The sequence below is a fragment of the Mytilus californianus genome, unplaced genomic scaffold (assembly GCF_021869535.1).
Source record: "Mytilus californianus isolate M0D057914Y unplaced genomic scaffold, xbMytCali1.0.p SCAF_9, whole genome shotgun sequence".
Classification (NCBI taxonomy): Eukaryota; Metazoa; Mollusca; class Bivalvia; order Mytilida; family Mytilidae; genus Mytilus; species Mytilus californianus.
Window position 1 is genome coordinate 53155352 of NW_026262745.1, and position 288358 is coordinate 53443709.

At 32.0% G+C, this 288358-nt stretch overlaps 6 protein-coding genes and 1 long non-coding RNA gene across 10 annotated transcripts; 4 read left to right on the forward strand and 3 right to left on the reverse strand.

The window, feature by feature from the left end:
- Positions 1-13313: 13313 nt before the first annotated feature.
- LOC127715949 (uncharacterized) lies at positions 13314-18612 on the reverse strand. The gene is made up of 5 exons (XM_052222055.1): positions 18453-18612; positions 17893-17978; positions 15723-15831; positions 14298-14410; positions 13314-13432 (listed from the first exon to the last, which is right to left on the reverse strand). The coding sequence occupies exons 1-5, from the start codon at positions 18542-18544 to the stop codon at positions 13314-13316; spliced, it is 519 nt and encodes a 172-aa protein (XP_052078015.1). The 5' UTR covers positions 18545-18612.
- Positions 18613-24595: 5983 nt separating this feature from the next.
- Positions 24596-44257, forward strand: LOC127715951 (uncharacterized). The gene is made up of 8 exons (XM_052222056.1): positions 24596-24652; positions 26549-26666; positions 27735-27930; positions 29024-29326; positions 35279-35345; positions 38548-38606; positions 41463-41540; positions 44190-44257. Exons 2-8 carry the CDS (start codon positions 26637-26639, stop codon positions 44255-44257), a joined length of 801 nt encoding a protein of 266 aa, XP_052078016.1. The 5' UTR covers positions 24596-24652; positions 26549-26636.
- Positions 44258-47190: 2933 nt separating this feature from the next.
- Positions 47191-52029, forward strand: LOC127715147 (ankyrin-1-like). Its single transcript, XM_052221170.1, has 3 exons — positions 47191-47349; positions 48236-48292; positions 48908-52029. Exons 2-3 carry the CDS (start codon positions 48241-48243, stop codon positions 51631-51633), a joined length of 2778 nt encoding a protein of 925 aa, XP_052077130.1. The 5' UTR covers positions 47191-47349; positions 48236-48240; the 3' UTR covers positions 51634-52029.
- Positions 52030-88199: 36170 nt separating this feature from the next.
- LOC127714136 (interaptin-like) lies at positions 88200-126818 on the forward strand. Of its 2 annotated transcripts, XM_052220134.1 has the most exons (14): positions 88200-88289; positions 92450-92572; positions 95215-95490; positions 96080-96184; positions 96951-97073; positions 97512-97997; positions 99113-99262; positions 100486-100572; positions 114720-114824; positions 118484-118585; positions 119612-119735; positions 120404-120490; positions 121901-121966; positions 122862-126818. In XM_052220134.1, the coding sequence occupies exons 1-14, from the start codon at positions 88279-88281 to the stop codon at positions 123132-123134; spliced, it is 2118 nt and encodes a 705-aa protein (XP_052076094.1). In that variant the 5' UTR covers positions 88200-88278; the 3' UTR covers positions 123135-126818. The 2 variants fall into 2 exon arrangements, with proteins under 2 accessions (XP_052076094.1, XP_052076096.1); XM_052220136.1 differs by lacking the exon at positions 114720-114824.
- On the reverse strand, positions 107172-192633 carry LOC127714137 (galactose-3-O-sulfotransferase 2-like). 2 transcript variants are annotated; one of them, XR_007987570.1, is made up of 3 exons: positions 192578-192633; positions 177715-179658; positions 107172-107224 (listed from the first exon to the last, which is right to left on the reverse strand). XR_007987570.1 is itself a non-coding variant. In XM_052220137.1 (2 exons), the coding sequence occupies exons 1-2, from the start codon at positions 192616-192618 to the stop codon at positions 178248-178250; spliced, it is 1452 nt and encodes a 483-aa protein (XP_052076097.1). In that variant the 5' UTR covers positions 192619-192633; the 3' UTR covers positions 177521-178247. The 2 variants fall into 2 exon arrangements, 1 of the variants encoding a protein (XP_052076097.1); XM_052220137.1 differs by lacking the exon at positions 107172-107224 and having other exon boundaries at positions 177521-179658.
- On the forward strand, positions 158073-164717 carry LOC127714138 (muscarinic acetylcholine receptor M5-like). 2 transcript variants are annotated; one of them, XM_052220139.1, is made up of 2 exons: positions 158073-158171; positions 163232-164717. In XM_052220139.1, the coding sequence occupies exon 2, from the start codon at positions 163241-163243 to the stop codon at positions 164438-164440; it is 1200 nt and encodes a 399-aa protein (XP_052076099.1). In that variant the 5' UTR covers positions 158073-158171; positions 163232-163240; the 3' UTR covers positions 164441-164717. The 2 variants fall into 2 exon arrangements, with proteins under 2 accessions (XP_052076099.1, XP_052076098.1); XM_052220138.1 differs by lacking the exon at positions 158073-158171 and adding an exon at positions 162036-162134.
- A 45277-nt stretch (positions 192634-237910) lies between the features above and the next one.
- LOC127714356 (uncharacterized) lies at positions 237911-240258 on the reverse strand. The gene is made up of 2 exons (XR_007987698.1): positions 239940-240258; positions 237911-238285 (listed from the first exon to the last, which is right to left on the reverse strand). It is a non-coding gene; the product is annotated as an uncharacterized LOC127714356 (long non-coding RNA).
- Positions 240259-288358: the final 48100 nt, after the last annotated feature.

A 288358-nucleotide genomic window follows, 5' to 3' on the forward strand; every position in this document is an offset into this window, starting at 1 on the left:
TGCAGCAGGAACTGCTTACCCTTCTGGGGCACCTGAGATCATCCGCAGTTTTTGGCGAGGTTCGTGTTGCTTAGTCTTTAGTTTTCCATGTTGTGTTTGTGTACTATCATTGTTTGTTTGTCTTTTTCTTTTTTAGTCATGGCGCTGTCAGCTGTTTTCGACTTATGAGTTTGAATGTCCCTCTGGTATCTTCCGCCTCTCTTTTATGAAACTCACAGCTAGAAAACTTGCTAAACTTGTTGAAAATGGCTTTTCAAGTGAGATTTTGGATATCTTACATAAGTATACCTATTCCCGGAGTCATAAAATAGTATAATGAGAAATTCAACAACATATGAAAACTCACAGGATCATTTGACCAAAAGCTATCTTTTTACTATAAACCATAAATGATAAACATCTTACGTTGATTGCCGTCTAAACAATACAACAATTGAAAATTCAGGCATGGTCTTAACTGTATGCTCTATATTGGATATCAATATGGTGCATCTATGTCCTCAAAGACCAAAATATGAAACGAAGTCGTGGTAAATAAAATAATATTCTTTTACGTAAATACAAATTTAAGAATGTTCAATAGTTCACAAATGTCACACATGTTCGTGATCGTATAGTTTCGGTGTTGACATGTACGAATTCTGATGGAAATGCATTGTCCTTTCTCCTACCCACGAAAAGGAGGACTGGATAAATCCGCTGCTATGAGTCTTTGTTAATCTCTTTATACTGTTTAATTTTCAAGGTTATTAATTTGCCGCAGGTTGCATGTATAAGAAAAAGTAAAGTAATACAGGTACAAGTTTCATAAATGATTGTATACCAAAATATGAAATCTATTAATGAAATAAAACTCTGTATGTAATAAAATACGGTTTCTGTCCAAATTGTGTTACAAATGTACAAATATTGTCAAATATTACATTATGTCTGTTCGTTTTCGACTTATAAGTTTGACTATACCTTTGGTATTTTTACGCCTCTTTTACACTTGTTTTAGTCGAACTTTATTTTTAGGACTAATAAAAGTAAGTCAAACTTATAATTATTCTGTTTTAAGCTGGTGTGTGCTATTTCCATCATGTGTTGACTGTCATTTGTCAGCGTCCGTTGACATCCGTTACCTTTTACAAAGATCTATGTAAATATACGTCTGGATTTATGCGCAACCAATAAGTTACCGAAATATTATGTTTACCCAAAAAAGATATTTTACACACACAAACATCTTTGTAAAACACCTTTAATTTTGTAGCAAAATATCTGTTTGGGTGAAGCTATTGTTCATATCTACATATTGATGACAATGTATCAAACTGAGACTATTTCGGCAGTTTTTCACTGAATCTAAAAAGTCTGAAACCCAAATGCTAATATGTAAGACAAAATTCAAAATGTAAATACTGATGACCGCCAATGACTAATGAACATCTGAAGGATGTTGCTTGATAGATTTATTAAACTTTTAGATTTTCGAATAGACTATTTTCATATTACGGAATTTGGAGTCAAGATGATATATTTTTTCGACAGGTAACCTACCCTGTTGTAGGACATCCTAGTACTCGGTCAAGTAAGAGTAAGCAAAAGAAGTAGAATCAAACATACAATTGGTGCAATTCGGGGAGAAAATGTTTACTGTTTTACGGTGATTTATTCATATGAAGAAAACATAAAACAGTGATTTTTCCTCTCAAAATTAACCGATTTTTAGCTTGATTTGACTTCCTTAAGTTGATGTTACTTGACCGAGTAGCAGGATGTCCTACCACAGAGATGGTAACCTCTCGAAAAATACAAACTCCAGATTCAAAAGTCGGTAATATGAAAATAGTCTATTGAAGGGGCCAAAAAAAAAGCATTGCTATGAGTTACAATTTATGAATAAAATCAGCAAAGACCCATCGAAACAACATCTGATACAAAAATTTAACAATACTTTTAGATATTTGGATGATATATTGGCTCTCAATAATGACGACTTCAGTATGTATACTAAAGAAATGTATCCTGTTGAACTTACTTTAAATAAAGCTAATACTAACAATGACCACTGTCCTTTCCCCGATCTTGATATCTATATCAGTAACGGGTAGCTTAATACAAAAATTTATGATAAAAGAGATGATTTTTCATTTCCTATCGTTAATTATCCATTTTTAGATGGTGACGTTCCCTTGTCACCATCTTATGGTGTTTATATATCTCAACTTGTACGATTGGCTCGTGTATGTAACTACGTATTAGATTTTAGCGAGAGAAATTTATGTATTACTGAAAAATTATTACACAGGGTTTTCGATATCATAAACTAGTCAAAACATTTACTAAATTTTATCATGGGTATAAGGACATCATTCGTAAATATAACTCAACATGTAGAAAACTTATACGTTCGGGTATTTCACATCCAATCTTTTATGGCAATATTCTTTACAAAGCACAAAAATGTCAGTATTCACCTCAAAAGCTAACAAAACCTTTAAACAGACTTATTAAGAAGGGATATAGTTACGATACTGTTGTCAGGTCATTAAAGATTGCATATTTTGGCTTTAATATTGATTCACTTATAGGGTCTTTGCATCGGAATTAAACACATTTATTCTAAAACCAGTTGTTGGCATGACACGGGTTATGTTCTTCTCATATATTTTATGACGGTATAATACTAAACCCCTAACAGGAGGGATTGTGCCTGATATTCTTTGATGAAGACATAATCTTTCAATCAGTTTAATTGAGGTCTGGAGCTGGCATGTCAGTAACTGCTAGTAGTCTGTTGTTATTTATGTATTATTGTCATTTTGTTTATTTTCTTTTGTTTCCTATTCTGACATCGGACTCGGACTTCTCTTATACTGAGTTTTACTGTGCGTACTGTTGTGCGTTTGTTTTTTCTACATTGGCTAGAGGTATAGGGGGAGGGTTGAGATCTCAAAAAACATGTTTAACCCCGCCGCATTTTTGCGCCTGTCCCAAGTCAGGAGCCTCTGGCCTTTGTTAGTCTTGTATCATTTTTAATTTTAGTTTCCTGTGTATATTTTGGAGTTTAGTATGACGTCCATTATCACTGAACTAGTATACATATTTGTTTAGGGGCCAGCTGAAGGACGCCTCCGGGTGCGGGAGTTTCTCGCTGCAATGAAGACCCATTGGTGGCTTTCGGCTGTTGTCTGCTCTATGTTCGGTTTCTTGTCTCTTTGACACATTCCCCATATCCATTCTCATTTTTATTCACATATAAAAGTGGTTTAACCAATTGTTCTTACAATGTAAAGGAAATGAATTCATATGTGTTTGACCACTTGGTCTTATTTTTAAATAGATATTCATGTGTGTTTAACCAATTGGTCTTACTTTTGAATAGATATTCATGTGTGTTTACTCAATTGGTTATTCTTTTGAATAGATATCCATGTTGGTTATACACCATAGGTATTTAACCAAATTTTATAAATCTTAAAAAGGTTAAATTCAAGATTGATTCCATCATTTTTATTTACCCAAAACAAAATTATTTCCTAGGCATCTCCATCAATGGTTCTTATTTCTAGATATTTTAAATACGTTTATTTGAAGAGTGGATTTACCGAATGTTTATTTTAACTTTTGGATGGTTTTCAATTCCTTTGTGGTTAGACCAGTTGTTCCTACATTTTAACAGATTCAGTTCCATATGTTCTACTTTTCCGTTTTTGTTCTTACTTGTACGTGGGCTCCAGAAGGAAAACAGTGTAAGTGCTCCTACTTTTAGAATTCCAGAACGATTTCCCTGTAAATTTCTTAATTATGTAACGGTTGAATCCATTAAAGTTTAATAAGTTTAACGTTATAGAAAAATTAAGGCTTTCCTTCGCACTTCATTCCCGATTCTCAAACTGTATTACACGTGAAAATCTCTCTCAGTGGCCGTATGGATATGATGCAAAAAACGGAGTCCAATATGTACGTAATGAGCTGCAATACCACAAAAACATCCCTCACACTGTTTATTAATGATGGATCATTTCTAATGGATAGTAGTATAAAAATCCTTAACACAGATGTCACTGTATGAGTAAAAATCAGGAAAAAAATAACATTTAGAGCACGACGTTTATTTTTCATTTTATATTGCATAGTAGGTGTTGGGAACATACTGGTACTGATTTGAGCTTCTCTAGTCTGGTTTGGCTTTACAGAAATTACATGTATCCCGACTGATTGAGATTGCTTTCTTACATTACGAAAAGTTAATATGCAAAACAGTATATCATTAAAGAGTGTGACTACAAATATGGATGAACCAAAAACATTAATTTCTGGTCGAGAATGAAATGATTGCAGGGCATAACAGTCTCCATCGCCTATTGATGTGCCAGTTATAATTACCATACACGAAACAATATTAGCCACACTGTAGCAGCAATAGAACCGAGTGTCTTTCTCCGCTTCATGATAACGGATGTAGGGAATGGTAACGATGATTGATAACGATCAAAAGACAGAACGGCTGTCTGCACAAATGATAGTACCGTACTAAACATCACAACGGTAAACACTATAAAACAAACATATCTGATTTTTTCGGAATATGTTAAGATTACCATAGTATATCCAAATACACTTGTCGATCCTATTAGATTAACTACAATTAACGGTATAAGTAGTCTATAAAATGGATTTTCTCTTAGCTTTTTTGCTGCTAAAAATCCTAAAAGCACTACACAATTCAGTACCATCGTCATTAACCCAATTCCACAATTAATCCTAGCAAATGTAAAGTTTTGAGAAGGGCTTACCCAAGGCGCGTCACTTGTCACATTCATGATACAGCCTGAACAGTCGATGGAATTGTTCACACTGCTATTCTATATTTGTTTAAGTCTTAAAGAAATTTCTTATTATGATATCATATTCTATGGTTCATGCATCAACATACAATGTATACTTTAACTTACAACATAATCCTTTTGATGATATCTTTAACTGGTATAACATATGAAATTTTACCAAGACCTCACTTCGTTATACAAGATAATTTTCAACCTTCTGCTTGAAGTTTCGTTAGTTACTGTTTGTCTTCATTACTGTTTAATTTGTCTTATAGATTATCACCGACCTGAGATTAAAATTAATCACAGGTATTATGGTAACATTAGCTAAATTTGATCTGAATTCGCTTCAAAGCCTGATCATTGGCGGTACTGCTGATTATGATTATGAGACATAATCACCTACAGATACGATACCTAATTACTTATATTTAAAATAATTAGGAATTGTGAAAGAGGATTGTATAGGAAACAATCAAGTTATATACTACAAGAGAAATATAAGAAGATGTCTCTATCCTTTATTACGGTATATATAAGATGAAGATATTTTGTCAGTCCGAAGACTCATTAAAAATAATTACACTACAATATGATACCATGTTTTTTTTATCGGACGAAATGTTCTTTTTGCTCGATCAATTTTGTCAATAAAAACAGCTGTCATATACTTGGGAATTAAAATTAGCTAGCCACTAAACCTCGTTTAACCCACCCTTTCGTTCAGAAAATAATGCCTGTACTAAATCGGGAATATGACAGTTAATTTTCATTCGTTCCGTTGGTTCATATAGTCGACTGTTTAATTTTGACAAGTTCCACTAGCTTCTCCCTATTTGAATTTACCTTTGATGTTTTTTTGTTTTGTTTTTTTTTTGTTTTTGTTCATACGATTTTTACTATTCAAATGTTTTATAATTGAATTAATTTCAAATTGTAAGTCAAAACCAAATTTTAATAATTTTTCAATAAGATGTTCGGGAACGATTCATTATTAATATAAATTTTAGCAGCTATCCTTTCCGGAACACTTGCGATCACCTCGTTTTTTTTGTGTTGTTCATGTTGCCCAGTCTTTAGTTTATTTGTAGTGGTTTGTAGAGAGCTTTTTGTCTTTTGGAGATATTTAGTTTCTGTCATGATTTTGACACTCTCTTTGCGACGTATTCTCTTTGACATATTCCGCCTCTTTTTTGACTTATCATTTAGACCAGACTGTAACGTTTTATTCTTTCGATATGTCATAAAATAATTAAAATATATAGAATGAAGAAATATTCTAGACCGAAAAAATTCAGAGGTAAAAAAATGGACAAAAAGCGAAAGAAAATCTATAACAAAACATTCTGTACTGTGCAAAGGTTTGGTTGTTCCAATTATAGGTTGTATGTTTCATTAAGATGATTAGACACAAAAAAAAAAAAAAAAAAAGAATGACCAAGTATTTTGTTTTAGGGAGGAATAGATCATACCTTGTAAAATAATCATTCTGATTTAAGCAAACAATTCTATGGAACTGATTTTTTCTAGATTGTTGATTTCTTGGTAGTCAACATATTATTTACGTTTGGAGGACGTATTTTTCAAATAACAATCGATATTCCCATGGGAATCAACTATTCTCATCTTCTTGCAAACTTGTTCATTTATTCATATGAGATTAACTTCATACAGGAGTTTCTTATGAAGGATAAACAGAAGCTAGCATTATCCTTTAACTTCACTTTCTGCAATATAGATGATGTCCTCTCACTGAATAATTCAGAGTTTATATAATATGTTGAACGCATGTAGCCCATCGAATTTGAAATAAAGGATACATCAGATACAATAAAGTCTGCCTCCTCATTTGACTACATTTATTATTTATAATGAGGGTCAGTTGAGAACAAAAATTTACGACAAAAAAGATAATTTCAGCTTGCCAATTGTGAGATTTCCATTTCTATGTAATGTTCAACATTCCAGCAGCACCTGCATACGGAGTATATATCTCCCAGTTGATAAGGTAATCCAGGGCTTATATTTCCTATCATGATTTCCTTGATAGAGGGTTGCTGCTCACAGGGAAGCTATGAAACCAAGAGTTACACATTATGAAGTTGAAAGCATCCCTTTATACATTTTACGGACACAATCATGATTATGGAATATCTGTTTCACAGATGACGACGGATCTGTTCCAATTGTCGTAACTACAATTACGTCCCCTTTTCCCCGAATGCGACCTAACAAAGTAGACTTGTCACCGGGTTTGTACTTTCATAAGCAACACGACGGGTGCCACAAGTGAAGCAGGATCTGCTTACTCTTTCGGAGAACCTGAGATCACTACCAGTGTTTGCTACAGTTTGTGTTGTTTATTCTTTAGTTTTCTATGTTATGATTTGTCTACTGTTGTTTGTGTTTGTCTTTTTCTTTTTAATTCATGGCGTTGTCAGTTATTTTCGACTTATGGCTTTGAATGTCGCTTTGGTCTCTTTCGCCTCTCTTTTAAAAGACGTAAAGTACAGCAGTTCTTTGAACAATGGCAGTTAGCTGTATGAATGAATGAGTAAATAAATAGTTTATTAGAGTGCAACCTGGATTTATACAATGTAATGTACATTTAGTATTAACATACTAATTCACTCAGGCAAATTTAAATTTTATAAATATCAGATATAAGAAAATGAGTTCAAAAGATAACATGTAGAACTATATAGTATGGAACGCCACAGCAGCCTTATGATAACGATAATCATATCATTAAGGGTAGAGATATATCATGAAGCAAATGTTCTATACTATAACGACATTTGACTATACTACTTTGTCAATTTGTTATATCACTTAGATAAATTTATATACTACAAGACGTTTTGATATAACATTGAGTTACCTTTTCATACTACTCTGTCATTTTACTTTGTCATGAAGATATTCTTTCATACTACAAAGACATCTTGATATAACATGGAGCTACCTTTTCATACTGATTTGTCATTTTACTATACTATTATGTGATATTGCTATATCATAAAGATACATTTTATACTATAAAGACATCTTAATATAACATTAAGCAACTTTTTCATACTATTTTGTCACCTCGGTATATAATTATGTCACGTTACTATCTTATTACGATAAATTTGTATACTATACTATCATCTCGATATAACATCGAGCAAATTTGTCATACTATTCTGTCATATTACTATCTTATAAAGATATATTTCAATATCAACCTACCAATTTCTTATACCACGAGTTGTCAATCAAATACCAGTAGACTATTTGATTTCGCTATAAGACCATTTCATCGTACTATAAGACAATTCAATAAATAGCGGCGAAAATTCCGCGCAAAAGTCATCAGCAACATCGATTGTGATGGCAGACGACGTGATAAAAAAATGCCTTGGAGGAAATCGAGTTGCAGACCTTACGGTATTGATTTTAAGATGAAAGAATCTATCGACTGTAGTGTTGCATTTACCCTCAGCGATGTGGAGTTGAAAAGACTGTGTCGACACGATAGGCGACAAATACAGGTTTGTACCCCCCCCTTTCAGTTTGCTTTGTTTTTTCTGTCAAATTTTATATTACCTGACCTGAAAGGTTCATCACTTGGCGTCCGTCATCAGTCCGTCCGTCCGTCTGTTAACAATTTACTTAAAGATCTTCTCCTCTGAAACCACTTGACCAATTTAAACCAAACTTGGTCGCAGCAATGGTCCTCAGGCGGTCCGAGGAGTCTTCTGGTTTGGTATTGTGGCCCTGCCAGTTTTCTGAAATCTGAAATGAGGGACCATTTTTTGAGGAGGGGGACTTGTGAAAATTGATGTCTCCATTTCTTGTCCGAGCCTTTTTAAATTTAAATTGAGGTTCACTCTCATGGAAATCTTAGTTGAGCTCGATTTTCAGAAAAAAAAACTTAAGTGAGAGACCTTATTTTGGGAGGGGGACTTGTAAAACTGCACGTAAAAACTGATATCGCCTGGATAGCGTCTCCATTTCTTGTCAGAATCTCTTCAAATTTAAACTGAGGTTTACTCTCATAAAAACCTTGGATGAGTTCGATTTTCAGAAAAATCTGAAATGGGGGACATTGTCTTTGGGAGGGAGGGGACTTGTAAAAATTGCACATAATAATTTGTTAACACAGAGATATGTCTCTCCTTTTTATTTTTTTGATAGTAAAAGGCAAATGTCGAAATCAAAATAGCAATACTTTTTACATGTGAATTAAGCGAGGGTACATGGCAAATTAATCTCCATGGAAATGAGATGTGCCAAAGTTAATACAGCTGAATACCAAATATCATTGGCCTACCACTAGTCGTTTCCCATTAACTGACCTATTCACAAACTAATACATGTAAACTAAGCAAAAGTTTCAAAGTCAATAGACCATGACTGATTACACTAAGCAAAAGTTTCAAAGTCAATAGACCATGACTGATTACACTAAGCAAAAGTTTCAAAGTCAATAGACCATGACTGAGAAGGTGGAGCCAAATAAAATTCGTGGAAATGAGATGTACCAATGGTTTTCCATTTGCATACCAAATATCATTGGCCTACCACAAGTGGTTCCCCAGAAACTTTTTTTTTTTTTTTCTAAAATCACATTTATTGCACTATTGCTGTTATGATGATACCATGTCTACAGCATTTGACAGGGCATCCCTGTAGGGTTAGTTTTACTGAACAAACAGGAATATGTCCCCAGAAACTTACCTAATCACAAACTAATCCATTGTTGGCGACACCGCCGCCGAAGCCGGAAAACTGCATACCTTTGTCCAAATACCGTTTCGATTCCTAACATCACTGAAGAGACATTAATTGTCGAAATCCGGATATGGTGTACAAAAACCTTTGCACCTTTTGTTTGCGGTATATCATCTTTTCCGCAAGTTTATTGTTTTCTGTTTTGTATTAAATTTATAATTAAGATCCATTTATTACATCGGTGATCCGTTTCTTTGGCAATCGCCAATGGCAGTCAGTAGGGTTTAAGAACATTTGTTGTTCGACCTGTTAGTCAAATGCGTTTTGTTAAAATATACTTTTTCACAATTTTGGTCTTTTGGAAAATGTTGTTTGTGCTGTATTTAGACCCCTCTAACAAAGAAATTTATTTTGCATGCACACGTATAAAAATTGCGGTTTTTATCCAACGCAATCATAGGTTTGAACGTTGTTTTCAATTTAGACTTTTTTATATTTTTTCGTTTGCGGTATTTGGAAAGCCATACAATTTACCTCAATTTAGGATAGACTCTTGAATTTGAGGAGTCAACATAGGATGAACGGATCATATAAACCCGAAGGCAAATATAATACAAGCCCAAACGAAAAAAATAAAAAAAAGTCTAAATTGAAAACAAGGTTCAAACCTATAATTGTGTTGGATAAAAACCGCAATTTTTATACGTGTGCATGCAAAACAAATTTCTTGTTAGAGGGGTCTAAATACAGCACAAACAACATTTTCCAAAACACCAAAAAAGTGAAAAAGTATATTTTAAGAAAACGCTATATATATATATATATATATATATATATATATATATATATATATATAAACAAGTCTAAATTGAAAACAACGTTCAAACCTATGATTGCGTTGGATAAAAACCGCAATTTTTATACGTGTGCATGCAAAACAAATTTCTAGGTAGAGGGGTCTAAATACAGCACAAACAACATTTTCCAAAAGACCAAATGAGTGAAAAAGTATATTTTAACAAAACGCATTTGACTAGCAGGTGGAACAACTGATGTTCTTAAACCCTGCTGACTGCCATTGGCGATTGCCAAATAAACGGATCACCGATGTAATAAATGGATCTTAATTATTAATTTTATACTAAAAAGAAAACAATAAACTTGCGGAAAAGTATCCGGATTTCGACAATTTGGTACAAAATCCAGTACAAAAGGGTTGTCGCTGAAATACACATTAACATAGGAAAAATTCAAGAGTCTATCCTAAATTGAGGTAAATTATATGGCCTTCCAAATACCGTTTCGATTCCTAACATCACTGAAGAGACATAAATTGTCGAAATCCGGATACTTTTTCTCAAATTTATTGTTTTCTGTTTAGTATAAAATTTATAATTAAGATCCATTTATTACATCGGTGATCCGTTTATTTGGCAATCGCCAATGGCAGTCAGCAGGGTTTAAGAACATCAGTTGTTCGACCTGCTAGTCAAATGCGTTTTGTTAAAATATACTTTTTCACTCATTTGGTCTTTTGGAAAATGTTGTTTGTGCTGTATATATATATATATATATCAATTGTTTTATTAATGATTATGTATTTCAATTTTCCGAGGGATAATGCAAACTGCTTACTATCAATACCGATTGTTTGATGGATCTAAACACTATCTTAGCACTATATCGTGACGTGCTTGATGTCAATAATACACAAAAAGCTATTAAACCTTGTTTTACATAATAAAATATTATATTTCTAAAACAATACTTTGTAATACGTTGAAGTTTTTATAAATCAGACGACGTTCAAACATTGTGTGTTTCAGCATCATTACAAATTGTTGTTTCGTTGGCATTTTTTGATACATCATTGAGTTCAAGACATAATTCTTCATTGAAAGTCGTTATTTGAACATTTAGCGATTCTTTGCTATGTTTATTAACCTCAGTATTTAAATCAGAATACGGTTGTTTTTCTGGTAAGGACTTTTCGTTGTCTATCTCGTTTTGTAGTGTTACTTCCATCATAACTAACGAATGGTATGGATGTAAATACCCCTCACTGTCAGTACCACCAGTCGTTAACTGGTTACCGGAACTTCTCTTACTGTCGTAGGTACTATTTGATAACGATTCTAGACGCATGTTTTCTTCTTCAATGTCAATATAATCGTGTTCCTCGTCTTGTATTTGATTATTTTCTTCTTGACCACCAATTTGTTGTGTCAACGGTATCCCCGATTCTGACGTATTTAATGATTGCTTTCGTTTTTTTCGACCCTTCCAGCAGACGAACATAAAAGTTATTGCTAAAAGTATAATCACCAGAACACTGCCGACACCAATGGAGAAAGTTATTAGTTGTCTTTTTATTAAATCTGTAAGAGAATAAAAAAACAAATGTAATCTTTTATGTTTCAACTGGTCATCAGAAGACGAAACAACGGCATACATACATGTAATCTGGTCAAGAACCCTGAAAAGATTTCTGCGTCTCGTCGGTAGGATGTTGTCGAGCCTTAATTACCGATTATCAGGTTGTCTGCATATTGATATTGTAAACTATAAGCTGCGAGTCACAATATGAAGTTTTTTGTCGAATGGGAACGAGTTCACAAAGGCTTCATATGGTAACGAGCAGCTGATATTTTACAATATAAATATGCAGACAACTTAGTCTAGATAATCGATTTATCGGGTTGCATTTGCGTATTTTGCATGATAGAAACAAGTATTTTCTTTGTTTCACCAACAAACCGGAATATTCGGTTTCATTCATTATGATGTCGGTGATATGTCCGGGTCAAAATTATTAAGGATGTTCGCTCCTCTTGTTTTTTTAATTTTTGCCAGATATTCGGAATCCTCTGGTTTTATCCATGTAGTGCCATTAAAAATTTGCACACTCGCCCCTACTATTCTTAGACTTTCCATAATTTGACTACATATAGTTTAACATGTCATCTTTGAAAATCTTATAAAATCCTTGTAATGTTTTCATCGTTTTTGAAAGAAAAAAGATGCCAATGTTAAATGTATGAAAAATCTAGAGAGAATTATTTCTCGCCAAATTTTCAATGGCTTATATCTGGAAAACAAGCACACGGACCCTTCATTTTTTTCTGCATTTCTAATTTCTTTATTTATATACTATCATTTTATAACAGTCTTTTAAAAAGCTTGTTATTTTGAAACAGAGGAGCGAACATCATTAAGCCTTCCATCCTCAATGCATTGTTGAGGTTTTATTGATGCGTTCATTATTATTGAAATAGCATGCTGTATTCAAAGATATTCCTGCAAGTTAAATATTCTTTCAAATAAAGCTTGTTCATATAAATTTTAAGAAACACATATTTAGCATATGGCCATTTGAGGTCAAATATGTGCATCATGAAATTTTTCTGACATCACCATGGCATTGTCGTTTGTTTTGCCATATATCTGTGTAGTAAAAGGATAACTATTATATACATGTATCTTTCATCAATGCATCACTAAAAGCCAGATATGAATTATGAAATACACAAAAATTCAATTGCCATTTGGAGAAATATGAGATAATTTTAGAATAGTCTAGTGCCAGAATGACGTCAGGTTTAATCGATGCTCTCTTTCAATTAGTCAATTAAAATAACGTTAGACGTTATAAAAAAAAATTCGTTTAGCGCCAAAAAAACGTCAGGTTTTGTCTATGCTCTCTTTCATTTAATAATATTAGACGTTATAGACTTGTATATCCGTTGATTAATACTCAATCTACTTAATATTATATATTTAGATAAATGTACCTTGAATCTTATGATCTTCATTGATACCGTGCTGTGTTTGAGTTTCAACTGTAATCTGTTTGGTCTTCATTGTTGTATAGTCTTTGACAACTCCTAGATGTTTTCCTAATTGCAAAATGTCAAAACTTATATCAGTACACGAAGATAAGGAGCTAAATGTTTACCAGTACATTTACCTATATAAATAGTATCCATTAGAGACAGAAAGGATTACCAAAAGAATATGCACAATACGTACAGGTCTTCAGCAATAAAGTATATACATATAAAGTATCAACATGACAACCAGCGAGAGAGCGCATTGAGAGTATGAGATTGTCCAATTACCAAAAAGACTCAATGAGAACATTCAAAATCAGTATACGCATAAAAGCAAGGAACAGAGTTGTATTTCTGTTCAACATCTCAAATTCACATCGAGGCCTTCAGCATGGGGTGAAGACTCTCAACTTACTTCAAATTCAATTTGGTCCATACCTTTAGCATTGGTAGAATGCCATGCATGATGATTTTGTCTGACAGAGTTTCGCTCTTTTGGTAACATAGTCTTGAGCATTGGTAAAATGTTCAGACATACGTCATTGTATTGTATGAACTTCATATATTCAGAGAAAGCAGCCCATCTGTGCATTTTCGGAGATATTGAGAGACTTTTTATAAATGGTTCAGGTGAGACACTCAATCTATAAAGGTCTTCGAAATAATGTTCCTTGGAAAGAAATTGTAGGAACTTGGTGAAAACATAAACATATTCAATTCAAGATATTAGCAATTGTTCCTTTATTTTATTATTTTCATTTGACCTTTTAATAATTTATGGTAAAACAAATATTACAAATACATTGCAAATTTAAATGATGACGAAATTTGACTTTTGATATCATTGGAACCGTTATTATTTACTGTAACAGGATCATGCTGATTGTACGGAATAATCAAATTAAACAATTACTAAAATTTCAATACATACCTCTTATTTTACTAAAACCCATCTCAGTAACATAATACATGTAAACATGTTTAGTACCATATGTGCTACCAGTGCTATTCGATGATGAAACACATCCACGGAATCGATCACACCTAAAAAATCACAATTGTACAAATGTTTTTGAAAATTATGACATGATGAACATTAATTCTTATAGTTAAGTCGCGTTTCATCATGTGATACATCATACGATGTTAACATGTATGTATAATTATACTACTCCATTAATTGACATGATCGGACAAGGCACGAATGATTGCGTAGTATGTAGTATTACTTATTTCACATTGTCTAACTCATAATCTGAGGGTTTTGGTGAACTAATAACCTACATTGTATGTGAATCCCATTTTAGAGCATGACTTTGTTGGTAAGTCATCTAAACTACGCTTGGTCATGCTAGAGTTAACACACGATTATCTTTTAAAAAATTAATTTCAACCAGTTTGTATACCTTGAGATTGCAAGTATACAATGAAACATATTTTAATTGAATATATAGACTTTTCTGATATCCGGAAAAACTATTTTAATGTAAACATTATGCATGATTTATTTGATAATTTTCCAGTCGAAATAATTGTTTCATTTTTAAAAGAAATTGGAATATATTCCAAAATTTGAATTTGTTGTATTAGTTTAATATGATTTTAAGTTGTTATTATGTTATCTTATTGATGAAATTTTATTTGTAAATAAGTAATTTCGCTTTAAACTAAAGTTTTAGTAAATTGAAAGACTTTTTGTCTGATTTAAAAAAGAAAACCGTCTTGTTATAATATTTAAAATAGCTCTCGCCGCGATATAGCCTTTTTGTGCTGATGCGGCGTAAAGCAATCACCAATCAATCACTCAATCTAAACTATGCACATACGTTAAAGTTAACTGAGCTTTATCGGTAATATTACGTAATTTCTATATATATATATATATATATATATATATACAAGTCTAAATTGAAAACAACGTTCAAACCTATGATTGCGTTGGATAAAAACCGCAAATTTTATACGTGTGCATGCAAAACAAATTTCTTGTAAGAGGGGTCTAAATACAGCACAAACAACATTTTCCAAAAGACCAAAAAAGTGAAAAAGTATATATATAGTGTTCCTAGTTTTGCCAACTGTTATTGAAATGGCGAAAGGTCCTTTTGGTTTAAACCTTAAACTTGAACAGTTATTTCATAAACAAATCATATAACGTCATCTTCGTTCTAACGATTATCTGAAAACTTCTTATGTCTCTTTGGTACACATTTTCCTTCGTATTGCCGCTATGTGATATATTTAAAAAAAATTATATGAACACGTATCCGTGCTTAAGACATGGGATACCTCCAGTGCAGTCTGTAAACAAGTGAATACTTGTGTCGTTGAGTTTGTGAATATTTCTCACCATTACCTTTCATCCTGATTGCATTCACATTTTTCAGCACATTTCAATCCGTATGCTTCCCCTATACATGGCGTGCACCACAACCCTGCTTTTGATGTGAATCCAATTTTACACGCTGAAATAAGTTAACTACATGGTATTGAAAGTATAAAAAAAGGTGCGTTTAGACAGTTCTTCCATAATTAAATTTTCAATAACATTTATTTTTGCACTTTGAAATTTCTTTGATAAGTTAATAGTCCAGTACTATTTCATAGTAAATGTATGCGTTGACTGGTTTTGTAACGGCATTTTAAGTATGTTTAGTGCATTTTCTGACATGATCTTTATTCCACTGTCTCACTAATACCCTTTTTTTGTTTCAGTGATGAAGACTAAAACGGGGAACTTTGATTAAAAAAATGAAGATTTTAGTTAACTTTATTAATCAATACGAGTTTTACTAAATTTTTAAGGCAGTTCAGTACCCTGTAGCTGTTCAAAATTGCATTGGTCAATGAACTGTTTGAAATCCTCATTGAGTAGATATGTCTCAATTAAGGAAAATGGTACATGGTATACCAATTCCTACAAAGACAGGAAGTTTCAAAAAAGGGAATAGCGACACTTTTATATGAAGAACCCGAAAATAACGAGAAAAGTATTAAAAGGATAATTTCATACAATAAACAATTCTCTACAAGTGAAACTTTTACAGTTGATTTAAGAAACGGGATGACAAACTATATTCAAAATCATGTGTCATTCTATGTTGTGATGTTACACTATTGTTTCAGATAAGGGTGAAGGTTTGGTACCATTAAAACGTTTAAATCCGCTGCAATTGTTTGCACCTGTCCTAAGTCAGGAATCTGATGTTCAGTAGTTGTCGTTTGTTGGTGTTGTTCATGAGTGTTTCTCGTTTCTCGTTTTTTATATAGATTAGACCGTTGGTTTTCCTGTTTGAATGGTTTTACACTAGTAATTTTGGGGGCCCTTTATAGCTTGCTGTTCGGTATGAGCCAAGGCTCCGTGTTGAAGACCGTACTTTGACCTATAATCATGAAAATGGTTTACGTTTATAAATTTTGACTTGAATGGAGAGTTGTCTCATTGGCACTCATACCACATCTTCTTATATCTATTCAAAGGTCGAAAACAAACTGACAAAAAAAAACGAAAAAAAGACAAACAACAGTAGACAATGCAATGGCAAAAAATAAAGAAAAACGAAAAAAAGACAAACAACAGTAGTACTGTACACAAAACACAACATATATAATAGCTAAATTTGATACTACATATATCTGAAGTGTTAGGTTTTTAAAGAAAAATATTCAAATGATCAAGCTATTCCACCTTCTTACATATATCCGGTTCAGATTGAATTTTTGAGCTAGCATATTCACAATGCGATGTAGTACAAGGCGGGGTCACATTCTGAATCGTATCACATTTAGTTAAATTTGTATGTTCGTCCTCACTAAATTTTGGAGATCAATGACCAGTAGATACCCTTTTCAGTCATACCAATTCAGATATTCAAGTTTATATATTTGAAGTGTGTATGAAAAAAACAACATAAAGTTACAGATAATGTCAAGTGTTTCCATTGTGATTTTATTTCAAATGCGGAAACTTTCATCATGTTTTTTTTTTTAATTTCAAGTTCTGATACAATTATTATGTTTGCTTAAAAATAGATGACCTTGCTAACATAAAAACATGTTTAGAGCTAACAGAAAGAGAGAGATTAGAATGGGATCGAAAATAATAAGAGAAAAAATACTCACATTTAAAAAAAAAATAAAACATAAAAAAAAAAAAATGCAAACAAGTAGAGGGATCTGTAGAAAAAAAAATGCTCTTCTTATTGTCTACCGATCAATTATAAGAATGTCAATAAACATTTCAAATTTTTTTTTATAGTTTTGCAATACGAGCATATCTCTTAATCTAAAAAACACACTGTTTTGCAGCGTTTGCATCAAACAGAAGTATATAGTTTTAATCAGTAGTACAGACAAGCACACACAAGTGTTCATCAATAATGTACTGCTAGGTACTGGGCTTATATATTTTACACAAAATACGCGTCTGCTGTTTTTTCAAAATTCATATTTAAATGGGGTAAACTATGTCTGTTTAAGTCTACATGTTTTTTTTAAGATTCTTTAATTTTTCGTTAGGCACTCACCTTGACATATTTCAGTTCCTTTCATTTCATAGTTATCACAACAAAAGGTCTTTTTGAAATAAAATGAACGACCGTTAGTAGAGGCACTGCAAAGTAAAAGTTCATTTATCAAATGCTTATAAAACTTAATACTATGATTGATTTAAAGTACATGTAACAGTTGTTTGCTTAACGTCCAATGGCAAATAGTTCATGCATTTGCAGGACCAGAATAAATCTTTTGGTTTAATATTAAGATATAAAATATATTATACTGTGATTATCGTTAATTTGATGTAGGTTCTGATTAAACCATGCAACATACATTTTATTTCCAACTATTTTATTAATTCATATAACCAAATAACGGCTAGTTTGGAGAGACATACATTTTGTACAACTAATGTTAATAAATAAGTCCCCAAACTATACAGGTAATACTATGCAAAAAAATAATCCCCCTAAGCTAGGCAGTTTGGTTCAGATATTAGTCTGTTGAATGTGTTTTCAATTTCATTTTTATTGCACTTAGTAGCTGTTGGTACTTAGTACAGTTTGGTATACATTTTGATAGATTTTACCTTTCAAGTCGACTGCAGACCCCTTCTGTTCCGCCATGATTTACAGGAAGGTAAAGAAGGTAGATGAACAATATACTATACACATCCATCATTTTTAAATGATTGCAGAAATGAATAAATTTTTAATTTTATTTGCGGATCTACACAATGTCATTGAATCAAAAACACCAGGAAGTTAAAATTAGGACGTTAATAATTTTACGGAAACTAATATACAGTTGAAGTGCCTATTGATTAACTATCTATAGCTGATAAATGGTGATTAATCTACGGAAGCCCATTTAGGACCTCACAAAAATATATTTGAATTCGAAATCACGAATTGAAGAATTCGTCATACATATAACAGATTAAATTCGTGATAAAGAATTTCCGGAATTAGTGATAACAGTTTTTGTAATTCGTAATTACGAATTAAATTCGCTGTGACAATTTTTTGTAAATCGAGATAACGGATTACAATCGTAATAACGAATTTTATAAATCATGATAACGAATTGTAATAATCGTTATAACGGATTGAATTCGTTAGCAAGAATTCGTAGAAATAGTTATTACATTTTTTGGTAATTCGTGGTAACGGATTAAAATCGTAATAATGAATTTTATAAATAGTTATAACGGATTAAATTTGTTATCACAAATTATACAATTTGTTATAACGATTTTAAAGCCGTTATCACGAATTACAATAACCTGTGATAACGAATCTAATCAGTAATCACTAATTTAATCCGTAATTACGAATTATAAAATTCGTTATCACGTTATTAATCCGTTATCACGAATAATAATTACAAAAAATTGTGATAACAAATTTAATCCGTTATTACGAATTTACAAACTGTTATTACTAATTCCATAAATTCGTGATAACGAATCTAATCTATGATAACGAATTATACAATTCGTGATAACGATTTTAATTAGTAATATCGAATTCAAATCATATTTTTGGGAAGTCCAAAATAGGCTTCCGTTTTAATCACCGACAATTTACCGTTTCAGAATCGAATGCATTCTCTGTAATGTTTTCGAAAACGTACAACACGTTGTGATTAGTAAACAATAAGTATTCAACCATTCAACAAATTGCAAGAGGTTATTTTCGTTTTAGTGTACAAGCAATGAAACTACACACAATCTGTTTATCTCTGAAACGACATTTTCTCGTGTAGGCTATGTTTTAAGGCTTCTGCTTAAAAGCGACGTGCACAATAGATAAGTGTATGTGCTAGCTTACACCGTAACTATCCGAAAGACTTGACTTCGCCTTCCGGACACGTTACATAATCCGACAAAATTTTGATATTTCATTTTTTAAAGAAAAACAGTGAACAAACTTTTTATTGTGTCTATATAAAAAAAAGAAGATGTGGTATGATTGCCAATGAGACAACTCTTCATCAGACCAAATGACATAGAAGTTAACAACTATAAGTCACAGTACGACAACCTCCAACAATCTTCAGTCACGGTCTTCAACAAAGATCAAAACTAATACCGCATAGTACGCTGAAGAAGGTCCCGAAATAACAAATGGAAAACAATGCAAAGGAGAAAACTAACGGACTGATTTATGTAAAATGTAGTAAACGAAAAACAAATATGATATACAACAACAAACGACAACCACTGAATTACAGGCTTCTGTCTTGGACATGCATATTCAGAATGTGGCGGGTTAAACACCTTTGCTAGTGCCAACCCCCCCCCCCCCCCCCCCCCCCCACCCTGGACAGTGGTGTAACAGTACGACATAAGAATAAACTATAAAAATCAGTTGAAAAGGACTGAACTCATCAGATCGATACAAAGAACATAAAGACACTACCAAAAAACACAAAAGATTCAAAGTACAGATCTGAGAGTAATCGCAGTTATTGAAAGCTTGTTCAAAGCCAATAACAACTAACAAAAACATCATGTGTCTAAGACTAAAATATCAATCAGTACACATCCGAAATCTAAGTGAGTTTATTTGATTTAGAGTAGAGACGTCATTAACAGTCAGAGAAAACATGATATTGTGCTTTTCCAAAATAAATATAGGTATCGACAGATTGAAGAACCGTGAATTACATATGTGTATGACAATTATTTTTAGTTTGGTTTTAATATACTGATGACAAAATCAATATTTACACCAAAAAAGCTATAATCAAAGATCTAATGGTTATGCATTGACCCTGCTTCTACAAAATTATTTAAAATGTTGCGTTTGTGTAAATGCAGCCAAGGTGTTGGCTTTTAATGTATTATGTACAAGCTTATTTGACGTTCACTTTACAAAAAAAATATTTACAACGATTAAGAATATGTCACCCTACCTGAGCACGCTATATATATATATATTCTGACTTAAACAACCAGTCTTTGTTTTATTCATGAACACTATGTACTTGGCAACAAAGCTGCAAATACCAGTTATACTAATCACTTAAACGTAATTAGAATTTGAGCCTATGCACGATATCCTGCCAGGGGCGTAGCTAGGCCAAAATGATGTGTACTCAATGCCGGGGAAGGGAAGGGGTCTGGGGGCGCTAAAGACCTCCAGAAGTTTTGGGGTAAATGGTGCAAAATCCTGCATTCTCGCGATTTCCTGGGACTTAAAATGACTTGACTGAAATCTTATTTTCATGAGTAACAAGTCAACTTTTGAAAATAACTTAAATTTGAAAAGAATATTAATTAGAGAAAAACAAACTTCTAATGTGTAGTCGGTTGAGCTTGATTAGATATTAAGTACAATAAAAATATATAGTGCAAACATAATATATTTTAATGGTTACCTAATCAGTCTCAACCCACTGTACGTTAAAAAATCAAAATTTGTAAGCCAACAGCGTGCAACTTAAAAGGTAATTTTTTATTGAGAAAATACATAAAAAATAGAATCACCGGCATACATGCAAATACGTTTAGTATATTAAAACTTCCGGGGTATACATCCTTGTTTATAACATCATAGGTTGGAAACCTTTAACAGGCCAATATACATATATATAATTCGTCTAAACAACAGACCAACAATGTTAGATCTGTAAATTTGCGGAAGCAAATATTTTGTTCTTCCCTGGCCGGAATTCGAACTCATGCTACTCGGAGATATCGTGGCACCAAATCGCCTTGCACTATGCTAGACCACTCGACCACCTAGGCTCTATAGATAATAAAGCTTTCGGTGGCCGGTTGTTACCTTTCTTCGTCAGTTTTTATCTAGCGTTGTAACACAGTACATATATAAGGCATGAAGATGGAATTGTTACAGATCAGCTGAATTATCTATTGTAAAGGATCCTACAAATAAATGTAAGATGCATATATATATATAAATACGTTTGAAGTCCCGAAATCTACAAGGAAAAGCATCAAATTATTTCCGATTTCTTTTTATTAACTTCCAAAACGAGTTTTTTTATTTTTACCAAGCAAGGAATTTAAAACAAGCATATTAAATCTTGAAGGATGGAAAATATGCACTTTTTATCTCGAGGCACCGTGACGTATTAAATTTGGGGAACACGTTGAATGATGCACCCGTCTTCCTAGACCGAACGTAAAATAAAATAGTAAAAACACGTTGATCGTCAAATTAAAAAAAACGGCGAAGACGTTGCACGAAAATTACGATGCTGATTCCGTAAATGAAAAGAGTAGGCTAGTTTCCGGAACGGAATATAGCTACAAAGTGACTATTAACATATTTGTATAATACATTTTAGTTTATTTTATTACTTTAGTTTGATTTTTACTAGATTTGCCATATTTTTATTTTTGTAAAATTTTCGATGTGTACGCAACTGCGTTTTTGCGTACGGGTTGCTACGCGCCTGCCTGCACTGAACAGAAAAAGGCTATTAGGGTAACAACAATGCGGTCGATGTCTTGAGATCGTATGCTATTTTTGATTTAAGGTGGTACCTAACACTACAGGGAGATAACTCTGTAAAAATCAGCTAAACGTTTTAGTTACGTTGTATTGTTAAGGAAATATTAAGCTTCTCAATGATCAAAATTAGTGTTTGTCAAACTGCTATATAACCAAAGAAATTTTTCTGATAAAGTGGTTGGTTCAAATTTTTTGAAATTTTGATATTTTTGTCAAAGGGTCAAAGTAAACATTTTATCAAAATTTTATAAAAATTAAACGAGCCAAATTAATATTAGTCAAGGTGTTGGGTACCACCTTAAATATATGCAAGTAGTGTTTTCGATTGTTCGGGATGTACTACACACGTAACTAGAGACGTTTGGGAGACTAACTAATATGCTCCTACCACGGAAGAGACCCCAGCAGAATCAATCGCCAGGTTTCATACAATAATGCAGTGTCCATTTTTTTCTTTCTATTCAACCACAATGCTCCATATATTTCACATGGCAATAAAAATTCGTCTCCCCTATTGTGTTCCATACACCTCCCGATTCATCTAATTTTATTTCACACTAGAACATACCCGCGACATCGCGGGTCCGTTACTGAAGTAAAGTACCTTCGCCTTATTTTCTGCCTGAATTTTTAGTATTCGTATTGTCATTTGATAAAGTCATGTTGCATGATTATAAGGTCACAGTTTTCTCTGCTTTCAAAATCTTTCTGTTTGAATCCATCCTGGTTTTCTTACTACAACCGGAAACTACTTGTAGATATATTTCTTAGGTGAATGATTGAATTTAGTAGTGTCAATCCCTTTATAATGACGAAGTTCAGGTGTGATTATGACCCATGTATATAGCAAATCCCAAATACACCGTTTGGTGGTGCGCCCGCCAAAGGCGGAACGTACAGATTAGGTAACAGGTAACAGGTACTATTGGTATCGATATCGGATTCGACCCGGAACTTGTTAATTATTGGTAATATTAATTATGTGGAAAACAAAAGGGCCTGGAATGGTGTAATTTTTAATCAACACCATTGTCTTATATTAGTTGAAATCTTTGTTTCGTCGATTTTACGTCATGCCGGCTAACACATTGGACCTCGTTATTTTAGTAGTATAGATAGTTAATTTTGTTTTAATCACCTCGACAAAGCCGTATCGTGTTAATGAGATGTAAAACATTAAGAATATAAAAACTACTACAATGCATCTCCAAATACGCAGAAATTATTTAACTCATGTTTTAGGCACGGTAAACCACACATACACTGACATGAAATAAAAATCGCAGGTGCACAAATTCATATCTTGTTAAATTAAAGGAGAATAGTCTTTGGGGTAAACGTCAATTAACAACACAAAACAGAAAAAAAAACAAAAACAAAAGCAAAAACAGACAAAAAGACAAAACAAAATAATACAAAAAAAAAGATAAAATAAAAAAAGTGGGAGAATCTGTGTAAATTCTAGACAAACTTCTATACTCAATGCAATGTGAACAATTGAAGATGTGAAATAAAGATCGCTGAAACATTACCCAACAGCATAAATAAAGAAAATGAATATTTAGACATCACAACATGGCTCATTTTAAGTACAAATCTACGTTTTCAAAATAGCTTTCATCAGAAGTCTATATTTTGATAGACCATGACTTCTGATTGTATAAGGGTGGGGGTCGATTGCAGATTTGTTCACAATTTTATTTTAACCGCGAAAATCGATTTATTCTAACGACGAAATATCATTTCTACCCAACTGCCTGCTAATAAAGAATTTAAACGACAGTGATAGAATATCACTCAAAGTACATCTTGTCATTTCTAGAGATGCATGTTGTTAAAATCGTTGCAAATTTGCAAAGAAAGGGTATCGGTCAAGAAAGTAATAATTTCGATCACTACAAGGACAAAAGAATGACAAAAGGAGCCATTCAAATTGATGAATATGACTATACATAACTTTTTAAGGGGATTTATTATATTCTTGAGTTGTGATAAAGATATATTCTGAAACATTTGCTATCGATAGATAGACAAAGGAATTGTCAGTGTATTGCTACTAGTCTTGTATTCAAATCGAAGTTAACTTTTTTGTTTTGCATACATTTAAAAACATCTTTATTACAATTTGAGAAGGCAACTGTCGGTGACCGCATTTCAATGCACTACTGAATGTTTAAAGTTTGGTTTGTTTATTGTGATTAAGTTGTGTAATTTTATAGGAGAACGCGTCACGTATGAGCAAATTCATTGAAAATGTTAGGTTTTTGTTGTTATTAATACACATCGAAGGACATATATCTTAAAGGTATGTTTTTTTTCCGACACATGTTTGTTTTTCATGAAAGCTTGCATATTTTACAGCATTAATTATGCACAGTCAAAATTTAATGCTCATGCAATCTTTCCTTACAAAAATGATCTAACCGTTATTTTGTTATTAAAGATATATCAAACTCAAAATTACTCCGCGTCTAGACAATTTAAAACTAAATTTAAGTAAATAACAATTGACGAAATTCCTCGTAGAATTTGTATTGGCGCAAGTACAAAATTATTAATCTGGCGTTAATAGATATAGGAAGATGTGGTATGAGTGCCAATGAGACAACTCTCCATCCAAGTTTCAATTTATAAAAGTAAACCATTATAGGTCAAGGTACGGCCTTCAACACGGAGCATTAATACCTAGATGTATGATGAACATGCTTATCACTATAATTCATTTGCGAAATGTTTAAGCTTTTGCACAGATCTAACATAAACCTTACAAAAATACCGCAACAGCCATTTTTACTCTCAACATTTTCAAAATAAAAAACACACTTTTTTAACCTGTATATGCCTAACCGTAGTTTTAAAATAATTTTCCAAATAAGCAAAGGAGAATGCCAGAAACCTCCTCAATGAAATGTTAATGTAAAAGGTACATCTATTTAGCGTGACACCTGCTTCTGATGTAATCCTCTACAGGTATCAAACTGAAGTTAAAGAAGCTGAAAACCTAAAAAGTCTCACATCATAAAAACAACAGACACACTCTTGTAAACCGCAGTCGTAAAGTGAAAATATGAAATAAATATTACTTATAATTTATTATTTGTTTACGTTCATTGAGGCGGGTGGTACCCTCGGATAAGACATTATGCAGAGCGATCTTCTTCCCCCTTTTGTGTAAAATGTATTACAATATTCTAAAATTGATATCGGCTCATTGACTTATTTCACATTTTTTGTTCATTTTACTTTTTAACATAGAAATGAAAACATAGAGCTTTCTGTACACATCTATAATGTTGGTTATTTTAAATTTCATAAATTTAATGGCTATATATAATAAGTTGTTTGGGTTCCAGTAGGAAAGATTATTATTTTGATTAAAACAATCGGTTTATTTATTTCTTTTGTTTTAAATTTATGGTGTTTTGCTTTCTGTTTTGTTTTAAATTATGCATGACAAACTTAAAAGGACCTAGACACTTGACTCGATTGAACGATTTTGAATAACGGCTAGATATTTCACTGTCAGCTGAAATTAACTTTTCAATATACGTAAATGATGTTTTGAATTTAAAAAAGTAGTAAAACGTGCAGATTTTTTTTAGAATTAGTCATTCCATTGAGACAGTTAAAGGAGGTGGTCAATTAAAAAAATCAAATTGATATTGAAATGAAAGATAAACGTGAAATATTACAAAAAAAGCGGGGGAGGGGGGTGTTGAGCTCTCACAAACATGGTAAATCCGCCAAATTCTGTATGTGCTTGTCGTTTGTTCATGTTTGTGATATTTGTTTTTTTAACTTGTTTTGTTAGAAATTAGACCTTTAGTTTTCTCATTTGAATTGTTTCATATTTTCCATTTCGGGGCTTTTTTTGGCTGACTATACGGTATTGGTTTTCCTCATTGTTGAAGACCGTACGCTTGCCTAACTATAATTGCTTACATCCACTTTATTTGAACTTTGGAAAAAAGGGGGAGGGTTGTTTTCTCATTGGCAAGAATACCACATCTCCTTATTTTTATATAGAAATGATTCTTTAGATGAATTCTTCTAAAACTATGCTTACAAATGTATATGTTAACTTCTTTATGTTAGCAAGTAATTACATTATAACTAACCTAAGGGTAATTTGAAGACTATTATTTTAATTAACAGATCATCACCGAAAGCTTATATTCTTAGCTCTGCTTCGATTTTTTAGAGACCTGAAAGTATATCTGAATAGATAATATACCATGACAACGTGACGGCTTCATGCTTACATGTGCATGTATTAGACCTCAGAGAAAATGAAGAGTTCAAAAGACATTTTCTTCAAAGTAAGTGTGTTTTGTTTTATTTTTCGGTTGATGGCAGTCCTTTATGAACCATCTGGAAACTAACATCCTGGAACGTAACATCAGAAAAAAACTTTCCATATACAGTATAGAATTTTTTTTTTCACGCGTGAAAAATTTCCTGAAAGAGAAAGAAATGCATCAAAATTAAATCTGATGAACTGATGTTTCAAAACCTTAGCGATCTTGCTTTCTATACGAAAATTCTTTTCCTATTCCATGATCTTAAGAACAAAAATCTTAATAATCAGGGTTGATATGCATAAAACCACTTAGGTTAAGATTTGTTCCGAACTGACGGATTTTTCTACATGTCCTACGATAAATTAGTACTTCGATTGGATATCTTAACTTAAGTGGTTTTATGCATATCAGCCCAGTCTATTAAAATGTTGCAGGAATATAATGTATTAAAGGTCAATTATAAACAGTATCTCCTAGTTCGTTCAAGACAAATTGTTTCAAGCTTTAAAGGAAACATGACTTCAAAGGATTTCTCACTTCATGCTGATCGCATGAGTATGTCGCGATATAATAATTATGAATTGAAGTGGGTATACTTCAATATGACAGCAATTCACCTACAAAGTCCCCTTTTATCTCTCCTATAATATAAATTTTGACATATTTGGTAATGTGGATTTTTATCCTGCAGAAATTAACAAACTTGGAGGAGACAAGACTTACGTAGTATAATAGAAAAACAAAGGATATGGGGTATCCATCCATGACACAAAATCAGTACATGCACAGCAAAAACACACAAAAAGCAAACGAACAGCGCTTGTGTTGCTGTTCTTCATCTAAAAGTCACAATGAGGCCTTCGACACGGAGCAAAAAAAAAGTATAAGACGGTCCCTAGCACCGGCTTAAGCGGAGTTCTTTGCAAAATAACCAATTTATTGATAAACAATTGAGAGCACTTAAAGTAAAAAAGGCGATCTCGTGTTCTTAATTCATGTGTAAATTTCATAACTTCCTACCAAGAAAATGCTTTTTTTATCAAATACTACCGTAACTTTAATAAGCCTTATTTTGTTATGTTTAAGGTGTACTTGCTGACAGCAACTATATATTGCATGTCTTCCTTTGAACTGACTTGCCCGGACACATCGCAATGGAATTTTTTGTCACAGAGTCGATGTTCCAATAAACATGACAACCCACACTACTATTGTTTGTATGATGCCAACAACCTGGAATTTATAGAGAAATGCAGAAAGAAAACTGATTTTCAAAGACCAGGTAAATTAACTAACTAAGATTGGTATTTTAATATCAGAAACCTTTGACATATATATTTATAAAAGTAAGAATATATGGTATGATTGCCATAAGACAACTCTCGATCCACAACGTACTAAATGACGTAAAAGTTAGCAACTATAGGTCGCGGCACGACCTTCAATAATGAGAAAAACCCATACCGCATAGCAAGTTATATTACATAATGCATTAGTAGTTAGTGCGGCTTTTTTTTATCGATCCATTTTGTTATTCTGAGTCGTCTGTCTATGTGCATGTGGTATATCAACAAAATACTCACAAAGATAATCATCTATAATGTATAAGAAGATACATAATATACTTTCACTTTTACAAACGAGTTCGTTACTTGATTCAGTTAATATGTTACTTAATATAAGACTGATAAAAGAAAGTTTTTTTCCTCCTTTTTTGCATCGTCTGGTGTTATAAAAATAAAATACGATTATAAAAAATATAAAAAAAATTGTAAATGTATTATAGACACAATTGCCAAATATGCAAGTACTCTATTTTGCACATTTATATAGTTGGTTTGCCCAAACTTGTGAAAATGCACTGGTCATTTATTGCTTTGGGGAAACTTATTATCAACAAATTATGTAATACAATGGCGAAACAATGTTTTTGTGTACTTTTGAATTTAAATTTTAATTAGCATTAAGCCATTGTGTTGTCTGTTTGCCTACGATTTCCTATTTTCATATCGTTATATGTGCTCCAAAAAAATTTTCGACATATTTTCCATTGACGGTTTGATTTTTAAAGTTTCTAAAGAAAACACATGTCTTATTTGACTCTGAATATAATCCTGATTGTTGTGGCAATTTGTAATGAAGAAAATGATATGAAAAAAGGCCAAGAAGATAAACGATTAAATAGAGACATCTGGGAGAGCTCTAAGACTAGTATAGTAGAAATAACAATGCACTTAATGTATGGTTAAGGTATTCCGAACGAATCGTTGATACTTGAGATTTAACTTATAGTGTAGAAACAAACAAAAAATGACGTGTATAATAACTTCAACTACTGTCAAATAATAATGGTAGCTTTCGTTATTTTATTGTAGGGTACAAATTTGTGTTTAGAGGATCGCTGGATGCAATTGAATGCGCTACTGAATATTATCAGCCATTTAAATTTTGGACAAATGTTAGTAGTGAATGTCTTTTGCGGAAGTCAGAATGTGCAGAGGAGGGACAGATAACCATCGACAATGGTAATTCTACGTTTGATAGGATATGTCGTTGCGACTATACCCGAGGCTATACTTTTAACAAAACTCCAGTGCATAAATGTTTTTGTATGTCATCTGAAGAAGATTGTTCATGTCATAAAAGGCTGTGTCCAATCGACCATATTTTAACTCCAGGTATGACCAATTTTGAATTATATATTTTATGTGTTGAAAACATTTATGGTACCACCATTGTTCTTACTTCACCTTTCAAAGCGCAGGCGATGTACGCAGGAAGAAGCAATGTTAATATCTCAATCAAGAAATATCAATTGTATTAAACCCAATCAGTAGGTTTTGGTTACAACATAACCATGGTCAATTAATTTTTGATTTTTCAATTAAATTCATTTCAAACCTGTTCGTGCATTTTTCATTGTTATTCAAAGCAAAATAATTATCTAAGATACCTGGGACGATATCACTACACAAAAGATCTCTTTTGTTTACTTATTGTACCTCGAACTTATTAACCCGGTGTAGGTCTTTTAGTTTTTTTTACTAAAAGTCAATCGGGCAACACTAATAAGACACGCCCTCTTAACATCGGGGGTCCAACATAGGATCGGGTAAAAAAATGAAATACCATTATGTACAATTTCAGAGAATCAAAGTGCTTTTGGTTGATTTAATATCTCCGGTCAATAATCAAACGGTATTTGAGTTGAATTACAAACATGTCCGAGAAACCGGGAAATGCAGGCTGCAAAAGGAATTTATTTATAAAATAAGTCCATATCTCATTTACTTACAGTGGCCATTATTGATTGTGAATTCATATCGTTTCGTTTTTGGCATTTGTCTACCGGAGAAAAAAAATGGGGAGGGCTCAAAACTTCACTTACGATTTTGATCGTGGTTCAACTTTATCCTATTACGGCATACGTTTTACCTCTAGTCAACGCTCCATCTTATTAAAGTGATGCTCTAAAATTGTTATAATTTGCTTGAGTTTGATCCACTTTACATCTCGTCGTAAATATGAATGACATATTTGCCACTGGACATCAAGGGAGCAATTTATTAATCAGCACCATTAAGTGATGTACAATCATTAGTCTTCAGTTGATAGTTATCTCAGGTAGTTTACCAATATTTATAAATTTAATTTTCAAGCGTTAATTTCAGCATTTCTTTCCTTATTTTTCTCTTTGCATTTAATCTTTTTGAACATAAAATAACGTAGTCCACATAAGGGGTTACATTTTATCCTATCCAACCATACTAGGAGGAGGGGAAAAACAGAAGAAAAACATCTGCATTGAGTGGTAATAAATCATAAACGTACAAAGACGGCAGTCACTAAAGTGAACCGATCTAGTTCTAATCGATCTCAATGTCCTAGTGTGAACGGGGTCTAAGGGACAAAAGGAGTAGGTCCGGTAAGGGCCGATTTTGGCCTCAAATTTCAGGTTCATATGACGAAGGATTTTGGACACTTTTTAAACACTAAAGTGTCTATTTCAGTTGATTCTATTAGTTTATGTGAAAGATTTTTACTGATTTACTCATTAAAAACGCTCCGATTCAAGCTTAAATATGAAAAATATATCAGATATGCCATAAATGTCACTTTTCAGATGGTTTTTGTCTAAAATGAAAGTGGCCGCATCCGTGTTCATCCTCAAACTTTATATATGTTATATTATGTATTATCATCAAATACAACTTACATTTCAATATTAAGAATGAACACAAATGCGGCCTCTTTCATTTTAGACGGAAACCGTTTAAAATTTAACTGAAATGCTAAAATTGTGAAGATTTCAGTAATTTAGCCTGACTAAAGGATGCTAGTATCCGATATATGTACATTGTATTGTCAAAAACAGCCCATATTTATGCAGTAGAAGCATTCTTCTTACCAATAAATAACTTAAAGTTTAGATTTTTACAATTTTGTAAAACTGCTATATTTTGGGGCCAAAAAGGGGTCTTACTGGACCTACTCCTTTGCTGTTTCAATTTTTTTTCTATATCTGGTATAATAGTTGTTATAAAAGCAGCCGAACAGCCAAACTGACACACCCCTTTAGCAAGGGTATACTGTCGGACTGGAGAGATCCAGAGATGTCAATATTTCTATACCCAAGTCAAGCCTTTGGATTTGAATAAAATGAGATAAAGGTATACATTAATGTGGCAGCTACCCAACGACACAGACAAATCAAAATACTAAGAGTCAACTTGGTCTTTTGTTATAGAAAGATGCGTATACAGAATAAGCTCAAAACTGACCCATGACTAAAAATTACGGAGTTGATTTAACAATATCTATTACAACAGGGACATTTGATTTAATATTATTTAACGTTAAAGATATCCTGACAAGCACAAGTGTTTGGTTGAAAAACATCACCTGCCATTTTTTTTTTTAATTTCGACCGGTGGAAGTTAAAGCCAGGTGTAATATAAACCAGTAGAAGAAAAACACTTCATTGTATAGAATAACGGTAAAATAAATGATGATAATGAATGACGTCAAGTGGAATATTATACAATTACTGTCTTTTGATGAGGTAAATATGTATAGATTATTACATGGCATTTTTCATATCAGACCCTTTATCGGCCCTAGGTCATGATATCAGCCCAAGAGCCGCAGGCCGATAAAGGGTCTGATATGATAAATAACATGTAATTATCTTTTTATCATATACTTCAACAGAAGAAATACAGACAAAAACTATTAATTAAAATTATGTCTTTCCATGAATTTTTAGATAATAATTTACAGACAACCAAATACAAATTTCTTAACTTTAATTGTTTTTATTGATATTACAAGCATTTTATTTATCTTGTCACAACAATTATCATGTTCTTAGTTTGAAATTTGCTCCTCAACCATTTTGTGAAAAGTCTTAAATCACTTGCGGTTTTCCGCACTGTGTTGTCGTTTTCGAACAAATTTCCGGAAATGCACGAAGTTGCATGTGATAAACGTCACGGAAATTAACGGAAAGGTATGTGATAACATTCCGGAAGCAGTCAATAACGGTTCCTTTGTCAGCCCGCTGAGGAAATTCTTAGGAATCTGATCAATAAACCTAGTAATCCTTTCATAGCCTTTTAATATTTCTAAATGTTATTGAACTGTACAATTTTAGTAATATTTTATACAAGTATATGATAAGTGGTTTTATTGACTTTTGAAAAACTGATATTCACTGAGGCCAACGGCCAAAGTGAATGTCACTAGGTTTTTCAAAAGTCAATTAAACCACATATTTACCGAAACAAAAGACAGTAATTGTTTTATTCCATGTTCCGAAAGAGAAAAATATGTATTTAATAACAGTTATTTATTAAAACCAATTGTACGTCAAACATTTTACCGTTATTATACACGTAAAAGCACGCGGCGTTTTCCGCGGTGAATATACTTTTTCAGCAGGGGAATATGCTTTTTTATTCAAAATCCAATTCATATAGAAAACCCTACTAAAATTCAATCAATATGGAATAATAAATGAATATTCAGGACAACTACATGTAAATATAATATGAGTATTAACCCTGCTTTGTACTAAATCGACACGCTGAGCCATTTTTGTATGCGTAAGTTCACACGAAGATATCATTTCGCAGGAAGAATAGTCACCCTACCCGGAAACATTTCTGGCTCCGAACTGACAAATTTGTGCTCTTACTTTCAAATACCGCTAGTTTAGCGTTGAAAGAGCAAATACATGTACCATTTTTAAGTCTTTGTTAGACCCGGTCGAGATTCGAACCATGACCTCCCGATCTCGTGGAGAACACACACACGAAACAAACAAGGAGAGCGATAGTACAGAATATCATACCAAAAACTAATGTACAGAGATAAATAAAATATAGTTTCACAAAAATTTCATATTTACTAAAGTGGTGCTAAAAGTATCAAACTGAAACTAGAAATGTTAAATTATTTTAGAAACTACACGTACATGTAAGTATGGACGACCGACTTCTGAATAGATTTCATGGATCAATGCTCTCTGCAAATTCACTATTTTTGCACCAATTATTTAAGGGGTTCGGATGTGGCCAGCTCTTGCAAGGCTAATTTCTGTCTTTATTCAATATATATAATTCTCAGTTTCCAGTGATATTCCAATTTTCACGTCCTACCTCAATGTCTACATCCTATTGCAAGATCTACCTATTGTATTTAACATCCAGTTGTTCTCGTCATGAACATGCATGAAATATTTGCCACTGGAGGTAAAGCAAACAACAATCAACCAACACCATAAATTATTCAATGTACATAGTACACGAAGACAAGATCTTGTAAAATGTTATTATGTAAAATTTCCATTTAAATTACTCAATGATAGTGCAAACTTTTTTTATGGTTTTGCAATTTACTACATAACTAAACACCTATACTTTTTTAATGTTTTTACTATGGTTCTTATCTACGATTTAATTGCGATTTATGATAAAGGTTTTGTCAGGCGATTATAAAACTTAGAAAGGTAAAAGGCTGTTTTCAAGTTGTTTGTTTATGCCACATTTAGATGTGAAAAGGGATTGACGGACGACTAAAATAAAAGTGTTTGTTTTCATATAATATATTGTATTTCAATTTAAGAATGATTACCAACCTTGCGAAAATATTCCATCTATACACGTTTTGATCGAGCCAGATATGATTGCTACTGAGACAACACTCCACAAAAGACCAAATGTTCCAGAAATTAACAACTTCTGTATAGGTCACCGTACGTCCTTCAACAATGAACAAAGCCCATACCGCAAAATCAAACCTAAATATACGATTTATTAGTTAATTGGACAACAGACAACACTAATTATTTTGCATTTGCATGAAACGTAGTGTAGGAAAATTATAGAATCAAAACCAAAATGAAGATTTACCTGAATATTGTGAAGGACCTTATGCATCTAGGTCTGTTCGATTAGAAGTTGTGAAACATGCTGATTAAATAGCTTATTGTTGGAAGGGTTTACTTACTGTTTTCATTTGGTGTCTTTACGAATCTATTTCATGATTACTGACAGATTAAAAACATCGAATATATATAACAAGAAGTGTTGGTGCAAAATATTCATTGGTCAGTTGTAAATGAGGTCTGCTTAGGTCTGTATAGGGTTTTTGATTTCCTCATTTATAAAATAGAAAATCGTTATATTGAAAATTTGGATTTCAAAAATATAAATTTACCCCTTAATTTCATAAAAGTATCTTATGGTCCTATGTAAATGCTAAAAAATTATAATAAACAAATAATTAAATGATGTAATGCCATTTAATCGGTCCGTTTTGAATGCAATTAGGTAACTGTTATTTGTCTATATCAGTCTGAGTACTGTTTCACTATCATTTGTCTTGAATATATTTAAACTCGACCAATTCAGGGGAATTATGTTTCTGCAAGTGTTTTTAGTGTACTTTTCTAATGTTTTTGGCGGTTTGTAAGTTAGTAAAAGATCAATGATTAAGTTAGTATTGACATTAAAAGACCTCTCACAAAAAGGAATGTTCAAATCACCTCGCCCTTCGGGCTCGGGGATCTCAACATCCCAATTTGTTCAGAGGTCTTTTAATAATATTAACTTATCATTGAGCTTTTACTATTACTTAATTAATGCATCCTTTATTTCATTTTATAAGATGTATCGATGATATAGTTACTCCGGCAAACTATGATTATCCGAATGAATACCAAGTCACCCTCTGCATCCATGAAGATTCAGCTGAACATAAGTTTTATTTAAACAATCATAAGGGCATCGCAAAGAAACTGCTACAACAATTACTAGCAACTCACGATACATTGATAGTTATTTATAGGATATAAAGTTGATAATTAAATAAACTGGTATAATTATGAAAACCATTCAAAGGGCAATAACCATACTGTCTGTCAGGTGTCCTTATAATTAAACAGCTGTAGGACAAAACCCCCAGAAATATATTCTCCGCTGAATGTTTTTGCTGCTGCTGTTGCTGATGATGATGATTATAACGAGTACATTTTGGTATCCTAGCCCAAAACAAAAGGGAGAGAGAGAAAGAACCGTGGTTTCTCATATTTCATACGATCATTACATTCATTACATTGATCGTTGTAGATTATGGATGCGTCAAACAAGAGGAATGGACTGGTCATTATGTCTGTCCTACAATTAAGATACCAATGTAAGTTTTGACATAATTCGTAATAATACATGTAAGATGATTGATGGTGTTATAAATCTTATTATTACAGTGTATTTTGAATTTTATTTTTTCACGGAAAAGGACATGTTTTGGTTACTTGAAACACTGGTGACATCTTTTTGAAGCTTTATGGTCAAAATGTATTTTTATAAAGTTATATGATTATGTTACTGGTGCATCCCTCCAGATATTAAAATAAAATCATTCCAACTAATTAACAAGACGGCTTTACTTGTTAAAATAACAGCAAAAGTATTGGTTATAGATTATAATTGTTAAAAAGTGATCGTTTTGGTACATGTAGACGCATGTGTCATAATTCCATTAATCGAAGCTTGCAGCCTTTCAAATAATTGTAGAAGACTTCAGAAACCTTTAGGATGAAAACAGCATTAAACGTAATATTTTTATAGTATATTAGCTATTTCTTATTGCCTTTTGAGATTTTACCTATTCCATATATTTTCCATTTTGATTTTAATACTGAGCATAATGTACAAAGCCACGTATTTCTCTGACTATTTATGACGTCTTTACACTAATAAAATTGAGAATGGAAATGGGGAATGTGTCAAAGAGACAACAACCCGACCATAGAACAGACAACAGCAGAAGGTCACCAACAGGTCTTCAATGCAGCGAGAAATTCCCGCACCCGGAGGCGTCCTTCAGCTGGCCCCTAAACAAATATATATACTAGTTCAGTGATAATGAACGCCATACTAAACTCCAAATTGTACACAAGAAACTAAAATTAAAAATAATACAAGACTGACAAAGGCTAGAGGCTCCTGACTTGGGACAGGCGCAAAAATGCGGCGGGGTTAAACATGGTTATGAGATCTCAACCCTCCCCCTATACCTCTAGCCAATGTAGAAAAGTAAACGCATAACAATACGCACATTAAAATTCAGTTCAAGAGAAGTCCGAGTCTGATGTCAGAAGATGTAACCAAAGAAAATAAACAAAATGACAATAATACATAAATAACAACAGTCTACTAGCAGTTAACTGACATGCCAGCTCCAGACTTCAATTAAACTGATTGAAAGATTATGTCTTCATCATATGAATATCAGGCACAATCCTTCCCGTTAGGGGTTTAGTATCATACCATCATAACATATATGAGAAGAACATAACCCGTGTCATGCCAACAACTGGTTTTTAAATAAATGTGTTTAGTGCCGATGCAAAGACCCTTGATGTTGGATGTATACTGATTTATTTTTTAGTCTTAGATGCATGATTTTTTATTAGTTGTTATTGACTTTGAACTACATTGTAGCTGTCAGTAACTTAGTTTAAACATATTTTATGTGCATAAACACAAATTGGATGAGACACAAGTCAAACAGACTTATGAAGTCTTCTATATTTAACATATTTAACAATACAATATATAAGAACATGCATACATTACATATTATTTCAACATTGGTATAAATTGGACAAAAAAATTAAGTGGCACAAAAGCTGAAGAGAGAGAGAGAGAGAAAAAAATAATAGAACACAAAAAACAAGGAAATAAATTAATAAAAAAAACAAAAAACAAATAAGCAAAAACAAAAAAAACAGCTGAACTTAAATGATGATGTGTGTGTGGTCATGTTTTACTATCTAAACAATAAGGAATCTTTTCGACCCTCTACTAAACTCAAACACGTGTTTAAAGATATTTTCATTTTGCTCCTGAGTAAGTAGACTACTACCCGAGGTTAATAGTTCTATATTTAATGGACATTTATTTGGGAGCCAGCTAAAATTTTCTAAAAGCTTACTTCGTATTTCTGAATATAATATACATTTAAAAAAGAAATGATGCGAATCTTCGCGATACACACCGCAGCGGCAAGAAGGATCAGAAATAATATTAACTCTAGACAGATCATAATTTAGGAAGGAAGCAGAACATCGAAGTTGAGTAAGTACAATGTTGAGTTTACGACTTCCAAACTCATATTGTTTCGGCACGTATATATTACTATTCGGATTTAAGTTTTTTAGTTTCGTTTTAAATTTTCCTATTGTATCTGCTTCACGGGTTGAAGTAGCAAGGTTATTCCATAGACGTATAGTTGATGGTATAAATGATTCATTAGTTAATGCAAGTCTGCAGAACGGAAGTATTATAATTATCGTTACCATTGCGTAGTGCATAAACAGTCATACTTTGGATTGTTGGTGGAATTAAATTTCTCAAATATTGTGGTACATTATTTTGTGTAATATTATAAAACATTTGAATTTTTCTTTTTTCTCTTCTTTTACTTGTCAGTAACTGCTAGTACTGTCAGATCTGTACTTAGTGTCTTTTTTGAGGACCCTGCCACTTCTGGTCTGTGTTTTTGTCAGATGTATTTCTTCTTTACATTTGTATCGATCTGATGAGTTAAGCCCTTTTCAACTGATTTTTTATAGTTTGTTCTTATGTTGTACTGTTAAACCACTGTCCCGTGTAAGAGGGAGGATTATCGCCTTCAAACTAGTTTAACCCCGTCACATTATCTATGTGCCTGTCCCAAGCCAGGAACCTGTAATTCAGTGGTTGTCGTTTGTTGCTGTATATCATACTTGTGTTTCGTTCATTATTTTGTACATAAATCAGGCGGTTACTTTTCTCGTTTGAATTGTTTTGCATTTGTTATTTCGGGGCCTCTTATAGCTGACTATGCGGTATGGGTTTTGCTCATTGTTGAAGGCCGTACGGTGACCTATAGTTGTTAGTTTTTAATTAGTCTCTTGTGGAGAGTTGTCTTATTGGCAATCATACCACATTTTCTTATTTTTATATTGCATGAAAATCATATTCATGTATACGAAATAAAAGCGTAATTGTCAACTACAGGTTCGCATTTATTCGACCTAATGTGTTTCGCGGAATTCCCACTTCTTCTGTAACCACTTGCCCGCCCTACTTACTAAACGCAGGGCAAGCCTAGGATAGAAAAGAAATAAAACAGTCGATACATTGACATATATTTTTTTTTTAGTTTTATGGAATTTTGTATAAATTTCTTTCTTAACCAAAAGTGCGTCCTTAACATCATGAAATATTTGCAACAAGACGCCAAACAAGCAACGATAAAAATTTTAAATAAAATTAACATGGTTTCAATTGCACGATTTTATTAAATATGTAACTATTGAGTTATGATACTTTCAATTGTATCTATAAAGGTTAAAAGAAGCTGAGTGCTCTACTAGACCAACACCAGTTCCAACGTTTGATACACCAGGTAAGGTCTTTCTCCTACCTTTCAAGAAACATCTGTTTATAATGAAAGTTTAATTCATTGATAGTTTGCTGTAACGGTTTTCACATGTCTAAACCGTAAGTGATTTAAATATGAATTTTAAAAAAATGGAATAATTATAAATGTTTGTTTTTCCAAGAAAACTTGATTAATGGAAGCGTTAGTTCAATTTCGATGGTATTGGTTTTAATAAATAAATGTAGTTAGAATCGGAGAATTTAAAATTTTGATGAAATTTTATTGTCTAGACAATATTCCATTTAAATGTTTCCAGTTTTATAAACACAAGATGATGTGGTATGATTGCCAATGAGACATCTTTCCACCACAGACCAAATAACGTAGAAGATTAGCAAGTATTAGTCACTGTACGATATTCAACAATGAGCAAAATCCATATCACATTGCAAGCTACGAAAGGCCCCGAAATTTCAAATGTAAATCATTTCAAACAGGAAAACTTACAACCAGATTTATGTACAAAAGACCAGATTTATGTACAAAACTTTAACCGAAAACAAATATAATATACAGCAACAAACGACAACCACTGAATTACAGGCTCCTGACTTGGGACAGGCACATATAGAATGTGACGGGGTTAAAGAAGTTTGAGGGCGCGCCAACCCTCCCCTATCTTGTATGGTTGTCACAAATGTTTCGTCGGAGTAGATTTACAAAAACAATAATGAACAAATAGGCACCTGCAATACATAGCGTATTTGCATGTAAGATATAATACAGATCTGTATCAAAATATCACTTTTATTATAAATAATTTGCTCTCAAAGCGCTTTTCTGGAATTATCTTTATCAGGGACGGTCGAATCTGAAATTTTGAAAGCTAAGGATGTATAAAAGCTTGAAATCTAAAGGAGCTGTGTGCCTAATGATGTCTTAAAAATAGTCAGTAGTATATAATTATATTCTTTGTAGCCAAGCTCAAACGAACAACATATAAATAGGATAAGTGTGCCTTCAGGTGTAGCAACCTTTACTATATTCATTACAATAAATGTTCTTCAAACTTAAATGTCACTTCACTATACAAAAACAAGCACTTTCAATCCAGGCACATAAAGTACATACTCAATCAAAATCTATCTACAATAGAGGAAAAATACATTTATTATACTTCACGTTAAAATGCCAGATTTTGATTGGCTGATACGAGAGAGACAATTTACTCAATCCCATGGCTGAGCGGGAGACAATTTTTTTGAATCTCACCCTCTAGTGAACCAATCAAAAATCGATAATTTAAAGGACAACGAATTAAATTTACATCAAATAATTAAAAACAATGCCAAAGGTTCTACGTTTTGGCACAGAACTTTTTCATTGACTGTCAAAATAAAAAATAAAAAAAATATCTTGCTTCACTTCTGTAGATGTTTCGAATACCTGTAACGTTGTTATGTACGTGACGTCATAGTTAAATACTTTGAATTTAAAATTCAACTGTAAAAAACAATAATGAAAGGACATTCAGTATAATAAATTAGATAACACATAGCTGAGAGGGTGATAGAGCAGATTGGTACCCCTCGAAAAAGCATTGTCAACGAAGCCTCGGTTGACAATGTTTTCTGGGGGTAACAATCTGCTCTATCACCCTCTCAGCTATGTGTTATTTATATAATATACCCACATAACCAATTATCAACAAACAAATGTTCGTGGGTCGTAAGAATAATTACGAAATGCTGCCAAATAAACGGATTTGCAAACTTCGAATAACTTCAATCTTTTCAACGAACTCTTAAAGAAATACTTAGTCATGCTTATCACCACTAATACCCGGAAAGGCCACATTACAGGTATATGTCATTCAATCATAACTTACTTAAACAGAAAACATGTGCTTAGTATAAACACAAAGTTTTAACACGTTTTTATAGCCGACTGGATGGTATGGGTTTTTTCTCATAATGATTGTTGAATGCCGTACGGTTGTATATATTGCATAAATTCACTTCATTTGAACTTTACTGGATAGTTGTTTCATTGGCAATCATACCACATATCCTTATTTTTATTATCATTTTGACCGTTACTACATCATGTGACCAATAACTTTAATAAAAAATATATCCCTTAAAATAGTTATATTACACCTTGTTTTATTTTTATATTAATTGACTAGTCAGATCTAAAGAAGTAAGTTCGGTAAGGGCCATATTTGGCCCCTATAATAAAGTTCAATGTGACAAGATAAAAAAAAATTTAAGTTGACTTAAAGACATGTGAGAAAGTTAAATAGAACTATTTGTGTCAAAGTTTTCTTCTTAAGCGTTGATTTTTACATCCCAAATAGGTCAAGATAAGAGATTTTGGCGATATTTGATAAAATCGGCCGGATTTCAACCAAATTTAGGACCAGGAAACATAGAAACAAACTAAATATTCAAGTTAGACATGTCAAATGTCTTTACAAACATTATTTCAAAAGATCTTTTTTGTCGACGTATGCGCTCTATATTTCCTGTCCAATAATCAATGGAAATTTACCCATTTTCATTGATTTTTTCGTGGAAAATCAAAATGAATACTATTTGTGACGTCATGAATAAAACGCAGGAACGTAAATTTTCAACAAAAAGGCTTATTTCCTATCTAGTCACTGTATTAGCTATGATTCATTGTGATATTGGTCAATAAATCCTAATTTGAAATTTCAGCTAAAAAAGGGGGCCTTTTTTGGGCCTTATCGAACCTACTCCTTTCTAAGTTTGAATTTACTAATGTCGAATAATTAAAGCTGTTAGTACACGTATACACGTTTTCTGTCATATTTCCCCCAAAAAGTAACCAGACTTTACTTTTGTATCTTTTAAGGACCTGATATATCCAATATATTTCGAGCTGAAGACCCAATACATATTGATGTGTGGTATACAGTTATTGTTGTAGCAGGTAAGAAAACGTCTATACAAAGATACCTACGTAAGAAATGTCTAATAAAATATATATATTTAAAGCTTAGAATTCTTTTTTTTTTTAAATTTTCAACCAAAGTGCTTTCAATTGGATTTTTAAGGATATATGCTTTTTATTCAAATAAGCACAAGGCTAAATGTACATGTACCTATATTCCTTGCAACACATGTTTTTACTGCCTGCTAACAATATCAAAACATTTAAAGAAAATCAAACACATAAAAAATAAGGGATCAATGTAAAAGAGGGGCGAAAGTTACTAAAGGGACATTCAAACTCATAAGTCGAATATAACTGACAAAGCCATGGCTTTTAAAAAATAGAAAAAGACAAACAGAAAAACAACAGTACACAAAACACAATATAGAAAACTAAAGACTGAGCAACACGAACCCCACCAACAACTGGGGGTGATCTCAGGTGTTCCGGAAGGGTAAGCAGATCCTGGCTCTACATGTGGCACCCTTCGTGTTGCTCATGTTAGTACAAACTCGGTTATAATCTTAATTCGGTAGGTCACATCGGGGAAAAGGGGTCGGGATATGTAGTTACGACATTTGGAACATATCCGCTATCATCTGTGAAACGGATATTCCATAACAGTCAACCAACTCGTGATGGCGTCCGTTAAATTTACGAAGAAATTGATTTCAACTTCACCACTTGGAACTGTTGGTTTAATAGCTTCCTTGTGAGCAGCAACTCTCTATCAATGAAATCATCATAGGAAATACAAGCCCTGGAATATTGTATCAACTGGGAGATATATACTCCGTATGCATGCGCTGCTAGAATGTTGCTACATAGAAATGGGAAGTTCACAATTGGGAAACCATCTCTTTTGTCGTTAAGTTTTGTTTTCAACCGACACTCATTGTCAATTTCTAGATGTAAGTCAAAATATGAATAAATATTTCAATCACATTGAATTTCCAAAATAGGTGAATGTCTTATCAATTATATTATTAAAGTATTAGCGATATTGCGAAACAATTCAAAAGAAAAAATAACTCGTTTGATATAATATACTTTAATCCACATACCCATCGTATTTTCTCTTGATTGTAACATTACAGAATACGACTAATTACTTATTTTTACATGCAAACATTAGTAACATGCCAAGTGTAACAGCAACTTCGTGTTGCACAATCTTTAGCTTTCTGAGTAATGTTATGTTTTTATTGTCTTTTCGTCGTTTTTTTTTTAATGCGTCGCAAACGACGAAAACAGGTATAGTAACCACAAAACTCCATCCATCCGTCCGAAAGACCTTGGATAGAAACTTCCGTCAAAATTTTCCTGGCTTCTATGAAAGTAAATAATTTTATATTTGGTATACAGCTTGATAATTATGAATTGTAGCGTCAAAGCAATTTATAATTCTGCAGTGTAGCCACTTCCTATTTGCTGACAGTTCGAAATTAAACAACACTCATTGTACAAGAAAATTGTTTGTCAAAGTTAAGAAATAAGTTAAAACAAGATTATAGAAGTCCTTTCCCAATACAAATATATCCACAAACATATTCAATAATAATGGGTGAAATAACAAGATAGGACAGCAAAATCAAAAGACAAGGAAAAAAGTATAATTAAGAAATGAATTTCCGCGCTTCATTCTAAAAATGTGCGCACGATCAACATTTGTACACCCGAATAAAATTACAAAAAGAAGCATTTATTTCTCATAATTATATTTTTATGCTAATAAGATCATAAGTTTTATCAAGTTTTTCTTTCATTTACCTGTGCACTCTTTTGGGGAAGCACGTGTCATCACGAACGCAACATTTCATTTTGAAATGAAGGTTAATCTTTGAATGACGAGCGATTGTTATTAGCCAATCAAACTAACGAATTATCGTGAAACCTACATGTAATGTCATTATTATAATATTAACCACAAGTGTATAAGACATGTAAGATAGAAATGGACTCATGTTGAGTGACTTACTGATAACTCAAGTTTTAGTTATATGCTCTGAATCTTTGTGTTTCCCTGATATATTAATGTATAAAACAAATAAATCTATATTGTGCTCAAATGTAAGGTCTCCGTCAACACCCAATAGAAGCTCAGTTGATATCACATATCTTATTTTAATACAATATATGATATCTTGCTCCAATGTGGAAAGAACACTCGAAAAAGTAGTGAATTCAATATTCAACTAGATGGCCAAAACTGCATGCGGGATTAAGGTTTGATATTAAAACGGTGCAGATCTGAATTAAGAGAACAGCACATATCTTCCAATCATGCATAAGTTATATCTTATTTTCTTTCACAATAACTGAAATATGAGGATGACTTGATTTGTTTTGGTCTCCACTTTGATTTGTTTGAAATATATGGAGAAGTTCGTATTTCGGGGTTTAGGCTCATCCATTCGACAATGATAGGAGGAAAACAGCGATTGTTTGGTAATGTCTACATGTACAGTGTATATTGGATTGATTTATTTGATTTCCCACCTGATACCGTCTCTCCTTTAAATGACTTCGACCTTGAATCATAATCTTTCTTTAAACAAGATTTATTAACACGAAAAAGCATTTTCTGCTCACATGGCTCATGAACAATATTTTCAATGAATTTTAAACTTATTAGATATGTTTCAGGTGTTATAACTATATTGATCGGTTTGAGATGTTTGCCGAAATGCTATAGTAAGTACATTAAGCCGTAATTTTGTTTGTCTTGAATTTACAAAAAAATATATATATATATAAAATTGAGAATGGAAATGGGGAATGTGTCAAAGAGACAACAACCCGACCATAGATATATTTATATATAAGTGCCTATAATTAAACCTTTTCAATAACTCTCGACACCGACTAATGACACCTACAGTTTACAGGTATTTTCTACATTGGCTAGAGGTATAGGGGGAGGGTTGAGATCTCATAAACATGTTTAACCCCGCCGCATTTTTGCGCCTGTCCCAAGTCAGGAGCCTCTAGCCTTTGTCAGTCTTGTATTATTTTTAATTTTAGTTTCTTGTGTACAATTTGGAGTTTAGTATGGCGTTCATTATCACTGAACTAGTATATATATTTGTTTAGGGGCCAGCTGAAGGACGCCTCCGGGTGCGGGAATTTCTCGTTGCATTGAAGACCTGTTGGTGACCTTCTGCTGTTGTCTTTTCTATGGTCGGGTTGTTGTCTCTTTGACACATTCCCCATTTCCATTCTCAATTTTAAACTAAAAATCATTCATGAATAGTATTACTTTTATATACACCTTCGATTTATCGTTTTACACTATTTTGACGAAAGAACATATTTCTAACAAATATGAACTATATCTCTCTCTTTTGTATAGCATTCTTATATCATGTAGTTATACGACATTTTACGTTGAATTTATTAAACCTTCAAGTAAAAATAATTACTGCAATCAATTCACATAATCTGCCTTTTTTTCTTCTTAAATTTCATGATTATGTGAGTATTTAGATAAGCGAGTCTGTCAACGCAGATTGTTCCACATGCCAATTGCGATTAATTCGCTTTTGTAATGCTATTTATGAAATTTGCAGAAGGAACATTGGAACAGGACTACCGTCCGTCCGCTAGAGTTTGTGTTTCTCAACCGATCTTCACGTCACTTGTTGTACACATTCAATTTTGGGAGGGGTAAAAGCCTATTTGTTTAAAGGTCAAAGGAAAATGCACATCGATAATTTAGTAACGAGAGACTACTCCGCTTTAAGATACCATGTTAAGATTGAGATGTTTCCTTAATGAACTGGAAACATCAACGGCACCATTTTTTTCTGCGCCACATGCGCATTTTTACAATTAATGTCTCTTCAGTGATGCGTATGGTATTTATATCCCAACAGAGCTTTTTGTCATTGCAGTGTCTTTTTGACAGCGCCGAACTGATTGACCGTTATAGGTTGTCCGTGTCCCGAAAGACGTGAACATACCTTTTCCCCTGTCGTAGCTTCCTTTCCTTTCCCTGTTCATGAAAAATGACCTTCGTGTGTCTTGCAAGAAAAGAGAACTGCTTACCCTTCCCCTTTTCAGGACATAGCTTTGGTTTTCTACTCTTTTCTATTTTTTCCATGCATAAAGGTTTTTAAATTTCATCTCTGACCATACATAGGGGAGATTTAAGATCCCAATTATACTAGTGAAACCCCGCCGCATGTTTTATGCGCCTGAAACAATTCATAAACAAGTTGGTCATTGCAATTGGTAAGTTTTTGTCACAATAGAATATTTAGTTTACAATTTGATATTTTGACATCATGCTTCGCTCTCATATTTATTTCCTTTTTATTCGATCAAAGATAGTAACTTTGTATCCTTTTTTTTTTGGGGGGGGGGGGGGGGTGGAGATTGGGGTCTTTAACCAAAATGCAGACTATGCGGTAACTGAATGTCTGTTTTATATGTTGCATTGTGTGTTTTTTTTTCCTACTGCAGAAGTCATAAAAATAGCAAGAGAACGGAAAAAAAAAAATTACGATTTGAATCTGAATCTGAATCAGAAGAGACACCAAGGGCCTTTTAGACAAACTAGCTTCATCGAGCGTGCATCTATTTGCAGATAAGAAACTTTTGCAGCTCATTGTACATGAATTTTGCTGCCTTGTAAATAATTGAAAATTTTGATGAAGTTCAAGATTAATTATTTAATTACGAAATTTGTGGTTGAAGTTTGCAACGTTCATTGGCCAATATTACAGAGATATAGAACACCATGCTGTATAATTAATTATTCTTTATCTTTTCTGTATCTTTTCTCGTCTTTTTCATTAAGCCCATCAGGTTCTAAAGTATGGAACTGGTGGATACAAAAGTTTTCTCTTCTCCTTCTCGCCGTGGTTTCCCACTCAGTGTTCACTTCTTTGATTTGGAAAGTAACATTATCAAAAGGAAATTTCTTTGAGCGAAGATGTCTAGTGAGGGGACAGTTTTTGTTGGTTTTGTACCATGATCGATGGTTATTTAGCCGAATATTAAATTTGTCCGTTGTTTCTCCCACGTACTGAATGCCACAGGTGTTACATGTTAATACATAAATTGAGTTCTCCGTTTTACAGTTGGAATTTGTGTAGATGGTCTAACTTTGTTTTGTAAAGGAGCTGATGAAAGAACTGCTAGTATTGGCAGCTTTACAACATAAGCAATTCCGTCTCCCACATCGTGTGTAGCAACCGGGAGGTGGAGTAGGTTGCTTTGTTAACACAACTGTCACTAATTTGTCACGGATGATTTTAGGTCTTCTGAAGGCCATACCTGGTGGTGAGGAAAATACTTTTTTTCAAATTGGAGTCATTCTCTACAATTTTTGAATGCTTTCGAACAACGGATGACACATTTTTGAAAATCAGTTTGGTAAGTGAGTACAAGAGGTGTTCTGTTGACTCCTTTATTTTTATCCTTGTACTCCATAAGTTCTTGGCGGCTATTTCTGTTTGATTTTTCGATCGTTCTTTTAATTGTTCTTATCAAGTAAGTATTTCGAAAGACTTAAAATCAGTTGCGTTCACAATTCATACAGTCTAAAATTACCGTTGGTAATTATATTTAACAAATTCCAGGAAACGCACTATTAAAATAACAATTTCATCTTATTTAAGTAATCATAATTATATATGTTTGTCATAAAGGCTATAATGATTTATGGCAAAATGATTGACAGGATTTAAATCAGAAATCATCAGGAAAGATGAAGTAAATCAAAAACTAAAAGAACAGGAAGAAGGTGTGAAAGATTATGTTGATGAAAAACTGAAACAAAATTTAGAAGAATGTGTACAGGGTAGGTATGATAAATCTTAATCTGAAAAAAAAATCATAGATTAATAAGAACATTTGATGATGATGATGATGATGGTGATGATGATGACGACGACGACGACGACGACGACGACGACGACGACGACGACGACATCTATCCCGAATCATGTTGGTTGACGGTTGAAATCGTATGTGATATTAAGGAAAAACATATCATATAGACTTGATTATATACAATTTAAATCAGTTCAAATAATTGATTGTTTTTTGTCTGACGTCCAGTGGCAAATATTTCATGCATATTCAAGACGAGAACATTTTTAAGTTAACAATTAAAATAATAGGTTGGTCCTCGAATAGGGCTTCGACCTGGATAATGTGCGTGGTAAGTTTGGACTTCCATTGGGAAACGAGGGTAAATTGGATAGAGACAGAAAATAAGCCTGACAACAGACCACCTACAGATCCCTAAAAGAGTTGTTGCAAGGGTTCTTAGCGTGCAGAGAGCGTGGAACTCTCTCTACACGACGCATCGTATTTCACACCCCCATTCTGATCGGACATGGCTGTGAATTTATGCATCCCTCAGTGTCAAACAGACGTCCCACTTTAGCAAGGGTTTTACTGCTGGTCGGAAGAAGACGAGGAGACTATCATATTTCTACTTCTACAACCAGTCAACCTTTGGGTCAGAACAATTTAAGTTAAATGATGTTATATAAACTTTTGGATTTTATAACGCTTTTGCAACCAGTGAGACAATGTATCAATATCATCACAGATTGCTGTTATAGAAAGATTGCAATTGCATTGTTTTCGTGTAAACTTCATTGGACTAGGTATTTTCTACTTAATATGAAATATGTATATATATTTATAAATAAATAAATTATTTTTGATAATTTCAGTTTACATGAAAAGTAAAGAAATGGATTTCAACGAGAAGATTCCCCCTAAAATTCAAGGTATATTCTATAAAAAAAATGAAGGCAGTATTTCCCAATCTTCAAAACAATTAAAAATTATTGCCTCGTTATTAGATTCAACTAATATTACATAGATTTATATATGTTATATATTATTATTACGCATTATTCTGCATATTGTAAACCCGTCCTCTTTTCTTCTGATATCACATGGACAGTGGAATCGACCTCATATCTTGCCTTACATTAAAATTTTACAATTCACAATGAAGGTCGGTTGAGAACAAAATGGCTGATTTTATCTTCCCAATTGGGAACTCTCGGTTCAATTTCCTATAAGGCAACAATCCAGCAGCTGCTGCATAATATGGAATATATATATTTCAGTTAATACGACATTCTAGTGCTTGCGTTTCCTATTATAGTTTTTCTTGATAGAGGATTGTTGCTTACAAGAAATCTCTTGTTTCGCTTCCACCAGTTGATTGAGCGTAATGTAAATCTGTGTCAGTTAGTTTTTGATATTTGAGTTCTGCTATCTCTTTGGTATCATCAGCTTCTCATTTGTAGACTATTGGCTATATATAAAACTTAGAATAAAGAAATATTACCTATCTGTCATTTAAAGTCCATGTAAATATTCAAATATTGCAGAAAAATATGATCAGCATATAGAAGAATGGAAAAATGACAACGAAAAGTTTATTGTAACTGAGGCAACTAAGCATATAGATGACAAACTATGGGCAGATAATTGCGTTCTTGTAATTGGTCGCCCGGGAAGTGGAAAGTCCTCAATTATTCGACACATTGCGCTCAGGTTAAGCATGGAAGACAAGTATGAAATAATTCCAATCGTATTGAGCCCGAGTAATATATTAGATTATCACAACGAAAACCGAAAACAGGTCTTTATTATTGATGACTTTTGTGGTAAGCTAGTTATAAATGCTCAGAATGTAGACGTGTGGTCTACTCAAATCGATGATGTTTTGAAACTCATCAAATTGGATATAGACCAGCAAAATGCGAGGCCAGGATTTGTAAAATTTCTGTTTTCAACAAATGAAGACATTTTCAACGACAAAGTCTTCGGAAATCGCCTTGAAGAATTGACACCGTTTTGTTGCAAACTCTCAGAGAAGCCTTTAAAAGACGACGAAAAATTACAAATGATTAAGAAATATATATCAACCGAGGAAGCAAATATAAAAGAGACCATGATATCAGATGAAGTATATTTTCCTCTTCTCTGCAAAATATCAGAAGGCAAAACGGCTGATCAGATTGTTAAGTTGTTCAGCAATTTAGATGATTTCATCAAACAAGATCTATTATCACTTAAAGATACCAGTGTTATACAGTTCTGCATTATTACATTATGCGCTTTGTTTGAAAACCGTTTCAATGACGAAATGTTAAATGAAAATTTTAAATTTGCGACAAATAAGGAGGAAAACGCTTTCAAAGAAATTTGTGCTGAATTCAATTTAGGTCTTCATAAAGAATCAAATAAAATGCGTTTAAAAGAACAACTACAATCAGTTGAAGATACTTATGTTTCTAAAACTGAGGATTATTATAGTCTTATACATAGCAAAGTATATCAAGTCGCAGAGATTGTATGTGCACAATCATTCATAAATTGCTTTATTAAATTTGCACCTAGTTCGTTTATTGCTGCACGGTACCGCTTTAAATCGACCACCGTAGAGAAAAACGACAATGTAGTTTGGATAAATGAAGCCGACACCGAAAAAAGATATTTCAATAGATTGTTTATGGATTTAGAAGAGGGGATAACCTACAGCACATTTCACAATGCTCAGCTCTGTAATGTAGTGTACAGGGAAAAGTTCTGTTCCTACTGCAAGAAGAGAAAAGAGAAGCTTACAGAACTTCTTCTCCAAATAAAAGAAAGTAACAAATCCTTACCCCTGAATGAACAAAGTTCTCCTGATGAAAATGCTGACTATGAAGACTATTTAGATTTTAAAAAGCAGTATCACTTCATTTCTCACAAAATGCGAAAGCCACTTATCGAGTCAGCATGGGAGGGATATAGTGAAATTGTCAATATGCTGTTAGAAATGGAATGTGACATTAACGAGACGGATAAATTTGGAAGAACAGTCTTATTTGTTTCTAGTTATCTCAATAAAACCGACGTTGCCAAAACATTAATAGAAAGCGGCGCTATGCATGACATGTGTAATGAAAAAGGACAATGTGCGTTATTTATTGCTTCTAGACAAGGTCATTACGATATAGTAAAAGCTCTTCTTCAAAAGAAAGCTAGTACAGAACATTGTGATTTAGATGGGCACTCATCGCTGATAGAAGCATCCAGATGTGGCCATAAAGATATTGTAGAAGCGTTATTAAAATCAGGGGCAGATATTTCAAAATGCGATAATATTGGTAGGTCTCCCCTCTTTTTTGCGTGTTTAAATGGACGAAAGGATGTTGCAAATGTCTTAATAAGAAACAATGCCAACGTCAACCAATGCAACAAAAAAGGATTATCACCCCTCTCAGTAGCTTGCACGAAAGGAAATGCACATTTGTTAGATATCCTTATTAAAGCAAATGCGGACATTTCAAAAGTAGATAGTGATGACAGATCACCCTTGTTTATTGCGTGCGAAGAGGGGTTTGACAATGTAGTTGATATCATGATAAATAAAGGTGCAAACAAAACGCAATGTGACTGGCAAAACAGATCACCCTTATTCATTTCATGTGAAAAAGGTTATTATAACATCGTTCAATCTCTGATTAAAGGTACATCTGATTTGATAAACCTATGCGACGAAGAAAGTAGGTCGCCATTATTTGTTGCATGTGAAAAGGGAAAAGTTGAAATTGCTAAAATCTTACTAGAAAATGGTGCAAAACTTAATATTTTCGACAATAAAAATCGTTCCCCATTTTATGCTGCTTGTCGATCTGGTTACCTTGAGGTTGTCAAGCTTTTATACACCAAAGGTGGTGCAACAGATGATTGTAACATATGGGGCGGTTCACCTCTGTTCGTTGCTAGCAGAGAAGGTCATTTTGATATTGTTGAATTTTTAATAAATTTAAAATCGGATGCTTCGAAAGCAGATTCAAATGGGAAGACACCGCTAATAGTAGCATGCGAAGAAGGCAATGTGAAAATAGTCACGTTTTTGATAGCATCTGGTACCGATGTTAATCATTGTGATAATGAAAGAAGATCTCCGTTGCATGTTGCATGCTTTGGTGGATTTGCAGATATAGTTACATCGCTTATAGAAAACGGGGCGGATAAAACTCTTTGTGATATTGACGAACACATTCCTTTAGAAATAGCTCGTAAAAAGGAATTCAATGATATTGTTGAACTTTTAACTTAAAATTTACTGTAACTAAAACAATCGTAGAAAAACAATTTTTTTTTTACGTTCAACATGTGAGAAGTATTTCGATAAAAATTCAGAATAAAAAAAACCTTAGTAGACAGATATACATGATATAAGTAAACTGGGGTTGCGGATAACAAGTGGATGAGATACAAAAACGTCAACTTCGGATGACAAATGGATAAGATACAGAAACGCCAACTTCGTAGTTTCCGCAGCCATTATCGTTGTATACTTGCTAGGAGTTAAAACCTTATGAATATAAAATCTAATTATTGTACGAATTTCCAGTTCGTGTACATCTGGGTTGCTAAAATTCTGCTTATATGTTTTTTTGTTTGTTTTATTTTTGTGTGGAAATAATTGAAGTAAAATTGAAGTAAAATTGAAGTACATTTTTACTATTTACCAACATTATGCGAAACTTTAACTCCAAGTTTTGTTCCTTTGCTTTCTGTCGCCTCTCATGAACTCTTTATTGATTTTCTCATTCAGCCGACTGTTAAAACAATTATTTATTAATATTTATTGCTACATGTATAATGAGTGTAACTGATAAATAATTTTATTTCAATTTTATATTTCATAATTTGTACATAGAAAAAAGCAATGATATTTTGACAATCCTTATACTATATGAGCTGATTGAAAAAAAAACTAAAGCAAAAACTGTTGGTTTAGTTGTGTTTAATGAAATAAAACAATCCTATTGTTGATATTGAAGCACTTTTTAAACAATTCTGTGATAATGAGTCTGCCACTACTTTTCTATTTCTTATATCATTATTCATAAATTATAACAGTACCAAGGACACATTCATTTGGTATTAAATTGTGTATATAGCCAAACTAGCCTTTAAAAGAACAAGTAAACTGTGTGTCTCTTTAAAAAGATTTTATTTGTATTGTGTCGAACAAAATGACAAGATCGATTGACACGGGATTAGATTGAACAAAAAGATATCAGTTATTAAAAGCGGATAATATTTAAAAAATGTATATACAAATCAGGAGATGTGGTATGATGTCAATAAGACAACTATCCAGTAGAGTCCAAATGATATAAGTTTATACTATCGAAGATGTAGCAATTCTATTTTTATCGCAATATGACAAGGATGTATGTCTATTACATTCTATATATTGACGAAATATGAAGAAAAAAATATCAATTCTAAATATGAAGTAAAAAAAAAAAAAAAAAACAGAAGGAGTTTAATTGAAAACACTGTATTGCTTTTATATTTCTTGATACGAAATTGTAGTAATATGTAGACATCAACTTCCACAAAAACTGTCACCATGCATATCAGTGTCGTAGTTGTAGATTGTGAAAAGGGGGAACTTCTGAAAGTGACAAGCAAAAACCTTTTCTGAAGTCTACAAATGATCTAAAAGTGTAGAATTTAGTCATTGTCCTTATTTTTTAAAAATTTTTAATATATTTATGGTAAGAAAAACTGAGGAGGGGAGCAAAACTACAACAGATAGTTTTGCCCCAACCATTTTGAAAGTATAAAACATTCCCCCTTGCCCACCGCTCTTACGCCTTCATGTGATATCGTACGTTGAAGAGCAGACTTGTGTGTGTCATTCTAGTACGAAAGTGGGGCGTTGTCTTCCTGTGGACAGCGTTCCAGTATACTAGCACTGTAAAGTCCTGCAACTACGGTAGGCTAGCACAAAGAAGTCAAAATTATACACACACCCTTTAGTTTTTTATTTATTTTATTTCCTTTTATTTACTTATCTTTTTTTGTACATATAAAACCTTTTACTTATTATTTTTGCAAAACTCACATACGCATATTTAGGCCTATTTCTAGGCTAGATTTTTTATACATTTTCAGTTTTGCCATCTTTTTGTTTACTAAAGGAAAGGATAATGCTATAAACAAAAAAAGTTCGTACATCATGTTAAATTTAATAATATGTTTAGTCAGTGAACAGTACACCACGAGCGATCAGATGTACAATGTATACGAAAAGAGGTGTTGAATATACGCAAACGACAAAACAAGCTACCTATCATCACATAAAAATCAGATAAATGACAATTAGAGGACAACATATAGAAATAAAAAGATGTGGTATGAGTGCCAATGATACAACTCTCCATCCAAGTCACAATGTGTTAAAAGTAAACAATTATAGGTCAAAGTACGGCCTTCAACACGGAGCCTAGGCTCATACCGAACAGCAAGCTATAAAGGACCCCAAAATGACTAGTGTAAAACAATTCAAACAGGAAATACACATTTGTAAAACGTGTTAGGATCTACTAGTAAATTGATTGAATTTTAAAACAAAACAACGAGTGAATAAGTTTTATAGAAACTACTTAAGATGTGTCATCAACATCAATGTTCGGAGAAGACGAACAAACCTTCTTACTTTCTAATATCAGTGGCTGTACTGAAATGTATATGTCATCAACCAAGTAAGGAGAAGTGCTGAACAATGATTTAGCTAGATTTCCATTGTAAATTTATTCTCAAAGAAATTGAATGAATGACGTGATAGAAGCTTATAATAATTGACAATGCTCATTGTGTGTGTAAACAAATTTGTATAAATATTCCCCTTAATTGTGAGTGAAAGGGTTCAGAACTAAAAAAATTACAAATTTACTTAAATCTACAGCAGTATAAAAAATCTGACAACAATATAGGACAGTATGACTGAATAGCGAAACTGACTTATGTCATATATGAATAAAGTGGGATGAGTGCTGGACATCAATGTAACAGCTATCTAACCTTTTAGTCTCCCTTGTCTTAAAATGCTGTAAAAACGAAGGTTTTTTTTCACACATGTTGCTTCAGTTATAACTGTTAACTTTCAAAATTAATTATTCAAATCCTGCATTTCGGAAGAACTTTACAATGTTAATGTAAGTATGAAGCTACTGACCGGCTGTTATCCTCATAAACTTACAATCAAACAGCAGCGGTATTTGCCGCCCAGTGTGTGTAATATAAACTTAGGAGATGTGATTATAATAGACAATGAGACAGTGATTTCATTTAGTGTTTCACGAAACAGCTACATAAACGTTTGTTTTAAAGCGAAAATGGTCCACAAAGAATCACCAAACGATTCATAGCCTTACTTAGTTATAAATATAACTAAACATTTAGTGTCATAATGTATCACTTAATGTAATCAATTATACCAAACCACTGGCTAGTATACATGTGCGCATGATTTCCTGGTGGAAAATTGGACATAAGAGTGATACAAATCCAGAGATAGATGTAAATGGAATATACAGATTTCTTTGCGGATGATATTTGTTTGTAGGTAAACTCGCCCTTAGTCAAGCTGAAGACAAAAAGTTGAATGTTTTTGACAATCAAAACTTCCTACAAGCTGCATCTTTTCACATCAACTTTGTACTGTAAAAAATTGTCATTCTTCCACTAATTACCCCTTGCAAATAGTTATTGCTTTGTCTTTTTACGTGAAGAGAGTTTGAGATTTTTCCTTTGAGTTTTTGGTACTCTGATACTCTTCTCATGCACTGTGTATTTCTACAATGTGCACTGTCAAACGATAGTCCACTTCCAACCTCCATAATACATGTTTTATGGAAGTGAAGAAGCCTTGTCATTCCGTAGACATAACATCGATTTCTTCAATCACATGAAACCGAGCGTAGATGCATATTTATATTTTCTTCTCAACCGAACAATCATCTATCTCGTTCAAGACTAATTGTTAAATACATTATCATTTCACAAATTTGGTCCTTCCGAAGCACTTTAATTTTCTGGATTTACTTCAGCAGGAACTTTACCGAAAAAAAATGGAATGTATAAATACTTGATGATCTAAACATGAGTATGACCAAAAGGGAACAAAAATGTATAACCTAAAACTTAATTAAAGGTCAACATTGCCTGAGAGAGTTAGAACCTTAGTTTCAAAATTTTTCAACAGAAATTTTGGGATTTTATGTTATCAATCATGACAGTACCAAAGCACCGACTCCTTGCCTGATGATACCCTCACGGACTAATACATGTTGTTCACCAGCACGGCAGCAACCTAGTTCTTAAACATAAATTAATGCTTTATCAATGTGTTCCAAAGAAGCGATGTTTTTTTTTTTTATCTCTGTGGTCTCAACGATGTTAAAATTTTAGAGAACTAGTACAAACAACCAGACTTAGCGTCTGTAGACTTAACATCCGAAAGAACAAAAAAAAAAAACCAAAAAACAAAAACACTGTAGTAAGCATACACAGACAAGATAAGCATACAACAACAAAACATGTTGCCACAGTGATAGGTGATGCTTGATCTAATGTAGAGTCAAACGTAGTTTTGCAATGTTATATTCTCGGTAGAGCTAGTATACGGAATATAAAGGGAAACACCTTCATAGAATTGCATAATCGAGGAACCTCTAAACGGGATGACAACGGGAGCGTTGTCTGATAAAGTGTCTAATAGAGAAAAAAGTGCATTCATCGCCATGCATGCTAAACAGTGAAAAAGGCCAAGATATGGAAAAAGACAATTTTATAAATTTTGAGATAAATAAAAACATGTCATTACGATATGGAATTAACAGTGTGAAAAAGTGTAAAGTGTCACATCTAATATTTATAAATTTATATCAATAGAAAAACAAAGAATACATTTGTATGAGGTATCTATCCATGACATAAAATCAGTACATACACAGCAAAAACACACAAAAAGCACAGGAACAGCGCTGTGATTGTTGTTCTTCATCTCAAAGTCACAACGTTGTTATACAAATTAGATAGTCATATGACTACTAGTATACAATTTCTGTTTTTTTTTCATTTGCTACAAGTATTGGGAATCTTCTTTTAGAGAATATTAATTATAAACTCCGTCGAAATACAAGTAATTATACATGTCTATCAACCAACCAGCAGATGACATTTAAACGTTTCCGACAATTAAACATGGTACTATATCAACCCTACGAAATGTAAAATTCTCCTAGGTCGTTCACGTCGGTCAATAACCAATCTCTGGTATTGATAAATCATTCTACCAACCTCATCAAAAGTCAATTACTGTATATTGATGACCTGTGATTTTTACATCGCGATGACCGTGAGGGCATTCCGATGTATTGTTGCCGACGAGATTTCTACTTACGTAACTTTCTTGTTTGACTGGTAACCGATCTATAAATACGCGGTCATTATCGAGTGCAAAATAACATTCCTTATCGTTTGTTATAAATTCATTTCTTAAATGAATACTCATAAAATATTTTGTTTCGAACATAAATTTGTAATATGAAAATGTTTTGTCGTTAGAAATATATATATAAGTAAAAAATCATTGATAATATCTATGCACACGTACAGAAAAAATTGTGTTATCGCATGAGAAAGAATATCTCAAGAACGTTTTGCGGGAAAATATGAATGCCTGCTCAAATCCAATCTATTAGAAAAATCATATTATTACAGAAGAGTGTCCACCATGCACTTGCACTGCACTATTATTAGAATAGTAAAATAGAATGATATACAAATGGAAGAAAATTGTATTTTATACATGTAACTGTTATATACAAACATTAATATAATATATAACAACAAACCAGAGTATACTGATTTGTATCACTACCATATAATAGTTATTACGTTGAATTCCCTGTCATTTATTCATTATCCACGCACGAACTTGTCTCAGAAAAAAAAAATATCTCTGTACATTAACCTCACTTTCAGGTATACAGATGTGATTTTTTTACTGAGACAAGTGCTTGTGACCATCCACAAGAACTTGCGGATGATCGATGTTCAGTACTTCAGTACTTTGATTTAATGTAGGTTTGCTTGCTGTCTCATTATTTATATTTAAAATGAATAAACAAGTGGTTTTAGAATGTTTCTTAGTACCTGTGTTATATGTATAGGAAATACCTCAAATCATTTAAACTTGTACTTTGTAAATATTTGTAATATTTATATATATATATATATATTGCTATATTAAGAAATGTTATCATTACATTGTTCTATTTTTAAAGTACAACTTGTACAGGCAGAAACAAAAATGAGGGAAATGCGATAATAACAAATTTAAAGTATTCCACAGAACTCGATACATTAAATCATCTTTCGGTCAAGTTGAATTTTGATTTAAAAAAAAGTGTGGATAACAACTGAGAAAATCACAAGAAACCTTAAAGGTAAGATACATTTAATGTGTATTAAATGTTAAATAATTTAGTTTCGGTTTTCCTCCAATATATGCTCGAGTGTGGTTTTTTTCTTAATTGTATGTATATGTAGACGACCAATTAGCACAGGCGGTTTAAAATGGTTGTTTAAATTCTAAATATAATTTTTGGTGAAACTCACTTTTCCATTCGTGAGATTTTATCTGATACTAAACACTAAAATTCCTCTACCATTGTTAAATTCATTTGCCATGTCTTGAATTGAACTTGTAAACTGCTATGACTTCTAAGGTTGAAACACCGCCTAGGTTTGTTCGTGGCAGAGTGCTCGCCTCGAGCACGGGAGGTCGTATGTTCAATACCCGCTAGCGGAAACCTACAGTTATTTGCAATTAGGGTAAGGTCTATTCGCAATTAGGAGTAACAGCTGAGATTAAGGTGTAATACCACCATTGATTTTCCCCTATTAGTCTTTGTTAAATTTGCACTTTTCAAAAATTTGTGCAGAATTTATCTTTGTTTCAAATAAAGAAATACTTGGCATGAGTACAGTTTTATCCTGTCCATAAAGAAGACTTTTTTGTTAAATAAACTGGATGTGACTTTTATCCTTTGTAATACTGGTTAGTTCAAGCATTCCTGTCAAGTTTTGTCATAATCAGTTCAATAGTTTGAGAAAAATCTAGTATAATGTAAAACGACATCTACAGCGATTCGAGCAAAATTTCTTCGAAAAATCCAAACCAAGCCGCATCATGATAGAATATAGTGTGGACCAATAAATGATCAAATATTCATCTCATCTGCCTACAAACAGTTGAATATGATACAAAAGATGACTTTAGGATGATAAATACTACTAATGGACCTCTTTGTCTTCCGTTAAAATTCTTTTTTGTTCCATTCATACCCCTCATTTCCTAAAAATTTCTACTTTTTAGGTCAATAAATAAAAATTTTGGGGTAACTTTCACTTATTTATGATAGAAATGTTATTATAAATGATTAATTGAAGTAATCAAGCTGAATGAACTATCCGTATAAAAGTTAACTGTCTCCAGGGAGGTTTCAATAAGTCCTTACGTAAAACTTAAATTTATGCCGTGTTCCAGAGAGGGACATAAAGAACTTCTTTTTTGGTGAATAATTTGTTGTTACTGCTTTAAAAATAATTTCATTTACTTAAAACTATATATTGATTAAAGTATTTCTTAGGAAAATTTTTCTAGTATAGCAGAATATAAGAAATAAGGAGAAAAAGCTCCCAAAAACTCTAAGTATGGCTTGTTCTGTCAACTAATATTCATGGTAAAGTCTAGCTATTTCAAGAAAATTTTCTCATAAAATGTGTTTTGGAGACTCAATCCACTCAGAATATTTCATTATTTGTAATATTTCACTTAAATAGCAAGAAATTTTAACACATGAGAGTACTCACAAGGTCAAAGGTGCATGTACAGCTTCCCATAAAGAAGACCTTTTTGTTAAATAAACCGAATGTGACTTTTATCCTTTGTAATACTGGTTATTTCAAGCATTCCTGTAAAGTTTTGTCATAATCAGTTGAATAGTTTGAGAAAAATCTAGTATAATGTAAACGACATCTACAGCGATTCGAGCAGAATTTCTTCGAAAAATCCAAACCAAGGCGCATCATGATAGAATATAGTTTGGACCAATAAATGATCAAATATTTATCTCATCTGCCTACAAACAGTTGAATATGATACAAAAGTTGACTTTAGGATGACAAATACTACTAATGGACCTCTTTGTCTTCCTAATAAGGTCTCTTTTGTTCCATTTATACCCCTCGTTTCCTCAAAATGTCTACTTGTTAGGCCAATAAATAAAAATTTTGGGGTAACTTTCACTCATTTATGATAGAAATGTTATTATAAATGATTAATTGAAGTATTCAAGCTGAACGAACTATCCGTATAAAAGTTTACTGTCTCCAAGGATGTTTCAATAAGTCCTTACGTAAAACTTAAATTTACGCCGTGTTCCAGAGAGGGACATAAAAAGCTTCTCTTTTGGTGAATAATTTGTTGTTACTGCTTTAAAAATTATTTCATTTACTTAAAACTATATTTTTATGAAAGTATTTCTTAGGAAATATTTTCTAGTATAGCAGAATATAAGAAATAAGGAGAAAAGCCCCCAAAACTTTAAGTATGGCTTGTTCTGTCAACTAATATTCATGGTAAAGTCCTATTTCAAGGAAATTTTCTCATAAAATGTGTTTTGGAGACTCAATTCACTCAGAATATTTCATTATTTGTAATATTTCACTTAAATAGCAAGAAATGTTAACACATGAGAGTACTCACAAGGTCGAAGGTGCATGTACAGCTTCCCATAAAGAAGAATTTTTGTTAAATAAACCGAATGTGACTTTTATCCTTTGTAATACTGGTTATTTCAAGCATTCCTGTCAAGTTTTGTCATAATTAGTTCAATAGTTTAAGAAAAAATCTAGTATAATGTAAGACGACATCTACAGCAATTCGAGCAAAATTTCTTCGAAAAATCCAAACCAAGCCGCATCATGATAGAATATAGTTTGGACCAATAAATGATCAAATATTTTTCTCATCTGCCTACAAACAGTTGAATATGATACAAAAGATGACTTTAGGATGATAAATACTACTAATGGACCTCTTTGTGTGCCTTATAAGGTCTCTTTTGTTCCATTTATACCCCTCATTTCCTCAAAATTTCTACTTTTTATACCAATAAATAAAAATTTTGGGGTAACTTTCACTCATTTATGATAGAAATGTTATTATAAATGATTAATTGAAGTATTCAAGCTAAATGAACTATCCGTATAAAAGTTTACTGTCTCCAAGGAGGTTTCAATAAGTCCTTACGTAAAACTTAAATTTACTCCGTGTTCCAGAGAGGGACATAACGAACTTCTTTTTTGGGGAATAATTTGTTGTTACTGCTTTTAAAATAATTTCATTTACTTCAAACTATATATTGATTAAAGTATTTCTGAGGCAAATTTTTCAAGTATAGCAGAATATAAGAAATAAGGAGAAAAAGCTCCCATAAACTCTAAGTATGGCTTGTTGTGTCAACTAATATTCATGGTAAAGTCTAGCTATTTCAAGAAAATTTTCTCATAAAATGTGTTTTGGAGACTCAATCGACTCAGAATATTTCATTATTTGTAATATTTCACTTAAATAGCAAGAAATTTTAACACATGAGAGTACTCACAAGGTCAAAGGTGCATGTACAGCTTCCCATAAAGAAGACTTTTTTGTTAAATAAACAGAATGTGACTTTTATCCTTTGTAATACTGGTTATTTCAAGCATTCCTGAAAAAGTTTTGTCATAATCAGTTCAATAGTTTGAGAAAAATCTAGTATAATGTAAGACGACATCTACAGCGATTCGAGCAAAATTTCTTCGAAAAATCCAACCAAGCCGCATCATGATAGAATATAGTTTGGACCAATAAATGATCAAATATTTATCTCATCTGCCTACAAACAGTTGCATATGATACAAAAGATGACTTTAGGATGAAAAAGACTACTTATGGACCTCTTTGTCTTCCTTATAAGGTCTCTTTTGTTCCATTTATACCCCTCAATTCCTCAAAATTTCTACTTTTTAGACCAATAAATAAAAATTTTAGGGTAACTTTCACTCATTTATGATAGAAATGTTATTATAAATGATTAATTGAAGTATTCAAGCTGAATGAACTATCCGTATAAAAGTTTACTGTCTCCAAGGAGGTTTCAATAAGTCCTTACGTAAAACTTAAATTTATGCCGTGTTCCAGAGAGGGTCATAACGAACTTCTTTTTTGGTGAATAATTTGTTGTTACTGCTTTTAAAATAATTTCATTTACTTTAAACTATATATTGATTAAAGTATTTCTTAGGAAAATTTTTCTAGTATAGCAGAATATAAGAAATAAGGAGAAAAAGCTCCCAAAAACTCTAATTATGGCTTGTTCTGTCAACTAATATTCATGGTAAAGTCTAGCTATTTCAAGAAAATTTTCTCACAAAATGTGTTTTGGAGACTCAATCGACTCAAAATATTTCATTATTTGTAATATTTCACTTAAATAGCAAGAAATTTTAACACATGAGAGTACTCACAAGGTCAAAGGTGCATGTACAGCTTCCCATAAAGAAGAATTTTTGTTCAATAAACCGAATGTGACTTTTTTCCTTTGTAATACTGGTTATTTCAAGCATTCCTGTCAAGTTTTGTCATAATCAGTTCAATAGTGTGAGAAAAATCTAGTTTAATGCAAACGACACCTACAGCGATTCGAGCAGAATTTCTTCGAAAAATCCAAACCAAGCCGCATCATGATAGAATATAGTTTGGACCAATAAATGATCAAATATTTATCTCATCTGCCTACAAACAGTTGCATATGATACAAAAGATGACTTTAGGATGAAAAAGACTACTTATGGACCTCTTTGTCTTCCTTATAAGGTCTCTTTTGTTCCATTTATACCCCTCAATTCCTCAAAATTTCTACTTTTTAGGCCAATAAATAAAAATTTTAGGGTAACTTTCAATCATTTATGATAGAAATGTCATTATAAATGATTAATTGAAGTATTCAAGCTGAATGAACTATCCGTATAAAAGTTTACTGTCTCCAAGGAGGTTTCAATAAGTCCTTACGTAAAACTTAAATTTACTCCGTGTTCCAGAGAGGGACATAAAGAGCTTCTTTTTTGGTGAATAATTTGTTTTACTGCTTTAAAAATTATTTCATTTACTTAAAACTATATATTGATTATAGTATTTCTTAGGCAAATTTTTCAAGTACAGCAGAATATGAGAAATAAGGAGAAAAAGCTCCCATAAACTTTAAGTATGGCTTGTTGTGTCAACTAATATTCATGGTAAAGTCTAGCTATTTCAAGAAAATTTTCTCATAAAATGTGTTTTGGAGACTCAATCCACTCAGAATATTTCATTATTTGTAATATTTCACTTAAATAGCAAGAAATTTTAACACATGAGAGTACTCAAAAGGTCAAAGGTGCATGTACAGATTCCCTTAAAGAAGACTTTTTTGTTATTTAAACTGAATGTGACTTTTATCCTTTGTAATAGTGGTTATTTCAAGCGTTCCTGTCAAGTTTTGTCATAATCAGTTCAATAGTTTGAGAAAAACCTAGTATAATGTAAGACGACATCTACAGCATTTCGAGCAAAATTTCTTCGAAAAATCCAAACCAAGCCGCATCATGATAGAATATAGTGTGGACCAATAAATGATCAAATATTTATCTCATCTGCCTACAAACAGTTGATAATGATACAAAAATGACTAAAGGATGATAAATACTACTAAAGGACCTCTTTGTCTTCCTTATTACGTCTCTTTTGTTCCGTTCATACCCCTCATTTCCTCAAAATTTCTACTTTTTAGGCCAATAAATAAAAATTTTAGGGTAAATTTCTTTCATTTATGATAGAAATGTTATTATAAATGATTAATTGAAGTATTCAAGCTGAATGAACTCACCATATAAAAGTTTACTGTCTCCAAGGAGGTTTAAATAAGTCCTTACGTAAAATTTAAATTTACGCCGTGTTCCAGAGAGGGACATAAAAAGCTTCTCTTTTGGTGAATAATTTGTTGTTGATGCTTTAAAAATAATTTCATTTACTTAAAACTGTATATTGATTAAAGTATTTCTTAGGAAAATTTTTCTAGTATAGCAGAATATAAGAAATAAGGAGAAAAAGCTTCCAAAAACTCTAAGTATGGCTTGTTCTGTCAACTAATATTCATGGTTAAGTCCTATTTCAAGAACATTTTCTCATAAAATGTGTTTTGGAGACTCAATCCACTCAGAATATTTCATTATTTGTAATATTTCACTTAAATAGCAAGAAATTTTAACACATGAGAGTACTCAAAAGGTCAAAGGTGCATGTACAGATTCCCTTAAAGAAGACTTTTTTGTTAAATAAACAGAATGTGACTTTTATCCTTTGTAATAGTGGTTATTTCAAGTATTCCTGTCAAGTTTTGTCATAATCAGTTCAATAGTTTGAGAAAAACCTAGTATAATGTAAGACGACATCTACAGCATTTCGAGCAAAATTTCTTCGAAAAATCCAAACCAAGCCGCATCATGATAGAATATAGTGTGGACCAATAAATGATCAAATATTTATCTCATCTGCCTACAAACAGTTGAATATGATACAAAAATGACTTAAGGATGATAAATACTACTAAAGGACCTCTTTGTCTTCCTTATTAAGTCTCTTTTGTTCCGTTCATACCCCTCATTTCCTCAAAATTTCTACTTTTTAGGCCTATAAATAAAAATTTTAGGGTAACTTTCTTTCATTTATGATAGAAATGTTATTATAAATGATTAATTGAAGTATTCAAGCTGAATGAACTATCCATATAAAAGTTTACTGTCTCCAAGGAGGTTTCAATAAGTCCTTTCGTAAAATTTAAATTTACCCCGTGTTCCATAGAGGGACATAAAAAGCTTCTCTTTTGCTGAATAAATTGTTGTTACTGCTTTAAAAATAATTTCATTTATTTAAAACTATATATTGATTAAAGTATTTCTTAGGAAACATTTTCTAGTATAGCAGAATATAAGAAATAAGTAGAAAAAGTCCCCAAAACTCTAAGTATGGCTTGTTCTGTCAACTAATATTCATGGTAAAGTCCTATTTCAAGGATATTTTCTCGTAAAATGTGTTTTGGAGACTCAATCCACTCAGAATATTTCATTATTTGTAATATTTCACTTGAATAGCAAGAAATTTTAACACATGAGAGTACTCACAAGGTCAAAGGTGCATGTAAAGCTTCCCATATTAGGTGTAATACCACCATTGATTTTCCCCTATTAGTCTTTGTTAGATTTGCACTTTTCAAAAAATTGTGCAGAACTTATCTTTGTTTCAAATAAAGCAATACTTGGCATGAGTGAAGTTTTATCCTGTCTAGTACTATAGAAAACATTTCACATAACATTTCATTGCATATAAGAAAATTACCATACTGAAAGTTAACCAATCAAATTTTCCCCCTTTTTTAACCTGTGTACAAGCTTTAGTAACCATGTAACCTCAAGTTTCCAAAATATTCTATAGAAACCCCAAATAAAAAAAATAATGGTGCTTTGAAATACCCACGATATATGTTTGTGACCCAGAAATGTTTTACTGCAATGAAATGTAGGATCAATTACCTAAAACTGTCAAATTCAAGGGAATATTTTGTTCGACCTATTTTCGTATGCAACCGGATGTGACGTACTAAGATTTGGTGGTATAACACCTTTATAAAAAAGACTTTTTTGTTAAATAAACTGAACTAAATGTGACTTTTATCCTTTGTAATACTTGTTATTTCAAGCATTCCTGTCAAGTTTTGTCATAATCAGTTCAATAGTTTGAGAAAAATCTAGTATAATGTAAGACGACATCTACAGCGATTCGAGCAAAATTTCTTCGAAAAATCCAAACCAAGCCGCATCATGATAGAATATAGTGTGGATCAATAAATGATCAAATACTTATCTCATCTGCCTACAAACAGTTGAATATGATACAAAAGATGACTTTAGGTTGATAAAGACTACTAATGGACCTCTTTGTCTTCCTTATAAGGTCTCTTTTGGTCCATTTATACCCATCATTTCCTCAACATTTTCTACTTTTTAGGTCAATAAATAAAAAAATTGGGGTAACTTTTACTCATTTATGATAGAAATGTTATTATATATGATTAATTGAAGTATTCAAGCTGAATGAACTATCCGTATAAAAGATTACTGTCTCCAAGGAGGTTTCAATAAGTCCTTACGTAAAACTTAAATTTACACCGTGTTCCAGAGAGGGACATTAAAAGCTTCTCTTTTGGTGAATAATTTGTTGTTACTGCTTTAAAAATAATTGCATTTACTTAAAACTATATATTTATTAAAGTATTTCTCAGGAAACATTTCTAGTATAGCAGAATATAAGAAATAAGGAGAAAAAGCTCCCCAAAACTCTAAGTATGGCTTGTTCTGTCAACTAATATTCATGGTAAAGTCCCATTTCAAGGAAATTTTCTCATAAAATTTGTTTTGGAGACTCAATCCACTCAGAATATTTCATTATTTGTAATATTTCACTTAAATAGCAAGAAATTTCAACACACGAGAGTACTCACAAGGTCAAAGGTGCATGTACAGCTTCCCATATTAGGTGTTATACCACCATTGATTTTCCTCTATTAGTCTTTGTTAAATTTGCACTTTTCAAAAATTTGTGCAGAATTTGTCTGTGTTTCAAATAAAGAAATACTTGGCATGAGTAAAGTTTTATCCTGTCCAGTACTATAGAAAAAATTTCACATAACATTTCATTGCATATAAGAAAATAACCATCACTGGAAGTTAACCAATCAAATTTTCCCCCTTTTTTAACCTGTGTACAAGCTTTAGTAACCAAGTTATCTCAAGTTTCCAAAATATTCTATAGAAACCCCAAATAAAAAGATATTGGTGCTTTGAAAGACCCAAGATATATGTTTGTGACCCAGAAATGTCTTACTGCAATGAAATGTAGGATCAATTACCTACAACTGTCAAATTCAAGGGAATATTTTTTTTCGACCTATTTTCGTATGCAACCGGATGTGACGTACTATGATTTGGTGGTGTTACACCTTAATTGGATCCGTAGGAGAATAACATCTGCGGCTAGGATTGATTTTTTTTCCTTGACTTTCACCTGGTGAACCACCAATTTAGATTGTAGTTCAAGTCCAAATCAATTTCCTAAATATGCATGTAATATTTGTCGCAGGACGTTGAACAACCACCAATCAATTATTCTACAGCTGTTAACTTCCCCCTACTATGTGTTATCGACTTTTTTAGATTTAAAAAAGTATTTAGTATATAGTGCATTTATTCCACGCAGTACGTTAGTCTTAATATCAGTCCCTATTAAATGGCGTATTTTTCTTTGTTGTGCGTAAGTCTGGATTATGTCGAAAGTTTGAATTAAACCTAAGTTAGGCTATTTGTTAATAAGTCATAAACCAAACGACAACAAAAGTGACACACAATCTTAAACAAAATACAAATGTCTAGATTGTTATTTTAGTTCAGTCTCTTAATTGCAAATGTCAGGAACAATTGTAAATGAAACTAAATAAAAACTTTATATGATGAAACATGCAAAACCATTTTTCCTTAATTTATTTCATATTAGAGCTCTACAAAAATAATGGCTTCCAATCTTTTTTTTTTAAATTCACAACATGACATCTTTTTGTGTGTTTTCTTTGAGGATATAGCAGCATTTAATTCATGGTGTATTCTGAAAATTGTAATTTCTTAAGGGGGTTCCAATCTGCGTTGTTTGTATGTGTTGGCAAATCTTATACAATTAGTAATTTATCGCAAATATGAATAAAAAGGACATATTGTCATTCCTAACCAAAGGTAAAAAAAAATATCAAATTAGCAGATCTACATATTTCAAAGTATTTGTATAACCGCTAAATTCTATGTCACAAAAAATGCACTGTATTTCAAAGTGACTCTTTATTTATTGATAAAAAGGTAATAACAATCATGTCAGACAATAAACAATACAAATGATATACACTATGTCAACACACAATTGATATTGACTTTATAAATACCTTAAATACAAAAGGTATTATGTTTTAATTCAAAACTAGATAAATCTATCCGTGACACAGGCACATTTTACTACGTAAATATTGGATAGTTATAAATATTAAAATCTATTAAGTGAAATTACTATTATTGTTCTAAATGTCTATCAATCAGCTTTATATTTGAGTTGCAGATTTCAGTTTTCAATACATTGTACATGTTGTAATATTACATTTGTCTTAGTAATACCATTATATTTTATATAGTGTAAATATTGTTTGAATTATATCGATGATGACTTATACTGCTCAAATACATAACAAACTGTAGCCAAACGAGAGTCTTTATCCCACTTTGACACAATTTCTCATCGTAAGGTCGGTTTTTTTTTAAAAAAGCTTGCATTATTTGTAGATGTATATTTTTTGTGCATTGATCTTTAAAATGATTCCTTTTTTTTCGCAATGATTTAACACCAAACGATGTTTTGTGCCAAAATTAGGTTACATTTGTACAAAGAATCCTGTAATTCAAACACTACATGAAATAACTAATAATTGTAAATTTTGGTTGGAGTTGTGAAAATATAATTAGAAGTTGTCTAAAAATCTCTTAAAACACACAGTTACGTAAAAAAAAGGAAAACACAAAAACGAAAAACGAAAAAAAAAATAAAATAAAAAGTAAGTTAAAAAAATACGCTAAAAATATGAGAACAATGTCTCATATTTGATAAAGTCATGCATTTAAAGGAAGAAGAACTGATGAAAGAAAACATGATTTATTCATAAGTTGTAATTCTCTTTTTGCCCATGGTTACTAAAACCCACTTCATTTGAAGGTTATTGGATAGGTATCTCATACCACATCTCCATATTTTATATACCTTTAATTATTTGGACATTTCAACACGATTTCTAGTTTTTTAAATAATCGACTGACGAGCTGCATTTGGTTAACACTTTTGAATTAAATATCCTTTTTACACATTGCTATCACCTATCCATATGCATTTATCTTTGTCATTTGAACTCTGGTTGATATTTGTCTCATTGGAAATCATACCAAATCTCTCTATTCTTATATTATAAAAGAAAGAGGAGGAAAAGGATAGTAGGTATAACGACAAGATCAAAGGCGACTGGAGGCGGGGAAAACATACGAATTATTTCGTGTATATTTTGCAATCTAGTATAAAAGACGAAATTATGACGTTGAAAATGATTTCCAAGCTCATCCATAAAAAAAATGTGGAGGCAAATTTAAATCAGCATGCAAGTTAAGACGAACAAAAATAATTCGATGGAAAATTGTTCTCCTCTGCATTTGGAACATAACAAATTAAAAAAAAAAATGATAATGATAATAAGCCTTTTATTCACAAACTCTTTAACATGTTTAACGTACAACAAAAAGGAAAGAAAGTAAATTGCATGTAATTCAACGCATGCATGCATTGTAAAATAAGAAAAATTGAAAAATTGGAATGGCAGGATTGATTTACAACTGAACCCTATAAATATTTCTGAATATACCTTTTCAAATTTATTATAAAATCTATAAATCATATGTTCAAAGTTGGAGCTTTTATTGATAGTCAGAAACAGGGATTAATAGCCCGTTTCCTAAAAAAATGGCAAGTCTACAGTCCAATTGAAAAACTGGAGACTAATCATTATAATAACTTTTACCAAATGTTAATACAACTTATATAATCAGCTTTAGCAAAAACATTGTATATAAGGTTTCTTTTGGGCAATAATCAGTGAAACACATAACCGTTTATTAACTGGTAGGCATATTGGAGAATGTACTATAATAATGTGGTAGAAGTAGATGATCTTCAAGGTTTTAAACTTTTGTTTAGCATTTGAGAAAGCTTTGATACTTTTGAATGGTTGTTTATCGATTCAGTTGGTATTGTTAGTGGTTAATGACCAATGTTTTGTAAAAATATCAAATTTTTACAGAAAACTTATTCGGGATTATGTACAGCTTGTTCTCGATTGATTCCTGTCGATGAAAAACACAACAAGAAACTGTCAAATATGTTTGACCATTTTCAGAAATGTTTTTCTTTCAAACTACCAAATGCGATGATTAAAACTTTAGTAAGTTGATGATTTGAACTCTCTTTTGAAACTGTTCCGCATTTAAGATTAATTGGGAAACAACATGGCGGCACTAACGGCACATAGTATCAATTGTATTTCTAGCGAAAAGAACGTTTTCATTATTCCTGAAACTACTTGCCCAACTTTAACTTAACATGGATGGGAGGATGTACAAACGTTGCCCAGTACAGATTACATTAAGTCCTAGTCTAGTATTTTATATTTAAGTCTGCTTATATTAATACAGAATATTATATTTGTGCTTCAATTTTTTCTACTTCGCCATATAAGTTGAGATAACTCAGTTAATGTTACTTTTAAAAGAATGTGTAGTGAATTTACTTATTTTGTTTTGTAACAAGAAAACAAGTCTTAGTCACGTGACCCCCAATTTTTATCTGTCTCATAGCGCATTATCAGAGCTATCTTCTCATATTTTGCTAAACATTCTATTGTTTATTTTTCTTTCTATTACAACAAAAATGGGTTTTTCATTTATAATCTATACAAGACCTAAATTTTGGCAAATTATTTAAAGTTCTATCGATTTGAACCCTCCCCCCCCCCCCCCCCCCCCCCCTTTATGCAAAGAAGTTGGATGAGCCTCTCTGATTACTTGGAGTTTTTAATTCAATTATTTTGAAAAATAACAAATGTTAGACTTAGGCTTTTCATCTCTTCATCAGGGTTGATGCAGATATAAAGCCAGCTTCATGTACATGTGCACATAGTGAAACCTCCTATAAATGTCGTATTTCTCTGTTAGAAAACCAGAATATTAAATTAGAGAAAGAATTACAAAGGTAAGTACTGTTTAAAATGTGAATGCTACTTCTGATTTCTTGGAATTATATTTGATAAATAAATTAAATTTGGTCGAAAAAAGGTGACCATTGTATGGTAGAGCAGTCGACATATTTGAATTTGAAAGTTCTTATTTTGATTAACAAGATCAAATGAAATTTATCATCTTATCTTATGAAATCAAACATTAATAGTGATTGATGTCCGTTTTAACACCTTGAAAAAGTTTTAAAGGGGGGACAACTTTTCCTGTTTTTGTTGTTAATTTTTCTTTCCTAAGAGATGATTTTCAACGGCCAGATTTATGTGCAAAACAACAAAGGAAACATTTATGATATACAATGGTTTTAAAAATAAGTCTTTTCTTGCAGACCCTATAAAATATGCAGGGGATCCAGCAACCGAGATATAGATTCCACATTTCCTTACTATAACTTCATTCAAGGCTCTTTTTTCCTAGAGTGGTTATAAAGAAGAAAATCAAACATTTAGTTATTAGACATAATAGTTTAAAAGAATATTAAGTACTTAATGGAAAAGTGCACCTCTCTTTTATCATAATATGGCTATATCTTTGCAACAGAACAAGATAGGCTAGTTGTATCAGCATCTCATAACCGCAAACTGGTGAAATTTGGAAAATGTTTTGTACATAATGCCTTTGTACACCTATTTTATTTTTTTTTTGTTTCAAATTATTGTTTCACAGAGCAAAATACGGATCTTTTCAATTTCTAAACAATGGAGAGGATGAATGAGTGTAGCAGTGTATGAATAAGTACATGTAAATAACATTGTTATGCCAATGCACGATGACAGAAAAGTCAGAGCGGATATTAATTTACCCCTTTCCACCCTTTAGTTATTTTGTTCATCTGAATATTGGGTGGTTTAAAAATTGCCTGTTGAAGAGAGGCGAAATATACCAGAGGGACATTCAAACTCATAAGGCGAAAATAAACTGACAACGCCATGGCTAAAAACTAAAAAGACCAACAGACAAAAAATAGTACAAAAAACACAACATAGAAAACTCAAGACTAAGCAAAACGAACCCCACAGAAAATTGTAGAACTACCCTTACAGATTTAGATTTTTTCTAATTTTTTTACAAGAATACAAGCTGTTGAATTAAGACATTTTTATGAAATTTCCTATCTAGGGTAAATGGTTTGTCTGCAATTTTTATTTTTTAAGTTAACGAGCTGTGTCCTTGGTTTATGGGAAAAAAATGTACAATTTCAGGATATTTATATGTAAATTTTTTGGTAATTCCCATTTCTAGGACAACATAGTTTGTAAGAATAAAAAAAACTATATCACTATATAATGTGATTTATTAGTATTTGTGGGATTCCAATTTTCATGGATTTCATGGGTATATATAGGTGATTAACGAAATTAAATGTTCAATGAAGTACAAATTTTCACCATGCTTGTATGCAGACTTTGATAAAACCACGAAATTAAATATCCATTAAAATACAATTTTTCCTCAAGCCACACAAATTGGTACCCACGGAACTAAAGGAACCCACAAAGTGATTTATATGACATGCAACAGCATCTATTAGTCTGGCAATCAAAAGGTAATAATGTACAACAAACAATAAAATCTCTTGTATCTCTTTCAATTCCTAGTTTTAATTCAACAATATATTTTTGTAGGTTTGCAAAGAATGAAGATTTTGAATCATTAGCAAATGAGTATATAAACAAATTTCGGGATTTAAAGAATACAATGGACAGGTATGTTATGAAAATGTATGTTCTTAAATATGTAATGCATTCCCTATGTTTTCCGTCCCGCTGTCCATACCCAGCCTAGAAGGCCTAGAGTTCATATACTGTGTCATTAGCCTTTCAACACTGAGGTACCCTGCATGTGGCAAAAGTATCCGTCAGCTTCAATTTAAAAAATATTTGTTGGATACCATTTTCATTATGTCATAGTTTTAAGATTAATACATTAGAACTCATGTTTTAAATTATCATTTCATAAGGCTCTTATTTTCATGTTTCATTTTTTAACACTAGACCCATAAAAATAGGAGTAATTGTATTGCTTTGTTTGCATCAGTACATGAACAAGTAATACACATTCGTTTTTCTTCCGCACAGAAAAAAGTTTAAACGGGGCCATTGCTGATATGTCAGTTTAATGGTTTTTTGTTTTGCCTCAACAAATGTGCGGAGGGGAGACTGAGGCATAATGTTTCAGGCATAAGCAGAGGCTGCCTCAGCATCAACAATTAGTTAAAATTTGTAATAAGGTCATTTTATAGGGAACCCCTTATGGGAAGTCAATGGTATTTAGTACTTAGTATGCAGTTGTATAAGCATTGGTTCTTCTTATTCCAGGGAGATTATATAGCACGGCTGGTAATCTACACACGCAGAACAATTGGTTCTGCAATGAAAACCGTGAGAGGATTTTCCGGTTGTGCTTGAGTGGAGTAATTGTCATCGCTTCAAAAGGTGTGTACATTTCTAATCGCAATTTTCTAATTCAACTGATCAACATATTGAAAATCGGAGAATGCTATGCTGTGGTAAATACTTTAACGAAGAGATACATGTATCATTTACTGTTGTACATGGAGTTAAACTCCTACAAAATCAGTTGCCCCACGAGAAATTGCTTAAAAAAGTGACATTTAAATTTTGAAATGGTTCTATTAACTGACCTACAAGTTCAAATTTACTTTTTTTTTCGGTCAATGGGTATAAATGTCGTTTTGGGCGGCATGTACGCTGTCAGGTGTTGATAGACGTCTTAATAAATCTAAAAACTACAAATTGTCATTATTTCATGCGTGAGGGGATCGATTCCGATTGAGGACATCGTGAATGCGTGAGTGGACGTGAAATCATATCTTTATATCCAAGCTATGAGTCGTTGAAAGTTGCCTAAATTTGGTTAGATTGTTGATGACAAAACACATTTGTGTGCATAAAAAAAACCCTATGAGATAGAATTTTGAAATAAATTGTGGGAAGATAGGTTTTATAAGTTTTAAGACAAATAAAAAGAAAAAATGGTGTCAACGATTTTGTTTTCTTGCTACAAGTAAAAATTCAAATTTTCCCTATCAGCCCAGTATAATTTTTTTACTAAAAGAGTTATCTCCCCTTAAATTGGCTTATTTGAAAAAATTTTATTCTAAAAACACAAAATTTGATATTTTAAAGGTAGATTCATGGTATACCGACATCTTGGATTGTACTATCGCAGTACACAATCAGTCTAGTTATTTGCCAAACCTGCAAATTTGTGAACAGATGTGTAATTTTATTGGTTAGACTGTTTATTTATATGAAGAAAACTTGCTGATTTATTGCAAAATATATAAACACATACCACACATTTTGTGTTTTAGAATCATTTTTTCTAACTAAGCCATTTAAGGGGCGACAACTCTTTTAGTAAACAAATTATACTGCACATTTATTCTAAAACCAGTTGTTGGCATGACACGGGTTATGTTCTTCTCATATATTTTATGACGGTATAATACTAAACCCCTAACAGGAGGGATTTTGCCTGATATTCATATGATGAAGACATAATCTTTCAATCAGTTTAATTGAGTTCTGGAGCTGGCCTGTCAGTAATTGCTAGTAGTCTGTTGTTATTTATGTATTATTGTCATTTTGTTTATTGTCATTTTGTTTATTGTCATTTTGTTTATTTTCCTTTGTTTCCTATTCTGACATAGGACTCGGACTTCTCTTATACTGAGTTTTACTGTGCGTACTGTTGTGCGTTTGTTTTTTCTACATTGGCTAGAGGTATAGGGGGAGGGTTGAGATCTCAAAAAACATGTTTTACCCCGCCGCATTTTTGCGCCTGTCCCAAGTCAGGAGCCTCTGGCCTTTGTTAGTCTTGTATCATTTTTAATTTTAATTTCCTGTGTATAATTTGGAGTTTAGTATGACGTCCATTATCACTGAACTAGTATACTTATTTGTTAAGGGGCCAGCTGAAGGACGCCTCCGTGTGACACATTCCCCATTTCCATTCTCAATTTTATGATAGGGATTTTTTTATCTTCACTTGTAACAAAAAAAAAAGTTCGGTGACACCATTTCTTATTTTTATTTTCTTAAAACATACAACAAAACCTATCTTCTCTCAATTTATTTCAAAATTCTATCTCATAGATTTCTTTTTATGCACAAAAATGTGCTTTTCATGATCTAAGCAAATTTAGGCAATTTTCAACGACTCGTAGCATGAAAAAAAGCACTGTGACCCATCTTTTTATAATTTTTTTTGAAAAGAGCATAGTCAAATCTTCGTTTTGGCAAAGTATAAGAAAATTCTATTTAGGGGAACATATACCGATGATCTACTTTATACAATAAATCACCAAGTTTTATTTATATGAATATACAGTCTAACCAAAAAATTGCAAATCTGTCTCCAAATTTGCAGATTTGGGCAAATAACTAGACCGATTATTATTATTATTTAAACAAATATCAAATTCCGTGTTTTAGAATAATTTTTTTCAAATAAGCCAATTTAATGGGAGATAACTCTTTTAGTAAAAAGTATATACTGGGCTGATAGGGAAAATTTGAATTTTTACTTGTAGCAAGAAAACAAAATCGTTGACACCATTTTTTCTTTTTATTTTTCTTAAAACATATTATAAAACCTATCTTCCCACAATTTATTTCAAAATTCTATCTCATAGTGTTTTTTTTTTTGCACACAAATGTTTTTTTCATGAACAATCTAACCAAATTTAGGCAACTTTCAACGACTCATAGCTTGGATATAAAGATATGATTTCACGTCCACTCACGCATTCACGATGTCCTCAATCAGAACCGATCCCCTCACGCATGAAATAATGAAAATGTGTATTTTTTAGATTTATTAAGACGTCTATCAACACCTGACAGCGTACATGCCGTTAAAAAAAACGACATTCATACCCATTGACCGAAAAAAACTAAATTTAAACTTTTAGGTCTGTTAATAGAACCACTTCAAAATTTAAATGTCACTTTTTTAGGCAATTTCTCGTGGGGCAACTTATTGTGTAGGAGTTGTACTCCATGTACAACAATAAATGATACATGTATCTCTTCGTTAGAGTATTTTCCACAGCATAGCATTCTCCGATTTTCAATATGTTGACCAGTTGAATTAGAAAATTGCGATTTAGAAATGTACATACCTTTTGAAGCTGTGACAATTACTCCACTCAAGCACAACCGGAAAATCCTCTCACGGTTTTCATTGCAGAACCAATTGTTCTGCGTGTGTAGATTAACAGCCGTGTATAGTCCCAACCCTTCAGTAATGGTCAATTGACTTTCAAACTTTTGCTTAGCAGTCAAGGTTCTACTTCGTCAAAATTGTCTCCCCATAACGCCAGCTATGTTTTACAAACGTAAAAAAATGGAAGCCATTGTAGGGATGACGCGCTGCCAATTTAGCTCTTGAAAACCGATAAATTTATTTACATAGCACTATTGCGATCCTTATATGCCAGTTGTATTTTAAAAGACAAATGTTTCTATTAGCTTTTGAGCATCATTTGATGTACTTTTATGCATTCAGTCAACTTAAAACTATTGTCTGATCGGTTGTCAGGTTGCATTTTCGAAAGTTCAAACACATTTAAAAAAAAATCTAATTAAATATTGAGTGAAAGGGTAGACTAAAAAAATTTCAATACTAGAATCTGATGCGAGATGATGTATCAAATATTTTTGCTTTATACGTTTTCAAGACATAATAGTAACTCAAACACGACCGAACATAAAAAGGTGCACTCGACTTTCACTTTTCCGGTGAAATTTTTGACAATTTTTAAGATTTTTTCCCAAAAACTGTCGCTGGGGGCAGAAATGCAAATTAATGCTTTAAAAAGATCAATCTATCATCTTTCTGTTGATTATTTTTGTCGGCGGAATTTATGCTTATGCGCAAAAAAGATCCACTTGGATTTGCACCTACCACTATCGACTGTTTTGCGAAAATTTGTCTATAATTTAAAAGTTTGCAAATATCTCAAATCTCTATGCTATAATTTAAGTAAAAACACATTTTTAAGATGCATACAATCCTAAATTATGTTCCTTTATTAAACTTTTAGAGCCCACAGAAACAGATGTAAACAATTCAAATATACCAATTTGGATTTTTTACCCTCTTTAACAAAGAGTTCCATTTCTTTTGTTTAATTTCAACTGAGTATCCGCCTGTAGTGTAAATGTTGAAGTTTTGTGATTAGGTTAGTTTAACTGGAACAGAATATGATTAAGTTCAAGATATTTGGTATGCAGTTGTATGAGCATTGGCACATCTCCGGTTATAAAATTGAGAATTAAAATGGGGAATGTGTCAAAGAAACAACCCGACCAAAGAGCAGAAAACAGCCAAAGGCAACCGATGGGTCTTCAACACAGCGAGAAAATCCCGCACCCACAGGCGGGCTTCAGCTGGCCCCTAAACAAAAATGTGTACTAGTTCAGTGAAAATGGACGCCATACTAAACTCCAAAACTTATAATTGAACTAAAATTTAAAAATCATACAAGACTTACAAAGGACAGAGGCTCCTGCTTTGGGACAGGCGCAAAAATGCGGCTGGGTTAAACATGTTTTGTCAGATCTCAACTCTTTCTCCTATACAATGTAGAAAAAACAAACACACAGCAATACGCACAGTAAAACTCAATTCAAAAGAAGTCAGTGTCCGATGACAGAATAGACAACAGAAAAAACTAAGCAAAATGACAATGATACATAAATTAACAAAGGACTACTAGCAGTTACTGACATGCCAGCTCCGGACCTCAATTAAACTGATTGAAAGATTATGTCTTCATCATATCAAGCACAATCCCTCCCGTTAGGGGTTTAGTATCATACCATCATAAAATATATGAGAAGAACATAACCCGTATCATGCCAACAACTGGTTTTAGAATAAATGTGTTTATTTCCGATGCAAAGACCCTATGAGTGAATCAATACTAATACCAAAATATGCCATCTTTCATGACCTGACAACAGTAAAGTAACTATATACCTTCTGAATAAGTCTGTTTAAAGGTTTGGTTAGCTTTTGAGGTGAATGCTGACATGTTTGTGCTTTGTAAAGAATATTACTTTAAAAGATTGGATGTGAAATACCTAAACGTTGAGATATATAAACACCATAAGATGGTGACAAGGGACCGTCACCATGTAAAAAAGGATAATTAACATTAGGAAATGAAAAATCATCTCTTTTATCATAAATTAAGGTATTAAGCTTCCCGTTTAAGTAGATATAAGAAGATGTGGTATGAGTGCCAATGAGACAACTCTCCATCCAAGTCAAAATTTATAAAAGTAAACCATTATAGGTCAAAGTACGGTCTTCAACACGGAGCCTTGGCTCACACCGAACAGTAATCTATAAAGGGCCCCAAAAATTACTACTGTAAAACCATTCAAACGGGAAAAACCAACGGTCTAATCTATATAAAAAACGAGAAACGAGAAACACTTATGAACCACATCAACAAACGACAACTAATGAACATCAGATTCGTAACGTAGGACAGGTGCAAACAAATGCAGTAGGTTTGAACGTTTTGATGGTACCAAACCTTCACCCTTTTTCTTAAACAATAGTGTAACATCACAACATAGACAGACACACTATAAAATATCAACTGAAATAGCTGAACTCAATCAAAGGACATATTAATACCAAGGAACATACACTGAACAAATAAATTTGACCTATGATACAATGTAAGTACAAAATAAATAAACTAAGGGAAGAATGATAAAAGTAACATGTTATATCGTTATGAAATGTTAAACAATTTAATAAAAACAATATGCTCGAACAAAAATATCAGCCATTTGCAATAACTTTAAACACAGGTAAATGAAAATAATTGTGTTGTTAGGTATACGTGTACAGTTCCAATAGAGAAAGGAAATATTTTTACAAAATAAATAATTAGAATATAGATATTTAAGATCCATAATCTATATCACTGAACAGAACAGAATATTTGTGTCTCCTCACCCCTCAATCTCCCCTTTGAATGAAAAAAATATCTAAGCTTCATCAAATTGATTTTTATTATAGTAAAAACATAGATGTATGTCCTGATTGTAAAATGAAGGAACAGCATATGCAGCGATATAAAGCAGAGAGAAATGAACTGTAAGTAAACAGGCAGAGATTAGAAAAAATGTTGACGAAGTAAGATTAAGAAGTGGTATCAATTGTTTCGATTACAAAAAAAAAGTATGACTGTATCAGACAAAAACTGTTTTCTGTTCACTATATTTTCCTTTTCCAACAGACTGGTTACCGAAACAAGTGTTGAAGGGTGCATGACAAATTTTCAAATCTTTCTTTGTGCACTTACTTTTTACCATCCCAAAAGACTCCATTTGACTGAAAAGTTTTAATTGCTGTTTTCACCTGAAAATAACTGAAAAATTAAGTACATTGTTTTCACCATAGATTTATTCCTAAAGGGATCAGTTTCTTATAAATATACATTTGAAATACATTTGCATATTTTGTCTGGCAAGAAAAATGTTATGTGACTCTCTAGAAATAATTACATTCTGTGAAAATTCAATAAAAGCAGTCAATAGATGGAGACTTAATTTCAAAGGAAATAGTGTGAATAAATTTAAAAAAAATCTGTATCCTTTCTGAAAACTGAGATTATTATGGTCTATTGCTATAAAAGGCAACATTAATATAAACTATTATTTGTCTGTTTGTCTTTTTATTTTTGGCCATGACGTTGTCAGTTTGTTTTCGATCTATGAGTCTGACTGTCCCTCTGGTGTCTTTCATCCCTCTTTGATAACGAGATTAAATAGTCAACAGTGTTTTGTTGGTTAAGTAATGACCAGGATATGTGTATTACATTCCTTATTGCATGAAATAACAGGAGACAGTAACTGGTCCCCAACTAGCCCTGTTATTCACTTTTTATATATTTGATTATATTTAGGATATTTACTATGAATCTCTCAATTTATTTTTTGAAACAAGCTAGAATTTAGTGCAACTACATATGTCACATTAGGAATGCAACGAATGAAAAAATCCTGAAGATGTAATTTGCCATGTGAATTAATGATTTTGTATATTACATTAGTCAAGCAGGAGAGAAGAATGATCTTGCACAAAAACTACAAAAAATAGAACTTGAAAATGCTAAAGTTGTAGAAAGAAATAAACATTTGGAATCACAGTAAGTGATATGTATATGTTTCTTGTTTATTATTTTGTAACTTATACTGGATTATCCCAATTCCAGTGGTCATAATCTTATTCTTCATTTTCAACAACCAAGTGGATTAAATGGAACAAATATAATTCAAATATTTAGATATTTAGCTCTTCAATTATGCATAAATGATACATGTTTGTCTACATCTACCAATTTAATCAAGAATTTTAAGTCTAAGGTCACCACCAGCAACTGTGTTTGTTGTTAACCTATATTGTTGCAATTGTAAGTACTGAATGGAGGACAGCTATGGATACAAATACTTCTTTCTTACTTCAAATAAAACGTTAGGATATTACTTTTGCTAAATAAACAAAGATGAACTTCCTCAGGTTAGTTTTTTATATTTATTTTTTCCCTGACGTATTCATGTATAAACATTCCGTCTTTTGTAAAGTGCAGGAAGACATGTGGCTACTTTATATTTCATAATAAAAAAAGCGATCTTTGGTTTAATATTGTTGATTATTGATTACTTATTGATTTTATGAAGCGTTTATTCTGATTATGTATAATTTCAATTGTCTCCTTAATTTGAGACAGAGAAAAAGGTTTTCAATTCCGAAAACATAATAATAAGAAAGAAATTTCTCAAACAATTGTCAAAATGTTTATTTTCTGTTGATTGGACTTTCAGTAGATTGTCCAAAGTCATGTAGAGGTTTTAGTACCGTCAGACTGTTATTGCATATTCCTAGATATTTACCGATGATGAATCAATATCAATTAATTGATTTGAGATGGATATTCTATATTTTTACCTTTATTGATTTTTAATCGCATTTCGAAGGTTTGGGAAAGGCCGAATAATCACTACCGCATTACCAAGCTTAATATTTTCCCCCAAGAATCCAACCAATAGTGAATGTTAACATCTGTATCTGTTAAAATACAGCAATGGATCTGATGTCTTTCGCCTCTGACCCTGTCCAAAACATGTGCAACAAGTACGACATAAAACCCAGTATGAATATTACACTAAAATCATGAATACATCTGTAATAATAGAAGGTATTATATACCAGTATTAGATGGACAAATTAGAAAGACAAAAATGTTAACATAAAAAATAATCAATAGTAAAATATTTACAAAATTGGCAAAATGAGTAATACCATCATTTTACTCCATCAGGAGTTATTACCCTTAAATAAAGATAAATGACATATGATAGATATGCAGAAACTGTAAAAGTCAAACAGTTATCAGCAATGATAATCAAAATAAACTAACTTCCTATAGGAGAATTGCCCTAAAATTTCCTTTTTGTTATATTGGAAAGAAAAGAAACAGACAGAAACTGTAGTTGGCAGAAGTGATCACCAGGATCTACACCAAAAAAAAAATCGTTTGGTGATTGTTGATCAAAACATTTAGCTGCTAATTTACTTTCAGGTTTGTTGCTGATGTTTTTATAAACAATCAACAAAGAATAATGGAGCAAATTATCCATGCGTTTCCTTATATATATGCGTTTTTTTTTAAATATACTTTTTTCACTTTTTTGGTCTTTTGGAAAATGTTGTATGTGCTGTATTTAGACCTCTCTACCAAGAAATTTATCTGCATGTACACGCATAAAAATTGCGGTTTTTATCCAACACAATAATAGGTTTGAACGTTTTTTTTCAATTTAGACTTGTTTACATTTTTTCGTTTGGGCTTGTATTATATTTGCCTTCAGGCTTATATGATCTGTTCATCCTATTTCGACTCTTCAAAATTGAAGAGTCTATCCTTAATTGAGGTGAATTATATGGCCTTCCAAATACCGTTTCGATTCCTAACATCACTGAAGAGACATTAATTGTCGAAATCCGGGGTGTGGTGTACTAATTTTTGCACCTTTTGTTTGCAGCATACCATCTTTTCCGCAAGTTTATTGTTTTCCGAATGGTATTAAATTATTAGTTAAGATCCATTTTGTAACATCTAATGATCCGTTTATTTGGCAATAGCCAATGGCAGTCAGCAGGTTTAAGAACATCCGTTGTTCGACCTGCTAGCCAAATACGTTTTGTTAAAATATACTTTTTCACTTTTTGGTCTTTAAGAAAATGTTGTTTGTGCTGTATTTAGACCCCTCTACCAAGAAATTTATTTGCATGCACACGCATATAAATTGCGGTTTTTATCCAACGCAATCATAGGTTTGAACGTTGTTTTCAATTTAGACTTGTTTATATTTTTTCGTTTGGGCTTGTATTATATTTGCTTTCGGGCTTATATGATCCGTTCATCCTACTTCGACTCTTCAAACTCAAGAGTCTATTCTAAATTGTGGTAAATTATATGGCCTTCCAAATACCGTTTCGATTCCTAACATCATTGAAAAGACATTAATTGTCGAAATCCGGATATGGTGTACTAAATTTTGCACCTTTTGTTTGCGGTATACCATCTTTTTCGCAATTTTATTGTTTTCTGTTTAGTATTAAATTAATAGTTAAGATCCGTTGATTTGGCTATCGCTAATAGCAGTCAGCAGGGTTTAAGGTGTCAAATGCGTTTTGTTAAAATATACCTTTTCATTTTTTTGGTCTTTAAGAAAATGTTGTTTGTGCTGTATTTAGACCCCTCTACCAAGAAATTTATTTGCATGCACACGCATATAAATTGCTGTTTTTATCCAACGCAATCATAGGTTTGAACGTTGTTTTCAATTTAGACTTGTTTATATTTTTTCGTTTGGGCTTGTATTATATTTGCTTTCGGGCTTATATGATCCGTTCATCCTATTTCGACTCTTCAAAATTCAAGAGTCGATTCTATATTGAGGAGAATTATATGGCCTTCCAAATACCTTTCGATTCCTAACATCATTGAAGAGACATTAATTGTCAACATCCGGATATGGTGTACTACTTTTTGCACCTTTTGTTTGCGGTATACCATCTTTTTCGCAAGTTTATTGTTTCTGTTTGGTATTAAATTAATAGTTAAGATCCATTTTGTTACATCTGGTTGGTATTATATTACTAATTTTTAAAGATCTATTTTGTTACATCTTGTGATCCGTTTATTTGGCAATCGCCAATGGCAGTCAGCAGGGTTTAAGAACATCAGTTGTTCGACCTGTTAGTCAAATGTTTGTGCTGTATTTAGACCCCTATACCAATAAATTTGTTTTGCATGCACATGTATAAAAATTGCGGTTTTTATCCAACGCAATCATAGGTTTGAACGTCGTTTTCAACTTAGACTTGTATATATACATGTGTAAAAGGATGCATCAAAGATATATTAACAGACCCCCAACAATGGGTCATGCTGACCTACATTTCAGGCTTCTTTGACTTATGTTTCCAACTAAGTTTAAGATTAATAGTTATAGTGGGAGTGATATACACAAACTTGTGTACGGACGGTAAGGACACATTTTGGAGGGTATTACAAAAAGTCTATTACTCTGCTATTTATACTTTCTGATTTTGAATTCAAGGACTGTTTTTAGATGATATGTGACCTACATTTATTTTACATATATTAGGGTCTGAATGTGGTTTACAGTATAGAGAATAAAGGCAAAAAAAATAATGAATAGAGAAAAATGAGCAAAAAATATAAAGAATAGATAATAACGGGGTACAAAAATTTAAAGAATAACAGTGGAAAATGAAAGAATTCGGCAATACAATACTGATTACAAATATAAACGATGTACATACTAAAGAAATCACCAAATTACATGAAAATTTAATAGTACAATCATTTTAATGAGACTTTTGCAGAAAAAGTGTTATTTTTAAGATAAAGAAAGCCCTTAAAGTAAAGGATACAGATATTAGGGACTACACATCCAGATGGAGTACACATGTCATCAATGAGACAGCAGCCATAGAAATAAACAAGAAAAATAAAAAGTCATCTTGAGGTCAATATAAGATCTTCAACAATAGAAAAGTGTCCATATCATACGCCAACCTTAATTGTTTTTAGTCAAAACAACAAGATTTGAATCATTTGGTTGGAGATGACAACAAATGAATTTCTTATCAATGGTGCTCAAAACCAAATATTAGGATTTGGAAAATTTCCAATGCTGTCGGAGATTTCCAAAGATATACCATGAACACGGTGACCATGCTACATGTATTTAATGTACAGAAACACTTGAAACAAAAACAAGTGTAACATCTGATGAGGTTTCTGACTCTAACATTTACAGCTTGTTGATCTTTGATTAATATCTTGAACCAAGTTATAATTATATTTTAAAAAATGGCTTAATTACAGAAAAACACCAGATCAAGATGAAACCAGAAATTACGAGAACATAATTCAGAATCAGAAAAAACTCATCTTAGAAATCCAGAAAAGGTTAGTATAGTGCTTACCCTTTCACAGATGACCTAAATTTCTTAATTTCTGTTTCATTTGGTCTCTTGTGGAGATTTGTCTCATTATCAATCATACCGCATCTTATTTTTATATTTTAAAAAACTGTATACTTGTCAAAACAAATTTAACCATGTCACATTTTAATGTGCCTGTTCCATGGCATTTCTAGACATTTAATGATTTAGAGCTTCAAATATTGTGTGTAAAACATCACCGTCTATTGTTCAGGACTGTATGTTGAACTCTGGATATATTTGCTTTTTATGTGTTGTAAGGTTGCTATATGAGGCACATCTTTTTTTCATCCAGATAAAACCATTATCATGGTATCCGTGAAAATGTTCAAATTATTTTGCCTTTGCCTTTATTAGTTGTCCAACTTTATTGTTCATTACCTAATGTATTATATGGAATTACATTACAAGTGCCACGTTAGGATTTTCATACTCCTTTTAACAATAAGATTAGTTTAATTTTATAGGTCGGTGAATGCAATTCAAGCATTGTGTACATTGTCATGAAATAAAACTTCCTTCGTCATGTTCATGATATAAGTTCCAAACAGAAGAATATCCTCTGATATTATTTCCACTGGAATAAATATTACAGAATTTGTTCATTACGGAATAAAGGGTTTAGACTATTTGTTACAGAATAGGAAAAATCTTAAATAAATATAGTTTGCCAAATCCAAAAGATATACTAGAAAATCCGCCTTCAAAATACAAATGGAAAAATATGCTGAAAAGAACCATAAATAGATACTAGTGAAATATTTTGAAAGGAGAATGCTTGACAAAAGCAACAATTAAATACTTGTCAATCTAAGAAAACCCTACTGAAAACCCAATCAATATCTGAAAATCTACCGGAAACAATTAGACTGACATTCGAAAAGAAGAGGTCAAAAGTAGGCTTATAACCTGAACCTACATGCCTCAATCATCCAAAGCAACATTAAATATGAACAAATGTTTGTTAACATTGCTGGATCAGAACAAGACACGGCCATCTATTTTTTTTTCATTAAGTCGAAAGAAATAAACGAACCGACGGTTTAAAATAGATCTGCCCTGGTTAGGGGAAACCAACAATCATTTTGTCCCTGGTCCTATGCTTTCTGGCAGGAAGTTACTAAGTCAAACTTCAATAAAAAAAAATAGACAACACCTTCCTTTGAAGATATCTTATTCCAATCATGCCAAAATTATTTAATTGTTAATTTGAAAAAAATAGATCATATTAAAAATAAGCCCCCTACTAAAATTTGCAATATCAAAAGAATTTGTATCATGATTGAGAAATGTTCCATCGTTTGGCAATTGAATAAGATTATTTTAGTAAGATTATGGAAATGAAATCAAACCATTATTTTTTCAGTGTAATAAATTTTTTTTATCAAAAATCAATAAATGATCTTGAGATGAGTTAGAAAAAATGTATGCTGTAACATGTGTAACCTATGATTTAGAAAAGAAATACTCCCCAAAGCAATCATTTAAAAGTAAAGTAAGAAATACAAGCTAGTTTTATCAACTGATAAAAAATCTAAATATATTTTTGAATTTAATGCAAGACTGGTATATAAAGTTGTTTTTTTTTTGTTCATCGCGATACCTGAGAATATAATCTTAAAGTATGCACATAACTTTTCCAGTCTTTTCATCAGTGAACAGATTTGATTTAAAATAAGATCAAAAAACATGTAAGCCTGCCCCTAGCTACGAAAATGGCTGGATCACAGCACTGACAATGCTTTGATTTTTTTTTTCCTGGATCAAGAACTTGTTTACCAGTTATAAATATTACTATGACATATCATATCAATATCAGAAGGCCAAATATTTATAGCTTGACTTGCTTTTGGTAAAAAAAAAATTTTCTATATGCCGCATTTTGATGAAAAATCATTGTCTCCTTCACTTCTTAGAATATCTGAAATTATATTTTGTAGCACCTTGGAGGGGTGGAAGGACCTTTTGTTGGACATCGGGATTAGGCCTTTAGTTTTGTGGAAATTCGAGATTGGGCCTTTGTATTTGTGGGACTTCTAGATTAGGCCTTTATTTTTGTGGGAATTCGAGATTGGTCCTTTTTTTGCGTGGGAATTCGAGATTGGGCCTTTAATTTTGTGGGAATTAGAGATTGGGCCTTCATTTTTGTGGGAAATCGAGATTGGGCCTTTTTTTGTTGGAATTCGAGATTGGGCCTTTATTTTTTGGGGAATTCGAGATTGGGCCTTTATTTTCGTGGGAATTTGGGCTTTTCCTTATTGGAACTCTGGAATTAATGATTATTTTTTCGGGATCTGGGATAGAATGTTTTTTTTTTTTGTTAGAATTCTGGATGACGCCCTTTCTTAACGACCCTCACCTAGCTGTTTAATACATAGTCTGAGAACATTTATTTTATGTGATTTTTTTATTAATATAAGTTATTTATACCAAACTTTCAAATGCACCAAAGATAAAACTTTTAGCTTTTCCTTAAAACTTGTTTGAGTGTTCAACTTTCTCTTTGCATGTTAATAATATATGGCTTAAGTCAGTTTTCTCATAATACACCTTCAGTTTTGATTAATATATATGCTTAGCTGCTTAACAATCTTATATTGAATGTCATTCTACAGAGATGAAGAGCAGAAGATTGCACTCAAAGATGCTAATGATGCTTTAGAGTATCACATACGTATGTTAGACAGATGTAGGAAAGAAAAAAATGATGCAGAATCCATTGTATTAGGTATTAAGAATGATAGTGAGAAACATCAATTTGAGATAGCTCAGTTACAGAAGTGTTTGAAAAAACAAAAGCAGAAAGCTGATGAGAAAATACATAATTTAAAAAAGCGTTTAAAGGAAAGAGAAAATGACCACCAGCAGGGTACCAAGCGTTTCAATGAAATTAATGAAAAATTGAAAGAGATGGAACAACAAAGAACAGATATTTCTTCCAGGTAGATAATTTAACAAAAAGAAAATAAATAAATGTATATTTACTTACACCAAAATGTCGTGAAATGAAATTGGATACTCTGCATTTATCATGCTTTTTGATAACATACTGTCATATCCGTGAAAAAAACCCTCCTTAATTATTGAAAATTATCCTTAGGCATTGATAATAATATCTTGGTGTTAATTAGATACATCCATTCGGGCTATATCTAATACATAAATTAGAAATAGAATGGCCACTTTAGTAAGGATTTGAGTATAGTATGGATTTTTCTTGTGAACTGCAGTACACATATGGATATTTTCTTATTCACTTCCAAATTAAATCATTTTGTTTACTGTCGAATGAAACAAAGAACATCCACAATATGTTTTTAAAGAATAGGTATAAAGAACGAAATGTTGAAAATATGATGTTTGACTTCATTTGTGAAATAAGAAAGATTAACATGCAAGATTTAGTAAAACTATTTTATATAATGTCTGTTCCTTTATTCCATTGTCTGTCCCTCCTGTATAGTTTAAAGTTTGGTTTATGATATTTACATGTAGCCATGAAGTTGTGATAACTTAACTTGAAACTAAGAACACCTGTTTATTATCATGTGATTTTTTAAAATTATATACCAAATTTGGTTTGGACCCTGATTTCACAATCCAAAGTATTGGTTTACGGTAGTTTACTAGAAAGTTGTGGTCATATTAACCTGAAAATTAGTAAACATATACATTATGGTGTGAGCTTTATAATATGCCAAAAAAGGGTTTTGTCTACTATTACCTTGCTCACTAAACATGAAAAATATAAAAGTGTAGTTGAGGGATTGTGTCCTATATGGGCAAATAATTTTGTTTTCATTATTAATTTTATGAAATTATTTTAAAAAGAGCATGATTTCGATTTTGTTAAGTTTTTTGTTAGTTTCGATGCTTTGTCTTTGACAAGTTGTATTTAAAAGACAGCATATAGTTCATCAATTTTTTTTAATGAAATAATTAAAATAAGTGCAACAATTAACTGTTGCATGTGCACAAGCATGTTTTTAACATAATTACTCTATTTACACAATTCTAACATTTAACATGATTTGTTTAACATTAATATTATTACATTAATTTTATAATTACTTATATTTTGTTGTGCTCGAAGGTAGACAGACAATAGTGTTATCAAAAATGAGTCTATAGATATGCAATGCTATTTTTTAGGGATAGAAATGAATTACTTCAAGAACAGAAAAACAACAGAAAATTGAAAGAACACAACGAATCTTTGAAAGAAGCAATATATGAAATGGAAAAAAAGTAAGCATATGTAATATGATTTATGAATATGGTTTAAGAAATAACAGGTAAAAAGATACCGAAGTTGCAATAAAAAGAGTAGAAGAAAGACAGCCAATACAATGATAAAAAAAAATGACAATCGTCTAATCACAATATGCAACATAAAAAACCAAATTTTCATCCACATTAACTCAGCCAAACACTTGGTGCAAATTCAAGTGCTTGGCCTGAAAGATGATCTGTTCCTATTCCAATGGTGGGACCTGCTCTGTTGCTTATGTAAGGGAAAACTTTTATTTAAAGTTACATTATCTGATAGTCATAAACAAGGACAAGAATAATGTAATGTGGCCCAAAAAGTGAAAGATATTCCATGATCATCGGGGAGATGGATGTTCTGGTTAACCAAACCATGATGGTATTTGAATGGGGCCATGAAAGTTTGACATTTTTGGTCAGGTTTTCATTCGTGATTAAGAAGTACTGAAGACATGTACTAGTTAATTAAGGTCTTAGTTAAAGCATCAAAAGTCATAAACCTTCCACATAGACAACCCTGTTAATTAAGTTTCTAGATTCAGCAATTTGCAAAATTCTAAAATGATTGTGGACTTCTAATGTATAAACATTGTCCATGTGACATTATCACCACTGCTGTATAACAATTTTGAACAGTATTACAATACTAATTACCAATAATTGTGGAAAGCTTACTCTAATTGCATAATCAGTTGATAGAAAAGTCATGCCTTTTGAAACTCTAATATTCGATAAACCAAATTTTCATCTAGTGCCTCCACATTCATGATTACATCATATAATTACCAAATTAATGCTCAAATAATGGATTTATCCATTTCTGAATCAATTGGAAGCAAACATTAATAAAAAAAAACTTTTAATCAAGAACATTGTAAACAACTTAAACAAGCATTTCTAAAGGTGGAAAAATATGCATGTAGTAAAAGTTTTTATAAAAAAGGTCCTGTTCATTCATCCTGAGACCCTATATTGATAATGACATTTTAACTTAATCAATCATTTACTGAGATCATCGGCAACCACATTTTGAATATTATTTTTAAACAATTGGTTCAGAAATTATTAAATTGACAAATAATTAGTGAAAAGGTTTTATTCATAAACTTATTTTGCCAAAAAGGAAGATTTTTAGGACAATCCTGAACTTGATAAAACCTCCCTAAAAAGCTGCAAATGAACTAACACTTTTTAGTAAATTTCTGCATGTGGAAAAATTCTTTCACCATTATATTATGCATGTCTATGATAAAATTTGAGAAACACTTTGGTATGGTCATACTTTTTAGTAACAAATGAAAAAACTAAGAACATTGAAATCCTAGAACAGTAAATTGTGGCTGGTAAATGTCTCTTGTGAAATTTGAAAATTCTGTATTATTTATAGAGAATTTTTATGTCATTCCAGTTAACCAATTTACGAAATTGTATTTGTCCTAACATTTTTAAAAATGGCTTTAGATATGAATCTGGTTTTTATCAGATAAGCATGATGAAATACAGATAAAGTTATTGTTTTGTTCAGCTTGATCAATTTTTGGCAAAACTACTGTGTGTTTTGTTCTGGTTCATATCATTTGATAGAATGTTAGCTCAGACTATTCATGATAAGGCTGCAGGAACTGGCAGGGATACATTAAATTTTATTTTAATTATGATTGTTAAAAAATTCAGTGGCAGTAACGCATACAGAGTGAAAAAAAACTCATTCAAGATACCAGATTGATAATTAAGTATTCCAGACAGACCTTTTGTCTTCACAATACTCATCAGTGGGGTTCGATCAAATCAGTTGGAAAGCCAGTCAATTACAAAGTTTAATATCAAATCAAAACGTCAACAAAGGCAAGCTGACCAATATTTAAAAAAAAGTCTATTGAGTGTCTGCAAAGAAATTATTACAGATTATTATACCGATGGTAATTATGACTGTTATGATAATGGTAACCTCTTTACTGATGAACGTCCTATTATTTTTTATATTGACTAACATTACAAGTTATCTAACTCATTATAAGTTAAATGAAGTTAAAATCCTTAAGAGATTAAATATACATTTGATAACAGGTAGGAAATACCCCAAAACTGAGATTTCAATCATGGCAAACAAATGATGGACAATTCACATTGCAGCTATAGGCTGTTTTGGGAAAAATCGTCAATTTTTTTCAATTGATTCACTTCTAAAATTTATAGAAAAAAAAAACAGAAACACAGACAATAACATATTGTTTCTTGTAAAATAGTGGGTTCACTCTTTATAAGAGTTATATGCGCTAAATGACCGTTTTTGTTTCGTCTCGAAAAAATCTAAAAAGCGAGACTTAGGTGTTCTGTTTCTACCAACAGTGTAAGCAGCTTCAAAAATGTATTAGTTTGTAATAAGGTCAGTTTAAGAGGAAAATATAGTGGTAGGTCAATGATAGCTGGTGTGCAGATGAATTAACAATAACTCATCTCATGTCCATGGAGATAATTTGACCCCAACCCCTCAGTCATTATCTATTGACTTTGAATATTTAGCATATTTTACATATACTGACAGTTTAAGATACATTTAATATATTTGTTTTTGTTTTTTTTTATTACAGAAATGAAAGTCAGGGTGGCACAGTATTTTTAAGTTAAAAACTAACTTTGATTCAGTATACTTGTTCTAATGTTTTTCTTTATGACTGTATCATGATTAAGTCAGCTATTGAAATATGTTTTTTATATAAGTATTCAATTAAGTGTCATTCAACAAGTTACATATATTGTTCCTTCCACATAATTTGAGGTCAGCTAATATACATGTCTATGAACAGGAGAATGAAGGGATCACGGATTTGAATATGTGGAAAAGAGGCACATTGTTTTTGCAAGAAAAGTGAGATTTTTATTATTGAAGTTCAAAACCATTTATTCGATGATTTATATCTGGTCAGAGGGAGAATAACATTTATGATGCTTTAATGAAGTGAGGATCTCAACTTATCATGCCTTACAGTCTATAACATATGATACCCTTTTAGATTCACCAGACCAAATGTTTGGTCATAACATCTGACGACATCCGGAATACAATAAATAAAGGAGATAGATTTAAAACAAGAATGCAAATCTTCTTCCCATTAAAACCAAAACGGGTTGTGGTGGTCAGAAGTGATAAACATATCTTGCTTTGTATGAGAAGCAAGCAGCTTTGCAAAGTATTTTAACAGAGCTGGTCATGATTTGAATTTGGCACTTGGCTGTTGCAAGACAAAATTACTGTCCCTATCCAATACATCATCGTTTTCCAGTGCCAGTTCAGGTATCCCCGATTTTCATTCAAGACGGCCACTATTATATGACCTACTTATTGAATGTATATTAATTTGATCACGCCCTGAACATTCATTACATATTCCCCACTGTACATTAAGCAACAAACAATCAATCAATGAAATAAATGTTAATGTTTTGAAGTGTCAACTTTTACATCACCAGTTAAGTAGGTCTTATTACGACTTTAAAGAATAAGTGCCTTTAGTATGGGTGATAACAATGATTGAGAAACTTTTTAAAACCTTGAACAGATTTTGAGTTAAACTCTCGCACTTTTTTAATATTTAATAAATGCATGTCAATATAAAAAAAAGAGTTGAAGTATGCTTGCTACTATTCATGGGTAAAAATATTTAAATATCAACTTGTATTCACGTAAGCCATTTTAAACTCATCAAATGGTGTAAACTTCAGCCAATTGCCAGAGAACGTTTCTGTTAGTAGAAAGCAAATAACGTGTATTAAAAATATTCCATTGTATTTTTTCTCTGTTTCATAAAAAGTAAGAAAACCACTTATCAAAAGGGAGATCAATTAATGGTACAGACAAAACAGTGACAATATTAAACATGTATAAGGTTATCTTCCTTTAATATGAATTTCCACCCATCTTATAAATGTTTTACAATTAAAAATAGTTACAAACTCTTCAAGCAAATTACTTTTTTGTCAAATGACAATACAGTTAATCTTTTCATAGATTTTTTAGACATGCCTGCATGGCAAACCAGGCTCCTTTTGTTTATTGTAGTTTAAATCTTATTTTATAAAATGACTTTCATTTACCAAATGAGAATCAACTGTTCTTACATTTATTTAATCTTTTTCAGCTATTCTTCAGTTGGAAGTAGATCAGATACTGAGAAAGAAAATATTAGCTTGAGATCTGAACTCACTGAAGCATTGAAAAACATAGAAAAAATGAGACAAGAATATACTGATCTTTCCGAAAGGTAAGGATTATCAATCACAAAGAATACACAGTCAATATTTATCCATTTGCTGCATTGTCTGTTATTTCATGGTTGTATAATCTTTGAAAATGAAATAAAAATATGTTTAACAAAACACCTTTCTTTTATGAAAGTAAATATACTTAACCATTAAAGGAGTAAAGCCAGTAACCCAAACAAACTACCCAGTAAAGGTGTATTCTTTTTAACTTAAATTGTTTGATTAGATCTACTGTGCATCGAACATGCAGAATTGACAATAGAAACGGGGAATCTGTCAAAGAGACAACAACCCGACCAAAGAGCAGAAAACTGTCCAAAGCCAACAATGGATCTTAAAAGCAACATGAAAATCCCGCACTTGGAGACAGGCTTCATCTTGCCCCTAAACAAAAATGTATAATACTAGTTCAGCAAAATGGACGCCACATCAAACTTTGAATTATATAAATGAACCAAAAAAAAACCCACACAGGACTCACAAAGACTGGAGAGTCAAGACTTTAGAACTGGAATATTTACCTCATATTTATAAATACATTAGACGAGAATAGCAATAAATTTCATTTTCGTCCATTTCAATCACCTATTCGACCTTTTTCTTGGTTTTATATGTGGCACCCCTCGCCCACTGAACTTTTGTTTGAAAAGTTAAAAAAATATGATATTAAAACAAACGGTCATCACTTTAAAAAAAATACAAAACGTAAGGTTTTAGCGAAATTCACCTACATTTATAATGTTACAAATACGTCACTAACGACGCATTTGGTAGAAATATTTCTAAGGTGAAACAATACGAATTTTTCCATATGTTTTCATCGATTTCTACGGGCAGTGTCGCAGTTAAAAAATTTCAGATTTTGAGGGCCAAAATTATGAGTTTCTAAATCAACTCCTGTACAACATGTACATATTGGGATTCTTTTGACAGTGTTTTTTTATGTTTTTAAAAGGTGAAGCAATAAGAGGTGGCTGTCTATTTTATAAACGAAATTAATTCAGATTTCTTGCAATTTTTTTTAAATTTGTGTTAGTGAGGAAGTTTGAACAGTAATTTGTTTTTGGGTCATGTTTTTAGAACTGTAAAGTTTGAAATATAATAAAATTTAAAAGAAAAAGTACAAGAAAAAATTACGACATAATCATGATAATTGAGTCATGCAATTTTATCTGGACAATTGTTTTTTTTTTTTTAATTTTAAAAATACAACATGTAGTATATAACTTGGAAGATTGGAAGAGATTATGTCAAGGTTGATATATTTCTTGATAGATTTGCTGAATTTTTAGTATACATTGATTAATTTTGACAAGACTGGTGAACGTCATTGTGACCTTGATGTGCATTGCAATAAAAACTCAATGTCTATTGATTGGGTTTTTACGAAGTCCAAATGTAGGTATTTGTCCAATGATTAGTTACAGAATAACTCAGCCAAGAATTCAAGTCTTGACAAAATATTCAATGATTGACGAAACAATTTAAGAATTGAATGCCTTTTTTGTAAATTTATTAGGGTGTAAAAGTGTTGACCAATGTACATTTTGAATGAAGCGCCGATGCGCTTCATTCTAAAAATGTGCGCACGGTCAACGTTTTTTAAACCCTATAAAATTACTAAAAGAAGCTTTCAATACTTAAAATTGCATTTTATTGCTAGGATCATGAAAACACGATATTTAGCAATTTTTTCTTTTATTTACCCGTGCACTTTATTGAGGAGCTCGTGACATCATGAAGGTTAATTTCAGAATGACCGGAGATAGTTGTTAGCCAATCAAAATACCGTTTTATAATGAAGCAATTATTCCTGAAGGTGAAAGTTTTATTTATATTGGAATCATGGAGTAGTTATTCTTTATATTACATTGACTTTGGATGTAAATACAGAAGAAAATGCAAGAAACTATATCATATTCTGTGCATTCTCATATTTTGTTCTAAATTCAAAAGATCTAATCAACGGCTTGACACCATCTAAATGTTTTATTTGACTTCAGAGGAGTCAGATTACAGGAGGTTAATCTTATGTCAAAACTATTGGTTTAAATTTAACTTTAAAATCACAGCAGCTTATTGTTACAAATACAATAATATACAACATTCATTCTTTTCCAATCCCTAAACGTGACTGGGGAATAGAAATATGGTCACTAAGTGTTCTTACAGTACAACCTGCAGTAAAATCTTGCCAAAGTAAGGCATCTGTTTTGATGTGATGGATGTACAAGTACGCGTACCTTAAGAACCCATGCAACAACTCTTTAAGGGGTCCATAGGTGGCCTGTTGCAATGCACAATTTATGTCACTATCAAATTAAATGCATCCACATATTTTTATTTGCCGTCCAAATTTCCCCGACTTTCATCCCGGACTTGCTCTATTAGAAGACCTATCTTAAATTGTATAAATTGTTAATATGTTCTTGTCCAGAACATGCATTAGTATTTGCCACTGGACTTAAAGTAATCAAGAGTAAGTCAGTCATTCTTTTCCATTTCATCTGTACTATGATATTGATGCAACATACTATAACCTGACAAAAAATATTCATTTAGAAACATCCTCCAAATGCAAATATCTTCACACAACACAAATATTCTGCAGATGTAAGAAACTTAACATTTTCATCATCAGATATGAAACAGGAAAGATTGCTAGTAAAAGGACAATTGAAAGTCTACAACAGGAAAAGATATGCTTAGAACAAGTAAAGGTCAAGTTGAGAGCTAAATTTTACCAGATCCAGAGTGATTTGAATCTTTTCAAAAGTGAGCAATTTCATCAACAGGATTCCTCACATGGAACATTAGAAAATCTTCTTCAGCAAAACAGAAAATTAGATAATGACAGAGAACTGTTCAGAGGAAAAATATCTTCACTGGAAAATGATAAGATTAAACTTGAGGATATGTAAGTTTGACATTTTTTAGAATATGTTTTTGAATAATATAGGGACCTACTATTGGTAACAATGATATTTTGTTGAATGACTGATATCAGTAATGTAAGAATCATTTTTTTTTGCCCCAGTAACAATATAACGTTTTGGTAAGAAACATTTGATCACCAGTGTGGTAAATAGTGTTAATAATAAGAAAGCCCAACCTGAAGGGTACAATTTTGCATCGTGATAAAGCAGTTGACTTGAAATACCTTTCAGGTACAACAAGGTCCTAAATAATTAAGCCTTTTAAAAAAAATCACAATACAATAAGAGCTGTACACAGTAGCTGGTACAATAAAGCTAACTTGAATTTTCAGTCATTATATTCATCTTAAAAATGCAATTAAACATTGATTTGTTCTTCTAATTTTTTGGCATAACAACAGTGCATACATTTGTTTTAAAAAATCCGTGTTTATTTTTGTTGTTGTTATAATACAATGCAATTTCACAATTTAAAAAAAAAACAATAGACAAACATTTTGTATAAGATAGCAATATCTAAATTGCATGTACTTTTTTTAAAGTAATTGAATATATAGTATAAAATTTCAGATTGAATAAAAGTAAGGAAGATAATAAGAAATTGCAAAGCGATCAAGATAAATTGCAAGACAGTATACTTGAAAAATCAAATGAGCTTAAAGATTCAGAAGTTAGGTATGTATGCATTTAACAGAACTAACACAAGTGGATTTTATATTAGGGTAATTAAACTTAAACTTAAAACTCTTTTTCTAGTTGTTTTACTGATTAGAATAATCTATTTTTTACCGTAGTATAGAGAAAGAACATATTGCATATTTATTAGAAATACACCAAGACCTTTACTTCTGCAATTAATGTTTTGATTTTAGATTTTGTTCACTGTTTTTATAACCTAATTTGAGATATTCCTATTTATCACTTGTCTGTTTACCCTGATTTGAACTTTGATTTTGAGTTTATGATTCTCTTTGATAGTGTTAATTTAAACATGGCTGTCATTGTTTCTAGCAAATTATCAAACAAACACAAACAAGTCGAACGATGATCTCTTATAGCAAACCTGTAAATAATTAATAAGAGTTTAAGCATATAGTTTCGTGTTATAACATGTGTTAAGTGTATATGCTACATATGAATTCGTTTGTAGTTGATCTATTTTTGATCTAGTAATTGCCCTTGGGTTTAGAAATTTACAAAAACTAAGAGGTTCTTGCACAATCATTAAAAATTGTTGGATTTATTTGCCAGTAAAGTGATATATTTCTTTCCATGTTCAATTATCTTTTCAGATGGTGTTCTGATATATGAAATTGGCATTTAATTTTGTAATTCACTGTGAAAAAGGAAAAGAGCCATCCAAATGAGCTGATGTTTTTGTTTAAGATAGTTCCATGCAGGTTGATGAATGAAAAATTAATTGACTGGTTTTGTTTTACAGATTGAGAAAACTTGAAACTGATATCTTATTTTTTCAACACACAAAAACTGAAAATGAGCAATTCAAAGAATCATTACATGAATTAGAAAGAATAAAAAGGGAGCACGATAACCTAGAAAAAAGGTAAGTATTTGTCTTTGCCTTTATTGAAACAAAACGTTTGCAGGGAAGTTAGTAAATATTAATAAAAAAAAATTTACTGTTCTGTTTTCTTTTCAGAACTGATATGGATGTCTATGTATGTTTTAAATTAAAAAAAAATAAATGGGGTCTGTCAGATACTTTGTTATCTTTAATGACTCATAACCCAAAATGTCTACTAAATGGGGTAATTAACAGTTGGGTGGTTGTTGCTCCATTGTTAAGTATTTTATAATGACTAGATATATGAAGATGTGGTATGAGTGCAAATGAGACAACTCTCCATCCAAGACCTCTAGATGTCTAGTGTGGTTAACCTATGTTGTGTTATTCTGGCTATGATATTATCCCCACATTCTCGTTTATTCATTTGTAAGTCTTTAAAACCTGAACTGATAGTCATTATATCATATTTGATAGGTACAAAAAAGAAACATCAGCTCGTATGAGTTCTGATAATACTTCCACTAAATTAAAGGATGAAAATGATAGACTGAGGAAAGATAGAAATTCAGCAAGAATAGAACTGCAAAGGGTTCTGAGGGAGAAGGAAGAATATTATCAAAACCTTAATACAGAACAAGTTCTTGCCAGAGAAGAACTTCAGAATAAAGAGAGGGAAAAGTCTGAGTTAGTTGCTTTGTTCAAGGATAAGGAGGACAAAGGTTTACAAAAAATTAAACTATATGAAAAGGAGATTGATACTTTAAAATCAAGGTGTAGGGATGACAATGACAAAATGAGGCAATCAGAGTATGAAATTGAAACTTTAAAATCAAGGCGGGAGGATGACAATGACAAATTACAGCGTTTTGAACATGAGATTGATACTTTGAAATCAAGGAATAGAGATGACAATGACAAAATGAGGCAAATGGAACGTGAGATTGAAATTTTAATATCAAGGTACTTTTAATTGATCACTTTTCCCAGAAGCATGTTTTATGCAAGTAAGCAAACATTTCAATCTTCTCAATATCCAGTTAAAAAAACTAAAAATAGAGTCTATTGAAACTAATTGTGATTGACCCTTGAAAGTATTAAGCAAAATATGTCTTATAGATACTGTGGATTCATCATTATTTTCAGGGATGCTGTCTCTAGTCTACTTGGCAGAATACAATTTTTTAGTTAGAGCTGCTCTATTTCGACATATTTGGTAAGCAGGAAAGGCACTTTCAAAATAGGGTTTCATAAACATGTTTAACCACGCTACATTCTTTATGTGCCTGTCCCACGTCAAGAGCCTGTAGTTCAGTGGTTGTCGTAACTTTATGTCTGTCATATTTGTTGTTCGTTTATTGTTTTGGTATAAGTTAGACCTTTAGTTTTCTCATTTGAATTGTTTCATATTTTTCATGTCGGGGCTTTGTATAGCCGACTATACGGTATGGGTTTTTCATTGTAGAAGGCCGTATGGTTGCATATATTTGTTAACATACACTTTATTTGAACTTTTGAGGATAGTTGTCTTTTTTGCAATCATACATCATCTCCTTATTGTCTCGACTGCGACGAAAGGCGCGGAAAGCGAGACATAGAGATTGCTTTTCCAACGACAACAATGACAGAACCAGCTCCGGCTCCAGTGTCAATAATTGTTAAGTTGTCTGCTTAAGTTAGTTTGATAGGAACTAATTGTGACAGATCATTGATATTTTATTTTTCATTAACCCCTAAAATGAAAAATGAAGTGATTTTGATTTGAATATAATTTTTCAACTTTTATTCTCAGTCAGATAATTAAATAGCAAAGTTAAGAACTTGGAAGAAAATTGTGTCTCCAAGAGGTATCTGTAAATAAACTGCAAATTTATCACAAACACATATTTACTTGTCTGGTCAACAATTTAACAGTACTAAGAGAATGCATTGTTGCTTAAAACAGTGGTCAAACTTGACTTAAAGTCAGAAAAAATGGATTTTTGGTTTAAATGTTCAAATAAACTTTGAGTTGAAAGTGTTGAATGGAATCTCGTTTTATTATACATGTGTATTTTAATTATTTAATTATCTGATAGGTTAACAGTAGAAAAAGCAAATCAGTTTAGTGCTTATGAAGTGCTGCAAAATAAGAATGATCTGGAAACGTGCAAACATCAAAAGAAGGCACTGGAAGATGAGCGAAAGGAACTTCAGAATGAAAATATTGAACTGGGAAATGAGTTGAAGTAAGTATCAATAAATTAAGCTACCGTTGAGATGTTTTATTGTTGCAAACATTGCAACATGATACATTTGTAGAATCGCAAACATAAAAAACTTTTTTTAAACTTTGATAGCATTATTTGTAAGCAGAATTTCTTATTAATAATAGCAATATATAATCTCACATGTGTGTCCATCATGTCCATTATCAAATAATTGCAATAACAATGCGATTAAAAATGTCTGAACAGTAGATGTCAAAAAAATAATAAAATAGTAAAATTGCATACATTTTATATAAAACAAAGAAGATGTTGTATGATTGCAAATGAGATAACTCTCCAAAAGTGACAAAATTACACAGAAATTAACAACTATAGGTCACTGTACGGCCTTAAACAGTAAGCAAAGCCTATAACGCATAGTCAGCAATAAAAGGCCCCGAATTGACAAATGTAAGACTATTCAAAAAGTTAAATCACAAAAATACTGAACTCCAAGGAAAATTTAAAACGAAAAGTCCCTAATCAAATGGCAAAATCAAAAGCACAAACACATCAAACGAATGGACAACAACTGTCTTATTCCTGACTTGGTACAGGTATTTTCTTTTGTAGGAAATGGTAGATTGAAACTGGTGTTATAGCGCCAAACCTCTCACTTGTATGACAGTTGCATCAAATTCAATTATATTGACGACGATGCGTGAATAAAACAAACAGACATAATAGGTAAAAATGTCAAAATAGGGGTACAGCAGTCAACACGGTGTCATAATCTTAATCACAACAAAAAACAAACAAATATTTAACAAAGAAGCACAAAAAAGCATATGTCACATTTAACCACCTCGTTCATTGCTTACTTATTTTTGTATTTTATTTATGTATGCCAAATCAAACCATAAATGATCGAGGGATTTTAAGCACTGGAACCGAATCGTAATTTTAACATTAACTCTGGCGTAGAATCGCGTGTTTGACGTCAGAATGTAAACGTCACACAGGTAGATATATAAAATAATTTTGTCGTTCAAAGTATGCAAAAAAAAATTATAATAGAACAATAACACAATGGCGGATTGTTTATAGTACAGAGACACGTCATATGTATCAAAGAAAAATAAAAAGTCACACGGACAAAGCACAAAATTAAAAAATGAAATGCTCATGTAGTTCATGTTAGCAGCATCAAATTATAATGAACAGTTAAATGGCAGATTTGAAATTTAGTTTTCTGTTTGTAGGAGCCTAAATTCAAAACTGGAACAGTTTAACGACTCTACAAAGAACATATCTAATTTGAAGAAACAAATTAAAAATCTTGAAGAAAGGTAATGTATTCTAATGTTTACTATATTGCGAATTATCAAAGCGAAGAAAAAATATGATTTAAAGATAAAGAAATCAAATACCAGTCTGCAAAAAAAAATTAGGACTTAAGGCCACAACAGTTTGATTCCTAGTTCTTTCGATTTTCCTGCTCCTGTTTTAAAGGAATTGACTTTTCAATAAAAAAAAGTTAGTCGAAATAGATGCACGAGACTGCAGAACCAAAAACAAATATTAAATAGATGAAAACTCAGAATTTATCAGTCATGTAGGTTGGAAAAGGATTGTTGCATCAGTTTTAGGATTTCTCTAAGAATATCCTGCACAAAGTGTCAGAATCAATTACATGTTATCACTAAGAGCTAGGAAATGGGGAATATGTCAAAGAGACAACAACCCGACCAAAGAGTAGACAACAGCCGAAGGCCACCAATGGGTCTTCAATGCAGCAAGAAAATAACGCACCCGGAGGTGGTCCTCAGCTGGCCCCTAAAAAAATTGTGTGCTAGTTCAGTGAAAATGAAACTGTATTATACTTAATTGGTGTGTCTCATTTTATGTCAAATGGTGTATTACACCTGTATAATACACCAATTTATGGTTATTTCTGACGTGATAGACCTATCTATCTTGGATGAAATGAATTGTAAATTCCAATGAAACTTTTAAAAAATCACAGAAGTATTTGATTTTGATGAAATCCCATTACCCCTTGCTAGTCTTTTGGCATGCAAGCAGAATTCTTCTATTGTTTGTGGAAATTTAAAAAGTTCCAACTGTATTGTGACGGGCATGCTCATAATAATTAGGGGTGTGTAATTGGTTCAACTACTTCTTGTCAAGCTAAAGATTTTAAATGCATTGAAGCTTTTAAGAGCAAAAGGAAAGATATTTTGCTCAGTCAGAATAATGCTTGTGAATGGGGTGACAGGTATTTTAATGGAATATTCTAATTAGATCTAAATGTATAGCAATATAACCATCTTACTCAGGTTGCTGTTTTAGTACAAAGCAAGAATTATTAACGGTAATTATTTTTTTCATTGAAAGTTCTCCAAAACAGGAAAACAAAAATCCGAAGAACTAGGAATCAAACTGGTGTGGCCTTGTTCTAATAATACCTATGCAGGCGGACAGCAAATCCCTGATTTGTCCATTATAACCCCGGATTTATTATTCGAGAATCAAGTAGAGATAATTCCTGAGAAAGCCGTCAACAAATGTCGCTGCGTAGTAAAATAATTTCACGCGGAAGACGACCCGGTAGGAAATTGTGAATTTGTGATATTTAAAGAAATTAAACCTATCATGAGCGGTATTCATGATATCATAAGTTTTAAAATTATTTAAAAGTTATAAGATGTCAAATTAATGTATCGTTGAAAAAGAAATTCAAGTCATTAGTTTTCAGTCTTCGAAACCGCCATTTTTCAACTTCCACTGTCATTGACAAATTTTCAACTCGGGACGAATTGACACAAGCTTGGTTTACCTAGGAAAAATTTTTAGACAGTTATTTGAATAAAATCATGAATACTGTTGATATTCGTATATCTCCTTTTGAAAACAATTCTGAAATTAATGATATGGTCCATGATATACCAATTTCTAGAAATAAAAAATAAACTCCAAGTACTCTCAAAGCGGTTTGTGTTCGTACAAGCAGACAAAGCAGCCAAAAATGTAGTGGTGGTATGACGCATACATTACACAGAAGTTCTCCAAAACGAAATTATCAATTCTTCTACATTTAGGCCCGTACGCTCCACAAAGAATCACATTGTAAACAAGCACATCACTGCCACTATCCAGCTTAAAATCTTCTTCTCACATTTGAAAGTCCCGACTATGTACTGGTTACATAAATTACACAAACAACCACATCTAGTAAATGTTATACTACTTATCTGTTAGTGATTCCAACTACCTCTCTTACTACTATCAAAGAACTTGTTAATAAGTTTTGTAATAAAGCTTATGAAAATAATGGTATTAATTATTTTTGGAGTGTTAATTTTTTTAGAGGTATTAGATAAAGTATGTGCTTTTGATGGTCCTTTTAATTCTGTTGATAGTTTTTCTATTCTCTACACTACACTTCCACACAATCTTTTCAAGAAATGTTTTTTTATATTTAATTGAATGGTCTTTTGAAAAAAATCATATTGCAAATTTATTTGCTGTAACTCGTTTCAAGCTTTTTATGTAATGAAAAAGGAAAGTATGCTAGATACACTTACTGGAAATGTGAAGATATGATTGAAGCTTTAAATTTTCTCCTGGACAACATATATGTACGTTCCGGCGATAAAGTGTATCTACAGGCAGTAGGTATTCCTATGGACTTTAATTGCGCCCCTTTAATTATCTATTCCTGTATTGCTATGAATCTCAGTGTATGACCGAACTCAGTAAAGAGACGTCATTGTTACATTTGGTTGATACATTCAACAATACTACCGTTATTTTGATGATATATTTTTCGTTAAATAATCCCGAGTTCTGTAAAACAGTTTGAACAGAGTCAGATATTTATTATGTAGCTTACAGGTGTGATTGATAAAGAATGAAGATGATTTGATATCATATAATATAATATTGTTTGTGCTCATTCCCTGTTCATCTTCAAGCAATCTTTCATTAGTTGTTCCGTAGATTGTTGTTCAATCTGCATCCAGTTTACAAAATGAATTTCTATTTATGATGATTTAGTTCATTTTATTTTTACATTTGTTTAGCTGCATGTACATGCATTTGATGAGGATAGATATATTAGGTAAACATGGTATTTTTTTTCAACTCTTCATTATTACACATATTTAAGTATATGTTATCAGAGATGGTTATATATGTCTCAATTTTGACTTTAAAAAGCTTTTCATACTCATTATATAATTTTTTTCACACCCCATTGCTCTCTTTTATGTTGTAATCTTTTTTAATTTGATTGCATAAATTAATATTCCCTAGAAAATTCAAAATTACATATTACTAGTGAATTGATATTTTCAGTTTTTTCACAGTATATTCGTGATATTGGCATTTTACTTTTTTCATGTTTAAAGCATGTTTTGCAGTATTTAGTTATTTGATATACATGATTTGGGATTGGATTTTAAGTTGACAAATACTTAGTAGCTGTCACACCCAGATTACATCCTGATACTCTAGGCATTGACAATAACTGTTATTGCATATATGTGACCCGCCATGACAATTCCAGGCTTATGGCGGTTAATGTCATAATGAGAAAACGTCGATGTTAAGTCACGTAACGTCATAGGGGCACCTGTAATTGAATTTCCAATTATATACTGCGGTCAAATAAAGTTCCTGTTTTCATGGCCTAAGGAAATTTGATTTTTTCAATAGATATACAAAACAAGTAGATTGTTTCGTCAAATTAATAACTTACTTTAACATCCCGTTTAGGATCGCGTTTTTAATTCATAGAATTATCTTTTAGATTTCATTGCTTAAATCATTTTCTCTTGAATCATAAATATGTTTTCGTTTATACAAAATGGTTTTAATTATATCACCGTTGTGAGATATTATTCAGTTAAATAGAGTACTGAAAAGGTTTAACTTTTCCGCATCAGATTGGTGCATGAATCCCAAGTTTTTGGAGTGCATCTTATTGTTTTTCACATTGTAAGGGGAAATATGAACATATGTATGGACATGTACCGGTACGTGTAAATCAAGCAAGATATACCTGCCCATTAGAACCCATGTTTATTCCTCTTTTTTTTTTTATATCTGACTATCTTATAACTAGATGGACAAGATGGACGTGTTGTTGAACGTTTTCTTACATCCCTTTTACCTACATTCCTTAATATTATTGACCATGCTATATGTTTTTCCATCTCACTCTGCATTTACAGATCTTTGATTGAATCCCTTTGCCAGGCTACATGTACAAAATGTATTCACAATAAGATAAAAGATACTTGTTGCTATGACAACCGAATTGAAATTCTTTGATTAATCAAAAAATATTTGACCTCCCCCCGAAAAAAAAAAATAACAATATGACATAGCAACTATAGTTGAACATACATCTAAAAATTATAAAAAAAAGATGAAAATGTTCCATTAAATCGAAACTAACAAAAGGATCATAATTCTGTTATTTAGAATATTCGAGCAAAATAACTTGACAGAGTGTTTTGGATCTATGTATACTTATTAAAATGCCAAAAAACTACTCATTTGGCCCAGGTAGCTCAATAAGCCTGAAAATCTCACGGCTGGTCACATATATGTAAACATTTTCTATAAAGTAACTTGACATTTATGTTGGAGCCCGAAAGTGCTTTTTTTAATATTTTCCTTTATTGTATTTATCGTATTATTAAGCATTCAACAAATGAAGGGCTGGCGGTTTCGTTTAATAAGAAGAGTTGGAAGTTTTTATTTTCTCTTGACAACTATGAAATTTACTTTATTTTGTTAAATACAGACATGACAATTCAAGGGGAGTGTAAATGGTGGATGAGTATCTCTGTCATACATGTCATATGCCACGCTCTATATCTCCTAAGTCCTGACAAGTTCTGAATGATTAAAACAGAAACATCTACATTTTATAAATGTTTTTTTTTAAATAATATACCCCCTTTTCTGAAATGAGACAGCGAACAACAAAACAAATGACAGGTTTGCAATCACTGTCAGGCCAAAGGTCAAATTAAGTTAGAATGAAAAACCACTACAAAGATCAAAATTCTTCAAAGAAAAAATTTAATTTGTCCAGGAAAGGATTTTACTTTTTCACTCAGTCTCTAACTAAAGTCCATCATATATTTATTATTTATTAATTTTACTCAATTAGTTTTACCTTGTGATATTGCTACTTACAATCACATAAAAATTACTTGTTTGGTGAAGCCTTTTTAATAAACATTGTCTTGAGTATCATATGCCACTGACCAGAAGTTGTTACATTTCAGTGTTCATCATTAGACCTCAGACAATATTATTTAATTATTGCATATTATATAAACACATTTTACACCCATTTAGAATGGAAAAAAACTTTAGTTCACAGATATAACTGATAATTGGTCTAACAAAAATTCTCCTAAAATATAACTCTAGAATAGAATAGAATATATAAAAGATGTACATTTTAAACCCATAATCTTTATAAAACATTTTTTTCATGTAGATCTACAAAGACAAAATTCTGTTTCTGAATCATTCATGCTTAATCAAAATGAAGTTTTTATGTGTATTCCAGAATACTACTCGATGCATCTAAGGAGATGTATGCCTTGAAACAATTATTTCTATCAAAGTATGACAAAACAGGGGTAAACATGCAATCAGGAAGCATTTTCCCCTGTAATGCTGGAATTTTTTTCACCAAAGCTTGGAATCAGTATTTTGTCTAATAATTATCTAGTCCAACATGTCCAAAACCCCTCACTTTATGTAGATATTTTTTACCACTTTTTTTTGGAAGCTAATTGTGTGTAGTATTCTAGTTTAAAAAAAGTTTTTTTTAAGCTGAATGTAATAATTGGCAACTTCTCTAGCATTATCCCTGATTTCTAGATAATTATAAGAATCTTTTTGAAATATTTCTATTAAATAGTGATTTACCAAAGAAGACATACATTCTGTAATACTTTCTCTCACTGTTTAGGTCCTGGATCTTGACAGGTGCAGTTATTCCAATGATTAATTATTTCCACGATATTTTTCATATTTACACATTTTACTATCGCATACGAATAAATTATTGGATATCATGCCCCAAAAACACTGTTATCCTTACTAAAATTGAGCGAAATGCCTTTTATCGCTCGTTTCTGATCAGCCCTCCATTGGACGAATTTTCATTCGAGTTATCTCCCTTTGGCCGATAGCCAATTTTGGACCTGTTGAACTGACACCTGGATAGTTTATCTGGCGACTTTTGGTAACAATAGGCATTTCCTTTTCATAATATCAAGAGGCATCATCCCTCTTAATCAAAATACGTTACCATTCCGTGCGTCATTTTAATTTACATTTATTTACTGAGAAGTGTCACGGCCGCTGCACATTTTTCTTCTTTGTCAATCAAATAATCAAGAAAAATTCTACTTTTTCATTCTTCAAAAATCACGTGACCAGAATAATAGAGTCGACACTATTATGAGATTTACTGTCCAGCTGAATGTAAGGACAAACTTCAAACCCAACAACACAAAAATCTTAAGACATCAAGTGGTAGACAAAAGGTCTTCAACAATAATTAAGTGTTTGTATAGTATGTTAAGGTCAAAATCACCTGGTCCAAATGGGTTTAAATAATATGTACATTTAATGTTATGAACAGTTTATAGTAAAAAGCATGTACAATGCCCATGTCGAGGTGTACTTTATTCCTCAAAACCTAACGTTATACAACATTGACCAAGTCTCTGTGCCTGAAATTAGTTTTGGCTATGTTACAAATAATTTAAACCTATCACCATGAACACAAACTAATAATGCAAATCTCAACATTTCAAAAGAAAAAAAATAGGGTATCCAGTTATTTCACAAAATCTGCACATGCACAGCAAAAAACACTAAAAGCAGCAAAACAGTGCTTTTTTTGCTATTCTCCATCTCAAAGTCACAGTGAGGCCTTCAACATGGAGCAAAAACTCTCACCTCGCTGCATCTTAAAGTTCACTTCACAATGGCGTGTTATAAAAAGATCGTTTTACAAAATTTAACTTATCCTGACAAAACAACCCTCATAAATTTATACTGTTGAAGTTTCATGTGTTTTGTTATTCTCATCAAAATGATCCAGACAATATTGTATTGACAAATTTTGAGAAATCTGGACCTGACCTAATCCCAGGGGTGTGGGAAAAGTAACATTCTTAAGCCTCAAGTGTTAACATACATCTTTCACTGTATGAGCGTCATTTGGACTGCTCAGTCCAGTCCTAGGACCACAATCTAGTTAACTTGGAAAGCGGACTTGGTCCTGGGACTGTTTTTATGTCTGCCGAAAAAGTTAACTTGGAGACAGGTCCGCTATTAATATAAGTTAACTTCGACACCAGTTCTGCCATATGTTAACACAAGTTAACTTTGATTTTGACAACTGATCGAACTAGACCTGATCTCAAGTTAACTTTTAGCCTGGTCTGCTCAACACTAAGTTAACGTGTAACCAGGACCGCTCTACATCGATTTTTAAAAATATTTTTTAATGTCTTATTTTCTTGGTATTAACATAGAAAAATAAAGTCAATTTAATACTTCCGTGATATAAACAAAATAAATACATGTAGCTCCGTGTTGAAGACCGTACTTTGACCTATAATGGTTTACTTTTATAAATTTTGGCTTGGATGGAGAGTTGTCTCATTGGCACTCATACCGCATTTTCTTATATCTATTTGTAAATAAAGTACGCATAAAACTTTGCTTGTTTGTATACAAATTTATCCGTGATCTGTCTTTCTATATATTAAAAAAACGATAATGGTTACAATGCTAACGAGCTCAATATATTTTCCAATACATAGCCGCATAGTTAATCAGAAATATTTTTATGTCGGGATAGAATGTATAATACAAATGACAGCAATATTGGAACACAATCACTACAAAAATTTACCTGCATAAATTTAGTGTGCCAGCATGTCCTCCTAATGTTCAATATATTGATACATAGCAAAATTTCAGTAGTTTTAATAACCCAGGCTGACTCGTATAGCACAATTATTTAATCATATCAACCAAAACTTACCATATTTGCACTTTATCATGTAAATCTATATAGTCGCATAATAGTTCAGTAATATTTTATGTCAGGATGTATTGTATAATACAAATGACAGCAATATTGGAACATAATGTGAATACAAAATTTTGTTCATAATTTAGATTGCCAGCATGTCCTCTTTTTAATCAAAATATTGTCTCGAAACAAAATTTCAGTAGTTTTGATACCTCAGGCTGACTCCTATAACAAAATTATTTGACCTCATCAGCCAAAACTGACCATATTTGCACTTTATTTTGTAAATCTATATAGCCGCATAGTAAATCAGCAACTATTGTTATGTCAGGATTTAATGTATGATACAAATGACAGCAATATTGGAACACAACAACAACAAATTTGTGTCCGCATAAATTTAGAGTGCCAGCATGTCCTCCTTTTGTTCAATATACATAATATATTGATACGTAACTAAATTTCAATAGTCTTGATACCCCTGGCTGACTTGTATAGCAAAATTATTAGACCGTATCAACCAAAACTGACCATATTTGCACTTTATTATGTAAATCTTTATAGCCGCATAATAATTCAGTAATATTTTGATGTCAGGATTTAATGTATAATACAAATGACAGTAATATTGGAACACAATGAATACAAAATTTTGTTCGCATACATTAAGAGTGCCAGCATGTCCTCCTGTTGTTCAATATATTGACATGTAACAAAATTTCAGTACTTTTGATACCTCAGGCTGACTGGTATAGCAAAATTTTGGCTGCATTATATCAGAAGTTTTTTTTATGTCAGGATGTATTGTATAATAATACAAAGACAGCAATATTGGAATGAATGCAATATCTTTTCCACATCAATTTAGATTGTCAGCATTTCATCTCTGTATTCATAATATTAGACCATCACTAAAATTAGTAGTTCAGGATGGTGTGTATAACAAAACTATTTGACAGCATCATCCAACACTGACATGTCTGATTTCATTTTTATTTTATAATGAAAAGTATAAGAAGTTCTTTTCTGGGAATAGTATACTGTTAGTACATTATGTCGGTTGATTGATTTTGTTTGTAGCTAAACCTCAATTGGCAACTATTTCATTCATGTGCACAACGAGTATATTTTTTGGAAGTCTCATATCATCATTTTTAATCGGTAAAGACAAATCTGAAGAATTTGACGAGGTTGTGGGTCCCACTAAAAAGCACCCGGGAGCGCCCGGGTGAAGAAAAAGCGCCCGGGGAAAAGAAAAGGCTCCCGGGGAAAATATATAGATATTGTATTGGCATGAGACAACTTTGTGTCGATGAAATAAATTATGCACATTGATTTTGTTTTCAATTTTAGACAAGTATTTTGCAAATTCAGATAATAGACATTTGTAATAAAGCACAAAATCAAGTATGAATGTTTCAATTTTAACAATAATATATGGATACTATTTATAAAGACAGATAATAATGGATCAGTTTATGCTGAAGGTTTATAAAATGTTAGACATCAAAAACGATATCAAAATGAAAATGCAAAAACAACATAAATTTCACAGATAAATATTAATTTTATAACTTGTCCACATAACATAAAAGGTTTTATCTGTTTCATTTGATGGTAAACATGTGGTATTCAGAGTAATAAACGCAAGATCACCAATGCCGTTAACTGGGGGATACACAATCCTAATATTGTTATAAAATATTATTATTAATTCTCCGGGGCGCTTTTTTCTTCCCCGGGCGCTTTTTCTTTTCCCGGACGCTCCCGGACTTTTAGTAGGACCGGAGATTGTTCATAATTATTCAACACCTTATGTATCTGGAGACTGTACGATTTTCGTTAGAATATTTTGTCGAAAAACAGAATCATAAATCCAAGGCAAACAAGGTGAATTACGATGAAATATCCATGTAATGCATAAAGTTAAATTTAGGAAGAGACTGTAAAAAATGGGGAACGAAGCAACGTCGACAATGATGTTGATATCCCATGACATAAAAATATTGTTCTGATGCGTTGAATAACCTTTCTATCCGCCTTCTAATTAAATAAAAACTTTCCTTTCTTTAACGATAGCTGTATGTGATCACAAGTGTGTAATTTTATAGCCATTGTTTAATGAATATAAGAGTATGAAATGAAAAAAAAAGATTTTTTTTTAATGTGTATAATATCGATAGAGTCTAACGAGTAAAGAAATTTGACAGACTGGGAAAAAAGAATAATGCGATTATTGTTTACATATTAAAAGCCCAGATCTGATATCAAAAGTCTTAAACACGGTAATCTGTCATAAAATGACCTGTTCCCAGGTCTGGTCAATAGCAGACTTGTCCACAGGTCTGGTCAGAAGCAGACCTGTCCACAGGTCTGGTCTGGAGAAGACCTGTCAACAGGTCTGGTCTGGGGCAGACCTGTCCTCAGGACTGGTCAAAAGCAGACTTGTTCACAGGTCTGGTCTAGAGCAGACCTGTCAATAGGTCTGCAGCATCCTAAAAAAGCAGACAGTAGGTCTGGTCTACCAACGACAAAGTTAACTTGTTTGTCTGCTTAAAATTTCCCAAGTTAACTTGAAAAGCAGTCAACAAGTCTGCTCAAAGTTAACTTTTGTACAGGTTAGGACCGCACCCATCTGTACCTGTACTGTTACATTCTTGAGGTAGGCTGTTATTTGTATCTCCTAGATATTCATATATATATATAAATTTTACGGATTTAAGAATATAATGGATTTTCTTGAGTTATGCAAAGTAAAGGAGTAAGGGCATTAAGGCCCGGTTTTGGCCCAACAAAATAAAATATTTGACAACTATTTCAAATTTTCACATATTGTATTGAAATGCATAGAGTCAGAAATATCATTGAAAAACATAATATATTTTTATCTGATGACGTCACAATTACGTCATATTAAGTACCGTTTTCATGAAAACGATAAAAACTACAGAATTTATACAAATTTCCATCGTCATTTTCATTCTGGAAACATCGTCCACATCTTCTTATATCTGTGACTAGTTTATTTTGATAAACTGGAACATGGACAACAGAACTGGGGTAGTAACATGACTTTACCATTCGTTGTGTATTAACGAGCAACATTTTACGTCACATCACAATTTGGTAAGGCCTTGCAGCCAGTGCAGGGACCTCCTATTATTTTTTTCTTAAAACTTCTCTGCTGTTGACCAACACAGCTCAGAAATATGACAAACTTGTCACGGAAGAAAGGACCGTCAACATGTCATTGAAATGAATAAAATCTGTTATTTCTTTGTGATTTACTTTTTCCATTTTCGTGCCTCACTGATGTCTTTCCTTACACAAAATTACAAAATGTGAACAACCAGTTATCTACTTTCTTATAAATCACACAGATATTCTGAATTCAGCACACTATGCATATACGAATATGTATATAAGCCTCCCAGTAATATCCCTTGATGATGGCATTCTTTTTTTGGGAAGTACAACATGTACAAGTTTAATTATTGTGATATGTTGAACATGTCAGGATTTGTCTTCAATAAAATGACTCCAGTATAAATTACAGTACAAATAAAGATTTGATAAATCATAAATAAAAGACAGATGAAAAAAAGTTTGAACAGAGTCAGATCTTTATTTTTAGGTGTAATTGAAAAAGAATGAAGATGATATCACATCATAATATTATATTGTTTGTGTTCATGCCCTGTTCAACTTCAACCAATCTTTCATTAGTTGTTCCATATATGGTTGTTCAATCTGCATCCAGTTTACTACATTAATTTCTATTCATGATGATTTAGTCCATTTTATTCTTACATTTGTTTAGCTGCATGTACCTGCATTTGTTGAGGATTGATATATTAGGTCAACATGGTAATTATTTTTTTTTGAATTCTTCATTATTACACATATTTAAGTATTTGTTATTAGAGGTGGCTGTATATGTCTCTGATGGTAGAATTTAGACTTTAAAAAGCTTTTTATTCTCATTATATAATTATTTTTCTCACCCCATGGCTCTGTTTTATGTTGTGATATTTTTTTTTTAATTTGATTACATAAATTAATGTCCACTAAAAGATAGTTTGTTCTAGGCATGAAACTAATTGTCACCTGGCCTATGTTTTCTACTATAAAACCAATGAATTTACTCTAATTGAACTCTGACAAATTTGTTATAACATGTTTGTGCTTTTGATGAAGTTTGGACCTAACTTATTTGTCTGTTGTATATGCAATTGTGTTGTTATGTGCGTTTGTAGACAATAAAAGTCTCAAGAAGCAACGACAATATTAGCACAAAAGCATGTAATAAATAATAGCCAGACTAATTAGCAATAGTAAAGAAATTGATGTTATTTTTCCCATCATTCTTCTATCTGTAATTCAAGAAATGAACACTGTTTGCGTAGGCATGACTAAAATGACAATAGAAGATATTTCAAATCAATAGCACAACTCATCTGTGATCGGTTTCCAGTCATTTGTTTACATTCTATAACGAAGAAAAGTTCAGAGTTTTCCTACATTTGAATTTGTGTCTTCAGGGATTGAAATCCGTAACACTTTATTAAGCAAACAGGTCGTTGGTGATACAGAGATAACGGTTGTCTACTACACAGACTTAGATAGGTTTTTTATTTTTAAATCCGAGTAACTATTTCATAAGAATGTATTTATAGATTATTGATGCTTTTTTCTCAGTTATACAATCTCAACAAAGGGCAACAGGCCTTAGAAGAGGTGTAGCCGAAAAACATCCTAGAGTTTTAAGACCATGTATAATCTACTTATCGCTGTTTATCTAGACAACCCGAATGTATTAGGATTTTGACGTCATGAATTAACTTTAAAAGAAACGTGTGTCTAGCATACAAACTTTTAATCCTGTTGTCTATGATGAGTTTATTAAAACGACTGAGAAAATCCCATATCAATAGAATAACATGATATGAAAAAATTTCACAAAAAGATTAGAAAAATGTTAGAAAATAGCAATAATTAATATTAATCATTTAAAACTAATCATCATACGGTTGGATGCAGATCAAGCATAACAAAACGTAAACGCACGTTACCTTTGCGTGCATATACTTAACGTGTTAGCTACAATTTGTGCCTTTATTAGTAAACGCGCGTTTACTATAATTACGTTAAAACAGTCAAAAAGGAAATATCTATTGTCTACTCGATTAAACGCGCGTTAATTCTGTGTCCGTTTAGTCAGTAGTAATCTTCACTTGTATGTGCACTCAATAAAAGTGTGTTTACTTTTCTGTCTATTTGTAAAATGCACTTTTTTCTTGATAGAATGATTTTAAATCTTAAAGTTTGAATATAAAACAATAAATTTTCTAACTAACTTTGTTTATTTTGATTCCGATATTATTTGTAAAACAGTTTTATGTTCTTTATTTTCAATGGCATATTCATATGTTACAAATGATAAATAAATAAGTATGGGTTACACTAAAGACTTGAACGTTGACCTGAAAAGACCCGAATAAAACTGAAGATAAACGACTAGATTTGTTCAAACTAAAATTCTTTTTTTTTTTTTTTATGGATTTTCTTCACGTACCAATCTTATTAAGGTACAGATCCATTTGTTATAACAAATAAAATATTTTAAATAAAAAAACTAATTTTATGATGCCAAAACCTGGTCCTGAACGGAGAAATAAAAAGACCTTAACGGACCTGCTCTACCCAAGATTCATAAAATTTCATTAACCGTTTTGCCTTTAGGGCCTGTTACATATCTCAGAGCTTTTAAATAATCGAGTAAAATTTGGAATTGTTTAATTTCTATTTTCCGTATCTTAATGATAAAAAGACTTACTTTTTCGCAAATAATATTTTGTTACAATCCTTGGTTCATTTTTTTTATAGACATCACTGACTTAGTTAATCTTTCATGTAGTGTTTTGTAATCTTTAAAACAAGCTTTTTCGAGATAAAGAAATAGAATCTGAAAACCATGCTTAATTATCTGTATTTTACTGATAAGTGAACTCATTATTTTTGTCAATCAACATTTCACTTTTTCATTGACAGCAGTAATCACAGGCGAGTGACCCTTTACAAATTTGTATTCAACTTTCTTATTTAAAAGACATTCATAAATGGATAAAGAACAGAGAGGATGGAAAAATGATCCATGGCATACACAGAACATTGACAATAACCCTACATTCAAATAGAACTTTACATGTCGTATACAGATATCGTTGTATAGATGTTCTTTGTTAAATAGTTTATTTTTCATTCATATTGAATACGTTTTCAGGATAAATATGAAGTATTTTGCAAAGAAACATATTCTACTAATTGCAGCACAGACGACATAGTTCATCAATTTGTAAGCAGTATTCAAGGAATTATTTTAATGTTTATTCGAATAATAATGTTTAGGTTTGAAGAGAATAACAGAGAAAACTCATCATTGCACAAAGAAAAAAAAGAACTGAAGTATACTCTCCAGGAAAAACTATCAGAATTGAAAACATTGGAAACAAGGTAGATATGAAAGTCTCTTTGTCTTCCCCAAGTATACAAAAAAAACATTCGGTCTTCCGGAACATCTGAGATCTATCTCGGTTTTGGTGGGGTTCGTGGTGCTCAACCTGTAGTTTTGTGTATTTTATACTGTTGTTTTTATTTCTGTCGTTTTTAACTGTCTAATCCATGGCATTGTAATTTTTCTTTTCGACATATGACTTTGATTTCTTTGATTTATGAAATAATTCATGTCAGCCGTAGATTTGTTTTCATTTAACCGTAGGTTGGTAATTAATACTCGATTAGTTTGTCCTGAGCGACAGCGAAGGGTAAAATACGAATATAAATGCCCAACCCATGGTTGAATGAAAACAAATCTACGGCTGCCATGAAAATAATTTCGATTATAATAAGACGAATTCGGTAATTTTGTTAACCGTGAAAAAGCCCTATATATACACAAGATACTGGCTGTTCCGTTTTACCCCCATCTGATAATATTAGTAATATTATATTATTCAATAATAAATTTTAGAAATGCACATTTTTCACCTGAAATATGTTGTTTTAATGTTATATTATTGCATTCTGAGGCGTTCAAGAAGCTTTAAGGATGTTTCAAAATAGCAAGCTTTTTAAAAGATCGTTATAAATTGATAGTATATAAATAAAGAAACTAAAAAAGCAGAAAAAAGTGAAGGGTCCGTGTGCTTGTTTTCGAGATATAAGCCATTGAAAACTTGGAAATAATTCTCTCTAGATTTTTCATACATTTAACATTGGCACCTTTTTTTTCAAAAACGATGAAAAACTAACAAGGATTTTATAAGATTTTCAAAGATGACATTTTAAACTATATGTATTCAAATTCTTGAAAGAAAAGTAGGGGCTAGTGGTCAAAATTTTTAATGGCACTACATGGATAAAACCAGAGGATTCCGAATATCTCGCAAACATTCAAAAACAAGAGGAGCGAACATCCTTAAAACCAATCTCCGGCGCAGAGCTCACATCCGTTCCGTACTTACTTCGTATCACTACACTAAATATGACAATCTCCGGCGCAGAGCTCACATCCGTTCCATACTTACTTCGTATCACTACACTAAATATGACAATCTCCGGCGCAGAGCTCACATCCGTTCCGTACTTACTTCGTATCACTACACTAAATGTGTCATTGAAGTGTAGTGTACTGAGTATACGAAACGGAAACGAGCGCTGTACGGAGATTGTCATTGTAGTGTAGTGTACTGAGTATACGGAACGGAAACGAGCGCTGTACGGAGATTGCCTTAAAACGCCCGGTGTTTACATTTGATGCCGGAAGCATACATATGACGTCACCTTGTTTAGTGGCCATGCAAAGACGATGACATCATTTCGCGGAATTTTCGTTTTATGAAATTTTACACCTAAAAATAAATTGAAATGGACCGATTTGTTTATTTTCCTTTAAAATAGAGATAACAATATTGTATCTGAATCTTGGACTACGTAAACTGTGGATTTTGATGTCGCAAACTGAGAATACCTGGTAGTATAAATAAGTTGGGCGTAACGCGGAACAGCCAGTTTTGTGTATTTATGCGCTTGTGCTAAAAGTAGATATACTGTGATTATACTGGTTGACGATATATCGGTCGTCATATTAGAATTTCCCCCCTATGTATCATTTTCGTTGCTTTCACATGACCATGATTTGAATAATTAACATCACAAAATAAAAAAAAAATTTTGTGAATTGATGTCCTTTATTTAAGTAAGAAAAGTATTAGATATATTTTTGTATGTGTTATCAGGTTACAATTTCATGAATATGTAAAATAATAATACATAATCTAATCAGAAGTCAATATTTTATTAACCATTCCGGATTACCTAAGATCACCCCCAGTTATTGATTGGGTCGTGTTGCTCAGTCTTTAGATTTCTTTGTTATGTTTTGTGTATTATATTTTGCCTGATTGCCTTTTTTTTCTTGTTTAGCCATGGCGTTGTCAGTTAATTTTCGACTTTTGAGTTTGAACATGTTGAATGTCCCTCTGGTATCTCTTTCGCCTTCCATTGTAAGTTTTGTCCATTCTTTTGCTTTTTCATATTTATGCTTCTGTTTGTAATATTACATTTACAAACAGTTAAAAAAGATGTTCAGAAACTAAAGGAGTAAAAGCAGCAGTTAGAATCAAAATATATACACAACGACAGAAGAATAAAGTTCTTAATAATGAATCTGAAATGTTAAGTGTATAGAAATAAGAAATTAAAGACTGGCTGTGGTAATATTCCTCCGTATGGTAATATCCACTGGTTAGTATCAATTAACTAGTCGGAAAAATTATAAATCGGGTAAGAATTGTTTAACAAATTCACATAATATAACAGTCAAACTAAATGTTTTGTGCAAAAGTATGTACCCATATTAAGATATTAGATGAAAGCTTTCGAAAATGATTTCTAAGAGGGACCTTCTAGATAGATTGATTAATAATTGATTGTTGGTTCTTAATCCCAGTTTCAACACTCTTGTCATTACATGTGGGCCATGTTGCATTATTTTTAAAAGCAAGAGTGCCAATAAAAAACCACCGACTTTCGGCAGGACATCTGACAGTCGTAGTCAATTAAGATCGGAGTTAAACGCACCTGCCACGTGCGGGGTTCGAACTCACACCCGTCTACAAGTATTGACAGGTTAGTGATAGCTGCATAAGAACTGTGTACATTTCTCAGCCCTACGACCTTTAAAAATGGACCTAAAAACACGGATTGCAAATAATGGAAAATATAGGATAATATTTATTAGTTCAATACAATAAATTGCTAAACCAACATGAAATAACCAGTATTAAAGTAACAATCATTTTCGTATTATATATATTTTTTTTTTTTTTTTTTCTAGTTAGAATAGCAAATAGCAATATTAATATAACTAACTTATTTGGGTTTATTATACCGTCTTATTCAACAAATGACTTTTTATCACTAAAACTAAATATTCCAAAAATGGAACTTTTCACAAAGTCGTTTTTGTCGAGTATATGTGTACAAAATACGTATTGTACACGATACCACATTCAACATGAAAAACGCTTTTTTTGGAGAACGGCATCTACATATTCTGCAAATCAACACAAAACACACTGACATTTGAAACAATTTTCTATTGAAATGCCTACATAGCAAAAAATAGTGTACGAATATAGGATAAAAAAATATTAAGTAATACTGCATTAATCAGTTTTATTGGCCGTAAGACAGAACATTAATTTTGTGTATAGTTACTTCATAACATACATTTAAAGAGAAAACATCTCATGCATATCATATCATTGCCAACGTTTAAATGTATTACCGAAGTTTGACTCCGGAGTATACAATTGTTTTGACAGGTTAACTACTGGGTGGTAGATTAGTCTGGTACTTGGTCAAGTAAGAGTAAGAGTAACTAAAATAAGTATAACCAAGCTTAGAATCGGTGCAATTTGATGAAAACATTCATTGTATTGTGTTTTCTATACACGACAAAATCATTTAAAAACAGTTACTTCCCGCCGTAGAATTTGTCAATTCCACACGACAAAGCTAATGTGTGACTGTTTTCACAGTTTAAATTAGAGTTTTGTATTTATCCTTCCATTATGATTAAATTTGATTTAACTCATTAAATTTTACAGGCTTTCAGAAGAAGGAAGTGATCAGACCTTAGAACAAATTGGAAGAGGCAGTATCATCAGAGCTCAAACTATGGTAAATTATGATAAACTCTTTGCAGAAAAGTAAGTAATTTTATCTTTTAACTTTTTGAAACTTAATTCAACTCCTTAACATGTTTTACATGTTAATGTACGTTTAGAAAATGTTTTCCTTGCAGGTAATTACGCAAATTTGCTCAAAATTCTCCATTATTCATATTCAAAGGGTTTACTCGTAACACATTCAGAGGAAAGTTGTTTCTAGTTTATGTCATCTGTAATTCCAACAAGTAAACTTCTATTTGTGAAAACTGAGCACAGTATTAGCACATAGATTGATGAGCCCACATTTCATTTTGATCTGGATTTAAATATATGTTCATAGATTTTGAATTTGTTTATATTACGAACTAGTTCACATAGCCCCTAACCGTGGAAACAAACCTTAAAGGTATTAGTTATATTTATGAATAAATGCATTATTGATAAGACTTATATTTTTTCTTTTACTTACCTTGTTAGCAACCGTATGAGCTTTTGGTTAGTTTTAATTATAACAATTGACGACATTCTTACACTTCAGAACTTCTTATTTCTATTTTGTTGAATACAGCACTTAGTGTCCGATTTGCATGGATCCAACCATGTTACCTGTTCTTGTTTTAACTTATAAATCAAAAGTATTAATTGGTTAGCTATAGTGTTGTGCATATACAAATGCACAAAAAATACAACAAAAATTAAAAAAAAACGAATGTTCTCCTGCTAACAATTTATATCAGTTGAAAATATGATTCAAAGATTTGATTTAAATGACCAGACAAAATAACGCAATTTAGCACTTTTCATCTTTTTAAGATTTGCATTACAATAATTTACCATGCATTTAAGGCGAATTTCATTTTTGTGGTTGTTTTAAATGCTATGTTTTGGCTTCAGTTTTTTTTAAAAGCTAATCAAAAGATAATCTCTTGTTTAAATAGGCGGAATAAAAACATGTTTCATCCAAGTTGTGAGAGTTAAAAGATACAAAAGTAATGATAAGACACTAACATGATATATACTTGTTATTTTTTAATAGTCAATGTGCGTCTTCTTAACTTTTGTAAGGTCAGAAGAAGTAACCAAAAGGGTATCTGAGCTGTATGAAAATAAATGGAAAGTAGCAATGATAGAGCTTGGAGAAAATGGTGGAAAAAAGAAAAATATTGAATATCTCTTGAAAATATTAGAGGTATATAATATATATATTTTTTTTCTGTTTATATTACATGTATTAGTATCCTTATATCGTAAACTACGTTTACAATTGTGTTTTGATGTGTTGTTTTGTTTCATTTCTGTTTCATTTCGTTTTTACTTTTTACTGAGTTGCTATATTGTAATCTGCGCTAACATACAACTTAAAAGAAAAGTTAATCAATGCTAAAATACATAGAGTTGCTGTTCCATACATAACTATCATGCAAGATTGACCATTATTGATTCATTCCTAAGTACGATTACATTTTTTACGTGGTTCAAGTTGTTAAGAAAATAAATATGTCATATCAGCTTGGTGGTTAGTACCATTATATCAGCATTTTCAAGGGGGAAGTATCTTACCGCTATATATTTCCTTTATATCAATCAATGTTACTCTTGTTGGTTTATTGATCGAGGGGAGGTTGAAATCTTAAACATCACTATTCTATTTATTAATATCTGTTAGTGGACTCGGAACTATCGAAACCTGTCTTTATCTAACATGATATTTCAGAAGTACACAAAAGGTTGTCAGTTTTAAGATACTCAATTTAAAATAAATTAACAGAAATATTTGTGTGGTATCAATCGTAGTACGATACTCATGTTATAGCTTTAATATTTACATGTGTTGTTTGAATCAAATTTCCTTTTAAGAACGCTTACTCGTTTTGTGAACGTATGGAAGGAAGATTCACTGATGAATTTGAACAAGCTATGTTAAATGGTGCAGCAAATATCAAGGTTTGTGCGAATTGTATTTGTATCAAAATATGTTTGTAAAATTATATTTGCATTAAGAGATGTTTGTAATGGACGTCAGTAGTAAAATTAGCGTTTTAACTTTTAACATTACTTGTAATGTTTAGCGTAAAATCATTTATCTTAGTTATTTGTATATGATTTATATCGTATTATACATGTATAACAGAAATACTTTTATTATCAAACTTTAACGTTAAAGAGACGCCAAAGATACATTTGTATCAAAGGGATATTCAAATTCATTAGTCAAAAACAAACTGACCATGCCATGGCAAAAAACGAAAAACGACGAAAAGACGAACAGTACACAAAACACAACAAAGAAATTTAGACTGAGCAACACGAACCCCGCCTAAATCCCAGGGGTGAATCAGGTGCTCCAGAAAGTTAAGCAGATCCTACTCCTCATATGACATCCGTCGTGTTACTCCTACAACATACGTTGATAATTATGTTATATCAAGTGATAAGACATTACGCAATAGCGGATTGGTAATTGACTCTTATCTCATCCTAAGACTTCACAAAATTCTAGACTATCGGTTAAGTTTTAATATAACATGTTATTAACAACTGTATATGCCCCGCCAATAATTTATCAGGCATGAAGTCTTACCCATGTCAGTCATGCACTTTTGCGTCATCTAAGTGTTAGTCAAACTATGCAGAAATCAAATAATTGACTAAATTGGTTTTCTTGATTCCTGCAGCTATTGATCTGATTTATAAATCCAGGAAAGCGTATCGGACGCCAAACGTTATTTTTATTTTTTTATTTCGGCACGAGAACCATTAATTGATAGCGTAGTTGTTTAACTCTGTTTTGTAATACCTGTAGACTGCGAACTGTTTTTTTTTTTGTATACCCATTGTATGATGGTGTCGTATCAATAGACTTGAATTTTAAAGTTGAAAATTTATTTTCAAAATAATCATACTTGACTTGTGTACACAGTAATTTAGGGAAAATCGAACAATAACAAAATAGGCTTCACAAAGTGTTGTTCATAAACACCAAAAAATAACTCCACTGGCGCCCTGCCCAGCCCTTTTTTATTGGGATTAATGTTTATGTTTCTACTTATTTACCGACATTTGATGGAATTGCAGCAAAAGTTTGGTTAAATTGTTGTTAACGGATGCATCTTTTTTTTTCCTTTGAATTCTATTTATTTCAATATTTCAACTTTGATAAAATTAGGTTTTCGGTTTTCAAATATTTATTTATCGAACATTACTGAAGGCAAATTAATTGTCGAAATACGCACCTTGTACGGCAAAAAAGCATTATTGATGTTAAACATTTTATAATATTCTAGATGATGCGACATGTATATTTTAAAAAAAAAAACATGGTAACTGCTATAAAGTATGTAAAAAACATTACAGGAAGTAGTTGATACTACAGTCTTTGTGAGATCAATACTAGAACGGCTCGAACGTTGTATGAACCAGGTATTTAAAGTTTAAACAGATAACTTCAATTGTAGTGTCAACATTCACTTTAAATTATTTAATGAATCAACAAAACACCATTAGTTCGTTGAATGTCAAGTCGTATTATTTCCAATTTTAAACTTACCGGGCATGTTCATTATATACGTTGTAATAGTTCACTTCACACGTTAATGAGATAATGCAAGCAATGCATTGTGTATTATGGACTCTTCTTCTTGTTTGCACTTATCTGTAAACTACAGTAGATAAAATCCAAAAGCAAACAGAAACAAGTATCAGCAATACAACATCTACTATGTCTACAAGACATTAACGTCAAGTTTATCGTCAATGGATTACTTATTTTTATTATTATCCTAAGGCTCAAATTTAATTTGATCAGGTTCAAACCTGCTCACCGTTGTTGATGCGAAAAATTTCTCATACTTGTATAACTTCCTCGTGATTTTCATAATACGTATACTTTACTGGGTGAGAGAGTAAGAGTCCTATGATATTTAAGTTATCAAAATCATATGCATACCCGGACAGATAAGATTTTGTGGAGTGCTCCACGTGCCACACGATATAATAACTCTTTATGAAGAGCCTTGCCTGCTTCCTATTTAGGCCTACTTCCAGTCGTCTGATATGTTAACGAAACAACCATTTTCATTGAATTTTTAGTTATATGTTTTTAGATTTTGTACTATGATTACAGCTTGAATGAGGTCAATTATTATAGCATATTAACATGATAATTAGATTTTATCCCATGTTTTAGCATGCTATTTTGTTAGAAAAAAACTATCAATTTAACGAATGTTTATATAATTTATGAAAAATGAATAAGTTGGTAAAATAAAAGGTTTGGTGTTTGTAAGGATATTTTGTCTGCTTTTTCATTCTCCAGATGTTTTTGCGAGAATATAGTGAATATCAGGAGCATAGGACGAGTGAGCCTGTGCATACCTATATAACAGACGACCTGTCACTCTCTTGGTTTATGGTTACTCGAAATCCTCGTGTTTTCATATCAACCACAATACCAAAAGAGTCTCATCCACAATTATACGATTCTTACAGCACGGATGGGTTAGAAGTAGATTATGTTGTCCTACCTATAGTTAAATGGTCTACCAATGAGAACAAAATCATCCGCAAAGGAATAGCAGCCTTCAAATGAAATGGGATGCATTTGTGTTGGATTATTTTATCTTATTAGACTTTTCTTGATATTTGTATATCTATACACCTAATATATAATTGAATACTTTTCAAAGAAATTGGATGCATTAGTGTTGGTTTATCAAATCTTATTTTACTTTTTTTGATATATGTATATATGTAAACCTGATAATTAATTGAATACTTTTCAAACAAATTGGATTCATGTATGTTGTTTATTCTATTTCATTATACTTTTCCTGATATATATTTATAGATTGATAAACTTCTCCTTTATTTTATTGTATTTTGCTAACCTTGATTTGTGGCTTTTTATCTTCGGAATATATACAGGTCTATTTTGAGCATATTACTGTATACATTAAATGACAACAGTAATAATAATAACTTAATGACATTCAATTACAAATTAAGTCATTGAAAACTTAACAGATAAGATATGCAATGCTCTTAATTAGGTGAATGTGCATATGAAATTGTTTGGAGGAGAAGAGATAAGATAGTTAAAGTGTGTATTATCCGTCCATGCTTATTTAGTTTTTACAATACAACAAAAAAGGCTATTGATACATTTTGCGTTCAAAGTGCTTTTTGGGATTTTTATTTTTTCAGAAAAGATAAAAGCCAAACATTTAAGAAGGACAGGTAAATAATTTTGCTCACATTTGAACTTTTCTATTTAATGTTTCCTCTTTTGTTTCTTTTAAAGAAGATTTTTTTGTTAAATAAACTGAATGTGACTTATTTCCTTTGTAATACTGGTTATTTCAAGCATTCCTGTCAAGTTTTGTCATAATCATTTCAATAGTTTGAGAAAATCTAGTATAATGTAAGACGACATCTACAGCGATTCGAGCAAAATTTCTTCGAAAAATCCAAACCAAGCCGCATCATGATAGAATAATGTGTGGACCAATAACTGATCAAATATTTATCTCATCTACCTACAAATAGTTGAATATGATACAAAAGATGACTTTATGGTGATAAATACTACTAATAGACCTCTTTGTCTTCCTTATAAGGTCTCTTTTGGTCCATTTATACCTCTCATTTCATCACAATTTCTACTTTTTAGGCCAATAAATAAAATTTTTGGGGTAACTTTCACTCATTTATGATAGAAATGTTATTATAAATGATTAATTGAAGTATTCAAGCTAAATGAACTATCCGTATGAAAGTTTACTGTCTTCAAGGAGATTTCAATAAGTCCTTACGTAAAACTTAAATTTACGCCGCGTTCCAGAGAGGGACATAAAAAGCTTCTCTTTTGGTGAATGATTTGTTGTTACTGCTTTAAAAATAATTTCATTTACTTAAAACTATATATTTATTACAGTATTTCTTAGGAAAAATTTTCTACTATAGCAGAATATAAGAAATAAGGAGAAAAAGCTCCCCAAGCCTCTAAGTATGGCTTGTTCTGTCAACTAATATTCTTGGTAAAGTCCTATTTCAAGGACATTTTCTCATAAAATGTGTTTGGAGACTCAATCCACTCAGACTATTCATTATTTGTAATATTTTACTTAAATAGCAAGAAATTTTAACACATTCAAAGTATTCACAAGGTCAAAGGTGCATGTACAGCTTCCCATATTTGGTGTAATACCACCATTGATTTTCTCTTATTAGTATTTGTTAAATTTGCACTTTTCAAAAAATTGTGCAGAATGTATCTTCGTTTCAAATAAAGAAATACTTGGCATTAGTAAAGTTTTATCCTGTCTAGTACTATAGAAAAAATTTCACATAACATTTCATTGCATATAAGAAAATAACCATCACTGAAAGTTAACCAATCAAATCCCTCCCCCCTTTTTAACCTGTGTACAAGCTTTAGTAACCATGTAACCTCAAGTTTCCAAAATATTCTATAGAAACCCCAAATAAAAATAAATAAATGTAGGATCAATTACCCACAACTGTCAAATGCAAAGGGAATATTTTTTTCGACCTATTTTCGTATGCAAAAGGATGTGACGTACTATGATTTGGTGGTATTACACCTTTTAGAATTGAGGTAATGCAAAACTACAATGGATTAGCTTTAAATCCACAAATTTAGAAAGCACGTTACTATACATAACAGCCAGAAGCTCTAGATTTTGTAAATCTTAAATTTCGGAAAAAGGCTTTTGAAGCAAGCTCTGCCTTTGGTATATTAATGACATACATTTTGTTCTCTATACGGTGAAAATACGTAGAAAAATATATAAGGACCAACTAGTATTCACTGAACCTAAGGGAAAGTCGTTAATTTATCATATATTCAACGTATCATCCAAACATGTTGAATTAATGAATTTCTTCTCTTCACATTTATATTTGTTAACTACCAGATATTACATGATCGTCAACGTATATCTGGTTCACATTACTTATTCAAAACACGTTTCCTGTTGACATTCCAGTGAATCTCAATATTACGTATTTCTTATTCTACCCTCTGTGTTGACATTAACCTTTTCACAACGTTAGGGACAACTATATCTCGTAATATGTTGGCAAAACAGAGATAGGGACATATGACCTCGTTTTAGTATGACAACAAATTATGTCTCCGGCCAATGGGTTAATAATTAACTTATTTCTTTAAATTTGGGAAAGACGTCTTTCAACAGCAAAACTTAAGGTTGTGATATTTTGAGTAAATCAGTTATATTTTATCAGAAAGTTCTGACGATTTTAAAACCTTTTTAGTCTTCCCTATTACTGCTAATTCATTAAATTTTATGTCACTTTAAAGGGATCAGTGAAAAATCTGTTTCTGGTTATGTCTTGTCGTTAACGACAGTTGTTAACCTGCAGCCATCGCTATATGTACAGTTAGCTTTATTTAGTAGTAAGTAAAATTTGACTTATCATGTACTGTAATTAATATCCTTGTTCAATAACTCTAGACTGGTTGGTTGCTGTACTTTCCATTTTTTCAACTGTGTGTATTACTGTTAACATATTGTATATATAAAGGCAAAGTTTGAGCACATTTGCAATTAGTTTGGTTTGATCCCACCTAATATTGTACCTGTACCAAATCAGGCTATATGGATTATATGTTGTCCGTTTATTGTATGTATTTTTAGAGTTTTATTTCTTGGGCGTTTGTGCTTAGTATTGATTTTTTTTCCTGTTCAATTATTTTTTTGTTATTCCTGTTTTCCTTTTTATATGTTTTATAAGATTTAAGATACTAGAATTTTTTTATTAATAATATATGAATTTTATTTACACACGAACAGTAGTATTTATTGACGTGCTGCTATAAAGAGTCTGGTGTTCATTGAAAGTGTACCCTGTTAATTTGTGTCATTTTAACATTTCTAGTAAAAACATGTATAATAATATTAACTGAACTATAACTGCAGATATTATATTTTTCAGCTTATCTTTAGCATGTTTAAATATGAAGTTATGTTTGTCTTCAATTCACTGTTTTAATTCTATACTGATTGCACATTAAGATAAAATAACATACTCGTTTTCTTTAAACTGTTTGAGCACTCTAGTAAATCTCAGTATTTCTCTTATCATATTGTACATGTTAAGAACTACTATTTTGTACACTGTTATCTGGAATATTGTTTGTTTTTATTTCTTTGTGTGTTTCAAAAGCATTTGATGCCATACTTTGCAGATTTGAAAAAAAATACAAATAAAATTAAATTGGAATGCAAAACGATTGATTTTGATTGTGCCATATTTACTGGTATTATGTTTAGAATTTATACATGCATTGTTTGAACTTGAAGTTTTGAAACATTTTCTGGATTATCAATTATCTGGGAAAAAAGCATTAATTCAAATGTAAACAGGTATATGATTAGAAAGTAAAAAAGGAATTGTGTCAATAGACCAAATCTAGATGCACTTGATGTATTCGTAAAGGATAGGCGGATATTTGAACTATGAATCCTGTTTCTTTCTTCTCTGTAAAATCTATACAAATAAAGATACTGTCTATCAATTGGTGTTGTAAAGTATGTGTATCGTTGGCTTACAAATATTTGACTTTGAGCGCTCCTGGTGCAGGTATATCATGTAGATCTAGAAAAGCGCTTAGGACGCATATAATTTGTTTTGCATTTTGATATTAGCCAATGACATAAAAAAAACAATTCGAAAATAAAAACATTAATAAGAGAAACTGATAAAAAACATAGCCAGAACAAAAAGAGAAATAACAGTCTATGATACACTTTATATAAAAGCATGCTACAAGCTGTTGTATGACATCAGTACTAGTTTTGGCATGAGTGTGTCGTTAAATAAACAGTCGTTTTGCAGATTAAATTGGCCCTGTCCTGCAGTCTCTTGTTGGGTCGTATATGGTCAGAACTGGTATACTCTACTGGAAATATTTGGTCACAAGTTCACATCTCTTATTAATGTACCGTAGTTTTTTTCAGATGAACTTCTCTGTGGAGTTGTAAAAGATTACTCAAATTGATTTTATCTCTGATTCAATTTTCTTCACTGCAGTAAATTCAGCACTATTGCGATAATTCGCTAGCACTCAATTCAGTAATGATCAGTATGATGTTTATGTGTACAGGGTGAACAACAGCAACTGAACAGTCTGAAGATTGACGGAACAGATCTTAATTGACTGCAAGCGAATTGTCTGAACAGTACTGTATTTACCACGGTGGATACGTCTGGCAACTTTTCACCAGAGACCAACGGAAGATGATGAAATTAACCATTTTATATATTCAGGACTATAACTTAACAGTAAATTGAATCTATAGGCTCTGTAAAATTGAACGAGTCGCATAAAGTGCGAGAATTTCGACTCCCAATTAAAATTTGTGATATGATGGACAGTGTGGGTAGTATCGCTTAAAGCAGAGTTGAAGCAAGTGTGTGAAGAGACCGTGACACTCTCCCTTAACGTGTCCCGTGTTTTTATTGTACGTGGCTGCGTATTTACACATCCAGGAGATTAAAACGAGTGCCCTTCTTAAGGATGGGTTTTACTATCGGATGGCAAGCGATCACCAATTAAGGTATTCGTCAAATATGGTTATGTTAATCCTAGACATTAAACTTTAAACGTAATTTTTTTATCATTTTTCTCAACATCAACGGAAATCGATATTTCTTCTAATAAAAAAGGTGTTGTGTCACGTGGTTATACACATGTACATCATATTTTCGTATGATATACATCTTTGTTATTACAGTATTTCTTGTGTAAAGGAATAGGCATTTGTCTCTGTAAAAACGTAACCTTTAAACATATATATCTTTAGATAACTATTTAAATGTACAAAAGATGGAGATAAAATATCAATACTAGTGCATTAGCCTAAGTTTACAATAACATGAATAATTATGTCTAGCATAATCAAGATTGAAGATGCTTAGATAAAAGAGAATCATCCGACATCAGAAAGTCCTGGCGCCATGTTAGACAGGGACTATCAGGAACTGGAAACGAATGTTATAAATGTACAAGATCCACGAGCTGATAAAACTGCAAAGCTTAATAAACACAGGCAAGTTCTAGTTTCTGAACGTACCGTTCGACAATGTTGATGGATCATTGATTTTCTCTTGGAGTGCATAGGACGAAATTTGCGCTCAAGCTTGACATTCGGAAATGTATTTTGTGGTGTATGGGGAACAGGTGCTGGACAACTCAAAACCAGTAGTATAAAGCGATGAGAGTCTATTGTTTTACAGCGGTACAGGCATGTATATGTATAGAATAAGAGACAGGAAGGCGGGAGACCGGACTTAGTGCAAGGAAGAAGTGATCGAACATTGTGGTGTAAGGATCTATCCGCTGTCGATGTGTTGGAACATTTTCAACGTTTTAGGGATACGTTAACGTGGATACATATTTTTATATGAACACTCAGTGTGATTCGTTTGTCCCGTAATTGTTCAACAATTTCCTTTAATGATTTTTTTTTCAGGAAGACAATCCGCTAAAACACAAAGCTCATTCTTCTTAAGGCAAGATCTCGCCTTAAAATATTGTCTGTCCAGCACAATCATCTAATCAAAATGTAATAGAAAATGTATCGTTATTCCTAAGGTTCGGATAATAATTAAATGTTAACAGTGACGTCACCTAAATCGGGGAATATTTCGGGATATTTTTGCTATTGTTCTATCGTACAACAGCTATATTTACGATACTGCTGGCCACTCTCTGTAGCTAGAAAAGATGTGGTGCGTTACATGGACGTTCGTTGTATAGTATACGTAATTTGTTAAGTACATAATGTCTTCAATGTTTTTACACATTATTAATAACATAAAATTAATTACTTTAAGCATTTTATCGTCATAACATTCGAAACAGCACTTGCAGCAATAACATATGGGAATACAGGTAACCTTGATTTATATAATATTGTGCAAACTGTAAATTGTCTCCTTTAATAACGCATATAATTGTGTGATTTTAACAATAAAGTAGCACCTCTGTGAGTAATGAAGCCATCACAGCATTAGGTAAGTCTTTTATAAAATATGTAAAAATGATTTATACGTTTCCATAGTCTCCGTATGCATAATCCAATTCGTGAAATAGTAGACATAGTGTATTTGGGAGTTCGGAAATGGGTGACGAAAATTTCATTTCATTTACTGGTATAGTGTCCAATTTTTAACTTTAATAGCCTTATTCGGTCAAAATAGCAAATACTGTGACAATAAGTATACAAATGTCAATATAATCATGTTTCTTTTCACTCTTAAGATTTATAACTCTGAAGGACAATTTTTACTTTTCATTTCCAGATGTACATTTGCCAGATTATTTTCATACGTACATGCATTGATTATTAAAATATACCCCCTTTTATCTGTTTGACGATATTATGTTACACATAATGATTTACTTCACTTCCATCAAATTGTGTAAATATTTTTTTGTGATATCACATAATCCATTATATATGTTCTTTAATACACAAATATTCATGTTATACACTTTGTAGTATTTTTGTTATGAAAGACTTCATGTTTGTGGTTGATGTGGTCTGTTATACTATGCGGAATTTGGGCAATTTCTGATATTTCTTTTTACCTCGCGATGACCATGAGCGCATTCCGATGTATTGTTGCCACAGAGATTTGACTTTCGTGTTTGACTGGTAACCGATCGTATAAATACGTGGACATTATCGAGTGCAAAATAACATTCCTAATCGCTTGTTGTAAATTCATTCCTTCAATGAATACTCATAAAAATATTTTTTTAGAACATAAATTAATAATATGAAAATGTTTTGTCGTTAGAAATATATATATAATTAATATCTATGCACACGTACAGAAAAAAATGGTGTTAACGCATGCGGAAGAATATCTCAAGAACGTTTTGCGGGAAAATATGAATGCCTACTCAAATGCGATCTATAAGAAAAAATCGAATTATTACAGAAGAGTCCACCATGCACTTGCACTGCACTATTGTTAGAATAGTAGAATAGAATGATATACAAATGGATGAAAATTATATATACAAGTCATGTAACTGTTATATACAAATATTAATATAATATTTAACAACAAACCAGAGTATACTAATTTTTATCATTACAATATAATAGTTATTACGGTGAGGTTGAATTCCCTGTCATTTATTCATCATACACGTACTTGTCTCAGAAAAAAATATATCTCTGTACATTAATCTCACTTTCAGGTATAGAGATGAGATTTTTTTCTGAGACAAGTGCTTGTGACCGTCAACAAGAACTTGCTATCGTCTGATGTTCAGTACTCCAGTACTTTGATTATGTAATTATGTAAACCTTAAATGCATTATTGCTTTGCTTTTGGAGTGAACGGTTTTAAAAAATGAAGTCACTTTGAAACATTTTAAAATTATATTCTGTAACTCTTATTAAAGGAATGTGCGCCTTGTTTCTTGTTTTTTGTGGGATGGGTTTCATTTCTGTATGTTTTCGTCCTTGAGGTTGATTAGATGCTTGCTTTTTCGTTTGTTTAATGCGTATGATAAACGGATTGGATAAGGTAAGGGAGGGGGTCTTAACCACAACATTCATTTGCATTTGTTATTATATATTTATATTTATCATATTCCTCCATTTTTCTCGGTTTGTCAAAACAATTGTCATTGTTTATAATTAGTTGACACACAGATCATCACTATTTAACTATATAATCATTCAAACGGTTGTTATCAGATTAGAGAACATTCTAATTTAGTTTTTTCTGTTATAGACATTAATGATCCTCTGCCTGCCGGGTTTGATCTTGAGCTCTTAGAACATTCTTCAAATTTATAATTGTATCCAATCATATGTGATTTACTTCTTGTATTGATCACATAAATCAGAAAATATTGTGTTTTGTGTTTGATCTTATCTATAATTATTTGCAGCAGTCTGCGTTCTATAAATAGGTTATGGATATCTTATTAAAAATGCATGTTTTATAAGCATATATAAATCCATATTTGACTTTTAATTGCCTCCTTACGGGACAGACAAGTATACAACAATATTTGCAATCTAAACTACCTGAAGTCTACACAAAGTATAGAAATAAAACAAACTGATCATGCCAAAGGTTTACAAGATTTGAATCATATGGATTATTTAAACATTGTAATCCTGCCTTTAGTTGTATTAAAAATGTTCTGCATTTTACTTTACATGATCGAGCCTCCTCATGGGTTATTTGATTATGTGATTACATGGCCAATTTTACAGTGATTATTTGATCACCAGCCAAATATTTCATGATTATTTGTTTATTTGATAATCTAGGACTGTATTTTTGATATTTTGATTATCTGGTTTAAAAAAATAATTAATTATTGATTGATTATATTGGCAAAAGATTTGTGATTATGTAATTACTTGGACATCCCCATGAGGGGCCTCATGATTGTATATATTTCTGATATAACTATAGTATTACTCTGCATTGATGCTGGTTTAAATAAAACCACCGTCTTAAACTTTATGGAGTATGCAAAAACAACTTCTTAATGGAACGATCACAAATGACCACTGACGAGATTTTCGATTATCAATTACTTTGAAAGAAACTTTTTCAGGCTGTGTTCAAATTGTTCACTTAGCCTTTTCTTACAATGGGTAACATATCTGAATAACTTAACATGTCTTTTCCCAAATCCCACTTTTTTTTACTCCCTATATCTCACATCCCCTCCTCTTTTTTTCATCTTTTAACCCATATACCCACTATTTTAACCTGTATAGCCCACATCTCAAATGTGTGTTACCCCCTTATCTTTCTCATTATGCTTCAATGGTTCTATCAAATGGTTAAGGAATGGTTTTCAATAGATATAAGTCTAAGACAACAACAAAAAAATGTATATGAATGTTTATTTTTATTGTGGGGTTGTGTTGTCAGCGAATACATTTTAGTTTCTTTGGAAGACAGTTAGGTACAGGTATTGAGATTGTCTATTTCTCCTCGTATATCATCTTTTGGGTATATCTAACCGGTTACATTGATTAATTGATTGATTGATTGATTGATTGATTGATTGATTGATTGATTGATTGATTGGTTGATTGATTGATTGATTGATTGGTTGATTGATTGATTGATTGATTGATTGATTGATTGATTGATTGATTGATTGATTGATTGATTGATTGATTGACTGGTGTTAAGCTGCACTTCCTATACTATTGTGCTATTTCATGTAGGTCCGTTTTTATTGGAGGAATCCGGAGTCCCAGAAGAAAACTATAGACCTTCGGTAGGTAGCTGACAATCCAAGTCAATTAAGATTTCATTGTTCTCAGTGCGAAAAACAAGTGTAATATATGAACACTGAATCTTATGACCGACATGCTGAGCAGGTTTGGAATGTTCTAGTTCGAAAGATAAGAGGTAGACATGTCACCCTATTTGGTTACAGTTGTCTGATTCTACACCTACCTGTCTTTCCTCTTACTTGAAAACCAGCGAATTCAAATTGTCAAGTCTTTGGTTTGACCCGCCAGTGTAACGTGCCAACAATCTGCTAAACTCTCAACAACATAATACAAGTTCACCTAGGCGATTATAAAGATTTGCGGTTGTTTTCTTAGTTCTTCATGGAAGACTTTTCAGAATCCATCATGACGAAGAACGACATAGAGATCTCAGTATTGTCTAGTATTATAATTGCTTGCTAGTACGGTCTTATCTAATTTTTTTCAAACTGTGGGGAGGATACCAAGGGAGAAATTTATTATCATACGTCGAAGAAAACTAAAAACACAAAGCGAAAAGACAAAGTTCAAATATGAATTGCTATACTTGTTTTCACGGAAGGTTTCTTAGTGAAATCATTTAATAAAAATGCTATGAACTAGCTGTTTCTGAATTGGGCCTGCTATAGCTATATATTCTCGATTTTTTTCAGTGTGAGTTTCAATTTATCATGCTTGCTATTGTTCTATCCTACGACAGCTATATTTACGATACTGCTGGCCACCCTCTGTAGCTAGAAAAGATATGGAGTGTTACATGTACGTTCATTGTATAGTAGACGTAATTTGTTAAGCTCATAACGTCTTCAATGTTTATATACACTTTATTAATAAAATAAAATTAATTACTTTAAGCATTTTATCGTCATAACATTTTATATAGCACTTGCAGCGATAACATATGGGAATACAGTTAACGTTGATTTATATAATATTGTGCAACCTGTAGGTCGTTTCCTTTAAAAAACGCATATAGTTGTGTGATTTTATCCATAAAGTTGCATCTTTGTGAGTAATGAAGCACATCATAACATAAGGTAAGTCGTTTATAAAATATGTAAACATGATTTATACGTTTCCATTGTCTCTGCATGCATAATCCAATTGGTAAAATAGTAAACAAAGTGTGTTTGGGGGTTCAGTAATTGGCGACGAAAATTTCATTTCAGTTATAGAAAATGCATATTTTAAGGTTTTTCTTGTTGTATAACACACCGAGGGGTGTTATACGACATTATATACCTATATGGAATTATTTTCTTTCAGAACGATGTCATTCTTTCAAAGAATAACCCGGAGGATACCATGTTTCAATGAAATATGCTCCAAGGCATAAAAAATGACCTGTGTATGGTCATTATTTTCCTTGATAAAAATGCAAACTATAATTTCCTTCAAAATTATATTCGTCTGATAGTTTCTGTTGCCGATTTGGGAATATATTTTTTAAAAGTTCAATCTATGATAGGTGTAAAAAAAAATCGTCATTGCCCAAATTTCAATTTTGGAAACAAATAATGTGAAGTTTTGTTAATTTATCGCTACAATACAGAGACATTATCATATATGCGAGATGAATTTTAATGTAAAACTTTCTTAACACTTTAAAATAAAGCCAGATTTAACATATTCGTGTGCAAGATTTTGAAAATCTTATTGATTCACACTGAATAGGTTGATTGCTTGATGGTTACTTAACGTCCAGTGGCATATATTTCATGCATGTTCAGGACGATACACACTGAATAGAAAATCATACTGTGACCTACATGTATTGATATTCGTTTTCGTGTAACATGTACATGTATCACGATTTCGTGCCCCCTTCGTGTCAGTTCTTAACTTTTTTACATTTATGTATACCTTTTACTCTATCAAATGAATAACTAATAAAACATTCTTATATTCTATTGAATAACATTCACGTACCTCACAATGAGGTCGAGTGGGTGGAGGGTATATAATTATATCCTGATTATCTGTTAAAAATTGTATTGCTATTCAAAAGCAAATCATTCTGAATATTTCATTCGATTCAATTAAAATTGTTGAAAAAATAATCACTTTTCCGCGATAAAATGTCATTACAAATAGACAAAAAAAAACATAGCACCTCCCCCTTTCCATAAAATAAGTTGGTACAATAAATTACTTACAAAGTGTCTTGTATTTTTCATACACCGTTATCGGATGGTAACAATTCATTTGTGTCTTACTTCATGCAGTTACAGTAATATTTGTATTGTGTATGGATAATAATTTCTAAGGTTTATATCTAGATAAATCAGTGAGTTTTATTTCACATTCTAAATGAGCCGTAGGGCGTATTAAAACCTGAACGCATTAGAAAGGAATATCCCACTTTAGTGTGGTCGGTAAAATAGGATGCTATATTTTGCAAATCTTTATAAAAAACAATATTTTTGACGGTCTATAAGTCAGATAATGCATATTTTATATTTGATGTGTTTCCCTCAGTTTTATTTCGTAACGCGGATTTGTTTTTTTCTCAATCGATTTATGAATTTCGAACAGCGGTAAACTACTGTTGCCTTTATTTAAGGTTTTTCTTGTCGTAGAACACACCTCGGGCTGTCAGGATTGCCCAAGGAAAGACCTCCCTACGGTCGGTCTTTCATTTGATCAATCCTGACACACCTCGGTGTGTTCTACGACAAGGAAAACCTTAAAATATGCATTATCTATAACAGAAAAACCTTACAATATGCATTATCTGACTTATATACCGTCAACAAATATTAATATCTGCAAAGATTTCCAGGATTTGCCTTCTATTTTACCGGCCACAATAAAGTGGAATATTCTTTTCTGATGCGTTCAAGTTTAAATATGCCCTACGGTTTATTTTTAATTTGAAAAAAAAATTCACTAATTAATCTAGATATAAAGTTTAGAAATCTTCATCCAGGTGTAATAAAAATATATTTGCACGACATGAAGCAAGTTACCGCTCGATAATGATGTATGAAAATTACAAGTCAATTTGTAAGTAATTTATTGTACCAAATTAGTTGATGAAAGAGTGTGTTATGTTTTTTTTCTATGTCTTCATGACATTTTTATCGCGGAAAAGCATATTATTTTTCCAATAATTCCTAACGAATTGAACTATTCAGAATACTTTTCATTTGAATGAAAATATTTTTTTTTTGTGTGAACAGAGAATCTGGATAAAATCCCCCCCCCCCTCCCCCGCATTATAAATTAAGTGTCTGTTATTTTATGTAAAAAAAAATGAGTATTTGGTCATTTGATCATTTGAGAGAGTTAACGGTAGATAAAAATGTAAAACAATAAGAACTGGCAGCCGCACGAAGAGAGCACGGAGTCGTGATACATGTGCATGTAACACGAAAAAACGAATATCCATTTATTGTAGCGATACATTAACAAAACTTCACGTTATTTGGTTCGAAAGTTAAAATGCGCGTCAATGACGATTTATGGTATTTCAGACTAATAAACGGAGGAAAGGATTGTTTCTGCCTTAAACCTATCAAAGATGGAATATTAAAGGGGCACTAGCTATGAGATATATAAAAAATTAAAATGTATGATTTTTTTTTTTGGTTCAATCATTAATGAAAGTAAAATAGTGAAATAATAATTAGCTTTTAGCAGCCAATATGGTTCAATTCTGTCAAATTAAGCTAAGAAACATTGATGATGAGTTATTCACTTGCAAGTGAATAATTCGACCTCATTGAATCCGTATTCATGTGAACTTCAATTTAATTCCTTAGCTAGAGATAGATAACGCATACATTGTGCGTGTCAGAGTATTTAAAGGAAAAGAATGTCAACATTGAAAGTGAAACAAAGGTAAATAATTTTATTGACTGATTCGATTTACAAAAAAATCATTCTTATACAGGTAAACATGACGATTAACATATACATGATATAGTTTTAATCTATGATACGAAATTAAACAGACCTAGAAAAATATAATTGCACGATTTCGATATCTTATTTATATCTATATGTATGTTTATATCCCTTATATGGCAATCGGATATGTTCGGAGGTCAACTCGATTGTTAATTAGATGGCGTCAAGACTAAAATACACACGAAACGAAGTTACATATAATCAAGCCCATGCTCTCTAAAATGTTTATTTTAGACTTTTTACAATTTGGATAATTGTTTTACATTATTTTAAATCAAATATGAAAATTTGAGTCAAATCGGTGAACATGAATTTGACAGCTAGTGCCCCTTTAAAATGTAAACCCTCAATTTGCAACAACACGCGATAACTTTCAAGCGAATTAAATGTTTAAGTAAATTATAATTTGCATTTTAACCAGGAAATTATACTCTATACAGGTCATTATTCTATGCCTTGAAGCATATTTCTTTGAAACTTGGTATCGTCCGGGTTGATTCTTCAAAAGAATGACCTATCGTTCTGAAAGAAAATAACTCCATATAGGTATATAATTTACTGGTTGTGTCTGATTTTCAACTTTAATAGCCTTATTCATCAAAATAGCAATAAAATAATAAATAATGATAATAATTTTTATTTATTAAAGTGTCACATATTGATTGCCATAAATCATCTACAATATTTATAATATTTACACATAAAACAATCAATATCCAGCCATAAATACTGACTTATGAGACACTAACATTACAAAACTTTATACAATAATGATCAAAGTTAAAACAACTAAACAATACTCATTAAAATTGTTTCTTATTCTTGTAAAATTTTCTTATATCAAAGTTATATACAAAAAACAATCTAAATATATAAAAATTTCTTGACTATGGTAAAATTGACGTATAACAAGCTTAAAAATTATTGCCTGTAATTAAAATTTTCTACTGATAAAAATATTTGCGTTAAAAAACAATTATAAATTCTAATAGACGTGTTAGGAAAGTCAATACGATTTTGACGCCGATGTTAAATACCAATACCACTACAGGCTATAGTGGGGACCATCTCAAAAAGCACAGATAATCATTCATTATAGTTACCTGTATGGGTTTGTTTGATAATGCTAGGATGATATTTAAACAATAAAATAGTAACAATTTATTCCGCAATACACGGACGAGGATCCAGCAAAACAAAACGATCATTATTCTTAAAATTGCATTATATCATAGTAGTGATCGATTAAGTTTAAGATCGTTGTTCCCCCATTTCTTAAATTTATTTAAGATATACTTGTCATGTCCGGGCCTTTCTTAGCTTTTATGCGGGATGGGTTTTGCTCCATGTTGAGGGTCATACGGTGACCTATAGTTGAAAACATTTACATCATTTGGTCTCTGGTAGATAGTTGGCAAAAATACCACATCTCCTTATTTCATATCATTGTATAGATTAGAGAAATGTGTTACACAGTAGCGTAAAATTCTAAAAATTAACCAAACTAGAAATTTGTGTACTTGAAAATTAAAAAAAAAAATGAAACAAAAGCGTTTTAATTCGATTATCTTTATATTCTTATTTTGTCTAGAAAGGTCACTGGCAATTTAATGTAATGTTGAAAAGCGACAATACCTAAAAAAAAAACACGTTAAAATGTGTGAATCAATTATTCTTATTCAAATTTTCTCTGACATTTTCTTTTTATCGACTTTTATCAGTTAGTTTTTCATGTTTTTCGGGAAAGAGATGTAATCGAATTAGGTTTTAAAAGATTACAACGTTTGGACATTATCAAGTATGTTAAATCTACGTTTCGGTGAAGGGTCGTAAGTTGTTTTTTTCCCTTGTTATCACGGCTTCCTCCACCAACAAAACAGAACACCACGATTAAATTGAGATATTGTTGAAAGTGGCGTTAAACTTTCATATTAAGAAGTTAATTTTATTATCTTTGGGTCAGGAGGATATTTTGAAAATGGAATATTCATTTTCACCTCTTGCAAAACAAAGTCTGCTAAATTATATGTCGGGCAATTTTTTTCTTCGATTTCCTTCATTTTGTTTTGCCTAACATTCACTATACACTCCGCTTTCTAAATTGAACGGTATATAGTGATGGGTGAATGAGTCCATCCGTCCGTTCTTTCGTCCCTCTGTCCATGCATTGCATTCATATCCAGATAGAAGTAGACAATACGAATCACATATAGCTCGTGAAAAGTGGTTTTCTTGAAACAATGCGCAGCAAGACAACCTTCTTCTGTAGCCCCCTGCTTCTTAAATGTTTTATAGAAATAGTACTGTGTCCACCTGTGTCAGCCTGTTGCCACCAGTTTCTATAATTTTATATAGAAATAACGTTGTGTCCACGTGTGTCCGCCTGTAGCCCCTCTTTCTTAAACTTTTATATAAAAATTATGTTGTGTCCAGCTGTGTCCGCCATGATTCTGTAATTTGTATATAGAAATTACAGTGTCCACGTGTGTCCACCTGTAGCCCCTGTTTCTTTAAGTTTTATATAGGAAATAATACTATGTCTAGCTGTGTCCTCCTGTAGACACCAGTTTCTATATTTTTTACATAGAAATAGCACTGTGTCCAGCTGTGCCCGCCTGTATCCCCTGTTTTAAGTTTTATATAGGAAATAGCACTGTAACCACTTGTGTCCACTATTTATATTTTTAAAAATATATAGATATAACGATGTGTTCAGATTAGTACCGATTTGTTTAAGCCACACATCCAAGTCCTTGTATCCCCTGACACAAAATGCATGCTAACTATATTTTGCAACGAAAATAGGACATATCTATTGTGAAGGGACAAACTGAGTTATTTAACTATTAAACATATACTTACAAAATGTATCATATCACTTAATTTATATATTTGGACTTGTGGCCGTAAAATCCACCGTTCCCATTCTTGACTCTTTCATATATTTTTGTTAAGTTCTGTTTTGCACTCTTAAATCAAACAAATACATATGAATGTATGAAGATCTACGTAAGGCCAATGCACGTCTTAAAATTTGAAGTCGACGTTAACCGTTCGCTTCATGTTGTATCAAACACACTACAAAGCTAAACTATACTATGCCGGGAAAATGTTCACTGCAATTGCATTTTGAGAAAGTCCACACTTAAATCTTGTATCGGTATTGGTATTTAACATCAGCGCAGTATCTAAATCCCTTTCCTTACATTTCTAATTAAAATTTATACTATGAAAATAACTTTCTTCGGATAAAAAATTATGTAATACTTTACACAAATAGTGTTGGATATTTGAACAGTTCATGATTTGTATAAATTTATCGTCTAAAGTGATCAATATATTTAGAGCATTCGGAAAATAAATTTTAACGTAAGTCACTATGAAAATAACGTTCTTCGAATAAAAAACTTATGTAATACAATTACTGTGACAGTAAGTATACAAATGCCAATATAATCGTGTTTCTTTTCACTCAACAAGTTAATAACTCTGAAGATCAATTTTTCACTTTTCATTTGCAGATGTACATTTGACAGGTTATTTTCATACGTACATGCATTGATTAAAATATACCCCATTTTACCTGTTTGACGATATTACATTAAATGCCGTTAACAATTTTTTGTGATATTACATAATCCATAATACATGCTCTTTAATTATTATACACAAATATTCATCTACACTTTGTAGTATTTTTGTTATGAAAGACATAGACTTTATGTTTGTGGTCGATGTTGTTTTTTGTACTATGCGGAATTTTGGCAATTTCTGATATTTCTTTTTATGTAATTATGTAAATCTTAAATGCATTATTACATTGCTTATGGAGTAAACGGTTTAAAAAAATGAAATCCCTGTTAAGCATTTTAAAATTATATTCTGTAAATCTTATAAATGAATGTGCGACATGATTCTTGTTTGTTTGTTTTTTTGTTTTTTTTGTTTTTTTTTTGTTTTTTTTTGTTTTTTTGTTTGTTTTTTGTTTTTTTGCATTTTGTTTGTTTTTTTTAGGGGGTCATTTCTGTTCATGTTCGGGGTTGGTTAGATGCTTGCTTAATCGTTTGTTCAATGTGTCTGATGGACGGATTGGATTGGCTAGTGTGGGGGGATCTTAATCGCAACATTCATTTGCATTTGTTTTTATATATTTATCATATTCCTTCATTTTTCTCGTTTTATCAAAACAATTGTCATTGTTTATAATTAGTTGACACACAGATCATCACTATGTAAATATATAATCATTCAAACGGTTGTTATCAGATTAGAGGACATTCTAATTTAGTTTTTTTGTTATAGACATTAATGATCCTCTGCCTGCCGGGTTTGATCTTGAGCTCTTAGAACATTCTTCAAATTATAATTGTATCCAATCATATGTGACTTACTTCTTGTATTGATCGTATAAATCAGAAAATATTGTGTTTTGTGTTTGATCTTATCTATAATTATTTGCAGCAGTCTGCGTTCTATAAATAGGTTATGGATATCTTATAAAAAATGCATGTTTTATAAGCATATATAAATACATATTTGACTTTAAATTGCCTCCTTACGGGACAGACAAGTATTCAACAATATTTGCAATCTAAACTACCTGAAGTCTACACAAAGTATAGAAATAAAATAAACTGATCATGCCAAAGGTTTACAAGATGTGAATGATATGGATTATTTAAACATTGTAATCCTGCCTTTGGTTGTATTAAAAATGTTCTGCGTTATACTTTACATGATCGAGCCTCCTCATGGGTTATTTGATTATGTGATTACATGGCCGATTTTATAGTGATTATTTGATTACCAGTCAGACCAAATATTTCATGATTATTTGATAATCTTGGACTGTATTTTTGATATTTTGATTATCTGGTTTAAAAAAAAATAATGATTATGTGATTATATTGACCAAAAAAAATTTGTGATTATGTAATTACTTGGAGACCTCATGATTGTATATATTTCTGATATAACTATAGTATTACTCTGCATTGATGCTGGTTTGAATTAAACCACCGTCTTCAATTTTATGGAGTATGCAAAAGCAACTTCTTAATGGAATGATCACAAATGACCACTGACGAGATTTTCGATTATCAATTACTTTGAAAGAAACTTTTTCAGGCTGTGTTCGATTTGTTTTCTTAGCCTGTTCATACAATGGTTAACATATCTGAATATCTTTACATGTCTTTTCCCAAATCCCACTTTTTTTACTCCCTATATCTCACATCCCCTCCTCTTTTTTTCATCTTTTAACCCATATACCCACTATTTCAACCCGTATAGCCCACATCTCAAATGCGTGTTACCCCTTATCTTTCTCATTATGCATAAATGATTCTAACAAATGGTTTAGGAATGGTTCTCGATAGATATAAGTCTAAGACAACAACAAAAAAATGTTTATGAATGTTTATTATTATTGTGTTGTTGTTTTGTCAGCAAATACATTTTAGTTTCTTTGGAAGACTTTATCAGTTAGGAACATGTATTCAGATTGTCTATATCTCCTCGTATATCATCTTTTTCCAATATTTAACCGGTTACATTGATTGCTTAACTATTTGATTGATTGATTGATTGATTGATTGATGTTTAACTCCACTTTCATTTCTATTGTGCTATTTCATGTAGGTCAGTTTTTATTGGTGGAGGAAGCCGGAGTCCCAGGAGAAAACCATAGACCTTCGTTAGGAAACTGACAATCCAAGTCAATTAAGATTAGAGTCGAGTGCATCCGCACGAGCGGGGTTCGAACTCACAACCTCAGTTTTGACCGAAAAGTGATTACTGTAACAGTAGTTAACTACTTAGACCACTCGGCCACCAAGGCTTCTAAACAGGTTACAAAGGGAATTGAAAGAGTATAGCTAATATCGACAGATAAGGGAATAAGGTCATCTTTAATTAAGAATTGGTAAGTAGGTTCCAGTGGCAAATATTTCATTGTTTTCAGGGAGGAAACAAGTGTAATATATGAACACTGCATCTTAAGAACGACATGCAGCAATGTTCTCTTTCGAAAGATAAGAGGTAGACATGTCACACTATTTGGTTACAGTTGTCTGACTCTACACCAACCAAATTTTCCTCTAACTTGAAAACCAGCGAATTCCAATTTTCAAGTCTTTGGTTTGACCCGCCAGTGTATCGAGCCCACAATCTGCTACACTCTAGACAACATAATACAACAAGTTCACCTAGGCGATTATAAAGATTTGAAGTTGTTTTCTTAGTTCTTCATGGAAGCCATTTCAGAATCCATCATGACGAAGAACGACAAAGAGATGTCAGTATTGTCTAGTATTGTAATTGCTTGTACGATCTTATTTTATTTTATTCAAATTTTGGGGAGGATATCAAAGGGGAAATTTAATATCATACGTCGAAGAAAACTAAAAACACCATGGCTAAAAGAAAACAAGAAAAAATGCAGTTCACGTACAGAGCACTACAAAGGAAATTTGGGCCAAACGAAACCAGCTAAATACCAGGGCTGAGAACAGATTTTCCGGAATTAAGAATGGGAACTTCCTGTTCTACTTGCGAGTGAGTAAAAGCTCACTACCACAATCATCATTGTAGGAGTCGGTTTGGTTAACCTAAGAGTATATTGAGGATGCATGTTCAAGAATAAAGAAAACTATGTTAAAAATAACACAACATAAACATGATAAAGTCCTTATTGCTGACAGGATTTTATGTCACGGTCAAATATATATACATGTATTTGTAGTGTTACTACGTTTCTAAAGTTTTTGTTTTTGCTAGTTAACATCATGCTTTACTGACGTTTGTTCTTTTCTTATTTAGTTATCTCCTTTTTCTCGCAATGATGGTAGAATATTTCCTAATCTTTTTTAAAAATAAATAAAATTTACAGATGTTTAGAATATACTTGTCTAGTTAACCTTTTAAAATTAGTTAGATACATATAATTTGTCTGTATGCGATAGCCATATGTTGGACAAGGTCAGAAAATGTCCTTAGTTTAATTGTTCTCTTACACGTGTAGGCTGATAGGCAGATGCGAGTTATGCAAACATTAAAATCGTTACTTTAAACTTGCAATATTTAAATCGAGGATATGATTAATATCTGTTGAACGATTCTCTCTCTCTCTCTCTCTCTCTCTCTCTCTCTCTCCCCCAAATTGTTCTTTCCCGCTGATGCAAGGATATATAATATCTGTTGAACGATTCTCTCTCTCTCTCTCCAAATTGTTCTTTCCCGCTGATGCAAGGATATATTAATATCTTTTGAGCGATTCTCTCTCTCTCTCTCCAAATTGTTCTTTCTCGCTGATGCATGCAATACAAGTACATAATATCATTTATGCTGTAATTTAACATTATTTTCAAAAACATTTGCGCACAACTGACAACGTGATTCTCGGAATTGAATTGCTTAAGGATGTTTGCTCTTCTTGTTCTTGATTTTTTGCCAGATTTTCGGAATCCTCTGGCTTTATCCATGTATTGTCATAAAAAAAAATTTGGCCACTAGCCCCTACTTTTCTTTTCATAATTTTATTACATATAGTTTAAAAAGCCATATTTGAAAATCTTATAAAATCCTTGTTATTTTCCATATTTTTTGAAACAAAAAAGCGGCCAATGTTAATAGTATGAAAAATCTAAAGAAAATCATTTCCCGCCAAATTTTCAATGGCTTACATCTCGAAAACAAGCACACGGACCCTTCATTTTTTTCTGCTCTTTTAGTTCCTTTATTTATATACTATCATTTTAGAACTGTCTTTTTAAAAGCTTTTTATTTTGAAACAGAGTAGCAAACATCTTTGATATGCTATTTTCATTCTGTCGTATTTGTATGCATAAATAACACAATACCATATAAAAACACAAGAATTATAGTTCAAATTAAATTTAACGATATGTATGGTTGACAAATGTGAATAATCCAAATTGAATTTCGAAATTAAGGGGTTAGATAGCCTTAAAGTACACTGTCCATGATAGTTGTGATACATGTGAGAATGCTTGATTTGATGATTATTTTATAATTAATTGCATCATACCACGAAAGTTTGCAAATAGTGAATTTTTTTTTTATATCAAATAATTCATTGCTAAGTATAAGTTACCAGAAATAGATGTTTAAATAATGAAACAATGTTTTTCACTTTATGTACGTCATAAACAATCACGATATTACTATTCTAAAGATCCAATAATTCATTATGCAATCTGTCGGTACAGTAATCCCACATTACTGGAGCTCCCATGCACTCAATGATTGGATGATTCCTGAAAAATGGATAAATACAATGATATTCCTAAACCTCATACGTCATGCATTACATCGTGGTTGTCAATAAAACTATTGTAATGTAAACCATACAATTCCTATTTTCAATGCTGGAAATTGAATTTGAAGGTAAGGCTTTTTTATTTACAGTTAAATACAATGGGAAATAGAGAAACATTTTTATTTACTTTCATACCATCTTTTTTACTAATTACAGACATTATGTTACAAAAATAAATAATTAAAAAAATACGAATTTATTTTTCTTTCCGTAACTAAAAAGGCCGTAAAACCAGAATGTAGGACAAAAACTTATGATAGTATGGGAGTATAAACTCGAAATGATAGTAGGGGAGACCGGGGTTGAATGTGAAACGGGTTGAATGAGACAGCGACTGTAAAAGCTTCTTTATAGAAGAAATTATGGCATATTTTGAAAGTTTTTGTGGCGTCTTTAAATTGCGTCGTGACAGAAATGGTATTGCCATAGCAGCGTTTTTGAAGATGGTATGAATTAAATACTGAATATCTAAGCAGTGAGTAATTTTTACGATGTTCGAAATAATGTTTATACTATTAATATTATCATTACCTTGAAAATAATAAAGATATATACACGAACTTCAAGATAAAATCAGGGGCACCATGTGTGCCGTCATATAAAATCCCAGCACAGCAAGTTTCTTCACGCCTGATCGCAACGTGACCACCATTATATAGGGGTAGGTTGATACAACACAAAAGGGGCAGATTGTGACAGTGTCATAAATTACCCCATACTGAAGTTTTATTAAGAGTCTTTTCACTCATTGATTCCAATATGAATCTTTTTCAATCACGTAAATTCGGATTTTTCTGGGTCTGTTTGATTTCATGTTGTTAGAGTTTATAATATATATATTTCATCGTTTTACCTGTATAAAAAGGATTTTTTGTGTGCCGATTCGGTCAATGAAATTGTTATTCCTAGTGTCTCTCTTGTTTCACTTTTCAATGTTGACATACTTTTCTTTTTAATGGATGAACATGCCGACCACCACATGCTGAATACATTCGCAACCCATCCCCTCTAAAGGTCAAATTAAAGGATCATACATGAATATGAACTAACTTGAGTTGAATTATTGACTTGCAAGTTAATAATACACCAGTATTGAAATTTATAACTTGTTGTTTTCATTTTTACAATCCAATGAAGGGATGCACATACAGCACCTTACGTAAAACACTTTGGTTTAGAGGGGGATAAATATTCAGTCAAATAAACATACAATTGGATATACATTAGGGAAAAAGTTATGAAATTATGCGACATACATAACACAAATTTCCATTTGAGAAGCATCAGCTAATGCCTTATCCGCAATGCAAACGCTACAATCGATATTAAAACATAATTCACTATCACATACCAATTAACATTTCTATTCATTAAATGAATTACATATTAAAATGACAACATGATGCATTATATAACATAGCTTCTTCGTTCATCTTAAACAAAATAGTGTTTACCTTTTCAGACCTACGTACATGACACGAACGTAGGCACGTAAGACCAACAGTGGAACAACACCACGTAGAATAATTGAAAGGACCATTGCTGTTAATGAACCCCGAGATGTGAGATCGGCAGCGTCTGATTTTGAAACAAGAGTGTACACGCTGAAATTTCTCGCCTGCTTTATTTATCATGATTGAAGTTCATAACATAGACCGAATATAGTTTGACTATTGCTTATAGTATATGAGAAATAGACCAAAATTGAGCATTTGTCAATGAACCATAAAAATTAGGTTAAAGTCAGAAGAACCCTGCAAGACAACATAAACACCATGCAATCATTCCATACACTGAATACAGTTGACATATTGCTTATAGTATCTGACAAACGGAAATGACCATGAAAACTTAACATTGACTAACGAACCATGAACATGAAGCCAATGTCAGATGAGCCCTGCCAGACAGACATGATCACCTAACAATTATTTCATAAACCAAATATAGTTGACATATTGCTTGTAGTATCTGATTAACATAAACCATGAAAACCAAACATTGAACAATGAACCATGAAAATGAGGTCAATATGGCCAAGGTCAGATGAAATCTGCTAGACAGACAAGATACAAGATACAAAATATTTTATTAACCAAATGGTGCCCAAAATACGGGGTAGGTTGTGACATGCGAAAGCCTCCATCAAATCGTCAGATGTGACTAAAGGAGTAGCCTTAGAGGATTCAAACCCTTTTTAAAATGTGCACGAGATGTTGATTTAGTTTGCTAGATCTAGTGAGAAAAGTACGTACAGTCAATTTGTAGGTATAGACAAAAACGTGAAAAGTGTCTTATTCATCCCCGGTTTCCCCTATATTTTCCATATTGTCTCGGATTTTTTCCAAAGGGAAACACCTCCTAGGTTAGTTCACTGTATACCCGCCTATGCAGAGCAAGTGAAAGCAGCATTTTGTAACGTACGTTATCTGACAATAATTTGAGCTTCGTACAATATAATATAATATTATTTGTCAATTATGACGCCCAAAGGAGCAGAGCAATAAAAGTATAATTAAAGGGCCGATATCCATTTGCGCCAAAAAAAAATTCATTTGCGCTGCAAATTAATTGCGCCAATATTTCTTTTGTGCTACTGTTTTTAAAAAAATGTAGAATTCATTTGCGCCAATAAAACAAGCATGTTATGGATTTATTTCCTTTTGCTTTGATATTTACTTAACTTACGTCCCTCCTTTATACGGGCTAGTTTCTGTGTGTTTGATTCATGTATACGAATGGGATCTAATTCCTCATTCAGAATGACTGTGCACGAGTCATATGTAAATAGCCTTCCATGGCATGATTTGACAGTACCAGCCAATTAAAGTGTACAAATTATAACGATATTTTTTTTATTTATTTGAGAGCAACAATAAACTAAAGTTATACAAGTGTTTGAAAAGGGACACAACAAACACAGTGGGTACAAAGCACAGTTAGAATTTCCCTGTAAAGTGTTGAAAGAGCTGGAGGACCATTTAATTGCAATTGTCATATGTGGATGTCCTTCCGGAGCACCTGAGATCACCCGGTGTTTTGTCGGGGTTCGTGTTGCTCAGTCTTTAGTTTTCAATGTTGTGTTTTGTGTACAATTGTTTGTCGTTTGGTCTTTTTCTTTTTTTCGCCATAGCGTTTTTAGTTTATTTTCGCCTTATGAATTTGAATTTCCCCTTGGTATCTTTCGCCCCTCTCTCATATCTTATTAATTAACTAGTCTCTTCTAGTCCTAATTCAAGTATTTAACAATTCAATTTTTATATAGTTAACTATAATAGGATCTTTATTTGACATCAACCAAATAAATTTTAAGATTTAAAATTAGTAAATTGAGATAGTATGTCAGAAATAAAACTGCATGGACCTTTCAGTTCTAAAAGATGGACATATATAGTGTGTCTTTCTATGTTGTGATGTTACACTATTGTTTCAGATAAGGGTGAAGGTTTGGTGCCATTAAAACGTTTAAACCCGCTGCAATTGTTTGCACCTGTCCTAAGTCAGGAATCTGATTTTCAGTAGTTGTCGTTTGTTGATGTGGTTCATAAGTGTTTCTCTTTTCTCGTTTTTTTTTATATAGATTAGACCGTTGGTTTTCCCATTTGAATGGTTTTACACTTAGTCTAGTAATTTTTGGGGCCCTTTATAGTTTGCTGTTCAGTGTGAGCCAAGGCTCCGTGTTGAAGACCGTACTTTGACCTATAATGATTTACTTTTATAAATTATGACTTGGATGGAGAGTTGTCTCATTGGCACTCATACAACATCTTCTTATATCTATATAGTAGAAAATGAATGTCATCTCCAACAATGTCATAATAACATGAACATAGAACTTGAAAACAACTACGCACCATTATGTTTCTATAAGCGGGGTACAGCGAGTCGAAGCCGCAGAAAAAAAAATAAGCATGTGTAGAAACATATAAAAATAAAAGATCAATCCGGAAAAAATCCCAAGAATATCAAATGGATGTCCCCTAAGTTTATATCGTTTTAAATTTTGAACATAATAAGGATTAAGTGCATACACACAAACTGATTTTCAAATTCCCCTTTTAGAGTCTCATGATATATAAAGATATGAAATATTTTGTTTGTTTTTGTCAATTAACCTCCGAACATAAAAGACATACTAAAACGTAGAAAATATAACATTACCCTTTAGAGTACGAGAATATCTTAAATCTCTAAAACAAAATACAAACATAAACAGTTAATTTATACTTTTAAAAATCTTGTACAATGCTGTTGCAATTATGCTTAAGGATGTTCGCTTCTCTTGTTTTGGAATTTTTGCCAGATATTTTCAGAATCTGCTGGTTTGATACATATAGTGCCATTTAAAAGAAATGCCCGCAAACCCCTACTTTTCTTTTCATTATTTGATCATACATAGTTTAATAAGCAATTCTTGAAAATCTTATGAAAGCCTTGTTATTTTTCATAGTTTTTGAAGAAAAAAAAGGCGTCAATGTTATATGTATGAAAAATCTAGAGAGAATCACTTCCAGCCAAATTTTCAATGGCTGATATATCTCGAAAACAAGCACATGAACCCTTCAGTTTTTTCTGATTTTTTAATTCCTTCATTCATATACTTTCAATTTATAACAGCCTTTTAAAAAGCTTGTTATGTTGAAACAGAGTAGATAATATTCTTAAACTGTTTTTAACACATGATATCCTTGGTCAGGCATAATAAATCGTTTCTAGATCTTGGGTGAATTGATCAAGGAAACTAATGTGTTTGATGAAATTTTAAAATAAATGCATCTTACATTTTAAATGCTTTAACACAAAATAACGTAAATGACCAAATATCACTCCAAAGTTTTAAAATTATGATCATTTGTACCAAGTCATATACCCTAATCGTATACATCGGCAAGTGTCAACAAATCATTACTTAACAATCGTTAATTTCAAATGTTATGATGAATTCTGGTTTAAAAAAAAGAATGAAGAAAATACTCCATTTTAAAAATTCGTTATGCCAGGATTGTTTCTTGTTATTAACGTTGATAAAAATGAGAATGGAAATGGGGAATGTGTCAAAGAGACAACAACCCGACCAAAAAGCAGGCCACCAATGGTTCTTAAACACAGCGACCCCCAAACAAAAATGTGTACTAGTTCAGTGAAAGTGGACGTCATACTAAACTCCAAAACATATAAATGAACTAAAATTAAAAAACATACAAGACTAACAAAGGCCACAGGCTCCTGACATGGGACAGGCGCATATATGTTGATGTACATTAACATGTATCCTGCAATCGAGCGTTCTACTTTACAAATACAGGATGGCTGATAACATGAACCGATACACGTATATTCTAGACGGGTTTTTGTTATCACCTGGTATTATGCTTCTGTTGCAACCGAACGGTTATGTTCAAATTACTGTTTACGTAGGCAGTTCAATTTAGGGTCTTCATTGTGGTCCGCGTTTAAGTCATGTCGATTTCATTCAACAATGATTTGGATGGTTAAAGGCTATACGTTTAAGCTCAATGTTGAATTGTAGGATAAAGGTGTTGGAAAATATAAATGTATTTTTACTCACTACGAAACAGGAAAAAAGCTCTTCGAACCTTGCTTTTCTCTCTCTGTTTCCAAAGCTCGTCAAATAAATTTTATATTTTACTACACTGTATGAATGTATATGTATACATGAATTAACCATAAGTTATTTATCAGATTCATTAATTTCAGAATTTAAACAAAATCAATAACCGATTTTTCCTCCGAAAATCCGTTTACAAATGATGTAAATGATATTTTTCGTTATTCTATCATTCTAATACAGACAGTAGCATTACGATAAGGGCGGAAATGAACAATATTTTAGTCTGCTATTGATCGATTTCACAAGCAGAATATTTTTGTCGCATTGTCATTTATCCTGATAACTTGGATCCATTAAAAAATAAATGTATATGGATTCTGTTAAAATAATCACTTTGCGACACTCCACTCTGTTGTAACCTGATGCTTAATTTACTACACTTTTTGTTTTATAGAGACAAATGTTTGATAATCGTTTAAATGTCTGATTTGATATCGACCATATGTTGCAACAAAGCAAAGCATATTAATACTTTTAATAATATAAAATATTATATGTGTCCCTCGAGATTTAAATTGGAATTTTAGCTCGGATTTGCCTGAATGTACTTTATCTAAGAATATACACCCGTAACACCTCCTTCTTCTTCTTCTTTCGTAATTCCCTCCTGTTTAGGAAAACCTCATAGTTTTATAGTAAGTTGATTGCACAGAAAGGCAAATATCAGACTGAATATCTTGTACAATTTCAGCAAAGTTCTGATTTGTTAAGAAGCAAATTACAAGGACTAGACACATTAGTTTTTCTTCTTTAGTAGATAATTGTAGAAAAACTATACCCCTAAAAGTTTGCACTGTACTCTTTTCGCACATTTATAAAGCACAATTTGTTGCAAAATCTTGTTAGAGAAATACTTCTTGCAAAATCATATATTTTAACTAAATGTATGGATTGTGTCATTTTTTGCGAAGTTTCCCTTTAACTATAATACTTGTTTTAGAGGGTAGATTACGCACACGTATCGTACATCGTATAAGGCGTACACATGTATTTTTTGTTTTCGTGTTACGAAATTGCTGAATAAAAAATGTGCATGAAAGATGTAGTATCATGCACAATAAGACAACTACTAGTATACACCTCAAACCAAAAGGCAAGATTTTAATCAAATTAGCTCATATATTCAGCGATATGATCATGGCAGCTCTTAAAACAAAAAGTATTCATCGTTGTACACTTTTTCTGAAGTAAGGACACACATTAATTGAAAAAAAAAAATGCGTGCTCATTCAACGTTTGGATAATACAAAACTATTTATATTACAAAAGGTTAATTTTGCTTCTGTTATTTATCACACTGCAAAGATGACTACACTTATATTATTTTTATATATATAGTACACATTAACCCAATCATTAATCAACATGTCCACTATCGTAAAATTGACTTAAAATGACTTTTTAATTCAATAATTTGGATGACATTTCATGACTCTTGTCGTTATATTGTTTCTCCTCTTCAGTTGCTAAAAATACGTTGTATGACTACTTTTGGTGTGATGGTGATGATGGATTTCTGTTTAACGTCCAGTGGTAAATATTACTTAAATTTAAGAATGACACAATGTTAGTGATATGTGGAAGACATGGCCGTAGCTGTAGATGTTTGTTCCGTCGACGCACACAATATTACTATAAACATAAAAAAATGTTGTATGATTACCAATAAGACAACTTTTCATCAGAGTTCAAATGACTTAGATGTAAGCAAACTATAATAGGTCACTATATGACCTTCAACAATGAGCAAACCCCATAACGTATAGTAAGCTTTAAAAGACCCCGACATGACAAAAAATTTAGTGAGAGGAGATGATTGATAAAGCGGTTAGTGAAGTTAAAGGATAGCGCTAGCTTCTTTTTTTTCCTGAGAAGCTCACGTACAAATGTATGAAGTATGCCTAATATGAAAAAAGGAACAATTCTTCAAGAAGTGGAGCACAGTTAATTCTCAAAGGAATGCCGATTGATTGTTGAAAAAAAGTCAGCCGAACGTAACAAATATGGTGTGAGTGAAGGTGGATAGTTGTCTCATGGCAATCATACCACATCTCCTTATTTTTATACCTTAATAGTGTAAAGATTTTTCTAAAACATACCTTTTTTTACAAAATATGATATATATAGCTTCTGCCATAAACTAGAAAGTTGTATCAAGTTGGCCATTTTTTCTAATGAAATAAAGTTTGACTAATTCGTTCGATCTATCTTAAATATTTGAATAGTGAAGACTATGTGTATATGTTAGAAAAGTCTAGTTTAATAACTGTATATGAATACAGTTTATTTATTTTCAAATTTAAAAATAACAAAATCAGTGTTAAACTTATATATACAATATATGTACATTGTCGGAAAATATAAAATTTATTTGTATGAGCTTTAGAAACAGGACGAAAAGCGAGGCTCGCCGAGCTTTTCTCCTGTTTCGCAGCGAGTACAAATAAATTTTATATTTTCCGACAATGTACATATATTGTTTTTATCCTGAAATTTACACCCAACACTTGAAACTTAAATTGTTAAAATCTAAATCATTCTCTCTAATTTTTCAAAGAAATCGACATAGTTTAAACGCGGACCGCGAAGAGGACCCCAAAATGAACTGGTACGCAAAAAGAAATATCTACATTACTGCTTGCTCAACATGGAAGAGGGGTAACAGGAGACTTTATTTGTACAAGTACAAATAAAGCAAAAATTTATTTGTGTACCTGTTATTTGTACAATAGTTGGCTGATTGCAGGATAAAACTCCGTTTGGAGCAAAAATGATGTTTTTATGTGTTTCTTTATAGCTGGATTTCTAATATCTTACATCGAGATTATGAATTATTATCATAGTACAACTTTGTTGTGTAAAGACTTTTCGCTATCCATCAACTTGAAAATAACTTTCTTAATGAAGTAATATGCAGTTTTCTGAAGAGAAGGAAAATACATTATAGAATAGGATGTTTGTTTTGTCAAAACGTGTAACGGGTTACAGGGGACACAGAAATACTGGGTGTCCGTCCGTCCCTGTGTCTGTTTATGCGTCCCTCTGTGCGTCCCATCCGGTCTTGTAAGCGCTCTCACTTGTACAGTTCTTTCAACACTTTATCAAATTATAATATAAAAAGTTTATGTTAGCAAGGTCTCGGGCGAGCTTTATAATTATTGCAATAATGTTTTTTTTAAAGAAGTTATGCCCTTTCGAAATATAAATAATACGAAAATTATATTGAAAGCGCTCCCAAGCCTACATTTCTTGTAGGATTGTTAAGACATTTTTATCAAAGATTTATAACGGCTATGTCTGAAACATATTTGAAAATCAGCGCTTATCATTTATTTTTACAGTACAGGAGTTATGGTCTTTTGAAATGTAATGTATGTTAAACATTGCATACATTATAAGCATTCTCACACTCTTGTCGGATTTTTTTGAAATTTTTATCAGCACCAATCCACTATTTTACCGGAGTTTTGCCTCTTTAAAAGAACCAGATATTATATGTAAAACGGAACGCGCATCTTTAATTTATATAGTTTTACTGCATTATCCATTGCTTCCAAATGCAAAATTGTTTAACGAACGAGTGTACATTTTGTACAATAGAGTCTATACCGGGTATTTGATTGATTGATTGATTGATTGTTGGTTGCTTAACGTCCAGTGGCAAATATTTCATGCATATTCAGGACGATAACGGGTATTTGTATCAACTTTATAATACATGGTCTTATTTTCCCACATACGAAAAAGAGTAAAACCAATTGTATTTGATAAGTGAACATCTGAATTAAAACATTTAAGACAGCAGGAAGATGAATTTTGTATTGTGTATTGCTAAGGCTAATATAAAGAGGGAGCTATTTATACAGTACATTTTTATGTCTAAGTACTGGTCAGTAGGTCATATTTGTCAAACTTAATTAAAAGATATATTGTTGAAATAAGTTATTAGAAAAGGATATGGGGTATCTATCCATGACACAAAATCAGTACATGCACAGCAACAACAAAAAAACCAACAAACAAACAAACAAAAAAAAGAGGAAAGGAACACAGCTTTTATTGAAATAAATTAACCTGTTTTCACGTTTAGAGAAAGTTAACTAATGATCAGTGCATGATTGAATTACATCTTTCTAATTGGTTAATGATCTTGCGGGGTCAGCACGAGATCACGTATATGTGCACTGAATGTACTTCCTTTCATCATCATCGTTTAACTTTGTGTGAAATTTAAATTATATGGATGATTTTGGACTGGAGTGATTTCCTTTTGCAATTTAAGGTAAAAGCGAACCATATTTTGTGTTTTATTTATTCTGTTTACATTAAGGACACACGTGTAGTATATACGTACTAACACTGTCATTTATCAAAATGTCCACTATCGTATGATTGACTTAGTTTTCATTTAATAATTTGGATGACATTTCATGATTTTTTTCGTTATATTGCTTCTACCCTTCAGTTCCTACTTAGTATGTTTATCTTTTGTGTAATTGTGATGATGGATGTCTGTTTAACGTCCAGTGTTAAATATTTCTTAAATATAATCACGAGAAAAATTGTACATGATATATTGGTGGCCTGATGGTAGCTGTAGAACCTTTTTCTGTCGACGTACATGGTATTGCTATAAATTTAAAATAAGAAGATATGGTATGATTACTGGGCCAATTGTTTCGAGCTATAAGAATGGGGAATAATTCTGCATAGGTTAGTTTTAAACTTTTAACTCTGCTAGGCCAAAAAATAAATTTAGATTGTTTGATGTTGCCTAACTATACACCTAAAAAGCAGCCCTCCTCGGAAAATTTTATGACACATACACATGTATCGTACACATGTATCGTGCACATGTATCGTGTTCAAATTTTTTTTAAAGATTTTTTCCTGCTCTGAATCGTTTTTTGTTTTTTTGTCTAGAACACGTAACTTATGTTGTTGGCAAAAAAACCCTTCCTACCTACCTAATCCTACAATGCATGGGTATGCAACATCAAACTAAAATTTTTAAAAGGTGGCCCTAGGTTTGATTTTGACGGGTGTCTTTATAGCTGGCCAGGGTTTATTATTGTTTAAACCGGCATTAATTATAAATTATTAATATCATTAGTAATTATCATAGTACATTATTTAAAGTAAAGACGTTGCGCTTTCAATCAACACGAACTTTCTACTGAAGGAATATGCAGCTTTCTGTAGATGTAGAAAATACATTAGTGTGGGATATTTGATTTTTCCTCTGTGCAACGGGGTTTATATCAACAATGTCTCGGACAAGATCGCAAATCAGTACATGTTTCAAAGGAGTTATGTATTCCCTTTGAAAATGGGTAGTCTAGTAGACTAAGTATTGTTTATATTTAAGGTTTATTTGGCTATGTCTGAGACAGGTTTGTAAGGCACCACTGATCAATTATTTTTACAGAAGTTATGTCACTTGGAAATGTTAATTGTGTCAAATATGACATTGAATTGCTCTCAAGCTTACATTTCATGTCAAATGGTTATGACATTGATATTAAAGATTAATATCAGAAATGTTTGGAACAACATCAAAAATCAGGACTGATCAAATATTTTAATATAGTTATGTCCCTTAGAAAATTTTATTTATTGTTAGCTCTCAAGATTTCATATTCAAAGGTTTATGTTAATTATGTCTTGACGAGTTCGAAAATCAGTGTTAGTCACGTATTTTTACAGGAATTATGTCTCTTTGAAATGTAATTCATGTTGAACATTGCATGCATTGTAAGCACTCTCAAAACAACTTATAATCTTGTCGGATTTTTATTAAATTTATACCAGAGGTTAATATCTGCAAGGCCTTCTATGAGTTCGATAATCAGTACCAACCTACTACTTTTAAAAAGGTGTTGCCCTTTGGAAATATATATTAAGATATATATTACATATGGAGTAGCATTCTCCTGTTTTCATTGGATATTTCGATCACGTATTTCATAGAATATTTCATGTATCTGAAGCCCTGTTTCAATTTTTAAGTATATTGACGCTATGTTTTTATTTATACGTATATTGACGGTCAATATTAAAAATATGTGATGTCACACATAACAATCATGGTGGAAGCGCCGCAGAGTAGGAAAAGAAAATTTGCAAGTAAACTGAAATGAGTTCCATTTATCTTTCTTATTTTTTCTAAGCAGGAAAAAAAGATGTTGTGTTTTTTTTTACAATAAAACAAGTTAATCTTATTTATTAATATTTTCAATAGCATGTTAAAAATCTTACAAAATAAAATTTTAAACACATAAAGAACATTAAAGTCCATTTTTCTAATACATTATTTACATATGTAATATATAAATTTAGGACTTTCACTCAGTCAATACGTTATATATGGACCTGTTAGATTATATTGACACTCGGACTTCGTCCTCGGTCAATATAATCTGAACAGGTCCATATATAACGTATTGACCTCATTGTTTGCGATCACATGCCTACTTTTTTTAGGATATTTTTTGCAAAAAAAATACAAGAAACCCAAGAAAGTGTTTTTGAGTTATTGCCTTTGGAACCATGAGATATGTGCATCGGTTTTTTTTTCGTTTTTTTGTTTGTTTTTTTTTTTTGGGGGGGGGGGGGGGGGCTGGTGTGGAGGGGGAGGCGGCGAACACGAAATTCCGCTTTTTTATTTATTATTATACTAAATGATTCTATATAATTTTTACTGCATCTTCCTATGCTTCCAAATATAAAATTGATTGACGAACGAGTAATCATTTTATGCAATTGAGTCTAAAACGGGTATTTCTATTAGCTTTATAGTATACATATTTTTTTTTGCACAGAAGGAAAGGGTTGGTGACTAATAAATGAATTTCATATATTTGCATTTACGTACTTTAAGACCTGACTTAGAGAAAGGGATGTGTGTGCAATTACACATAAAAAGATAAATGAGAACAATTAAAACAATTAATATACATGTTAAGAAGGTATTATTGTAAGAAGTTAACTGGTGTAGCATATAAATGTTTACAATTCATATCAAACATCTCCATTCATTGATAACATTTAGAGATTAAAAAGTATTAAAAATATTGTAAATCAATTTTACCAAATTCTGTTTATTTAATAAGCTTATAAGACTACTGTATCTCAGACAAAGTCTATCTTTGTACTCTTCTGTTATATAAATCTGGAGCCTCTTAATCTTGTTACATATTTTTTTTTTATAAGTACAATGTAAGTAGAGTAACTGTATTGCTGTTCAAGAATGTTAACATACACATATTATGTATCCATCTTTACCTTTCTTGACAATATTACGTGTCATCATCATGCACAAGAGAAAAGACTTCATTTTTATCTGAAGAAATTTTTAAAACGTTGAAATGTAATACAATGTTTCCGCATAAATATACTTTCTAATGGATAACATAAAGAGGTCAGGTAAGATAAGCTGTTATACTTTTACTAACATGTACTTGCCTCAAAGCAGAATTAGGAAATAGCAGTTATTTTAAATTGACTTGGCATCAGTTATTGTGGGATGGTTAACCAAGAAAAAAAAGGAGTGTTAAACCTATAACTCTGTTTGGAGCAAAAATTATGTTTTTATGTGTTTCTTTACAGCTGGGTTTCTAATATCTTACATCGTGATTATAAATTATTATCATAGTACAACTTTGTTGTGTAAAGACTTTTCGCTATCCATCAACTTGAAAATAACTTTCTTAATAAAGTAATATGCAGTTTTCTGTAGAGAAGGAATTGCATTATAGAATAGGACGTTTGTTTTGTCAAACCGTGCAACGGGTTACAGGGGACACTGAAATACTGGGTGTCCGTCCGTCCGTGTAGGATTTCTTGTAGGATTGTTAAGACATTTTTATCATAGATTTATAACGGCTATGTCTTAAACATATTTGAATATCAGCGCTTATCATTTATTTTTACAGTACAGGAGTTATGGTCTTTTGAAGCGTAATTTATGTTAAACATTGCATACATTATAAGCATTCTCACACTCTTGTCGGATTTTTCTGAAATTTTTATCAGCACCAATCCACTTTTTTACCGGAGTTTTGCCTCTTCAATAGAACCAGATATTATATGTAAAACGGAACGCGCATCTTTAATTTATATAGTTTTACTGCATTATCCATTGCTTCCAAATGCAAAATTGTTTAACGAACGAGTGTACATTTTGTACAATAGAGTCTATAGCTGGTATTTGTATCAACTTTATAATACATGGTCTTATTTTCCAACATAAGAAAAAGAGTCGCCAAGAAAACCAATTGTATTTGATAAGTGAACATCTTAATGAAATCATTTAAGACAGCAGGAAGATTAATTCTGTATTGTGTATTGCTAAGGCTAATATAAAGAGGGAGCTATTTATACCGTTCATTTTTTAGGTCTAAGTACTGGTCAGTAGGTCATATTTGTCAAACTTAATTAAAAGATATATCGTTGAAATAAGTTATTAGAAAAACAAAGGATATGGGGTATCTATCCATGACACAAAATCAGTACATGAACAGCCAAAAAACAAAAAACAAAAAAAACAAAAAACAAAAAACAAAAAACAAAAAAAAAGTAAAGGAACAAATAAGTTAATCTGTTTTCACGTATAGAGAAAGTTAACTAACCAGTGCATGATTGGATTACATCTTTCTAATTGGTTAATTATCTTGCGGGGTCAGCACGAGTTCACGTATATGTGCACTGAATGTACTTCCTTTTATCATCAGCTTTTAACTTTGTGTGAAATTTAAATTATAGGGATGATTTTGGACTGGAGTGATTTCCTTTTTGCAATTGAAGGTACAAACGAACCATATTTTATGTTTTTACTATTCTGTTTACATTAAGGACAAACGTGCAGTATATAAGTACTAACACTGTCATTTATCCAAATGTCCACTATCGTACGTATGATTGACTTAATTTTCATTTAATAATTTGAATGACATTTCATGAATTTTTTCGTTATATTGCTTCTACCCTTCAGTTCCTACTAAGTATGTTTATCTTTTGTGTAATGGTGATGATGGATCATCCTGTCTGTTTAACGTCCAGTGGTAAATATTTAATATATATAAGCACGAGAAAAATTGTACATGATATATGGGTGGCCTGACGGTAGCTGTAGAACCTTTTTCTGTCGACGTAGACGGTACATGTATTACTATAAATTTAAAATAAGAAGATTTGGTATGATTATTGGGCCAATTATGTCGAGCTATGGGAATGGGGAATACTTCTGCACTTCTTCTAACTTCAGTTAGTTTTAAACTTTTAACTCTGCTAGGCCAAAAAATAAATTTAGATTGTTTGATGTTGCCTAACGACACACCTAAAAAGCAGCCCTCCTCGGATTTTTGTACATATCGTGTTCAAATTTTTTTAAAGAGTTTTTCCTGCTCTGACGTCGTTTTTTGTTTGTTTGTTTGTCTACAACACGTAACTTGTGTTGTTAGCAAAAAAAAAAAAAAAAAAAAAACTATCTACCTACCCAATCCTACAATGCATGGGTATGCAACATCAAACAAAAAATTTTAAAAGGTGGCCCTAGGTTTGATTTTTGACGGTTTTCTTTATAGCTGGCCAGGGTTCATTATTGTTTAAACCGGCATCGATTATAAATTATTAATATCATAAGTATATTATCATAGTATATTTTTTTTTAAGTAAAGACATTGCGCTTTCAAACAACACGAACTTTCTTACTGAAGGAATATGCAGCTTTCTGTATACGTAGAAAATACATTAGTATGGGGTATTTGATTTTTTCTCTGTGCAATGAGGTTTGTATCAACAATGTCTCGGACAAGATCGCAAATCAGTACATGTTTCAAAGGAGTTATGTATACCCTTTGAAAATGGGTAGTCTTGTAGTATTGTTTATATTTAAGGTTTATTTGGCTATGTCTGAAACAAGTTTGTAAGGCAACACTGATCAATTATTTTTACAGAAGTTATGTCACTTGGAAATGTTAATTGTGTCAAATATGACATTGAAATGCTCTCAAGCTTACATTTCATGTCAAATGGTTATGATATTGATATTAAAGATTTATATCAGAATTGTTTGGAACAACATCTAAAATCAGTACTGATCAAATATTTTAATATAGTTATGTCCCTTGGAAAATTTTATTTATTGTTAGCTCTCAAGATTTCATATTCAAAGGTTTATGTTAATAATGTCTTGACGAGTAACATCAGTGTTACATTGTAGTCACGCAGGAATTATGTCTCTTTGAAATGTAATTCATGTTGAACATTGCATGCATTGTAAGCACTCTCAAAACAACTTAAAATCTTGTCGTATTTATATTAAATCTATACCAGAGGTTAACATTTGCAAGTCCTTCTATGAGTTCGATAATCAGTACCAACCTAAAACTTTTAAAAAAGTGTTGCCCCATGGAAATATATATATATATATATATATTATATGGGAAAACAATATTATTTGTGATCGCATGCTTACTTTTTTTAGGATATGTTTGGAAAAACATTACAAGAACCACAAATGTTTTTGAGTTATTGCCTTTGAAACCATGAGATATGTGCATCGGTTTTTTTTTTGTTTTTTTTTTTGGGGGGGGGGGAGGCGGCGAACTCGAAAAGCTGTTTTTTTATAAATTTTTATACTATATGATTCTATATAATTTTTACTGCATCTTCCTATGCTTCCAAATATAAAATTGATTGACGAACGAGTATACATTTTATGCAATTGAGTCTAAAACGGGTATTTCTATTAGCTTTATAGTATACATATTTTTTTTGGCACAGAAGGAAAGGGTTGGTGACTAATAAATGAATTTCATATATTTGCATTTACGTACTTTAAGACCTGACTTAGAGAAAGGGATGTGTGTGCAATTACACATAAAAAGATAAATGAGAACAATTAAAACAATTAATATACATGTTAAGAAGGTATTATTGTAAGAAGTTAACTGGTGTAGCATATAAATGTTTACAATTCATATCAAACATCTCCATTCATTGATAACATTTAGAGATTAAAAAGTATTAAAAATATTGTAAATCAATTTTACCAAATTCTGTTTATTTAATAAGCTTATAAGACTACTGTATCTCAGACAAAGCCTATCTTTGTACTCCTCTGTTATATAAATCTGGAGCCTCTTAATATTGTTACATATTTTTTTTTATAAGTACAATGTAAGTAGAGTAACTGTATTGCTGTTCAAGGATATTAACATACACATATTATGTATCCATCTTTACCTTTCTTGACAATATTACGTGTCATCATCATGCACAAGAGAAAAGACTTCATTTTTATCTGAAGAAATTTTTAAAACGTTGAAATGTAATACAATGTTTCCGCATAAATATACTTTCTAATGGATAACATAAAGAGGTCAGGTAAGATAAGCTGTTATTCTTGTTATTCTTTTACTAACATGTACTTGACATGTTTCAAAGCAGAATTATGAAATAGCAGTTATTTTAAAATGACTTGGCATCAGTTATTGCAAGCTCGGGATGGTTAACCAAGAAAAAATAAAAAACAAAAACAACATTTTTTAAAATGAAAAAAATACAAACTAGGAAGCAATTAGATTCGCACGGCAGGTTATGCATGCAGAGCAGATTAAACACGTTTACCCTATCAACACTAGATCTCGCTCAAGTTGAAATTCAATGACACGACTCTTCAAATAACTCGTACGTTTGTGTCAATTATTTACAGAAACATAATAAGCTTCGAAGATACACAGATAAAAATATATTTTAAATCTTATTCACGCGAATCTTCTTTAACCCAGGTTTACAGTGTACCCGTCCACGCATGACTGCATGATGACAGTCCCGACGTCTGACCTTGAAAGATATTTTTTAGCGCTACTAAAGTCTTTGACGGTACAGATATTGAACAGTTTCGTATGTGTTCCATACTGAATGATACAACTACATCCTTGCTATGAAGGAACTCGTTTTAAAAACAGACAAGAAACATAATTAATAGCGCGATCTTTTTATGTCATAACGTTCTACAGATTAAATACCAGTGTATAGAGACTTCGACGGTATTTATCTTCTCTAAAGTTTGATTAATTCACATTATTTACCTTAAAAGACAAGAACAAATGACAATAATTCATGTCTTTTTTTTAAAACCATGGATAATTAAATCTTATCACGACACTGCTTGAAAGGATTTGAAAAACAATATGTGGATAAAATGATAAATTTGGATATTTACAACGAGAAATGTAAATAAAAGTCGATGTTACATCGTCGTATTATTGAATAAATGTCAAAATTTAAAACACTTTAAAGGGTCAAAGGTAATTAAATCTCGACTTCTTTTTGAGGGAATACACAACATGCAGTTAACAGATGTCTTTTGTAGGCGATGCAAATTTAAAAGGGAACATCCATCATCAACATCCTAGAACAATTCTCAAACTATCACTTGCGTGTATACATGAGTAATTTGTTTCAATCTTCTTTTTCAGAGAAAAGGGATGAGTGAAAACTCTTCCGGATTATTATTCACAATGGTACACATCACGGATTACTCTAGTAAACAACGTGTAACTACTTTTTCTCTGGAAAAGACGATGTATGCCAACATTACTACATACAATACTAGTAATGCAGCATTGGAGAATAGATACACAGCATCGCGGGAACTTCTAGTAATAGCCGGTATAGTGATAGTTCCTGTTATAGTGATTACATTAATAGGAAATATACTTACGATAATCTCGTTTATACGAGACAAAAAATTACATGAATCAATCAACATTTACATTCTGAATCTCGCTATTGCAGATTTCCTGATCGGGACTATTAGCATGCCGATATACCTAGCGTATACTCTAAATGATAGCGTTTGGATATTCGGATATCAGTTCTGCAAGGCGTATTTGTTACTGGATTTAATATTCACGTCTGTATCATTAGAAGTTATGATTCTAATAAGCTTTGACCGTTATATTCTCCTTAAACACTGGTCAAGGAATTATAAAGATCAGACCAGGAGGAATGCTTACATACGAAGTGGTGCCGCTTGGATTATTGCATTAGTTTTAAATGGTCCTGCGACTCTGTTTTGGGACATTTGGACAGGAGAGAATTCTGTACCTTTAGATGACTGTGAAGTACAGTATCGAAATAATTATGCATATACGGTAGCTGTTGCAATAGTAGCATTTCCAATTCCGTTTGTAATATTGACTATATTAAATACAATAATATTTTGGGAAATACGAAAATTACTTTCAAGAAGAGCACAGCTAAGTAATTTATCTTCTCTTTCAAACAGCCGAGACTCGACTTTGTCTAGATCTGCGTCAATCAATGATGTTTACGCAGGTAGTGTTAATTTTGTTCATCATTTGCATCGAAGGAACAGCCTACGTTCCAAAGAAATATTCCACACACGTAATGGTAAAAAGGCTGCTAAATCCCTCGCAATATTGACAGTTGTGTATGTATGTGCATGGCTTCCTTATGCTGTTGCTATAGTCATATATTCATTTTGTAGAACATGTGTAAGTGTACCGCTTTTTGAAACATGTACGTGGTTGTTATGGTTTAAATCGGCAATAAATCCATTTTTATATGCTTATAACTGTAACAGGTTCCGGTCAAATTTCAAATACTTCTTGTCATGTGGTAGAAGACAAAAGTATATAGGCGAAGGACCAGTAATTGTTTAATGTAACGCGCGCTTTGATTTAATCATTGGATTAATGTTCAATTATATTTAGATTGTGCCCAAAGAGAACCGCCAACCTTTGACTTGGATTAATGTTCAATCATAATAGCGCCATTGTACACTAGTCTTTATATTTTCTTTAGACTGTGAATGTAATCATTGAATACGTTTTGTATAATTGTCTTCGTCGATGTACTCTTTTCCCTCAGTTACCAACAACAAATCATAGTCGTACCATTCAATACTTTGTGAAACTATTGTACATATAGCATCTAATACATTGTATGTTTATATTTTAAATTGTTTACAAGTAAGTTATGGTATACATATTTATGAGTTGATATTATGAAAAACAATTAACATGTTTGCATGGGTTCTTTTAAATCATATGAATGTTTACATTTTTTATATTTTCATAAACTATCATTTCTTAATGATACACTTGTACTGTCTCTGTGTAACACGCATAAATAAAAAGAAAAGTTCATGTCTAAAAAAAGATAACATATTTATACGCATTCCTATCATTTTAATGATTACATATGTTTTTATGTTTTTATAAATTACTATCATTAAGTTTTTATGAGTAAATGCTCAACTTGTACTCTGTCACACTTGAGGGACAGGAAAAGAAATATAAATAAAAAAGAAATTTCATCTCTAGTTCAGTTTTTGTGTATAAATATTTGAGAGACAATAAAGAAGCTTATATTCGGTATTTGCTATAAATGTGCTTTCGTTGTTTAATGTTTTTACTTGTAGAAACGTCACTGACCCGTTATTACATTTGTAGATCGCGTTTGATCTAATTGAAATAACATCTTGGATTGTCTCACTCTGACTTATAGAGATGGAGAACTGCAATAAAAATCTGTTCCTTTGTTTTGAGTTTTGTTAAGTGCGTATAGCTATTTTCTGTCATGAATTACAACACCTTTTTCCGTTAAACAGAAGTCCAAACAGTTTTTAACACATGAAGCTTGCAATAGAAATACTTGTGTTGCAAGGGTTTAAGCAATATAAAAGTTCGTTGAATATATGTGATAGGGTCTTATAAGGGCTTTTAATTATAGACTCCAACTGGTTCAAATACTTTATTATATACCAGGAAAATGTAACTCAATATGTGGGATTGAGTTATCAAAATCCACTGCCATAAACACTAATACAATTATTCCAGGACACTATATGGTATGTTTGTCAAAAATGTCCAAAAAGGTCCAGAATAATAGTCAGGTACAAATAACATCTAACTTCAAAGAAAGTTCCAAATAATATAAACCTCACAATGAAAACCGTAAGTGAAATAGCAAGACAGAGCCAATAGAAAATAATGTACAAATTACCCAATGAATACCATCGAAAAGTCCAATGCGGCAGAACTTAATTGTACTCACTGTACTAACCAATAGTACATGAAAACGTCATACCTGCACTGCAGTACTAACTGTATGGGGTTCAATACAGGATAATCATATGCTTCAATGGTCAATTATTCATTACACCATAGCAGGGACTAAATTTGGAAAACGGAAAGCTATAGCGTAATGAGTTCAGAAAATGTCTTCAAAATATTTTAACAACTTTAGATCAAATTAAATATTTTTATAGTTTATTGAAATAATTCGCTGAAATGGAAAATTGGTTAAGTTATAAAATATACAAAGTAAAATATAAAAAGAATACTATAAATCGCTGCCACATATACGTAATTCTTCAAAATGGCAGCGATTTATAGTATTCTTTTTATATTTTACTTTGTATATTTTATAACTTAACCAATTTTCCATTTCAGCGAATTATTTCAATAAACTATAAAAATATTTAATTTGATCTAAAGTTGTTAAAATATTTTGAAGACATTTTCTGAACTCATTACGCTATAGCTTTCCGTTTTCCAAATTTAGTCCCTGCTATGGTGTAATGAATAATTGACCATTGAAGCATATGATTATCCTGTATTGAACCCCATACAGTTAGTACTGCAGTGCAGGTATGACGTTTTCATGTACTATTGGTTAGTACAGTGAGTACATTTAAGTTCTGCCGCATTGGACTTTTCGTATGTCAATATTACAGTAAGAGTTCAGTTCTGTGGCTTCTGGTTCTTTCTCAGGTGTTCCAGATAAGCAGTTGATGTATGGTACAGGTTGAATAGCATCGCAAATGGCTTTAATTGATTCGCTTTTTATTGACATTTTTTGTTGTGTTGATTCTGGTAGTCGTGAAAGTGCGTCTGCATCAGTGTTTTGTTTACCACTTCTGTAAATTATGTCGAAATCAAATGTAGCTAGAGCTGCAACCCATCTATGCCCTGTAGCGTCTAGTTTTGCTGTTGATAGTACATAAGTTAGTGGGTTATTATCGGTGACGACTGTAAAACAGCTTCCATACAAGTAATCCTTAAACTTTTCAGTAACTGCCCATTTGAGTGCCAAAAATTCAAGTTTGTGTGCTGGATAATTTCGTTCAGATTTTGATAGTCCTCTGCTGGCATATGATATAACGTGTTTCTTTCCATTCTGTTCTTGGTAAAGTATGGCTCCTAGTCCTGTGCCACACGCGTCGGTATGTATTTCAAACGGTTTTGAATAATCAGGATATCCTAGAACTGGCGGTGTAGATAGTCGTTGTTTCAATTCTTGGAAAGCATGTTCCTCTTTGTCACCCCAGTGCCATGATGGTGGTGCTCCTTGACGCTTAGTTTTCCTTTTTGACATTTGTGGTGCTGGCATAATGTCCGTTAACGGTCTTGCAATCTTGGAAAAATCCTGTATGAATTTGCGATAGTACCCGGCAAAACCAAGGAATTTGCGAACGTCTTCCGGTGTTGTGGGGCGTGGCCAATTTTCTATCTTTTCAATCTTGTCAGGATCGGGTTCTATACCGTCTTCAGAAACAATGTGTCCGACGTATTTGACTCTGGTTCGGAAAAGTTGACATTTCTTCGGAGACAATTTCAATCCTGATTCCCGTAGTCTTTGAAAAATAAGTTCTAATCTTTCTAAATGTTCCTCATACGACTTTGCAAAGATAATAAGATCATCCAGATATATGAAACATATTTTCAGATGCAAATCTCCTAATATTTCTTCCATTAAGCGCTGGTATGTTGCAGGACTATTAGCTAGTCCAAAAGGCATTCTGATGTATTCATAAAACCCCAATGGGCCAACGGTAAATGCAGTCCTCTCTTTGTGTGATTCCTCAATCTCGATTTGGTGATATCCTGACTTCATATCTAAACATGTATAATACTTATTTCCGCCCAGTGCGTCTAAGATTTCCTCTATTCTCGGAAGTGCGTATGCGTCTTTAATTGTCTTTTCATTTAAAGTACGATAGTCCACGCACATGCGCAGTGAGCCTTCTTTCTTCCGGACTAGAACAACGTTTGATGAAAATGGAGAGTGGAACTTTCGAATAACTCCAGCTGCAAGTAACTGTTGTAGATGGTCTTTCACTTCATCGAACATAGATGGTGGTATGCGGCGGTGACGCTGTTTAAAAGATGTATCGTCGACTAAATCAATGCGATGTCGTACTATCGATGTGTAGCCTATATCGGTATCGCCCTTTGAAAAAATATCTTCGTATGCAGTAATAAGTTGTTTGACTTTATTCAGTTCAACTTCTGATAACTCAGTTGGCATTTCTAATTTGTCATAAAGGTCTGCACTGATATCAATTACATCCACTTCCGGTTTAACGTCAGCTATGGTTACTGGTTGCAGTTCGCATACGATTGCCCTGGGTTGTATATTAACAGTTCTGGTCGTAACATTAGTTATGTGTACTGGTATGGTATCTCTATATTCATGTCTGTAATTGACTAAGCCTGGTGTGATATCTAAATCTGCAGGTAAATCAGACCCCTTCGTGTGTTGCAATAGAGCACAAGTCGGTTTGTACGGTATCTGCTTGTCCATGTACCCCTGTAATACGACTGACCCGTTAGGTTGTATCATAACAGTTGTATGCTCTGCTGATTTAACGATGCATAAACGATTGCCATTCTTCTGAAGTTCTCTCTCTCGAAGTGTCATTGTCCTAAATGTCATATACCATTCAGTATGAAGATTAGCTGTCTGCAGAAATCTATCTCCGTGAGTATGACGGATATCCTCTAATACAATTGACAAAACGTTGGTTCCAATTAAAACGGGTACTTTATAGTTGTATGTACTATCAGGAACGACAAGAAATAGTCCTTGATATTGGTTTCCGTTGACATCTTTAATTTTAATGGTTGCTTCAATAAATCCTAAGTACGGAAGTGATTGTCCATCGGCGCACTCTATATGTAGAAAGCTTGTCAATGGTTCCAGTGGAACTGTCTGTAGATTTAAACGGTAAAATGATTCAGAGATCGTCGAGACTGTTGAGCCGGTATCCAAAAGTGCTTGTGATTCAATGCCGTTAATAAAAATTGTTGTTTCGTTTGAGGATCCTACCAATTCAATATTCTGTTGCCTTTTGGGACATTGTTGTTCCGAGCCTAATGTCCGTCCCTTGACATAGACCTGTTGTCGTTTAAAGAACGTAAATGATCGGTCCTAACTGCGCATCCATACGCAAAGTGTCCTTCTTGTCCACATTTATAGCAAATAATGGGGTCGGTGTTTCTACGTCGTGTTTGTTGTTGGGTTTCTGCCGCTTGTAATGGTGTGTTTTGTGTATTGTCCCAGTACGGTCTGTAGTTTCTATTTCCTTGTCCACGTCCACGGTGTCCCCGACCTCGGTACTGTGTATTCCAGTTGTTATGTGTACTTTGCTGATATTGGCCTTCGGTACGAGTTTCATCTTGTCGTTGTGATTGTTCTTGGGTGTGTCTCTTCAACTCACCAATATCTTTATTCATTTGTTGCATCATAGACTTTAGCTCTGTATATTCGCCTTCAGATTGTGCCATCTTAATGTGTGCGGTCTTTTTATTGTTCGGTAGCTGGTCTTGCTCTATTTCCCTCATCACTACTCTAAGCTGATCAAAATCGGTTATATTATCAAACTTATATCCACTAATGTCTTTAAGTTCCTTGCGAAGCCCATACCAGAAACGGGTGCGAAGTTTTTCTTCTGATTCTTGCGGTGTTATTCCTTTCTTATGTACTACCTTACTCAACATATCTTCGAGCCTACATCCCCAAGCGGAAACATCTTCGCCCTCCTCTTGACGTGCACTGTGAAATTTAGCCAAAAGTTGTTCTCCGTGATCTACTGTGCCAAATATACTTTCCATCTTTTCCATGATATCTTTTACAGATGCTTTGGATCCTAGGCGCATCGCAACTTTTCCTGCCTCGCCTTTAAACGATCTTCGCATGCTTTGTAGTATAACATCTTCGTCGTATTTTTCCTGTTGCAAACATTCTATTTCATACTTCCATAGGTCGTAAGATTCATCTTTGTCACTGCCTGAGAACGGAACTATTCGTGGAATGTATCGGCTCTGGTACCCTTTTGATTGGGTTTCAATTGATGCTGCTGCTTTAGGTGGAACTGGTTCGGTCTTAATTGGTTGTTTGAGAGTTCCTTGGAACCAATGCTTGAAATCGGAAGCGCTGTCCGCTTTTGGTTTGACTCCCATCTCCTTAAAAGCTGCAGCGATGTGTTCTAGTTCTTCGACGGATAATTCTATATCAGATTCCTTGCCTTCCGTGGCCATGATACAAATAAGCTGGAAAAAAAACTAACTAGGCCAAATAATTGGCTAATATACTATATACTAATCAGCGATTAGTTAATCAAATAAAGATTAATCGATAATTAAAATCGATAGAACTCTATATGCAATCCGTTAATTCATTGCAAGTTGCAAGCGCATCTTTGCATAAAAAAAAACGGTCCGCTGTATAAAATCCGAATCGCAAAAATCGGCAAAATCTCGATGTACGGTTCACGGATATAAAGTCAAATCTATATAGTACAAATATAAACTACATGTAAATAAATCTTTTACCTGATATATCAATAGTATAGCTATCTACTATCTATATAAAGGAGCAATATGTATCTAATATAATGTATGCACCTGCTATATAAAGCTCACTCTGTATAGTTTTTAGTATCTGTATACTCTTTCCGGGCACCTTTTATGTATAAATGAACGAGTACTAGGTGTAGTTACTCTACGTCTATGATCTATAATATGCTATCCTACCCTATAATGTATATGTGAATCAAATAACGAGATCCTATATGCACTATGAACTATCCGTCAAGTCAAACGCACCTGAACTAGCAATACGTAATACTCCAAACTAGATACCTTGAAATCAACACCTGATCAAAGATAAATCAATAAACCAATACACTACGCCTACGCACTGACCTATATAACGACAATACCTATAGCTAGTCAACCGTAAACGATATGGTCTAAAAAAATCAAATCAGGTCGATGAAATGCTCTGAACAAATGTGAAAAAAAAATAATTATATACAATGTCTTATATATGTACAACTATTACGCTTCGTAAATCATGCGTAATTATTTCCAAATATTCAAGTAAAAAAAAATATTTTCTTTATACACCGCTATTCCCTGTGACAGTTCTCAAGTATCAATATAATCAATGTAATTAATGTCTATATATAACCTTAGGTTTCATAAAATTGTATATATCTGTTTCTATACACAAATTCTACCTTAAATGTATACGTAAGTATATCAAAATCGGGGAAACAATCCCTATACTATTACTATCAACTGTAGATAACAGCAAGAAAACTTTGACTTTTTGACGAACTTACTATGTATTGGATACTAAATTACTACATAATATAGGGTACCGGAAGATGAAGAACAGCTCAGCTGTATGACGCTCAGAAAGTGTATGTAACTACATGAATTGAAATGCAAAGATTTTGGTTAGCGTCTCAAAAGCAAACAGTTGTTTTTTCTAAATATGTTAAAGACATCGATACCCCTTGATGTAGTAAGTCAAAGCTGGGTCAGTTTTCATTGTGTATAAACAGGTAAGCTAATTAAATACAGTTGATAATAAAGAAATGGCCTACCTTAAATCTTCGTGTACTGCACATTTTCCAGAGAATTATTTCACACACATTAAATAAATTCACACAAAAGTTCATTCAATACAATTATAATAAGATTCACTGCATAAAGTTTGTTCTTCATCTGTACGAGATCCAACGGATAAACGATATAATTGAGTGCACTCGGTTACGGAAAGTGTAGATGAATGGTTTCCGGAATCTTCCAATTCACTATGGTAAGTGTTAGATGGATCGATCTGCCATTTGCTGAATTCGTAAGTTGTCGCTTCTGTCGCCAAGCCTGGTCCCTACGTGGGCGCCATTTGTGATAGGGTCTTATAAGGGCTTTTAATTATAGACTCCAACTGGTTCAAATACTTTATTATATACCAGGAAAATGTAACTCAATATGTGGGATTGAGTTATCAAAATCCACTGCCATAAACACTAATACAATTATTCCAGGACACTATATGGTATGTTTGTCAAAAATGTCCAAAAAGGTCCAGAATAATAGTCAGGTACAAATAACATCTAACTTCAAAGAAAGTTCCAAATAATATAAACCTCACAATGAAAACCGTAAGTGAAATAGCAAGACAGAGCCAATAGAAAATAATGTACAAATTACCCAATGAATACCATCGAAAAGTCCAATGCGGCAGAACTTAAATGTACTCACTGTACTAACCAATAGTACATGAAAACGTCATACCTGCACTGCAGTACTAACTGTATGGGGTTCAATACAGGATAATCATATGCTTCAATGGTCAATTATTCATTACACCATAGCAGGGACTAAATTTGGAAAACGGAAAGCTATAGCGTAATGAGTTCAGAAAATGTCTTCAAAATATTTTAACAACTTTAGATCAAATTAAATATTTTTATAGTTTATTGAAATAATTCGCTGAAATGGAAAATTGGTTAAGTTATAAAATATACAAAGTAAAATATAAAAAGAATACTATAAATCGCTGCCACATATACGTAATTCTTCAAAATGTGTAAGAAAGTAATATAACAAACTAAACATAAAAAAATATAGACGACCAATTTGTTCCAGAATAGGACACGACTTGCATCAACGTGAATTGATTCATGAATTACAAAAGTCGCGCTTCAAAGTAAATGTGGATATTATCAAGATGAAAAGTTTGGGTTAAAATCAGGTTCCTCTTAGGAAAGATTTGTATAGGTTCCAAATATGAAAGCATAAAGACAATGGACCGTTGGTTTTGCATCATGAAAAGTCTCCGATTGGTCTAGTCCTCGTTTACGTATACGCAATCGGCAAACTTCGGCAGATTCCGCTTACCCTTGGTTTATAGATCTGCCGAGGTGTGCCGAATGCTCATTTATTCGAGAACGCGAAGACAGCACAATGTGATTTATCCTAGTAATCAACCCTAACTTACCTTAAATTACAAATATAGGCAGACAAATTCCATAAGTGCACAAACCTATAAACTTAGAAACCTCAGTGTGATAAAAAAAAAAAAAAACAGGCGTGAAACAGCGACCTTCGGCAGGAAACTTGAAAATCTAGTCAATTAAGACTGGAGTCGAACCCACCTGCCACGTGTGGTGTTCGAACTCACACCGATCAGTGTTGACAGGCTAGTGTATACGGTAGATGAACTACTGATACCACTGGGCCACCAAGGCCCCTGAATTCATTTATAAACATTTTTGAATAGTCTAACGCACACTGTGAAGATCGTAATATGTTGACCTTTATTTTCGTATGTGACCTTTATTTTCGTGCTGATGCTTTGTTGTCTCGCTGGTGTTTACGCAAACTTTTTCTTTCATTCGTATTCAACCTCTTTCGAGTTCCAATTATATGCCATGCACATCTCAATAGTAACAGTAATTCTTTTACTTTTTTGCCCTGTTTTTCTCTGTAATTTTTTTGGGTTTTTTTTTTACCGTTCTTCTGCAAGTTTTGCCTTTTATTCTTTTTTCTGTAAACCCCAACCAGACCCTCTTATATAGAGAAAATGAAACCTCAAACTTCAGAGTATTGAAAAAGACGAAAACGGTAGAGCCACTGTGACATCATGCTTATGTTGGTATCACAGGTACAAATATTATGGAGAAAGGAAGAGCGTTTCTTACATTAAATGTATTTGATACATTATCAATCTAAAATGTTTTGAATATCAATAGTAAATCATACATGTTATGCTATTTTTCTACATTTTCAACAGTTAAAATAAACGAACAGTTGTTAGGAAATTGAAAATGACACATCATCTTTTTACCAGTTAAGAAACACCATATTAATTGCAGATGTTAAGTATAAAGACTTGTCATATCCGCCACTGACACATTTATTTCTATTTAATCATCTTTATTCGATCATTTAATGTTTAATCATCGAGCGATACATGTCAAATGTAACAGTTTAATCGTCTTTAAAGTGCGATCGCTTGCATAAATAATGGTTGTATATCATATGTAGGTCAATTTCATTATAATATATACGATGGATCAAAGGACTTAAACATGTGTCATGAGTTTAGGCCATTCGTCTACATCTAATACTTGTTTTTTTTTTTCTCTTCTCGGGAAGTTAAAGTTGCAACTATGTTAAATTCCATAATGCATCTGTCAATGTGTACTTTAAGTTTATAATAGGAATTAAAAAAAAATATTTTTCAGATTTTTAAAGTTTCATAACTCTTGGACAAATACACTTTATGTGAGTTTTGTCAAAATTGAAATTAACCTGTATTATTGTTCATGGCATAATGTTAAAATCTGAAGAGATTTCACCAAGTGGTACTATTGTCTGACTCATCATCCGGAGACCAATTACATCAAAATGTTTAAGTAAAGCTAAAGGACAAAACCCTTGAAAAGTAAATGTCAAAGCCGTCGAAATCTTACTTGACCTGTATTTTAATCTTCATTACTTTGCTTTTAATTTTCAAAAGATTTGTTAAAGCGATACTTTATGTTCATTCAGAAACCGGAAGAGTAACAGACGGGCAGACGAAACATGCGTGTCATTATTCATTCGTCTTTGTAAATTCTTAGATATATATCATATCATTGATGATAGCCAAATTGGGTTTACCAAAAAAGCACGACCATCTGACAATATGTTTATTCTAAAAACTATTATTGATAAGTATTGTAATACAAAAGAATACATTAATAACATACTTATTGATTGTGCTCAACATTGTAAATATTTAGGAATAACTTTTAGTTCATCTGGATCTTTTTCCTTCGCTCAGAGAGAATTGTATAAGAAGGCGTTAAAAGCCTACCATAAGCTACGCAAGGACTTTCTGTCACTGAATCCAAGTTTAAAAAAAAGCCTTCATGTATTTGATCATACAAATAAACCTATTCTCTTATATAGTTCAGAAATTTGGGGATATTTTAACACTTTAAAAAAAAAATAAAATCTATGACTACAAATGTAGATCAGCCTTATCCTAAGCTTCTTTCAGAAAGACTACACATTAAATTTTGTAAACATTTACTTGGTGTTACCAAAAGAGCAACAAATATTGCTACTCTTTCTGAACTCGGTAGATTAACTCAGCATTTTGACATTGCAAAGTCTGTGATCAGATACTGGCACAGGCTTGAAAACTTTGGATCATCTTTTCCACTTCTAAAGGAGGCATATTTAGAGTCAAAATTACTACATGAGTCAAAAATTCCTTCATTGTATGGATCCTTAAACTTCTTTCTAAAGAATATTAAAGGGGTTAGCAATTTAGCTTCTACATGTAATTACAGCTTAAAATTTTTATACAAGAAATTTCTGTACCAGTACTATGAGGATCAGTGGAGACTCAAATTGCACGACTGTTCTGATGGAAAGCTCTGTAGCTATAGCACTTTCAAGACCTACTTCTACTTCTACTTTGTAGTGACCGCCTTCAACACGTTGAAGCTTATGTAACTTGTACTGCGCATTGCTTTGTGGAGACGTATATACAGTGAAAAATTTAACATTTTTTATAATTAAAAAACAAAAATTGATAATAACATTTTTACATAGTGGTAGTGCATATTTTTATTTTATTTATTTTTAATATTAAGATAAAACTATTTACACATGATAAATTTACTGACTGTAGGTGTAGGTTGAGATGGCTGTTTTGAACGACTCTATAGAGTCGCTCATAACAATACTCAGAGGAAGGCTGTTCCAATTTTGGTTTTGAGAAATATCTTATCCCCTGAGAGGAGGAGATTTTACTCGATTACGTATTTCCTCACATAGACTTAGAATTGAACAAGGTAGATACCCTGGTATTTCTCGACAAAACAGAATATGTCTCAGGTGCACCTCAAATGAAATTGACGATGAAAAACACTTTTTATTTTCATGTACATCATCTTTAACTAGTAGAAACTGTATGTACTCCATGATCAACTCACTGTGTCCTAACTTTAAGCACGTAGATTCCTAGCCAAAAACTAATCTGGCTACTTTTAAATGTAGAAAATGTTGATATATTGATATCTGTTTGTAATCTGATTGATGAAGGCAAAATATAGATCTAGCGTATCTGCATTAGGCACGAGGATGGCATGTTTTTTTTTGTAGACTCACCTATGATAATAATAGTGTACCTTCTTGAATTTATTTTATAATTGACAATCAGAATTATTCCCATATTTTATATTTAAGTGTTTTTCTGTTTGGTACTATGAAAACTTTGGCATGTCAATTAGCATTTACCCTTGGTGCCTCTTGCGGTCGGGTCATCTTACAATATGTATCAACCCCTTCTGCATCAGGCACGAGGATGACATACCAGGTTTGTGCATCTGCACATAATATCATTACCAATTTATCTATTTTACATTCATGTATACGTACCATGTGAGTCTATCTCCCACCTTGCCATGCAGCACCGTCCCTTGGTGGCTTTTGCAGTTAAGCTAAACATCCAATCATTGCCAATTTATTTTATAAATTTTTTTCATGTCGGGGTATACCTGAGAAGGAGGGAATATATATATTTATGTATTGTGTAGTTCATGATGTTCAAACTCTATGTATACTAGACTATTGTTGTTTCTTTTTGTTATTGTCTTATTTATGTCTTATATTGTACTATGCTCCTTGTGAGCCCATTTAATGGAAATAAACATCTTCTTATTCATCCTCTTTTGTCCGAGGGGGAGGGTATATGAAAAACCTTAAGCTAGACTTAGTCATTGACAGCTTCTGGTACGCGAATATATTGTACTAATTTATATATATTTTGATATGTTTGAAGATAATCTACAACGCATGTATCCAGCCATAAAATAGGAGTACCTTAGGTTAGCTCAGCATCAGACAATCAGACAAAGATGAACCTACATGTAGCTTTAAACATGGTACTTAGTAATACACTCGATGATTTTAGATATCTTTTATTGCCACACAGATTGCCCAATAAAAAGTATATCGGGTATCTCAAACCACCAAAAATGTGTTCTGTATTTTTTTGTTATTCTCATGACTAACTTTAATCATCGCTATCACAAAAAGGTCGAGTCTTGATAAATGATAGCAGTCATATTTATCAAATTTAGAAGTGGATTGCTTCCCTTTTCATACGATACCGAATTATACTCATAGAAAGTATAACACATCATCTGCTCTTGTGAATAGACTAATATAAATAAGAAGATGTGGTATGAGTGCCAATGAGACAACTATCCATCCAAGTCACAATGTGTAAAAAGTAAATAATTATAGGTCAAAGTACGGCCTTCAACACAGAGCCTTGGCTCACACCAAAAAGACTATAGTTTAAAACAATTCAAACAGGAAAACCAACGTTCTAATATATATAAAAACGAAAAACGAGAAACACTTATGAAACACACCAACAAACGACAACCACTGAACAACAGGCTCCTTGTATTGTGAGAAGACTTGTATTGTGAACCTATCATGTTTACCATTCCGGTCATTCACGAGTAAGGTACAAAGGAACTATCCAAAAAATTGAACAGTTCAAGATACCACACCAATCACCAACACCTGACATCTCCAAGACAACAAATGTACAAACAAAGATGATAATTCGAGGTTTATCCCATAGCTAAATATACATGTAATACAATACCAAATTATAAACGGTTAAGTTGGCAAGAATCAAATTTTCAGAAAAAATCATTGCTTACCGAGAGCAAAGTTCAATCCTTTGTGTAAAAGTCATCAAATTTACATTAAGTTCAGTTATTGCTGTTCTTCGTCGCAAAGTCACAGTGAGGCCTTCAACATGGAGCAAAATCTCTCACCTCACTGAAAGTTTAAGACCACCACTAGCACCGGTTTGATCGAAATTCTTTGCAAACGGACGATCACGCCACAACTATGAATTAAAGATCAAAACCTCGGAGTGATTTCAATAAAATTAAATCTTTCAAGGACATCAAACATTTACTGTCATAAACTTGTTTGATATCATTTTCACTCTTTTTTACATGTGTGTATTCAAAGTTTTTCTTTATTTTATTCAACCTCTCAATATGATAAAAAAAAATCTAAAGGCGTTTTCCCACGGATACTACATGTAGTAGTTATTTTATTCAACGAAAAATAACAAATTGATTGATATGAGACGATTTCAAAGATCGATATTTTTTCTATCACTTAACAAAACTTAAAACAACGTATGACATGAATCTCTCAGAAAACAAATAATGATTATCGTAAACAAAACTGTATTAAGATGACTCTGAGACAGAAATTTACCCTCGTTTTCGAACATTGTGTTTCCGGTTCCGGCAAAAATATTCTTTAGAATTCTTCCGGTTAAATATAAGTTCACTCATGAGATTACGTTTCTCTTTTGAAATACAGCCTTGTTGCCAGAAAAACTTTCAATCATTGATTCGAGCCAGTTATTATACCGTGTTTCAGCCTTACTCATCAATCCTTTAAGTAAAGGCAGTTCGGAAGACATCATAAATTTACATTCTTGTGAATTAATTGTAAAAGCTTTATTCCAGACTGAAGCTTTTATAACGATAGATGCAGAATTTGAAAACTTCTTTAAATAACTCTCGTGACAAAATTTTGTAACTATCACATGAACTTTTTTGAAATATCTAACTTCTGAATAGAAATCCTCACCTTCATCTTTGATTTGTTCTAACAATTTATCTCTAAAGTACATGTACAATTTAAAATCAGCATAATTATATTTGAATAAATTCTTCTTTGTGTCTTCAGTGAGGACTATTGGATTTTTTTTCTTATTCTTATTAATATTCAGAGGTACATAAAGAATGTCCTTGATTTCCCAGCACAAAATTCTTCTCATCAATATTAGAGATTCGTCAAATAGTTCTGTTACCATGACTAACGAAAATTCCTTATCTAAATCGTTGATGCGTTTATTAATTGCTTCTTCATTATAAAAGTCTTTCTTTGGAAGTCCAAAATCTGAAAACATTCCGTTGTGTATGTGTAAAATGGAACCAAATGAATCAGGTGTTTTTAAGAAGATTGAAAGTAGCTCTTCGGCATCTTTTATGTCACTAAATCGTTTTTTAATACGACTAAGTAAACCGTAGTAATATGCAGCGGAAGGAAAATGTGTAAATGGGTCACGAACGATTCCTATGTTAAATGAATGTGGTCCCAGAAGTTCTGCAAACGCTTCCTTGTCAAATACAGCATGATTACATAAAATATTATATGTCTCGTTGCTTGGAATTTTATTTATCCTTTTTTTCTGAACTGTTACGCCATAACCCAAATAGTTGAAGGCACTTTGTTTTACGGATTTTGGAAGAACTATATTTAGTCTGTGCGAATCTCCATATCGGAGGAAGATATTCATTACAGTCGTGCTACTGGCTTTGTGCACTTTTAAAAAGGCTACATGGTTTATTGGGTTATGGCACTTCGATAATTTTATCGATTGTGACATTCTTATAGTTGTACTTTTATTTTCATGTCTTACAGTTGGTAATTTTTCAGTATAAACATCTAGTTGTTTCGTTGTGGTAAACTGTGTTGTAGTCTCTCTGTGCACAGAACGTAATTGTTTTTGTTCTTTAGAGGATTTTATATTAAAAGCTTCTGAATAACCTTGTCTAGAATGACGTTGAGTATTTTTTCCAACGGAAACATTATAAAATGCAGCTTCATAAAATATCACAGTTGAGTGTTTTCCTATAAATGGCATAGATATAAAAATCACACAAACTACAAGGAGAGTAAGCAGGAAAAATCTGAAAAAAACATAAATGTATGATAAATAAAACAATGAATAAACATAAGAACAAATCATTAAAACCTTTCGGAAATTTTCGGTACTCAATGCATTACAAATTAGTACTTTGTTCGGTCTTTTAACGATTTTGATTCAAGCGTCACTGATGAGTATTTTTAGAAGAAGAGAGCGTCTGGCATACACAATTATAAACCTGGGTACCGTTTCACAAAGCCTTCGTAAGTCTACGTGTCATCGTACGTTCATCGTAAATAAATCGTAGATTTTACAGCCGTTTCACAAAGCCGTCGTAAGTTAAGATGAGCGTAAATAATACGTAAATCCTGGCGTAACTTACTACAGCTATACCCAGTCGTATCTCGATCGTAGTTTTTCCGCAAATATGAATTAAACCATATCTGAGATGTCTTTATTCTCGATCAAGATGTCGCAAATGTTAGAAGACGAAGAAGAATCTTCAATATTAGAACCACACTTTCTTCATTTGATCATTTTGAAAATGAAATGGATATTATATCCAGATACAGACTGGATAGACACAGTATCAATGAAACAACATTGGCAATAGAACCAGATATAAAAATGATACAAATAGGTCCCATGCACTTACTCCTAAAACGCAGGTTTTGTTAGCTTTGCGCTACTCACTGGTTCTCCGGTAAAGCGCCCATTTTATGACGCTGATTTGTCCCACCGTAACAAAGCAAAACTAACGACTTCGAATTATATACCCGTAGCTTGTTATACTTATATCTGAGATTTTTTATATTTCTTTATTATCTATATTTTTAATTTTTATAAAGTTTAGTACATACTGCACAACGATAGTGATCGTACCGGCCGTCATAATGTTTTCTTCGTAAACCTGTAATTCCCGTTAACGGATAGAAGACCAAGCAAGACTAAATATTTCAAATTAGCACAACATAGAGTGTGATATGAGTCAAATTTGATTATAAGGTTACCATAAATAATTTTGTTTATAAGGTTACCATAAATAATTTTGTTAAATGGTCATTTATTCCAAATCATATCAGTCTTGAAAACTAAACAACTTTGAAAACTGCAGAGATTTGTTAAGCATGTAATCTCCGTGGAATGGTATATTCTAAACAAACACCTATTTTGAAAATAAATTCTACATGCAACAGATCGATATCGGTGTCAACATTCAATTTTAATACAACTTCTATCTTCAGATTCACGTTTTATGTTTTATGACCCCCCTTTTATAAATGACGAAATCATCGAAATGTAATCTCCGTGGAATGTAATCTCCGTTCACGTTTTGGTGAAGAGTGCTTTCTTTCACGTCCGCACTTCTATCGAGGATGGCATGTCAAATAAACATTTTAGATAATAATTACGGATGGCGAATATATAAATTACAGATCAATAACTTACACTGTAATTCAGACGACATAAGAAGACACCATGTGACAATTTTAATTAGTCAATTGTTTTAGTGTAACAGAGTTGCTTTTTTTTTCTTAGATCTACAAAAAAAACGAACTGGATGTTTTTATATCAATATTAATGCAAGTAAATAATTTTAACCCGTTTTCAATATTAAAGATCTGAAACTTTTATTATTAATATAAATTTGATACAGAATTTAATACGATTAAACAATTATGCAAGTAGTCATAAAAATTGCTCTGCCTAATGAGTTTAATAAATCATATTGCACAGGGAGAGAAGTTTTTAAATACTTTCTTTCATTAAAAATGAAATTACGACGTCCGCTGAGAGGGTATGGTATTTATTGTCCGTTACATTTATTAACAACACCTTGTACAAATATTCTTTTCGAAAATAAAACAGTTAAATAGAACAAACAAAACTATCCGTCACAATGGTATTTGAGGGTCTGGATTAGGGGGAAAAAGGGGGGGGTTTACATTTCTGTATTCTGTAATTCTTTTGGCCATTTTTCTCTATTCAGTAAGAAATATGCTTATTCTGTAAATTCTTGTGTTCAGATCGTGCATATGAAAATTTCCTGTTGTATCATGATTTTGACATGATAGATCTTTTTGTCTGTATCAACGACATATGTATGACGACACTACCCCGTGACCCCTCACCCCTGAATCTGTCACTGTACTGCATAAATGATGCCATTTATCAATTTTGATTAATATCTGATTAAAACAAAACACGTGGAAAACTATTTTAATTTCTTTATAATAATTTGGATATCTGGGATAATAAGCAGTAGATAAGATGACATTAGGTATATTTGATCATACATGTATTTGGTTTGTAATACATGTATGAGGTACTAGTAATGCAATCTAATCAAAGTACCGGTAGTAAATCGTAAAAAGTAGATTTAAGAGAAATCTGAAATCTGATAGAATAAAAATTCGATCACCTGAACTAGATATTTTCCTTGATAGCCCAACTGTCCAACAAAATATAAAAATATTGCCTATCAATCAATTGTTTTGGAGATTATTAAAATATATTTAACATTTATTGGTAGTGGAAAAAAAATGTCATACCACCCAAAAAAAAATCATAGACAATGTTATCCGTCCTCGAGTATCACAGTCTTCCAGCCCTAACCAATAAATTGTTGTTTTAAATTGTAATAGATTATGGATCTTACAAATATGAAACTGAAGACGACATAAGAAGACACCATGTGACAATTTTAAATAGTCAATTGTTTTAGTGTAACAGAGTTGCTTTTTTTCTTAGATCTACAAAAAAACACAAAAAAACGAACTGGATGTTTTTATATCAATATTAATGCAAGTAAATAATTTTAACCCGTTTTCCTTATTAAAGATCTGAAACTTTTATTATTAATATAATTAAAATTTGATACAGAATTTTAATACGATTAAACAATTATGCAAGTAGTCATAAAAATTGCTCTGCCTAATGAGTTTAATAAATCATATTGCACAGGGAGAGAAGCTTTTAAAAAGTTTCCCCGTGTTTTGTTTTAATCAGATATTAATCAAAATTGATAAATGGTATCATTTATGCAGTACAGTGACAGATTCAGGGGTGAGGGGTCACGGGGTAGTGTCGTCATACATATGTCGTTGAAACAGACAAAAAGTATATATCATGTCAAAATCATGATACAACAGGAAATTTTCATATGCACGATCTGAACACAAGAATTTACAGAATAAGCATATTTCTTAATGAATAGAGAAAAATGGCCAAAAGAATTACAGAATACAGAAATGTAACCCCCCCCCCCCCCTTTTTTCACCCTAATCCAGACCCTCATATATCATTGTGACGGATAGTTTTGTTTGTTCTATTTAACTGTTTTATTTTCGAAAAGAATATTTGTACAAGGTGTTGTTAATAAATGTAACGGACAATATATACCATACCCTCTCAGACGACGTCGTAATTTCATTTTTAATGAAAGAAAGTATTTAAAAGCTTCTATCCCTGTGCAATATGATTTATTAAACTCATTAGGCAGAGCAATTTTTATGACTACTTGCAAAATTGTTTAATCGTATTAAATTCTGTATCAAATTTATATTAATAATAAAAGTTTCAGATCTTTAATATTGAAAACGGGTTAAAATTATTTACTTGCATTAATATTGATATAAAAACATCCAGTTCGTTTTTTTTTTGTTTTTTTGTAGATCTAAGAAAAAAAAGCAGCTCTGTTACACTAAAACAATTGACTATTTAAAATTGTCACATGGTGTCTTCTGATGTCGTCTTCAGTTTCATATTTGTAAGATCCATAATCTATTACAATTTAAAACAATAATTTATTGGTAAGGGCTGGAAGACTGATACTCGAGGACGGATAACATTGTCTATGATTTTTTTTTGGGTGGTATGACATTTTTTTTCCACTACCAATAAATGTTAAATATATTTTAATAATCTCCAAAACAATTGATTGATAGGCAATATTTTTATATTTTGTTGGACAGTTGGGCTATCAAGGATAATATCTAGTTCAGGTGATCGAATTTTATTCTATCAGATTTCAGATTTCTCTTAAATCTACTTTTTACGATTTACTACCGGTACTTTAATTAGATTGCAGTACTAGTACCTCATATTACAAACCAAATACATGTATGATCAAATATACCTAATGTCATCTTATCTACTGCTTATTATCCCAGATATCCAAATTATTATAAAGAAATTAAAATAGTTTTCCCCGTGTTTTGTTTTAATCAGATATTAATCAAAATTGATAAATGGTATCATTTATGCAGTACAGTGACAGATTCAGGGGTGAGGGGTCACGGGGTAGTGTCGTCATACATATGTCGTTGATACAGACAAAAAGATCTATCAAGTCAAAATCATGATACAACAGGAAATTTTCATATGCACGATCTGAACACAAGAATTTACAGAATAAGCATATTTCTTACTGAATAGAGAAAAATGACCAAAAGAATTACAGAATACAGAAATGTAAAACCCCCCAACCTCCACCCCCCTTTTTTCACCTTAATCCAGACCCTCATATATCATTGTGACGGATAGTTTTGTTTGTTCTATTTAACTGTTTTATTTTCGAAAAGAATATATGTACAAGGTGTTGATAATAAATGTAACGGATAATATATACAATGCCCTCTCAGCCGACGTCGTAATTTCATTTTTAATGAAAGAAAGTATTTTAATTTCTTTATAATAATTTGGATATCTGGGATAATAAGCAGTAGATAAGATGACATTATGTATATTTGATCATACATGTATTTGGTTTGTAATATGAGGTACTAGTACTGCAATCTAATTAAAGTACCGGTAGTAAATCGTAAAAAGTAGATTTAAGAGAAATCTGAAATCCGATAGAATAAAAATTCAATCACCTGAACTAGATATTATCCTTGATAGCCCAACTGTCCAACAAAATATAAAAATATTGCCTATCAATCAATTGTTTTGGAGATTACTAAAATATATTTAACATTTATTGGTAGTGAAAAAAAAATGTCATATCCCCCCAAAAAAATCAAAGAGAATGTTATCCGTCCTCGAGTATCAGTCTTCCAGCCCTTACCAATAAATTGTTGTTTTAAATTGTAATGGATTATAGATCTTACAAATATGAAACTGAAGACGTAGGAATCATGCCGGCTAAAGAGACGTTTTGATTCTGCAATTCCATTCAATTTCCTCCAATTGTTCATTTATAAATTTTGAAATTATAAAGAAACTAAGGTTTCAAATCCATCGGGCAAAGTTGACCTTCGACTGATTTGGCTATTTTTTTTATGTCCTTTTGATCATATAGCTCTTCTACTGTTTCTGTTCTTTTGCATCCTCGGCTTTCAAATATTCGGCTCTGAGCGTAAATGATGAAGATAAATCCAGAATAGCGCTTCGGACGCATGAAATTTCTAACTTGTTTTCATTTTTTTCCCACCATTGCAGAGCTTTTTGTTCTCAATGGGTATCTTGGTCTGACCTCTGTCACGAACTGTTTTATTAGTGTTGTAATGTGTAATCATTGCTGACACAATGCAAGGATGCATGGATGTAAGGTTAATTTTGTCTGCAATGGTGGACGTAATGATACGTCAAGATTTGTTAACTCGTGCAAGATCGTGATTTTGGAGGAAAATATCGATGCTTACGAATGTATAGAATTTGCATCGCTAACATTAATGAACCAGTTCCGATTACGACCAGTTGAACATTTCATTCGTTTTACCTTTTTCTTAATTTTATACATTTTTTTTGTACATTTTAGCACCCCATTATTCTCTATTCTTTATTTTTTTCTTCATTCATTTTTTTTTGGGGGGGGGATTATATTCTATTCTGTAAACCACCTCGTATATCTTGGGTAATTTCAAATAAATATATGATATTTAAGCGGGATAGGATGCATAATACTACTAGTTTAAGAGTATCTACAAGGAGAAGTTGTTTACTTGGTCGATTTTTGGTGGGCTCTTTTAAAAGTCGGTGAGATTAATATACTACAACCAATCAACAAAGAGGGTTGCCTACTATTAATAAAAAAATATATGGAAAATGTTTTTATATTTTATATTTTGCTGGTTGTCTTCTCTCTCTGGTCATGGTTTTCAGTATTCGAATCTAGTTAGTTCATTTTCACTGTCGTATGCGAGTATGTCTATTGTAGATTAAAGGATGATGGGAAAAACTGCGTTTGTTTACTTTTTGAAAAAAAAAATAATTGATTTGAATGTATGTTTTAACACAATTTCATTAGAATATCACTTTTTAATGTATAATAACAGGATTAAAGTCCAATAAAGTGTAATAAAGTGTAATTAAAGCAGCTGAATCCATAATATTGATTACTGAATGCGATTCATTTTAACTATAAATGCGATGCATTATCACTGTAAGTGCGATCATTTCTGATGTGGAATTTTTGGAGGTGCGATGAATTTTCATTGTTGTTTTATATGATAATTCGACATGCAACAACTGAAAATAGTCTTTTAATGACTTTAGTATTGATTATATTTACAATTTGAAATGCAAGCTAGTCGTAGATGCTTAGTATAACCAACGTATGGTTGATTCCGGACGTTGTGCGTTGTGTACCGTTCGTCGATTTTTTTTCTGTACGTTCGTTGCGTGTTTTCGTCATAGTTCTGTGCCGTTCGTTAGTGAAACATCGAGAACATAATTAGCTGTTTCTATTGAAATACCTATCTTTTATTTTTTGTTAGCAAGCATTTGCAACTACTAAAACTATTTGACATTTCTTACATTTCATATTAAAGATTAAAACAACCTGAATTTTGTATTGGTTTGACGTGATCTTACTGGAGCTAGAGAAGCTCACTTATCGGGAGCGCCTGATTGCAATCCAGTTTCTTAGAAATCCAGTATTTTGATCTTGAGGTCAAAGGTCAAGTTCACACGAAGGTCAGGGTGATATGCGTCACATCGCCTTAAGGTGATACACGTTCATATCATGCATATTCAAATATTTTGGTGAGTTTGCTATTAGTGTGTCATGGATCCGAAAATATACTGGAGTAGAACATCTATGAATATAACGTATTTTTAAGGCGAATTTTCCTTGAAAAGTTTTAGTACTCGCTTAAAAAAGTTTTGATAATTTGTCACGCCGTACCATACATATTTCTACCATATTGATAGGCTTTAACGCAACGAACAGTACAAGAATGTACAACAAACGGTACTAAAGAAAGCAAACAAACTACAAAGAGAATGAATCGTACAGTGCCAAAATTCTGAGGTCAGTTTTTCAAGTAAATGTCTGCAAATAAAATAAAACAACGGGTTTCTCATTCGCATTGTGTATTTCAAACAACAACAACAAATCACAAAATACACGGTCGCATTTAGTGTAAGAGCCAACCAACTATGTTCTATTTGTAGTTTAATCAAGTTTGAGTTACACAGAGTGTTTGTTTCGCGATGTTTACAAGTAATTCACAGACCTGTCTATTTAAAATAGTCACAGGGTGTTCATGTATTATAAATAATATACAATGCTGTCAGGAGCAGTAAACTTTGTTTTCATAAACATTGAATATTTAACTGAACAGTACGTCAATTAGTCTTTGGTGAAAATATTAGGACGGTCTATCTACCAACATCGCTTCGCGATGCAGCGATTAACGTCCGGAATCAACTATACGGCGGTTATACCCCGTTATATATAACTATTTAAACATGTAACAATAAATTGTATTCAATATATCCATGTATTCTTACAATTACGTATTTGCTTATTTGTAACAACGATTTATAAGAAATTCATACATAAATTTAGGTTGCTCGAACTTTCTTTACTGTATAAGATGTACTCAGACTTTGTAAAATGTCACCAGTATCTGAGCAGAAAGTTGATGAACCAGGGGTATGTCAAAGAACGTCGCGTCCTTTTTCTAAAAAAGTTCATCGGAAGGTACCAAGACCTTGTTGATAAATATTCCGTATCAACTTCACAAATAACACACGATGGTCTTGAAGTATAGATTCTGGGTACTGACGTTGTTTATCATCCTAATAATGTGTTATAGTATTCTTGTAATTGTCTTTTTGAATATTACTTTTACTGTTTAGTCTATTTTTGGTGATATCCATTTGACGTGGCTCGGTACTTATACATCCCGTCATTGTGTTATTGTGCTATGGTAAATTTTTGTATTCTTGTCTTTCATTTTTGTTTGTGTGCTTTGTCTGTATGCCTTTTTGTGTTTCTTTGTTACATATTTGTTTGTTATTTTAGTGATTAAGATTATAACACAATGTTGACTGTTGTACCCCTATTTTGACATTTTTACCTATTACATTTATGTCTGATTGTTTTGTTCACACATCGTTGTCAATATAATGGAATTGTATGCGACTGTCATACAAGTGAGAGGTTTAGCTAGCTATAAAACCAGGTTTAATCCACCATTTTCTACATAAGAAGATGACTGTACCAATTCAGGAATATGACAGTTGTTATCCATTCGTTTGATGTGAGCTTTTGATTTTGTCATTTGATTAGGGACTTTCCGTTTTGAATTTTCCTCGGAGTTCGGTATTTTTGTGATTTTACTTTTTATGCATACACAATGGCATGAGAAATATCAATTATGCAATCATCCAAGCGTCAAATGTAAGGCAATTGTTTGTGCGAGATGAAAACGTTACCACTCACTTGACGTGATCGTGAAATGAAGATTGTTTTGTGAACGCTCTTTCTTATCTAAGATGCATCCATTAGAGCTTTTTTCCTAATGCTTGTAGTTTAAAGGTTTGGTTGGCTTGCTTGCTTTATTTGTATAAATGTTTGCTCAATCTTAATTACAATGCTTAAGTAAACATTCATACAAACAAAGCAAGCAAGCCAACCACACCTTTAAACTACAAGCATTAGGAAAACAGCTCTAATGGCGTTTTATTAGTATATATGTGATGTAGATTTAGACCGAAACCGAAAACTTTGCTTTTCGGTGACGTGGATTGGCTTAACTGTCCAAGATATATGTATTCAATGATGGCGTGTCATAGGAAAGGATAAATTTTATGCTACATATAGATCTGGATGTGGACAAATTATTAGAGAAAATAGATTTCAACTTGACTATATTAGCAATAAATGTTATTTTTACGGAATTTATTGATGTACTACCTCAGACTTTCACTCACAAAGTATGCATAAATGTGACCCGCCATGACATTTCCCGGCTTATGGAGGTAGAACGTCATTGTTAGAAAAACGCCGTTAACTATAATTCATTGTATGGATATGCTAGTTTGCAATATTGTATATTAAACAAAACAAATAACGCACAACATCTTACAATATATTGAAGTTTCAATACTTCTTGTTTTTGCAACACATTTATAGAAATCTATTATATTTTAAGCATAACTTTGAAACTAATGTAGTGTTTACAGAGAAATTTTCATTATAGTCGCAACAATAGATAGAGATGACCAAAGTCGAATTCCAAAATCTGAGAACATTTTTTTTCAAATTGGTCAATTTAGACAAGAATTCGATTAAGATGGATAGATGGCTGATAGTCAGTCCAGTGGCAAATTAAATGTATAATCAGGACGGGAATATGAAAAAACAATGAGAATATTATCCTGCTTTGTACTAGACCGACACACTGAGACAGATTTTTTAACTTGCTAGCTCACAAGAAAACACATGTCACTCTAACCGGACACATTATTCTGACTCCAAGCCGACCAGTCATTGCTACATGTATTACTAAAAAATGTCGCGTGCTTAGAGGAGAAGCAGCAAATACAAATTTTCAAGCTATACAACGCTTTAGTTTTCACAAATTTGGCAACACTTTTTTTTTATTAAGAATGTGTTTTTTCTAGATGTCAAAATTTAAATTGAGGACATTCTCATTTGGTCCGAGTACAGTTATTTCGTAGTGCATTTCTTTTAGACAATAAATGAAAATTTAAAAAATCCCACTTGCGCTTTCTCAATAATATTTTTACAGTGTGTTGTACTACTTTTGGGACAAATTATATCAAAATTATAGAAAACTTCATCGGCTCTAACTCTAAATATGGACAATTTTATATCAAGGGGGTCTTGAAATCTTTTGACAGCTTCCGAAGTGCTTATTTTTACATGTAACCTTTTTCAGATGGACCAAATCACTACTTTACTTTAAAATTCATGACCAAAATTATAACGCAAACATTTATTTTATCTCATTTCTTATTTAAGATTCAAAGGATAGAAAAAGTTGACCAATCTTAATAAAACTTGGTATGACCAAAGTTTAATAAATTATGAGACTGCCTACAAAGTTTCATGGCAATAAAATATAAATTATAGACAATATGATAAATTCTATATTCAACTTTGCGTGTTAAATTTTTGAAGTTAAAATTGAAAAATTTCAACTATCAACATTTGGGGCTTTTAAAATTAAAATATTGCAAAAAAATAATTTTAAAATGCCTTAATATATAATATATCATGTATTTAAAGCAATAGAGTACTCATTTCATATATCAGACTTAGCATAATTATTCAAAAGTCAAATTTATATGAGCCTGTGCCTAAAAATGGAGGTTTTCCAATGAAGGGGGGCCTTACATGAATATGTAATATTTTCCAGCAATTTTGAATTTGTAAAGCTTCTTGGTTAAAAATAATCCTTACATATGTATTTAATGTACTTTGAATGGAAAGAAAACTTACAAATAACATATCATATTAGTTTAAAAGGGTCTTAGGCCAAGTAAGACTGAAAATAATTTAGGGTCAATTTAGGCCGTAGCACATATTTACATATAAAAATGCGTATTGAAGCTATAGGAAATAAAAATGTGTGTCTTTTCTATCATTTTTATACTCAGGTGACATGATACAATAAATCTGAGCACAAAAAGACTCTTGCATTCAACTTTTTTTGCAGACAGTATGGTCTGATACAAAGATTTTTCACTTTTTAGTGAAAAACTTGCAGGCAATTTTAGTCTCAACAGGCTTACATTTAACTTGATCCAAACAGGGCGTTAGACGAGGGTCATTTATACAACACATTTTGCACATAATGTCTGAGATAATCTTCTTTTCTGTAGATTCAGAGTTCACAAATGAGTAATACAACTGGATTAAAGCATAGAAATACAAATATTGACACATGAAAACCTGTCAAATAGAAAGTCAGAATGCCACTTATGCATCAAAATTGAAAAAGCTATGAAATGCTTATTTTGACCATATAATGGCAAAATTGGTCATTTTTGCAGAAATTCTATCAAATAAAAGTTTATATCCTTTAGTTTCATGCTATTTGACAAATTGACACCATCAAATCATTCAGGGAAGTTGCCAAAGTACAGATTCTATATTTCCTTATTTCACCTCTTAGGTCCAAGTACACAGCTATTTCGTAGTGCATTTCTTTTAGACAATAAATGAAAATTAAAAAAATCCCACCTGCGCTTTCTCAAAATATATTTTTACAGTGTGTTGTACTACTTTTGGGACAAATTATATCAAAATGAAAACTTCATCGGCTCTAACTCTAAATATGGACAATTTTATATTAAGGGGGTCTTGAAATCTTTTGACAGCTTCTGAAGTGCTTATTTTTAACCTTTTTCAGCTGGACCAAATCACTACTTTACTTTAAAATTCATGACCCTTTTTTTTTTACAGTGTAATTTCATCCCCCTACTTGCTATTTGAGGCATAAAACATGGAGAAATAAATTTGGAAGGGGTATAAAAAAAAATTGGCAAGTAACACACTGTCCATACTAGGGACTATACATTCTTACTAATTACAATTACTTTTTAAAAAGTCATATGTGATTATTAATTGTTACTCCAAAGAACTTATATATAAACAAGTCTAAATTGAAAACAACGTTCAAACCTATGATTGCGTTGGATAAAAACCGCAATTTTTATACGTGTGCATGCAAAACAAATTTCCTGGTAGAGGAGTCTACAGCACAAACAACATTTTCCAAAAGAACAAAAAAGTGAAAAAGTATATTTTAACAAAACGCATTTGACTAGCAGGTCGAACAACAGATGTTCTTAAACCCTGCTGACTGCCATGGTGATTGCCAAATAAACGGATCACCAGATGTAACAAAATGGATCTTAATTATTAATTTAATACCAAACAGAAAACATTAAACTTGAGGCAAAGATGGTATACCGCCAACATAAGGTACAAAAATTGGTACACCATATCCGGATTTCGACAATTATATATATATATACATAAAGTCATAAGAACCTAACATTTAGTAGAAGGATGCCAGGCGAAAACGACTTATGAGACACTATCATTAAAACAGTCTCTAATACATTCATAAAAAGACAACTTTTTTACATGTAAAAAGTATTTCGTAAATAAAACAAAAAATACATATATAATTTCTAGATTACAACATGTTTTCGTCGGTAAGACATAGAATATAGGGAACTAGTTAAAAGAGGCTACATATTCTCATTACACATACGAGTTTTTCAATATCGCATAAGAGAGCTACCACTTAATTTTTATAGGGGGGGGGGGGGGGGGGGCTAGGATGAAATAATTTGAAAAAATTTAAAGGCAGGACAGGAGTTTTGAGTAAAAAAAAAAGGCAGGACAGGAGTTTTGAGTAAAAAAAGGCAGGATGACAATTTATGTAAAAAAAGTCAGGACATAAACTAATAAAAATTTTGCTGGGATAAACTAATAAAGCAGGACCGAATAGAGTGAAAAATAAAAATGCAGGACAGAGATTACAACTAAAAAAAATGCAGGACAACATTTTTCATCCTAGATCCCCCCCCCCCCCCCCCCCCCTTAAATAATCAAAATCAACATACATATAGAAAATTAGGTAAATTTGAACTATTTATGCAATTATGGAAACTGACAATCAATATGTTTAAATAAATTTATTTCCCCTCGATTTTTTAAACTTCCCTTTTCAAATCAAAACATAACCTACCTTGATAAACATTTGCTAATGGAAAACTGTAGTTTTGGCATAGTAGCACAATATCTTTTTTGGATACGCTGAAAATAAAACAAATTGAAATTAGAAATTCATACCTCTTCATATATTTATTATAAGGTAGCTACAAAATTAATGTATCGATGACGGTGTATTGCATTTCCCTCTGTAAACACAAAAGTTCGATTAACAGCAGATAAATGTTTACGTTGTCTATTGTTTCCTTTCAACACCGGGAAGAAAGGAAAATCCAAAAAACAAACTTATACAGCATATGTGTTTGTTCATCTGTTAAATCTATGAGTAGCAATATTTTGTCTTTCAAATGTAACACATTTACTTATTAAGTGTAAACACACATTTGATTACGGTATTTCTTATTAGCATAGATGTATAAACCCATTAGGTAAATGCATTCTCATATACTACGAGATCTCGTGTGATCTTATAAAATACTGGTACATATATGTGCAAAGAGCTGAATAAGATTACTGTCAAATTGATAAAGGAACAAATATTTTGAAATAAGTTGTTGTTAACTGAGGGTGTGGATGGGGTTTACAGAATAGAGAAAAATGGACAAAAAAATAAAGAATAGAGATCAGTGAGGTTCTAAAATATAAAGAATAGAGAATAATGGGCAAAATGTATAAAAAAAGAGAAAAATGGCCTAAAAAATCAAGACAGAAATGAAGGACCCCCCACCCAGACCCTCTTAACTAGCAATCGCTAAAGAACTGTCTGACAAACCACATTGTAAATTTGTACAACATGCACCTTCCCTTTGCAACAACAGAAATTGAAAATTTTATCCCTGACTAATTTGCCATAAAAAGAACAATATTAACCAGTTCTAAATTTGCACACGTCCTTTTGTTGCCTGCATGTTTTATTTTTTGAATGTCAGTTTTTTTAAAAGGGCTTGTGATGTATGAAATAAATGAGAAGAAGAACAAACTTGCAAAATAAACAATAAAAGTGTTTAGTCTGCTTAACTGATGTTTGTATTTCAACAAGCTTAATATTTAATAAAAGTATTAACCATACCCATTAAGATGTTAATCCGAAGAGGACCGTAGTTCACTATATGTATAATTCAAATCATCATGCTATAAAGGTAAGCTTTTATTAATGTAGGAGGATGGTTGCAGAAATTTTACAAAATACACAAAGCACCAATCTAATAGTCTTTGCAACTACTGGAAGGCAGTTCAAAGCTAACTACAACTGATAAATAATAATGATTTTTCATATTTTGATATATACTAGTCAATAAAAGTAACGATACACAAGTTTGAACTCCAATTTATCATAAAATATAATAAATAGGAAAACTGTTAAATCATCCAACGAAAAACATTCATTTGCAAAGAAAATATATATGATTAAAAGAATCTGACCAAATTGGTAAGTTAGAAAATAACTTGTTATTGAACACATGGGTCAAATTTATTTTGCGGAAAATGCTAACAAAAGTCGGCATATAATTTCGAAGATGAGAATTAAGTATTCAAATATCTGCAAAGGCATTCAAAATTTTAAGCAGACATGTTTAAGTTTAAGGTTTTAAGTTCTAATATAGATTTTTGAATTTTTGGGTGAAAATACGATTTTTGAAATAACAAAAATTGCCAAAAAAAAAAAAATTCGCGTATTTGCCTGAAATCAATGGTTTTGATAAGAAAATAACACTCTGTAAATATTAGACTAATTAGACAATTATTTACCTTGGTACAGTGTATCCTTTTTCATTATATATGGAACATACATTGCCTTGTATCGTTTCTTTGGTTTACTAGTATATTTTAGCATTAGAGAATTTGTTTTGAAATCAGATCTTTGGTGTTGTTTATTACTTTTATTCAGAACTGTTTGGACTTGGGGTGATTCAAATATTTAACACTAATTCCAAATGATTTCAAATTATACCTATAAGAGGATCAAGGGCTACAAAAAGTACTGATTTCTGACAGACCAATGTCTTGTGAACGTTAATGAAGATTCAATGTATGATACAACATATGCCTCTTTCCATTAAAACCACTATTAACGGGGCAGGGTGATTATGAACCGTGGATATAAAAATGTAAATGTGCCTGAATGACAACCACCTAAATGCACAAATGTAAAAAAAAATAGAGGACCATCATATATAAACTACTATTATTGTAATATCGTATGAATTAGCATAAGATCAACAGACATATCAAAAATAAATATTAAAGGAACATTGGTTAAAAGATATAAAGGAAAAATCGGAGATGCTGCAAGCGTCTGTGGTTGAATGTGGGAAATGAATATAAAGTGTACTTCTTATATATATGTTGTAATGTCCCAGGTTTAGGGGAGGGTTTGGCACCGGCAAACATGTTTAACCCCGCCACATCCTGTATATGCCTGTCCCAAGTCGGGAGCCTATAATTCAGCGGTTGTCGTTTGTTGCAGTATATCATATTTATTTTTCGTTTATTGTTTTGAACATAAATCAGGCAGTTAGTTTCTGGTTTGAATTGTTTTACATTTGTCATAGCTTACTATGCGGTATGGGTTTTGTTCATTGTTGAAGGCCGTACGCTGACCTAAAGTTGTTAACTTCTACGTCATTTGGTCTCTGATGGAGACTTGTTTCATTGGCAATCATACTACATCTCCTTACTTTTTTTTATATTAAGTGTACATCAAAGTCACTTAATTATAGATAAATACCGTGATAATAGACCCATCTTTGCTTTCACCATCCAACCTCTATACATGTACAACATGTTTTGTAGATAAATACCAAATAATGTGTATTCAGATATTCAACTTTAATTTCAACTTAAATTAAAGAGATTTTAACATTAAAATATGATTATGCAATTTCAGTTTATTTAAACATGTCGCTGTATAATACTACACGAGGATGAAAGGATATGTACATACTGACCAGTAATGGTGGTATAAACGGTTTATAATAATTATATATAATGAGGAATGGACAAAAATGCGAGAATACTTATTGCGATTCTGAAAAAGATGCATAGAGATACACATGTCTCATATATCAGAATGCGAAGTTTAATTATTGCGATACTCACCAAATCGCATTAATCGCATTAATCATGAAAAACCTCACAATAATTTCCGAATTTACAGTATTTTAAGTATTCCAAAACGGAAAATTTCGGAAGCATTGCAAACGTCAATTTAGCACAGACATATTATTCAGTGATTTCTACTGAATTCTCCGAGAAGCGTTCTCCGAAAATCAATTTGATGGAAAGAAGGAGACAATGTCCTTGTAGGAAACCGATTATTCAAGTATCACTTTGGTATTCTATACTCGATTCTACTAAGCTGTACTCGAGTACACGTTGACATCCCTAGGTTTATTATGATATTACAAAATAGCACCACAATGATCCTATTTTGTAAATGTTTTAGGAGGTATTGCCAATTTATAGTAGCGAATACGAACACGAATACTTATATACATGTATATAGTATAAGTAAAACAGTAATTTTAAGATATATTACATCGAAAATAAATGAATGATTTACTATCCTCAATACAAGATGGAGTATAAAAATGGATAAAAAGAATATTAACCCTTTTTAATACATAGAACACGCAACACATCACTACTACGTGTATAACTGAGTGAAATTTTTCTCTTATTTCAAAACAAGTACTTATAAATCTTGACACTGATATATTAACATTTTCGGACCCACTGGACATCAACAAAATAAAATAGCAATGTGGATCAGCATTCAGGCCTATTGAAATCGTGAACTAAATTATCGATAATAAAAAAAATCAGGTTTTAGTCATCCATTTGCTGTTGTTAATAACAATAAACGTGCATGTATACAAAAGATCTATAGGTGTCATATATAATATTATGACATGATAGATGGATGAATACATTGTCTTTATTTCCATTATGCTGATTTTGTAATTAAATTGTTATCATTTTTGAAGTCTGCAGTTGCTGATGTAGATATTTTAAATACATTTAAGTACTAAAACTATATGTTGAACAGATTTGAAATAAAGATCACTTTGCATGCAACTTGTCTATTCGTTTTGCTGTATAATTGGTAAACACGATGAAAACAGCAACCAAACAAGCATATTGTTCATCAAAAATTGAAACATAAAAAGTAAAATAACAAAAATGCCGAAGGAAAATTCAAAACGGTAAGTCCTTATCAAATGGTAAATCACCTTAAGGTCTTAACCGAACACAAACGGTTTCGTTTATATTTACATATACATTTTTTCCACAAAAAAAACAAATGAGTTTGAAAAAAAGTACCGGAAATCCGTCACCAACAACCTATCATATTACCGATTCATCACACATGATCAAACTGTATCCCGTTCAGCCAAATCAAATCAAACCTTTTTCCTTCTGGTGACCAGGATTAATTACTTGTCAAGATATGTACGTTTTTATTCATGTTTGTCATTCACATCATATCAACGTAAGAAAGAGATATGTCTTCAATGATAACCTCCAGGGAAATTATGGTCACCTTTAACAATACAATTGTGTTACAAATTTTGTTTGACAAGGTTGATATTTAACCTAATTAATTATAATAGTCTTGCATCTAAATAAACAGATAAACAAATAAGATAGGGCCTTGTTTACGGGATAAAGCATTTTAACTTGTTTATTGTGATAATTAATGAGGGTTACAAGTTATATTTATCTGTTGATATTTCAATATTAACCGAACACCAACACCCACACTCGCCTGTATGCGATTGTGTATTTCTTTTATTTCTGAGTATTGGACATTTGATATAAAACTTGGGGACTTGGTATGATTGCCAACGAGACACCGATCCAAGAGTTCAAATGAAGCAGATTTAAACATATGTAGGTCTTCAACAATATGCAAATCCAATACGGTAGAGTCAGATATAAAAGGCATCGACAAAATGTGAACTAATTTATACGAGAGAAAAAACGGCATGATATATGACAGAACAATAAACGACAATCACGACATCCACTGAATTATATGCAGGCGCCGAACTTGGGACAGGCACACATGGAATGTTAATGAGGATAGAGAATATTTTACATTATTTTCAGAGATACATGTACAAAATGTACATGTACTTGGCACGATAGTTTTAAAATAATGACATTGTATCCTCCATATTTAAGACCTACATTTCATATGCAGTATTTGTTTACTTAATTTTTTTATACTAGACTTTAATCCATTCCAAAATAATTGTATAACATTTAATTTTTCTAATTATAGATTTAATAATTTATAATCTGAAGAAAAAAAATAATGCTCTCAAGTTAATTGTAGCCAAAACTATGGAACATCGAAATTATTGTGTATACTAATGCAAGGTACACAAAAATGTAAACATTGCACGCGATAAAATAAACTGGTGTTCACTCATCCCTCCCCTTCTTTATCTAAGTTTTTGTCTGTTTGGAATTTGCCGCGTGCACTGTTAGTAAAGTTGCATCGAACAAAAAAATATTAAATCATCACAACTGTATGACATTAGAATAACTGAGAAAGTAACAGCACAATATATTGTGATTTTGAATTGCAGATTTTTTTTCAGGGAAGACAAACTGGAAAGATCCATGATAAAATATTAAATTCAAATACCTCATAATTAAAAACTGTCATTCTCAAAAAGTTTGAATTTTCCTATATCCACTTTTATGAACTAACAGACTTAATTGCCAATGCATCCATACAGGCTCTCCCTTTAACATTTGTCTATATAACACAACTTACAATAATCCGAAAAACATACCAGCGCCGCCTATACATAATGGTATTGTCATATAGTTAATCAGCGATTTGTCACTGTCTTCATTCTCTTATGGATGGTTGACTACGACCCATAAATACATAAAATATGACATCTTATACCTTTTATTGTTTTTACATGACACAAGCGTTGTAATCGTTAGGATAACCTTTATTAAGTTACATGTCTATTTCCGTCTTTTGATTATGTTTAATATAGATATATGCTATCTGTACAACTGAGAAGTTGTGTAAAACCAATATTCATCTCATACTTATGAACCTGAGAGAGGAAAAAAAAGAAGTAAAAGTTAAAAAAATAATATGACGCACAGTTAATATGAAGTCATCAGCACATTATTGCACTTTAGACACCTGTAAAATTTGTCAAATCACCTTTAATTAGTTTACTACAAAAGTATATATTTTAGCCATACTCTCCAAGGTTAAAGTCATTGTAACAGTATGAAGTAACTACTTTTTCTAAATTTCTATTTATTAACAGTCTTTTGTTTTGCGTCTATTTATGTACCGACCATTCCTCATTTGTAAAAGAAAGAAGTGGGATGTTTTTTTTTTAAACACTAATTGTTTCATTCAAAATTCTATAATAATCAGTTTCACAACCTTGTTACGGAAGTTTAGAAAGTATAGTGTTTTACTGAAACAGGAAAGGGAGGGGGAGAAAAAATCAAAATAAGGTCCCATAAAAAATTCATTTGTATTGGGTCATAATTTATATTGACACCTTACTATGTTTGATGTTATGGAGCGGTGACATCACCCAAGTCAGTAATGCGCATTGCTGCTTCTCGCATTGCAAACTAACACTGTTTCATACAGGAAAAGTTCCAGATTAATCATGCGTTACTATTAGGGCGTGTTTTATTGGTCTCTTCTGTACATGTCTTCTGGTGAAGAGTCCAAAAAAATGAATCTGGACCTCTTCTGGAGATATTTTGTAGAAGAAGCAATAAAACAAGAATTAAATTTGCCGTCGAGTAAAGCAGATGATTTATTTATGTTGATGACATAAATGAAGTTTACGATGATTATTAGAAAGTTAAGATACGTGAGTTCCGATTCGGTAGACATGACTCTAATAGTGTGATCTGTTTTGGCATTTGATGTAATTATACAATAAGTGTAAAAACAAAGTAAATTGGTTGGAAGAAATCGCTGTTTTCGTGACATTTTTATGCCTCACCTACGATAGTAGAGGGGCATTATGTTTTTCGGTCTGTGCATCCGTTCGTTCGTTCGTCCGTCCGTCTGTCCTGCTTCGGGTTACAGTTTTTTGTCAAGGTAGTTTTTGATGAAGTTGAAGTCCAATCAACTTGAAACTTAGTACACATGTTCCCTATGATATAATCTTTCTGATTTGAATTAGAGTTTTGACCCCAATTGCACGGTCCTATTGTATCAAAAGAATGAACCAATTATTATATCAAAAGAACGGACTACCATTTATTGTAATAAGAAGTTGGTTGATATTTGCGTAATTTAACATGGTCTGCTTACTGTTCTTTTCCCTCAGACTCTCAACAGACGAACTACATCTGTGAGAGCTGGTTCTGATTTTTACATGTTCGGGGGAAACTAGCTTAGAACAATGACTTAAATTTGATGGTGTATGGCATTGCTGCCGATGTAAAGGCAGGCCGGGCGTTGTTGCCCGATGTAGAGGCAGGCCGGGAACAACAACAGGAAAGAAAACCAAACTAGAACATCAAGAAACTCGCTATTATTTTAATAAAAAAAACAATGAAAATATACAAAGTTTGAATGTCAAAATAAATTGAAAACAATAATAAAATACTACAAACGATTCAAATTAAATATCAAATAATAACAATAATAATTACTGTTAAATTCAACATTTGAATTAAAATATTAGTTACTTATAAACTTTATTTATTATTTTTCCAAAATAAAATTAAAAGAAAAATACTTTAAAATCTAAATTGTTTTCAAAATCAAGAGACTCACCTAGAACATCAAGAAACTCGCTATTAATATTATAGCGGCTTGATCAGTTTATATACTAATTTCTGAATGTCATAGTAACCCTTAACTGATTGCAACAAACAAAAGAATTTATGCTTTATGAGTTATAAATAAAGTTGCTGACGCAGGTTGACCGCTGTCTAACTTCTAAGACCTTATGTTAAACTCTGCCAGACATACAACTGGAGGTCAGTCTGGCATCAGCCGAAGTTTTATAGAACAGATAAGTTCAATCGTTTATTAGAGTACTTATCTGACACATTTGAAACATCCTACACCTCTCAAAGTATAGAACAGTTAAACAATAGTTTTATATAAAATATTTTACACAGTAGATCTTACATACATTAACAAATAAACTGCATGAAATAAAATAAATTGCATTTTTCTATTACAATAATATAAAACGTGATAAACATAAAATCGAAGGAATAATTGTAACGTCATCTATATCCAAAATTTATGTCAAATATTTGTCATAATATACATGTATCACTCTCCTTAGAAATTTTGGACTCCAAAATTAAATAAATAAAAAAAAATATTTTAAAGAAATTGCATACAATTTTATGTTTACTATATTAATCTGAAAATGGATTTATAACTTTTTAATTATTAACGTAAATAAATAATTAATATCCATATTAAACCTCAAAACAATATAGAAGACAAGTAATTGAGAAGATTGCGATGCAAAAAAAAAATAAAGTATAGTATTTTGTTTTTGATTTTAAGCGATAAAAAAAACTTGAATCCTCTTTTTTTTTAAATATTTTTCTCTTTTTTTTTCATTTTTTTTTAGACTTCATGTTAATCATACTATTTAGTTGGTGGTTTTATTTTAAATCTTTATAAATTAATTGATGTGTATGATGTTAAAATACTATTAAGTATTAATTTTAAATCGTTGTTCTTGAAAATTTGTTACTCGCATGCTTACAATTGAACGTTTATTTTTACATGTACAGTTAATGAAATTTAATTAAAAATATATGCAAAGTGTTTTAAACAAAATGTTGCAAAAATATATGAAATATGAAAAGACTAGAATAAAACTTTAACAGACTTTGAATTGCTTACTTCAGTCTCTAAGTTACTGTTTAATCGTTTTTATGGCGTTCCTGCTTCTGAGGTTACCCATTATATTAAATATGTGTGGCGTCCCTGCTCCTGAGGTAGCCCTTTATTTTAAGTATTTGTGGCGTCCCTGCTCCTGAGGTAGCCCTTTATTTAGTATTTTTGTGTGGCGTCCCTGCTATTTATGTAGCCTATGCAATATGCTTGCATATATATATATATATATTAAATTATTATTACTTTGTACCGGTATTAGATTATCCAACAGCAAACGGCAACAAGAATTTGTCTCACTTGTTCCTAATAGGTAACTTACAAACAAGGATATTTACTTTATGTAACCCTAAATGAAAGTTGAACCTAATCTTAAAGATGACTGATTGCAAATGACAATATTGACAAGCGTTTGAAATACAAACATAGTTCTAATTAACATCATTCTGAAAAGTTATTCAATGGATGATTTAAATGAATAAAATTTTACAACATTTTATCAAAATAATTGATGACTAATGTATTTTAACAGTGTTTTAGTTAACTTTTGCTTAAAAATTGACAGACATGAAACGCAATACGATTTGTGAAATGAAAATGAACATTTTGTTTCATAGCTGAAATTTTAAAATTTAAAATTTTGATCTTAAAAATAGATTTTAAATAAGCATTTGATGTACTCACAGTTTCATGAAATAGGTTTACAATAAAAATACACAACAATATAACTTTAAAGTTATTAGTGTCACTGATGTTGATAAAAGTTCTTCTTTGAAAATAATGCATTATATATATGTTCTTTGATATTCAGCTGGTGTCGTTGTTTAACGGTGTATTCTGATTAATTCACAAATAAATCATTTACTGGAAATACATATGAAATTAAATAGTTCGAACGGTACACAAATAATGTTCAAATATAAATATTCCTGTTCGAATTGTCGAAACGCTAGCATGCTGTAAGGTCTGGATGTCGATGTTTGGTGTCAGCTTTTAAAAGTCGTCCAACATTTATAAACGGGCCTCCACCAATTATTGTGTCGAAAAGAATGAACCAATTATTATATAAAAAAAACGAACTACCATTTATTGTAATAAGAAGTTGGTTGATATTTGCGTAATTTAACATGGTCTGCTTACTGTTCTTTTCCCTCAGACTCTCAACAGACGAACTACATCTGTGAGAGCTGGTTCTGATTTTTTTACATGTTCGGGGGAAACTAGCTTAGAACAATGCCTTAAATTTGATGGTGTATGGCATTGCTGCCGATGTAAAGGCAGGCCGGGCGTTGTTGCCGATGTAGAGGCAGGCCGGGAACAACAACAGGAAAGAAAACCAAACTGATCATAGAAAATGATAGTGCGAGTTGGGCATCCGTGTACTATGGACACATTCTTGTTTCTTTATGCTTTCCTAACTCAATTCTGCTAACCAATCGAACTTAAAGCCCCGAACATTTGATTTTCAGGAATAATCTTAAACTGCACAATAATTTGTCGATGTTTGTCTGGTATATGATCGAAAAGGACATCTTGTCTATCAATTTTTTTTAAGTAACCAAACTGGATTATTTTTGTTTAAAGAGATCACGGAGTTCTCAAAATCTTTTTTCCCTGGTGGTCCTTGAAGAAACTCTTCTAGTCCTAACTATTATTTCTATTGCAAAATTTCGATGGTCAAAACCTTCGGACCACCACTTTTCAAAAACCTGAATTGTAGGTGCTTGTATAAAAAGTATACGCGCTTGTATATGAAGTATACAAGGTCATGGCGTTTCTCAAACAGTTTATAACTAAATCTGTTGGTTGTGTACTGATTGATAGTTGAGTCCGAGAGAACAAGATTTATTTCAGTCTTAGTGTAATTAGCTTTGAACAAACTTTCAGTAACTGCAAATACTCTTATTTCGGTGCTTTGTGTCTATTGTCTGAATGTTAGTTGTTTTTATTAGTGTCTCGTACCGAACTTTTGATTTAATATAATTGCAACTGATTTTTACAGTTTGTTCGTATGTTGTACTGTTACACCACTGTCCCAGTTTAGGGGAGGGTCCAGCGCTCACAGACATGTTTAAATCTGCCATATTCTGTATGTGCCTGTCCCAAATCAGGAGACTATAGTTCAGTGGTTGTCGTTGGTTCATGAATGTCAACTTATATTTGATTTTTTGCAACAAGAAACAATGTTATATATAATTAGGCCGTTAGTTTTTTTTTAAATACGAACCTGGTGGCCTTGTAAGAGCTGAAAAAAAATGGGCATCCACTTCATTTGAACTTTGGTGGATAGTTGTCTCATTGGCAATCTTACCACATCTCCTTATTTTTATAATGATTAGCGACAGATTAAAATGAATAATAAATCCGCAATAAATCCTACTGTCCCCCTCCTCCTACCCAGAATATCAAATAGTCATCCCCTTACTGTTATTGTCCGTATGTTCTTATATTTATCCAGCTTATCGTCCCTACAGTGATGTCGTACTAAGGCTGCCATACCATAAACACGTTTATCACACAGCTCACATTTCATTATATCTACATTCATCAATTTATTAATGTCACTAAGACTAAGCGACGCCATGTTTGTTATGTGCAACTGCCGTCTAAACTGCCTATTTAAAAAGAAGAGGTAGAAGAGAGCCAGAAGATCTTCCCAATGCAAAAAAAAAGAAAGAAATGGACCTCTTCTGGCTCACTACCGAAAAACAAAAAAACACGCCCTAGGTTAAGTATTTCTAGTCTAGTCCTTTCACTTATATATGATTAATGAAACATCATTTGCGCCAAGATAGAGTCATATCTTGACACCATCATAACGACCCTGTCCTGTACATTTTGAACGACCCCCTCCTCTAATTGGATATATAGCTTCTCCAGTTCAATCAAGTCAATGCTAATGAGGGTTGTCTAACTGGCTGTTTTGGATTTATAAATACCCCGTCACGTCCGGTCAGAATTGGGACGTTAAATTCTTGTATCAATCCTTGATGGATCCTTAGACGGTATTTTGCAAGACAAAATGTTTGTCCCTATCCTACACGCTCTCATTTAACTTTGGCACTTCCGAATCTCCCGTCATTCAATCCAATTGACACCGTATGCGCATGCAGAGCGAAGCTCGCAAGGACACAAGAACTACAGTTCCGCAGGTAATGCAGAGACTATCATTGATATCATGCTAATTTGTTCCGAATATACATGTAAAATTTGTCACTGAACGTTCAGTAAACAACAATCAACCAATTTATCAAATCACTTGACTTGATTTATATTTAGACCTGCGTACGGCCCTTAAAATCAGTTGATTTAAAAGTAAAAATGTTTAATGGACATTAGCGGACATGGCAAGAATAAACTTACTTAAAGCAGGGCATCACATTCACGAATAAAGATAACAAGATTGACTTTCATGATTTAAAGTCATACCAATCGATACATAAAGAACGTGTAGTAGATACGTATGATTTAATTAATGAAAAAAAAAAAATAAACCAAATCTTTTTGTTTCAAAACTGCTCCTTTCGAGACAATATGTTTGCGGTTAATTGTCCATATAACGACGTAATAACTTAATTTTTGTCATGACTACAGCTTACCTGATATAATACATATATATTGCCGAGCCTAATGTAGATCCCCATGGCTCACAGTTTGAGCTCTGTTAAATGTAGAATGTTCAGTAAGATTCACGTATATAAAAAAAAATATCTACAAACTTCCATCAAAACCATATTGTAAAACATTCAGCTCCTGAATTTACATGAAATATGTGCCACTGGACGTTAAGCAAACTGTTATCAATCAATCAGTACACGTTACGGACTGTAATAGACTCGGTGATGTTCAAACCCAGTCATTATAACTTGTCTGTAAAACCGGAAAAAAACATGAAATATGATATAGCGTAAGAAGACAGAGCTGGGAAAATTGTAAATTTATTTAATTGTCCCTGGATGTATTTTTTTTTTCAATTTTCTTAATTCATTTCTAAAACCAAAACAAACAAAACTAAGTGAATATGTTATTGGTAATACGCGACCAATGCTCAAATCATGACAGGATAACCTCTCTAGGGGGAAATAATCATTACGCTGATTACAGGATTGATTGTTGGTTGCTTACGGGACTTACTAGACGGATATTAATACCGATATTAAAAAAATGAAGGAATAAGATAAACATTGAAAAACAATATGAAAGTTAATAAAAAGTGCAGGATTCTAGCAGATTTCAAGTATAATATAAATCACACAAGAAAGGTGGTCTTTTAATACAGGTCAAACCTATATATGAAATGCAATACAGAGGGATCTAAAATTAATAGTCTTATAACACAGAGTTTTGCTTTTATACAGCTTGTCTCCTTCCTTAAGGATGTTCGCTATTCTCGTTTTGACTTTTTGTCAGATATTCGTGATCCTCTACTTTTATCCATATCTTGTAGTGCCAATAAAAATTATGCCCGCTAACCCCTACTTTTCTTTTAATAATTTTATTACATATAGTTGAACAATTTTTGAAAATTTTATAAAATCCTTGTTTTTTGTCATAGTTTTTGAAAAGAAACAAGGTGTCCATGTTAAATGTATGAAAAATCTAGATAGAATCATTTCCCGCCAAATTTTCTATTGATTATCTCAAAAACAAGCACATGGCCATGCCATTTTTTTCTTTTATTTAGGTTCCGTTATTTATATACTATCAATGTATAACAGTCTTTTAAAAAGTTTGTTATTTTCAAACAGAGGAGCGAATATCCTTAAGCAGGGCACGTGGGGGGGGGGGGTACTTTCTATGACTGGGTATACGGGGATGTGCCAAAAATATGGGTCATAATTTTGAGATTATATATAAAAATGACCATCCTTCTTAATGACATTCTAGTATATTAAAATGCATTTACGTTTGATAACTGTATAATGATTTGGGGTATGATCTACATATCATATACATGTATATATATGCTATTGAGAATCTTACATTATTAATGGTCAATTATTATATCAAATTAAATCAATTCATTTGAAAGTTCACCTTTCAAATAAGTTCCCAAATGAACCCCGGATGTCAATTCATATATCAAAACTTAAGGGTAGCTATATATTTATGAATTATGAGTGATGATATAGATGTGCTTATATAAGCATGGGATATATTTTAAATATTGTATATAAGTATCGGTCATTCTTTCTTAAATATTTATATAACTATATGTACTGAATTTCAGTGAATGTTATATTAATATGAGTACGTTTTTTGAGACAAAAATGGCACAACCCTACCTAAAAAATATCGAAGTTACCCCCACCCCCACCCCCGTGAAGCAGGGTTGACTGTATATTCATAGTTGTATTTAACAAAAACCGAAATCAAATACTTGTATTTTTCTGTTTTACTGAAACTTACGAATTATGTGTACTAAGACCATCTAAATGTTGACAATTTTAAGAGTACCATTCTCTTTTCCAAACGGTTGTTTCATGAAATATATGCTTAAACGCTTATCTAGTAGTGTATATTTAGTTGATTCCATGAACAATACAAATAAATACATACAATACATGATAAAACGTGAGACTCTTAGGTGGTAGTATATCATTCACACGACCAGTACTAATGTGAAAAACATGGCATTATTTATACATTTTGTAACCAGAAAAAGCGTATGTAATAGAATACAAAGGACATGGGGTATCCATCCAAGACACATGTAGCCTACTTAGTTACAGCGAGGTTATACAGAAATCAGAACGCCATCTCTTCATTTCAGATTTTTCTTAATGGAGTCAATATTATTAAGGTCAATGAGGACTGAATATGCACCAGTTGGTGTACCTGGCGAGCCCCCCTCCATAAATTCGGACAAAAATAAGTTTTTTGCATATTAAAACGTAAAGATCGGTGTCTTCATTTCAGTTGTGCCTCCTCTAGCCTCAAATCCCAAATTCGTCCATGGCAAATTGCATATGGGATTAATAATTTAAAATCTGATAAATGGAACTGTTAATCATTCTGAAAGAACGAAGCTTTTAAGTTGTTCGATCTTAGACCTCTGTGTTATGTTTTGTCTTTCTTTTCATTTTTTTCTAAAAGCAATGATGGTGCCCTTTTTTCTTCTTTACTTATAAGTGATATTTGATTATCTCATTAATATCTTCTCCCTTTAATGTATGATTGCGTTGAGCTTATTTTAATGTACTTTCCATCTGATCCTATGACAAATGTTTGGAAACTCAGGATGCATCTGTGCCATTAAATAGAAGAAACGAATTACAAGTAATTTAGATGTGTCATCATATCGAGATCAATCTTTCATCAATTATAATTAATTAGAATTCATCGATGCAGTGACTTAAAAAATGGATAGTCTTTGAACAATTGAAAAAAAAATTAAAAGTCATTTTTGTGTATTTTAAAATCCATAACCAAGATTTTTCATACATTTTATTTCTTATTCTTCTTTATCATAAAATGATGGATTTAACCATAAGCATTTGTCATGATAAACAATTCAATCAGTTGCTACTTTAACATGGTGTAATTTGCATTACAATTAATTGCAATAAGTAAAATGCAAAAAGCAATTTCTTATACAAAATAAACACCTGTATTTAATGAAGTAAACTACAGACAACAATTCCAAGAAATGCATTACTTTATATACTCAGACTTACTTGCTGAAAAGACCTGAGGAACCATCCCTATTGTATTAGCTATCTTACTTTAATACCCCGTGCAGTTTCGGGATAAATCGGGGCATGATTGTTTACCGCTACTAAAAGATATGTCGGGTAAAAGGAAGCGAACCATAGGTTAACAATATAATGACCAAAAACTTAGTCCAACTTAGACATCCCTGTGAATATTTACAACAAATGTTTCAGCTATCTTACTTTAAAACTCTTTCGGTTTAGGAGGGAATTAGAGGTGCATCCGAAATTTCTTCCTTTCATGCATAGGTATAAGCTATCATGTTTAAATCAATTATCCCATCACATTGTATTTATATACTCAAGTGGAACCTCCCGTGATGACTTTCTTTAATATCTTTTAGTTAAAACATGAATTGTCTCTTGGGGTTGAACATTTTTCCATGCTTTGCTGATCTCTAAAAAATGTTTGATACTTAGAAAGATGGCGAAATGTGAAAAGGTAATTATATTTATAGTATAATAAATAGGCTATACTTCTAAAAGTTCTGTTTAAAAATCACAAAGTAGCACGTTTATAATCATGCACACTTTTTATCCAAGGCGATCCCAAAAAAAAAGAATGGTTGCTACGTTAAGGGGGAAACCCTTAAATTCGTGGTGTATATGTTATAATATAATAATATTTACCAGTAAGCACAGTAAGCCCGTCGTTCTGCTCTATCTAAAAACACAAAGGGGATAAGAAATCCATATGTGGAGGAGTACAAACTACATCATGGTCAAGAGGAAATACATGGAGAGATAAATGACAATAAAAAAGAAAACAACAACACACAGAAAAAAAGAAGATTTAGAGAAACGAACCTCACAAACAGTGGGGGTGCACTTAGGTGTTCCAAAAAGGTACATGTAAGCAGTTGATTCCGTACTAATAGTTCCCGTTGTGTTGCTATGTGATAAAGATATTCTTGAACAGTCAAAATACATTTAGACATTACATCGACTTCATTAGAACTTTGGTGGATACAGTTGTCTCATCTGCAATCATATCAAGTCTCCTTAGTTTTATAATGTTTGCGTCTTTACAAATTACGATTTACTGACAAGAAGATGTGTCTTTGACTAGAAAGGCATCATGCATTATTACAAGAAACAAGAAACACGAGTAGATATGTTTCAGATACATGTACAATGAATACTTTAATCAATTACATGTATATACAACACACTTAATTTACACACGATGCTGTATAACGTTTTGTCACTTTCAGGTATTAATTTGACTCCAAACAACTGTTATAAAGTTTAAACCTATTATCAGATAGCGAAAATTTTATATTTTTATTTAATAACGACAATGTTGCTGCTATAGTTGCCAAAACATCAACAATATTTTATTGAAAAGAAACGGTATTTTATTTCACTAGTTCTTAAAGAAACAAATATTTTATTTTCATTTAGTATAGATGGACACTGTAAATTTTAAATGTAAATGAGTAAAAATATGTTTATATGTATATATTGTGTCTTAAAAGTCTCTCATAAAACTTTTTAAGATTGGTGCATACAATGCAAATGTTATAATGTTTTATGTTTATTTTTTTGAATCTCATTTTATGTTTGTATGTGGTGAGACTATAATAAAATATTGAATCTAAAAATATTGTAATTATAAACTTTACTTAAATCTATACTTGAGTCAGTAATTAAAATCAGAATTAGATTTTTAAGCTGACAAATTGTTGTTCCTCAACGGGCGTTTAATACCATTGATATACTACAGCACCAATCGCAATATACATATACATATACATATATTATGGACATCTTATCAGTATTAACGTTCAACTTGAGTCATTTCTCCAATGTTGAACTCTGCTAGATTATAATTCTTCGCTTATTTGGCAAATTCATATTCTACTAAGATTTTTTCAATCATTTAAGTTTTGATAAATACCATTACAAATATCCTATTTGTCTCAGTTTCTGATGGTCACATGCACATGAGGGTATTCCATTAAGAAAATACAATATACAAGGCTTGTATATTACGGAAGCCGGTTAGTGTCAGGTTGGAGTTTTATTTTTAAGTCGTTATAACGACTTAGCTAACTTGTTATAACGACTTAGCTAAGTTGTTATAACGACTTAGCATATTTATCTTGTTATAACAACTTAGCTAACTTGTTTTAACGACTTAGCTTACTTGTTTAAACAACTTAGCTAACTCGTTTAAACAACTTAGCTAACTCGTTAAAACGACTTAGCTAACTTGTTTAAACAACTTAGCTAAGTTGTTATAACGACTTAACAACTAATCTAACTCGTTATAACAACCTAGCTAACTCGTTTAAACAACTTGGCTATCTTGTTATAACAACTTAGCTTACTTGTTTTAACGACTTAGCTAACTCGTATAAACAACTTGGCTAACTCGTTTAAACAACTTAGCTAACTCGTTAAAACGACTTAGTTAACTTGTTTAAACAACTTAGCTAACTTGTTTAAACAACTTAGCTAACTTGTTATAACAACTTTGCGAATCTATCTCGTTATAACAACTTAGCTAACTCATTTAAACAACTAAGCTATCTTGTTATAACAACTTAGCTTACTTGTTTAAACGAGTTAGCTAAGTTGTTTAAACAAGTAAGCTAAGTTGTTTAAACAAGTTAGCTAAGTTGTTTAAACAAGTTAGCTAAGTCGTTTTAACGTGTTAGCTAAGTTGTTTAAACGAGTTAGCCAAGTTGTTTATACGAGTTAGCTAAGTCGTTAAAACAAGTAAGCTAAGTTGTTATAACAAGATAGCCAAGTTGTTTAAACGAGTTAGCTAAGTTGTTATAACGAGTTAGATTAGTTGTTTAAATGAGATAGATTCGCAAAGTTGTTATAACAAGTTAGCTAAGTTGTTAAAACAAGTTAGCTAAGTTGTTTAAACAAGTTAACTAAGTCGTTTTAACGAGTTAGCTAAGTTGTTTAAACGAGTTTGCCAAGTTGTTTATACGAGTTAGCTAAGTCGTTAAAACAAGTAAGCTAAGTTGTTATAACAAGATAGCCAAGTTGTTTAAACGAGTTAGCTAAGTTGTTATAACGAGTTAGATTAGTTAAGTCGTTATAACAACTTAACTAAGTTGTTTAAACAAGTTAGCTAAGTCGTTTTAACGAGTTAGCTAAGTTGTTTAAACAAGTAAGCCTAGTCGTTAAAACAAGTTAGCTAAGTTGTTATAACAAGATAAATATGATAAGTCGTTATAACAACTTAGCTAAGTCGTTATAACAAGTTAGCTAAGTCGTTATAACGACTTAAAAATAAAACTCCAACCTGACACTAACCGGCTTCCGTAGTTGTCGGGTAAATGTGGATTGCGGATTAAGATGTTAGATGTCAAACTTGAATTAACAAACTGAGGCGAATTTAACACGAATAAAAATTATGTATTTTCTCTTCAACAGTGTTTTATTCTCTGTTCTTTATTTTCATTTAAACTAAGCTAAATACGTGTTGTGGCAAATTCAATAAAAATAAACATTATATGTATTTAAAGGCATTTTGTAATTAAACAAGTATAAGATCAGGCAAATATATCACGTATTCCTCAAGAATGATTTTAAATTGAGGAACTTTTTTAACTTGAAATTGTGTTTACGGGTTTAAAAAATCAGTCTTTTTTTATTTTCTGATTAAAAAAAGTTAAATATATGGTATTATCGTAACAAGTCTTTATTTGAATAGAATAAATAAGTAACACTTTCTCGGATTCACTTTTCATCGTGGTCATGATTCCATATCCGGGACACCTTTTTTAATGTATGTCTAAAAGATTAATATCCGAAAAAATAATTTACAATATTTATAGCACTTTGTTAACCTTCTAGGATTATTCAAGAATGACGGATTTTTTTTACCATGGGGGTATTTTTTGTTCCGTTACTGAGGATATGTTTTGTCCTTTAAGAATCCATAGGACAACTTTAAGTTGACTCCAATAGGGATAAATTTTGTCTCATAGAAAAAACGGTAGTTATTATCCGATATTTTTTTTTCATTTGTATCGGATATAATAGTTATTTTGAAAAATACAAACAACTCATTGAAGTTTCGTATGCATCTATCAAGATCCAGCAAATTTTGTCTAGTATAAAGGATTGCCTTGGTTTTATAGCTCAAAACGGTATTATTTGTTTTGCTTACATTGGTTAAAAAATGAAATATATGTTTCAGAAATTTACACAGTTTGATTTCGGCTTTGACTCCCGGGGACACTGTCATTTACAGTAAAAAACGAAAATCTACAAATGTACGTTCTTATAAAAAAGAAGATGTGGTATGATTGGCAATGTTCATAATTATTGTTCTCCCCCTAATAATGAATCTATAATAGATGCCACTGGACGTTAAATGGTCAACTATTAATTCATCCATCTTATCCTTTTAGTTTTGTGATAATTTGCATATCAAATACATGAAACAATTGCAGATTTGCACTAAAGTTTGTAGGCCGAAATTATTGCACATATAAAACACTCATTCACATCCCTAAATTTTGATCCCCTCACAAAATAACACTTTATAAATTTCTAGGAACGCTCAATGCAGACCTGGAAATACAACCACCTGATTAAGTGTTTGCGTTTATATGTACACGAGCATCATTTGAATCAAAATATATATTGACAAGACAACTTTATTAACAATGACACATTAAAAGATTTTTAAACGGACTACTGTTGTGTTGTAGGTTTTAGTAATAGACGATCTAATAAAAAAAAAATTGTTTACTTTGTACCTTTAATTGTCACGAAAAAATGCTTGGATTCCCGCTGTGGTCGTTCACTTAGCGGAAAGAATAGATTAGAAAAATAAGCGGGGTCACTTCAAATCCATATATTAGGTCACTGATAAATTAAGAAGTCAATTAACACCTTAGCCATGTGGAATCCTAGTTTTACCTTTTACAATCTCACCAGGTGACAATTGATAATAACGTACCCTTTTCTACATACAGTTGCTGAAAAGAGGACGACGATTTGATATTCTGACGAAAGCCAGAAGGATTTTTTCGGATTGAATATTCATCGTCATCTGTTGCTACCTGGGAATATTATACTGTCAATCACGATCTAATGTCCCAGTTGCTACGCATTCTATTTTTTTTTTTGGCGCGAAAATTTATTTAACTTTTGTACACAATTATTTCCTGCATTTTGTGATGCAGATTTTTCTTTTTTTCTTGCCGTGGGCAAAATTATTTATTTTCAGCTCTTACTAGGACAGGATATTCATTTTTCTAAAATACCCCCCCCCCCCCCCCCCCCCCCCCCTTATTTTATGGTAAAGCAGGATATTATTCAATTACTGATAATGATATCTTGTAAGTTCATTCATCATTAATCAGAATAAGTAAACAGAAAAGTTTTACATAACAAGGATTTTACTAGTACTACGTCCAAAGGATATATCTACATTTTCTAATTATAAAACTAAATACATGTTATAAAGAATACATAATTGAATTACCTGTTCTTAGAGACACACAAAATGTTAGAGCGTTGAAATACAATATGTTATGATGAAGTAAATGTATACATGAACGCATGCTGATTAATCAATTTAAGCATGGGTGTATTATATTGACAGGAACTACAACGATTAATTAGCACTTATTTATAACCCGGGTAGCACTGTAGAAAAGATATGGAAACTGTCTTATTAGTACGCTGTCGTTAATTTCTTTTGTGACTATCTGCGATGCCGCGGTCATAAATTGGCCAGAGATACTTCTTATCAATCACGTGGTTTTTATCCAGACTGATTAACATCAATACCTGTCGGAAAACACCTTTACTTATTCCAATCGCGTAGGTTGACATTTATTCATGAACAACTTATTTAAACAAATCGACTGATGCAAAACAAATGAAAGTCGGCCCAGAATTAAGTATTCTACAACGATTCAAAATAGTGAGTGACATTATTTTATTTCTTCAGGGGTAAAGTTAAAACTGTCAAAAGGGTGTGTTCCGGTTACCGCCGGGTCACGAAAATTTTCTTAATAAATAGATGCACTGTGACAACCCGATTAATGTATATAGCAACGGACCTGGATTACCCTGGAAAGTAGAAATTTTCAGTTTTAAATGCGAAAATTAATCGATCAAGGACTTAATATCACAGAAATTATACATAACAAATATGATTTAAAAAAAGACGCACCTCATTATCTATAAAAAAAATTATATATATATAAGTGGGTTTAAATTTTTTGACATTTGTGAAATTCAAAACTGCTAAAATATTCGTATTTGAACGAATTTTATCCGATAATATGCAGCCAGTGTCAGTATTTCTATTTGTCATTTAAGAATGTGCCAATCATGACTTATGATTTGACCCGTATTTCGAGACCTAAAAAATGTTATGGAATAGCTAAAGCATCTCTGTCCCATAAAATTTTATCACTATCTGTCCAAATGATACTAGTAAAATATTATTGAACAGTTGCAGTACTTACAAAATTTCAACACATCAGGGCTCAGCTGAAACATTCGTATACCCACCAATTATCTGCATTTAGAGCGAAGCTTGATAATTTCTACATTTATTTCAAATCACTTTGATCTTTAATTTTTATCAGAACAATCATTTTACAATCGTCTTAAATATGCATGAAATGTGTGCCACTGGAGTAAACAGTAGTTATATCATCACAACTTGCGATATATATTACATATAGTGCAATTTCTTCCGAAAAATAAAACAGTAAACATGGGGCATTTATTCAATTAATATGGTACAAATTTCCATCGTCAATGTGTTTTTCTATAGAATTAATGATGTCTCGCACACATCCATCAATCTATCAATCGGCACACATATGCAGATGTAGGGTAACGGAATCTGCCGAGGTTTGCCGATTGCTGTTTCCTAAGAATTTATCACAACTTTCGATTTCTTCGTTTATTTCCGTAATCGCGAAAGCAACCGAGAATGACGATATTGTAGGGCACCACACGCTGGTGTGTAAATAACGTGCCATGTTTCAAGCTAATTAACATGTCATTAAATTGCGCGACATCGCAGATTAAACGTTTAAAGTCGGATCGTAGTAGTTCCTGTCAATATAATACTTCCATGATTTAAGTAATGACAGCTGTATAAAAAAGATAATACTGAAAACAACTACATCATTTGTTACAAAAATCTAATGCGCATGTCTTTCTACACGTTTAAAATCCCTGTACATGTACAATACATAATAGCTACGTTCGCCGTGACAAACATACTGTGTGCTGGTATCATCTGTTTACCTGCCTCCAGCACACGCCAAGAGAGAGAGATGTGTATTATCGGTATTTATTATTGTGTTGCCAAATATAATAGGCCCAAGACCACAATTAATGACCCCACTTTATATATAGTTCCCTTTAATTAAAGTGTATTTTTTCTTAATTTTTTTTCTTTCCTTTTCTCATACATGATGTATGATATCTGCTTTGATGTACACTTTTTCCTTTGATGCAGTCTGTGGTGTGGATTTCAAGAGACCACCTTCAGAGGCAACTCTGAATAAACAGAGTTTTCTTAGCAGTATCCATCTAAGCCAATTAATCTATTATTAGGGGTCCAGATAAAGATTGTTTTATCCAAATATATTGAAATATGTTACTTTATCATTTATTGAGAGAATAATTTAACAAAGAAGCATATTTATTTTTTTTATTAATTTTTTAAATAATTTTTTTATCAAATTGCAATATATTTTTTAATAACTATTTGTCTTACTTACAGAAATCTGTTATAAAATCAATATCTATTTATCTATAAAAATAAACAAAACAGAAAACTTCACTAAAAAGTTTATTTCAAAGTAATATTTCAAGGAATAAAGAAATTACACTAGTTTGAAATTTTCTTTACATGTAATCTGACCTGATGTTACACATGAATATTGGTACCTCAGGTAAACAGGCCAAGTACCTGTGAAATTTGTCTAATTAGTGTTTATGTTATATTTTACTTATTACAGATAAGATAAGCAATTTTTTAAGATAAGTTTTGAAAGTGAATTTTCTTTTTAAATATTTATAATGGAATTTTATTTATATTCAGTGTTGGTATATTAACTAAATTTACAAGAATTTAAGAAAAAAAATAATTTCAATTGAAAAAACATAATTTTTGATAAATTTTCTTTCAGATTCTAGAAATTTAACCATTCAGCTACTATAGACGTTTTACTTTTTAAAGATATCATGTTTAACAAGAAAGTTATTAAACTTTTACTTTTCCTAGTAGTTACATGTTTTGAAATTTTCATGCCAGAAAATACCTAGAATTATCAACATGAGGGTAGTGTTATTAAAACTATCAGAACTGCCACAAAACTTTTCGGATTGATTTGATATATGGTATGCTAGTTTGATATAGAATAAGCTTAATGCATGCCATTTTTCGGGGTGTTATATTGAAGAAAAAGGGATTATTAGGCCCAAGACCACAATTAATGACCCCACTTTTCGTTGTTGACGAATGACCTTCAAAGAATATTAGATGTTTTAAGTATATGGTGTAATGTAAATGACTTAGTTGTAAATATGGACAAGTCAAAAATTGTTCATTTTAGAACACAATCTGTGACACAAACAAATTTTGAATTTATGTTGAACGGAAACCAGTTAGATATTGTATCAAAATATATGTATCTTGGTTTATTATTAAATGAGTTTTTAGATTATAACGAGATGGCGAAAATTGTAGCAAAATCAGCCAGCAGATCATTAGGTTTACTAATTGCTAAATGCAAAGCAAATGGTGGTTTTGAATATTCTACTTTTACTAAGCTTTTCGACACTCTTGTTATGTCTGTTATTGAATATGGTGCTGCAATATGGGGAAGTAAAGAATACTCTTGTATAAATGCTGTAAAAAATAGGGCAATGCGTTTTTTTATGGGTGTTGGAAAGTACACACCTAATTTAGCCCTATATGGTGATATGGGTTGGATGCCATGTATTGTAAAACAATGGACATGTATTTTTAGAACTTATAGTAGATTTACGAAAATGTGTAATAATAGAATAAACAAAAAAGTTTTTATATGGGCAAATAATATATGCAATAATAGACTGAAAAATTGGAATTTCAGAGTACACACAAAGTTTAAAGAAGTTGATATGGAACATTTTTGTAATACTAATTTAATTATTGATAAACATGTTATAAAAAATATTGAGAATATCTGTTTTGATAGATTTAAAGAGCAATGGTATATTGATTTAATGTCAAACGAGCGTAGTAAACTACGTACTTACAGACTGTTCAAAAATGAATTTGGTGAAGAAAACTATTTATTAAAAAACATACCTGGTAAATATAGGAGTGCCTATGCCAAATTTAGAAGTGGTACTGCTCCTTTGAAAATTGAGACTGGAAGGTATGAAGGTCTTTTAGTTGAAAATAGAATTTGTTATAACAGCATTTGTAATGAAAATCTTTTAATTGAAGATGAAAAACATGTATTAATGAATTGTCCTGTGTATGAAGATTTGCGTTGTTATTTGTTTTATCAAGCATCCCTATTTAATGTTAATTTTATGCAATTGTCTGATGACGATAAATTTATATTTTTATTCACAGATGAAAATATGTACTTTTATACTGCCAAAATCTGCAATGACATTTTATTGAAAAGAAAATGTATTTTATATAGCTAATTTTAGTGTAAATAATGTATATACATTTTAGATAGTCTCTCATAACTCTTTTTAGAGTGGCTCTTGTATGTTTTATGATGTTGTTTTATTAACTATTTGTATGTTTTATATAATGAAGAGGTGAGACTTAAATAAAATATTGTCTTGTCTTGTCTTGTCGAATATAGTTCCCTTTAATTAGAGTGTATTTTTTCTTTATTTTTTTTCTTTCCTTTTCTCATACATTTCTTAGTTTTTATAAGGTGGAAATGAAAGAAGAGAGCTGAAATAAATTTTTGGATGTTTTATTTTAACTTATTTTGATATGGAAAGAGTGATTAGGCCAGGTGCAAAAAGGTATTATTTACAGTTCTCTTGACTTGTCCATAGGGGTATTGATGTGTATTGGCTAAATTTGTAAGATGTAAACGTTCAATTTTTTTGAGACTTGGATATATTTTTGGAATTGTACTGTTCATTACACACACAAAAGATTTGACAAAAAAAACAGGTAATTCTTTTTAATTAGACAAAACGTTATAAAGAACTAAATAAAGACAACAGTAGTATACCGCTGTTCGAAACTCATAAATCGATAGAGATAAAAACAAATCCGGGTTACAAACTAAAACTGAGTGATAATAGAGGAATTAATTGTGGTCTGTGGCCTAAGAGGCTGATACCCAAAATCTTGAAAATAAAGAATGGACCAACTTTATTGGCAGAAAGTCACTTCAAATGATAAATAATATTTGTTTATTGTAATTTTAACTTATATAAATCATAATTCTGTGATAATGTGCATTTTTGGACATTTTTGGCCATTTTGATGCACTGAAAGCCCTTTGACCCCTGTTTCAGTCCTTTCTGTCAATACTGTTGGACCCCTTTTTATTTTTAGGATATATTACTACTCTAATGTCTTTCTAAACATTATTTCTTCAAAATGGATGCATTTTTTTCAAAAATATAGACTAAAACTGAATGATAGCTCTGCACATGGCTATAATGGGCAGTGTCAAATTTGGACAGGTTTATGTACACCTAATGGCAAATATGGGGTTATTAATTGTAAATTTCCAGATGCCAGAGGGTGGAGACAAATCCATGTGCACAGGCTTGCCTACATGGTGCATCATCAGAATATTTTTATTGATACCTTAAATTGGGAAATGTTGGCGTCGGGATATTTTGGCGGTTTTCTCTTGAAAAGCATGTGTTTTATTTTAGTGTGTGTAATTTTCGTGCTTCGTTCAATTGATATGTTTAATTTTGGAACATCAGTAGTGAGCAAGGTCATCATATTGGACTTCATTTACCGTTTTTTGACAAAATATCATTGAATTTCTCAAACTAGAAACACGACAAAGTTAACTTAATGAAGGAATCGGATACGGATGCAATTATAAATAATTCCGTATATCGTGGTTCAAAGCCTAAATAAACATTATTATTAAACATTAAAATCACTTTTTAAATAGATTATTTATTTTTTACAAATGTCATATGAAATAAATTTTAATCATCTCTAATGCAGTACATGTTAATCTCTTGACGATCAAGGATTTACATTTTAATCCGTATGCCTCTGGCAGTACACATTTATTAATTGAAGATAAAGGATTGCAAGGAGTTTTGATATTATAATTACCAATAACGGCGTCTAATCAGGTTGAGTTATGTGCCCTTAAGAATGATGGACGTGTAAAATTATCAGAGTACAAAATATTGAAAATGTAGCAAAATCGAAGCTGCTATGGAGATATGTGATATATGATTGGAATCGATATCGAACGGACTTTATTTTCGGATGAAGAAAGCCAAAGAAAAGTAACACTTTATCTATTTTCACATCAATTGTTTATCCTTCATAGACATTACCAAAATAGTACATAACACCTACACGTAACGAATACAACTCACTAAGATTAACAATATAACGTATTTGAAAGCGCTACTGGCCAGTTCATCAAAGTTGGACTTTGGACTTTAATATTCAACTATGCCCTTTAGTGTTTACACACATCCGCAATACACATAATGGCTTTAAGCGAGACTCGTAAACTAATGGAAGATAGTAGGTCAATTATTGAAGGCAATGGAGACGATCTAAGCGTACCTTTACTATTGAACACTTTTATTAGCTTTGTATCGAGTATTGATAAAAGATTGCAAGTTGTTGAAAAGGGGATTAAAAATTTCGGTGAATTTAAAAATATAATAACATCCTTGACCAGCAGGGTTATAACTAAAGAGCAGGGACTAAAACATGTCAAACCAAAGTAACGGAACTTGAAACCAATGTCCAAGGGATAGGGAACCTATTTGACGATGTTAAAGCTCGATGCGACAGAAACAAAATCGTCACCGAGAAAAACTCAAAGGAACTCGAACAAGCAAAAGCCTGTATAAATAAACTATTCAAAGATTTATCAGAATTGAGTGACCAGCGACAAGAATGCAACTGCCAAACAGAGCTTGAAAACATGAAGGAAAAAGTGCTCGACCTTCAGTGCCGCTCCATGAAGAACAATCTTGTTTTTACCGGGCTTTATAACGTCAGAGATGAAAACACCGAAGAACTTCTCCGGTGTTTTCTTAACAACGAACTAGGCATTGACTATAAAATAGAGTTCGGGAACGTTCACAGGTTTGGACGATATCAAGGTGGCGGAAGACCCATAGTAGCACGTTTCCTATATCATTGTGACCTACAGTACGTTTTAGATAATGCATACAGGCTACGAAACACAAGATACGGCATTAAGCAACAATTCCCCAAAGAAATAGAGGACAGGAGACGAAAGCTATATCCTATTATGAAAGAGGCAAAGCGGAACAGGAAAATTGCAACACTCGTACGAGACCGCCTCTGTATAGACAATGAGCTTTACCAAATCCCCGACGATGCCGAGATAGCAGATATCCCATACCAAGATGGCAGTCTACCGACACGCCAAGGTGGATCTTCGTCGCTACGCCAAAGTGATGCCACACCACAGCGTCTTAGTTACGCCTCACCACAGCGCCAAAGTGACGGCACATCACCGCGTATTGAACGACCAAAATCAACCCCCTCATCTGATAGCAGCCCCAAGAAACGATCCCGCACAGGTTCAACTCCGAAGGCTCATTACTAGGATTGCCGAGGAGTGCAACATATTGACAGTTCGACACAAAATGATAAACCTGATAATTAATATGTAGACATTGCTGAAAATAATGTAAATAGTAATTGTAATGAAACTTTGTGTAATGATGAAACATTTGAACAGATTAATTGTATTTTTGGAAATTTAAACGTTCTTGTAGATATTGATGCTGATGAAAATATTACTATAATTAATGAAGACATAAGTGCGTCTTTATCAGGTGAATCTGCCTATTTGTCAAAAAATAGTATTACAGACAAAAAAGCTATAGATCTTTTATATGGTAATTGTTGTGGCCTAAAACATAGACTACAATATCCAGAATTTGAAAGTTTGTTCGAAAACATGATTTTATTTGCTTTGTTGAATCAAAAACTGACGATATGGATGATATTCATTTATCTGGTTACACATTGAAATTCAAAAGTAGACGTAAAATATCAAGAGTTAAATCAGGTGGCATTGTAATCGGGTATAGAGAAAATCTGAATAACTCTATAGAAGTGATTGAAACAAATAGTAAATGTGTTCTATGGTGTAAAATTTCTAAATTTTTAAATAAAGAGGATATACTTTTCGGAGTGGTCTATATCCCACCAGAATATACATCGTACTCTTCCCCTGATGCATTCAATGAAGTTGAAAATGAATACTTAGAATTTTCTAAAACATTTGAACATATTTTTTTACCTCAAATGAGAAAGATTATGTATTTATTGATGAAAAAGATATTAGTATTGATTTTGAGGGTGTACCTATAAATGATGTATGTAACTTAGAATTGTATAATATACCCAGAGATCGTATTAGCATGGATAAAGGGAAAACACGTTACGGTAATAATCTGCTTGACTTATGTAAATGTAACAACTTATTCATTATGAATGGTAGACTGGGAAATGATAAGACTGGGAAATTTACCTGCAGAAATGCTAATGTTGTAGACTATTGTTTGAGTAATGTTAACGTTTTAGAAAAACTTATTGATTTTGATGTACTAGAATTTTTACACTTGTATTCAGATGTTCATTGTCCATTGTATTTACGCTTAGAAAGCAACTCATTGATCACAGTTTGTAATGAACAGAACAGTCCTAATGATCAGTCAAGACAAAAGATTAATAAATGGGATCATAAAATGGTACCTGAATTTAGAACTAACATAAATGTTGATAGATTAGACAGGTTGTTACGTAATTTGAAAAATGTGAATTTAGAAAAAGTTGATGATAAAAATGTCAACGAATTTGTAAATGAGATTAGATTAGTTGTTTTAGAGTCTGCTAAGACAACGTTTGGAACACGAACTGATAAACCAAAAAAGCGAGCCCCTAAAAAGAAGGGAGACAAGCCATGGTTTAATTATGACTGCAAATTTGCGAGGCAAAACTTTAGAAAGCTTAAGCGCAGGCTCAAATTTTCACCTTCGCTTTTATTATATAACGAAGTTAAAGCTGCTGAGAGAAAATATAAAAAAGTTATGGACCAAGCCATAAAAACTCATAAACGTGATATGACTAAAAAATTAAAAAACCTCAGATCTCAAAATTTAAAAGAGTATTGGAATATTTTAAATAAGCGGGAACACACGAAACAACCGGACATAAATTTTGATAATTTACTAAATTTTTTCAGAGATCTAAATTCAGGCACCCCTGATCCTATTGAGTTACCAACTGTAGACCAAGATACTTTAAATGATATAAATGGTACACTTAATGGTCCAATTACAAAGGACGAGATTATGAATTGTATTAAGAAACTAAAAAGTAACAAAGCCTGTGGCGACGATATGATTATAAATGAATATATTAAATCTTCTAGTGATTTTTTAATTGATGTATATGTTGAATTGTTTAACTTAGTTTTTAGAAATGGGATTGTACCAGAATCTTGGGTAATTGGCACGATCAAACCATTTTATAAGAATAAGGGAAACAAATTTGATCCAAAAAACTATAGACCTATCACAATTGTCAGTTGTGTTGGGAAATTATTCACTTCGATTTTATGTCATAGATTATCAAATTTTTCCGATGAATTTTTATTAATAAATGAAAACATGTTTGGATTTAGAAGTGGATATTCAACAGTCGATTGTATATTTATACTGCACTCTTTCTTTGAAATTTTGAAATTAAAAAAGAAAAAAATGTTTTGTGCATTTGTGGATTTTGAAAAAGCGTTTGACACAGTCAGAAGAGACGCTTTATGGTATAAGATGTTATTGAATAACATAAAAGGTCATATGTATAACATAATTCATAAGATGTATGAAAATATTAAGTCATGTTTATCTTATTATGGCAATATATCAGATTATTTTTCATGCAATATTGGCCTACGTCAAGGGGAAAACTTATCTCTTTTTCTGTTCTCACTTTTCTTAAATGATTTGGAAAACTTTTTTATCAACGAAGAACTCGAAGAAAAATTAAATATTTATGTTAAACTGTTTGCAATCCTCTATGCAGATGATACTTTGCTAATAGCGGAATCGGCCAAAAATCTTCAATTATTGCTAGATAAATTCCACTGATATTGTGATGTCTGGAAAATGAAAGTTAATGTAGAAAAGACAAAAATTGTAATTTTTAGTAATGGAAGACAACCCAAAAATCTCAGTTTTACATATGGTAACTCTGTTATAGATATCGATCAAGAATTCAACTATCTTGGGATCAATTTTTCACGAAATGGCACATTTAAACACTGTAGAAAACACTTAGCAGAAAAGGCTACAAAGGCAATGTATGAGGTGATCAAAAAGGGGAGAAAACATGGGTTATCTATTAGTTGTCAATTAGATTTATTTGAAAAATTAGTGAAACCGGTCTTATTGTACGGTTGTGAAATTTGGGGGTTTGGGAATAAGGACATTCTGGAGAGAGTTCAATTAAAATTCTGTAAGCTTCTTCTGCACCTAAAGTCTTCTACCCCCAAATAGTGTAATATATGGTGAACTTAAACGATATCTCATCAATTTAGATATTAAAGTCCGTATGGTATCAATTTGGGTGAAATTAGTATGTGGTAAACCGACTAAATTATCAGCGACCATTTATAAACTACTGTTTAAGCTGTCAAATGAAAACGATGTAAAGTTTAGTTGGTTAAACCATGTTGAATCCATTTTTAATGAAACGGGATTATCTTTTGTGTGGTTATCTCAAACATGTATTAGTGACATTTGGTTAAAGAATACAATCAGAACATCACTCTAAGATCAGTTTCAACAAACATGGTTTTCAAATGTGCAAGCATGTTCGAAGACATTAAATTATCGAATTTTTAAGGATTTTTTTGGGTTTGAGAACTATTTTGATATTTTAGAATTTCGTGATATTTATACTTTATGCAAATTTACAACCATCAACCATAAATTACCCATTGAGATAGGGAGATGGACAAATATTCAGAGAGATAGACGAAATTGTAAATTATGTAACTCTAAAGATCTTGGAGATGAGTATCATTATATTATGATGTGCACAGAGATGTCAGTAAAAAAAAAACGAATGTATTGATAAAAAATATGTAAATCGTCCAAATATAATTATGTTTAAGAAAATTATGAATTTAAATATAAAATCTAAATTGAGAAAGCTGTGTACTTTCATTAGATTTATAAATTCCCATGTGTGCCCTTCTGGCTAAATACTATCTGTATAATTGTAAATAGTGTACATATTTTGCTCTGTGTATTCATGTATTTATGTCTGTATTATTGATGTCATGTAGTGTCTGTATACCATTGTAATTGCAAAGGTTTGACAGAATAAAGATATATATAATCAGCAATAGCCTGGCATATTGATGACACGTGTGAATAAAAATTCATGTTGTGTTTTCTTCACATTTTCAGAAATTGACAATTAAATAAAAAAAAAAATAGTATTGTTTTCAAATTATACCAGGTATTTATTTGCAGATTTGTGTATGTATAGAATTGTAGGAAATATATGGAAGATATACGATAATAAAATATTTTCCCCAACAATCAACATTACGATATTGTCTTACCGGTACGCTATTTTGCGTTTCAATTTTTAGTGTTTGCTTTATTTTCGTGTGTTTAATTTTGGCACTTTCATTGGAGGCACCAAATAAACCAAAATAAAACTACAACCAAAATAACCCAATTTACGGTAAAACTTTTGATGATTCGCATCGATCTGTGCCACAATTCGAAATGCATTACTGTCGAACATCTGTCGTTGGAACCTCATGGTTTCAACAACAGCCGACAGTCATGCGTTTCAACCCGTTCCTGCTTGGGCAACCCAGATGCCCTCCCTCCGTGCAAAGTGGAGTTAAAAATGAACAATAATAATTTGGGTAAAATATTAATTGGGTACATTTATTTTTATTATTACATTTCAGTTCGGTTGAGGTTCACGGCATGTTGTTATTTCTATGTACTCCTGAAGCAAGTCGTCCTTCCATATTTTTGGAGTAAATTACATTTTTGGGCAAATTTACACTCAGTGCTCTATGTACTCCTTCATTTTTTTTTGTATTGTCATACAGTTTCATACTTTCAACAGCTGCTTTAGTTAATTTTCATTTTCAGGATTTCTTGTAGTAAATATTTGTCTGTTTTATCCATTTGCAGGGCAGTGATTTGGTATGTGGACAAGTAAGATGAACGACTCCACCAGTTAAGTGCAGCATCACCTTTGCAGACAATGGAATTTTCCTGACACAAGGTGCAGTCACCATCATAGCAGCGAAGAGTTGCATCTAGAACTTTTGGTAAGTCTTTACTTATTTCATCAATGTTTTTGTCGTACTTTTCCATCAGTTTATTTATTATCATGGAGCATCTGCACTTGAGATCTTTGCTAAACACTGTCTTCAGTTGTCTTTTTTCTTCTTTTGTTTTTCCATGGAACATTCCCGCACTGTATTGAGCTCGATTAGAGGCCCTGAATTGAGACTGTCCCAAATGTACTGGATCTGCCAGTCTTTCTACCTTCCACGTTGGTTCGAGAGCTTTAATGGCATCTTCAATACCTCTAGCTGAACGTCCAGTTCCATCTGTGGTCACATACCGTACAAGAAATTTCTGTAGTCCTAGCTGGTTTCCAATCTCTTTTCCCAGCTGATACTCTGACAGGGAAGCAGCTCTGTATAAATTTGCTGTACAGTCTTCATGGCCTGGACATTCTATTGGAAAGCCTTTACCTCTACACCAAGACCCCTTTCCAACACATCTTATTCTGCACAACTAAACAATAAACCTTCTGTCTTCTGTCTGTCATTGTTTCAATACCAAGTGCGAATACTTGAGTGGCATTCTGACCGGGCTTCTTTTTACTAACAATTGTGTTGCTGTTGTATCGAGCATCCACAGTTATGTTAATTTCATTTTCTGGTACACCTCTCTTTCTGTTGACTTCTTTGACTTGTCCAAGTTTCTGTGCCATGTCTGTTTTATTGAGTTTGACCATTTCAACTGCTACTCTGTTAGATGTGCGTTGCATACTGCTTCGACATGGTGGTGGTGTGTCCACACCTGCTAGTAGTTGCTGCATTGTGGTATTTTCAATTGGGCAATCCTGCAAAGCGGATGCAAGGGCTACATTTGGTTGTCCTGGGTTGGGTCCTGGTTTGCCATTAGCTATTTCTTTAAACATCTTCATTCTGTCTCCAATAAAACCATAGGTTATGCATTTCAGGGTATACTGCCAGCAAGTTCTCCACTTTTTCTGTTCATGATAGTCGACATTAAACTTAGGACAGGAGGGTGAGTTCACTTGGTGTTTATTAAAAGTAGTGTTGTACAAGCTGAGTGTCAGTTGACTGTCTATCCATCTCATACCAGAATGTAATGCTATGTTTTCGTCTTTTTTCAGGTCAGCATTCGCTTTCAGTCGAAGATTACAGATGTGACCAGTCGTCTCTTCACAGTCAGGAGATTGTAAAGTTTGCCGCACATAGGAAATACTTGCACTAGCTGAATCAGGGATCTGTATTGACGTCCGGCTTCTGCTTCTACCACCTGTGCCAATAGGGAACCATCCAGGATTTCTTGGAGAGTTGTCTTTCTTTGACATCTTTTTGCTTAGTTTTTATAAGGTGGAAATGAAAGAAGAGAGCTGAAATGAATTTTTGGATGTTTTATTTTAACTGATTTTGATATGGAAAGAGTGATTAGGCCAGGTGCAAAAAGGTAATATTTACAGTTTTCGGAACATCTCTTGACTTGTCCATAGGGGTATTGATGTGTATTGGCTAAATTTGTAAGATGTAAACGTTCAATTTTTCTGAAACTTGGATATATTTTTGGACTTGTTCTGTACATTACACACACAAAAGATTTGACAAAAAAAACAGGTAATTTTTTTTAATTAGACAAAACGTTATAAAGAACTAATAGAGGAATTAATTGTGGTCTGTGGCCTAAGGGTAAATTGGATAGCCCCTGTCACGTATGATATCGTTAATTAATCGCAGGATTTAAACTAAAACGCGCATATGATTTCGAGATCAGGGTTGATATTATTCAATTACTGATAATGATATTTTATTGTAAATTCATTCATTATTAATCAGAATAAGTAAACAGAAAAGTTTTACATAACAAGGATTTTACTAGTACTACGTCCGAAGGATATAACTACATTTTCTAATTATAAAACCAAATACATGTTCTAAAGAATACATAATTGAATTACCTGTTCTTAAAGACACTCAAAATGTTAGAGCGTTGAAATACAATATGTTATGAGGAAGTAAATGTATACATGAATGCATGCTGGTTAATCAATTTAAGTTATGACAGCTGTATAAAAAATGATAATATTGAAAACAACTACATCATTTATTACAAAAATCAAATGCGCATGTCTTTCTACACGTTTAAAATCCCTGTACATGTACAATACATTATAGCTACGTTCACCGTGACAAACATACTGTGTGCTGGTATCATCTGTTTACCTGCCTCCAGGACACACCAAGAGAGAGAGAGAGAGATGTGTGTTATCGGTATTTATTATTGTGTTGCCAAATATAATAGGCCCAAGACCACAATTAATGACCCAACTTTTCGTTGTTCACGAATATAGTTCCCTTTAATTAAAGTGTATTTTTTCTTAGTTTTTTTTCATTCCTTTTCTCATACATTTCTTAGTTTTTATAAGGTGGAAATGAAAGAAGAGAGCTGAAATGAATTTTTGGATGTTTTATTTTAACTGATTTTGATATGGAAAGAGTGATTAGGCCAGGTGCAAAAAGGTTATATTTACAGTTTTCGGAACATCTCTTGACTTGTCCATAGGGGTATTGATGTGTATTGGCTAAATTTGTAAGGTGTAAACGTTCAATTTTTCTGAAACTTGGATATATTTTTGGACTTGTACTGTACATTACACACACAAAAGATTTGACAAAAAAAAACAGGTAATTTTTTTTAATTAGACAAAACGTTATAAAGAACATATAGAGGAATTAATTGTGGTCTGTGACCTAAGGGTAAATTGGATAGCCCCTGTCACGAATGATATCGTTAATTATCGCGGGATTTAAACTAAAACGCGCATATGATGTCGAGATCAGGGTTGATATTATTCAATTACTGATAATGATATCTTATTGTAAATTCATTCATTATTAATCAGAATAAGTAAACAGAAAAGTTTTACATAACAAGGATTTTACTAGTACTACGTCCGAAGGATATATCTACATTTTATAATTATAAAACCAAATACATGTTCTAAAGAATACATAATTAAATTACCTGTTCTTAGAGACACTCAAAATGTTAGAGCGTTGAAATACAATATGTTATGAGGAAGTAGATGTATACATGAACGCATGCTGATTAATCAATTTAAGTAATAGCAGCTGTATAAAAAAGATAATATTGAAAACAACTACATCATTTGTTACAAAAATCTAATGCGCATGACTTTTATACGTTTAAAATCCCTGTACATGTACAATACATAATAGTAACGTTCGCCGTGACAAACATACTGTGTGCTGGTATCATCTGTTTACCTACCTCCAGCACACACCAAGAGAGAGAGATGTGTATTATCGGTATTTATTATTGTGTTGCCAAATATAAGGGTAAATTGGATAGCCCCTGTCACGTATGATAACGTTAATTATCGCGGGATTTAAACTAAAACGCGCATATGATTTCGAGATCAGGGTTGATTATGTGAAACTGGTCTATTACATAACTGATTACACTTCTACCTTAAATAAATGAAAAATTAATTATTTGCATAAGAAAATAACCCAGACTTTAGATTTATTTACCTTAAAAATATTTGTTTAAATTGTTGAAAATCATTTAATATTCATCGGTTAATAATTAAATGAAAATATAGAAAATTGTTAAGTGTTTATAAAGGAAGGAATAAAATGTTTGTTCCGAGAAAAAAAATAGCCCCTCCCCCTACGAATGATCATTACCTAAGTGGGAGGCTTAAGTTTGGAGACCGATCGAGAGGCCTGACTGCTATACACAACAGATGACGAACAGCAAACAGTGGATTCATGAAAGACGACGACGGACACAAAATTATTGCACTAAATAATTTCAACTATCACATGATTCTATTTGAATATTGGAGTTGAAGCGGTGGCAAATCCTCTGGTTTTACCATAGATAGGTACACAAACTTAAAACTCAATGAGATCGTTTTTTTTCAAATCTCCTGATCATATTAGACATGCGTTTTAAAAAATCTTTGTGATATTTTTTATCGTTTGGTTTCAAATTGGAATTAAAAATTGCATTTTCCCATAGAGTTTGAGTTAAAATCCCGAGAATCTCACCTCCTGGAAATTTGAAGTGCCAGGGTGTTCGAAAATATGACATCCTCATGTATGAATATATTTACATACTTGAACTTGTATAAGGAATATAAACAAATTCAGTATGTTTACTGTATGTACAAACAAACAACAGACACCAAGTGATGGATACAATTGTGGCTTCTATTGCTTAATTCATTTTTACTGAGAGCAAAGTTTGATTGATTGATTATTTGTTGCTTAAACGTCTAGTGGCAAAAGTGTCATGCATATTCAGGACGAGAAGTCGTTTCAGAAGAATATTATGAAGAATTAGGTATTACAAATGTTAAAATTTTCTCATTATTTGGTAAATGTTATTTTCTTAGCTATTTTTGATTAATTTGTACCAATCATATTTGTCTGACAAAATTATATCTTTTGCTCTAAAGTAACACATACGATTCTGATAATATAAGGAATATTGTAACTTAAGGAAAAAAAAGGATTATGATTGTTTAATCAGTTGTTATGTAATTCGCTCGTGTCAGTCGAATCACTGATTTTTAGCAAAAATATTATTCAACTACTCATTTATTGGTGGTTATTTTTTCTCTAAAAATTGAAATTCATGTATTTAAAATCTATCTCTACCATATTATGAAAACAGTGTACAAGTAACACCACACTTCTAGTCCTTAATGGCATATTATAAGTCCTTAGTGCATTAAGGAGTCCTTATCAGTGTTTAGACGTACCGGCAGAAAACAGCTGAAGGCCACCAATGAGTCTTCAACACAGCGAGAAAATCCCGCACCCGAAGTCGTGTTTCAGCTGGCCCCTAAATAAAAATGTATTTTAGATCAGTGATAATGGACGTCATACTAAACTTCGAAACATACAAATATTTCATAAATTTCTGAACGTAAACTGGTCCTGGGGGTTAGAACCCTGTTTTTGACTATCAATGCTTTTGAATGGGGACATATGGTTGGAACCACCCCTTTTATCCTGGGCTGAGAACCCTATTTTTAAAAAATGGCAGGAATGGCCACTCTTTTAAATGTAATATTAATATTTTTTTTATAATTTGACAACACTCATTGATATTGGAAATACACTAAACGATATACGACAATTAACTTATTTAAGGGGGCTCGAGGGTATAAATCCCCTTTTTTTTTAAAACACAGGATAATCCGATTTTCTATAAATGAACTTTATCATATACTTAATATAAAAATAAAATAAAAAATGGGGTCACCGTTCATTTAAGCTCACAATCTGCTTTCGAAAGAAGCATGCATTTTTGTTAAGGTACTTTTTTCTGTTGAACTAATAGGAGAAACATACGTAATACCGAAATAAAAAAGAACTAAATTACAGAAATCGCTTAAATTTTAGAATTGTTTAGTTAAGGATGTATTCATCTGACGTAATAGTCTCGTTGAAATCTCGTTCTGGAATTATTTCCAAAATAAATGATACAGGTGGAAAATATAAATGAATTTAAAAAATGTTATAATCAAACTTAACTCTGTGAAAAAATTGTGTATTTATAATGAGTAGTTTTTGAGAAATCAACTTTTTAAATTTTATTACCAATTAAGTCATTTTTTTTAAACAAAATTTTGAGAAAATTGTTGAGGGGTACAAGAAATGATTTTACCAGAAACATGTACATCCCATGTCACTTTTTTCTTTTCAAATTTCTTAGATATGTATTTTTTCAATCTTTAATAACAAAGAAGTTGAAATAATATGCATTTTGTTCTTAAAACAGAGAAAAATAACAAATTTACAAAATTGACAGCATGGTAAACTTGACACAAAAAAGCATCAAAATATGATAAAACTTTCTTATATTAACACCTACCTATATTTTTTGTAAGTTAGATTTATTCAAATTGGTCCACTTCATCTTTATTGAAAGTATGAAAAAAAGTTTAATTGTGGACTATGATTTTTTTCACGATAATAGCCCAAAAATAGGTAAAAATTAATGAAAAATGGGAAAATCATCAAAATTGGGTACTTTTAAAGGGCCGTAGCAAAAAAGAAGTGCACCACCATATGATTTTTTCTTCACCAATTATTTTTTACAGTCATATAAATCCAAAATCAGGTTAAGAAAAAAAGTTTAATTCTAGAAATGTTTGGCTCCTCAGAGGTGTACATCCTTAAAGTACAGCTTATTTGAAAACAATAATAATAAATGTAAGTCACCGATGAGTTAAAAAAGATATTTCAATTTTAATTCGTCAATGAATCATTCACCGTGCGTGTATCGTGCGTGTATCATTCATCATTCATCGTGCGTGTATCGTGTGTTCATCATTCATCGTGCATCGTGCGTGTATCGTGTGTTCATCATTCATCATTCATTTTTCGTTAATCCTCCGTGTAACGCTCATCGCTCAACTTGCGTGTACCGTGTATCGTGCATTCATCGTGCATTCACCGTGCGTGTATCGTGCGTGCGTGTATCGTGCGTGTGGTCAGTTTGAATTTTAGAAGGTCTGTATTAGTTTGTGATTAGGTGAGTTTTTAGGGAACCACTAGTGGAAGGTCAATAATATTTGGTATGCATATGTATTAGCACTGGTACATTTCTTTTCCGTGGAGATTGTTTGGCCCTATACCTTCAGTCGTGGTTCATTGACTTTGCATATTTTGCATAACTTACATGTTAAGGTATTGCTATTTTGATTTCAACGTTTGCATATACTATCAAACTAACAAAAAGGCGAAACATTTCTCTGTGTCAACAGTTTATGAATCTGACATTAGTTTTACTAAGGAACGTGATTAATCTTAAAGTCAAAACATACCGTTGGTACCAACCTCTAACTGCCTTGCCTAAGATATAGAACATTACCAAGCGTTTGGGGTTGTCTTTGTTTTGTTTTCACATTCACCCAAAAAAAACCTGATCTTTAAAGACTTTCAAAAAGTCGTTTACATTTCTGACACCAAGGACAATAGCCATTTTAACAGCCCAAACATAAAAAAGTTAACAAGAATAATACATGACTGATTCCTGCATTTTGGGTTGCACAATATTCATTTTCATCGTGTCATATGCTTGGTTATTTATTTTCAGCTCTTACCATCTTACCAGGCCAGGATATTTATTTTGAAAATGACCCCCACCCCCCGAAAATCAAATGTTTGTCCCCTTGTACATCCTCCTTTGTTGTACTTGTTAATTTGACCATCTTACTTTGAGAAGTGAATGTATATATTATACATTGATATACTATATCAAATTATACCACATATATGTATAAGAGTTACTTTGTGAAGAAAAAAAATATTATATTGATTGATGGGCTTTTGTTTAAATAATTATTTAATCGGCCACTGGATTACAATGATATGTTGGATAGTAGGAAAATTGCCTTTAAAAAGGCCACTTATGGATCCATCAGAGAGTTTTTGGACGGGTTCTTAACCGTACAGAGAGCGTGAAAGAACAAAATAGCACGATTTTATATAATTAAACTTGACAATTTGATCATAGTCCTTTCAGTTTTTATAACATGTGACTATTTGTAGTTAGCTCAAAGTTTTTTTATTCCTTTATTGTCACAAATAAATCAATAATGACTTGATGCTTTAATTGATAAATTGTTATGTAAAACCTTATATGCATTATATGCATGTATCTGCATTTATGCAACCATCAATATTAATAAATATATTTCTAACTAAAATGTTCTCCGGTACCAAGTGTCGCACAACAAAACGATCACAATTCTGTAAATATCGGAAGTTGAAAATGTTTATTTACTGCTATATAACGATATATGACGAATACCCTTCCGGAGCACGTTAGGTCACTCTCAGTTTTGGTGGGGTTCGTATTGCTCTGTTTTTCATCTTTTATTTATTGTTTTATGCAATAGCGTTGTCAATGTTCTGCGATTTTTTTTTACGTTCATATCCTCTTTTGGAACAAAATAAAAACTCATCTAAGGAAAATTTATTTGCAATGAACAGACAAACAATCATTCAAGAATTTTATTAGAAACTTAGCGTATCGAAAACTAAAATTCAATCTTTTCATTTGGTTTGATTCTAACATATTCCAGTACTTCTTCTTGGAAAATAAAAGAGCGAGGACCCACTAATAAGCACTCTCTCTTCGATACAAGCTTCAGTTTATTCGATTGTATTTGTAACAACTGCCATTTATATATATTTTTTCTATCAAAAGTAAACGCGAATTCAATGCTTTTTGAGAGTGTGGTTGACATTTTATCCAAAGAAATCGAGTACGTACATAAATTTGCAACATTCAAGACGGCATTAAGCAATAAGTTATACATGCTATAAATTTTCAAAAAGAAAAAAAGAAAAGAATGTGTCCGGGACACATGGATAAAGATGCACAATTCAATTCAGGTAGGCGAGAATGGAAGCCTTTTCCTCCATTCCTCTGTCCATATCGTAAACCTGGATATGTATGATGGCTCGTTTCGAAGCTCAAGACATTTTCACATATGTGGTTAAATGTTAGGGGTACGAAATAAGATTCATTTCTCCGTAATTTAGCACACCAGGAAAATCCTTTTTGGGATGCAGATTCTCGGGGTAAAACATCCCCTTTTAACACAATAAGTTCTTTGAAGATTTAGTTATTTAAAATTGAGAATGGAAATGGGGAATGTGTCAAAGAGACAACAATACGACCATAGAGCAGACAACAGCTGAAGGCCACCAATAGGTCTTAAATGCAGCGAGAAACTCCCGCACCCGGAGGCGTCCTTCAGCTGGCCCCTAACAAATATGTATAATAGTTCAGTGATAATTGCATACATTTAATAACTCCATAGTTTTGACACCTTTATTTTATGGTCTTCTGCTCTCAAAATCAGCACACATGGTTAAGCTCAGTCACTTTTTAAAAATTGAAACATGCCCAGTATCACTGCAAAGAGTTCCTCAATTTGAGGCGCATAAGGGATATTGATTCACATATTCCCCCGGTTGTAAATATGCAACAGTCATGCAATGTACCAATTCAATCCTTAAAGGCCCCTTCGCCTAGCGGTTGTTGGCATAAAATTTCAATCTTTTAGTAGATAATCATGCACTAACGTACATGATTGTACAAGAATATTCTATAAGTCTCATCCATTGTTGGATGGAGAGTTGTCTCATTGGCACTCATACCACATCTTCTTATATCTATTAACCTTATTTTTCTCTTAAACTAAGAACTCTCTGGTACGGATAGGCTTCGTAAAACTTATATATATATATATTAAACGATATAATCAAACCTACTGACCTTTTTGTAATCTGTTGGTGAATAGATGTTTTAAGCAGTAATTTTGACACAGGTTTGTGTTTTATTTGAAAAGTAATAATAGTTTTTACAGTTTACATTAAAAACACAGGTTGTAACACTGAGATGTTATATAAGTTATACAATGAAATTAATTATTGGATATGTACATCTTTAACAAAAACAAAAAAAAAAAAACAGAAAAAAAAGAATGAAAAGAAGACATATACTAATTTATAATTTGTTATATCAAATTGATAATTAAGAAATGACTATAATATTTTTTCTGTCTATGAAGAAATAACATCAAAAATGTGGTGCACACTGAATAACCCGCGTAGCGGGTTATTTTAAAGTGTGCACAACATTTTTTATGTTATTTCGAATAGACAGAAAAAATATTACAGTCATTCCTTATAATTTAATTCTAAAATCCATTTTAAACCGGAGTAAATCATGAAAAAACGTTGATGACGTCACGGTCACATGACAAAATTATGTCTATGAGCTGATAAACAAAACAACGTCAGCCAATCAGAAGACGCGTTACATCCAAAATTAAATTATTCTGTTATAATATCAAATTATTAATTTGTTATATTAATTTTGAAAAAGTAAATAAGCATGGCCCAAAAAGGCTTCCGTAATACATACGTTCGTACGGATATATGTATATTATGTAATAGTCAATCTATGTTCAGCCTTAAATCTGTGGGTTTTTTTCTCGAATATGTGTCCGATGACGTCATAAAATTAAACCGTTGGCCCTTTGTTTATTCAAATCTGTGTCATTTTTACGACTTTGTATGTGACGTCACAGAACTCAACTTTATGCCATTCGGTCATCTTTAATCCACGTGACCACTAATGTAATTCATAAGTTCCTTTTTTGACGAACATATTATAAAAACACATAATGATAAAGTAGGGCCAGTGCTGAAATCGAACAAATCTAGTCAATTGAGTTCATTATTTAAGTTCTGCTTCCTTTCCCCTGGTCATACAGGGAAAACGGTACTATTACATTTTCCCAGCATTAGGTTGGCCTTTTGTGTACCCAAGGCAGGTGAAGGAAGTCAACTTAGGAGCGCTGTGATTGGATGTAAGGGTACAATATATTTTTTTATTTATCTATAAATAACTGCAGTGTGTATTTTTACAATATAAATTTTGAAACCCATTGAAATATTTTCTAGAGAATTATTCGAAAAGACTTCCAAAATTTCATAAATTTGGTGTAAAATGACGGTGGGCATGGATAACATAAACAAGCTCCGTTGGAAGTTGGTCATGATACTATTTGGCTTCAATTTTTAAAACAGAATAATAAAGTACTAACACCACACATAACTGTTTTATCCAGGTTTTTTTTATAAAAACTGGTAAATTTAGAAAATGTTAGTATTGTCGCCTATGACAGAATAAATAGTACCGTTTTCCCTACACATCTTACTTTATGGTAGTTTTACATAGTTAGAATCATAGGCACATGAATAATATATTCAATATCTTACTAGTTTTGTATGATTTTGTTGGTGGACTTCTGTTTTCAGTGGAAGTTTACCAAATACCAAGTGAACATGTTTGTTTATAAGCAAGCCAACCTTTTACGAAAACTAAATGTAGAAACACTTTAGTCCTGCAGCCGGTTGTACGAACGTGGCATTAGCCTAATGGGTCATTAAGTCTTCATTAAGCCTTCATGACGCATTAGGCTAATGAAGACTTAATGACTCATTAGACTAATGACACGTTTGTACAACCGGCTGCTGTACCATAACTCCGTTATAAATACATGTATGGACTTTGAAAACGCACACATGACAACAAAGTATAACATTAAAACGGTAAAATTGTCAAAGGAAACAGGTACAGGCTGTAAAATTGAAGTTAGTTAGTCACCACAGCTTTTACTTCCCTCGAGACATGAACACTTTAACAAATAGCTTTTAATGGAAACCGTAGCAGAAGGACGGCACTCTCTCTTTTTTTTTTGCCCATGTACACTCAACATTCATTAGTCCAAGAGAAAAACGAAAAGAAAAACAGCAGTGTGCATAACACTATATATATAGATATAGACTGAGCATCACGAACCCACACAAAAATACGGATTTCATCTTGGGACGGGTAATATAGATGACCAACACTAATAGTGGAGCGCTCAGCGAAGAGGACAATTTAGAAATTTAAATTACTTAAATGGTTCATGACGTCTTAAGGGCATACGATACAGTTACAGGGGAGTTAATGACGAACTGCTAACACTACTGGAACAATGCCCCGTAAATTGGCCTTGAAAATGTCTGTAAAAATGCTGGTGATATTAACAGTGTTTGTCACGGTTAATTTACGGTGGGCCGTGAAACTTATCCGTGACAATGCCGTGGAATGACTGTCGTGAAAAGGCTGTGAAAAGTTTGTGAAAAGGCCGTGAAGAGGTGCCACCTGAAAACTTGCGTGAAAAGACCTTAGAAACCCTGTGAAAAAAAAAATGTACACCGTGAAAAAGTCGTGATAATGCATTATGTGCCCATTGTGAAAAGACCGTGAAATGTAGATATAGTACAGTATATGCCTTTATTTGTCGTGAAAAGGCCGTGAAAAGGTACCAACTGAAAACTTGGGTAAAGAGACCGAAGAAACCCTGTGAAAAACAAAAATATACACCGTGAAAAAGTCGTGATAAATTATGTGCCCATTGTGAAAAGACCGTGAAATGTACATGTACTACTGTGATAAACAGCCATTCACTGATTGTGAAAACTCCTGTTAAATGTTAAATGTATTTTTTAGGCCATAATTTAACAAAAAATTTAAATGCTGTTTCAATCAAGTGAAGTGAAATGCCTGAAAACCTAGTGTAAACATCTACAGACAACTTATTTAAGTACAATGCAAGTGAGACTATGAAAAACCATATTAAAATGCTGTATTTTTTTTAGTAATAATTGTGACAAAGAATAAAAATATTAATTTTAATAGAACTGTAGTAATTATGTAAAGAAAACATAAAAGCACACAAATGTCAATGTGATTAAGTAGCTAAAGTCAGCTGTAACATGTATTGTAGAAATTTTGTACATCTCTTGGGTCTGATTTTACCACTTCAGCAATATTGGTCTAATGTAATCCTTCACTTCACTGCCCTTTTGAATAAATATTCCAGAAAAACATTTATAGAAGTTCCTGTTAATTCCCAGGAAATACTTTTAACTGAAAAGCTCTTCTTTCCAACTGGATTCCTGAACTATTTTATATAAAGACTGCTATATCCTTTTGCTCTTCATTCCTAGAATAAATAAAGAAACATTACATATATTATACATGTATATAAAAAAACTATTTATATATTCAAATTAATTTTTGGCATTTATGTACATACATGTACTTAAAACAGCTACACTATTATTCCATGCAATACAGGACTTCACTGTTAATGACCCCATATTGAATAGGGGGCAGATTTTCATACTGGAGGTGAAAATGGTATGAAAAATACTAAAAAACATCATTGAAACAGAACAGCCACTTGGAAACATGCATAGGTTTTCCCATATTTTCATACCATTTTCCAGAAAATCTGCCCCTATCCAATATATATGGCATCATTAGTTAACAAAGTTCTGTATTGTCAACTTATATTATTTTTATTAGATTTTTTTAAAGACTAAAGACACTTTTAAGACAGACTATTAAATTTAAATGTTTCTTTTGAAGTAATAATATGTATGGCTAAAGCCAAACTTGTCTAGACTTAGTGGTCGTAATGAGTCACAGCTATTTATTTTACAGGGGGCCAGGGGCGTAGCAACTTTTACTGCAGGCACATTCGCCATACCAATTATTTTTTAAACACCTCATTGCCATATCAATTATTATTATGATATGGCACAAACCCTTCTAGAAAGGACATTTTGCCGTACAAATATTAAATACTTTCCCTGCTACGCCTCTGATTAATCCCTTTTGAACTCTGTGTCCCGACGGCCAAGTCAGAAAATACTTAAATAGCTCCCGACACATTCAAAGAGGGTTACGCCTCTGATTATCAGAGTGAACTCCATTTCAGAGATATTTATTGTTATTATAATCATTTCCAATTATCTATTTCTATGTCTACGTAGTGTACTGTACAGTAGTAAGTGTACATAAATGTCATTTTTTTTACGTGGCCAGTGTGGGGGAAAAGGACCCCCCCTTTTTTCCTCAAATACATTTAAACAAAACAAAACCGTAATCGTATTTAAAGGATCCGGTAAGTCTTAGAAAACATTAACCGAAATGATTAAAGGAATCAAGTGCAACAGACTCAAATACAAGTGAATATATCACATGCATGTTTACGCGGTTTCTGCAATTCAGTGAAAATCAGTTCAATGGAAATCCTCACAAACGTCATCAACATTTTGGTGATATGATGCATAAAAGAATAAAATATTAATAAGGGGACGAAGTCCCCTATTACGGTAGAAAAATCAATAAAAAAAAAAAAAAAAAAAAAAATCGGGAAAATTTCCCGAAATTTTCATTGTACTAATGAACTCAAAATCGTTAACTTTTTTTTTTTCAGACTTTTTTTATTTCCCCGCATCTGCGCAGAAATCTACTTCCTTCTTCCGGTCTCGTTTGTCATGATACTTTGAGTAAAATGTATATTTATCAGTCTGGTAAAATATAGGAAGGAACACACTACAAATTTTATTTTTAACAATTATTTGATATGAAAAAACGTTACCTGATGATAGCGTTTCTTTGTTTACATTGAATATGACGTCATAACTTAAAAAACGTCACAACTAAAATCACCTAACAACAGAACCAAAACCGGAAACGTTACTGTATTTCCGTTTCTTTTTTAACATATGTTTGAATTAAAAAAAATAATTCATACAGACTTCGTCCCCTTTCACAGGTAATGCCTGCCTCATATTAACTTAACTTACCTCAAACTTGCTGTCACTCGTCTTGCATCTATAAAGTAAATATTAATCGACCTTCGGCGTCTTTCAAATTTCCAACCTTTTGCGGAAATGTTACAATTACTCTAAAAGAAACACGAATCCGGATACGGTCTGATATTCCGGGAAGTTCTCGTTTTTACATGTTTCGGTTCCAATATTAAAATTAATGTTTACATTGTTTATAATAATGTACAGACGAGAAGCAAAATACTTTTCTTTAAATACAAAATATTCATTGGCACAAAGTCATTAATTATAACAATGAATGGTTCCATTTAAAAGTCAGTCCTGTACAGTAGTATTGCATATAATATAATATTTAAACAGACATATAATGAAAAGTTTATAGGATATTTAGAAAAATGTGAGTGGAAATAATTAGACCATATTACAATAATCACATGGGATGTTTTAAATCTGAATAAGGATAAGAAAAAATTGACATGAAAAAATATCACGGCCTTTTCACTGGTTTCAACAACCAGTGAAAAAGCTGTGATATTTTTTATTAAGCATGAAAGGACAAATTATCACGGCCTTTTCACGGGATATTGAAATTTCACGGTCTTTTTCTAACATCAAATATTTTTCACGGCCTTTAGAAATATTTTTTTTACAAAAGTCACGGGGTATTTTCACGGGGTTTTCACGGCCCTGTGATATTTCACAGACATTTCACGGCCTTTTCATGGGCTGTTGTTACAGTAGTGTAACTTAAAATGTTCTTTTTCACGACGTCAAACTGTGATCTACATGTATCAAGAAAAGATGCATTTTCGACTGATTTTTATCATAAGACTGACTTAACTTGAAAACGAGTTCATGGACCCCTCTTTTTAAAAATGACTTTTGGCTTGATTATGTATGAAGATTATTTGTGCCATTTTTTATGAACAAATCACCCATGAAATTTTTAAATTAGATAAATATACGGAAACAAATGCCGTTCTTTGACTAAAATCATGAAAATGTGATAAAAATTAATAATTTCCAAAGAATTGTTTCTCAAATTCAAAGCACACTTATTTAGAGAAGATATTCCAGGTGCTGTTGCAAAAATCCGCTTGCGTTTATCTTTTAAAACAAAAAAGTTAGGTATGTCTTTCTGAAGGATAGAAATGTCCAAGAAACCGTAATTTCCAGTAAATGTCTAAAATTTCGACCCCATTTATCTCTAAAAGTAGCACATGAAGGTATATTTTTATTACATATCTGAATTGACTAGGTGAAAAATAGCTAGTATGCAAACTTTCGTCAAAAATTCACCGTGTGATCAAAACTGTATCGTATGCCCTTAATCATGTTAATAGCTCAATGGAGAGATTAAATCGTGTACTTTTTAAAAATATGTGTCGTAAATATAAAGGCTGGTGCCGTCATGCCTTAAATCAATGTCAAAGGTCATCTCTTAAAAACTTCATATTTTAATCTAGAGAAACAAACCACTGAACAACGTATAATTTAACTTTTTCAAAGGTTACACTTTTTATGGACGATTCATAGCCTAATTAATAACAGCAACAGAATGACCTTGACCGTTGACCTCGATAAAAAGAATGTCTGGACAAGATATATATACGCTTCAGAATAATAGGTTTTAAAAGAGTATCCGAAATACATTGTTGATAGAATCAAACAACATTTGCAGTCATGTTATTTTCTCTCCGTTTTCTAGGATTTAACATGTCGCTGAGTTTTCTGGAAATAAATTTCAACTGTCTCAATGCACGATACCTATTCAGATGGTGTCGTGAACTACAACAGCTATTGATGTTCGTTCGATATAACTGCAATGTGTTTTATATTAAAAAGTAAGACTTAACTGTTTTCATACAAGATATGTCGGCTGTTACAGCCTATATATTGTTGCAACTACCTACGTTTTGACAAAAACACAAAACCGTGCAAAGCAGAACAAGCTCCTTGCAAACATATGCTGCATGGCATGCCCTTTCCCCTTACACGAACATATTAGATATTGTAGAAAGTCTGATGTCATTTGTCCTTCACAGAAACTAAATCTAACTTGTCATTTTGCACAATTTTCAACCAAACACACATGGAGTGCCATTTTTTTAGTTTGGCAACATTTACCGACGCTCAGACTTTGCTTTGCCACATTGCACGTAGTACGTGTTGCTTAAACACTGACTCGTATGGCAGAAGCTTTGTAAGTCTTTTGTCTTTATTTGTAGACAACTGATGTCTTAGCATTTTATTTTTTACAATTTTACAATTTAAATTGGTGTGTTATATACCTGAACTACATATCTTGAACAGAGTAAACACTGATCAGAAGGTGTTATATAACAGATCTACGTATCGTGAACAGACTAATCACAAATCAGTAGGTGTTATATACCAGATCTACATACCTTAATAAATCTACATATCTTAATAAATCTACAGACTAATCACAAATCAGTAGGTGTTATATACCAGATTTACATATCGTGAACAGACTAAATTAAATCACTAATCAGTAGATGCTGTTTACCAGATCTACATACTGAACAGACTTATCACTAATCAGTAGGTGCTTTTTACCAGATTTAAATATTCTGGACAGCCTAATTTAAAACACTAATCAGTAGGTGCTATTTACCAGATCTACATATTCTGAACAGACTTATCACTGATGAGTAGGTGTTTCTGTATGATGAAAATAATTTGAACAGACTAATCATTTATTAGTATGTGTTATTTATCACATTTGCTGTTAATTGAATAAAAAATGATATTGAATCAACTAAGTGATCAGTAGAATAAAAGAAGCGAACTCCTAAGTCGAAGAGAAACTGACAACGTCATTAGGGAGCTACCATTTGATTTTTATGGGGGGGCTAGGATGAAAAATTTTGTCCTGCATTTTTTTTTAGCTGTAATCTCTGTCCTGCCTTTTTATTTTTCACTCTATTCGGTCCTGCCTTTTTTTTAAAAGTTTATCCTGACTTTTTTTACCTAAGTTATGGTCCTGACTTTTTTTTTTTGTAAGTGTCTCATCCTGCCTTTTTTTGTACTCAAAACTCCTGTTCTGCCTATTTTTTTCAAATTTCATCCTAGCCCCCCCCATAAAAATCAAATGGTAGCTCCCTTACAAAAACACCCAAAATAACTAAAAGACAAACAAGTCCACGGAGCAGTACATGGACAACCAAAGAGTACTAACCTCTCCAAAAACCGGCTCTGATCTCAGGTACTATGGAAGGGTTAAGGATCCTGCTCCCCGTGTTGCCCCCGGTACAGTAGACCTGCTTTTATCTTTAAATTTTCGGAATAAATAACAGACTCTTATTACATTGGTTGTAAAAAAATCCGTGATTTCCCAGTTAACTAAAAACCGAAACTTTCTGACTGTGGTGAATACATTATCGATGACCTAACATTAAAACACGAAATGGGAATGCGTAGCATAAAATATAGTTCATAAGATTTCAAATATGGAAAAATATTCAACTCGCGATCAAACAACTCCTGAAATGATGTCTTGTTCGGTCACTTGTTGAGTATTTGTCTATATTTGGATTCTTCGCCTTAGTGATCAGCAGGTTTTATTTCTCAGAACTGCTGTTATTTAAAATCTCGGTAGAATATGTCTCAGCGTGTAGTATCAAGCAGGGTGAGTCAGTATCTAATTAAAAAAGTTTTCGTCCTGATTATTATGCTATATTTTAGTTTTCAATCAATCACTCAATAAATCGTCCATTTTTATCTACATTAAAAACTATGTGGCAAAAATAAATACTCAATGAAATTTAAACATACAGTCAATTTGAATCCCCAAAGACTCAATCTGGTTGATTTTAAAACTTTAAAAGATGTCCACCCCTATAATCAATTGAGCAGTTGTTTGTTTTTTCCAGACGAATTAGAAAAAAAAAAAAAACTACTGGTGAGTCTTGTTGGCCATCAACTCTTTACTGCTAAGCTAAAATTTGCAGGCTTTTTTGCTGAAAATTAATGACATATTTCAATATATCGTAACTCCATGATGTAGTAGAAAAACAAAGGATATGGGATATCCATCAATGGCATAAAATCAGTACATACACAGCAAAAAACACACAAAATGCAAAGGAACAGCGCTTGTATTGCTGTCCTTCATCTCAAAATTGACAGCGAGGCCTTCAATACAGAGCAAAAAAATATCTCTAACCTCACTGCAAGTTTAAAACATTTTAGACATATCAACTTAAAAAAATCTGTTTAGATTAAAGAATTGATCTCCCTCTTGCATTGCTGTGTTGTCCGGGTTTGGCTTTAGTTTTAGGTCCTTCTCGGTTTCACCAGCTCTTAAAGATTGCATTATAGGTTTGTGATAATCAAATATCTTATTTATCTATAACAGAAATTTGTATAAGTGACTTGTAACCTGTTTTCCAATCCTTATATTGTATTGATGTACGTGATTATCTATTTGTTTTCCTGAATACAATATTGTTTATACTAAATATCTTGTTTGCACTAATTGTCAAAATACGCATCTGGTGCAGTAAAATTGGTACCATCTTTGATATTGTGGTGGAAACGATAAAGAGTTAATGAGGATTCAGGAGGCTTGGCATTACTAATAATAAAAATTAATTGATGACATTTTTACAGGTTTTACAAGACGATGATATGAAATCCTCAAAATTAATGATTAAACATCATTTTCAGTTGTTATCTGTAAATCAAATAATTCGCGTATGATAATTTATAGTTTGGATTAATTTTTACATTCATTTTATGCCTAAAATTCAAATACACATAGTCTAAGAATGCATATCATAATATTCTCAAACTTTGACCTTGAAGTAGGTGTATGCAAATAGGTTCGGAATGGCAATGTTTGAAAACAATTCACAAATTTCTGTATTGTCGTCGAAAGTAAATGCGTGGCATGATGTTTCTTTGACACAGACACCTCCACACAGCAGATATCCTCCTACTTGCCTTATGGCGATGGACTTAAATCTTGGACATGTCTGTATTTCGTTGAAAACCTTGGTTATGGCGATGGCTGGTTGTTCCACAAGAGTAGATGCTAATAAAACAGATAGATACATTTTCACATTGATTTCATTTTTTAAGAATTTGCTATGGGGTATACATTTTGGTCATTGTTCAAGGGCGTAGAGTGACCCATTTTTGCTAACTTCTACGTCTTTAGTTTCAGGTAGAAAGAATTGTCAATCATACATGTACCACATCCTTTTATATTTATATCGTAGGCATGCAATCAATGTAGGAAGATACACCAAGCCGCCAATTCTTGTTGAAGATCGTTCATGTATTTATTGTTCTGACAATAGTGTTGAAACTGAGAAACATTTTTTATTGAACTCTTGTCTATATAATGACTTAAGATTTGACCTTTACTCAGAATGTTTACAACATATTAATAGGTTCGAAAATTTGAATGATGATTTAAGATTTATACAAATCATGAACTGCTCCGAGATTCGGCCATTTATGGAAAAGTATTTATAAGTTTTTTATGCGACGTAAATTGTTTATATAAATTTTTAAGCGTTTTAATGCGACGTTAATATTGTTTACTTAAATATTTCACCTTGAATAATTTAATTTTAGATGTAACGCGTCTTCTGATCGGCTGACAGTGTTTTGTCAATCAACTCATAGACATAATTTTGTCATGTGACCGTGACGTCTTCAACGTTTTTTCATGATTTACTCCGGCTTGAAATGGAATTTAGAATTAAATTATAAGAAAATACTGTAATATTTTTTCTGTCTATTCGAAATAACACCAAAAATGTGGTGCACACTTTAAAATAACCCGCTACGCGTGTTATTCAGTGTGCACCACATTTTTAATGTTATTTCTTCATAGACAGAAAAAATATTACAGTCATTCCTTAAATAATCATTTTAATTTTAATTAATTCTGTTTATTGACATTATGCATATCAATTTTTTTCTAGATATTTTTACGTAAATATGTTCACATATGTATGAAGTTTTAGATAAATGTAAAGTAAATATTTTCTACGAAAATTTTTTATATAGTTTTTCTTTCGTTTTATTAATCATGTTGAAATCATAGTTATTAGTTTTAAATATATATTAGTATTTCAAATTATCGTTGAATTTTTATATTTGTATATATTTTGTGCAATGTGTCTCATAAGCCAAATTGATATGGGTGGATATAGATTATTCGATGTATGTTTTAGTGTTATTGTATAATATGTTTGTCAATCAATATGTGACACAATAATAAAATAGATTATTATTATTTTTGTACTTGCATTTGTGATCTCAGTTATTCGTATTTTAAATATACTTAATATCATGTTTGAGTTGATTAAATTGTTTGAAGTGGTTGATTCTTTGTAAACTTTGTATATTCTCTAATTTAATTATTAAAAATGTTTTATTTGTATTTCATCGACTATGATATTCCTGAATTGAGTTTCACACGGGACACTCTATAATAAAATTTACGACAAAAGGAACGATTTTTCGTTCCCTTTTGTTAATTCACCTTTTTTATGCATTCCAACTCGTTCGCTATGCCCGTGTCTGTAGTGGCATTATAGATTTCAATACCCTAAGATCTGCATTACTGTTAAATTGTTAAGTCATGGATTTCATTCCCACAAATCCTTAATAGCATTTGCCTCATTTTTTACAGATATAAAAGATTTGGCGTGAACATTTTGTTGTACCTGTAAAAAACTTATTACTGACGGCTAATCACATCCGAATGTTTACGGTATGTTGTTATTATAGCTCGTAAATAAAAATTCGATTCCTGTAAGTAAGATTATGAATTTAACACCGTGACTTGATGTGATCTTTTAGCCTTGTTTTTACCGGCGCTTATATTGAATTTGTTATAAATAAATTAAAACATAGCTAAATATGTATTGCTATACAGAAACTATTAACACTTACGATTCAACATCCTGTCGATACTAGTGTTTTGGCATTACACAATATTATGTTTCTTAGACCGTTTATTATATATGTTCACTAAATCCATAGGATGTGTACCTGTTTGGTATTTTGTCTAGGATGTTTGATTTTTTTATTAGTTGTCATAGGCTTTTAAAATAACTTTTAGGAATACTCTCAGATCGATATTTTTTTTTTTTTTTATGTTATTTCATCTGTTCTTTGTATCGATCTGATAAGTCAATATTAAAATAAGGAGATGTGGTATAATTGCCAACGAGACAACTATCTACTAAATATCAAATAAAGTGGAAATACGAAATTATAGGCAACCGTGCGGCCTTCAACAATGAGAAAAATCCATACCATATAGTCGGCTATAAAAGGCCCCGACATGAAAAATATGAAACAATTTTAATTGACTTTCATATGTTGTTATTATGTAGTGCTGTTACACCACTGTCTCAGGTTAGATGTTTTTGTCCGCAGCAGTCAGGAGCCTGTATACGTAATTCAGTGTTTGTCGTTTGTTGCCGTTTATTATATTAATTTTCGTTTTTTTTTTGTTACACAAATCAGGACGTCGATGGTCACTGTTTTCTTGTCGAGGCCTTTTAAAGCTTGCTATGAGGTAAAGGCTTTGCACATTGTTGAAGGCTGTTCGGTGAAATATAGTTGTTAATGTCTATATCACGTGGTCGCTGGTAAGTAGTTATCTCATGGAAAATCATATCACTTCTTCTTATTTCATATACATACTTGAAGGATAAAAGTTCCACACCAAGTTTGCCCCTTTGTCTGAGCTGATTTCAATGTCCTGGATAGCAAATGGACATTCCTCATCACATGCAAACATAGTGTTTACATCAACGATGAGTCCTTTGCCTAGTCTGATCTTGTCATTATTCCAACTGATCCAAAATTGTCTATAATTGTTGCAGTTTAAATCATGTCCCAATTGTTCATCATCTAAGAGTTGATAGGCTTCGCGTTTTCTGGCAAGTCTCGTCTTTGTATTGCTATCCAAACCAATACCGATATGATAGAAAGGAGGTTGCTTTTGCTGCAGTTGTGAGGATAAAATAATATGTGCGTCACTGCATCCTTTCAATTCAAACTTCAAGATGTTTTCAGTGGAGGAAAAGGCGCCATAATCTGCCAGCCATTTGTTGTCGTCTAGTACATCGACGGTGGTTAGTTGTATTGGTACAGCTGCAATAGATGCACAACTTGTACATTGGTTTGTTCTTAATATCATAGATGCACAAGGACAGGACCTTATGTTGAGCCCCTTATGTTTGTGGTAGACATAGACTGAATTAAAGGCTTAACTCTTTTGAAAATACCCGATCAAATTAGAAAAAAAAGGTTTACTAATTGTTTAAACTAGCTGTCAGTAACGGCGAGTACTCTCAGATCTGTACTTAGTGTCCCTTTTGTTGATAGGGATGAGGGATGAATAAATACCCTGCTACGTCCGATCTGTGTTTATGTTTGATGTTTTTCTGCTTTGTATCGATTTGATGAGTTAAGTATTTTCAACTGATTTTTATAGTCTTTTGTGCTGTTACACCACTGTCCGAGGTTGGGGGAGATTGAGCGCACACTAACATGTTTTACCCCGCCACATTTTGTATGTGCATGTCCCAAGTCAAGAGCCTGTTGTCGCTAGTTCGTGTCTGTCATATTTGTTTTTCATTAATTGTTTTGTTATAAATTAGGCCGTTTTTTTTTCTTAATTGAATTGTTTCATATTTTTCATGTCGGGGCTTTTTATAGCCGACTATACGATATCGGTTTTTCTCATTGTTGAAGGCCGTACAGTTGCCATAATTGCTTACATCAACTTCATTTGAACTTTGGTGGATAGTTGTCTCATTGGCAATCATACTTCATCTCCTTATTTTTATATTATCCTATATTTAAACAGCATTACACCATGTATGAAACATTGCGATATTCAAGCTAAATGTTGCAAGATGAACTAATGATTTATTTTATTTCAAACTTAATGTTTTAGAGGTAGATAGTTTTCTCCAAAGCTCGTATTGATAGAAGAAAACATCATTGTGTCATAACCCAAACAGTTCGTTAGAACAGGTTAGGTGAAAGTAAAACTAACTTTTTCGCTTTAATAAATCAGTGTGCGGATTGGAATTTTTATGATAAACGTGACATTTTTCTTGATCCATTAAAAACACCTGTAATCATGGTAATTGTTTTGAGATATTGAATTTTAGTTCTGTATTTGTATTAAATTTTGTGTTTGTATCATTGGTAATTTCATCGCCGTGTTACTGGTCATATTCTGAATCAATTAAGGTCTACAATCGTGTGCTAACAACCGAGGGATGCCCTGGTTCATTTAGAAGAAAATGCGTTAAAAAGAAATATCATCTGTATTCTTTCCCGTATTTGCAATTCATACGTAATACGTTATACGTCAAGAAGGGGACTATTTTCAAATTTCAAGTCAATGAATTTTGAAAGTTAAAAAAAACTGCATAACTATGTTTATTACATTATTGGAACAGCTTCATAAAATGTAAATATGCAAAATAATGAAACGTAAGCTTTCCAACATTTTAGGATTAAGTTGTCGATACTTTGAAAAATCTGTACATATGTTAATGCACAGGCACTTGTCTTAGAAAAAAAAAATCCTATATACCTTAATATAACACGTGTTATATTAAGGAAAATAGGATTTTTTTTCTGAGACAAATGCCTGTGTGTTACATGTAATGTGAAAATTTGATCAGTATCAAATGAAGGGAGATAACACCATATTAGTTAAACAGTTTTTAACGTTAGAAATAACGCCAGACAGTCTACTGTTAATTTTTTTAATTGACAGTTTGTTTGTTGTTGTTGTGCGGCTATACCACTAGCCCGAAAAAGGAAAAGAATTGAGCGCTCCAAAACATATTTAACTCCGTCATATGTCCGATATGTCCCCCCCTCCCCGCGGAGCTTTAAACCCATGGTTTTCGTAGATTGTTGTCTGCCAAAATTGTCATCTAGGGACTGATAATAATTTAATATACGGTTTGTAAACCCTAAGTTGTTTCAATCGCCGTCCTTAGGTCTGCAGTAGAAAGCTGTTTCATTTACAATCATAACATATCTCTTCATGCCTTATAACGAAATGTTAACGGAAATTAAAAAAAAAACTCTAGATCAGATGATATTTCTGTCATGAGCACCATTATATAACTTAGGACGTTTTCTGGATATTTGAAAGTTGGCGGTGAGGGGCTTAATTCCCGAAAAACGCGTGAAACCATGAAAAACACGATGTACCAAAAATGGCGGTCAGGGGCAAATACGTTAACCTGCAAATTGTTTCAATCGCCGTCCTTAGGTCTGAAGTAGAAAGATGTTTCATTTTAAAATAAATGGCGGTCAGGGGCGAATGTGGCGTACATCCTCGCGACGCCCTATCATAAAGTCGCCACTATAAGGTACAATGCATCAGTTGTAAAAATTAAAGCAATTGAAGTAATCATAGTATATGATACATGTTTATTATTCCCGACACATTTTCTGTACATGTGCATGATGTACATAAAACATGGTACTGGTACCAACGTCTGATCCGTTATCCTGAGATACACTAGCTATACTTATATTACATGTGCATGATGTACGTAAAACATGGTACTGGTACCAGCGTCTGATCCGTTATCCTGAGATACACTAGCTATACTTATATTACATGTGCATGATGTACGTAAAACATGGTACTGGTACCAGCGTCTGATCCGTTATCCTGAGATACACTAGCTATACTTATATTACATGTGCATGATGTACGTAAAACATGGTACTGGTACCAGCGTCTGATCCGTTATCCTGAGATACACTAGCTATACTTATATTACATGTGCATGATGTACGTAAAACATGGTACTGGTACCAGCGTCTGATCCGTTATCCTGAGATACACTAGCTATACTTATATTACATGTGCATGATGTACGTAAAACATGGTACTGGTACCAGCGTCTGATCCGTTATCCTGAGATACACTAGCTATACTTATATTACATGTGCATGATGTACCCAAAACATGGTACTGGTACCAGCGTCTGATCCGTTATCCTGAGATACACTAGCTATACTTATATTACATGTGCATGATGTACCCAAAACATGGTACTGGTACCAGCGTCTGATCCGTTACCCTGAGATACACTAGCTATACTTATATCACATGCACTTTATTGATAGGAATTTTAAACTTACCCAAGCTAAGGCTAACTTCTAATACAAAAAGTATCAGTTTTCTTACATCCATAATCTTAACTAAAGAAAAACGGCCTGAATTTATTTTGCAATTCACGTTTCGTGGTATCCTACTGTTTAACAGTTTCTGTAAATATATATAATTTACTCTGTTAATTGTCACATATTCACTTTTGTCATAATTTAAAGAAATACAGGACATAAAAGTATCTATAATCAATAACAAGTCTTTAAATTATTAGCTCTGCGTGAACTCGAAATAAACACCTGTTTGTTGTTTGTAAACATAACCAAAACTGTCAACACTCAAATATTGAACTGAAAATTTCTTGTAAAAAAAAAAAAAAAAAAGAAAAGACAATTGAAAAAATAAAAAAATAAAAAAATGGAAACAAACTCTCAAGGAAAAAAAAGATAAAAAGCTGTTATTATAATTTTGTTTTTATCGAATGGTATACATTAAGCCTTCCAATTGATATTTTATAGTGTGTCTTTCTATGTTGTGATGTTATACTATTGTTTCAGAAAAGGGAGAAGGTTTGGTTCCTTTAAAACGTTTAATCCCGCTGCAAATGTTTGCACCTGTCCTAAGTCAGGAATCTGATGTACAGTAGTTGTCGTCTGTTTATGTAGTTCATACGTGTTTATCGTTTCTCGTTTTTATATAGATTAGACCGTTGGTTTTCCCGTTTGATTGGTTTTACACTAGTAAATTTTGGGGCCCTTTATAGCTTGCAGTTCGGTGTGAGCCAATGCTCCGTGTTGAAGGCCGTACCTATAAATTGTAACTTGGATGGAGAGTTGTCTCATTGGCACTCATACCACATCTTCCTATATCTATCAAATTTTTCGTAGTTACATGCTTTCTTGTTCAAAAGTTGATGCTTTTTCACCTTTTATTGATATTTAAAATCTTTAAAAGATATAGTTCAATAATTGGGAGCACAAGAGTAAAATACGAATCAAATAGATGTAAAAGAGAGGCGAAAGAAACCAGACAGACATTAATCAAACTCATAGGTCGAAAATACAAAGACAACGCCATGGCAAAAAAAAAGGAAAACTATCAAAACCCAAACAGGTAACCAAACATAGCAAAGAAAACTAAAGACTGAGCAACACGAACCCCACCAAAAAACGGGGGTAATCTCAGGTCGCAAGTGGTCTGGAGTAGCATTCGTTACACAAATAAAATCAACTCTAAGTGTAGCCTTCTCAGTCAAAATGTAGTTAAAAAAAGATGGTCAGTCCTTAGCCGCCTTATATAAGCTGGGTGCCATTGATGGAACAATATAAGTCGATCCATTGGTATTAATGTACTGTAAGCGACATTGTCGTCATCAAAAGAAAAACTGTTATAAAATTTTAAAACATCAGACACGAGTTTCTGTACATGTAATAAACTTGTGATACTAGTTTCGTAACTATAAGTACTGTACCAAAGTCAGAGCTTTCACCTGGACATACACTAACTATAAAAATGTCTTTAAAGACCTTTCAAGCTGACCGAAACTAATACTAAGACCAAATAAAAAAAAATACTAGTTTTCTTTTATTTATTCAGTTGACTCTTTAGAAAAAGCGTAAATTTAGTATACAAATCTAAAAAGTGCTCATGCAGGTAAACAACTTCCTTTGATACAGATTGTTGACCGTTTTTCTGAAATATCGACCTGTTATTAACATATGTTACAATTTTAAGAAACATAGAAAATATCGATTATTATATCAATACATGTAATCATTCCTTATACCTTAAGTTTTTGAACTCTAAATTAACTCCTGTTTGTTTAATTTGTGATCGTAACCAACTGTCAACATCAAAACATTGAACTTAATATAATTAAATAGAACAATAATACCATTTCTTATTTTGAAGGAAAAAAGACCAACTGCTATTACAGTTTTCCTTTTTGTGTAATTCATTGTTCAGAAGTATTCGTGATCTAAATTAATCAAAAAACAAAAACAAAATTATCAACTAAGTATGCCAGATGCATATTTTGTCCACAAAAGACTCATCAGGGACTCTGGAATCAAAAGTTACAAGGCCAAATACAGTACGAATTTGAAGTACTTTCTCGTGATGAAAAATGAAACTTTTTATTATCATTTGTAATCTCCATTTATCTTTAATCACTTAAAAAAAACATCGGTGTATAAACATGTAAGACATAACTAAATGATACTAGGTTCGGAATAAAAGGTACATATCGGAAGTTTATTCAGGTTTAATGATCGAATATCGAATCGGATATGGAGATATTTAGAAAACAAATATGTACAATTTTTCATGAAAACTATATAACCATGAAACTATTTCCATAAGTACTACATAATTTTTTTGGAAATTTTGAATTTTTTGGAAAGAAATTTAGCCGTATAGATTAACTGATTGTTGTTTGCCTTACGTCCAGTGACAAACATTTCATAAATGTTCAAGGCGATAGCTATCAAGAATAAAACTCATTCCGACTCAATCGATCACATTACGACTCCATATGGTGTTGTTTGATATGGTATGTTTTGATACTTGATACGGCGTTATTTGATACGGTGTTGTTTAATTCGATTCGTTTTGATACTTCATGCGACGTTGATACGATATCGTTTGATACGGTGTTGTTTGATACGAAGTTGTTTGGTACGGTGTTGTTTGATACTTGATACGGTATTTTTTAATACGGTTTTGTTTAATACGGTGTTGTTTGATACGAAGTTGTTTGATACGGTGTTGTTTGGTACGGTGTTGTTTGATACTTGATACGGTGTTTTTGTAAGGTAAGTGCACTGTTGTGTATAATAGTCTGCAACTATATCATTCAATGGTCAGTCGATTAAAAAGTTCCTATAGTGGTCGCCATTTAAAGTTAACCAGCGAGGGACCATCCTTTCTTCACGAAACTTGCGTTACCAATTCCCGATTATTGTGGTTTATCCCTTTATATTCGTCCTGTTTTGTTTTATAATATTTGGCTGTTAAATATTTGGGTTTGAGCGTTCCTGGTGAAGGTAAAATCGGTCAATGGAACCGAGGACAAGAAACATTTGATTAACTATATTTTATTGTCATAGTTGGCCAACTTTAACGCAAAACCTTTAAAAAATCAATACATGCTTATGAAAGAATTGTGTAAATATCTAAATATGTTTCTTGACTAAATAAATGATTAAAGGTATAACAAAACCTGAATGACTATTTCTTAAAGAAATTTTGAATAAGGCGTTGTCGAAATCTTGGCCGACTATTTTATTATTGGTTTATATAAATTTAGAAAATGAAATTATTGTACTTACATGAAGCAAAAATTTGCAGACAAGTTTTGAAAAACAAAATTTATAAAACCTGTTTTATTTTTTAAGCTGAACATGACTGTACTTAGGACTACATGACAAGGTTACCTCGAAAAGTAAATTTTGAAGAAAAGTAAACGTTAAATTAACTATTGAACTGTTAGTAACAACAAACCGAGAGCTTAGTAAAATAACCCCAAATCGCAGAAAATAGGGATAGCAAATATATCCAAAGCCCTTCCTTCAAAAAGTAATGAGAATTATAAAGTAGATCTTAATTTGCTTGTTTATAAATATTGCTGTTTACAGATTCTCTTACAGAGATAATATTAAAAAACGAAAGTCGGATATTTAAAGCGCTAGTTCACAAGGTAACAGTACTCAAGAATACATGTCATCCTACACGGACACACTATTCTGAATCTAAACCGACCAGTCTTAAAGCAGCGTACTTGGCGGAGAAGCAACAAATACCAATTTTGAAGTCATTGGTTTGAACCAGTTGTGGTTCGAAGCCGCGACCTACCGCACTAGAGGCCCAGCGCATACCACCGTGGCGGTGCTGATCTTTGAACCCAAATTCAAACAATAGGTTTATATCTTGATTAATTGGCAACTGCATAGTTATTTATTGCTGGTGTTCTGTCTATCTTAAAACATTTTAAAGCAATATGTAAAACCGCTAAAATTGGCAATAATTCTAACAGGAATTTCATGGATGGTTTCAGTTACATTCAAATTGGTATTTTTGTATATTTAGTATCATGAGTATAGCTGATCGTTTATGCTGTTTACAGTTATATTGACTAAGAATAGTTTTCAAGATAAGATCCTGAGATGCATGCTGCAAAAAAAAAAGAAAAAAAAAGATGATCAAAAACATCATTTTTGGATAACAACTCTTATAGAGATTAAATAGATAGTTTGACTTGTTGCAACGTTTGCAGATCTTGTATTACAGATTTATTTTACTGTTTGCAACTGGCTTTGTCTATTTATTATAAATTTTAAGAGATTCTGTTAAGCATGTTAAGACAAATTTTGAGGAATATTAAATCTTTTTTTTCCCTTATTATATCATCAGCAAAACAGTAGAACAGTATCATTATCGTCTTTGTCTTCGCTGTCTTGATTGTTTTTGTCGGTGCTTTTGGCGACGCTGTATTATATGTTCTTTGTTCTATTGTATCGTTAACACATGCTGGCCTGATTTCTAGGGCTGATACTTTACTTATGATCAACCCATAACAATCCGTTAATATAGAAAATAATTAAACCTTAAAAAAACTGATAAAATAAATAAATAAAAACTCACCACAGCTACAGAGGAAATAAAAAACCAAACCAACTTGAATGTTCATTTTGAAAATGAAGGACACACGAACCACGGAATATAATATAATCAGTCACTCAAAAGGATTTGCAGGTCTGATTTTAATCCTTCATTTTATTTCTATGTATTATGCATTAAACAGACAGCATATCACTAGGATTGTCAATCAATTCCTGAAAAAGGTTTCGAGATTATTATAATGCTTTTGTTAAAAAATATAGGTTTCCCTTACTTTTATAGCAAAACATGAATAAACCATATTATCACCAAATAATCTGATAATGTATGCCTAGTTTAATAAAAGAGTTAACCCTTTCATTACGAAATATAGCTTATGAAAAATTCTTTAATTACAAAATATGAAAACATTTTAATCTGAATAAGAATATAAGGATTTCTCTTACATTTTCATCAAATATAATTTTCCAAGGTTCTTAGAAGATTATGTTATCAGATAGACAAATAAAATTGAGAATGTGTCAAGGCGATAACAACCCAACCAAAGAGCAGAAAACAGCCCAAGGCCACCAATAGGTCTTCAACACAGCGAGAAAATCCCGTACCCGGAGGTGGGTTTCAGCTGGCCCCTAAAAATAATGTATTCTAGTTAAGCAAAAACGTTTTTCTTAAAAAATAAGGACATTATTTCTTAAAAATAGGAAGTGTAATAATTTTAAGACTGATCTACATTGGGCGAGAAAAAAGACAACTACAGGCAAAAATGTACTAAATACTGTCACAAAATGTTTAACCTATAGTATGAACTCAGGGTTAGATAACATTTTCTACACAGGATTATATTGTTGTCATGTTTTTTTTCTAATTCCGGGAAAGGAATTGGGATAAAGTCGACATTTTTTATTTTGTTGTTTGGGAAAGGGGAGGGGGACATATTTTAGTTCTATCATGCAATCTTTGGAGATTCAATATTTTCCCAGGATAGGTTAACTATTTTTTATTTCATTTTATTTTTGGAATTTCTTTTTTTTTCAATACTTTTTATTTGTTGACTGGCGGTCAATCAGCGGCTTCACTTTGAAAAATATATCAGATGTGGCTGCTTCTTTCTAATTATAATTGACTTTTCGTTATCTTAATCTTCATTGTACAAAAAAAACCCAAGACATTAACAAGCTAAAGAAGCATACTGTATTTCTTTGATTTCATTTCGATATCTTCTCAAGATGTGTAAATCTGTAGGCCTAAAAACAAATGTCTTTAGGATCGTCCTTCATCACACGTGTTAGTTTACTAGTTAAATTAGAAAAAATAATAATAATAAGTTGCCGAAGTTTAAATGTAGATTGACTCTTACTAGTTGAGAATAAAAGGTTTTTGCGGCGACTATATGGGCGCACCCACTCTATGGAACGCCACAGCAGCCTTAAGGTTTGAGATATAACATGAAGCAAATTTTCTATACTATTTACGACATTTGACTACACTCTATGGGTTATTTAACATGAAGGTACCTAAATTTCACCTATTTTGAAAGTGTGTTTTACCTACATAGTGTATTTATTAAAGAAACAAACACCAGAATAAACTTATTCTTTTTGATCACCTTTTACAGACAGTTTGGTGAACTTTCAAAATAATTCTATCAAGTTTATAAATTGATATTACCAGAAACACTAACCCGAATAATCCAGTCGTTATATTACGCTCCCTATCGATCACTACATTAACGGAGGACAATGACCGTAAGGGGGCGCTGTAATTATTCGAGTTACAGAAACACCGCGTTCGATGAATAAATTTATTCAAAGTATAATATTAAACAAAAAGATCGGTGGACTCATAAAATATAATTACGATGATCAGAAAGTTCTAAGTATGCATAGAATAAATCTATTTTATAATTCTGCATGATCAGAAAGTGGTGTGTATGTATAGAATAAATCTATTTTATAATTCTATATGATCAGAAAGTTCTGTTTATGTATAGACTAAATTTATCTTTATAATTCTGTTTGATCAGAAAGTTCGGTGTGTGTATAGAATAAATATATCTTATAACTCTGTATGATCTGAAAGTTCTGTTTATTTATAGAATAAATTTATTTTATAACTCTGTATGACCAGAAAGTTCTGTGTATGTGTAAAATAAATAAACTTTATAGCTCTGTATGATCAGAAAGTTCTGCGTATGTATAATAAATCAATTTTATAACTCTGTATGATCAGATGGTTCTGTGTATATATATAGAGTAAATTTATTTTATAACTCTATAGATCAGAAAGTTCTGTGTATGTATAGAATAAATTAATTGTATAATTCTGTATGATCAGAAAGTTCTGTGTATGTATAGAATAAATTAATTGTATAATTCTGTATGATCAGAAAGTTCTGTGTGTGTATAGAATAAATTAATTGTATAATTCTGTATGATCAGAAAGTTCTATGTATGTATAGAATAAATTAATTGTATAATTCTGTATGATCAGAAAGTTCTGTGTATGTATAGAATAGATTTATTTTATAACTCTGTATGATCGGAAAGCTCTGTATGTATATAACACATTTATTTTCATAACTCTGTATGATCGGAAAGCTCTGTATGTATAGAACACATTTATTTTCATAACTCTGTATGATCAGAAAGTTCTCTGTATTTATAGAACAAATTTATTTTCATAACTCAGTATGATCTGTTATTCAGAAAGTTCTGCGTATGTATATAATAAATTTATTCAATGCATTATTGTAAATAGACGAATTTCTTGAAAGAAAGCTTAGAACATAGCTCAATATAAATTTATTTTAAAATGTAACAAATTAACATCAATTTAACAGTGAATTCCCAGAAATACAGTCTCTACAGAATAAAATTATTACAGATAAACTAAAAGGTCCAAAACTGCATTTATTAAGATGTCCAGGAAACAAAGGAAATTTGTTTTTATTTCCTTTTTTATTCTGCTCTCAGTTTAAAACAGTTTTCCAGATAATAGGCAAATATGCTTCTATAGATTAAAAATCACAATTTCAGAGAAATTACTTAGATAAGGGGCTAATTTATAGTTCCAAAAAGTTTATATTAATATGTTTGCAGATTTTGTATGACATATCTACATTTGTTGTTTTAAATGTATGGCTATCTAAAAAAAAGTTTCAACACAATGATAGGAAATGCAAAAATTGAAGAAAAAAAAAATCAAACTTTAAGGGCAATAGCTCGACTTATTGGAAGTCAATTGATAGTCGTATCGGTGGTTAATCTTGACTGTAAACACTTTCTGTCTATTTATTATAGTTTTTGTGGTTAATAGCAAGAAAACTTGATTTAATCAAACATAGTTATTTTAGGTAAATGAGGGTTCTAAATTGAAAAAAACCAAACCAAACAAACAATAGACTTGTTACTACGTTGACAAATTGTAGTTTTATATCATTTTATATTCAAAAACATAACGAACAGTATGGGTCAAGGAACTTTTTTCAATTTACAAGTTGCGTAAAATTGTCTGTCAAATTTTGTAAAGATCCCGCATGGAAAACACTTTTGAGGGAATGGAAAGACAACCGAATGATAGAATTTCAAAATGAAATATGAGAAAATGAGCTTTTGAAAAAGTACAATTAAAAATTGGGGTTCTTATGTTTTTTTCTTAGCTACAAAACAGAAAAAGGTAATTTTACTGTTCATTCTTTATATAAAAACAATTATAAGAGTTATCTCCCTTTATAAGACAAAGTCTGCAAAAAACCTTATTAAATACCAAGAAATATGTTGACTTGATTACAATAAACGGTCTGTATAACATGTATAAGATAAATCACAGATTTGTGTTTAAAAATTTCATTAAATAAAAATATTTTAAAGAGGAATTGTATAATAATTGATTTCCTCTTTTGCAAATTTGCATATTTTCTTTGAGATCTATACCGTTTGTATAACTGCAATTTTACAATATAAAATAACGGAATACCTCCACTATAAGCCATACCAGTAACTAAGTATTCTATGAACCTTTTCTAGTAATTTTGATGGATTTCATTACAGAAAATTGTTTGGTATCTACATGTAGATCTTGATATTAGAAGAAATAAAAATCAAAGAAAATTAACTGAATGGAAAATTATTGAATCATAAACATTTTACGTTATTACTTGTTCCTCTAAATATAGCCCGTGACTGGGTTAAGGCAACATTTGAATAAAGAATAAAGAATTGCAAATAATGAACGTCAGTAAATAATTCAGTAATTTAAATTTCATGTTTTTCGCGTGCACTTTGTCAGATTTATTTGTATGTTTGTTTGAATTTTTTAGTCAGTTGTGTTATATGTCTGTTTACAAAGTTTTGGTTGCTGGATCCAAATTATTGTCACAATAACCAATAATGTCTGTTTGGGTTGCTCATTCAATCTGTCAATATAACGGAACTATAATAAACAACTATGATAGAAGTGGGAGGTTTTAATAAGTTAGCTATTAAACCCGATTTAACCTACAATTTTCTTCGGAAAATGCATGTACGAAGTCAGAAATATGACAGTTGATTTTGTGAGGTTTTATGAACTTCCCTCTTTTTGAGTTTACCTTGGAGTTCAGTACTTTTTACGTTTTTATATTTTGAATTCTTACACCGAGAATAAATACTATCATCAGTTTATAGTTAGTACTGAAGTACTGACCTTGATTTATAACACACTTATCTTTAAATCTCCGTTGCTAAATTCAGAAATGATTTAGAAACTAAGGTTCCAACTTCTTCCGGCAAATTTGACCTTAAGTCGATTTGGCTATTCTATTTCTTCGACTGAATACAATGAAACACAAACACAATGTTAGGGTACTGAATGGCGCAGTGACCAGCTCAAACTTTTATTTTCAAATACAAAATATCTCCTCTGCCTCAAAGTCCAAACTAAAATATAAAGTCCCTATTAACACAAAAGAATATGCATGGCAGAATCCTGTACGTGTTCTGTAAAAAAAAACAATCTACAAAACAATAGTAGATTTGGCTATTCTTTTCATGGTTCTGTGGTTGTATTGATTCTCATTTGATCATATTTAAACATTTTTGGCTTCCGGATGTTTTGGTTTGAGCGTTAGAGACAAAGGTAAATCAAGAAAACGATTTGAACGCACCAAATGTTTAAAGAGTTATGTTCATTGTTTAGCCTTATACTGTTCACAGAACTTTTTATTGGCCTATATAATAGTGTATTGATGAATGTCTTCGTCTTTTTTTTTGTGATGTTTTACATTTTTTGAAATCCTGCCCAGAACTCTGTTGTTTCACAGAAAACGGTGCTGTTCCGTATTATGTTGCTTGGTTATACGTTTCACATATGATATCGGATATGTTACTTATGTCGTAACTACAATACCCTTCCCTTTTCACGAATTAGACTATTTACCGATTTGTAATAACATAAGCAACACGACGGGTGCCACATGTGGAGCAGGCTCTGCTTACCCTTCCAGAGCACCTGAGATCACCCCTAGTTTTTGGTGGGGTTCGTGTTGCTTAGTCTTTAGTTTTCTATGTTGTGTCATCTGTACTATTATTTGTCTGTTTGTCTTTTTATTTTTGGCCATGGCGTTGTCAGTTTGTTTTCGATCTATGAGTTTGACTGTCCCTCTGGTATCTTTCGTCCCTCTTTTATGATCCTGACAGCCAACTACTGCTAAAGATTTTATCATTGTTTAAGATCTAATAATTTTAAATGTATTTGGAGCATGAATGGAATTAATTGCACAGAGTGTTTGAAGATCGACATCGAGTCCTCGTTTTCTCATTGTAACTTAGTAAACAGACGAGAGGATGATTTTAAATCGAGGGGAGGGGGGGGGGGGGGGGGGGGAAACACATGAAAGAAAACTAGCCCTAGTGTAATTTACTAGGACAATTACATTTTGTAAGTATCATATTTTTATTAAACAAGTCTAAATTGAAAACAACGTTCAAACCTATGAATGCGTTGGATAAAAACCGCAATTTTTATACGTGTGCATGCAAAACAAATTTCTACGTAGAGAGGTCTAAATACAGCACAAACAACATTTTCCAAAAGACCAAAAAAGCGAAACAGTATATTTTAACAAAACGCATTTGACTAACAGGTCGAACAACGGATGTTCTTAAACCCTGCAGACTGTCATGGCGATTGCCAAAAAAAAAAACGGATCACAAGATGTAACAAAATGGATCTAAATTATTAATTTAATACCAAACAGAAAAAAATAAACTTGCGGAAAAGATGGTTTACCGCAAACATGAGGTGCAAAAATTTGTACACGATATCCGGATTTCGACAATTAATGTTTCTTCAGTGATGTTAGGAATCGAAACGGTATTTGGAAGGCCATATAATTTACCTCAATTTATGATTGACTCTTGAATTTTGAAGAGTCGAAATAGGATGAACGGATTATATAAACCCGAAGGCAAATATAATACAAGCCCAAACGAAAAAATATAAACAAGTCTAAGTTGAAAACAACGATCAAACGTATGATTTTTATTTTTATTATATATACATAAAATGACAACGGTATTGTTTTCATGAACTTGATAGTTTTAGCCCTGAAAGTACTCGAAGAGTAAATGGTATGTAAGTGGACAACCATTTGATTCTGAGCGGGGAAAGGGGGAGGGGGACTGAAAAATTTAAGGTAAAAATAATCCTGCCTTATTACATATGCAAATACATATGTTGGCCCAAAATATTCAAAATATTCAAAAGATTTGACTGCCCTATAAGTCAATTTGTGGATGAGCGGAATACAAATATTCTGGCCCAGTTCTGAGTGAAAATAAATAATCTGGCCGCCTTTATGTTGGAAATCAATGTTCTGACATAACCAAATTTGCCTGGCCCCGACTTCAAAATTAAATGATCGTACCCCTAGTATAATTATTTTCTTCGGAAAATGCTTGTTCCAACTCAGGAATATGACAGTTGCTTTCCATTCGTTCCGTTGGTTTATATTGTCTTATGTTTAAATTTGTCAGGTTTTATGGAATTCCCCCTTTTTGAATTATCCTTGTAGTTCGGTACGTATTTAATATAAGCAAGAAGATGTTGTATGAGTGCCAATGAGACAACTCTCCATCCAAGTTACAATGTGTAAAAAGTAAACAATTATAGGTCAAAGTACGACCTTTATGTACTTTTTTTGTTTCATATTTTATCGATAATTTTGTATGGCGTTTCATTTGTTATTAATATATCATCTGTAATAACTACATAAATGGAAAAAAAAACGTCCAGGAAAACAGAAAAAAAGCGAAATTATGTTTTGTAACTTAAATGAGAACAAACTTATTCTATTGTGTTTTTCTTTTGATCATGAACTTTTGATTCACATTATTTCATTACGACTAATTTGTGCCCTAATTTGTGCCCAATAATAATTGTTGTTAAACATTAAAAAAGAAGTAGATATGAAATGTATTCAATCGTATTGGTGGACTTTCCCTTTATTATTGATTTAAACTGCACTTGACAAATAGTATATGAATAAATGTTTTATTTGCCGAATTGATCTGGTAAATACATGTACACATGAAACAGTAAAAATAAAATTAGTTCACCGTTTTAAGTGGGTTGTCAGAAATAAATCGGTCATTATTGCAAAAGAAACGTTGAAAAATAACGCCCAATTTGACAGCTAGATATTCGAAGACGTTGCACATGCTGGGTCGAATGTCATGAAGCAAGACATACAGGCGTTACATTTCATTTAACCTTTTTTATTTGAACGTCACTAATGAATCTTTTGTAAACGAAACGCGCGTTTGACAAATACAATTATTAGCCTGGTATATTTTTGAGTTTTCTTTTCTCCAGTCGTCGACAGCTTCGTCCACACCTCCTTTTTTAAAGTTATCCACATGGTACAAATGTAGCAATACACAGTTACAAAAAATGTATACTGTGTAAGGAGCCAAGAACGTATAAATACTGGAATACTTGAAGAGCTAAATTACTAGTAAACAAAATGGACAAAAAAGAAGAGTCTCGCCTGATTTTCTGCCCCTTTTAAAGCTTATATCAATAATTTACTTGTGTTATGTATTTCTGCATTTTGATGTAATTGCTTACATAATATAAGTTATTACCAAGTCAGCTGTAAAAAGCGGAATGCTAAATCAATTTATTTAAAGTGGCAGTTGTTCAGCTAGAGTAGCAGATACGTATTTTTACTTAGTCTTTTGGCTATCGATTTCCTGCCTATAACATCGAAACTTTTATTTCATCCCAAGCACACTTCTCAAGTTGGGATCTTGGCACTAACCACATTTTATGTATATATTCAACCGTATAACACCGATTTCCGAAGTAAATCAGGGGTTTGAAAGCTCTTTCAATGACCTCTTTGACATGTTGGAGATAATGATGTCATTCCTTTTTTTAATTTTCTCTCTTTTTTTCCGAATTCAGATATTTGGAAACTATTGATTTTCATTACATGATTTATATTTTTGTACCTCGAAACGTACAGTCAAATTTAATTCACGTATTAATAATGCATTCTAATATGTATTGCCAATATTATGTTTTCCCATCTCTGTAGTTCTACCTGTACGTTTATATCGTTTTTTGTAGATAAGTGTGGATTGCCTGGGAAGTTTAAGGCTTGGATATACCAACATGGGTTGCTACCAAGACTGACATGGCTACTCATGATCTATGAAATGACAGCATCAACAGTTGAAGCCATAGAAAGAAAGATAAACAGTCACCTCAGAAGATGGCTAGGAGTACCACCAAGTTTTACAGCCATATGTCTTTACAGTAGATCATCACAACTCCAGCTACCTTTAACATCAACTTTGGAGGAATACAAGGTATCAAAGAGCAGATTTGTTACGACTCTCAGGGACTCAAAGGATAGCAAGATAAGTAAGGCTGGAATTCAGACACGTACTGGGCGGAAATGGTCAGCGAGAACTGCAGTAGATCAAGCAGAAAGTATTCTTCATCACAAAGACAAAGTAGGCAACACCAGTACTGGTAGACAAGGCTTAGGAATGACACATTTCCAACAGTGGTTAAAGGTAACACCAAAAGAGAAGAGCAGCATGGTGCAGTCAGAAATAAGACAAGTAGAAGAAGGATAAAGAAGGACAAACGCAGTAGAGCTTAGCCGTCAAGGAGCATGGATGAAATGGAACTTGCCAGAAAGAAAGATCACATGGGCAGAGGTATGGAGGATGGAACCATTCAGAATTTCATTCATGCTTAGGTCAGTCTACGATACACTTCCTTCTCCTTCAAACTTACACCAGTGGGGACTGATAGAAGAACCAAGCTGCAAGTTATGTAGTGAAAGAGGCACTATGGCACACATACTTTCAGGCTGTAAGGTTGCTCTGACACAGGGAAGATATCGATGGCGGCACGACAAGGTCCTGAAACATCTGGCAGAGATCCTTGATATTGAGAGAAGAAAGAAGAGACCATCAACAACAGAGGCAAAGCAGATCAGATTCATCAGAGAGGGAGATACTGGTCATGCAACAAAGTCACAACAGCACTTCATCTTGGACAAGGGCAGTGAATGGAACATGAGGGCTGACATTGGCAAGAAGCTTGTTTTTCCAGAATGCGTACAGACAACCATACGCTCAGACATTGTAGTTTGGTCACAGTCGTCAAAGATAATAGTTGCAATAGAACTGACAGTTCCTTCGGAAGAGAGATGTGAAGAGGCATACCAGCGGAAGAAGGAAAAGTACACAGAGCTGATGACAACATGTAGAGAGAAAGGTTGGAAAGAGTGGCTGTTCCCAGTAGAAGTAGTAGAAGAAGGCTGCAGAGGTTTTCCTGCACAGTCAGTATGGAGGATGCTACAGGCAATGGGAATAGTCGGAAAGGCTAGGAAGACAGCAGTAAGACAGCTAGTGGAAGCAGCAGAACGTTCATCTTGCTGGTTATGGCATCGCCGAGATGATGTGAGCTGGAAGCCAAGTGGTGATGAGTTGAGGTTTGGCCACCTCTACTGACCCGCCAACCGGAGGATGTAATGGTACAGGGTCAAAACATCTGGTGAAGGTTGGAACCATCTGAAGACATCAAAGCACCAGCAGAGAGCAACAGAGATTCAGAGATAAGGGAAGATGAGCAGTCAAGAGAATATGACAGCAGAGAAGCAGAATACCACCATCTGTAAGTAATAATCATACATATAACAAAATCAAACAACTATGGTATACATTGTGGTTAAACGTACAAATATAACACTTTGTTAAAAATATACTAACCTGTAAGAGTATTTGAATGCAGTTACAGTTTTTGATTTTTTTAATTTAACTGGATTGTGAATTCCACACTTTTGGACCTCAAAATGAAAAAAAACTTGATTTGTATAATTCTGTATTTGATGTAGGAACAATAAAATAATCTGAGGATGAAAGTCGAGTATTGTATATGATTGTTTACTATTTGTAAACATTATTAGACTGATCCATTCATTGATCGTCAGTAAAGGTAATACACGGCTGAAAACACAAATTATATTGAATTTCATAATTACTCTTAATATCAGCAAAACAATGTTAAAACTACAAATTTGAGGAAGCAAGTTTTTGTTCTTCCCTCGCCGGGATTCGAAATCATGCTATTGGGATAGCGTGACAACAACGCCTGCACTGTGTCCAGCGCTCTAGATCACTCGGCCACCTAGACTGAACTGAAAATTCAGCTTTCGGTGGCCTATTGCTACCTTTCTATAAATATATTGTTTATCTTTGTATATTGGTAAATTGAATATTCTTTATTCATGTAGTTACTTATGTAAGTAGAGACCCTTATTGCAATTTGGTTTAATCCAAATGAGTCACTCTATTTAGGGGTGTTGGCTACTCTTGTTTTATACTTTTTGTCAAGTTTACGGGGTCCTCTAGATTTATCCATGTAGTTCCAATGGCAATTTTTCCTGCTTACCCCTACTTTTCTTTCCATAATTTTATTACATATAGTTTAAAACGCCATTTAAAAAAAAAAACTTTTAAAACCTTGTTATGTTTTCATAGTTTTTGAAAGACCTTGCATTTTTTTCTAATTTTAGAGTTCTGTTATTTATATTCTATCAATTTATACCAGTCTTTTAAAAGCTTGTTATTTTGAAACAGAGGAGCGAACATCATCAAATAAAGATATCATTGTTAATATTTCTTTATCTTTTATACGACACTTACTAGGAACAGTTACCACCCAGTCGACAGTCGCACCAAACATAGTACTTATTTCTATATTCACAACTTGAAACGGACAAGGATCTTCAAACGATAAGATTATATCGTTAAAAGGGTTCAAACGTCCAACCTGTATTTTGCCATCAAACCAAGTAATTTGGAATTCTTGGAAGACGCCACAGTCCATTACAATTGCGTCAAAAGCATCTACTTCGTGTATACTGTCATTAACTTACAAACTGTCGATCTGGTATTATGATATGCTCCTAGATGAATTCTGTAGTATGGAGCTGATTCCTGTGATGTTGAATCCAGGAGATTCAGATGAGCATCGTGGAAACCTTTAACTCTAAACCGTAGTTCCTCGACATTCGATACGTTTACTCCCAATGTTGACAGAAGTATGTTGTCATATTCGTCATCAATTATTGAGAATCCAACTTCGGCACCTCATGTATAGTATATAAATTTGAAACTTAAAGTTATGAAAAAGAAAGTAATACATCTCTTAAAATTCAAAAGGGATAATAACAAAGATAAAGGAGGAGATTCTGTAGGGAAGGGTTCAATAAGGCCCCAATGTTTGATGAATAATAAATGTATTGTTAGTGCATTAGTTTACTAGTACACGATTCGAATAATTATTAAAGTTTTCAACGATAGTAAATGGGTTTTGTCTGTGTCGTTTAATGATCAGATGGCTAAAGAACAAGGAAAATATAAACATTTAGGTGAACATGCAAATGTTTTAACAACATTGCTGAACACTCGTAACCTCTGACACAAAATTGTAAGTGCAAATGTTAAGATTTATTTAATTTTAATGACAAATAATTGACTTTATTGTTTCTGCGGATTGGTAAAGATCTTTGAAGGTAAACGGGATTAATAACTATAAGGCCCAGCAGTACTTTTTGATGATAAAATAAATTAATAGAGCCAATGTTGTTGCAAATTATAAAAAGTTCTTTACTGAAAAAAAATCTTTATTGGTAGTTAACGAATCTTGAACATTTGAGGATTTGATTAATTGACCGTTGCAACATTGAATAATATATTCGTATTCCTCAAAAGTGTTTTCTTTCAATTCGACATGATATCAAACTTTAGTAACTTTCTTTAAAATACCAACGTGTGACAAAATCAGATAATACATAGCTTTAAACATGCTGTTTATAGGGGAAAACAACCAGTAGTTTACGCAATCGAAGTTTGTAAAAACACTCTGTGGTCATGATTAGTTTCAAATTCTACTTAGCATACACGTAAAGTTGTTTTGGTGCTTTCACTCTTTGTACTGAAGTTTCTAAAATTCGAATATGATTCGTTAAAAGAACTCCATGGTATAAATTGTGTCAATGCGTTCAGTTTCTTCGTTGGTCTTTTCTAGGACTCCACTTAGTATATGATATCTTATAACTTATTTAACATATTTTGTCGGATCGCAACATGAGATGGGCGTCAAAGTTTGTCCTCTTCCGGAAAACACAATTTCAGTAGCCAACATTGGGTTTGTGTTGCAAATTTTTTATGCAAACCTATTGAGCATGTAGTGTGAACACTGTTATACAAATTCAATATTTCTAAGGTCTGAGATATGTCCTAATTTGATTTTGTTGGATGCTGTCTTATTGCGATTTACTTAAAATCTGCTTATTTCTAAATTCTTAATAAACAATACGTTACGCATAAATATTATCTTACCTTTGACCGTGACAGTAAATGCGACGTATATTACAATGACACATGATATTCGTTTCATCTTTCAAGACTATATCATTCAACTATACTAAGTTTTTGAATTTTAGAATACTTGTCAGAACAAGGAAATAACACTTTGGACACGAAATCGATTCTTACAATGTGGCTCATAGTTCTTGTCCGTCGTTACATGGAATGCAATTTACTCTCAACGCCGTAAAAAAAATATAATAGAAATTAAAATTACTTGCTTTCATTGCAAATTTGTGTTTCTATACATTTGGATCAAATAACCAGGAAAAATCAATGACTGTGCACATAGTTTAATTAGTAGTTATTTGAATAACATAAAAGAAAAACAACAGAATATATATGCATCTGCCATCTAAAGTTTTATTAAGCATGCGCATGAATTGTCGAGATCCAACCTCATGCTTAATGGGATTTCCCGAAGCCAATAACAGGCTGTCTAAAATGCTGTTTTTGATTATGTGTTAATTTTTTAGTTTGGTCAATTTGAATTGAACAAAGTTGTCAGTGGTATCATTTTGATTTTGATATCTAATTTGAAAAAATAATACAATTGAAAGGAGAAAACAAAAAGCATTATCAAATGACAACACAATGACCAAAACGACACACGCCAAGAAGACATACAACTATAAAACACTATACCTTACATGCGTTTGAGCAGCGCAAACCTCACCGAACACCGCAGATAACCCCAGGTGTTCCGAAACTGTAAACAGTTCCCGTTTCATAACAACCACAAATTCGATGAAATGTCGCAGTCGATGATGTCATAATCGAGAAAAAGATAACGAGATTTGTTTTGATATTTTTCCACTGTTACAATATCACGTAGTGACCTTCGTATGGATAATACAGGTATAATAAATTTTCGTGTTGTCTTGCATTCATATGTTTTATTACTGTTGTGTCATATGCAATCACTATACATGTTCCAATTTTTAGAAAATTAGGTAAATTTGCAATTAGCATGAATCACATATCAGTATGTTAAGGTACCATACTGATATGTGATTCACGATAATTACAAATTTATCTAACTTTCTACTCATGATCAACTATGTAACACCAGGTCGTAGAGTAACGGGGGATAATTGCTCACACAAATGTTTAACCCCGCCTCATTCTTTATTAGTCTGTTCTAAGTCAAGGGTCTGTAATTTAGTGGTCAACAAAGGTAAATTCTTTTTAGAATTGTTTTACATTTGATCATTCCGGAGCAATATAGTTGATCATGCGTAGACTGCATTGTTGAAGATCAAACGGTGATCAATAGTTGTTGCTTAAACACTAGTCTTTTGGTGTTTGGTGAAAAGTTGTCTCGTTGATAATCACAGCACATTTCCTTATTTGTTGTAAACGAAAACCAATTTATAACAAGCCTCCAATTCTTTCATTAGGATGGTGCAGTTAATAGGCGTCATATACGAAAAAATGTTACCCGACAAATTCAAATCAGAAAAAAAGTAGCTTTTGCAGTCATGCTTCAGTGAGTCAAGGTTACTTCTATATTTAATTTGCGTAATTTTTATACATCTGCTCATCAAAGAGGTTCTTTATAATCATCTTCATACCTTAACAATTACATCACATGTTTGTTTCATTATAGTACGTAATTTTGATTGGCTAACAGCAATCTCGCGTAATTCTGAAATTAACCTTCATTTCAAAATGAAATGTAACATTCATGATGACACGAGCTTCCACAATAAAGTGCACAGGTATATAAAAAAAACTTGATAGAAACCGTGTTTTCATGATCCTAGCAAAAAATGTAATTATAAGTATTGAATGCTTCTTTTAGTAATGTTATAACGCTTCATACAAAATGTACGTCGGTCAACGCTTTTACACCCCAATAAATTTACAAAAAGAAGCATTCAATTCTTAAATCAATGTAGCACTCTGGAGACTTTTTTCCACTTAATTTACACTGCAAGGGCTTTATCTTTTGTTTTAGTCAATGAATAAGATATAGTTGATCTAAAATGTCACACAAATTCTATCTTTTAATTTATTGTCTAGAAGGATACAAATCAATTTTCACATGATGTATATTCCAAGGTGCATATTAGCCATAAAGTTTATTTGATCCTTATATATACTATATATTTTTCAAAATCCGCAAATATTAAAGGACTTTTAAAAGAGTCATTTTTTTTTATATAATTTATATATAAGGGTATAACTTCAATACCAACATAAAAGTTCAGCACCTTGTTCATGTTGTTAATGGGCTCGATCGAGATAATATTGATATACACATAAATATTTAGTTTATTAAACATATGTAAATAAACCTGCACACTATTTTTGTCATACTTTGTTGGAAATTACATTATTATATTTCAAAGGAAAAAAAAACATCACATACATCTCTATCTTTGTAGAAAAATTATATACTTCAAATATATCTTATTTTATTGTACCATTTTCATACTTTCAATATAATATCTTTTAACCGATGCTCGATCTTAATCTACAACGTAAATCAAATTTCTCGTCCGGGACAGGAACAACCTAACAAACAAAAACAAAAAAACACACTTGTCTAATGAACTCATTTAGAATTGAAGAAGTGTTTTTCTAGAATGACGAAAGAGGCAGCTAAAAATGCATAATAACTTTCAACATTTGGACCAGGATCTACTTACCCTTCCACGGCAACTGCTCAGACTTAAGATTTCTATATAGTGTTTAGTAGACTGTTGTTAAACTTTCGTCGTATTTTCTTGGCTACCTGTGTTCAAATACAATTGCTTAGATTTTTTTGGTCTGGTTTTAAATGCTCAATCGGTTCCTTTATATATTAAAAAAATTGCAGTTTGAAACAAGGTTAATAATTCGTTCATTTGCAACCAAAACTGTAGAGTAACCATACTATATATTCATAATAATTGCAGATGTAATAAAGATCTACGAGCGTTTGCTGTTTTTAAAGTACATTATGTAAACGTTAAAAAAGAAAATAAATAAATAGTATAGGTATTTACAATGAATAATCCGATGAATTATTGTAATTTGTGCTTCTCTATCTCTTCGACGCATTTTAAACCCTCAAGTATCTTACAATTTCCCCCTTATTTTTTTATTATTATTAACCATAATGAAATACGATACCGACAAAACAACTTAAATATTGAAAAGAAAACTAATCCTATGCATCATACAGTCCTAGCTATAGGGTTTATGCCTAACATATCAGGGATTGTTTTGTTTTTTACTCAGTTCAGAATAATCATTTTCAACTTTAAGACCATTTAAAATGTTTCTCTAACTTGAAAGATCAGTTTAAGTTCGTATATGATAATAATTTACCAATTTATCATTTGACAGTTAAGTAGTAGATTTCAAATTCATCAAACGATTACTTTAATTTTGTTTCAAAGGTTGATACCAAGTAATACCTGACGACCTCCTGAAAATTTGGTTATATAAAAACGAAGGTATAATTGTCATAACATTTTGCTGAACTTATAGACGTGTTTTGTGGTAATGACCTTGGGTCATGGATGACCTGAAGTCGATTTATGAGATAGTGCATCTTTCCGGCTTATAACATATGCCGAATAGATTTCAACATTATAAACATAAGTTGATGTGGTATGATTGGCAATGAGTTAGCCATCCTTCAAATACCCAAGCCGATAATGTGAACAAAAATACATATCCATTCGGCTTTCAACAACGAGCAATAACCATATCTTATAGTTATCTATATAGTATACTTATACGGTGATATGGTGGGATTGACAATGAGACGAGTATCCTTCAACACACAACTGTACAAGGCTCAACGACAATGCAACAGGTCAACACTAAATTTAAGTAGGTGATGTTAAACATGTTTGTGAGCGCTTAATCCTTCCATAACCTGGGACAGTGGTGTAACAGCACAACATTAAAACAAACAAAACAACTCATATTAAATGGGATTTGATTGGTTTTAGGAACAAAATAAAGAAACACAATTATAAAGGAACAATGTACCGATCTAAGAGGACTCCCAATTACTGAAAGCTAGATCAAAATCCGATGTCAATTTAATAACCATTTTTTTTCTCATACTGAAATAACAAGCAGTACACAGCAAGTGATCTGAACAATTGTAAAGAGTCTGCATAAGAAAAGCTTCTGGCGAATTTCAGTTACGCTTAATTTAAATATTTCAACTACCAAACTTGATACCTGTATCTTCAAATGACAAGATCATTGTGCCGGATATACATTTTAAAGTTTCTGTATTCGTAGGTATTTATTTAATCCTAGCTACCCACGGACATAGCCGGATTTTATAGTAATAACATTTATCTAAGCCGAAACATCAACATTTTCTCAATTATAACTATATTCTTACGAGTTACAATTTATGACTAAAATCAGCAAAGACCCATCGAAACAACATCTGATACAAAAATTTAATAACACTTTTAGATATTTGGATGATATATTGGCTCTCAATAATGATGACTTCAGTATGTACACTAAAGAGATTTATCCTGCTGAACTGACTTTAAATAAAGCTAATACTAACAATGAACACTGCCCTTTCCTGGATCTTGATATCTATATCTTTTACGGGACGCTTAATACCAAAATGTTTGATAAAAAGAGATGATTTTTCATTTCCTATTGTTAATTATCCATTTTTAGATGGTGACGTTCCCTTGTCACCATCTTATGGTGTTTATATATCTCAACTTGTTCGATTCGCTCGTGAATGTAACAACGTATTTGATTTTAACGAAAGAAACCTCTGTATTACTGAAAAATTATTACACCAGGATTTTCGATATCACAAACTAGTCAAAACATTTACTACATTTTATCATCGGTAATGACATCATTCGTAAATATAAATCAACATGCAGATATCTTATACGTTCAGGTATTTCACATCCAATCTTTTATGGTATTATTCTATACAAAGCACAAAAATGTCGACATTCACCTCAAAAGCTAACCAAACCTTTAAACAGACTTATTCAGAAGGGATATAGTTACGATACTGTTGTCAGGTCATTAAAGATGGCATATTTTGGTATTAATATTGATTCACTCATAGGGTCTTTGCATCGAAATAAAAACACATTTATTCTAAAACCAGTTGTTGGCATACGGGTTGTGTTCTTTTCATATATTTTATGATGGTATGAGACTTAACCCCTAACGGGAGGAATAGTGCTTGATTTTCATATGGTGAAGACATAATCTTTCAATCAGTTAAATTAAGGTCTAGAGCTGGCATGTCAGAAAATTGTAGTAGTCCTTTGTTAATTTATGTATCATTGTTATTTTGCTTAGTTTCTTTTGTTACCTATTCTGACATCGGACTCGGACTTCTTTTACTGTGCGTATTGCTGTGTGTTTGTTTATTCTACATTGGCTAGAGGTATAGGGGGAGGGTTGAGATCTCACAAAACATGTGTAACCCCGCCGCATTTTTGCGCCTGTCCCAAGTCAAGAGCCTCTGGCCATTGTTAGTCTTGTATGTTTTTTTTAATTTTAGTTCATTTTGGTGTTTAGTGTGACGTCCATTTTCATTGAACTAGTACACATTTTTGTTTAGGTGCCAGCTGAAGCCCGCCTCCGGGTGCGGGATTTTCTCGCTGTGTTGAAGACCCATTGGTGGCATTCGGCTGTTTTCTGCTCTTTAGTCGGGTTGTCTCTTTGACACATTCCCCATTTCCATTCTCAATTTTATTTCATTTGCTCAACGTATTGAAATAGATTTACTGCCAAAAAAACGTACAATTGAAATCAAACACATTCGTCTAAAACTAAATAATTTTAACTGAATGATATAGATTAGAATCAAGAGTATTGTCTATCTGTTTACATAGATTTTATACAGTATAGAGATTTAATACAGTACAGTACTAGTTTTGGCTGTTCACAAATATACTTTGTTTGCAGCCAGATGATAAGGGAGATATGTTCATGATCTCGAAAAACCCAATCAACCGACTGATTAAGGATACGTAGCTGTTCTGTATCAAAAATGGAAATGTTAATGAAAAAAATGGATAACGGCGTATTAATTAATGTCATGGATATCTCAAAGATTAGAGCCAAGTAACATCCCTGTCATTGTTGTTTCATCTTCACGTCAGAAAGAAATATTTAACATGAGCAAAAGCTAATTTTTAACAGAAAGTTCAATATGCCTCCTTGTATAGCGTTTTGAACGGAGTTCTTTGCCTTCTTTTGTTCACGCTACCTCTATGATGTACCACAACAAACTACAGACAATAATGGGCAAAGGTATTTAATGAAAACAACAGTAAGTTGTTAATTGCTCACATCCACTTCATTTGAACTTTGGTGGATGGTTGTCTCATTGGCAATTATACCACATCTCCTTATTTATCTTATCTCGAAATTCTATATCGAATTATCAGTCTGAAATGATTGCAACGATGGTACCCAATTCACACTTACTTGACCGAAAATCAATTTTCTGAGAAAAAAGAATAAGTGTTTGAAATTCAAAAATCTTTACCATATCTACGTTTTTAATTGATATTATTTCTTGATCACTCTAGATTAAATAGGGCCATTAAAATAATTGGCCTCGAGAATCACTTGTACTGAAGAGAAATGAATTGTCCAATTGCGTATTTTGTGCAGTAGTATTGTTACCACTAATGTTAATATTTGTTTCTACCAAACCAATGGATCGATACCTCTGCTGGTGGACTGAGCCTACAAATTTAAAGAATACAAAAATGAAAGACCCCAATCCAGACCTACATGTATATAAAAAGACGGATATTGTTTGATTGAAATTTGCAGTTTAAAATTTTTGTTAATATTTTAAACTAAGAAATATATCTCCAAAGGTCTGATTCATTGTCAGGATTTTGCTATTCCTTTGATCCTTTTGCAAAAATGTTTTGGTTTTATTAAATCGGCAACATTTGTATTAGGATTCTGATTTTTTCATGCTGCAAACTCATTCATCAATTTATATAGTTTGTATTTAATCATATTCACAATCAGTTTAAGTTTTCCTGGACTAAGAGTTTTATACATCTTAAGACCGTGTTAAAATTCAAAGTGTCGTTTCACCGTTTCTGTTCCTTTTCATCTGTATTGTGTATAAAAACTCAAATCATCATCACAGGTGTAAATACTCTCGAAGGAATCATCTTATTCAAAAAAAAATTGTGGCTAACCACAGCCAGAGTAACATTTGAAACATGTAGGGATTGCTTTCGATATATTCACAACCTGTTTACACTATTTGTGTGTGCACTGAAGGATTTCTCAATGTTTAGCTGTGTAACCCTGTTCACTTCCAATGACCTTGTTATTGATTTATACTGAACATTCCATATACAGCAACTTTCACTATACAACATTGTATTTGATGCTTTTAGTATATTTTAATGTTAATTTTTTATTAATTATCTGTGTTTTATTGGAACTTTTACTATTTGTATATGAGTGTATTTCATTGCTATATTTCGGACCGAACTGTTGCTCTATACACGATGACTCATCAGCTTTAATTAATTCTTATTTAACGCATTGTAAATCTTTGTTTTTTGTTTTTTTTCAGTTTACAACCACATGGATTGTTAATGGAATTAAAGTCAGTTCCTGTTAGTTTACTCTTAGTAAAGCCAATCATTGGTTCAAACTTACTGGTTGAGACAGCATAATTAATATACCTTGATACCTTATTGTAGAAGTAACTGAGGGATGGAACAAATGAAAAACAACACAGCCATATTTATTAAATCAAGAGCATAACACATTTGTGTATGGTAAACGACTTTGTACGTTTCAATTAGAACAAAACTTATTTATTGAACATCAATTCCATGTCAGGTCTCTCTCGCTCTAATTAACTTATTTCAAAGAGAATTGGCAATGCAATGAAAATTTAAGATGTAATGTACACATGATAAACTTGTCATCTTTGTTTCTTAACATGGTATATGTTGTTTACCACTTATGTATGTTGGCGTTTGTTTTTGTTGCAGCTCATTGTTTCTGTTGTTCCGTTGTTTTCCTCTTATAGTTGATGTGTTTCTCTCGGTTTTGGTTTGTGACCCGGATTTGTGTTCGCTTAATGGATTTATGACTATTGAACAGCGGTATACTACTGTTGCCTTTGTTTACTGTTTTGTTGGTTTCATGATATTCTATTGCCTCTAGTGATATTTGCTCGATACCTAACCTAGGCAAACCACAGACTGAGTAATTATTAATTTCTGATTTTTCACTAAGGACACGTTATATAGGCGTAAGAACAAAGCATACTTAATTAATTATATTTTAGTTCAAAAAATATTAACCCAATGTTATGAGAAAAAGACAACTCTAATTGTTTTTACGCATAAGTGATATCCTTCCCGTCATTTAAAAAAATGATATGTTCCAAATATAGCCTTATGTCGATGTTAACGTACAATGTATAGTATAATGTCACTTCTGTTTATTTATGCAATAATAAATCAATAATTCATTCCAATTCGCCTTCATTTGCAACTTGACAAAACAAGGCTTATTCAAATACAAATTTTACAGTTCAGGAAAACATTCATGAAAATAAATTAGTTGATGCATTTACCCCTACTTACATGACTTCCCAAAACATGAAACTCTCGAAAAATGATGTCTTTAATAGTTATTCATTTTTTATTTTGTATTTGTTAGTGCAGATAGGGATACTAATCAATTACGTGATAAGAGTTATTTACGATCATTCCCTGTTACAAAGGTCAAGTTGTACATGCATATATTACATACTAATGTCATTCTCAGGCTTTAACCTTGTAATAAGTAGATATAAATACGTTCGAATTGGCAATATTTGAATACATGTCACAGTTTCCTGTATTATTGTTGAACATAAATGCATGGCATGTTTGTTCCAAGACACAGACACCTGCACATATCATCATTCTTTTCACTTGCTTGGTGTTGATTGACTGAAATCCTGGACACGTGTGTAATTTATCGAAAGACTTGGCGATGAAAGAGGCTGGTTGTTCCAGAGGAGTTGACACTGTTAAATAGGATAAGATACATGAACATGTATATGGCAATATAATTTTAACATTATAAGACTCTCTAAATGTTTCAAGATAGCACTTGAATGTTATTAAGGTACGTGCATAATAAATACATCAATGAAATTTTATCATCTGATTAAAAGTAAAAAAATTGAAACTACTGTACATTTTATACACGTTCACATTTTTATGTTATCAGTAATGCTTGAACAAGTTGGCTCAATGGAGACAATTATATTATGGTCACCGTAATGTTTCAGGCTGAATTAATTGATTCATGTAAACGTTTAACACACTAGAATAATGCTTTTGAAAAGAAACTGCAATTTTTCCTGTATTTCAAGTCCTTATTTTACTGTTTTATTTTTGTTACATATTTAACCGAAACAACGGACAGTCTCGACAAGACTTCCGAAATTTTGATTGAATTATTAGTAACTTGTTTTTCTATTGTGTAATTGTAATATATAGTCTATATTTTGACAATTCTATGATAAATAAGCACATACCTGATGGGTAAAAGTTCCAGACCAATGTTACCCCTTCATCTGCGCTGATTTCAATGTTCTGGATAGCAAATGGACAGTCCTCATCATATGCTAAGATGGTGTTTACATGAACGACGAGTCCTTTGCCAAACCTGATCTTGCCATTTTTCCAACTAAGCCAAAATTGTAGAAAGTTGTTGCAGTCCAAGTTGTTTTCCAAATGTTCATCTACGTATTCATATGCTATCCTTTCTCTTGCAAGAATCGTTTTAGTGTTTGTGTATAATCCAATGCCGATATGGTAGAAAGGTGTAATCTTATTTAGTTGTGAAGACAAAATTATATGTGCGTCTTTGCAGCCTTTCACTTCAAACTTCAGATTGCTTTCTATGGAGGGAAAGGCGCCATAATCTGCAAGCCATTTGTTGTCGTCCGATACATCGACGGTGGTTATTTGTATTGGTATAGCTGCAATGAAAATAGTAGCATACTTATATATCCTATTTTTTGTTTGTTATAATGCTATCAAAGATGCGTATGGCTTGTTTCTCATATGTAAAAATGATAACATGAATCAAACCGATCCTCCGATAAGAAAACGCCTCATCAAAGACAACAAAATAGAAACAAGACAATATCAAGATAGATTCATAATAAACATGCATAAAACTATTTTATAGCATTGTGGGAAGTTTGGTGAGTACTTTTTTCTTGAATTTGCCGCTCCCCTTCAGATAGTTTTTTTCGTATTTTATTGATTTGCAGTTGAAAAATTTCGTTTTTTTTGTAAATCTGTGTTGATTTGTTAACCTTCTTAGACGTGCTGCAATAAAACGCATAGGCTGTAACAAAAACTCTTGCCTTATTTCCAGCGTTTAGCATCGTAATATTGATTTGTTTGATATCGTCCATTGTTTGTGTGTTGTTTTGTTTCAGTCTTGATATATTTGCTGTGTTTCGTGTACTTTTGTTTGTTTTTTGGTCTTTTTTCTTTTTTAGCCATGGCATTGTCAGTTTATTTTCGACTTATAAGTTTGAATGTCCCTAAGGTATCTTTCGCCTCTCTCTTATATTGCTCTTTATCATTTAATTCATACCAATTAAAACAACGTTATTCTCTCTCGCTTCTCATGTCAAACACAAGCTTGTTAAATGTATGAATCATTCTAAAAGACATATTTTAATATCAATCACGGTTCATTCGTACCCTTAGGTGTATTTCTAATATTATAGATTAAACCATTGGTTATTACACCCCCTATTTGCGATCGCTAACTGATTTCTCATTATAAGACAGCCTCTCAATAGAGACGAATGGGCAATTATATTCAACGTTCAAGAGTGTGGTTACATGTAAACCAAATGCAGAGTTCTATCAATTGTCTTTTGTTTATATCATGGTTTAAAATGACATATGTATGTTTCACAAGTATCCGTAATTTTGATTGGCTAACAGCAATCTCGAGGCATTCCGAATTGAGATTGTATTTCACTATAACATGCAAACATACATGACAAAACTTTATGTCCCAAGACTATAAGTTTACGTATATTTATGTATTGGCAGTTTCCGGGCGTTCTGATTAATAAACTGAAATAAATAGTTCGTTTATTGGTTGGTGAAAATTCATCATCAATTTTAACAATTTAAGTGATTTTAAAAGTATATAACTTCCGTCGCGACTTTTGATAATCGATGTTTTTCAGAGTGATATAGTGTGCGGAAAAAACATATCAGCATCATGTTCATTTCAGTTATTGTTATGATAAAACTCACCATTAGATAGAAAAGATAATATTTCAATATTGGTAATTTTACAAATTCGTATTAGTTGTTTTCACTACAAATATTGTTCACTTCAATAGCCTCTGTATCAATTTCCCTCTCCATATACAGAAATTGCTTGTAAAATGATAGACATTTTTTTTCGAAATTCTTAAATTTTAGTCAGGGATGATTAACTAACTGAAAAGTTTTTTAGTACTTAAAGCTTGATTTGAAGAAATCATTTCGTGTTGAAAACTTTAATGACTTTACGATATGATTCATGTCTTACCTATCCTCAACTTTTTCTGTTTCGCGTGAATATTTGCGAAAAAACAACAGCTCCCAAATATACGTTAAATGTAGGATGCAAGTTCTTTTTAGAAACTTTTAATTTACCTAAGCTTAGACAAAGTTCGGAAAAAATATTACCAATTTGATCACTTCCATGACCATTACTATGTAGAAATAACCTGCATCTATTATGAAAGTAACCTGTCGAATAATCCTATACAATAGAAGAATAAGGAGATATAGTATGATTGCCAATGAGACAACTATCCACCAAAGTTCAAATGAAGTGGATGTAAGCAATTATAGGCAAACTTACGGCCTTCAACAATGAGAAAAAACATACCGTATGGTCGGCTACAAGAGGCCCCGACATGAAAAATATGAAACAAATCAATTGAGAAAACTAATGGCCTAATTTATAACAAAACAATTTACGAAAAACAAATATGACAGACATGAACCAACGACAACCACTGAACTACAGGCTCCTGACTTGGGATATAAAGAATGTGGCGGGGTTAAACATGTTTGTGGGCGCTTAAACCTCCCCTAACCTGGGCCAGTGGTGTAACAGTACAACATAAGAACAAACTATAAAAAAGCAGTTGAAAAAGGCTTAACTCATCAGATGGATACAAATAGAAATACATCTGACAAAAACACAGAGTGGACGTGGACGGGTACTGATACATCCCCACAACAAAAAGAAACTAAGTACAGATCTGAGAGTACTCGCAGTTACTGATAGCTAGTTCAAAGCCAACAACAACTAATACAAAAAATCATGTATCTAAGGCTAAAATTTCTTTTAGATTGTTGACCGTGTTTTTTAAATATCAATCTAGTTTTTAATGAACATGGACATTAAGAAAGAAAATATCGATTATCGGCAATCATTCTTTTAAAATGTAGGTTCTCGAACTCTAACAAATACCCGCTTGTTTATAAATATAAAAAAATGTCAACATCTTTACATTGAGTTTAAACTTTGGGGGTTATTAAACTAAATTTAGCAAACATAAAGTTCTGAAGAAATAAGACACCTGCTATTTTGTTATATTCTTTGTTAATAGGTATTTGTGAACAAAGGGTTATTATATTTTTTCTAGATTAATTTATTTTCTTAATTGTACTAAAAAAAAGTCGGCGGACGACATAATGTCTTAAAACTCAAAAGTCGAAGAGAAACCGACATTATCGTCGCAAAAAAGGAACCACGACGGAAAGTCAAACAACTGTCTAAAACACACTTCATAAACTAGAGACTATCATCAGCCTGTATTGCTCCACTGCCATTTTGACAATAAAAATAAATTGATACAACGTAATAGATTATATGTCTTAAATGGAAACTTTGCAAACCTAAATCTGTTTTGCTGATCTTCTTAGCTGGACCAAGTTTTTGAATATAGTTACGTTATCATTTTAATTATTTTAAGCAGCAATACAAAATTAATTGGGTTTGAATTGTGTGACGTTTCTGCAACAACGAAAACCATGAAAAATTCACGAGTAAAACACGTCTTTCAAAGGCAATATTATGTTGACTGATTTGTAGATCTTGTCAATTTCCTCTCAAAATTTTATTGTGAAAATAATAACATAAACATTACAAATATGACAGTTATATTATGATTTCAAAACTTGTGAATTTTCACTAACTATTTTTAAACCTCTCTTTCTGATTCAGTTTCTGCATAAAATGCAAAATACCCGGTAGTTAAAAACCATTCTTCAGGATCGCTAGGGCAATAACTGTAATAACAATGACAGCAATATGACTTTTTTGTACATCATATTGTTGTACATCATATTGTTCAGAGCATTTTTGCTGTTTACATTTTTTATCTATTTATTATAGTTTCACTATTTGGAGATTTTCTCTATCTGCTATAGCTTTTGCAAAAATTTCAAACAGTCATCCTCCAAGCGCAGTTACTCTTATGAGGAATCAATTGAATATTCCGGCAGTGCTAAGTTATTTAAATAGTTATAAGAAGATGAGGTATGAGTGCCAATGAGACAACTCTCCATGACAGACATGAACCAACGACAACCACTAAAGTACAGGATCTTGACTTGGGACAGGCACATAAGGAATATGGTGGGGTTAAACATGTTTGTGAGCGCTCAACTCTCCCCCTAATTTGGGACAGTCGTGTAACAGCACAACATAAGAACAAACTATAAAAACAGTTGAAAAAGGCTTAACTCATCAGATTGAAACAAAGCAGAAAAACATCAAACATAAACACAGACCGGACGTGGCAGGTCATTTATTCATCCCTTATTCCTAACAACAAAAAGGACTCTAAGTACAGATCTTAGAGTACTCGCAGTTACTGACAGCTTGTTTAAAGCCAAAACAACTAATAAAAAAATCATGTATCTAAGACTAAAATATCAATTAGTACACATCCATCATCCAATGGGTTTAGTGTAAAGACGTCATTAACAGTCAGAAAAAAAGACCTTGTGCAATGCAAAAATACCAAATGATCGACAGATTGTAGTACCGTTTAAGTGCATATGTGTATAACAAAACGATTAGTATGATAATAATTTACTAATAACAAAATCAATATTTATACGAATAAAAACAATATTCAAAGATCTAATGACAGTGTTGAATTGGTAACCTTTTAGAATAAGTTTATTTAAAGGATTGATAAGTTTACCCGGATCGTATCTTAATTTCCGAGCTCGGTAAACAACATCACCGTAAAAATTAGGATGTGATATTCCGTCTGAATTGATTTTTTTTACAGGTGCAGCCAAACTTGCAAACGAAATATTTGTATCTATGGAAGAATTAAGTAAAAGCTTTAAGTAATTTGTGGTAACGAATTCCCTGACTTAATAATTTACCAGTAATACGTAGATTATGGTCATTGAAATCCAAAGCTTCACTACAGACATTGGCATAACGAACGAGTTGGGATATTTAAACACTGTAAGATGGTGCCAGTGAAACATCACCGTCCAAAAAAGGAAAATTAACAATAGGGAAAGAAAAATCATCCCTTTTGTCGTAAATTTTTATGTAGAGTTTCTGGTGTAAAACTGAAATATCTAAATCTACATGATCTAGGAAGGATACTTATTGCTGTTAATATTTGATTTATCTAAAATAAGTTACTGTGGGTAAATTTCGGCAGTATATTTTGAGAATTCTTGATTATTTAACTAAAAAATATCATCAAGATAACGGTAAGTGTTGTTTAATTTAGACGGGTCTATACTGAGTTTGGCCATACACAGTGATTCATAACAGTACAGTTACAAGTCTGTTATTGAAGGGGCCCATAGGAATACCTAAAATCTGTCGATAAACTTTATTGCAGAAACGTACATAAATATTGTCAAGGAGAAAGTTTATGGCTGTAATCATCTCATCACACCTCCAGTAAGTAGATCTAGCATATCTACCTTTCTCGTTTGAGAAAAAGGCTTTATATGAGTTGCAGCAAATAAATTTGCAATTAGATTTATGGAACGACCATACATCACATATATACAACACAACTGACTTAAAACTTCAAACAAACAAAACAAATGAATATAACAAAGACGCCAACACAAAAGTTGTAGTTGATGGTTAATTTTACAATGACGCCAACACAAAGGTTTTTGTAGTTTATAGTATATTGACAGCCGCCGATACAGTTTACAAAAGTTTTTTTTCACATCTAAGCCGATTTTTTAAAAATATTTTTTCCCCATAGGTTTCAATATTGGAAATTACAAAACAAATCGTTTTCGTTTTCCCTAAAAATATAAACTTTAATAGCGTCTCTTTATACATACGAAAAATTAATAGTGAAAAGGAAAAGATTGTGAACCTTTTCTCGTAATTCCAAAATGTTTTTCAGGAAAATTCACCATTCTTTCCTCACATGTTTTTTAATAGTAAAAAGCTTGATTTATAGACCTTTTTTTAAAGGCATTTATGCATTGCTTATTCTTAATTTTCTTGGTTAACTTTATAAATAGTATTGTACGTTTATATTTGTGAAACAACAACAGTTCCAGCTTTATTATGTATCTTCCACAAAATACGCATTAAATGCTAAATAAAGGCAACAGTAGTATACCGCTGTACAAAAGTTATAAATTGATTAAGAGAAAACAAATCCGGGTTACAAACTAAAACCGAGGGAAACACATCAACTACAAGAGGAAAACAACGGAACAACAGAAACACTAAACTGACAAAAAAAGCAAAAAAAAAAAAAACAAACAAACGCCAATATACATAGAAACGGACTATCTGATAACAACTGCCATATTCCTGACTTGGTACATGACATTTTAAGAAAACATGATAGGTTGAACCTGGTTTTATGGCTAACCAAACCTCCCGCTTATATGGCAATGTTAAAAAATATATATCGCTAAAATGACAACACAACGTGACAAGAATACGATGCAAACAAACGTAAGAATACTCAGCACAGAGAAATGCTAGTTCTTTTAAAAAAAATTTAACTCACCCAAGCTCAGAGCAAGTTGGAAAAAAAATATCACCAATTTCTTTACTTCCATGATCATTACTATGTAAAAATTACCTGTCCCTATTTCAGAACTAACCTTTCAAACAATCCTTTATATCTTTATTTTGTTAACCGTGTTTTTTAAATATTGATTTCATTTTTAATGAACATAAGAAATCAGAAAGGAAATATCGACCATCATTAATCATTCTTTAAAATGTAAGTTCTCGAAATTAAAAAAATATACGTTTCTTTGTGAATATAACTCAAAGTTATAAAACCATTAATCATTCTTTTCCAAGAAAGTTCTCAAAATTAAAAAAAAAAAAAAAAATTTCTTTCTGAATATCAACATTTGTACACTGAATTTAAACTTTGAATTGAATGCAATTAAAAATAACACGGCACTAAAAATTAAGAATAAACTAGATACCTGTTTTTTCTGTTGTTAGTGAATATTTGAGAACAAAGGTTTTTTAAACCGATTCAAATTTTCCCCTGATAAATAGGAAAAAGAGATGAAAGATAGAAAAATGAGAACAAAAACTCATAAGTCGAAAATAAACCGACGAAATCATACCAAAATACGGAAAAAGACTAAAGACAAACAACACAATTGCATAAAAACAAAAAAGTGAGCAACACGAAACAAACTCAAAACCGGTTATGATCTTTGGTGCCCCGAAAAAATTGGAAGATCCTGATCTACATGTAGCCCACATCGTGTTGATTATAGTATCTATGCACCCAGTATTAAGTGTCATTCGGAGATGTCACAATCGAAGAAATACAGCAAGAGAAATGTTGGTACTTCTCAGAACAGAACGGTCAGATAGGAATATGATATAGGTCACACAGTGGGGATAGCATAAATTTAAAAACATAATTCAAAAAACATATTAAGAGGAATGAGTTGTAGCTTCTGATAAACATTCTTTGCATTATAGAATAAATCAAGATCACCGAGTCTCTTATGTGAAATATTAACAAACTAAAGTACCTTTCATATCAAATACACACATATCCACACCTATATAACTTATAACACGAGGCATTGCAAATGGATAACTTGATTTAAATATAAAAAAATATATAAAAATACAAAACATAATTAAAATATCTGTTCCGCAAAAAAGAGGCGAAAGACACCAAATGGACATTCAAACTCATAAGTGGAAAATAAACTGACAACGACATGGCTAAAAAAAAAGACAAACAGATAAACAACAGTGCACAAAACACACCATAGAAAACTAAAGACTGAGCAACACGAACCCCGATGAAAATGGAGTGATCTCAGGTGCTCCAGAAGGGTTAGCAGATCCTGATTCCCATTTGGCACCCGTCGTGTTGCAATTGCTTTAGGGAGTTTGTACTTGACTGATTCACACAGTTTTGTTTAGCAAATGTGTACAGTTATATGGATAATGAATTATATAGAGTTATTTGTACAGTTACATGAATAACGAATTTTTTAGGGTCATGTGTACAGTTACATGAATTACGAATTATAAAGGGGTTATGTGTACAATCACATAAATAACGAATAATATAGATTTATGTGTACAGTTACATATGAATAACGAATGAAATAGGGTTTAACGTTGACTATATTCTTTATGGAATACAATTCTTGTATATAGTAATTGTGAACCGTGTGTCATGCATAGAGATGTAGAATACACAGTCATTCCATTTTTACAGAAGTTACAGTTTTCGGTAAGAATCATAATTTTCGAGTGAGTAAATCGAGGTTTTTCGAGTGTGGCCAGGTTTTTCCTTGATTCAAAATGTCAACAAATAGACATCTTTTCATGTAAGACATGAAACCGAAGCTTAAGATAATATCAAACGTAATTTAGTATTTATGATAGCATATTATTTGAAATTATACAAGGTGAATATATCGTAACAATGTTCTTACTTCACAATAAAATACAACATTTTAAAGAAGAGAATAAATACACCAATCTTTATTTACACATACGAATATACAAACCAATGAACATGCGTTAATACTAATAGAATCAATGTGTACTTACATTTACTGAAACTGTACAGAAATAGTTGTATTTGGAAGAATAAGGTCATCTTGAGATTAAATTAGTTTCTATATTTCCTGTTTTTTTTTAAACAGTTCGGATTTTTTCCAGTAGTGTCCAGGGTTATCGAGTGAATTAACAATATTTCTAAAGGATCAACTATGTACTTTTAATGCATTAACGTTGCAATGTACCCATAACATATAAATTTATAGATACTAATGGCAATATCTGTTTCGTGTCATTCTCAGTACTCTAATGAATGTTATTGATTAAGAGCAAAACCTCTAGTGTTTTTGTCATCTGTTAGACTAGAGTTCATTAATTATGCAAGAATGTACGCTCAATGATCCAGACCTTTAAAAGGACGTGTTCATCGATACGAAAGAAATAATAATGATTTCACTTCATTATTTGAAATTAATTTCATTTGCATAATACACCCTTTTCTGAAGAATTTACATAATCAATTTGAAGAATTTTTACATGTTTCAAAGTATCGTATGTAAATCAGTAAATAAAGGCAACAGTAGTATACCGGTGTTCAAAAGACATAAATCGATTGAGGGAAAACAAATCCGGGTTACAAACTAAAACCGAGGAAAACACATCAACTATAAGAGGAAAACAAAGGAACAGCAGGAACACTGAAGTGCAACAAAAACAAACGCCAACATAAATAGAAACGAACTATTTGATAAAAACTGCTAGTAAGTATTTCTATGTTGAAATGATGACGCACCAAAGGGGTAATCGTGTTTATAGAACAATTTGAAATTCCTTGCAAATATCTCAAGGCGAAGTGTACGTAATTAACTACCACACAGACTTTTTAAAAATTTCACATATGGATTTTGTTTGAAAAATTACTCTACAAAATAAAATAAACAAGAGGCTCATGAGAGCCTGATATCGCTCGTAATTTCAGTTTCAGGCATCTGACTTATTTGTAGATCTTACTTTGCTGAACAATTTAGTCATTTACACTTTCTCTCTTTCTATAATAATATTAAAGATAATACATAACCCAAAACTAAAATTTCCTAAAAATTAATTATTTCTGGACAGTAACCCAACAATAAGTTGTCATATTGGTCTGAAGATTACTTGACAGGTAGATATAAACCTGTTTAACACTTCACATATGTCAGTTTTGCTCTTACTGCTTTAGTTTTTGAGATGAAAGCTAAAAACTTCATTTGACCCCTATGTTCTATTTTTAGAAACTGCCGCCATGTTTTTAAATGGATCAAATCCCCGAATACAATCAATAAACTAGATACCATAAGGAACATTTAATTAAAGTTTTTAAGTATTTGGCCAAGTAGTTTCAGAGGAGAAGATTATTGAAAAAGTTAATAGACTTTTACAAAAAATGTAAAAAAAAAAAGTTTTAAGGGCAATAACTCCTTAAGGGGTCAATTGAATACTTTGTTCATATTGACATATTTGTAGATCTTACTTAGCTGAACATTTATTGTCATTTACACTTTCTCTCTATCTATTATAATATTAAAGAAAATAACCAAAAACAGTAAAAATTAATAAAAATAAACTATTTCCAACAGTAACCCAACAATGAGTTGTCGAAATTGTCTGAAAATATCATAACAGATAGATCATGA

What these genes read in the sequence shown, in the direction of transcription:
- LOC127715147 (XM_052221170.1), top strand. Translation starts at nt 48,241, where the DNA reads ATGAAAAGTAAAGAAATGGATTTCAACGAGAAGATTCCCCCTAAAATT. An exon ending in GATTCCCCCTAAAATTCAAG is followed by an intron (nt 48,293 to 48,907) that starts GTATATTCTATA and finishes CAAATATTGCAG; the next exon opens with AAAAATATGATCAGCATATA.
- LOC127714136 (XM_052220134.1), top strand. An exon ending in AAGATTAAACTTGAGGATAT is followed by an intron (nt 95,491 to 96,079) that starts GTAAGTTTGACA and finishes ATAAAATTTCAG; the next exon opens with ATTGAATAAAAGTAAGGAAG. An exon ending in CACGATAACCTAGAAAAAAG is followed by an intron (nt 97,074 to 97,511) that starts GTAAGTATTTGT and finishes CATATTTGATAG; the next exon opens with GTACAAAAAAGAAACATCAG.
- LOC127714137 (XM_052220137.1), bottom strand. Translation starts at nt 192,618, where the DNA reads ATGCCAAAACTACAGTTTTCCATTAGCAAATGTTTATCAAG. An exon ending in ATTAGCAAATGTTTATCAAG is followed by an intron (nt 179,659 to 192,577) that starts GTAGGTTATGTT and finishes TGTTTTTTTCAG; the next exon opens with ATTTTTCCTGCTTACTCTCC.
- LOC127715951 (XM_052222056.1), top strand. Translation starts at nt 26,637, where the DNA reads ATGAAGAGTTCAAAAGACATTTTCTTCAAA. An exon ending in CCTACAATTAAGATACCAAT is followed by an intron (nt 35,346 to 38,547) that starts GTAAGTTTTGAC and finishes GTATCTATAAAG; the next exon opens with GTTAAAAGAAGCTGAGTGCT. An exon ending in TCCAACGTTTGATACACCAG is followed by an intron (nt 38,607 to 41,462) that starts GTAAGGTCTTTC and finishes GTATCTTTTAAG; the next exon opens with GACCTGATATATCCAATATA.
- LOC127714138 (XM_052220139.1), top strand. Translation starts at nt 163,241, where the DNA reads ATGAGTGAAAACTCTTCCGGATTATTATTCACAATGGTACACATCACG.
- LOC127715949 (XM_052222055.1), bottom strand. Translation starts at nt 18,544, where the DNA reads ATGATGGATGTGTATAGTATATTGTTCATCTACCTTCTTTACCTTCCT. An exon ending in AGGAACTGAAATATGTCAAG is followed by an intron (nt 15,832 to 17,892) that starts GTGAGTGCCTAA and finishes AACTTATTTCAG; the next exon opens with CGTGTAAAATTGGATTCACA. An exon ending in GGGTTTTAGTAAAATAAGAG is followed by an intron (nt 13,433 to 14,297) that starts GTATGTATTGAA and finishes TTTTGCAATTAG; the next exon opens with GAAAACATCTAGGAGTTGTC.